At 44.5% G+C, this 239,304-nt stretch overlaps 1 protein-coding gene across 7 annotated transcripts; it reads left to right on the top strand.

Annotated features, from left to right (window-relative positions):
- Positions 1 to 22,094: 22,094 nt before the first annotated feature.
- Positions 22,095 to 231,997, top strand: col14a1a (collagen, type XIV, alpha 1a). 7 transcript variants are annotated; one of them, XM_080193945.1, is made up of 48 exons: positions 22,095 to 22,262; positions 27,074 to 27,202; positions 36,346 to 36,462; positions 47,242 to 47,388; positions 49,409 to 49,507; positions 95,739 to 95,900; positions 98,957 to 99,076; positions 107,116 to 107,280; positions 108,780 to 108,941; positions 113,469 to 113,629; positions 115,738 to 115,867; positions 117,018 to 117,163; positions 119,058 to 119,187; positions 121,514 to 121,653; positions 123,585 to 123,711; positions 123,822 to 123,961; positions 128,715 to 128,847; positions 130,229 to 130,282; positions 133,959 to 134,101; positions 136,300 to 136,429; positions 138,252 to 138,374; positions 139,861 to 140,010; positions 141,822 to 141,938; positions 147,804 to 147,950; positions 149,954 to 150,028; positions 150,728 to 150,867; positions 153,809 to 153,932; positions 158,587 to 158,730; positions 160,312 to 160,476; positions 161,378 to 161,416; positions 164,478 to 164,616; positions 166,818 to 166,960; positions 169,933 to 170,042; positions 172,133 to 172,291; positions 178,156 to 178,233; positions 182,873 to 182,959; positions 189,346 to 189,399; positions 189,799 to 189,894; positions 190,636 to 190,689; positions 193,531 to 193,584; positions 196,236 to 196,289; positions 202,962 to 203,033; positions 206,291 to 206,326; positions 214,361 to 214,427; positions 217,641 to 217,829; positions 227,792 to 227,869; positions 228,048 to 228,203; positions 230,952 to 231,997. In XM_080193945.1, the coding sequence occupies exons 2-48, from the start codon at positions 27,112 to 27,114 to the stop codon at positions 231,257 to 231,259; spliced, it is 5,655 nt and encodes a 1,884-aa protein (XP_080050071.1). In that variant the 5' UTR covers positions 22,095 to 22,262; positions 27,074 to 27,111; the 3' UTR covers positions 231,260 to 231,997. The 7 variants fall into 7 exon arrangements, with proteins under 7 accessions (XP_080050071.1, XP_080050070.1, XP_080050068.1 ...); XM_080193944.1 differs by lacking the exon at positions 196,236 to 196,289 and adding an exon at positions 196,357 to 196,410 and having other exon boundaries at positions 133,959 to 134,110; XM_080193942.1 differs by having other exon boundaries at positions 133,959 to 134,110.
- The last annotated feature ends 7,307 nt before the right edge of the window (positions 231,998 to 239,304 follow it).

The following is a 239,304-nucleotide window of genomic DNA, read 5'->3' as shown; positions in this document are numbered from 1 at the left end:
CTCTGGGTCAGCTTTCTCTTCAAGTCTGAGGGAAGATCTGCAATAGGTGTGCTGCAGCCATGTGCAATGTAATTCCCCAAACTGGTCAGGAAAGGATGTTAGTCCTTCTGTGCTGCAGAGCAGAAAACAGCAGGTCGGAGGCTGGGAATAATGGCCGGAAAATGGGAATCCTTCGATAAGCAACTCACTTCCTGACTTCCCAAAGCCTATCCACCATCTACAAGACACAAGTCAAGAGTGTGATGGGCTACTATTATGGGGAATCAATGGCCTAATGGTATTATTGCTAGACTATTAATCCAGAAACTCAGCTAATGTTCTGGGGACCTGGGTTTGAATCCCACCATCGCAGATAGTAGAGTTTGAATTCAATAAAAAAAATCTGGAATGAAAATCTACAGATGACCATGAAATCATTGTCGATTGTCAGGAAAAACCTATCTGGTTCACTCATGTCCTTTAGAGAAGGAAATTTGCCGTCCTTACCTGATCTGGTCTACATGTGACTCCAGAGTCACAGCAATGTGGTTGACTCTCAACTACCCTCCAAGGGCAATTAGGATGGACAATAAATGCTGACCAGCCAGTGATGCTCATGATCCATTAATGAATGTTTAAAAAATCCCTCCACTTTCCTGGATGGGTGCAACTCTAACAACACTCAAGAAGTTTGACGCCATCTGGGACAAAGAGCCCACTTGATTACTACTCACCCATCAACTTTCACACTCACTCCCTCCATCACCGTGGCAACTGTGTGTACCATTTACAAGATGCACTGCAGGGACTCACCAAGGCCCCTTAGGCAGCGCCTTCCAAACCCACGACCACTAACCATCTAGATGGATAAGTGCAGCAGATACCTGGGAACACCCCCACCTGCAAGTTCATAAGAACATAAGAACATAAGAAATAGGAGCAGGAACAGGCCATCTAGCCCTTCGAGCCTGCCCCGCCATTCAATAAGATCATGGCTGATCTGTTGTGGCTCAGTTCCACTTTGCCGCCCTCTCCCCATAACCCTTAATCCCCTCGCTTATCAAGAACCCATCAACCCGCTTCTTAAAAATATTTAGCGAGGCAGCCTCCACCACTTCAACGGGCAGAGAATTCCAGAGATTCACCACCCTTTGAGTGAAGAAGTTCCTCCTCAACTCCGTTCTAAACCGCCTCCCCTTTATCTTGAGGCTGTGCCCCCTAGTCCTACTGTCTTTTTTGAGTGGGAAGAGTCTCTCCACCTCTATCCTATCCATCCCATTCATCATCTTATATGTCTCAATGAGATCTCCCCTCATTCTTCTAAACTCTAACGAGTACAAGCCTAGTTTATTCAGCCTCTCCTCATAGCTCAATCCCCTCAACTCCAGTATCAGCCTAGTAAACCTCCTCTGCACTCCCTCCAGGGCCAAAATATCCTTGCGCAGGTGCGGCGCCCAAAACTGCACACAGTACTCCAGCTGCGGCCTCACCAATGCCCTATACAGCTGCAGCAAGACCTCCCTACTTTTATATTCAATCCCCCTCGCTATGAAGGCCAGCATCCCATTCGCCTTCCTGACCACCTGCTGCACCTGCAAGCTGGGTTTTTGCGACTCATGCACAAGTTCCCCCCTGAGGCACTCACCATCCTGACTTGGAAAGATATCGCTGTTCCTTCACTGTCCCTGCATCAAAACCCTAGAACTCCCTCTCTAACAGTACCGCTGGTGCACTTACAGCACACGGATTTCAGCAGGTTCAAGAAGGCAACTCAGTACCATCTTCCCAAGAGGCAATTAGGGATGGGCAATAAATGCTGGTCTGCAACTCCCATGCCCGATGAAATAATACACAAAGCCAATGAGCCTGAAGGAGGGGCCCTGAGCCCCCTCTCCTGTTATGGACTTAACCATCCAATTTCTCACCATTGACTCTTTAGTAAAGACAGATTAAAAGCTTTATTAAGAGGATTGAAGTGGGTCACACAAATATGTTCACTAATGGGAAGTTATCATCACTGACAGTAATCTTTAATCTTGTTTACAAAGGTTTCTGACTTTGTAAGCAAATATCAACAATAACCCAGGAGTGTGTTTGGAATGCACAGTGTTTTGTCAAATATTCGCACATTTTCACCATCTAAACATGATGGTTGTAATGTTTGCAAAGCCCAATAGCTACACCCAGTGGCCCATACCCTATACTGCAACTCTCTTGCTGTATCACTTATCCTCTCTTGATTATCCAAGTCAAAATTTAAACTGTGGGGTTAGAATCATGGGGCCATTCAGCCCATCCTGTCTGTAGCCAGCTCTGTTAAAGAGCTCTTCAATTGGTAGCCTCCATAATGAAGCCAAGAGGAGATCCTGGAACGATGGTTGACTTAGCACTGTGCTTCTCAAATTAAGTCTGAGAATTCTCTTCAGCTAAGAGAAAGAAAAAGCAAAAGTTGAAAAATAAAATTAAACACAAAACCTACGAGGATAGGAGCACATTTCCACCTCAACTTTCAAATGGTTGGAAGGCAAATGAAGGATAATGGGATGATGCTACCACAGGTCTCATCATTTCTGGAATAGCAATGAAAGGGTTCTGAAACCAGCCTGGATGACTGTTCCTGATTGCTGATGGAATGTGTGTGAATATCATTGGAAGATGGCATCGGAACCAGCTGTGACGATTCTCAGAGTTAAATAGCCCAATCCTGCTTACCATCAAAACTTGAGGAAGATACAGGAATTGCACCCCTTTGTTGCTATTCACCCACCAGTTCTGAGCTGTATATTCTCTGCAGTTTCAAATAATGAAAGGTGATCTCATTGAGATATATAATGTTCTGAGAGGGTCTGACAGGGTAGACAGTGGGAAGTTGTTTCCCCTGGCTGGAGACCCTGGAACAAGGGTGGCATGGTGGCACAGTGGTTAGCACTGCTGCCTCACAGCACCAGGGATCCGGGTTTGATTCCTGACTTGGGTCACTGTCTGTGTGGAATTGGCATGTTCTCCCCAAGTCTGTGTGGGTTTCCTCTGGGTGTTCCAGTTTCCTCCCACAGTCCAAAAATGTGCGGGTTAGATGTATTGGCCATGCTAAACTGACCCTCAGTGTCAGGGGAACTAGCAGGGAAAATTATATGGGGAAAGGCCCTGGGTGGGATTGTAGTCAGTGCAGCCTTGATGGGCTGAATGACCTCCTTCTGCACTGTAGGATTTTGTAAACAAAGGGCAGGGGGGTAGTGGTGCAGGGGTGCAGATGCTTAGGAACCCACCGCCTGCAGGTTCAACCTCCAAGCCACTCACCATCCCGACCTGGAACTATATCGGCTGTTCCTTCACTAATATCCTTTCCCGCTCCGTTTGGAAGAGTGCATTGTGCAGGGCCACAACACGACATTTGTAGAGGTTCCCTTTAACATGGAGACAAAACTTACCCAGACTCTGACACTGATCATTTAGGACTGAGAGGAGGAGAAATTTCTTTACACAAAGGGTTGTGAATCTTTGTAATTCTCTATCCCAGAATGTTGGGGAAGCTTAATTTGGCTCCCCTGGTTGTCATCAACTTTTACAGATGCACCATAGAAAGCATTCTTTCTGGTTATATCACAGCTGGGTATGGCTCCTGCACTGCCCAAGACCATGAGGAACTATAAAAGGTCATGAATGTAGCCCAATCCATCACTCAAACCAGCCTCCCATCCATTGACCATGTCTACACTTCCCACTGCCTCAGAAAAGCAGCCAGCATAATTACCCCACCATGTACTCGGGCCATTCTCTCTGAGGATTTGTACAAACCGACACAAAAACAGCTTCATCCCTGCTGCCATCAGACTTTTGAATGGACCTACCTCGCATTAAGTTGATCTTTTTCTACACCCTAGCTATGACTGTAACACTACATTCTGCACTCTCTCCTTCCCTTCTCTATGTACAATATGCTTTGCATAGCGCGCAAGAAACAATACTTTTCACTCTATGTTAATACATGAGACAATAACAAATCAAATCAAAATCCTTGAGTATATTTAAAGGTAGAGTTTGATTTTAGATTGTTAAGGGAGCTATTGTAAAAGTTCAGCCATGATATTATTGAATAGTTCGGGGGGGAGGGCGGGGGGGGGTGGGCGTTGGGTGGTGATGCAGATGGTGTTCTCCAACACCTGTCCCTTATTTTTTAATGCATCTCTGATTTGAATTGCCCCACCACTGGTGACTGTGCCTTAAATTGATGGGGTCCTAAGCTCTGGAATTCCCTCGCAAACCTCCCCACCTCTCTTTCTCTCTCTCTTCCTTTAAGAAACTCCGTAAGGCCAAGTCCTTTGATCAAATTTTTCGTCACCGGCCCCTAATATCTCCTCACATGGATCAGCATCAGATACCATTTCCCTGAGATACCTAGAAACATTTCACAATGTTAAAGGTGTTATCTAAAGGAAAGTTGTTGTTGTTGAGAAAAAGAAATAAATTGGGGGCTGAATGGTCTGATTCCAGCCCTAAAGACTCATGAATAAAGTAAGTTGAATAAGATAACTTTAAAGTTTATTTATTCGTCACAAGTAGGCTTATATTAACACTGTAATGAAGTTACTGTGAAAATCCCCTAATCACCACATGCCGGTGCCTATTTGGGTACACTGAGGGAGAATTTAGCATGGCTGATGCACCTAACCAGCACATCTTTCGGACTGTGGGAGGAAACCGGAGCACCGGAGGAATCCCACGCAGACATGGGGAGAATGTGCAGACTCCACACAAAGTCAGTGACCCAAGCCTGGAATCAAACCCAGGTCCCTGGCACTGTGAGGCAGCAGTGCTAACCACTTTGCCACTGTGCCAGCCACCCTTGATTGTAAATGCACATCAGGAATCACCTACCATTTTGCACAAGTTCACTGCAAGTGAATTCACTATTAAAGCTGCTGTATCATGTGGGATTTTGGATATATACCTGTAAATGTGCATGTGTGACCGTGTCTGTATACACGTGTGTGTCTCCATATGTCTCGTATTGTTCACCCATCTCCTCAATGCTTGATGACCCAGATTGGCTCCCTGATCGCCAACAGCTAGATTGGAAATTTACCATTCTTGTTTTCAAATCCCTCCATTCTGCTACCCCCACTACCCCCACCCCCCCAAAACTGCTCCCCCCCTCCCCCCCCACCCCGCCACCTTCCACTCTACGAGATCTCTGCAGTCCTCTGATTCTGACCTTCTGCAAATCCCTGATTTTAATTGGGCCACTGATTATTTAAAATCCAAAAATATCATTCATTTTCAATAATTTTATAAAGTACGTTATGAAACATTCCAAACTGAAAATTACAGAAATTACCATAAAATTCAACTTTGCATTCTGAATGCAAACTGCAATACTCTTGCTATTTACAACACAACACCTGTTGGTCCTAGGCCCCAAGTTCTGGGATTTCCTCTCTAAAACACGCTGCCTCTCTATCTCTCTCCTCCTTTTCCGATGGCCCTTAAGAACTGCCTCTTTAACAAAATTCTGCCCTTCCATTCAGGACAGCACGGTGGCATAGTGGTTAGCACTGCTGCCTCACAGCGCCAGGGACCCAAGTTTCGATTCCTGAATTGGGTCACTGTCTGTGCAGAGTCCGCACATTCTCATCGTGTCTGCATGGGTTTCCTTCAGGTGCTCTGGTTCCCTCCCACAGCCCAAAAGACAATCTGGCCATGCTAAATTCTCTCTCAGTGTACCCAAACAGGCGCCGGAGTGTGACAACTAAGGAATTTTCGCAGTAACTTCATTGCAGTGTTAATGCAAGCTGACTGGCGACACTAATAAATAAACATATTTCCTTACACAGCTTAGTTGCTTTATAATCCCTCTTGTGAAACACTTTCAGTCGTTTTATTGCATTAAAGGTGCTATAATAATGCAAGTTGCACTTTCTGTGCGAGTATACAAATGAATCAGTAAAAAAGAAAATGCTGGCAAACCTCAGCAGGTCTGGGAGCACGTGTAAGGAGAAAGAAGAGCTGATGCTTTGAGTCCAGACGACCCTTTGTCAAAGTTTTGTCATTTGGACTCAAAACTTAAGCCCTTTTCTCTCCTTACAGATGCTGCCAGACCTGCTGAGATTTTCCATAATTTTCTCTTTTGGTTTCAGATTCCAGCATCCACAGTAATTTGCTTTGATATAAATGTATATTTGTGTAGATGATGGGGTTGCTAATGAAGATTGCAGTGAAGTTTGGATTGTTAAGTAGTGTTAACTGACCAGTTGATACCCTGAAATTATAGAAAGTACTTTTTCCCCTGGACACTCTGATGTGTTATCAGTAGATGGAGCTATTTGTCTGCATGTTATATCCTTTGCTCTCATACTCCACTTCGCAAGACTGCAGTCAAGAGTTTGCAGACAGCAAAGCGACACTATGCACAGATTTGAATATGAACTTGTAGAAATTTAGCAATCTACACGGGGCAGGAGTGGTGGATAATGAAGGCTTGTGATAGGAACTGTACATCAGGAAATTTGGCATCTCAGATACAGCTCTTACCAAACTTTACAGATGCACCATAGAAAGCATTCTTTCTGGTTGTATTGCAGCTTGGTATGGCTCCTGCTCTGCCCAGGATCGCAGGAAACTACAAAAGGTTGTGAATGTAATCCAGTCCATCACGAGAAACAGCCTTCCATCCATTGACTCTGTCTACACTTTCCACTGCCTCAGAAAAGCAACCAGCATGATTAAGGACCCCATGCACCCCAGACATTCTCTCTTCCACCTTCTTCTGTTGGGAAAAAGATACAAAAGTCTGAGGTCATGTATCAACCAACTCAAGAACAGCTTCTTCCCTGCTGCAGTTAGATTTTTGAATGGACCTACCTCGCATTAAGATGATCTTTCGCTACACCCTAGCTATGACTGTAACACTACATTCTGCATCCTTCTCTATGAACGGTTTATCTGTGTAGTGCACAAGAAACAGTACTTTTCACTGCATGTTAATACATGTGACAAGAATAAATCAAATCAAATCAAAAGGTTAGATTTCTGCCACTTCTAAGGTTTGGCATGGGGTGGGATGAGGTATGGACCAAGATGACCCAGCCTGTCCATCCAGGCTGCTCCCCTCCTCCAGAGCAGCAAAAAACAATACCACAACATGAATGACACAAATTCCACCATTTAACCACTACTGTGTCCAGTTCATAGGGCACCACTGTTCAGGACATATGTTAAGGATTTAGGGAAGGTACAGATGAGATGACTCGAATGCCGTAAGGGATGAAGGACTACAGTTACATGGAGAGAGGGACTCCTAAATGTAGAGAAGGTTAACGGGAGATTTGATAGAGATGTTCAATATTATGAAGGGATTATGTTCAGAATTATGATAGTGTAATAAGGAAAAGAACGATTTGCTTTTTATTTAAACGCAAAATACTGCAGATGCTGGAATCTGAAACAAGAACAGAAAATGCAGGAAAATCTCAGCAGGTCTGACAGCATCTGTGGGGAGAGAAAAGAGCCAACATTTTGAGTCTGGATGATTCTTTGTCAGAGCTGAGTACAAGGAAAATCAGATGACATTTATACTGTGAGGGTGAGGGTTTGGATTGTAACTGATTGGAATGGCACAGACAAAACTGCTGATGAGTACAGACCTGTTGAAGTATGTAAGAGACAACACTATTTCTAGACAGATGTGGTGGTACTAAATTAAAGTCTGGCGTCTGCTACATCTTGCACTAATTTACTAAGCATGAAACTGGGTTTATTACATTTTCAGGAAATTATTGCTGAGATTTCTTAATGTTAAGCACATTTATGGAAGTGGGCAGCAGAGTGTAGCAATCTAAAGCATTAGAACATGGGAAATAGCAGCAGGAGCAGGCCACCCGGCCCCCCTAGCCTGTTCCACCATTCAATCAGAACATGGCTGATTAGATTTTGGCCTCAATTATACTTTTCCCAAACTCCCCCATCATTCCCAACCTGACAAAAACGGCCTTGGATATATTCAAGCTCTGGGATAAAGAATTCCAAATATTCACAGCTCTCTGAGAGAAGGAATACCTCCAGGACTCCATTGTGAAATGGATGACTCTTTATTCTTGCTCTTAGTAGCAGATTCCCAAGTAAGGGAAAACCATCCCTTGGGGCCTATCCGGTCAAGACCTGTTAGGTTATAAATTAAATTTCCAAAATGTACTGAAACAATGATAGGTCATTAAAGTTTGGGCCTCAGTGCTGTGAGGTTAGTGGGAAGGGGAGGGGAGGGGGCACATATTAAAATACCAGGGGGAATGTTCCTTGATCACTATCTGTGACCTCTGCTTACACATGTGCTAACACGTAGTTAGAGATGGAAGAGACGGACTTTGGGGCGTAACTGTCGACAGCTGAACAATCTAACGACCTGCACTGTGCAGACGTTGCACATAATGATTTTTGACACAAAACCCGCTTTGGAATGAGCCCTCTGCATGTAAAAACATGCTTCACTTCAACTCGTGGCCATCAAGGACATTTGGAGCATTGGCTAGAGTTAATTTGACATTCTTTCCAGGTAATTGCTGTCAGATGCGATGAATTTAAATGGCACCTTTTATTAATTCCTCTGTTTTTAAGTGAACAAAAACATTTGCCTTTCGTATTTCATTAACAATAAAACATAATCTGCCAATTCAATAATACAATCCCCACCTTAAACCTTCACCCAACACAGACCATCTTCAAACATCCGATTTTGGATATCATTTTATCCTCTCCGAGGTGCGATTTTGACACCCAGATTTGTTTCAGATTTAAAGTTTATTTATTAGTGTCACAAGTAGGCTTACATGAAATTACTCTGAAAATCCCCTTAAGTCACCACACTCAGGTGCCTGTTCGGGTACACAGAGAGAGAATTTAGCACAGTCAATGCAGCTAACCGGCACATCTTTCACACTGTGGGAGGAAACCGGAGCACCCGGAAGAAATCCACGTGGGCATGGGAAGAATGTGCAGATTCCACACAGACAGTGACCCAAGGCTGGAATTGAACCTGGGTCTCTGAGGCAGTGAGGCAGTAGTGCTAACCACTGTGCACTGTGCACAATGTTTAATAACCAGTCTAATCTAAAATATTATTCTACTGTTTTGGAAAATGCAACTGTGTAAATATCGGGGAAAAAAGTATCTTTCTAATTACATTATTATTGAAACAGTACAAACTGCTACTTGGATGTAAGCTGTAGCTAGCAATCTCATTTCCATATCTCAGAGTTGTTGGTTCAACTCTCAGTCCAGAGCGTAGCAGGATAACTTTGAGACTGGTACTACACTGCCAGAGTGGCAGTGCACAAATTGATTGCTATGTTTCCTACATTGCAACGGCGACTACACTTCAGAAGTATTCTGTTAACCACGAAATGAGGCCTGTAGTGACGAAAGGCACTATAGAAATGCAAGTTCTTTCTTGGGGGATCTTCACCGATGCAGGGGTTAATACCCGAGTTACACAAAAGGACTTTATCCTAGGCACAGTAAGAAGTCTCACAACACCAGGTTACAGTCCAACAGGTTTATTTGGTAGCATGAGCTTTCGCAGTGCTGCTCCTTCATCAGGTGAGCATTCCACTCATCTGATGAAGGAGTAGTGTTCCGAAAGCTCGTGCTACCAAATAAACCTATTGGATTTTAACCTGGTGTTGTGAGACTTCTTACTGTGCCTACCCCAGTCTAACGCCAACATCTCCACATCATGGCTTTATCCTAAATCTAATGCAAATATTGCACATAGATAACTGGACCCTGCCCCAGGTAATGCTGTGGAGCCTCTCAGTATGGATTTATTTTTGAGAATGAAAGAGGAAACTATCTTCTCACACATGGTGTCTCTTTGATGAATTATGATTGTATCTGGGGTGGGTCTGGTTGACATTGGCACGGATTCAGCTCCTGGAGTTTGGCTGGAATCCACTGTGCAGCGAGAAGTTAGACTGTTTCCAGTTTCACTGGCAAGCTGCCAAGGTTACTGGAAATTGAACTGATTTGAATTTAGAGACTCTGATCCTCCACCCCCCCCCATCCCAACATCCGCCAAATCCCAATGAGTGTTCCAGGTGAGTGTGGTGACAAAGTCTGACACTGGAAAAATAACCAGGCTGGTAAAAAAATCCAGATTTACAGTTGGAGATTTGCTGAAATCAGATGGAAGTTTAGCAGCACTGGAGTAAACACATTTATTGACCTTCCATTTGAGGCAGGAAGAGTGGCAATTGGGTGTTTCCATATTCCCATGGTTTCCAGAGGTGTGCATCCCACAAGTATTATTCCGGAGATGAGCAGGAGAATTCTCCCGGAATCCTGGGGTCCAATATTTATCACTCGAGCAACATCAGGCTCCCGCCTGCTTGTGGGATCTTAGTGAGGACAAAGTAATCTGAAGTTTATGAATCATGTGGCTCAGTCAGTACCATGGGTCGGACAGAGTCCGCTTTACGAGTGCTGAATGCATCCTTTTCGAATGTCAGCGTTTGTCTTAAACTGTATAAACAGCTGGTACATCTGGAGCACACACCCACAGCTTAGAATCATAGAAACATAGAAAGTAGAAGCAGGGGTAGGCCATTCGGCCCTTTGAACCTGCTCCGCCATTCATTTTGATCATGGCTGATCATTACATTCAATATCCTGATTCCTCCCATATCCGTTGATCCCTTTAGCCCCAAGAGGTATATCTAATTCCTTCTTCAAAGCAAACAACGTTTCGGCTTCAAATACTTTCTGTGGTAGTGAATTCCACACATTCACCACCCCCTAGGTGAAGAAATTTCTCCTCCTCTCAGTGCTAAAAGGTTTACTCCTTATCCTCACACTATGAGCCCTAGTTCTGGACTCCCCCTCCATTGGGAACATTCTTTCTGAATCTACCCTGTTTAACCTTGTTAGAATTTTATAAGTTTCTGTGAGATCCCCTCTTATTCTTCTAAACTCCAGGGAATATAATCCTAACTGACTTCATCGCTCCTCATATGACAGACCTGCCCTCCCAGGAATGAGGAACTCACACTTTCAGAGAGATACACAGCTATAAAGAGAGTGCAAAGACATGTTCCCAGGAAAATGGAAAGAATGCGGGGAATTCTTTATGAGGAGTATTTAAGGATTCTTGGATTGCAATCTATAAATCGTACATGGCCTTACAACTTCTAAGCCTGAAAAGTTTTTGGCTCACAGTGACAGTATTTTGCGTGGACAACAGTGTAATCTACAGAAATTTGATTCATGACTTGATATTCACCATTTGTTTTCCCGTAGAATTGTCGATATTTGGAATATTTTGTCTGATTTTGTTAAGAATGCTGAAAAGGTCGTGACTTTGAGAAGACTTGTCAGAGACATGGGGTGATTTCTATGTCTATATTGTCTGATGTTGTTGTTTTTAATACTGTGCCGATGTGCTTCACTCTGAATGGCAATAATGATAAATAAGTAGCTGCCGCATTTAGTCCAGAGTGACTGTAAATATTCTGGAAGGCCAGAAGTGATGAAAAGGGTTTCGTATATGCGATGCTTCCGTTAAAAGGAATGGATGGGAATAATTGGCCTTGTGCCCAAATGGACTGATGTATCTTCACACAAAGATACATCAGTCTATTTAGTCCATCGTGCCAAACATCATCCCACAAACAAGCCAGGAGCCCGATGTTGCTAGAATGTTAGATATTGGGCCTCAGGATTCCAGGAGAACACTCCTGTCCTCCTTTGGAATAATAAAGTGGGATGCACACCCCCTGGAATAGTTTGTACTTTGTTAACTGTCAAAACAGAGAACAACAAACACTTGCATTGAGGGAGGAACCATAGGTTATAGTTTGCACAAAATCAGGGTGGCACAGTGGTTAGCATTGCTGCCTCACAATACCAGGTACCTGGGTTCAATTCCTACCTTGTTATCCCCTTGTCTGCGTGGGTTTTCTCTGAGTGCACTGGTTTCCTCTCACAGTCAGAATGTGTGCAGGTTAGATGGAATGACCACGCTAAATTGCCCCTTCGTGTTCCAAGGCGTATAAATAGGTGGATTGCCCATGCATGGGGTGACGGGGGTAGGGTAGCATGTGGGCCTGGGTAAGATGCTTTTTGGAAAGTCGATGGGCCGAATGATCTTCTTTTGCGCCGCAGTGGTTCAATAATTCTAAATGGTGCCCTGATTCTGAAATAGTTCGATTCCATTCAGCTCTTTCTAAAAATATCCCATCCTTGCTTTCTGTCCATGACCTCACCTATCTCTATAACCTGCTCCAGCCCCTACACCCCCTCCCTACCTTTGTAGTCTCCTCCAGCCCCCACACTCCTCCCTATCTCTGTAACCTCCTCCAGCCCCTACACCCCCTCCTATCTTTGTAGCTTCCTCCAGCCTCTACACTCCACCGTATCTCTATAACCTGCTCCTGCCCCTACATTCCCTCACCTATCTCTGTAGCTTCCTCCAGCCCCTACACTCCTCCCTATCTCTGTAACTTCCTCCAGCTCCTACACCCCTCCCTACCTCTGTAACTTCCTCTAGCTCCTACACCCCCTCTCTATCTCTGTAATTTCCTCTAGCTCCTACGCCCCCTCTCTATCTCTGTAATCCCCTCCAGCCCCTACACCCCCTCCTTATCTTTGTAACCTCCTCCAGCTCCTACAACCTTCCCTATCTCTGTACCCTCCTTCAGCCCCTAGAACCCTCCCTCTCTCTGTAACCACCTCCAGCCTCTAGAACCCTCCCTATGTCTGTAACCTCCTCCAGCCCCTACACTCCTACCTGTCTCTGTAATCTCCTCCACCCCGTACAACTCTCCCTATCTCTGTAACCTCCTCCAGCCTCTACACCCCCTCCCTATCTTTGTAACCTCCTCCAACCCCTACACCCCTCCCTATCTCTGTAACCTCCTCCAGCCCCTACAATCCCCCCTATCTCTATAACCTCCGCCAGCCCCAACAGCCATCCCTATTTCTGTAACCTCCTCCAGCCCTTACAATCTTCTCTATTTCTGTAACCTCCTCCAAAGGATCATGATCAATTGGGTCAGTAGGCTGACAAATGGCAGATGGAGTTTAATTTAGACAAATGCGAGGTGATGCATTTTGGTAGATTGAATAGGGCATGACTTGCTCAGTTAATGGTAGGGCGTTGGGGAGAGTTACAGAACAAAGAGATCTAGGGATACATGTTCATAGCTCCTTGAAATTGGAGTCACAGGTGGGCAGAGTGGTGAAGAAGACATTCGGCATGCTTGATTTCATTAGTCAGAACATTGAATACAGGCGTTGGGACGTTTTGTTGACGTTTTACAAGACATTGGTAAGGCCACACTTGGAATACTTAGTACAGTTCTGGTCACCCTATTAAAGAAAGGATATTATTAAATTAGAAAGAGTGCAGAAGAGATTTACTTGGATGCTACCAGGACTTGATTGTTGGAGTTATAAGGAAAGGCTGGATGGACTGAGACTTTTTTCTCTGGAGCATAGAAGGCTGACAGGTGACCTTACAGAGGTCTATAAAATATTGAGGGACATAGGTCAGCTAGATAATCAATACCTTTTCCCAAAGATAGGGGAGCCTAGAGTAGGTTTAAGGTGAGAGGGGAGAGGGGCATTTTTTCCACCAGAGGGTGGTAAGTGTCTTGTACAAGTTGCCAGAGATAGTATTAGAGGCAGTTACAATTTGGTCTTTCACAAAGCATTTAGGCAGTTACACAGGTAAGATGGGTATAGATGAATATGGGCCAAATGAGGGCAATTGGGACTAGCTTAGGAGTTAAAAAAAAGGGCCACATAGACAAGTTGGGCCAAAGGACCTGTTTCCATGCTGTAAACCTTTATGACTCTATGAGCCCCTAAACCCCTTCCTATCTCTGTAACCTCCTCTAGCCCCTACAGCCTTCCCTATCTTTATAGAACATAGAACATTACAGCGCAGAACAGGCCCTTCGGCCCACGATGTTGCGCCGACCAGTTAAAAAAAACAATGACCCACTAATCTAAACCAATCCCTTTTCGTCCATAAACCTATCCACGGATCTCTTAAACGCCCCCAAACTAGGCGCATTTACAACTGCAGCAGGCAGGGCATTCCAATCCCCCACCACCCTCTGGGTAAAGAACCTACCCCTGACATCCGTCTTATAACTACCCCCCCTTAATTTAAAGCCATGCCCCCTCGTGCTAGCTTTCTCCATCCGAGGAAAAAGGCTATCACTATCCACCTTATCTAAACCTCTAATCATCTTATATGTTTCAATAAGATCCCCTCTTAGCCGCCTTCTTTCCAGCGAAAACAACCCCAAATCCCTCAGTCTCTCCTCATAGGACCTCCCCTCCATACCAGGCAACATAACCTCCTCCAGCCCCGACACCGCTCCCTGTCTTGTAATCTCCTCCAGCCCCTAACCTCCTCCCTATCTCTGTAACCTCCTCGAGCCCCTACAACCCTCCCTATTTCTGTAACCTCTTCCAGCCCCTATACCCCTCCCTATCTCTGTAACCTCCTTCAATGCCCTACAGGAACAGCCCTCCAGCTCCCCTAAACCTGCTTGGTCAAAGAAGTAAATTGCCCTCTTGGTAACGTTCTCCCTTATAGATTCTTAACCATAAAAACCCAATGTTATTAGCCAAGCTAAGGAATTGTTGTCACTCCATTTAAGGTATACCAAACTACATTTGGGCAGCACGGTGGCAACCTAGCTATGACTATAACACTGTATTTTGCACTCTCACCTTTCCTTCTTCTATATGTACTCTATGAACAGTATGTTTTAACTGTATATTGAGCAAGAAACAATACTTTTCACGAATACATGTGACAATAATATATCAAATCAAATCAAAAAGGAGTGCAGATGTTCAAGAAGGCTGCTACACCATCACTTTCTCAGGGGCAATGAGGATTGGGCAGTGACTCCTGGCCTTGCCAACGATGTTCACATCCCAAGAACAAGCAAGAAAAATCTCAAGTCTACTTTGCAGCCTGCCCTGGCTAAGTTCCCTGAGAGAGGGAATATACCAGGGAGCTGATATATGATGCCTCTATTTTGCCAATAACCCACATCTTACCTCCATGCCTTTTGCCCAGGACTGGGAAAATCCCACCTCTACTAACTGGAGCATGTTTATTTCTACAGTCCACATATGTTAAATACTTCACTCCCCAGTGTCACCTCTGATAATAAAATGGGATTACAGCTGGGTGTTCTCCAACAATATCATAGGTATCTTTTATTAATCTTTTCTGTGTGCACGTTGGCACAGACTTTGGACAGGTTCAGTCAATCTCACTGTCAGCCGGAACGTAAATTTCTCAAAACTTGTTACAATAAAGGAATTTCCAAGTGTAACTCAAAGGCTCACATTGTACATTCACCAAGAATGGTGACCAAAGTTTAGCATGATATTTCTGGAAATTCTGAGGCAGTACAAGCTCCAGGAATAAATTGGAACAGCCGAATCCAAGATTTTATCCAGTCTGGAATTCAGCACCTGTTATATATGCTACTGCGCAAAGTATCACCATGTGGTTTTATGCACATTCACTCACAGCTTCAACCTTTCAAGAATTTTATCCGCCAGATTTATGAAGGGCTTGGATTGAATAAATAAGCACAAATTATTTCCACTGGCAGGAGGGTCGGTAATCAGAGGACACAGGCTTAAGGCAATTGGCAAAAAAAAAGGGAGAAGTAGGGAGTTTTTGTGATGAAATGTGTGATGATTTCAAAAGGTAAATTTGATTAATATTTAAATTTAAAGACCTCTGTCAAAATCGTTTTCCATTCACTAAAAACATCCATCAATCATTTTCCTTTGTTTCCTGAGCCAATATTGGATCCAACCTGCCACCTTTCCCTGTATCCCATGAGATTTCACTTTTCTGACCAGTCTCCCATGTGGGGAGTGAAGTATTTAACATATGTGCAATGTAGGAATAAATGCTCTCCAGTTAGTAGGGGTGGGATTTTCCAAGTCCCCTGGCGACAGGCTTGGAGGTAAGATGTGGGCCTTATTGAAATCCATGTAGATACCATCAACTGCACTACCCTCACCAATCCTCCTTGTGACTTCCTCAAAACATTTGATTAAATTAGCAAGAAACAATCTTCCCTGAACAAAACCAGACTGACTATCTCTGATCATTCTGTTCATTTCTAAGTGATGGTTTATCCTATCTCTCAGAATTGATTCCAATCATTTGCCCAGCAACAGTCGGGCTGACTAATTTATAATTAATTTTTAAATAACGGTACAAAGTGCGCTGACCGCCAGTCCTCTATATCTGGTGAGGATTGGAAAATGATCCTCAGAGCATCTACTATTTCCTCCCTGGATTCCTTCAACAGCCTGGGACACAATCCATCTGGCCCTAGTGATTTATCCACCTTCAAGGATACCAGACCCCTGCAACACCGCGCCCCCAGTACTTCCTCTCTCATTATGCTTATTGTATCTAATATTTTACACTCTAGCTCTTTAGCTAGAATCTTTGAATCATCCTTCTCTATCATGAAGACAGAGACAACAAACTCATTGAGAATCCTGCCCAATCTTCTGAGTCAATCCACAAGTTACCCTGTACATCACTGAAAGCTCTTCTCATTTCCTTAGCTATCCTCTTGCTCTTAATGTGTTGGTAAAACATTTTCTTCTGTCTCACCTAACATTAGTTTTTGTATCCTCTCTTTGTTTTCCTCTTTATTTACTTCACCTCCTACGTTCTATACTCCTCTGGGCTTTCTACAGTTTGAGTTCAAACTGATAATGTTGAGGTGTCGATTTGAATGGAATGAGTGGGAATTCATCATCGTGTAGTTTGAAGAAGCACTGGATGAGAAAGAAATGGGGAAATTCTTGTGTTTTAGCCTTTTCCCAATATAGATGGTTCTGGTGTGCTGAATTGGACAAATCTTCAAAAGCTCAGCAATTCTGAAAGGTTCTTATGGCTCACATCTTGGTTGCAAATATCTTTCCAACATTTTACCCACAAAGTTATAATGGCTCCCCATCAATCGATGCCTCAGTTTAAATTGCTATCCTTGCTTTCTACTCACTCCATGGCCTAGTTTCCTTTTTTCATGCGTTCATGGAATGTGGACGTCAGTGGCTAGACCAGCATTTATTGCCCACCCCTAGTTATCTTTGAGAAGGTGGTGGTGAGCTGCCTTCCTGCATTGCTGTGGCCCCTGAGGTGTAGGCACATGCACAGTGCCAATATTAGGGAGTGGGTACCAGGATTTTGACTCAATTACAGTGAAGGAATGGCCAATATATTTCCAAATCAAAATGGTGAGTGACTTAGAGGGGAACTTCCAGGTGATGGTGTTCCCAGGAATCTGCTGTTCTCGTCCTTCTAGATGGAAGTGGTTGTGGGTTTGGAGGGTGCTGCCTAAGGAGCCTTGTTGAATTTCTGTAATGCATCTTGTTGATGGTACACACAGCTGCCACTGTGCATCCTATTTCTGTAATCTTCTCCAACCCCGCACCTCTCAGGGTCTCTGTGCTCCTCCATTTTGGTGTCTTCAGATCTCTGATTTGCATCATTTCATTATTGGGAACTGTACCTTCAGATGTCTGGGCCTTAACCTATGGAGTTTCCTCTGTAAACATGTTAGCCTCTCTATCTCTGTTTCCTCCTTTAAGACGCTCCTTAAAACCTAATCTTTTGACTAAATGTTTGGTCAGCTGCCTAATATCCCCTAATGGGGATGAAATGATGTCCAATTTTGTCTAATAACACACCTGCCAAGTTTCTTGGGATAATGTACTAGTGACGTGGAGATGCCAGCGTTGGACTGGGGTGGGCACGGTAAGAAGTCTCGCAACACGAGGTCTATTTGGTAGCCAGGTCCAGGTCCAACAGGTCTATTTGGTAGCACAAGTTTTCGGAGCACTGCCCCTTTATCAGGTGAGTGGAGAGTTGTGTTCACAAACAGGGCATGTATAGACACAAACTCAATTACAAGATAATGGTTGGGATGCGAGTCTGAACAGGTAATCAAGCCTTTACAAGTGCAGACAATGCGAGTGGAGAGAGGGTTCAGCTCAGGTTAAAGAGATGTGTATTGACTCCAGCCAGAACAGTTAGTGAGATTTTGCAAGCACAGGCAAGTCGTGGGGGTTACAGATAGTGTAACATGAGCCCAAGAACCCGTTTGAAACCATCCTCATGTGTGTGGAACTTGGTTATCAATTTCTGCTCGGCGATTCTGCGTTGTTGTGTGTCTTGAAGGCTGCCTTGGAGAATGCTTACCTGAAGATCAGAGGCTGAATGCCCTTGACTGCTGAAGTGTTCCCCATCAGGATAATGTACTAGGCTGAAGGTTTTATTATCATGAATGTGAGACTTTATTAGACAGTCATGTTTTGATTTGTCTTTTTAAATTTCAAGTAAGCAGAATGTCCCCCTGTGGCAATGATAATCTTGCTGAAATCTGCGCAGAAACAGAGCATTGTGATTGGATTGCTATAGGAACAGAGGCCCAGGTTGAAACTCATCAAAATTCAAATGCTCCTTCTCACACATTAAAATAAAAGAAGGGTAGCTGATCTTGTTGGATGCAGATTCACAATCTCAGTGAGTCAGAGAGCCTTGCAGTGGGAGAGCAAGGATATTTTGTGTTAGTCACCAAGCAGAATGCTGGTGAGAGTGGATTCCCTCTTTGAATCCTGTGGAGATTTAAAGACTCAGGAGCCACCAGGTGGCGCCTTGCTTCTAGAAATCAATCCAGGTGTACTCAGAAGATTGAGTGCCGGGACTTTTTAAAGGAGATTGGCGGACTTTGTGTTGGTGTGAGAGAAGAGATCTTGTTGGATCATTAGGAGGAATTTGGGATTTTGTCAGAAGCCTCTGTGAACAGGGTTACCAGCTCTCATGGAAAAAAGGTAAGGGACACTTACGGGGGAATCGCATGAGTTAAGGTGGGTAGTGGCAGGGTTGGGGGATTGGGTGTAATGCTAGCAAGATTGTGGCAATGGGCTGCTGACCAGACTGTGGGAGCTGGGATTGGTGGGTAGGGGGTTGCATTGTTGTCCAGATTGTATGAACAGAATACTGCTAGCAGGACATGTGAAAACCACCTTAATTATTTGATTTTGATTTATTATTGTCACGTGTATTAACATACAGTGAAAAGCATCGTTTCTTGCATGCTATGCAGACAAAGCATGCCATTCATAAAGAAGGAAAGGAGAGTGTGCAGAATGTAGTGTTGCAGTCATAGCTAGGGTGTAAAGAAAGATCAATTTAATGAAAGGCAGATCCATTCAAAGGTCTGATGGCAGCAGGGAAGAACTGTTCTTGAGTCAGTTGGTACGCATCCTCAGAATTTTGTATCTTTTCCTCAACGGAAGAAGGTGGAAGAGAGAATGTCTGGGATGTGTGGGGTCCTTAATTATGCTGGCTGCTTTGCCGAGGCAGCGCGAAGTGTAGACAGAGTCAATGGATGGGAGGCTGGTTTGCGTGATGGATTGGGCTACATTCGCAACTTTTTGAGTTTCTTGCAGTCTTGGGCAGAGCAGGAGACATACCAAACTATGATACAACCAGATAGAATACTTTCTATGATGCATCTGCAAAAGCTGGTGTAGTAGCTGACATGCTAAATTTCCTTAGTTTTCAGAGAAAGTAGAGGCGTTGGTGGGCTTTCTTAACTATAATGGGGGGACCAGGGCAGGTTGTTATTATGGTATGGCTCCATGAAATTCAGGATGATTGTTCACCTGGTTTAATATATAAATGTAGAGTGGGGTTTTTGTTGTGGTAATTGTGCAGTAAGGGTACCTCTTCTGTAGATAACTGCATTAGTTGCCTGATGTAATGTTTAATTGATATTCACCTAGGTTTGTTTGTTACAGTAAAAGTCTCAAGACACAAAATCTTATAAGAACATAAGAACATAAGAAATAGGAGCAGGAGTAGGCCATCTAGCCCTTCGAGCCTGCCCCGCCATTCAATAAGATCATGGCTGATCTGTCGTGGCTCAGTTCCACTTTCCCGCCCTCTCCCCATAACCCTTAATCCCCTCTCTTATCAAGAACCCATCAACCTGCTTCTTAAAAATATTTAGCGAGGCAGCCTCCACCACTTCAACGGGCAGAGAATTCCAGAGATTCACCACCCTTTGAGTGAAGAAGTTCCTCCTCAACTCCGTTCTAAACCGCCTCCCCTTTATCTTGAGGCTGTGCCCCCTAGTCCTACTGTCTTTTTTGAGCGGGAAGAGTCTCTCCACCTCTATCCTATCCATCCCATTCATCATCTTATACGTCTCAATGAGATCTCCCCTCATTCTTCTAAACTCTAACGAGTACAAGCCTAGTTTATTCAGCCTCTCCTCATAGCTCAGCCCCCTCAACTCCGGTATCAGCCTAGTAAACCTCCTCTGCACTCCCTCCAGGGCCAAAATATCCTTGCGCAGGTGCGGCGCCCAAAACTGCACACAGTACTCCAGCTGCGGCCTCACCAATGCCCTATACAGCTGCAGCAAGACCTCCCTACTTTTATATTCAATCCCCCTCGCTATGAAGGCTAGCATCCCATTCGCCTTCCTGACCACCTGCTGCACCTGCAAGCTGGGTTTTTGCGACTCATGCACAAGGACCCCGAGGTCCCTCTGCACCGTCGCCTGCTGCAGTTTTTCGCCACGTAAGTAATAGTCCTTCCTACCATTCTTCCTACCAAAGTGGACCACCTCACACTTGCCAACATTAAATTCCATTTGCCATTTCCTGGCCCATTCGCCCAGCCTATCTAGATCCTTCTGCAGACTCTCCACACCCTCCGCACAATTTGCCTTTCCCCCAATCTTGGTGTCATCAGCAAATTTCGACACCCTGCACTCGGTTCCCTCCTCCAGATCATCTATATAAATGGTAAATAGCTGAGGCCCCAGCACTGACCCCTGGGGCACCCCACTAGTCACCAACCGCCAATCCGAATAGCACCCATTGACCCCCACTCTCTGCCTCCTATTTGACAACCAATCCTCTATCCACGCTAACACCCTACCCCCAACTCCATGTCCCCTGACCTTCTGCAATAACCTCTTGTGAGGTACCTTGTCAAACGCCTTCTGAAAATCCAGAAAGACCACATCCACCGGCTCTCCTCTATCCACTGCCCTAGACACATCCTCATAGAACTCCAGTAAATTTGTCAGACACGACTTCCCTTTAATGAAACCGTGTTGCGTCTGCCCTATCAAGCAATTCCCTTCAAGATGCCTCGCAATTTCCTCCTTAATGACTTATGCTACACTTTATCTCAATCACAGGGAAGTTCACACCCCTTTTTAAAAGTGATCAGTCTATCCTGGGATCTTAATACTATATTAAAACAAATAGTTGGTCATAGAATCATAGAAACCCTACAGCGCAGAAGGAGGCCAGTCAGCCCATCGAGTCTGCACTGACCACAATCCCACACAGGCCCTATTTGCATAACTGCATACATTTACCCTGCTAATTCCCCTGACAGTAGGGCCAATTTAGCATGGCCAATCAACCTGCACATCTTCGGAGTTTGGGAGGAAACTGGAGAGCCTGGAGGAAACTCACACAGTCATGGGGAGAATGTGCAAACTTTACACAGACTGGAGTTTCAATCTTTATACCCAAGGCTGCAATTGAACCTGGGTTCCTGCACTAAGGCAGCAGTGCTAACCACTGGGCCACCCACATCATATGCCTTACAGCTAAGTTCAAAGAAAGTCGGAATTACTTTCCTAATTGTTAAAGAAATAAAGCACTGATCCAGGTATAATTCTATATTTCAACAATGAGTGGTTCTAACCTCTCCTGTTTTAACATTTAGACACCAGCAGGCACACCTGAATATATTTTAATAGTTGTTGTTGGTGGATAAGCTCATTCATTGCCCCAGCATGTTATCACACCAGGCGTAACTCCTTGAAATCACACAGAAAAAATTTCACCCTCTTCCCACTTTCTCTGGAAAAAAAAGCGTCAGTCAGGCTTTTTGGAGGGTGGTTCTTGAATCTTTCATTGGCCAGGACAGGAGTGGGGAGGGTAGGACCCAGGGGAGGTGATCGAGTCTGGATGGGTGGTGAGTTTTGTGTGTGTGGACTCTTCTCACTCCTGAAGCAGGGAGGGGAGAGAGAGATTCAACAGGTCCTGTAGCCCCATATACAGGGAGAGAGAGAGAGAGGGAGGGAGAAAGGGAGCTGTCACTTCTGACGTTGGAGAAGAAAACTTCTTAAAAATAATTCTTCAACTTTTTGAGAAAGTAAATTGACTCCAGAATCAATGCTTCCCGTCTCACTGAGGTAAGGAATTACCCCAACTATTATTGCTAATGATATAACCATGTCTGTCTTTTTAAACATCCTAAGTAGTCTCACAACGCCAGGTTAACACCATGAACTATAAATCTTATCAGGAATTCTATCGCTTAAGAGATATTTCCCAAAGTTGTTGAAGAAAGTTTTTTACTCGGGATATGCTATGCTAATAATGATGCAGGTTCAACAGTGTATGAGGAATCTCTCTTAGGGACAATCTGTTTAGTCCATCTGTGAATTTGAAGGTGGAATAAGTGCTTAACTCTTAATAGCAGCCTACTCCGATCCATCAAAGCAAGGGACAGGCGCAGCGATTACTGAAGGATTTTTAATAGCACGGTTTGTACAGAAAGGTTTTGGGGCCCGCAGTTGCTTTTTTGGACACACATCTGTTTAGTTCCAGAGACATGTTTTGTGTTTCCCTGGATACCTGCCCTCTGAAAGAGAGTTTACTGTCTATGCCCCTGACTTGCTCGCTGGCTCTCTCCTCGCCCCGAGAAACAAATCTCACCGAGTTAGCACCTCTGCCTTCGGGACTCTGGGGAGTGTGATCACAAAACAGGGGAAAAGAAATCTTCTTCACACACTTCTGGCAGAGTCTAAGATCACACCCGGAGCACATTCAGAGACGGGGGAATCGGAGTGTGTCCTAAACTGACTTTGTATGGAAGGCACGGGAAGACCGACCGAGACGAGAGACTGAATCCCAGGTACACTGGGGGCGGGCGGAGGGCCGGGGGTGGGGTGGCTGCAGGGGGATCCAGCTGCATTGGAACCCCAGTTGCACTGGAGGGGGAGCCCCCACTTGCACTGGATTAAGTATCTGTGTGGATTGGATGAACTGAGGTTGTTTGGTTTAATCTCACTAGTTGCAAACATAAATCTTGTTGCTTTTCAGACAGCAATAATTCATGTCCCCCCTCCCATGCCCAAAACAATAGCTGGATCCTCAGTTTCCTATGGCATTCCCAGTTAATCTCTGCTCCTGTGCTGTCCCACCTGTCAAACCCATTTTGAGAGACTGGAAACAGGTTAATTCCGATACTGAGCGTAGATAGAGGTGACTAAATCCCGAGTAAGAATGGAAGTGAAATCTCCCAGTACCGAAACGTGTCTGTTCGGGATCATTGAAAGGGCTGGATGGATAAATGATGACTGCTGTGGAATCAATGTTACAGACACGATGAGATACTGGAACCATGAAATGGCCACAGCGGGTCTTGGTTAGCGTCGGGTTGGAAATAAAGTTGCTTTAACCTTCTGCAGTTTTTTCTCATTATCCTGGGGGTGGTGAGGGAGAAATTTCACAGACTTACCCTTCTTGGCGATTTACCTGCTCTTAATCTCTAGACTTGGGAGATTTGAATAGGTGTGGGGTACAAATCATGTCGCCCTTCAGTTGGCTTTTCCTTTGACTGCTTTTTGACTTTTTTGGGAGTGGCACAGGGGTTAGCACTGCTGCCTCACAGCGCCAGGGACCCGGGTTCAATTCCTAGCTTGTGTTACTGCCCGTGTGGAGTCTGTACATTTTCCCCATGTCTGCATGGGTTTCTTCCAGATGCTCTGGCTTCCTCTCACAGTCTGAAAGATGTGCTGGTTAGGCACATTGGCCATGCTAAATTCACCCTCAGGTGCCAGAGTGTGGGGATTAGGGGATTTTCACAGTAACTTCATTGCAGTGTTAATGTAAGCCTACTTGTGATTAATAAATAAACTTTAAAAGTTATGTTTTAAACCAACAACTTGCATTGATATAGTGCATTTAACACAGTAAAATGTTCCAAAATGCTTCAATGGAATGAAATCAAACAAACTTTGACACTGAACCACAGAAGGACAAGTGACACAAAACTTTAACCTAAGCGAAGTGTCTTAAAGGAGGATGCAGATCTGAGTGGCTGAGGGAGGGAATCCAAGGCTGAAGCAACAGAAATGAGCTCTTATCGGAAGGGAAGGGTTAGAGGAAAGCAGAGGAGGAGGATGCAGAAATAGGAAAGGGTGAGGGCACAGAGGCATCTGAACAGAACAAAGAGAATTTTAAATTTGGTAGAATGCTGTGTATTACCATAAGTGATATAAAAGCAGTATTGGAGACATTAGATAAGAAGTGAATGAACTTGCTTTGATGTTGTTTTGTTATATACAATCAAATTTGTAGTTTAACTCTTTAATGATACATACCCTGCTTTGGAAAGTATTGGATCTCTTTCTGAATGGAATAAAAATAAATTTTATATGCCTAATAAGATAGTGTAGACTTTGAACAAGAGTTGTGGCTCTCAGGAAGAGTTCACTCAAAAGGCAGGATTCAGAAGTTCAAGTGAAATAATAAGGCGGAGATGCTAGCATTGGACTGGGGTGGGCACAGTAAGAAGCCTCACAACACCAGGTTAAGTCCAACAGGTTTATTTGGAATCATGAGCTTTTGGAGCATTGCTCCTGGTGACTCACCTGATGAAGGAGCAGTGCTCCGCAAGCTCGTGATTCCAAATAAACTTGTTGGATTTTAATCTGGTGTTGTGAGATTTCTTACTAAGTGAAAAAAGATGATCATCTGAAGTGGGATATTATTATGGCACCTTCACCATTTTTAGTTATCTGGTGAAATAAGTTTGGACAAATTCAATGCCATTGTAACTATTTTGTTGCACATTCCCAATACTACGTATCAATCTCATTATAGAATAAAGCACTTCTAATGATTCTAGCCCATCCTCTTCCTATCTAATATTAGCTTAATTCACCAAGTGAATGGATAAAAGAACCCCATGTACAAAAGGCGCAGGTCTGAACTTGGCTTGCTGCTTTGTTCCAGTGAAACTCAATGCAAACTGGAGGACCAGCAGCTCATCTTCCACCTAGGCGCTTTACAGCCTTCCAGTCTCAACATCCAATTCAACAACTTCAGATGATTTGCTCTACCCCACCTCAACCCCTTTGTTTTCATTCTATTTTGTTTTATTTTTAACTGTTCTCTACCTTTTGTTTCTTTATTGTCCACCTTCATTTTTCTTCCGGCCCCCCACTCTTTCCCCTTACTTCATTCCCCTCCCTTAGCTTTTCTCCCCCCTGCTTCCCCTTCTCTACATTCTACCTCTGTCCCACTTTCCATCGCCTCACCCCACCCTCCCTCCCCCACCCTCTGCCCAACATCTTCATCTGTCACATGCTTACAGCTTCTCTGCCATTTGGCCATTCACACCCTATATTCTCTCTATGGATAGCCATTAGCAGCCTTTTTCCCTGGTTTCTGTGGCTATTACTCACCTTTCATTCCCTTGCCCTGCAGTATAAATATCAGCTTGTACCAGCTTGAATCATTGTCCAGGAAAATAAAATGCTCAAAATTATTTAAAAGGGGCGATTAACACTTCTGGAGATCTCAACTGAACTTGTAAACCAGAATAGAACATGCATTTAGCCTAAGGAGGGAAAGATCTTCATAAAACCAAATTACTGCAGATGCTGGAATCTGAAACTACAAGAAAAAATGCTGGAAAATCTCAGCAGGTCTGGCAGCATCTATAAGGAGAGAAAAGAACTGACTTTTCGAGTCCAGATGACAAAGGTTTTGACAAAGGCTTTGGAGGGAAAGGGCTTGATTGGCCAAATGCCCGATTTCATTCCATAATATCTTGACCTTGCTTTGATATTATCTGGCCTCATCCTTATCTCTGTAATTCCCTCCAGTTTTACAATACACAGAGGCCCCTGTGCTCTTCCACATCTGGCCTCTTACATATCCTGACCATTGGTGGCTGTGTCTTCAGCTGCCTGAGCCCTGAGTTCTGGAACTCCATCCCTAAATCTCTCCATCTTCTCCTTTAAACTGCAGCTCATTGTCTACTCTTTGACCAACCTTTTGACCATCTGTCCTAGTATTACCTTATTAAACTCTGACGAAAATTGAGCTCTTGATGAAGGGCCATCCAGACTTGAAACATTGGCTTTATTCTCTCTTCACAGATGCTGCGATCTGTTGGGTTTTCTTATCTCTTTATTAAATTTTTATATTTTTATCTTATCTCTTTATTAAATTTTATTTGATAAAACATTGTGAAACACTGCGATGTTTTACCACATTAAAGGCACAATATAAATACAAATTTATTATTAATCTTTCTGTTTAATACATTCCTGCTCACAACTGAAGTTCCCATAACAACCAGGGGAGGAGCTCAAGTCATAACGAGTTCACCCTCGGGTCAGACCTAACCATGGTTTGGAATAGAAAAAAGACTCATTTATGACATAAAAGTTGAATGGCCAAATTGTTGCATTCGGACAGAACTTATTGTCAGCTCTGTGTCATTAACGTTTGACTTTTTCAACTTGGTGCCAAAGTTTAAGTTCATTTATTAGTGTCACGTGTAGGCTTACATTAACATTGCAGTGAAGTTACAGTGAAAATCCCCTAGTTGCTGCACCTGTTCAGGTACACTGAGGAAGAATTTAGCCTCGCCAATGTACCTAGCCAGCACATCTTTCGGACTGTGGGAGGAAACCAGAGCACCCAGAGGAAACCCATGCAGACATGGGGAGAACGTGCAGACTCCACACAGACATTGACCCAAGCTGGGAATTGAACCGGGTCCCTGGGGCTGTGAGGTAGCAGTGCTAACCACTGTGCCACCGTGCCAAACCCCCTCCACCTCCCCCCCTCCAACCCCCCACCCCCTCACCCCCAGTTCTCCAATGTGATGATGTTCTGGCTTTGTCTTTCAAGTGGAATGTGTTATGACTTTGCTAATTATAATCTGTGCCTAAGAAGTGCTGTTGTTGTGTTGATTTTACAGGATTGCTGAGTAAAGCCAGCCACAGGCAAGACTTAAAAATGCTGGTCCTCGGGCACAGATTAGGGACCCGCATCCTCCTGAGTTTTGTCGCAGTGATGGTTCATTTCAATGGCATGACACAGGGTCAAGGTAATTATTGGCAACATAAAGTAAATGTCCAAGAAATCCCTCTGATGTGCAGATGTGGGCAAATCACTTGCTATGACCTTAATTTCTTTTATAATACATTGTACATGTTAATTTTAATTTGCTGCAATCATACTTTCTAAAGTCAGTCAGTATTTCAATGAAACAGAACATGTCAAATAATTATTGCGACATTCTTTTTGTGATTATTTCCAACATGTGTAAGCATGAAATAGCCCATTGCCTGATTGGAAAATAGGATAATCATTCAATTTTTGCAGCGTTGTTGTAAAGTTGTAGGTAGATTTTTACCTTTCCGTGATATTCTGCCACGTAAACTTCAGCAGCCAATATTATTTTGATGTTTAGCCGCAAAGGAATTTTTAACAATCTCATGTTGCATTTTTTCATATCAGGATAGTGTAAGAGGTATTTTTCAGCACCCAGTGTTTGTACTTGCCTCATACCTGACTATCTGTCAGCACTTAATAAAACTTCAATCTCATTTAGTCCTGCAGTTACACTCGCAGGTATTTCATCTGCGCTGTCACTGGTAATGCAAGGTTAAAGCTGGGTTCTAATGCAACTGGAATGAAAGGGTCAGATTAGGCTGGGCCCTGGTCTTTGAGTTCAATGCAATGATTTTGCTGCTTCTGGGGGGAGGAGTAGAGGCAGAAAACCAGCCATCATCATATTGAATGGTGAAACAGGCTCAAGTGGGCCATGTGGCCTAATCCTGCTCCTATTCCTTACATTTTTACATTGCAAAGTAAATCTGTTTCCTTTTTGCTGCTGGTGTAGTCATATGAACACCACTTCACCCCTTAACTGCATTGGCAAGGGACATCTTAACAAAGAAGCAAAACAAGGGCTGATGAGAAACAAAGTCCTAATTCCCCTGATATGACAGCACAATAGCAAAGTAACATTCCAAATTTGTATCAATAAATATTTTTAAGACGCGGGTTGATGGGTTTTTGATAAGAGAGGGGATTAAAGGTTATGGGGAGAGGGTGGGAAAGTGGAACTGAGCAGCGACAGATCAGCCATGATCTTATTGAATGGCGGGGCAGGCTCGAAGGGCTAGATGGCCTACTCCTGCTCCTATTTCTTATGTTCTTATGTTCTTAATTTGTTTGGCTAAATTGTTCAAAGAATCTCTACTAATATTCATACTTTCAAATTGTGAATTGGCTACAAGTATTGTAAATAGAATAGCAGAGTGGTAGCAATCTCATTTCCATTTTTGATGGTTGGTATGGTTCAGTTACAATATCATAGAATCCTTACAATGTGGAAGGAGGCCATTTGGCCCATCAAGTCTGCACTGACAACAATCCCAGTTAGGCTCTATTCCTGTAATCCTACATATTTGTCCTGCTAATCCCCGCTGACACTAAGGGGCAATTTACCACGGCAGTCCACCTAACCTGCACACATTTGGAGTGTGGGAGGAAATCGGAGGAAACCCATGCAGACACAGGGAGAATGTGCAGACTTTGCACAGACAGTGACCCAAGCCGGGATTTGAACCTGGATCCCTGGGGCTGTGAGGCAGCAGTGCTAACTACTGTACCGCCGTGCTGACCTATGATTGTTAGTTTGGTGAACCAATCTTAAGGGCTTTAAAGTGACCATTTTGGTCCAGAACATTTTGAATTTTGCTTTGTATCTCTCCTTTAAGTGAGTGCTGGATAGTTTAGTGGGCTCTGTATGTTCTTGGCATAAGGCCAAGAGGGCCGTAGATTTAGTAGGGCTCATGCAGTCTCTCATCTCCTTGATCTTCCTAAAATAAGAATGCCCTCTCATCACAATGGTGAGGCGAATGTTTGGTGTTTGCCGTTCTGTAATAAGACCATAAGACCACAAGACGTAGGAGCAGAATTAGGCCACTCGGCCCATCGAATCTGCTCCACCATTCAATCATGGCTGATATTTTTCTCATCCTCATTCTCCTACCTTTTCCCCATTACCCCTGATCCCCTTATTAATTAAGAACCTATCTATTTCTGATGGGTAATGACCATGGGCGGGTGGGGGGCTACTATTTACTAGAAGCAAAGAACAGCAGTGTTTGATGCTGGTAGAAGTTTCTTCTCTTTCATTTCTCTAATGGGCAATTACTCCTGCTCTGGTGTGAAAACAATTCAGAAACATGCAACTCAGGCCACACACAAACTGATATACAGGGAATATCAGAATCCATTCGATATTTCAGACAGTGACCATGTTGGCATAATTTATGGAATCATCATGGAATGAAACAGCACAGAAAGAGACCATTTATCTTATAGTTCCTGTGCCAGATCTTTGAAAGAATTAACCTTACTTCTCTGATCTTTCCCCATGGGCCCAGTGAATTGTTTTTGGCACACAGAGCAAATATTAGGGCATAACATTGAACTGATTATGTTTGTGGCTGTGTTTTTAGCCAAATCAGATTCACAAAAACCATGGGAAGCTCCACCATGGAAACGGTGTCCCATACTTTGAAAGCTTCATTGCATTCTAACCACTTTCACATAATTTGATGGGTCCAAGGGCCTTTTCTGCACTATATGACTGTGCGACTCAATGACGAACTTGTGCCCTACCCATTAGCCTCATTAGGAGGTCCCCTAGACACAGTGTGAAGAAGCTTCATTTTTTAATTTGCCTGTTTGGCCTTTGCAAGAGAAATATTTGTCACCATTTTCTTCAACAAGAACATATTCCCTTAAAATATAAACGCGTCCCCTGAGCCTAAGGCCAACGCAAATGGTGCCCACTTTATGTGAAGATGCTGGGTTGGACTGGGGTAGGCACAGTAAAAAGTCTCACAACACCAAGGAGCAGCGTCCGAAAGCTCGTGCTACCAAATAAACCTGTTGTACTTTATCCTGGTGTTGTGAGATTTCTAACTGTGTACACGTTATGTTACCTCAACACTGAGTAAAAGTTTTAAAGATCAAGTGATTTGAAAATACTGTTTTAAAAGGAAGGAATTATTGTAAAGTCAGCTTTTCCACAAAAATATATACATTTTTGGGTGATATAATTATGATTTCTGTTTATTTTTGCATGAGGAAATTTCAGTACAAATTCTGTCATTTGCTGCATGGTTTTAATTGCATGGTAACAAATACAATTTGTGACAATCTTAAAAATCCAGCCAATTTCCTTCTCAATAATCTAAAAATAGATTTAACACTTCTTTATAAAGCTCTATTTACTCATTTGGTGTTGGACAAATGTAGGGCAATAATCGTTTAGAAACGGCTGCATTTCTATAACAGTAAGGGCCATTGTATTAAGTAAAACACACACTTTGTACGAATTTGGAACACACGGGTGTGGCACAGTGGTTAGCATTGCTGCTCACAACGCCAAGGACCTGGGTTCAATCCTGGCTTCGGTCACTGTCTGTGTGGAATTTGCATGTTCTTCGTGTGTCTTTGTGGGTTCCCTTTGGATGCTCCGGTTTCCTCCCAGAGTCCAAAAGATGTGCTGGCTGGGTGCATTGGCCATGCTAAATTCTCCCTCAGTGTACCCGAATAGGTGCTGGAGTGTGGCGACTATGGGATTTTCACAGTAATTTCATTGCAGTGTGAATGTAAGCCTACTTGTGACACTAATAAAAAAACAAGGTAAAATGTATATAAATACAACAAAGCAGGATTAATAACTTTTCTGCATTCATAACCTCATGAGGTATTTGCTTCAACCTGTGAAAGCAGTAGTAGGGATTGTCACAGTTACAGGAAGCTGTTTGACTTCATTCCTGTCAATGATTGAATGTATTTGCAAATAATTCAAGTGTTAGAGTATGGAAGTGGGGCTGAAAGTGTTACACCTTTTATCATGTTAAGACAAGCAGGTCAAAGTGCTTTGTTCTTTAAAGATGGAGGATTCACATTCCCAGAGAATTCCATGTCTTCCTTCCCAGCGATTTCACCCCTGCTGGTGCCACTTTCTTACCCATTTTACACATTTTCCTCCGTGCTTTTAAGTGTAGGCCGCATGTCTCTCCCTGTGATGAATTAACAGGAAGATGTGATTTTTTTTATTATTTGTTCACGGGATATGGGTGTCAATATCTGGGTCAGCATTTATTGCCCATCTCTAATTACCCTCCATTTCAGAGGGCATTAAGAGTCAATCACATTGCTGTGGGTTTGGAGTCACATTGAGCCAGACCGGGTAAGGACGGCAGATTTCCTTCCCTAAAGGAGCCAGGTGGGTCTTTATGTCTCATGGTCATCCAGATTTCATAGAATTCCCAGACAGTGAGTTCTTCACTGCCAAGTTCTTCGATGTCAAATTCCAGATTTTTAAAAATTGAATTCAAATTTCACTATCTGTTGTGATGGGATTTCATAGAAAGAATCATAGAAACCCTACAGTGCAGAAGAAGGCTGTTCGGTCCATCGAGCTTGCACCGACAGGCCCTATCCCACTTCAGGCCCTATCCTCACAATCCCACACATTTGCCCCACTAACCCCTTTAACCTACACATCCCGGGGAAACTAAGGGGCAATTTAGCATGACCAATCAACCTAATCGGCACATTTTTGGATTGTGGAAGGAAACCGGAGGACCCGGAGGAAACCCACGCAGGCAGGGGGGAATATGCAAACTCCACACTGACACAATAAGTAGTCTCATAACACCAGGTTAAAGTCCAATAGGTTTATTTGGTAGCTCGAGCTTTCGGGATGTTGCCCCTTTGTCAGGTGAGGGGGAGCAATGCTCCAAAAGCTCATGCTATCAAATAAACCTGTTGGACTTTAACCTGGTGTTGTGAGACTACTTACTGTGCCCACCCCAGTCCAACACCGGCAACTCCACCTCATGACTCCACACAGACAGTGATCTGGGGCCAGGAATCGAACTCAGGTCTCTGGTGCTGTGAGGCAGCAATGCTAACCACTTTGCTGTCCGTAACCTTGGGTCCCTGGAATGTTACCTTGGGTCTCTGGATTATTAGTCCAGGGACAATATCACTATACCACTGTCTCCCCCAAATGATATTCAAATGAATATGGAAACTTTCATTCCATGTGAGAACCGTGGTTGGTAACTGACCTAAACCAGCACGGTTCTGGGTGCTGAGCCGATAACCTTCTGGGATGACAGCTAAGAATTCCCTCTCTTGGAATTCGATGAAATCTGTAGTTCAAGCAGTTGTGCTCATTAAGTTGCAAACTCAGTTTCAGTGTCTCGCACTGTGGTGACTTCTAATGAACATCAGCCACGCTGTGCCTTACGGGGACAACAGTCCAAGAGCCTATAGAAAATAAAAAAGCAAAAGGGCTTATCCAGTAAACATAAATATTCCACAACTTTGCAACTACAGTAGTAATAGTTCCCACCATGAAATATTGTTTTGCACAGCCTCGGATAGAAAAGAATCACATTTGTTATGAACATATTAGGTGACACTGTGCGATTAATTAATTCTGTATCACCCAAGGACATCATTCTGTTCTTTGCATCTGCTTGCAACAGGTGCGAGTTTCCAGCCTCTAAACTTTTGTGACTTGGGCTGTGCTCTCCACACACACAATTAAACATAGCTGATGTAGATTCTTTTCTCAAAGTGCTTGCAACAAAATGCAAGCAGTTTAACCTTCAATGGACGGATGTACAAATCTTGGAGAGTTAATTGTAAAAAACTTACTTTTCTGTAAGCTTAATAAAGATGCCTCCCTTTGATGGTGCTGTAGGGTTGCATTCCTACATAATTATTTTTCTTTTAAAAGCCATTTATCTGTCAAAGCTTTGATGGTCTTGGGGCATTTTTCCTGTTCAGCTGAGTATTCTTGCAATAGTGGAACATTTACAGTCGCACGTTTCTTTCTCAATGAGATGAGTTTATTGACCATTTTGACACCAAGTTTCAACCCAAACTTGGGTTGGCCAGTAATTTTTATTTGGGGGAAACAAGATTTTCGCTGCAAGATTTTAAAGTGCAACAGGAAAAAAAAGGTGGCATCTTCAGGTTGGTGAATACATAACTATCATTTTTGTCTTGTTTTGTCTGAGTGATTGTCTACTTGGGGCTTGGCAAGAAACCAGTAACTTTGTGCCAAAATGCATCTCTGAATCAAAATGGAATCACTTCAATGTGGACAACTCCCTTATATCTACTTTTCAAATCATTAGAGGCCAGGAGACTATTGATTGATGCACCGAGACTTCCGCTATTGAAGAAAATAACTTGGAAATCATTTTCTTAATAACTAAGGCACAAACTTTAACCACTTAACCTATTGAACTTTTAAAGCCTGGGCACTCGATCTGCCACATTTCCCCTAGTATTGAGAAAAGGTTTATTACTTAAACCTAAACAAGTGTGTCCAAGGCGTGGGTGAGCGTGTGCCATGAATCATTGGGAGTCATGTACACTCTAAAGAAACCATAGAAACCATAGAAAATTTACAGCTCAGAAACTGGCCTTCTGGCCCTTTTTGTCTATGCCGAACCAATTTTTGCCTAGTCCCACTGACCTGCACTTGGACCATATCCCTCCACACCCCTCTCATCCATGAACCCATCCAAGTTTTTCTTAAATGTTAAAAGTGACCCTGCATTTACCACTTTATCTGGCAGCCCATTCCACACTCCCACCACTCTCTGCGTGAAGATGCCCCCCCTAATATTCTCTTTAAACTTTTCTCCTTTCACCCTTAAACCATGCCCTCTGGTTTTTTTTCCTCCCCTAGCCTCAGTGGAAAAAGCTGCTTGCATTCACTCTATCTATACCCATCATAATTTTATAACCTTTATCAAATCTCCCCTCATTCTTCTACGCTCCAGGGAATAAAGTCCTAACCTATTCAATCTCTGATTCTCTGACATGCAGCCCACAGTAGGGAGCAGTGCTTCATTGGCAGAGAGGACATCTTGAGAAAATGCTGCCCCACTACCTTCTTGGGGAAGGGATAAGACGTGGAGCCTTGGTGCCTTTCTGATGTTGGAGCTAACTATCCAATCATTAACACATTACCAAGGTGTATTGCCACAGGTGCATTCTATTGGAACACACCTGAGCAGTAATAGGATAAAACATGGATGTGCTCCACAAAGGGCATGCAATCCCACTCACTCCATCTGATTAATACCAGATAGTGAATAGCAACTTCAGCAGAAACCTATGTTTATTTGGGCTGTTAACATAATAATAAAACCTCCCAGGTTGCCTCAGCAGTGTGATATAGGCTGGAATTCTCCAACCTTGCCCGCGGCTGGGATTCTCTGGCCCCGTTGCAGTGAATGGAGATTTGGTTGAGCACCGGATTCTCCGTTCTCGCTGGCATCAGTGGCAGGGCGAATAACATCGGAGAATTCCGACCATAAAATAGAGTTAGGCACAGCGCCACGTAAGACAATATGAGAGCGGTTAGCCAAAGGCTTGGTCAAAGATCTACTTTTAAAGGGTTGCCTGAAAGGAGGAGAGAGAAGTAGAGAGTGTGGGGTGGGGGCAGAGGTTCTGGGAGGGAATTTCAAAGCTTAATACGCTGGCAGCACAGCCACCAACGGTGGAACAATTATAATTGGGGATGCATAAGAGGCTATAATTAGAGGAGTGTAGAGATCGAGGAGGGTTGTAGGACTGGAGGCAATTACAAAATAGGGAGAGGGTGAGGCCATGGACGGATTTAGAAACAAGGCTCAGAACTTTCAAAATAAAAGTGTTGCTGGGCCATTGTCACATTTGCTAATCCATTAAGGATCGTCAGTAACTGCAATCCCCAAAAGAATTAGCAATTAATTAGTTAACAGACATTATGTTCTCCTCCCTGAGCCATAAGAAGAAGGGTGCCTCGGTGATATTTCCAAGTTGTGCTCTTGGGTATCTGCTAGTATTTCCAGGGAGGTAACAAATCATTTTGCCCTGATCTTTCATTAGAGATTAGTCTTGGCTTGTCCACACATCAGCGACAGCTGTAGACTTGTGTGGGCTGAACATCTGCATACCATAAAGCCTTTGCAGACAGACTAGAACATGTTACAGTTGAGCAGTGTGAACTACTGAGTGAATTGTACAAAAAAAAGTTCCATTTTCTAAAGCTTAGAGCTTATAGAATTCGTCTGGTTTTAAATGAAAACTCTCATCTGAAATACTATTGATAAGCTGCCTACAACTGCACTGAAGATAATTTGGTTTATGATTGGGAGCAGTGATAACAAGGCTAATTAAGCATGGTTGGATTTTGGCACAAAACCATTCATGGTGGTTTACCAGTTGACTTGCATTATTTGTTGGGTTGCTTGTATTTGTGTCTTTTTTTTCAAGCTCAAACAGGCAACCCCCAAAGTGCCAGGCACTTGGGGGTCATTGCCACATAACCATCCCTGTTCTGAAATGGCCATTCGGATTTGCACAACTCTTGGGTCCCAAAGCTTCTCCCCTGTTATGACACTTAAATTTGACCATGGTGGCCCAATTAATTGAACTGTGGGGGTTTCTGGTGAAGGCTAACCAACTTCTATTTGTGTCCTCATCAAATAGGCAAGTCTTAAAATAAAGACTAAGGGGTTGAAATCTGGTGTTAGAACTCCCTCACCTTTCTCTACAGAAAAGGAAGTACTTTTTGACAATTCCTATGGATTATATGTTTGCTGGCTGAGGAAATACATTCCAGCACTGTACCAGTTCACCTTACTTTGTCTGTTGTCTTTCACTGTATAGATCAATGCAGAAACTACCTGTGGGAATAACCTGCTTGCAAAGTAGTTTCTCATTGCACAAACTAATACAGGTGTTTGTAGTGTGTTTGGAACCAGGGTTCTGTACTATATTGTTATTGCTGAAATAGAGTTAAATTAATTAATTAAACAGATTAAACTTTTGAACTATCGCATTCAATGCACTGATGAAAATCATCACTTGAATTTAGATGTGTGGATTTGAGCATTTCAACTTTCTTTGAAGGATTTCCAAGTAACCAGTCAGCACGTGTAGTTTAGAACCCTGGTCAGTAATGCAGTAGTTCTAGTTTTTAATTGTGCCATAAATTTTCATTCTAAATAACTGACTGACAGCTTGCTTTGTTGGTTTGTATATGAATTGTTTTCTCTCATTATGTCCTGACAGAAGAACAGCATCTATTTCTAATGTTTAATTAATTTTCCTTTCTTTTTGTTTTTGCACATCTTGTAGTGGCCTCTCCAACAAGATTAAAGTTTACTATGGTCTCTCAGGACAGTGTTAAGATTACATGGAAAGCCCCTAGGGGGAGATTTCAGGAATACAGGTTAACTGTGACGCCAGTTGTAGGTAAGAATTTTTATCCTGCATTTTATGACATGTTACTTCTTCAGCCAAAGTATGTTATCTTTGATTTGATTTGGTTCATTTGAATTTCTGCTTGTGAAACGTGCTTAAAATAACGTTACAACTCATATTGTTAAAACCTGTGTTTATATTTGGTACCAGCAGGCCAAAACATATTTCTGCATGGCTATGATTTTTGATGTTTCTTTTAGATGGGTGATCTGTCTTAGAGGGCAGGGGAAGAAAAGTCTGAGAGGTATACTTAATGTTCCAAGGAAAATTATCCAAAAAATATTTAACATGGAAGCAATTTGAACCCAAGCTACCTGTCAGGAGACTGATGGGAATGGAAGAGCTGTTGCCTTCACACCCTACACCAGTTCATTCTGGATTGGTGTTGATATTAGATAGGGTGTCAGACCAGAAATCCCACCGCTCCCTTGGGATTCCCACCTGGGGATATCATTACTTTTTGGCTAGGGATTGGGCTTGTTTTAAAATTTATTTATTACTGTCACAAGTAGGTTTACATTAACACTGCAATGAAGTTACTGTGAAAATCCCCTCGACGCCACACTCAATCTGTACCCCTAGATTGCCTTGCTCCTCTGCACTATTTCGTAGAATGATACAGCACATTGGCTTTTTGGTTCACCGTACTTATACACACACTTTAGTCAAGTTACCCAAGTAATTACACTCATGTATCCTTTCTTTGTCGTCCTGTTTTTTTTAACCTTTAATCAATTCTCCAATTCTCTGCTGAAGTTTCCTATTAATTCTGCTTCCACCATCCACTTGTGCAGATCACAAAACCTTACTGAGTTTTAAACCATAGAAGAGCCATTCATAGAATCCCCAGAGTGCAGAAGGCGGCCCATGACACTAAGGGGCAATTTAGCACAGCCAATCCACCTAACCCACACATCGTTGGACTGTGAGAGGAAACTGGACCACCCGGGGGAAACCCATGCAGACCCAGGGAGAATGTGTAAACTCCACACTGACAATGACCCAAGCTGGGAATCGAACCCGGGTCCCTGGTGCTGTGAGGCAGCAATGCTAACCACTGTGCCGAACCTGAAGAGGTTCTTCACGCTGCCTCTCGGTCTTTTGTCAATCACTTTCAGTCCATGTCCTCTAGTGACTGACCCTCCAAAGTGGTTTCTTAATATTTACCCCCTGTCAAAATCCTTGAGATTTTCAATATTCTATCCAATCTCCTCTTAACCTTCTCTGCTCTGAGGGGGACAATTTATTTTCCAAATTTTCTGTATTGCAGTTATTTAGGTGTATTTATACCGTACAGATAAATAAATTAACATTGCCATAACTTTTTGCATCACCAAGGTTACCAAAAGGCTCAGCACTTTCTTTCCTGGGTTAAGATTTACCCACACAAAAATCAATCATTAACATTGCATCTCATGCATGTGGTGCAGGTACAGACTGTAAAACTGCGAGAGAAGTTTGGCTGCTATTGTAGCAGTATTGTCAGCTTTGCTTCAGGTAACATAGTTCAGTGAAGCGATATATCTTGGAGTTATCTGGTTTACGAGGCAGTTAAGTGCTAGTGTACTGATGGAGCACTGAGTCCTGAGGCCACGATCATCTCTGTGTGTGTGTGGGAGACAGCTTTAATAAGTTGACTCTGGGTATTAAGCCTCATAGTTTGTGGTGACTTTGTGAATCATTATATGCTTTAGGAATTTCTCAGTTAGCTTCTATTTTCCCTCATGCGGCATTTGGAAATAGTACAGGTTTTGACCTCTTAAGATTTAACAAAGAGAAGTAAAAATACATCAAAACGCAATAGGAACCCTCTTTATCTACTTTCTAATAATAATTAAACTCTATCCATGAAACATGGGCTCAGGTTTGAACAGAAACCCAAAATATTGGCACAACTTCAAAGATTAGCAGAAAAGTAATTGCTTACCCAAAGGAGTAATACAGTTAACCACTGCTAACTTCAAGATCAGAGCCCAGTTTGAACTGCAGGTGGTCGGGGAGAAACTGCGCAGTTATTGACTTAGCTTTAGTCCTTGTTTTCAAATCTTCTTATAGTTTCAACCCTCCCTGTGTCACACCCCGCCCCACTCCTCCGAGATCTCTGTGCTCCCCCAATTCCAGCTTTTTGGGCATTCCTCCCCGACACCGCCATTTGTGTCATTCCACCATTGCGGCTGTGCCTTCAGCTGCTCGGATACTAAGCTCTGGAATTCCCTCCTCATACCTCTCTCTGTCTGTCTCTCTGTCAGTCTCCCTATTGCTCTCGGTCTGTCTGTCTCTGTCTGGCTCTCTCTCTCTTTTGGCCTCTCTCTTTCACTCTCTGTCTCTCTCTTTCGCTCTCTTTCTTTCATTCTCTTTTTCGTTCTCTCTCGCTTTCTTTCTCTGTCTCTCTCTGTCGCTGTCTCTCTCTCTCTCTCTCTATCTCTCTCTTTGTGTCTCTCTCTGTCCCTCTGTCTCTTCCTCTCTATCTTCCTCTGTCTTTCTCTCCCTCTCTGTCTCTTCACCTCTGTCTCTCTGTTTCTCTCTTTCTCTCTTTCTCTCTCTTCCTCCCCTTTTGAGACATTCATTAAAAACATCTTTGGCCAAACTGATCGCCTGCTCTATTGTGCTCCTTATGTGGCTCATTGTCAAACTTTATCTGATATGCTTTTGTGAAAAGCCCTGAGGGGAAATTTTGGAGGGACACCTGCGAGTGGAATGATTTGCCCTGGGGTGACACTTTCCTCTCCATCCACCAGGGCCAAAGTTCATTGCTGAGCTGACTGAACTCATGCCAGCTCTCAGGGTCAATCCTTCAGAAGGACCGTTCTTCCCCAGTCAAATTTTCTTGTATAAAAAGCCATTAGTCCATCGTTAAAAACAGCCGGCAGTGTGTGAGTTGCCCAGATAAAGGCAATCCCGTTCTCCAGGTGTTCCTCTGTGTATGGCAAATGCCACAAGCACACCAAGAATCACAGAATGGCTACAGCACAGCAAAAAGGCCATTCAGCCCTTTCAGGCTGTTGTGCCGTTCTGTTAGGTCATGGCTGATCTCGAGCTAGACTCACTTTGTTCCTGTAACCCTTTAGTAGCCTTATCCAAGGAAAATCCCTCATTCTTCTGTATGTTCTCAACTGGCGCCTAGTTGCAGTGAAAATGGTTTCACTTGTGATGGGATCCAAAACTGGGGACCACAAATAAAAGATACTGACTGATAGACATACTGGGGTATTCATGAGAAAATCTTTACCCAGGCAGTGGTGAGAATGTGGAGCTTACTACAACAGTGAGTGGTTGAGGTGAACAGTATAGACGCAATGAAGGAGAGGCTGGATAAACACATAAGGGAGAAAGGATTGGAAGGATACGGGGATACGGCATGATAAGTAAATAGAGTGGGAGGAGATTTGTGTGGAACTTAAAAACTAGAATGGTTCTATTGGGCAGAATGGCCTGTTTTCTGCTGTCCACGCTATATATCCTAGCTGCTGTTCCTAGCTGCATTAGTTTTATTCATTTGTGAGATGTGGGCACAGTGGTTAGCCCTACTGCCTCACAGCAACAGGGACCCAGGTTGAATTCCTGGCTTTTGATTATTGTTTCTGTCCGAATAACACAGCTTCTTGAGAGCTACATCTCACAGTATAGAGCCTGTTTTTGCAGAGAATCTTAGAGGTGAGTGACTTCTGAAGCAGCCAGATGTTCTTCTGCAGTGTCCCAGTTTATTTAAGAAAAGCTCCTGGTATACTTACATTAAACATCTGAGGGAATGTTTCCATTGGGAGCTCTGGGATATTTCCTGTTTAATAGCTCCTGAGTGTTGGGGAAAATTGCTTTTGATTCTGTGGAGAGTACATTCAGTTGCTTCATCATTGTTCAGTGTTATTGGGATTCCTGTCCATTAATTTGCTAATCCCTCAGTTCTGCTATCTACTTGATTGCATAGATGGGGAGTGTTTCTTGAGTTCCTTATCAATGATACAAGGGGAGGGGTTAGATTCATACAATAATAGAATCCCTACAGCGTACAAGGAGGCCATTCGGCCCATCACATTTGCACTGACTCTCTGCCAGAGCATCTTACCCGGACCCTATGCCCGTAGCCCCATGCATTTACCCTGCTTATCCCTCTAATCTACATATCCTGGGACCTAAGAGGCAATTTAGCATGACCAATCCACCTAATCTGCACATCTTGGGACACCAAGGGGCAATTTAGCATGGCCAATCCACCTAAACCATATCTTTGGAATGTGGGAGGAAACTGGAGCACCCAGAGGAAACCCAAGCTGACATGGGGAGAATGTGCAAACTCCAAACAGTCACCCAAGGAGACCATTCAGCGCCTCAGTTCTATTCTTCTATTTAATTCCATCTTGGCTAATCCCTTACACAACAAAAAACTATCAATCTCAATTTTGAAATTTTTAATCATGACGGATTTTTGGGGAGAGAGTTCCAGGTTTCCAATCCCCTTTGTGTGAGGAAATTCTTCCAGACATCGCCCCTGAACGGCCTGACTCAAACTTTGAGGTTCTGGCTCTTTGCAGTTCCCCCAATCAGAGGGAATAGTTTCTTTGTATTGACCAGATCAAACACTCTAAGTATCTTAATTAGATCACCCCTTAATCTTCTCACCAGGTGTCTCCTGGCCCATTATGTCTCTGACACAATGACAGATTATTGCAGTAAGAGTGTTAGTAAACAGAGAGCCAGAATTCTCCCCCAAAAATTTCTAAGTGTTAAATTCATTGGAAAACTGGGGTAATTCACAATGTTTTTCCAGGGGAGTTCAGAGAAGGACCTTCCACACACATGTGCACTGCAGAGGTCACCAGAATGAATATTATTAAATTTCAGGAGACGGGACCTTTGGGCGGCATGGTGGCATAGTGGTTAGCACTGCTGCCTCATAGCACCAGGGACCCGGGTTCGATTCCCGACATGGGTCACTGTCTGTGTGGAATTTGCATGTTCTCCCCATGGGTTCCCTCCGGGTGCTCCAGTTTTCTCCCACATTCTGAAAGACATGCTGGTTAGGGTGCATTAACCTGAACAGGCGCCGTAATGTGGCGACTAGAGGATTTTCACAGTAACATCATTGCAGTGTTAATGGAAGCCTTACTTGTGACTAATAAATAAATAAATAAACTTTAAAACCTATTCATAAGAACATAAGAAATAGGAGCAGGAGTAGGCCATCTGGCCCTTCGAGCCTGCCCCGCCATTCAACAAGATCATGGCTGATCTGTCGTGGCTCAGTTCCACCTTCCCGCCCTCTCCCCATAACCCTTAATCCCCTCTCTTATCAGAAACCCATCAACCCGCGTCTTAAAAATATTTAGCGAGGCAGCCTCCACCACTTCAACGGGCAGAGAATTCCAGAGATTCACCACCCTTTGAGTGAAGAAGTTCTTCCTCAACTCCGTTCTAAACCGCTCCCCCTTTATCCTGAGGCTGTGCCCCCTAGTCCTACTGTCCTTTCTGAGCAGGAAGAGACTCTCCACCTCTATCCTATCCATCCCATTCATCATCTTATATGTCTCAATGAGATCTCCCCTCATTCTTCTAAACTCTAACGAGTACAAGCCTAGTTTATTCAGCCTCTCCTCATAGCTCAACCCCCTCAACTCCGGCATCAGCCTAGTAAACCTCCTCTGCACTCCCTCCAAGGCCAAAATATCCTTGCGTAAGTACGGCGCCCAAAACTGCACACAGTACTCCAGCTGCGGCCTCACCAATGCCCTATACAGCCGCAGCAAGACCTCCCTACTTTTATATTCAATCCCCCTCGCTATGAAGGCCAACATCCCATTCGCCTTCCTGACCACCTGCTGCACCTGCGAGCTGGGTATTTGCGACTCATGCACAAGGACCCCGAGGTCCCTCTGCACCATCGCCTGCTGCAGTTTTTCTCCACGTAAGTAATAGTCCTTCCTACCATTATTCCTACCAAAGTGGACCACAAGTATTCCCATTGGAGATGCTGCACTTCACACTTGCCCTGAACTGTCAGCCTCTCGTTTGGTGGCCAGCTCGATCGCTGGTCAGTAATTGCCCTCATAGACTCAAATTGCAGACCGATGGTGAAAATATGGTGGAGTAACTCTCCATGTTTGTTCAGTTCTGACACCATGGGCCCTATAGATTCTTGTCCTCAATTCCCTCTGTGACCTTGCTGATTGCTATCCCTCTGATCTCTTTCAGCCATACAATCCTCTGTGAATGCCTCCAATTTGGGCCCAGCACCGATTCGTATTAGTCCTCCATTATTTTTCCCAGGGTGGAAGAGTCAGTTACTTGGGGGTGTAGGTTTAAGGTGCGAGGGACAAGGTTTAATGGAGATTTATGAGGCAATTTTTTACACAGAGGGTGGTGGGTGCCTGGAACTTGCTGCCGGAGGAGGTAGTGGAAGCAGATACTCTTCACTCAAAGGGTGGTGAATCTCTGGAATTCTCTGCCCGTTGAAGTGGTGGAGGCTGCCTCGCTAAATATTTTTAAGACGCGGGTTGATGGGTTTTTGATAAGAGAGGGGATTAAGGGTTATGGGGAGAGGGCGGGAATGTGGAACTGAGCCACGACAGATCAGCCATGATCTTATTGAATGGCGGGGCAGGCTCGAAGGGCTAGATGGCCTACTCCTGCTCCTATTTCTTATGTTCTTATGTTCTTATACGATAGTGATTTTTAAGGGACATCTGGACAAATGCATGAATAGGATGGGAATAGAGGAATATGGTCCCCGGAAGGGGAGGGGGTTTTAATTCAGTTGGGCAGCATGGCCTGTTCAGGCTTGGAGGGCCGAAGGGCCTGTTCCTGTGCTGTAATTTTTTTTGTTCTTTATTGGCTGTGTTTTCAGTGGTCTGAATGTTAGGCATTGTAATTCCCTCCCTGAATCCCTCCACATTTCCACCTCACTCTCCTCCATTACCACATTCCTTAAAACCTCTCTCTTTGACCAAGACTTTGATCATGTGTCCTAATATTGCCTAATGCTACTTAGTGCCAGACTTTGAGCGGAGTTCTCCCATCCTGGGACTGAGTCCCTTGACGGAGGCGGATATTTGGAATGTTTCCCACCGTGGAGGCCGGCAGCAGAACATGCCAAACCTTTCAGCCCCGACCTTATTAATGATGCAGCTGGGTGTTTTGCTATAGGACAGGCCTGATGGTGCGTAGCCTGCGTCCTATCCGGGCCCTATATGGACAAAGTGCCCAACATCACTGACCCACTATTGAAGAAAGAAGATGGACTGTCGGAAATTGAAGATGAATCTCTGGAAATATTTTAAAGCTGGAAGTTGGGCCCTTCAGGACACCAAATCTGGAAGAACCGCCTGCAGATACTCGTACCCTCCATCCACTGCTGTGTGAGATCAAAGAAGAGTACAGCATAGGAACAGGCCCTTCGGCCCTCCAAGCCTGCGCTGATCACGTGGTCCTATGTAGACCAACCAATTGTATCCCTCTATTCCCTGTCTGTTCATGAGTCTATCATGATTAGTCATTAAATGTCAGTAAAGTATCTGCCTCAACTACCTCACTTGGCAGTGCATTCCAGGCCCACACCACCCTCTGTGTAAAAAACGTCCCCCACACATCTCTGCTCAACATTTCCCCCCTTAACTTGAACTTGTGCCCCCTTGTAGTTATCATTTCTGCCCTGGGAAAAAGCTTCCATCTGTTTACTCTATAATACCCTTCATAATTTTATAAACTTCTATCAGGCCACCCCTCAGCCTCTGTTTTTCCAGGAAGAACAATCCCAGTTTATTCAATCTCTCCTCATAGCTAACACCTTCCATACCAGGCAACATCCTGGTAAACCTTTTCTATACTCCCTCTAAAGCCTCCACATCCTTCTGGTAATGTGGCGACCAGAATTGGACACAGTATTGCAAATGGTCTAACCAATGTTTTGTACAACTGTAACATAATTTGCCAGTTTTTATACTTAATGCCCCATCTGATGAAGGGAAGCATGCTATATGCTTTCTTCACCATCTTTTCCACCTTTGTTGCCACTTTTAAAGATCTGTGAAATTGCACGCCCAGATCTCTGTGTGTCTAAGCTCCTGATGGTTCTGCCATTTATTTTGTAACTCCCACCTGAATTGATGTACCAAAGTGCATCACTTTGCCTTTGTCCAGATTAAACTCCATCTGCCATTTTTCCGCCCAGTTTTCCAGCCTATCTATATCCTGCTGTATTCTCTGTTTTTCAGTGTCCAGGGTTGTGAGCTGCCACCATCCTGAACTCCAGGGGCAGCCTCAGGCATTGTTTAGGTGATTCCAACATCTGCATTGTTCCAGATATGTTCCACACTGGCAGAGAATCGGGCGTGGCTGGTCACACCTTTACCTGCATCCCATTAGTGGGCTCCAGTGTTGGTCTTCAGCAAGTTTCCTAACCTGCCAGTGGAAGATCTGTGGTTGATTTACACCAATGTAAAACTGGGTCTCCCACCATATTCTTCCCACTCTCCTGCCATTGAACCCAAGGGGAGGGATAATTCCACTCTTGGTTTGATTTTGATTTATCATTGTTGCATGTATTAGTGAAAAGTCTTGTTTCTTGCGTGCTATGTAAACCAAAACATACCATTCATAGAGAAGGAAAGGAGACAGTGCAGAATATAGTGTTACAGTCATAGCTAGGGTGTAGAGAAAGATCATCTTAATGCAAGGTAGGTCCATTCAAAAGCCTGACAGCAGCAGGGAAGAAGTTGTTCTTTAGTCAGTTGGTACATGACCTCAGACTTTTATACCTTTGTCCCGACGTAAGAAGGTGGAAGAGAGAATGTCTGGGTTGCATGGGGTCCTTGATTATGCTGTCTGCTTTTCCGAGGCAGCGGGAAGTGTAGACAGAGTCAATGGATGGGAGTCTGGTTTGAGTGATGGGCTGGGCTTCATTCACGACGCTTTGTAATTCCTTGTGGTCTTGGGCAGAGCAGGAGGCATACAAAGCTGTGATACACCCAGAAAGAATGCTTTCTGTGGTGCATCTGTAAAAGTTAGTGAGAATTGTAGCTGACATGTCAAATTTCCTTAGTCTTCTGAGAAAGTAGAGGCATTTCCTGTGAAACATCTTGGGAACATTTTACAATTTATGCAAATGCAAAAATGAAGCATTTTCCATTTTAATAATGCTCAGAGCTGAGTTAACCTGAACAGTGAGCTGTATATCCCGACCCTCTTGTTTTCAGGTAGTGTGATACCCATTGAGTAATGAATCCTTCTGTCAATCTCAATGCAAAGTAAGTGCAGCAATTGCAGCGGGATGGGAATTGCTTAGGGACAAGTTTCTTCAGGACTTGCCTCTGAAGCTGGGCAGTCAGTTCGATGTGCAATGCTGTGGCTGAAAGATTGAATTAACCTTCCATCCTAACGCGACAGTCCTACGGCTTTTCCACTAAGCTGCCTCACATAGCTCTGACATTGATACTTGATAAATAATGTGCTACTGAGTGATGGACAGGCACCCAGCACTGGGAGGCATTTGTGTAAGAATTGCTATAACTCTGCCTTGGCTGTTTTATTGCACATTGCTTCAGGTTTTGTGATGATTAGCTGCATCCCATTCGACAGGATCAGTTCTGAAGTGAACATAAAAGCCAGCGGTGGGTTAGACATCCTTTGTTGTAGGTCACACTCTGGCAATCAATGTAAAGCTGTCTGTCTGGCCTGGAACCTAACCGCAAACTACCTTCAATAATGTAAGACTATAACTCAGGTGAGGAGGAGAGGAAACATCATTTATTAACACTGATTACACCATGTCGGCTTAAGGAATTCGACAAGTGGAGATTTAATTATAATGCTTTGCTCTGAACTTAACAGTTGCACTACATTCTGGAAATCTAGATACCACCGGCCCCCAAAAGCCTGCTGAGGCTGGGGGCTCAACTGAAAATATTTAAATTTTAGTTTATTTATTAGTGTCACAAGTAGGTTTACATTAACACTGCAATGAAGTTACTGTGAAAACCCCCGAGTTAGAACATAGAACATAGAACATTACAGCGCAGAACAGGCCCTTCAGCCCACGATGTTGCGCCGACCAGTTAAAAAACAATGACCCTCTAACCTAAACCAATCCCTTTCCGTCCATAAACCTATCCACGGATCTCTTAAACGCCCCCAAACTAGGCGCATTTACAACTGCAGCAGGCAGGGCATTCCAATCCCTCACCACCCTCGGGGTAAAGAACCTACCCCTGACATCCGTCCTATAACTACCCGCCCTTAATTTAAAGCCATGCCCCCTCGTGCTAGCTTTCTCCATCCGAGGAAAAAGGCTATCGCTGTCCACCCTATCTAAACCTCTAATCATCTTATATGTTTCAATAAGATCCCCTCTTAGCCGCCTTCTTTCTAACGAAAACAACCCCAAATCCCTCAGTCTCTCCTCATAGGACCTCCCCTCCATACCAGGCAACATCCTGGTAAACCTCCTCTGCACCCTCTCCAAAGCCTCCACATCCTTCCTATAATGTGGGGACCAGAAATGATACAGATAACCACACTGCATTTTTAAAAATTTGATTTGATTTATTATTGTCACATGTATTAGTATACAGTGAAAAGTATTGTTTCTTGTGCACTGTACAGACAAAGCATACCGTTCATAGAGAAGGAAAGGAGAGGGTGCAGAATGCAGTGTTACATTCACATAGAGGCAAGAGTAGACCATTCGGGCCATCTGGTCTGTTCCTGTCACCTGCTGAATAATTTGTAACGTGCTTTGCTGCGTTTTGCTTTGAACAATTTCTGTGTTCTTTTCGAATACAGGGGGAAAAACGCAGAAATTAAGTTTATTGAAAGGTGAAACAGCGGCAGTGGTGGAAGGGCTGCTCCCAAACCAGGAGTACATGGTGCAGCTATTTGCCATCAGCAGCAACAACAAAGAAAGTCCACCAGCTCAGGGCCGATTCACAAGTAAGTGTTTCACAGGGTGTTGCTGAGATGTGCCTGGTATTATTGTCAGACTGGGGTGGGGGTGAGGAGAAGGAAACTATTCAATATAAATGGTGTTATGAATCGGCTGGTGAAACCATATAGTAAAAATCTTCCGGGTTCATGAATCTCTTTTAGCAGCCATGACTATTCCAATGCTCTCCTGGCTAACCTTGCAACCTTGGTAAATCCTAAACTTTGCTGTGTCCTAACTCACACTGAACCCCATCCGCTCCTGTACTCGCTTCCCTACATTGACTCCCAGTCTGCCAATGCTTCGGTTTTTAAAATTCTCATATGTATTTTCAAATCCCCCCACCTGCCCCCATGTTTTCATCCGATCCATATCCCACTAACCCTTCAATCCTCTCTGCCCCTCAAGTTCTGCTCTCTTAAGCATGCCAGATTTCCATCACTCTACCATTGGCGGCCGTACCTTCAGCTGTCTGGGACCTAAACTTGGAATTTCCTCCCCAGACCTCTCCATCTCTCTCAGAGTCCCCTTAAACCTATTTCTGATCAATCCACTGGTAATCTGTCTTAACATTTCACTATGTGGCTTGCCATCAGACTTTGTCTTGTAATGCTTCCTGAGATGTTCTGCCATGTTAAAGATGCTGTATAAATGCAATTTTCTGTTGTTACTCAGTTGCCATGCCATGTCTAGCACAAGGGAGGTGCAATGTAAAGCTGTGTCTCATATGCAACAGCAAAGCTGTGCATCTTAAAGCCAACTTTAGACGGCATCCCAGCTAATAATTGAAATTAGTTGTACAACTCTTAAGAACAGTTGGACTTCAGTCACAGATTCTGGTGTTCTAACAGCCTTGGATCATCTGCTATTGAAGTTTATGTTTCATTCTTCAGCCCTGTATTGCAATGAAAGGTACTGGCATAGTGCTATTGTCACTGGGCTAGTAACTCAGAAGCTCAAGCTAATCAGCTAGATAATCAATATCTTTTCTCAAAGGTAGGGGAGTCTAAAACTAGAGGGCATAGGATAAGGTGAGAGGGCAGAGATACGAAAGTGTCCAGAGGGACAATTTTTTCACACAGTGGGCGATGAGTGTCTGGGACGAGCTGCCAGATGTAGTAGTAGAGGCGGCTACAATTTTGTCTTTTAAAAAAGCATTTAGACAGTTACATGGATAAGATGGATATAAAGGGATATGGACCAAATGCATGCAATTGGGACCAGCTTAGGAGTGTAAAAAAAAGGGCAGTATGGATAAGTTGGGCCGAAGGGCCTGTTTCCATGCTGTTTTCTATAACTCTATGACTCTAATGCTCTGGGGACACGGGTTCTAATCCTACAAGTGTGTGTTCTGAAAGGAGGAAGTAGATTCAATAACAAGTTTCAAAAAGGAATTGAATAAATGTTTGTAAAATTGTGAAACAAAATACAGAACGATGGGCAAGATTCACCCAGTGTTTGGCAGGGGTGGGAGGCAGCTCACCATTGATCAGTAGTGGGATCTTCCTGTGCTGCTGTTGTTCACGGGGTTTCCTGCTGATTGCACAGCTCAGTGTTGGGAAACCCGTAGCGGGGGTGCGCTATCGCTGAGACCGGAAGATCCTGCAGATGCGGATATCCCGAAAGTTCCGGCCATGGTAACTAGGACCAGCGGACAGCTAGAATATCTTAGACGGGTTTGGTGACGTCTGTAAGGGGGACGTGTTTCCACAGACAGAAGGGTCCGTAACCCAAGGGACACAGTTTTAACGGTGAGAGAACCAGACAGAAGATCAGGAGGTTGGTTGTGATTTAAGCTGATCTGGATAGGTTGGCTGAAAGGGTGGTAAATACTGATTCAATAACAATTTTCCAAAGGGAATCGGACAAATATGTAAAAGGAGCAATTGGCCAGGCTTTAGGAATGGGCGTAGGGTGTGGAACTAGCTTTTTCAAAGAGCTAGCATGGCCACAATGGGCCAAATGGCCATCTCCTGTGGCAGACATGTCTATGATAATTTGCTAAAATCATTTATTTCTCCTGCCCAGTGAAGGCATCGCGAAGTAGAGGCAGACCTGGTTCCTCTCACATACCAAAACACAAGAAGGAGTCTGAATCCCGTGGCAAAGATAAAGCGACTGACGAAGGTATGGAGCCCGGAGGCTTGGAATTTGAATGAAACATTTAATGGGGAACTCTTTCTCAATTTAGAACACCAAAGGTTTTCTTTATCCACTGAAAGAACAAACAAGGGAAAATGAGACACATCCTGTTTTTAGATAATACACAGTTACAGCAGGAAAAATAGCGACAGGCAGTGTATACCCTCAAGGTCCTGCTTTTATTCAAAGTTTTGGATACACAGAAAAATATACAAATGAAAAGTAAAATGAAACCTGTAGAGACAGACACTCCCAGCAAAACACACATGCAAAAACAGACACTTATTGAGAAAATTAAGTAATGTGGGTGGTAAATTAGACAAGGGACACTCTGAAACCACAAATACTCACGCGTTATCAATTATGGTCAGTCTTCAATGTATCAAGTACCTTTTTCAGTTACGCAACCTTTTGTGAAGCTGCTGTACTTGGAACTTCCACTGATTTGGGGTCATTGGGCATTTCCACTTTGTTTCCTTCCTGGGAGCCCTGCGTTTCCTTGGGGTCAGCGTGGGCTGGATCAGTGAGAGGCAGCAGTGGGTTTATGCCAAATAAACTGTGTCTGTGAAATGGGAAACTCTTCACTCAATTTACACAGCGGTAGAGAAACGGAGATTGCACACTGACTCCATCCCTGTGATGGAGGCCTTTCCAGCAACATGGACAGGGAGATGGTGCCATTGCAGTAATGTCACTGGATTCATCATCCAGAGGGCTAGGTTAATGCCCTGATGATATGGCTTCAAATTCCACTGCTGCAGCTACTAGGATTTACATTCAATTAATCGCTAAATTTAGTTAATAGATAAAAAATCTGAATTGTAACGGTGCCATGAAACCGTCACTGATTATTGTGAAAATTTATCTGGTTCATTCGAGGGAGGAAGTCTGCCATCCTTACCCAGTCTGGTCTACATGTAGAACCATAGAATCCCTACAGTGCAGAAGGAGGCCATTCGGCCCATCAACTCTGCACTGACCACAGTCGCAACAAGGTCCTATCCCCATAAGCCTGTGCATTTACCCTAGCTAGACCTCTAACACCAAGGAGCAATTTAGCATGGTCAACCAACCTCATCCACACATCTTTGGAGTGTGAGAGAAAACCCGGGCACCCGGAGGAAACCCATACAGACACGGGGAGAACATGCAGACTCCACACAGATAGTGAACTGAGGCTGGAATTGAACCCAGGTCCCTGGCGCTGTGAGGCAGCAGTGCTAACCACTGTACCACCATGCCGTCCTACGTGACTCTAGACCCACAGCAAAGTAGATAACTGACCCTCTGAAATAGCCCAGCGAGACACTCAGTTCAAGGGCAATTAGGGGTGGGCAGCAAATGTTGCCGTTGCCCACATCCCAAAGGAGAATTTTTAAAAAGTGCTGGGATAAAGTTTTTGTTCTATTGAGACTTGATACAGTACGTAGAGTGACCTTTTTGAGTATAACACCTACAAGCAAGGACAGCTGACAGCCTGTCTCTAAGACATCTCTGACTGACAGCATTCCCCGTACTGTCGGACGGGCTATCTGATTCCATTCTGAGATTTCCAAATCAGTCTCCTGTAAGGTGGCAGCACCCTGGAGCTCCGAATCATCATTAATTGCGACTCTGCATTATCCCAACCCCTCATGTGAGTGACCAGCAACACAGGTCACAGCTGGAGACGAGCGAAATATCTTGCACATTGTGTTCCAGATCTTAGCCAAATTACCAAATCTCCAGTTTGTAACAAGCAACCACCATCGTTTCTGCGACAGATACAATGCGTGCAATCTGTCTCCGTGTTTCGGAACATACAGATCGGTTTCTCCAGTGCGCAGAATCTTACAGCCCTAGGGGCGGGGCTGGAAAATGAGCCATTGAAATGTCCATCGACTCTGGCGTGACCGGGAAATTCCTCTGGTGGTGGGGGGCTGTAAAACCCCCACTCTGTGAATGTATCCCGCCAGGGCGATTGTGATTTTCGCTTCTGGCTACAAGGTCCTCTCACTCTGATAGTCACTCACATCACTGCAGTACTAAAACCACCACCACCTTGGAAAGAAAGATTGAAAACTCTCGCTAATTCTACGTGACACCATGCCTTCCTGCTGGAGAGGAGACAGGAGAGGAATTCATTACGCCACATCTAACAGGACAACTGGGGAGGTGCCAAGCTTGTCCTGGCACCTTGAGGAATTAACGATTAATTTCCACTTACACAACAGTTGGTGTAATGAATGAAGAATTTAAGTGAAGGAAACAAATGCCTGATGAAGCTGTTACGATTTCAGTCAGATAATTGAGGTGGCCCTGAATATGATTGAGGGCCTAATTGGTCTAATCAGGGAGCCCCATGCTCTGTACTGAAACAGGACTGTCAGTTCCTCTGGCACTCCGGATGTTGACTGTGTGCTGAGAACACCCTGTATAGTATTGTTGGATCTTGTAAATAAAGGAATTTTGGTGAAGGGACTTCCGCCTTCGAGAACTTATTACAGAAGTGTAGCTTGCCTCTGATTCAGAGAGTGCACTGATGAATCTTCCACCTTGAAACCCTGGAACCATTGCTTACCTGTGGGATGATGTTATGGCTGTGGAATTATAAAACTGGACAGCGCTGGCAGAGATTGTTCACCTCCATCACGCTGTGCTGGTATCTTATCTTTCCCACGTCTCACCTCGAGTCTTGATTGCTTTTAAGTTTACACTGATGAAAAAACACAGAAACCTGTGAACAGGATTTGACCCCTCAAGTCTGCTCTGTCGTTTAACATCAATGCCATTTTCCTGCACGATCCCCATATTCCTTGACATTCTTAATATCCAGAAATGGATCTCTGTCTTGAACATACTTAATGACTGAGTGTCCACATCCTCTGGGTAGAGAATTCCAATGGTTCACCACCTTCCGAGTGAAGAAATTCCTTCTCATCACAGTCCTGAATAGGCACTTCCTTATTCTGAGACTGTTGCACCCCGCCTCCCCACTGAAATCACCTCTTTCTTTGAAACTTTACAAAAAAAGACAAGGATCTCTTTTCAAAGTTGAACCTAAAATTTAAAGTTCATTTATTAGTGTTATGAGTAGATTTACATTATTGTGAAAACCCCCTAGTCGTCACACTCTGGCGCCTGTTCGGGTTACACTGAGGGCAAATTTAGCATGGCCAATGCACCTAACCAGCACATCTTTCGGACTATGGGAGGAAACCGGAGCACCCAGAAGAAACCCACACAGACACGGGGAGAACATGCAGCCTCTGCACAGACAGTGACCCAAGGCTGGAATCAAACCCAGGTCTCCGGTGTTGTGAGGCAACAGTGCTAACCTCTGTGCCATCCAACAGCTCAGACTCAGCAGGGAGAAGTTACAGCAGTGATATGGGTACTAGAGGTCGTCGTCATGGTGAGGAAGTGCCTGAAAACGCCATTCTGCTAAATTTGGTTTAAGTGATGCTTTTGTATTCCATAATTGTGGTGGTGGCGATGGCTCAGCATGGCACGCACATACAGGATGCTACCAGTCATGTGGGATCTCTCACACCCTTCATATTTTGCCTTGCTATCTGTTGTGTACCAGGCAGCTGGTGTTTCATCCTCCCAGAGGGATTCGATCTGCCTCCACCTTGCTGAGCAAGGCCATAGTGAGGAATGGTCAGGCACCTTCCACCAGTGTGCGCCCCCATGAACCAAAGTCAGAACTCACCAGTTGGGGCAGCTCCAGTCAAACACACCCGAAACAACCTCAGGGTAGGGAGTTTTAGTTGAGTTGGGCAGCATGGTCAGTGCAGGTTTGGAGGGCTGAAGGGCCTGTTCTTATGCTGTAATTTTCTTTGTTCTTTGTTTATGGGGGACACAACGGAGGGGAGGGTCTGTGTAGGATGCTGTTTTGGAGTCAGCGCAGGCCCGATGGGCTGAATGGCCTCTTTCTGCACTGTAGGGATTCTATGATTCTAAACCATTCTTCCTTCATCCCATTTCCCTGGAACAGTGTGACTGGAATTTCGACTCACTCAAAACCCATTCACTCACAGAGATAATACGGTATATTTGTCACAGGGGGTTGGTGGGGGAGACTGGGACTGGGACCATGGGGTCACCAGGAGATGTACGTTCACATGAGAGACTCTATCCTCTCAACAAACTCTGCACCTTTAACCTGGAATAGTGGATGGCATGGTTCCCATTCATCATCTCGCCTACCCACCTGTTACCCAGTGAGCGTTTGACCCATTGCGAAACTGAGATTACACTGGCTGTGCTGTTTCAGCAACATAACGTTACTATAAGACAGGAACTGTCATGTAACATGATTTAACTTGGGTTTTAAGCCCTGGTGTCCATGGGAATTAGTGACTGGGCAAAGTAGTTGTCAGCTGTGATATAATCACAATAATTCTGATTAAGCTTCTCATACTGTACTCCCTCTGGCTTGGCGATTGTTGCTATATTCCTGTTATACACTTTCAAAGCATTTGTTATTCAATTCATTTTGATATATTGTAGCACCTTTACTGTGTTTTGTCTCTGTAGGGTTTATTGTAATATTGTCTTTAGCTTTCTTTTTAAAAAAATGTATACAGCTACTTTAAAACTGTTTGGATTGATTGCACTGTGCAGTTTGTTACAGATATAAACACGCAACAGAGGATGGAGGCGAGTGCCAACTGATTGAATGGAAGTGATATGAAACATGCGCATGTGTGGCGTGTGTGGTGCATGTGTGTGCACATATAGGTGTGTGTGGTGCATGCGTGCATGTGTGTGTGTGGTGTGTGAGTGTGTGTGTGTGGTGTGTGTGTGCGGGGGGGAACGTGTGTGTGCGGGGGGGAGCATGTGTGCGTGGTGTGTGTGTGTGTGTGTGTGTGTGTGTGGGGGGCGTGTGTGCGTGTGTCTGTGTGCGTGGTGTGTGTGTGTGTGTGTGGGGTGTGTGTGGTGCATGCGTGTGTGTGTTAAATGCAGTCAGTCAGTCTGGTTTCCAATGGTTAATTTGTCCTGGCCAATCAACTGGAAGTTGAATATAATTTTAAGAATTGGAAGTCTGTTCACGGGAGCCTGTCCGATGTATTGACAATCTCTGCTGCGTTACAAAGCAATGTTTTTTCTTTGAAGTACGGTTCTGTTCCTGGTCTGAAAACAAGCCAAGGAAAGTGATGTTTACCACATGCTTCCTCTGTATTTCTCCTCCACTCACTGGGATGGAAGTCACATGATCTCCAGTTGCCCTCTTTCTCACTGCCCTCACCCTACTGGCCATTCTTTGCATGAACCCAGATGTTTTAGGTCATGGGATTCATCACAGGCTAGCCGAGCCTGTTCTCACCATTTATATATATATATGTAAGTACAGAAAGGACAAGGGCAGCAGACATCTGGCAACACCCACCATCTGCAAGATCCCCTCTGAGCCACTCATTATCCTGACTTGGAAATATATCGGCCGTTCTTTCACTGCCACTGAGTCAAAATCCTGTGTCTCCCTCCCTAACAACACTGTGGGTGTACCTACACCTCACTGACTGCAGCAGTTCTAGAGGGCAGCTCACCATCACTTTCTAGAGAGCAATTAGAGTTTTTTTTACACACAATATTCATGCATAATATTTTTATGAGTGCGTTACATAAACATTGAAATTTGAGAAATATCAGTTTCTTTCAATCCAGTACATGGACTGCCTCACAACACTTGTCATTCCGGGTTGTATTTACAGCATTATGTTTCAAACATGCTATTGTGCGCACAGTCCAAGGGATTCCCACAATAGCAGGAGGGGGGAGGGGGAGGGCTTGGACAATGGCTCTTCCCCTATCATCTTTTGTAGCGGTTGTTCCAAACTTTAGTCTATCTGACGACAGGTTGGCCCAGATCTTGGAATGTACCAATCTGCGACTCTCAGACTCATCAGACTGGAGGAGCAGTAAGTTGCAGGCAGAGTAGAGAGTGTCTTCCATTGCGTTAATAACTCTCCAATAGTAGTTAGTGGGTGTGTCCCCTCCAGGAAGCAGCCTGAAGAGCACAAAGTCATGGAGCTGCCAGCGATAAGCCTCAACAAGCACCTCTGTGTCTCTCTCTCTGCACCTTCTTTGCAAAAGCAGATTGCAGAAGACAATCTCTTATCCATCACAGCCTACTCGCGGGAGATGGAGAGGCTCCCGGTGCGCAGGATCTGATAGGGAGGGTCCTTCTCACCACTGTTAGGGATGGGAAATAAATGCTGGTTTTGCCAGGGATGCCCACACCCCATGAACAAAAGAAGGACAAGCTTCAGTGAAAACCCTGGCTGCATCCCATCTCTTCCCACAACCCAATTGCAGGACCTCTGTAGTCCCTCTGGCTGTGTTCAGCCAATTCAACACTGATTTAAGGTTGCCCGTCCAGGAGCTGCTCGTTTCTCCAACCAGCCACAGGTATAACAAATCCAACCTGGAGATATTCAAGGCCAATTACGTGTCAATTTGCAACTCATGGGTGGCCTAATGAGAAAGAGATTATTAAGCGGCCAATAGTCTTTGAGGAGAAAAAATAAACTAGAGCAAATCAGAACAGAAATACATAACAACAAAGCAGGTTAGATTTATTTTATATTCCAATTTCCAGTTAAAGGAATAAAGTCTAAAGACATGTCCCGCCACCACTGCCAGCCAGGACGGAGAATTTGGCGCTCAGCCAAGTCTTCATTCACTGCAGCGAGACTGGAGAATCCCAGTGGCGTGAACGGCCAGAAAATTCTGCTCACTGACTCAGAATAGAGAGCAGAGAGGAGTTGACCAGATACCAGCTGCACTCTCAGAAGTAAATATTCCAGCTTATCTTGTTCTTGTTGACCTGTTTTGTTAAGTATTGAACACTCTTTTATGGAATGAGAGCTCTTCATGAGAAACCTGTATTGTTGCCAGATAATTTTTGCATAGTTGCGGATTTACAGAACGACGAGGATCTGTTTGGAAGTCTCAGGTCTGGATGCAGAGTTTATGCTTTTGCCTGCATTCTGGGGAGTAGAGTGATACATTTTCCCTGTTGGGGAAGTTGTGGCAGCGGTTCCTTTGCCCATCGCTGTGTTTGTGCGGGTAAGTACGATATCTCTGCTCATTGCTACGGCAATATGCAACCTTCATTTATTCATACGGTTTATCATTTAGTGACCAGCACTAAAAATAACTTTGAAAGCAGCAATGTTGTATTTGTAATGTGACCAAATTCTCTGTCTATAGCCAGTGCAGGCAAATCACCCTTTTCAGCGACAGTAACACCAACAAACTCAACCTCACCATGGCTGATAGAGGCAAAAGTGCTCAATAAAAGAAGGGAAATGGATGATTGAAGAGGAATAAGTCAACACATTGGGGTGTGAAAGCTTTTGGCACAAGAGATCACGTGCAACAAAGACTGCTACTCTGTAGGTAGTGCCCTTTCTTGTTACATCCTTCCATTTTGAAAAAGATAATACTTCCTGTTAAAATAAATTTATCTGTGTGATATTTCTGAATGATGCATGGTGATTGTCATTTGGTAAACTTGTAACAGATATGTCACAGTGATATTCATCCCTGTGCTTTGATTCACACATCAGTAATTCGGGCAAATTACCACAACCTTCTGATAAATCCCACAAATTTGGGCATTGATCACGTGGAGATCTGCTTAAATCGCTCTACTTATAAAACTGCAAAGAGATATTAAATGTTATGTCATACAATCAAAAGGACTTAAGAAATTGGAGCAGTAAGGGGCTATTCACCCCTCGTGTTCAGAGCATTATCAGAGTTCATAGAATCCCTACAGTGCAGAAGGAGATCATTCGGCCCATCGAGTCTGCGTCAACTCTCTGACAAAGTATCTAGGTCCATGCCCTCCCATCCTACCCCCACATGTTTCCCACGGTTAATCCATCTAACCTACACATCTTGGGAAAAGGGACAATTTAACACGGCCAGTCCACCTAATCTGCCCATCTTTAGACTGTGGGAGGAAACCGGAGCACCCGGAGGAAACCCACGCAGATACAGAGAGAACGCGCAGACTCCACACAGACAGTCACCCAAGGCCGGAATTGAACCTGGGTGCCTGGCGCTGTGAGGCGGCAGTGCTAACCACTGTGATGCCGTGCTGCCCATATCTGTATGACTGACCTACCTCAATTCCATTATTCCCATAACCCTTGATTCCCTTATTGCCCGACCGCCTATCGATCTCCGACTTAAATATACTCAATGACTGATCATTCACAGTGCTCGCGGGTGGAAATTTCCCAAGATTCGCCATGATCAGAGTACAAATATTTAATTATTCTATTCACTTCAACCACTCCCTGTCCGAGTGAGTTCCACACACTGCACTCAGAAGTTTTTTTTGAATTCCTGATTGAATTTCTTGCTGACTACCTTATCTTGATGGCCTTTAGTTCTGCTCTTCCCCACAAGACATCATCCATTGACTCTGTCTACACTTCCTGCTGCCTTGGGAAAGCAGCCAGCATAATTAAGGATCCCATGCACCCTGGACATTCTCTTTTCCACCATCTTTACCCCTTTCTATCTCTGTACTCTCCAGTCTGCCAAGATCTCCCCAGATTTTGACCACTTGAGAATCCCCGATTTCTTTGACTTTACTGCTGGTAGCCGTGTCTTTAGCTTGGGAATTCTCTTTGTGTGTCTCTCTTTTAAGCCATTTCTTAGCTTACACTGAGATTGAGTGTTTGATCACCTGTCCTTACATCTCTTTGGTTAGCTCTGTTATATTTTGGTTGATGGCAGCTCCCATGAAGTCCCTTGGGATGCTTTATGAGGTTGAAGATGCTAGGCAAATAAAAGTTGTTATTCTCAATATACTGTGTATATTAGCAGCAGGATTAAGTGGGAGATGAGTTTATAATAGTTTCCCAGTTATCTCTACCTGTATTTTTAAAAATTCGTTTGTAGGACATGGGCATCCCTGGCTGGCCAGCATTTATTGCCCATCCCTAGTTGCCTGAGAGTCAACCACATTGCTGGGGCTCTAGTATAGGTCAGACCAGGTAAAGATGGCAGATTTCCTTTCCTGAAGAATATTAGTGAACATTAGGGTTTTTTTGACAATGGTTATCATTAAATTCTTAATTTCAAGTTTATCTTCTTGAATGCAAGTTCCACCATCTGCCGTGGCAGGATTCAAACCTGGGGCATTAGCTAAGTTTCTGGATTGATAGTCTAGCAATGGTACTGCTAGGCCATGGCCTCCCTGCGAAATAGCCTTATCTGTATCATTGTTTCATGAATCCTTATTAATAATCAATGTGTTTATGTTGAGAAGTATACATAACAGTGACAAGCCATTCTGATATAAGATTCAAGGAGTAATGGAACCACTCATTATTTTGATTTAACATTTGTAAATCATTGTCAGTTTAAGGCCTTCATAGCAATTACATTCACCATTATGGACAATGGTTCATCTGCAACTTTACAGACCTGGTTTGGTCTCCCTCGTATTCCTCGCTAGCTATTCTGGGATATGTTGCTTGACTAAAGGGTAGGTGCAGGTAGGTGATCTTGTTCAGACAGCACTCTGCTTTTGTAGGCTAGCCCTGTGAGTCTAGAATCCTTGAGCAGTGCATCAAAGGCAGTGTCTGTACTAGCCCCCAAAGGCACCAGGTGTAATCCTCCTCACCTGCGCACTATGCCTTACCACCTCAGGCTCCACCAGCATCTCCAGGATACTTCCCCTGAGCACACTCTGTGGTTAAAAGAACAATATTGAGGCAGTAGGTGTAAAAAAAATCCCAAGGATGATAGCAGATTGAGAGGTTACAGCTGTTAGTAAGGAATGAACAGGCCGTGATCCTTTCTCTAGAGAAGAGACTGTAGGGGTGATGTGATGAGAGGTCTTTTAACAAATGATGAAAGGGTTTGATACGGTAGCCAGAGAGGCATTTCCACTTAGAATCATCACATCCCTGCAGTGCAGAAAGAGCCCATTCGGCCCATTGAGTCTGCACCGATCACAATCCCACCCAAGCCCTATTCCTGTAACCCCACTTATTTACCCTGTTAATCCCCCTGACACTAGGGTCAATTTAGCACAGCCAATCAACCTAATCTGCACATCTTTGGAGTGAGGGAGGAAACCAGAGCACCCAGAGGAAACCCACACAAACAACATGCAAACTCCACACAGTGACCCACCCGAGGCCAGAATCAAACCCGGGCCCTGGCGCTGTGAGGCAGCAGTGCTAATCACTGTACCACTGTGCCACCCTTAGCAGAGAGGGTGGGAAACCAGAACTTAGGAGGATATAAATACAAGATAGTGGCTAATAAGTTCCACAGAAAACTCAGGAGTAATCTCTTTACCCAGAAAGTGGTGAGAATGTGAAACTCATTCCCACAGCGAGTGGTTGAGGTGAATAGTATAAATGCAATTAGAGGGAAGCTGGTTGAACACATGAGAGAGATGGAATCAGAAGCCTCTGTTGATTGGGTGACAGTTAGAGCATGAACACTGGTACTCTCCTTTGTAAACACCCTTCCAAACCCTCATCCACTACCACTGACCAGGACACGGGCAGCACATACCTGGGAACACAACCATCTACAAGTTCCCCTCCAAGTCACTCATCATCCTGACTTGGGAGTATATCACCATTCCTGGAACTCCCTTCCTAAAGCACTGTGGGTGTACCCACACCACATGGACTGCAGCGTCTCAAGAAAGCGACTCACCATCACCTTCTGGAGGGCAATTAGAGATGGGCAATAAATGCTGCCATGGCTCCTGACTCCAATGTCCCGTGAAAGAATATTAAATAAAAATGAACCAGTTGGGTTGAGTGGTCTGTGCTGTAAATTTGATGCAGTAATGGTATTTGAAGGTGAGTGTACGACCATGGGAAAGGAGAGAGACTGCAGTCCACTGTTTTATATCTGAACTCGCAGTTGCACCTGCTTCCCTACATCCTTGATGGTCTCTGATACCCTCCACAGATGGAGACAAAGATTTGAGGTGGTGTGGAATTTGTTGCCTTTCTGGTGGGTCACTTGATGGAGACAGAAAAATAGTCTTGAAATGTTGTCACACCCTCATGACAGCTAGTGACTGTACACACACACACACACACACACACACACACACACACACACACACACACACACACACACACACACACACACACACACACACACACACACACACAGACATACCCCACCCCGTCCCCTCCACCACACCCCTGCCAAACCTAAATTCCTCTCGCCTTTCTTCTCATCTCCCATTAACAGACACTCACCAAGCAGTTGGGTTTGCTTAAGAGAATTTCTTGTGTGCAAGCTTTGTGTCAGTTTTTGGGTGCTCGTTGATTGGGTTATGAGTTGGTTTGGAATGTACATCACTCAGTTGTTCTTTTGGCAGTGTAAACTTGAATGAACAATTTTGAGAGTTTGACACAAAATTATTTGCTATCTGAGTATAAATATTTGTGGAAGATATTGGCATTCCAAGCTTAAGTTAGTCAATGTTCTCAGGATCTACTGACCTCTGGACACTTACTCTAACTCATCTGCTCTTTATTAGCCAAGCATTTACAGTTTCTAATTAGCGATCTGCCCTTCAAAGCCATCGAGGTTTTGCGTATTTCTGTCCTTTCCTTGTCTCAGATCTTCCAGAATGCAATTGACAAGATAACTGCTATTCTTAGAGTCAGAATGTTGGGGGTTTGAGTACTCCCAGAGAGGGCAAGCACTTAACACATGCAGCGCAGTACAGAGGAACCTCCCCCTTGAAGGGAGCACTCTCTTTCCGATAAGATATCGCATCAAGCCCCCAGGGGGGAACACATAACGTACAACGCTGCATAACATTCGATTAATGAATCAGCAATCATCGTGACTCCCAAATTCCTTTGAAATAAATGTTCAGAAGCCAGCAATCGACATTAAATATATCCTTGGAATAATATACCCCAAAGCCTGACATAATGATTTGTGATAAGTGGAAAGGTTATACAAACCTAATTACTTCTGAAATTTTCTGAGAACTTGTCCCATGATCAATGAATGTCAGAATCCAGTGAGGTCCCCTTTAGTCATCCTGTCCATCTATCCCAAGATTTTTTAATGTTTGTTTTATCTTAAAGGGAGGCTTCCTCCAAATCACCTGTTTGAATTTCTTTTCCTCTTTCCAGTTGTTATTTGCGCCAGCCATCAGCCTAACCACTATTGCTCAGTGAGTGAGATATCACACAGAGTTTAAGATTGGCAGACAATGTCAGCTGGGGAGTCCTTCTAATCCTGAGAAAGACAAAATACTTACAGAATGGGTGTGAAATTGGCAAAATGAACTTTAACTGAGAGAAGTGTGTGGTGGTCCATTTGTTGGTAAGGGTAGAGTGGCCACACTCTCCTTGCTATCATTGTTGACTGTTCCCCAATTTGAGGATGGTTTTGATTTGATTTGATTTATTACTGTCACGTATTAGTGTCCATTGAAAAGTATTGTTTCTCGTGCGCTATATGAACAAAGCATGCCATTCATAAAGAAAGAAAGAAGAAAGTGCAGAATGTAGTGTTACAGTCATAGCTAGGGTAGAGAGAAATATCAACTTAGTGCAAGGTAGGTCCATTCAAAAGTCTGACACCAGCAGGGAAGAAGCTGTTCTTGAGTCGGTTGGTATGTGACCTCAGACTTTTGTACCTTTTTCCCAAAGAAAGACGGTGGAAGAGAGAATGTCGGAGGTGCGTGGTGTCTTTAATTATGTTGGCTGCTTTGCCGAAGCAAAGGGAAATGTTGATAAAGTCAATGGATGGGAGCATCCCTACAGATGCTGCCAGAACTGCTGGGATTTTCCAGCGTTTTCTCTTTTGGTTTCAGTGGATGGGAGGCTGGTCTGAGTGATGGATTGGGCTTCATTTGCAACTCTTTGTAGTTTCTTGTGGTTTTGGGCAGAGTAGGAATTGAGAGTTTGTGCTGTGGGCGGGGGGGTGGTGGTGGTTGGTGGTGGTGGTGGTGCAGTGGTGGGGGGCGGGGGAGGGGTGTTGCAGTGGTCTTCACTCATGCGGCTGAACTGGCTAATCCTTGAACTGCAGTTCTTTGAGCACACGGAGCAGTGATTCTCATGTTCCAGTGTGGTCCTTGGATTATAGCTGTTGGAATGGAATAGAGTAAAACTAGAATTGTGTGTGAAGGGAGGGTTGGGAAAGCAAGTAGACAAATCACTATAAGTAACAACACGGGCCATGAACGCAGCACTGGGGAGAGGTAGAATTGAAAAGCACAAACCTGAATCGAAACAACACTTGAGTTTAATGCTGATCTCATGGTCTCCACAATATAGAATGACACAAAGGCTGTGAGATGGTGCAATATTTTCCAGAATTGTATCAGAATGCAGAAGTTATTCCTTCCTAGAAACATTGACAGGGTGGGATTATTTAAACTGGAAAGGAAAAGACTGAAGTTAGGTAATAGACCTAATCAAGGTCTTTGAAATTAAGAAAACACTTGGGTAGGCAGACATGGCAGGACCATAAATAACATATCCAATCAGAAATTCAGGGGAAATGTCTTTACACAGAGAGTGGTGAGTGAGACGGTGGAACTGGCTCTCACTGGGAGTGAATAAAACTGATAATGGATGAACATACGTGGGAGAAAGGAATAGAAGGACATGTTGATAGAGTCAGATGAAGGGGAGATGGGAGGGGGCTTCTGTGGAACATAAAGATCAGTAAAGATCAGTTGTGACGAAATGATCTGTGCATGGGCTGGAAACACTTTGTAATACTTTGTAACATAGCACACAGCCATACGGCCCATCGGGCCTGTGTCAAAAGAGCTATCCAGTCAGTCCCATTCTGTTTGATGTCTCGCTATCCCTGAGACATTTTCCCCTTCAACTTATTACTGTAGCATCCCGTGTTTCTTTGGAAGGAACTCTTCAATGCAGCTAATGAAAATGCAACAAAGCTTACTCCATCTTGTAAATCAGAGAAAGGGTTTAATAAAGAAACTTCATTACTTCAAACTTGGGGCCTCACCCTGGGCCACTCCAAGCTCCCAACAATTCCCAACAGGTTTTTATTTATAGCAAGTCAGCTGGTCAGCTGGCCATCCCATCACTCTGGAATTGGTTCCATGGTTTACTGGGTCAGCTAACCCTTACAACTTGTTACCTGTGGTCACATTACATCCAATACAAAGTTGTCACCAATTACATTCTAACATCCCAACAATGCAGAAGGAGGCCATTTGGCCCATTGAATCTGCACTAACTCTCCAAAAGAGTATCCTTCTCAGCCACCACACACCCCCCCCAAGCCTATCTCCATAACCTCGCACATTTACCATGGCTAATATCCCTAACTTGCACATTTTTGGAGTGTGGGAGGAAATCAGAGCACTCGGAGGAAACTTAGCCAGACACGGGGAGAATGTGCAAACTCCACACAGACACCTGAGGCTGGAATCAAACCCGGATCCCTGGCACTGTGAGGCAGCAGTGCCAATCCTCTCTCGGGCACTGTCTATCTCCCATTACACGGCAAACACCACTCTCTGATAGTGTGATAATAAACAGGAATGCAGTCCGTAGTAAAACTAGAGCATTCCTGCTGTCTCCTCCCTTTCCATTCTTGTTTGACTTTCAACTTGTTTAATTTACTCCTCCAATGAATAGATACTGGACACTCCCAGAAACTCACATGGTCATGGCAAAGTTTCTCTGATTAAAGAAAAATCAAAATTTAATTTTTCCCAGAAGTAATAAAAACAGTAACGAGACACAATTAAAACATTATCACATTTTTCTGGAACCAATTGTTTTCCTCAGTATCAAACCTCACATTTTTGCAATTCTTTTACACGATTCTGTCCAATTCAAGTAGTGTTAGACAGATCAGCAATAGCTGCAAAATGGTACAAAAATAGCCAGTGAAGCTTGGTTACAACTCTGCCAGAATGTTCTTCCAGACAGGGAGTGCTAGGGACATAGATAAAAGGATCAAAAAGCAATAGGTCCATCAGCAAAGTTCATAAGCAGATGTAGGAGCACAATTAGGCCATTCGACCCATTGAGTCTGCTCTGCCATTCATCATGGCTGATATGTTCCTGATCCCCATTTTTCTGCCTTTTCCCCATAACCCTTCAACCCATACCCAATTAAAAATCTAATTCCTCCTTAAATTTACTCATTGTCCCACCATCCACCGCACTTTGGGGTAGCGAATTCCATAGATTCACAACCCTTTGTGAGAAGTAGTTTCTTCTCAACTCTCTTTTAAATTTGCTACCCCTTTTCTGAAGCCTATGACCTCTCATCCTAGAATGTCCAACCAGTGGAAGCATCCATACCTACTTTACCCATCCTGTTTATCATCTTGTATACCACAATTTGATCTCCCCTCATTCTTCTGAATTTCAAAGACGATAGGCTGAAATTGTTCAATCTCTCTTCATACAGCAAACGCCTCATCTCTGGAATCAATCTAGTGAACTTCCTCTGAACTGCCTCCAATACCACTACACTGTTCCCCAAATAAGGGGACAAAAATTGTGCACAATACTCCAGGTGCAGCCTCACCAATGCCTTGTATAATTGCAACAATACTTCCTTACCATTATATTCTATTCCTTTAGCTACAAATGCCAACATTCTATTTGCTTTCTTTATTATCTGGTATATCTGCATGCTAGTTTTCTGTGACCCATGAACGAGGACACCCAGACCCCTCTGCACCCGAGCACCCCATTTAAATAATAAGCTGCCTTCACATTTTTCCAACCAAAATGCATGACCTCACACTTATCCACGTCAAACTCCACTGCCATGTTTTGACCCACTCTCCTAACCTATTTGCATTTGTCGGAAAGTAACTCAATTGAAAACAAGGCAAGGAAGGTCATCACCAACTGTAAGAAACAGTGGAATACTACGTTGATCTGTAATCTAGGGAAAGAACTGTCCTGTCACTGGACATATTGAAAACCTGTCTGGCTTGGCAGAGTTGAATATCGAACCCACAGTGGAGAGTTTACCAACGTTGTTGACTTGCTTCCCATGGGCAAAGCTCCAGGTGCTGATGCTATACTGCCTGGACCCATCTAACACAGGGAAACCTGCAGTATCTGTACAAACATCTGTGTCTCTGCTGCAGGGAGGGAGGGAGCAGTGCCCCACGATATACATGATGCAATGATTCTGATCCTGTACCACAGCAAGGGTGACAGCAAAAATTGCGACGACTATTGAAGCATCTCTGCAGAGCATCCTGGGAATTTGCCTGAGTTGATCCTGGCTGAATGTATCTAACCCGAGTCCCAGTGTGGTTTCCAAATAAGAAGGTTCACAATTGACTTGATCTTCTCAATCTGATAGCTGCAAGAGGAATGCCGTGAACCAAGGAGGCCTCTAAGTATTGCTGTCATCGATCTCATCCAGACGTTGGACCATGTGAGCAGAGACAGTTTATTGAAAAAAATGGCAGCCTGGTGCAGCTGTTCAGTGTGGTCTCCTGTTCCATAGCAACATGATGGGTAAGGTTAGCAATGACAATGGCAACACCAGAAACCTTAGAGGTTTGCAGTAGAGTCAGACAGGGATGTGTTCTGGCACTGACGCTCTTTGGCACATGCGTCTCTTTGCTGGTGTCATTTGCCTTCAGGTCATCTACAGAGTGTGTCTAGTTACCTACCTGAACTCAGGAAAAGCTGTCCAACTTTGCTGATCTGAAATCCAAGATGGAGATATGCCAAATCCTCTTCAGAGAGCTGCTCTCTGCTGAGGAAGCCATACTGAGGGACACCTTCACCAGCAAATGGACAGACTCATGCCTGTAAAGAGTTTGATTCAACCGTCAGCACAGAGAGGACAAATGTCATGCTCCAGGATATTGCCAATCACCAGCTATCAGCATTGACAATGTGACACTAGAGGTTGTTGATGGTTTCACATATCTGAGTTCCACAATCACTAACAATCTGTCTCTCACTGCTGAAATCAGCAAACGTATCATAAATTTATGTCCAAGCTGAGTAAGAGACTATGGAACAACAGCAACCGACTGAGAGCAGCATGGTGACACAGTGGTTAGCACTGCTGCCTCAGAACGCCAGGGACACGGGTTTGATTCGTGGCTTGGGTCACTGTCTGTGTGGAGTTTACACATTTTCCCCATATCTGGGCCGGTTTCCTCCAGTTGCACCGGTTTCCTCCCATAGTCCAAAGATGTGCAGGTTAGGTTGATTGTCCATGCTAAAATTGCCTCCAAATGTCAGGGGGACTAGCAGGATAAATATGTGGGACAAGGGGCAAATGGGCTGGGTGGGATTGTGGTTGGTGCAGACTTGATGGGCTATACCCCTTAGTACATTATATTCCTTAAACACCTGTGACTATGTGGCCAAATTCATCTCCAATTTGATTTTCAAGTTTGCTGATGACACCGCCGTAGTGGGTTGGATCTCAAACAATGATAAGACAGAGTACAGCAATGAGATAGATAATCTGGTGAACTGGTGCGGCGACAATAGTCTGTCCCTCAATGTCAACAAAACAAAGGAGATAGTCATCGACTTCAGGAAGCGTAGAGGAGAATATGGCCCTGTCTACATCAACGGGGACAAAGTAGAAAGGGTCAAGACCTTCAAGTTTTTAGGTGGTCCAGATCATCAACAACCTGTTCTGGTCTCCCCATGCTGACTCTATAGTTAAAAATCCCACCAACGCCTCTACTTTCTCAGAAGACTAAGGAAATCTGGCATGTCAGCTATGACTCTCACCAACTTTTACAAATGCACCATAGAAAGCATTTTCTCCGGTTGTATCACAGCTTGGTATGCCTCCTGCTCTGCCCAAGACTGCAAGGAACTACAAAAGGTTGTGAATGTAGCCCAATCCATCACACAAACCAGCCCCCTATCCATTGACTCTGTCTACACTTCCCTTGGCAAAGCAGCCAGCATAATTAAGGACCGCATGCACCACGGGCACCCTCTCTTCCACCTTCTTCCATCTGGAAAAAGATACAGAAGTTTGAGGTCATGTACCAACCGACTCAAGAACAGCTTCTTCCCTGCTGCCATCAGACTTTTGAATGGACTTACCTTGCATTAAGTTGATCTTTCTCTTCACCCTAGCTATGATGGTAATACTACGTTCTTCACTATCTCGTTACTTCTCTATGAACGGTATCCTTTGTATAGCACTCCAGAAGCAATACTTTTCACTGTATGTTAATAACGTGACAATAAATCAAATCAAATCAAAATCAAGAATGGCCTCATTCTGCTATGTAGGAATTTTATGAGAACACCAACTGTGCATTCTCAGCGCACTCCTCTACAAAGGTGAGACTTGGACAACATATTCTAGGGGGAAAGGCTAAACAGATTCAACCCTCACTGTCTCAGGCTCATCCTCGGCATCTCTCGGCAGGACAAGATCACCAACTCAGGGGTTCTGGAGTTTGCACTTCCCATCAACATACAGTCCCTGTTAACGCCACAATACCGTTATTGACTCTGCTACGTTTAATGGATGAATGATGACCGTGTACCCAAGACCCTCTGTACGACGAACTGGCCACTGTCACGATCTTCTGTCCATACTTCTGCTACAAGCACGCCCACAGGCGAGATATGAAGATGGCAGATACTGACAATGACGACGGGGAGACTGTCAGTGACGGCCGTAGTTTTGAGAGGCTGACAGTTTGACGGAGCAGTGGGTGAGATGAGCTGAAACTAAAAGCTCAGGCAGCTGAAAAGAGACTCCAGAGAAAACAGAGGCTGGTGACTTGTGCGCCTTCTGAACCCACTGCCTTCCTCTGAAGAAAGTGTGACAGAGGTGGCCAGGCCAGAGCAGGGCTCCTGAGCCACACCGGGCAATGCTTAACACTGAACCGACAACACAAACTTTCACCTGACAAGACAAGAAAATCAGAGACATGATACAATTTTAATGTAGTCTTTTTGTGCTTTCCTATTCGTAGCTCAACAAATTCACCTTGGTGAATTACAGGAGGAACTGTTTCCATGAATACAGATTGGAAATAATCGACAAATGGTCCAGACGGCAAACAAACAACAAAGAAAATTACAGCACAGGAACAGGCCCTTCGGCCCTCCAAATCTGCACCAACCATGCTGCCCAACTTAACTAAAACCCCCTCTCCTTCCAGGGACCATATCCCTCTATTCCCATCCTATTCATGTATTTGTCCAGATGCCCCTTAAAACTCACTATCCTATCTGCAAATGGGAATTTCTTTTTAATGTAGAGTTATTGTGATCTAGAATGAATGGCCTTAAGGCTGATTGAAGTAGATTTAATAGTAACTTTCAAAGAAGGAATAGGAACCGGAGTTGAGGGGGTTGAGCTATGAGGAGAGGCTGAATAGACTGGGCTTGTACTTGTTAGAGTTTAGAAGGATGAGGGGGGATCTCATTGAGACATATAAGATGATGAAAGGGATGGGTAGGGTAGAGGCGGAGAGGTTCTTCCTGCTCAGAAAGGACAGCAGGACTAGAGGGCACAGCCTCAAGATAAGGGGGGCACAGTTTAGAACAGAGTTGAGGAGGAACTTCTTCACTCAAAGGGTGGTGAATCTCTGGAACTCTCTGCCCGTTGAAGTGGTGGAGGCTACCTCACTAAATATATTTAAGACGTGGGTAGATAGGTTTTTGGTAGGCAAGGGGATTAAGGGTTATGGGGAGAAAGCGGGAAAGTGGAACTGAGCCACTTCAGATCAGCCATGATCTTATTGAATGGCGGGGCAGGCTCGAAGGGCTAGATGGCCCACTCCTGCTCCTATTTCTTATGTTCTTATGTTCTTATAAAAACTTTAGGGAATATCAGTGTGCAGGTGGGCGAGAAGTGGAACTAATTGAACTGTTCATTCAAAGAGCTGACACAGGCACAATGGGCCGAATAGCCTCCTTCTGTGCTATGATGAAATCTGACAATAGATCTTGCCTGGCTGTCTTTTCAAATGGATGGTAATGTTCAGTGATTGGGCAGCACTTGGTACAGTGGTTAGCACTGCTGCCTCACAGCGCCAGGGACCTGGGTTTGATTCCAGCCTTGGGTGACAGTCTGGTTGGAATTTTACTGCCCGCCCACCATGGGAATTGGAGCGGGTGAGCGATGGAACATGGGAAGGTCCATTGATCTCAGACTGGATTTTATGGTTGTGGTACGAGCCCTCTGTGTGGAGTCTGCATGTTCTCCCCATTTCTGTATGGGTTTCCTCCGGGTGCTCCAGTTTCCTCCCACACTCCAAAGATGTGCAGGTTCGATTGATTGGCCATGCTAAATTGCCCTTTAGTGTCAGGGGGATTAGCAGGGTAAATACATGGGGTTATAGGGACAGGGCTTGGGTGGGATTGGGTGCAGGCTCGAGGGGCTGAATAGCCTCCTTCTGCATTGTAGGGATTCTATTATATGATTTTATGATGATTGAAGGGTTTAATTGATGGTGGGAGAGAACTTGTTTTAAAAAGGAAATAACTGGTTAAACATGTTTGGTTTTCTGATTGTCATTGGAGCAGATTGTGTTCCGCTTCCTGTCAAATTGTGACGCTGGCATCTCTTTCATTGCTTAAGTTCTCAATCGGCAAGGCCATTACTAACGGTCACAGTGCTAAATTTCAAACACATCAGCCATGCCTGAGTGTGGGCTCACTTTCTATAAAGATAATGCTTCTGTTGTTCGGAGTTAATGAAATAACAACACTCAAAAGAAAAACAGTCATTTTGGAAATGAATTTTCCACTGCTTTCAAAACTTGATATTTTTTTAAAGACCTGTTTCCTGTGCAGTTGGGGCATTGCTCCCACAAAATGCATTATTTTTGCTTGCAGAAAGGATTAGTTTCTTTGCCAAAACCAACACGTGATTCTTGAAAGGGTTTTGCCAGTTAACAAAAAGCAAAGGATCCAGCCCAGGGATCCAGGAACCAGCAATCCATCTGGATTTTTGGTACTAGCTCAGTGTGATTTTGATTCTGCAGTCGGAGAGATACCGTTTGGGAGTTAGCACGTCTGGATTGTATAGCCACTTGCAGAGATCAGCACACTGGGTTCACACACTGCTCCATCTCTTGGTGACTGTGAGGGCTTAATATCAATACACTGACCCTTCATAGCTGGCCTCCCAATCCGCCTTCCCCCACTATATGAAGCTCTTCTCTGGGTGAGCTGACTCACACACATTGTGCCTCATGTTTGCAGGGTGCAAGTTCATGGCTTACAGTGTCAGTGTGGCGTAAAGTTGATTATATCCATTTCTGTAACTACGTTCCTCGCTGGGAAACTTTAAACATTTTGTTAGCGTAGGCAAGAAAATGTATTTTGCCTCAAAAAAAAAAGAATCATAGAAGATAAGAGCAGGTGAAGGCCATTCAACCCTTTGAGCTGGCTCTGCCATTCATTATGATCATGACTGATCATCCAACTCAATAGCCTAACCCTGCTTTCTCCCCATAACCTTTGATCCCATTCACCCCGAGTGCTATATCCAGCCGCATCTTAAATGCATTCAATGTTTTGGCATCAGCTACTTCCTGTGGCAATGAATTCCACAGGCTCACCACTTTTTGGGTGAAGAAATGTCTTCTCACTTCCATCCTAAATGGTCTACCCCTGAATCCTCAGACTGTGACCCGTGGTACTGGACTCTCCCCACCATCGGGAACATTCTCCCTCCAGCTACCCTGTCTATTCCTGTCAGAATTTTATAAGTCTCTATGAGATCCTCCCTCATTTGTCTGAACTCAGCGAGAACAATCCCAAAGTGCCCATGCCATCTATTGAAAACCTTGATAACCCAATTGACTCCCCATTGGAACCAGATGGTCACACTTAAGCAGCGCCAGCCTTTTATTCTGATTGACCCAAAGGATCGATGTGAGTGAGTGTCACTGACAGGGTGGGACTTACCACTCAATCCACTGCGTGTCTCGTAGCAGTGGGAGGCAGCCCACCAGTGGCGGGATCTTCTGGTCTTGCTGCTGTGAACAGGATTTCCTTTTGAATGCGCCCCTTGCGGCCATGAGACCTGACGCAGGCACGCGCCGTCAGTGGGACAGGAAGATCCCACTGGTATGAATGGCTGGAAAATTCCAGTCAACATTTAATGCCCTTGAGACACCTGAGTATCTTGTTCGGTCATTTCAGACGGCAGTTGAGGGTGGACCACATTACTGTGGATCTGGAGTCACATGTAGACTGGGCCAGGGCAGCAGATTTCCTTCCCTGCAGGAAATTGCATGAACCAGATGGGATTTTAACAACAATTTCATTGCCACTGGCACAAACTTCTTAATTCCAGATGTAGATTATTAATTGAATCTGTATTCCTCAGCAGCTATGGTAGGATTTGAACTCAGTATCTCCAGATCATTACCTCAGGCCTCTGAATTGCTAGTCCAGTTGTGAAACCATTATACCACCATACCCATCTTTCAGCCTATCTTAATCTGTCAACACTCATTGCAATATCTAGTTGGTTCTGGAATGTTCCCTGAGTTTGTGCTACTCTAACCAGGAGTTTATTGCCACCTGCCAATCACTCTGCAGGAAGGAATATCTCCCAATGTGAACCCTGAATTTGCTTTTGAACCTGTGAACCCTAGGAATCATAGAATCCATACAGTGTGTGAGAGGCCATTCGGCCCATCAGGTCGGCACTGACTCTCTGACAAAGTACCTTACCTAGGCCCTCTCACCCACCCTATCCTGGTAACCCCACACATTTTCCCCCTAACCTATGCATCTTAGGACACTAAGGGGGCTATTTAGCACTGTCAAGCCACTAAACTGCACATTTTTGGAGTGCAGGAGGAAACCAGAGCACCCGGATGAAACCCATGCAGACCCAGGGAGAACATGCAAGCTCACACAGGCAGTCACCCAAGGCCAGAATTGAACCCGGGTCCCTGGCACTGTGAAGCAGCAGTGCTAACCACTGTGCCACCCCTTGTCCTAGTCTCACTGTTCAAAGATATTTTGAGGGTATTTTTCATACCATTTTTATGTGATGACAGTATACGCATTTTATTACGCTTTGCTCTTAGCTCTAAGAGTCATCTAGTCTCAAAACATTGGCTCTATTCTCTCCCCACAGATGCTTTTGATTTGATTTGGTTTATTATTGTCACATTTATTAACATACAGTGAAATGTATTGTTTCTTGCATGCTTTACTGACAAAGCATTCAGTTCATAGAGAAGGAAATGAGACAGTGCAAAATATAGTATTACAGTCTTAGCTAGGGTGTAGAGAAAGATCAACTTAATGTGAAGCATGTCCATTCAAAAGTCTGACAGCAGCAGGGAAGAAGTTGTTCTTTAGTTGGTTGGTACATGACCTCAGAATTTTGCATCTTTGTCCCGACGTAAGAAGGTGGAAGAGAGAATGTCCGCAGTGCGTGGGGTCCTTAATTATATTGTCTGCTTTTCCAGGCAACGGGAAGTGTAGACAGAATCAATGGATGGGAGGCTGGTTTGCATGATGGAATGGGCTACTTTCATGACTTTGTGGTTCCTCGTGGTTTTGATGCTGTCAGACCTGCTGAGATTTTTCAGCATTTTCTGTTTTTGGTTCAGATTCCAGTATCCATAGTATTTTGCTTATACGCTATATTATGCTATGTTATATGCTTCCATAAGGTCACCTCTCAGGCACCTCCTTTCAAAGCTGATCAGTCTATGTGTCTGCCACCTTTATTTGTGACTCAGGTCTCCTGTTTTGTGGCTCCACTCTGCCTTCAATACCCATTAAAACTGGGCACAGTTTTCTAAGGCACAAACTAGCTGGAATTCTGTATAGTGCAGTTGTGAGTTTTTCAATCTCATGTTCAACTCAGTGATCTGCCCATACCCTAACTTCTGTTCACTCATCAACTTTCTTCTCTCGCCAATCTGCACTGGCACCCAATGTTTTCAAACCCCTTCTTGGTGTCATACCCACCCTCTTCCCCCGCTTCAACAACACCTCTCCACCGCTACCCCAACACCTCTCTAATCACTAGTAGCCCTGCCACCTTCCAGAATCTCTACATTCTTCCAATTCTGCCCTCTCGCGCCCTAGTTTTGCATTGCTTTGCCATTTGGCGGCCGTACTTTGAGCTGCCTGGCTCTTTCATACTTCCAGCATCTCTTAGCTCCGAAAATCCCTCCAGATGATTCACAAGTGGAAATTTTGCAGCTAAACAACGCGCTTGCTTCTTCCAGCGTGGAAACACTGAGGAAAAATGTGAAGATAGGTGCTGGAGATTGTAAACAGCCCAACAAGGGGAACACTCATTAACATATACAAAGCACAACATAAGACAAAAGGTTGCTTAAGTGTCCTGTACTGGAAATGTGCAATGTGCTCAATGAAAGGTGTGAAGTCTATCAGAAGGTGTTTACCATGGAGTCATATAGCTTAGGAGGAGGCCATTTAGCCCATCATGTTGTATGGAACTTTGGTGAGGCCACAGCTAGAGTACCGTGTGCAGTTCTGGTCGCCGCATTATCAGAAGGATGTGATTGAACTAGAGGGGATGCAAAGGAGATTCACCAAGATGCTGCCTGGGATGGAACATTTGAGTTATGAGGAGAGGTTGAGTAGGCTTGGGTTGTTTTCATTAGAGCAAAAAAGACTGAGGGGAAACTTGATTGAAGTGTACAAGATTATGAGGGACATGGACAGAACGGATAAGGAGCAGCTGTTCCTCTTAGTTGAAGGATGAGGAGACATAGGTTCAGGATCAGGGACAGGAGATTAAGAAAAAGCCTTCTTTACCCAGAGGGTGGTGACGGTCTGGAATGTGCCGCCTGGGAGGGTGGTAGAGGCAGGTTGCCTCACATCCTTTAAAAAGTGTCTGGGTGAGCACTTGGCACACTATAACATTCAGGGCTATGGGCCAAGTGCTGGTAGATGGGATTAGGTGGGAGTTCAGGTGTTCCTAATGTGTTAGTGTGGACTCGATGGGCCGAAGGGCCTCTTCTATGCTGTATGATTCTATATCTGGGTGAGCTCTTTGAAAGAGCTATTCCTTTCGTTCCACCCTTCCAGCTCTTTCTCCATTGGCCAGCCAATGTGTCCAATTGCCTTTTAAAATGTACTTTTCAGTCTGCGCCCTTTCAGGCAGCTCATTCCAAACCATGGTTACTCGCTGTGGTTTCAAAGTTACCTCATTACTCCTCTCCCCCAACTTCTGCTGCCTTTGCCAGTTGCCTGCAACTTTTATTGAATTATTTTGCTCGGGGGAAAGTTCAAGTGGAGTGGGAAATTTAGGAAGAAGGCAACTTAAAGAATGGATCTCCCAGTGGCTTGGGTTTATTCACCGGAACAGCCTGGCTGTTGGGCCTGTCCATTCTCTGGCAATCCTGATCTAGATGGATCCAGGTAGCTGGCCTGTTGAGATGTTAAGATGGATTCTGAGCTGCCTCAGGTGGAAGGGGCAGATGATACAATGTGATTATTGTGACCTTATAGAACAAAGAGATCTAGGAATACAGCTTCATAGCTCCTGAAAAGTAGAGTCACAGGTAGACAGAGTGGTGAAAAAGGCATTCACATGCTTGATTTCATTGGTCAGAACATTGAATACAGGAATTTGGACATTTTGTTAAAGTTGTACAAGACATTGGTAAGGCCACACTTTGAATACTGAGTACAGTTCTGGTCACCCTATTATAGAAAGGATATCATTAAACTAGAAAGAGTGTAGAAAAGATTTACTAGGATGTTACTGGGAGTCGATGGGTTGAGTTATGAGGAGAGGCTGGACAAGCTGGGACTTTTTTCCCTGGAATGTAGAAGGCAGAGGAGTGATCTTATAGAGGTCTATAAAATAATGAGGGGTATAAATCGGCTAGGTAGTCAATATCTTTTCCCAAAGGTAGGGGAGTCTAAAACTAGAGAGCATAGATTTAAGGTGAGATACAAAAGGGTCCAGAGGGGCAATTGTTTCACACAGATGGTTGTGAGTGTCTGAAACAAGCTGCCAGAAATAGTAATACAGGTGGGTACAATTTTGTTTTTTAAAAGGCGTTTAGACAGTTACATGGGTAAGATGGGTATAGAAGGGTATCGGCCAAATGCGGGCAATTGGGACTACCTTAGTTGTTAAAAAGAAAGGGCGGCATGGACAAGTTGGGCCGAAAGGCCTGTTTCCAAGCTGCAGACCTCTATGAATCTACTGCCCTCACCACATGCTCTACAAACCAACCTGCCTCCTCCCCACCCCCACCTGGGATGAAAACACAATTAGTTTTCCATTTTAAAAGCACACCTTACTTTGTGTGTTTAATCACTCTTTTCAAAGACTCTGACAGTGGGGAGGTATGTTGCTTGACACAAAGCTACTATATATTTGAACATAGCTCCCAGATTTATCTATGGCATAGCCCAGACTCTGGCAGATTGAGGGGAGCTGATGAAACAATATAAAAAAAAGTGCTGGAAAAATTCAGCAGGTCTGGCAGCATCTGTGGAGAGAGAAGCAACCTTAATGTTTTGACTCTGCTTCAGAACTCTTGTCCCACTGTCCAAGTGGATGTCCAGCTCAGTTCCCAACCTTTCAGGAGGATCAAGGAACTAAATATTTATTTCGAGCACAATGCTGCATGGAAATGTTGTGCACCACTGACGCATGGTATAGAATCTACAAAATGCACTGCAACGACTCACCAAGTAACTCTTCTGTCAAGGGCAGTTAAGGGTGGGCAATAAATGCTGGCCTAGCCAGCGAAGCCCACTTCCCATGGATGGATACAAAATAAATCTTCCAAACCATTTAGAAGGACAGGGGCATCTGATGGGAACACCACCTCCTGCAAATTCTTCTCCAAGTCTCTCACCATCCTGACTGGGAAATATATCCGTCATTTTGTCACTGTTGCTGGATCAAAATCCCGGAACTCCCTCCCTAACAGCACTGTGGGTGTACCTGTGCCAGCTGGGCTGAGGTGGTTCAAGACAGTGTCTTACTATCAGTTTCTCAAGGGGCAATTAGGGATGGACAATTTACGCTGTTGCTCGCTAAGGACGGATAAAAAGAAAAATAATCATGGGGCCATTTAAAAAATGTTTTTTTCCTTTCCGCTAAACGCTTTTGTTCATTCGTAATTAAAACTCTGGAAATGGGGAAAAGAAACTGTTTGATTGAGAGTCAAGAAACAGCCAATTGCGGAAGCGACGTAATGTGGCATTCTGCTTGGCCATCGGAAGTTGGGGTGTCATTATTATGGGCCAATGGCGGAAATGTGGGGGGGCAGGGCAGTTGGTGACAGGCGGCCATGAAATGAAACCTCCAGGAATATGTCCAATTGGAGTTGGTAACTCCCATTCCCACTGCTGACCACTTCCCACTTTGGAAAATGACTCTGGCTCCTGATGTAGCCTCGCATCAACGCCTCCAGTGGTGGCTGAGCTGATATTTCCAGAACCCATTTTCCTGGGAATACCCTCGTAGCCACTCTCATTTTAACTCCGTAACTTGGCCGGGATCAGGTTGTGAATCACAGTTGCTGAATCCAGTACCCATTGTCCAGAGGTTTGATTATATTTGAGGGTCACTCTATGGGAATGTGCCTGCTAACCTGGTGAGCAATGTGCTGCCCCTGTCCCAATGCTGTTACAAGCAGCAAGAAAACACCATTGTATTGGATTGCATCAAATTCACTGCACTGGAGCAGGCCATTCTGCCCGACTTGCCTGTACTAGCATTTGTGTCCACATGTCACTTTGGCACCAAAACACAGTGAGGCTGCAGCTGAAGTATCTTTGAGTTCATGTCCCAGTGAGGGAGCTTAATCTGCTAGAACTCCATGTAAGGAAAGAATTGCATTCATATACAAGGGTGGCACGGTGGCACAATGGCTAACACTGTTGCCTCACAGCACCAGAAACTCAGGTTCACTTCCCAACTTGGGTCACTGTCTGTATGGAGTCTGTAGTTCTCCCCGTGTCTGCATGGGTTTCCTCCGGATGCTCGGTTTCCTCCTACAGTCCAAAGATATGCAGGTTAGGTGGATTGGCCAGGCTAAATTGCCCCTTAGTGTCAGGGGGGCTAGCTAGGGTAAATACATGGAGTTATGGGGCTAGGGCCTGGATGGGATTGTGATCGGTGCAGACTCAATGGGCCGAATGGCCACCTTCTGTACTGTCGGGATGATTCTATGATATAGCGCCTTCAACTTATTACTACGTGCTTTATAGCAGATGAAATACTTTGGAAGTGTAGACTTGCAATCAATTGCGCTTTTCGTTGGAGTATTTAAAGTAGGTCTTCACCTCTGTTATCCTCCGAAGCTGTTTGCCCTTCATGGCTAGGATTCTCCAATCCTGTCCATAGTCATCCCGCTGCAATTGAAGATGGAGAACTTGGCGTTCTAGCCAGAACTCTGCTCACTGCAGCAGCACTGGAGAATCCCAGCCGTGAACAAGGTCGGAGGTTTTCACTGGATGTCTCAGGTGCTACACTCCTGATATTGCTGTCTGAATAATTACGGCATCCCAGCTAAAACCATCAATGATGTACACTCTATTGTCAAGCGTTTGTGCATTGTTAATGTAGTGTACAAAAATGTGCTACAGTCTACAGGACACTGAAGCAGGAGGTGTGTGTTATCTGGAGGTTTAGGTCAGAGGGTTTAGTTCCTCACTTCAGTGCGCCGCCTACTTGTCACAGCGAAGTTGAAAATAACTCAATCTTCCTGCCGGGGTGACTAACTTTTCCAGATTCCATGAGCACATGTGTCAACATGTATTCCCCTTGTGTCGACGCGTGTTTGATCCAGCTCCTATCTGGGTGATTGCTAGTGCATCAGCCATCTGTGGGTTGGCAATGACCCAAAAGGAATTAATCTTTGTTTTAACAATTCCTCTCTCCTTAAGCTGCTTTCACTGTTAATAAACCGTGCTGTCTGTCTGTAAACACAGGGAATAAATCCTTGTATCAGTTTAGATCATCAGATTGAATTCCATAGGCTGTTATTCATTAATTTTTGAATTTGCTAATTTCAGCTAGGAGAGCAAATCTCTCCACCTTCTGCCCTTAAAACTCCTAGTCCCCGTCTATCAGAATGAGGAGTGTTTGGGTCCATAGGCACATCATTGGGTTAAAGGATAAGGGTTGGAATTTTCCGGCAGTTCGCTCCTTGCCGCCGCTCAGCCAAATCTCTGTTCACAGCAACGGGAACAGAAAATCCCACTGGCAGGAATGGCCGGAAAATTCTGATGTGGAGATGCCGGCATTGGATAAACACAGTAAGAAGTCTCACGACACCAGGTTAAAGTCCAAAAAGTTCAATTGATAGTAAACTTGATAGTAATTTGATAGTGAGTGGAAAATGGAAACTTTTCACTCACCTGACGAAGGAGTAGCATTCCGAAAGCTTGTGGGTTTACTATCAAATAAACTTGTTGGACTTTAACCGGGTGTTGTGAGACTTCTTACACGGAAAATTCTGCCCATAGATTCCAAACCCTTCACACGTTCTGTTTTATAATGCTTTCCAGACCACGTAGAGTCTATGGGGCAGCACGGTGGCACAGTGGTTAGCACTGCAGCCTCACAGCGCCAGGGACCTGGGTTCAATTCTGGCCTTGGGTCGCTGTCTGCATGGAGTCTGCACGTTTTCTCCGTGTCTGTGTGGGTTTCCTCCGGGTGCTCCGGTTTCCTCCCACAGTCCAAAGGTGTGCGGGTTAGGTGCACTGGCCGTACTAAAGTTGCCCCTTAATGTCAGGGGGATTAGCATGTTAAATATGTGGAGTTACAGAGATAGGATCTGGGTGGGATTGGGGTCAGTACAGATTCAGTGGGCTAAATGACCTCCTTCTGCACTGTAGGATTTTATGGGTTTCCTATAGAGATTGTAAAGCCTGCAAAGAAAGAAAGGAATATTAATATCTATAGAACCCTTCATAAACCCCTGACATCTCGCAGCACTTTTCAGCGTGAATTGGCCAGCGTTGTGATGTAGAAAAAGCTGCAGCCAACTTGTGCGCAGCAAAATTCCGAAAACAGCAATGAAATAATGACCAGGTAATTGGTACAGATTGTATTACCTGTTATGTACATCGGGTCCTTGCCCCTTTAAGAGAACAGACCCAGTGACCCAGGACTCAAGCTCCACCCTGGGTGGAATTGCCAAGCCAGCCTTGTGTTGACTGTGCTGGAGAGCAGACTGCATAGATCATAGAATCACCACCGTGCAGGAGGAGGCCATTCGGCCCATTGATTCTGCACTGACAACAAACCCACCCAGGCCCTATTCCCACAACCCATGTATTTATCCTGAATAATCCCCCTGACACAAAGGTTCAATTTAGTGTGGCCAATTCACCTAACCACACATCTGTTAATGAGCAGTTCCAGTTAATTCACTACCACTGACCTCGTGGTCTTTTATTAGACTTTACATCAGACCTCATACATAACATCACCTTATAAAATTGGATAATTTGACAATATTAAGAAGTATTAACACCAACAATATTTTAATATTGGTAACAAGCAGACAGAAAAATAAATATTATTAAACTCATTGACAATATAGAGACCACTCAGTGGTGTAAAGTGGATCTACTAAGATTTGCATAATGTAAATTAAGTTCCGAACAGTGAATTGAAGTTAATCCCACCAGTAGAAATAAAAAGTACACAGATCTCCAGTTTAATATTTGCTTCTGGCATGGTCCAAGCAGGGAGTTTGGTCCCCTCTCCATCTGTGTATTTTGTTAACTATCTCTCCTGCAAATGACTCCCTGGTTATATACAATGCAATGTTTTTGTAATAGAGCCAGGCAGCTGTTATGCGTTGTAAAGCAACCGCTGTGCGATTAGTCCCAACACGTGCTGTGACATTACCAGAAACATTTAGGGAAAGCCATGGCCTACTGGTATTATGGCTAGACTATTAATCCAGCAAATCTGCCAATGCTCTGGGAAGCCACAGCGGATGGTAGAATTTGAATTCAATAAAAAATATCTGGAATTAAGAATCTACTGATGACCGCGAAACCATTGTCGATTATTGCAAAAAACTCATTCGGTTCATAATGTCCTTTAAGGAAGGAAATCTTCCATCCTTGGCCAGACTGGCCTGCAGGGTGGCATGGTGACACAGTGGTTAGCATTGCTGCCTCACAGTGCCAGGGACCTGGATTCAATTCCCAGCTTGGGTCACTGTCTGTGTGAAGTCTGCACGTTCTCCCTGTGTCTGAGTGGGTTTCCTCTGGGTGCTCCGGCTTCCTCCCATAGTCTGAAAGGCATGCTGGTTAGGTGTATTGGCCATGTTAAAATTCTCCCTCAGTGTACACAAACAGGCACTGAAGTGTGGTGACTAGGGGATTTTCACAGTAACTTCATTGCAGTGTTAATGTAAGCCTACTTCTGACACTAGTAAATAAACTTTAAAACTTTACACGTGACTCCAGAGCCCCAGCAATGTGGTTGATTCTCATCTGCCCTCAGGCAACTAGGAATGGGCAATAAATGCTGGCCAGCCAGCGACGCCCATGTCTCATGGATGAATATGAAAAAATTTTAATCCCTCTTCAATCAGGTAACACTTATATACAAAGCAGCATAGGTTTGTTTAAGTAACCCATGGTATGGCAACTTGGAAATCCTTTTCCCCTGGTGTCAAATTGTTCAGAAACAATGACATACACACAATAGCAGCAAGGACATTTATTTGTGTGGAGGTGGTATGCAGGAACAGGCAGAGGCCATTCAGCCAGTTTAGTATATTCCATTACTCAGTTATGTTGTGGCTGATTTCTACCATTCCACCATTCAGTTCCTTTGGTTCTCTAATCCCCTTACAAAGGATAACAAAATCGATCAACCTCAGTTTTGAAATTTTCAATTGTCCCTGCAATTTCTGTTGTGGGAGAGAGTTCCAGATTTCCACTCCACTCTATGTGAGACATCCTCCCTGATGTCATCCCTGAACAGCCTAGACCCTCATTTTAAGGTTCTACCCCTCCCCCATCTGAGAAAATTATTTCTCTCTGTCTACTCCATCAACTCCATTAATTATCTTAATCACCTCAAATCGATCCCCTTAATCTTCTTTGTTGATACAGAGACTAGCCGGAATTTCCTGGCCGTTCACACCAGCGGGATTCTCTGCTCCCTGGAGACTAGGCTGAGCTCCAAGTTCTCTCTCCTCGTTTGCAGTGGTGTTGGGGCGTGAACAGCCAGAGAATTCTGGCCTATATCTTTCTGTAAGGACTCGCATTGCAAGTCAGGAGAAGGACGTTTGTGGAGACTGAGTTAGTTTTGCAGGAGTTACAGCACTGACTACAATTGACAACACTTTATTGAATCAACAGTGCACAAGGAGGTCATTCAGCCCATCGAGCCTGCGCGGACAACAATCCCACCAAGGCCCTATTCCTGTCACCCTAGTTATTTACCCTGCCAATCCCCCTGACAGCAAGGGGAAATTTAACATGGCCAATCCACCTAACCTGCACATCTTTGGACTGTGGGAGGAAACCGGAACACCCAGAGGAAACCCACACAGACACAGGGAGAAAGTGCAGACTCCACACAGACAGTCACCTGAGGCCAGAGTTGAACCCGGGTGCCTAGCGCTGTGAGGCAGCAGTACTAACCACTGTGCTGCCCATGAAAGTGGGAAAGTTAATGCGACTCTAGTATTGTTTAAACTCAGTTTATCTTCTATCGCTTGGTTTTTTTAAAAAAAAATGTTTAGGGTGCTTTTATTTTAAATGGTATTAAAGATATTGATGCTTTTGGTTAATCTTATTTTATATCCTGGGTTTATTGCTGCTGCCTGCAGCTGTCCACAGATCTATTCTATCTTGTCTCTCGTGCTCATTACATGACATCAACCACTGGCTCTTTTCCCCTTGATCTTTATGATAATATTCCTTTCTTCCTTTCATTTCTTTTCCTTTTCATCTTGTCTCTCTCAGCTGTGTCAATGATTTTCACCCCAGTTACAGGAAACTTGCAAGTTTCCGCACGCTAGTTTTTTTCCACAATTCCAACTGTTTCCCTCCTTAATAATTGTGCTCAGGAGAAGTAGAGGCTCAAAACAAAACACCCAGTGAAACCTATTCCGGACTGAACTGGAGTTAATGTCTGCTTTTTGCCATTGGGCTATGGGAAAGGACTAAACAGCCCGGCTGAAGGCTGAGGGGTTGGCTTTGCAAATCGCTGAGAGGGTTTGATTGGGCTGATGTAGGTAAGGCATTTCCACTTTACGGGAAGGTCCAAAACGAGGGGCCATAAATCTCAAATTGTCACGAATAAAACTGCCAGTGGGAGTGGTTGAGATGAATAATATGGTCGCACTTAAGGGGAAAGCATGCAAACTTATGAACTAAAAGCAGAAGTAGGCCATTCAGCCCCTTGAGCCAGCTCCACTATTCAAAACGATCATAGACTCTACAGTGAGGAAGGATACCATTCGGCCCATTGAGTCTACACCAACAGCAATCCCATCCAAGCCTTATCTCCATAATCCCATGTATTTATTCTGCTAATCCCCCTGACACTGAGGGTCAATTTCGCATTGTCAATCCACTTAACCCGCACATCTTTGGAGTGTGGGAGGAAACTGGGAATATAATTAATGTAGACATTGCCGGGGGTGGGGGCATTAGGTGTCCTGAGAAAACTCAACATTAAAACATTGAAGGAAACCCACGCAGACACAGGGAGAATGTGCAGGCTCCACACAGTCAGTGACCCAAGGTGGGAATCGAACCCGGGTCCCTAGTGCTAACCACTGTGTCACCGTGCCGCCCATGAAAATGATGGAAGGATTGAGATGAGTAATAAGGACACACCTATGGGGAAAGCATACAAACGTATAAACTAGGAGCAGGAGTAGGCCATTCAGCTCCTCAAGCTAGCTCCACTATTCGAAAAGATTGTGGGTGATCTGATTGCGGCTTCATTTCTGCTATCCTGTCTGCACCCGAAACCCTCCGAGTCCCTTGTTAGTCAAGAATTTATCTACTTAAATTTAAATTATTAGTCATAAATAAGGCTTACATTAACACAGCAATGAAGTTACTGTGAAATTCCTCCAGTTGCCACAGTCCAGTGCCTGTTTGGATCAGTGTACCTCACCAGCACATCTTTCGGCCTGTGGGAGGAAACCAGAGCATCCGGAGGAAACCCACACTGACACAGGGAGAATGTACAGTCTCCACCCAGAGGAAACACATGCAGACACGGGGAGAATGTGCAGACTCCACACAGACAGTGAACCAAGCTGGGAATCAAACCCAGGCCCCTGGTGCTGTGAGGCAGCAGTGCTGACCACTGTGCCACCGTGCCACCCACTTCTTGCCTTAAAAATACTCAATGTCCTGCCCCCACCTCTGTATCTGGGGAAGAAAGTTCCACAGACTCACAACTCTCTGAGAGGAAAAAAACATCTCCTCAAATCTGTTTTAAACAGGAGCCCCTCATTTTCAATCTGAGTTTCCGAGTTCTGATCTCTCCCACGTGGGGAAGCATTCTTGCTAAGCACTCTCAGGGTCTTCTATGGTTCAGTGAGAGTGCCTTGCATTTTTCCAAACTGCAATGAATACAGAAGCTAGAAGTTGAAAAATGCATGAGGGAGAGAGGAATAGAAGGTCACAGTGAGAGTGGGGAAAGATGCAGAGTGGTGAAAGGAGACTTGTGTGGGCCTCAAACCCCTTCATAATTTTAAAAGCTTCTAACAGGTCACCCCTCAGAGAGAAAAAAGACCATTTTGCCTTTCCTGACACTGCATTGCTGAGTCTGCAAAGATTGGACAGGCAAACTTTCTCCATCAAAGAAAATTACCCCTTTGACCTTAAACCAGTTAATAGAAAAGGTGCCGCCATCTCGTCACCAGCACATATTGACTTTAGTGAGATATTTGAGAAGGAATTTCCTGTTTTTAACCTTTGTGAGGTGCTGACTTCCAAAGAGCAGATGCCATTTATTTATAAAAGGATGTTTTAGTTAAAATTAGGTCCCGTTAAATGATTACGTTAACATTGAAGCAAAATAATTATCTCGGGTGTGGGGGTGGAGTACAAATCGTTTTGTGTTAGTTGTGTTAGAGTTTGCAGAGCTCTGATGCTGACCTTATCTGGTGTGATTGAGTCCACTCCCCAAGAAGGAAGTATTGAACCTGGAGAGGCTGCAGGACAAGTTGGCTAGGAAGATACTGGGGCTGAAAGGGTTAAATCACAAGGATAGGTTTCGCAAACCTGGCTTAGATTCCTTTAAGTGGAGAAGATGAAAGGTTGATCTGATTGAGGTGTTCAAGATGATTAAAGGATAGGGTTGGATGGTGAGAAACCATTTCTGCTGCAGGGTGAGGGGTAAGGGAAGGGGGTGGTGGGAGAGTGGACAGAGAGTTCAGAACAAGAGGGTAGAATCTTACAATTCCAGCCAGGCTGTAGACAGGGGTGACTTCCGGAAGCATTCCCTCACACAAGGGTAGTGGGCATCTGGAACTTTCTAACTCCAAAAGCTGTTGAGGCAGGAAGGTCCATTAAAGATTTTGGCCAGAATTTTACCATCCCACCTGCCGCGCGAGGTGTGGACCATTGATCATGAACAGGATTTTCCAGTTTGGGGTGAGCGAGGCCGGAAAATCTCGCCCTTTAAAGTTGAGATTGATGCCTTTTTGTTGGATAAGGTGGATTAATGGTTATGGAAACAAGGCAGGCGAACAGGGTTAAGATACAGGTCAGCCATGATTCAAATGGATGGGTGGAACAGGTTTAAGGGACTAATGGCCACCCCAATATTTCTTAATTTAGCAGTTGTGAATCGTGCAAGTTGATAGTTATGTGCAGATCAGGGGTGGGATTCTCCGACCTTGCCTATGCCCGAGAACGGACAATTTGGCTCTCAGCCGAGGGACTGGAGAATCCCAGTGTAGGCGATGTTGAAGTATCCCAATGCAGGCGAAGTCGGAAAATCCCAGCTGCGAGTGAGGTCGGAGAATCCCAGCTGCAGGCAAGATCGGAAAATCCCAGCCACGGGAGAGGTTGGAGAATCCCAGCCGTGAGAGAGGTTGGAGAATCACAGCCATGGGCGAGGTCGGAGGACCCCAGCCGCGGACAAGGTCGGAGAATTCCAGTGCGGGTGAGGTCGGAAAATCCCAGTATGGGCAAGGTTGGAGAGTCCCAGCGGCAGACGAGGTTGGAGAATCCCAGTGCAGGCAAGGTCGAAGAATCCCAGCCGCAAGCGAGGTCGGAGAATTCCAGCCTTGAGTGAGGTCGGAGAATCCCAGATGCGGAGCGAGGTCGGAGGATCCCAGATGCGGAGCGAGGTTGGAGAATCCCAATTGGGCGAGGTCGGAGAATCTCAGTGCGGGCGAGGTCGGAGAATCCCAGAACGGGTGAGGTTGGAGAATCCCATCCGTGGGAGTGAGGTTGGCAAATCCCAGGGTGGGTGAGGTTGGAAAATTCCGGCCAATGACTCCAGGGGACGGAGGATGGGAAGAGGTTCACATGGACCGTAAACACCGACATTGAGCAGATGGGCTGAATAACATTATTCTGTATAGGATGTTTTAATGTTGAGTTTTCTCAGGACACCTAATGCCCCCACCCCTGGCAATGTCTACATTAATTATATTCCCAGTTGTGGGGTTGGGCAGGGTACTTAGATGCCCGAATAATATCCTGAGTTAAACTCTCTCTCTGTGATTACCTCCTCTGCAGGGGAATCTTGAGATAGATCAGTTCACTGGCAAGTTAAATAAAAAAATCCTGATCAAAAGGGGCAGCAGCTGGAAGGCAGTGAGACGCCTCACAAACCTGATGGCAAACAGCCTGGGGCAGAATGGTAGTGGGCAGATTGACTGTGACTCCCAGCACTGAGCTATCACATCCACAGAGCTGTCGCCGAGACTGTGTTCTCACACCAACACATGAAATAGAAGCATAAATTGGCCTTTTGGCCCCTCGGGCCTATTGTGTCATTCAATAAGATCATGGCTGATTTGTTTGTGTTTCGAGTTCCACTTTCCCACCTACTCCCAATAACCTTTGATTCCCTTGCCCAGCAAGAATCTATCTACCTACATCTTAAAAATATTCAGTGACCCCGCCCCCCTGCCCCCCACCAACACTCTACCAGCCCGAGGTAGAAAGTCCCACAACTCTTTGAGAAACAAATTCTTCCTCATCTCTGTCGTCAAACAGTTTCAAACAGTTCCCCCTCATTCTGGACTCACCCACAAGAGGAAACATCTTTTCCACACCCACCTTGTCGAGACTGCTCAGGATCTCATACACTGCAATCAAGTCACTCCTCCAAACTCCAGTGGAAACAAGACCGCCTGTCCAGCCTTTCCTCATTAGACAATCTAATGCTTTGCTGACATGGCTCCAGAAGAGCCCAGTGATAGAGGGATGTGACTGTTATGAGATGCGTAGGAAAAGCTATTGGTAAGTTTATATATTGATTGCATGTTCAAGAAGCTGGCTAAGGGAAGGCCCATAGACTGGCTGCATGGGGTACATGAATGAAAGCATGATAAGGGGCTGTGGTGGGGTGGGGTGTGGGGGGGGGAGGGGGCGGTAGGGGGCAGGGGGGAATAGAATATGGAGGGAGGCCTGGAAATCGGTTTCAGGTCAGTGTGAATTTACAACAGGATCTTCCGCTGGTGTCTGCTGTGGCAAATCAGAAATCTCACCAGAGACATACGCGTGCACCCCATTTGTATCCCGCTAATGGGGGTTCTCCGATCTCGTTTGCCCTGCCCCCTGCTTCCAGCAAGAATGGAGAATTTAGCGCTCAGCCAAAACTCCATTCACTGCAGCAGGACTGAAGAATCCCAGCCGCGGGACTGGAGAATCCCAGCCGCGGGTGAGGTCGGAGGATTATGGCCCATTGTCTCTGAATTTGCATTTAGGGTTTCCACTTGTACTTCAGAATAAACGATAGATGGAATTTTACAGCCTCGCTCGTCCCGAAACCGTAAAATCCCAACTGAGGTCAATGGACCTTTCCATCCATGGAGTTGGGGGTAGGGTGTTAGCGTGGATAGAGGATTGGTTGTCAAATAGGAGGCAGAGAGTGGGGGTCAATGGGTGCTATTCGGATTGGCGGTTGGTGACTAGTGGGGTGCCCCAGGGGTCGGTGCTGGGGCCTCAGCTATTTACCATTTATATAGATGATCTGGAGGAGGGAACCGAGTGCAGGGTGTCGAAATTTGCTGATGACACCAAGATTGGGGGAAAGGCAAATTGTGCGGAGGGTGTGGAGAGTCTGCAGAAGGATCTAGATAGGCTGGGCGAATGGGCCAGGAAATGGCAAATGGAATTTAATGTTGGCAAGTGTGAGGTGGTCCACTTTGGTAGGAAGAATGGTAGGGAGGACTATTACTTACGTGGCGAAAAACTGTAGCAGGCGACGGTGCAGAGGGACCTCGGGGTCCTTGTGCATGAGTCGCAAAAACCCAGCTTGCAGGTGCAGCAGGTGGTCAGGAAGGCGAATGGGATGCTGGCCTTCATAGCGAGGGAGATTGAATATAAAAGTAGGGAGGTCTTGCTGCAGCTGTATAGGGCATTGGTGAGGCCGCAGCTGGAGTACTGTGTGCAGTTTTGGGCGCCGCACCTGTGCAAGGATATTTTGGCCTTGGAGGGAGTGCAGAGGAGGTTTACTAGGCTGATGCCGGAGTTGAGGGGGTTGAGCTATGAGGAGAGGCTGAATAAACTAGGCTTGTACTCGTTAGAGTTTAGAAGAATGAGGGGAGATCTCATTGAGACGTATAAGATGATGAATGGGATGGATAGGATAGAGGTGGAGAGACTCTTCCCGCTCAAAAAAGACAGTAGGACTAGGGGGCACAGCCTCAAGATAAAGGGGAGGCGGTTTAGAACGGAGTTGAGGAGGAACTTCTTCACTCAAAGGGTGGTGAATCTCTGGAATTCTCTGCCCGTTGAAGTGGTGGAGGCTGCCTCGCTAAATATTTTTAAGACGCGGGTTGATGGGTTCTTGATAAGCGAGGGGATTAAAGGGTTATGGGGAGAGGGCGGGAAAGTGGAACTGAGCCACAACAGATCAGCCATGATCTTATTGAATGGCGGGGCAGGCTCGAAGGGCTAGATGGCCTACTCCTGCTCCTATTTCTTATGTTCTTATGTTCTTATGATCCGCCCCTTACCTGCTCCGATTCCCATGGCGGGTGGGACAGTAAAAGAATGCCCATAATCTCAGGTCAGCATTGAATCATATTTTATCTTCTAATGATGTAGTGGGGAGCCAGTTACATGGAATCATATAGAGCTTGCAGCGCAAGCTGGCCACTCGGCCCATCTTCTTCATGCTTGGCATGAGTCTTCATTTCGCCCTATCAGCATACCCTCCCATTCCTGTTGGTTCAGCTCTCCAATCTTAATCACTTCACCATTAATGGCCATACCTTCAGCTGTCTGGGTTCTGAACTCCTCCCTTCATCCCGCACCTCTCTTGCTTTTCATTTAGGACACCCCTTTGTTCAATCTTTTTACCATCTGACCTAATATCTCCTTATGCATACTGATGTCATATTTTGTTCACTAATGGACCTTTGAAATTCTTCAGGTGGTGGCACGTTGGCACAGTGATTAGCACTGCTGCTTCACAGCACCAAGGACCCAGGTTTGATTCTGACCTCGAATGACTACCTGTGTGGAGTCTGCACATTCTCCCCGTATCTGTGTGGGTTTCCTCTGGGTGCTCTGGTTTCCTCCAACCGTCCAAAAATGTGTTGGTTAGGTGGATTGGCTGTGCTAAATTGCCCCTTAGTTTCAGGGGGACTAGCTAGGGTAAATATGTGGGTTTACGTGGGTAGGGCCTGGTTGGGATTGTAAAAAAGAGTAAACAATTGGGTGGCACAGTGGCACAGTGGTTAGCACTGCTGCTTCACAGCACCAGAGATCCAGGTTCGATTCCCGGCTTGGGTCACTGTCTCTGTGGAGTCTGCACATTCCCCTCATGTCCGTGTGGATTTTCTCTGAGTGCTCCGGTTTCCTCCCATAGTCCAAAGATGTGCAGGTTAGGTGGATTGGCCATGTTAAATTAACCCTAGTGTCAGGGGGACTAGCTGGGGTAAATGCATGGGGTTACAAGGATAGGGCCTGGGTGGGATTGTGGCCAGTGCAGACCTGATGGGCCAAATGGCCTCCTTCTGCACTGTAGACATTCTATGATGTATAAATATAACCTGTAGGTCTCATTAACTTATTATCCTATCCGCCTCAGCCACTCCTTGTAGCAGTGAGTTTCACATTCCCACATTCTTCGGGTAATGATGTTTTTCCTAAATTCTTCTTTAGATTTATTAATGACTATCTTATATTTATGGCCACTAGTTTCAGCCTCCCCCTCAAGTGGGAACATCTCCTCTGTGTCTGCCACAGTAAACCCTTTCATACTCTTAATGACCCCTGTCAGGTTACCCACCTCTCAGACCCCAATCTGATTCAATCTCAGAGAGTGACTATTTTTGGAAACACAACCGCATAGCTTATCTTTGTACAATGTGGCCAGGAGGGGGGGGGTGAGGGCTTTGTAAGTGTAATTGGCAATAAAGACTTTTTGTGTGAAGTGAGTTTTGAACAATGAGAGGGATACAAGTCGGAAAAGAAACCATTTGTGAATTAACTAGCGAGGAACAACATTGGACAGTGGTTCAGTGACTCTCTTAACAACTGGACAAATTCGACTTGTTAAAAATACTTACAAAAACTTCACAAAGGAACGAGAGAGAATAACCACATGGAACATACTTCAACATAGGTTTCAATTTTGAGTGAATCTGTGTTGAATATATATACATTTTAACTTGATTGAAAGCAGTTCTGAAGTAGTCTTTGAAAACTATACTCACAATAAAGTAATAACCACTGCACTTTGTGCAATCATACCTCAGAATGATCATAAAAAACTGTAATACCATGTAAGTAAGGAATTTGATACATATTGGTTATGTTTTTGCTAAGTGGTGATTATCTCCCCTAATCCTCTGAAGTTCCTTGTCTGTTTCTGTAAAGTATTCATAAATACTAAATAAATCAGAGTGAACTTCTTAACAAAACAGTCACAGCGGAATGTAACATCAGTTAGATCTGAAACATGTGTTTTATGGCAGAGTTTATCGCAGCATTTAACAGTTTATATGCTGCATCTCTGTCCAGTGTAACCACTCTCTGATTTTTGCCTTGGTTGAATTGCACAGTGTCTGCGAGTGAAGTTAGCCAGATGCTCACTCACGTTCAAGGAGAGATGCCACCAAGAAAATATCACTTCCAAATGGCTTAAAGAAGCAGAAAACATTGAACATCATTTCTATCACATTTCCAACCACACTCGTTCCCAAGGCCAGAAAATCCTGACCGAGATCAACGGACCTTTGCATGGTCCTTGACCTGCTCGCTACTGTTCCCTTGGCGGGAGGGATGGAAAATTTCACGACTATTGTCAGGTGTGACAGTGCATTTTTAAAAAAGTAACAAAAGGAAGACTTGCAATTTCACTGCCTAGGGAAACCCCAAAGCTAATTAGAAGAACTTTTGAAGTGTTTTAATGTCAGAAATTTGCGCACAGAAAGATCCCTCAAATATCAACATGATGTGGTAAAGACCACCTCATCTTCATTAATGTTGAGGAAGGATAAATTCTGGTCCAAAATATGGGCCGGAATTCCCCAACCTCATCCACAACAGGGGTTCTCCGGTCTGTTTTCGTTACAGTTATAACCCTGTAATTTATAGTCTCTTAGCCGAATTGGAATAATGAATAGAGTAAATCTTTGGAAGTTTGTTTGCAATGTCACCAGGGAACAAAGAAACGCATATTTCTGAGTGGATTAGTAGACGGAATCTTTCAAAACCTCAGCACAGCCCTAAGTGATTTAAGGCCATTTAAGGAACTTACAAATACTAGTTACTACTGTAATGGAGGGATATATGGCAGCCAATTTACGCACAGCAAGTTCCCACACACACACACAACAATCAAGTATGTGAATAAATAATCTGTTTTTAGCATTGTTGGTTGATGGATAACTAGTGTAAGAAGTCCTTGGAGGCAGATGCCCTTTCACCAAAATCTCTTTATTTACAAGTCTAATAACAGTGTACAGAGTACTTTCAGTGAGCAGTCTACACTAGGAGTCCCAGAGGAACCGACATGCCTGGTTACGTACAAAGCAAGAGGCTCCCTGATTGGCCCTTAATTAAGGAATTCATATTCTAATAGGCCCACCTTACTTGCCTGATTGAGGTCGTTACAGCCAGGACATTGGGGAGGACTCCACTCTTCCTCAAAGCAGTGTCACGTGATCATTTACATCCACACGAGAGAGAATAGGAGGGTCCTGGGTTTGACATCACAATCAAAAAGTGGCACAGTGGTTAGCACTTCTGCCTCACAGTGCCAAGGACTCAGGTTCGATTCCCGGCTTGGGTTACTGTCCGTGCAGAGTCTGCATGTTCTCCCTATGTATGCGTGGGTTTCCTCCAGGTGCTCCGGCTCCTCCCACAGTCCGAAAGATGTTCTGGTGAGGGTGCACTGGCCATGCTAAGTTCACCCTCAGTGTACCCGGACAGGTGCCAGAGTGTGGTGACTGGGGGATTTTCACAGTAACTTCATTGCAGTGTTAATGTAAGCAGACTTGTGACTAATAAATAAACTTTATTTTTATTCTGATGGTGCAGCATTCCTTCAGTACTGCACTGAAATATTAATCTGTATTCTGTGCTCCAGTGTCTGGAGCGGGACTTGAACCCGCAGCCTCTTGTTCAGGGTGCAACCACTCTGAGTCACAATGCTCAGAGCCGGAGCACTGAGTTGTGAAATTTCAATTTAAATATTGAACAAAAGTGGATCTCCGGAAACGTTCTGAGGCTGAAAGATGGAGTCCCTCTGGGATGCCGATCTTGGTGCGGGGGGTGGGGGGGGTGGCGGTGGTGCGTGGTTGTCCATTTGTAGATCCTGGATCATCTGCTGTGGTGGTGTTCCAGGTTTGCTGGCAACTTCCATCCTGAACATCGGAGACAGCCCCAGACTTTGTTCACACACTCACCTGCGGAACATTCCAGTCTAAATCCATCCTGGCGTAAAACTAATTTTTGGGCCTCCTGCTGAATTCTTCCCTTACGCTCACCATTGAACATGCTGGCAAGGGGTCGGGAGCATTCCGGCCTTTGCGTGTTTCCAAAGCAGAGTAAATGGATTCTCGAATAACGAGGGGGCAAAAGATTATCGGGGGTCGATCTGAGGTTACAGAGAGATCAGCCATGATCTTATTGAATGGCAGAGCAGGCGCAAGGGGCAGAGTAGCCTTCTCCTGCTCATGGTTCATATGTTCGGCTCAAAAAATTGATGAGTACGATATTATTTAAATTGTTGTTGCAATTTAGATGCTTTTGTTTCTCCTCTGCTGCAGACTTCAGATTAATTATGATAATGAGGGAACTATTTGACCCGAGTGACGTCATATGAACTCAGATTGAATTCCGTGCGATGGACAAATTTTTCTTGAATCACGTGCTTTTCATATGATAGAATTGCAGAATAGTTACAGCACAGGGTGAGGCCATTCAGCCCGCTTTGTCTGTGCTGGCTTTAGTTTCACTTTCCCATCTTGTCCCTGTGACCCTGCAAGATATTTCCTCTCCAGGTGTTTATCCAATTCCCTTTCGAAAGCTGGGATCGAAACTGTCTCCATCGCACTCTTCCAAACCCCAACCACATACACTGCATCAACACCTTGGGTCACCACTGAGTTGAAATTATGGGATGCACGCAGGGAATTGAATTCCTGACAGTTGGAATCATGCAGCTTCAATGAGGCCGTTTGACCTATTATACCTTTGCTGGCTCTCTGATACCACATAACCACTCTTTCTCCCTAATCCTGCAAATCCTTTATCCAATTCCCTCTGGAACATCCCCGTTGAATCCATTTTAGGCAGTTCATTCTTTACATTTTCCTGCTGTTTATATTGATCTATTTATTTTGGTGTGTGTTCCTTGCTGGAGAAAGTATGTTCTCTTTGTAATGCTTTGGCAGTTTGTGAGATTCTTGTTGAAGTTCCATGTCACGTTGGACCTGCTGTTATGCGTCATGGAATTATTTCTGTATTTAAAAACATACTAATTTTGCAACGTTTAAACTTAGCATGGAAAATTAAAACTAGTGGGAATGTGGAGTGGGCTGGTCTGGGATTGTTCTCAGAGATGGGCACAGTGATTAGCACTGCTGCCTCACAGTGTCGGGGACCTGGGTTCGATTCCTGGCTTAGGTCACTGTCTGTGTGGAGTCTGCAGATTCTCCCTGTGTCTGTGTGGATTTCCTCCAGATGGTTTGGTTTCCTCCCACAGTCTAAAAGGCGTGCTGGTTAGGTGCATTGGCCGTGCTAAAGTCTCCCTCAGTTTGCCTGAACCTGGAGTGTAGCAACTAGGAGATTTTCACAGTAACTTCATTGCAGTGTTAATGCAAACTACTTGTGACACTAATCAATAAATAAATTGCCCAGCCCTAATTACTGTTGAGAAGGTGGTGGTGCCTTCTTGAAGCTGCCTTCTTGAACTGCTGTGGTCCGTGTGGTGTAGGTACACCCACAATGCTGTTTGGAAGGTGCCTTGATATATGTGCCACTGTGTGCCATCCAATGCTGTCAGGACTGGAGGTAACTGTTTACTGCCATTGTCTGGTTTAGTGGATTTATTGATGTGGAGATGCCAGTGTTGAACTGGGGTAAACACAATAAGAAGTCTCACAACACCAGGTTAAAGTCCAACAGATTTATTTGGTAGCAAGTGCCATTAGCTTTCAGAGCAGCGTTCCAAAAGCTAGTGGTGTTTGCTACTAAATAAACCTGTTGGACTTTAACCTGGTGTTGTAAGACTTCTTAATGGATTTATTACCAGTGACAGTTCTATTGTGCAAATGTCTCAATATGTCACCCGCATATTCACTATGACAGTTTCAATCTCCCTTTTAACATAAGAACTACAAAGCTACAACAATTATTTGAGAACAATCCCAGTGTGGGAATCCTGAGCCGAGAATACAGAACTCCCACAGATTCACTAGAATGCTGGAACAGGCTCAAAGGGCTGAATGGCCTCCTTAGTCTATTCCATTGGACCAGAAGTACGATTTATGCTAACCTTGTGAACTCCGCCGTGCTGGGTCATCTTGTTATATTTGGAATATATTTCTCAGCTAATGCAGAACTTGACGTTTATCATATTCATTGCATTCTTTTTTCAGATCTCCTTCCACTGCCTTTAGGATTCTGTAGATAGAGAGAGAGAGAGAGAGAGAGAAAACTAAACCCAATTAGACTGCACTGGTGGACTGAGGATTAGAAACATCAGAAACAGCCCCTCTCTCTGCGACAGATTGGTGATGATGCAGGATGTCTGGTGTTTGAAGTGGCCGCAGGGTGAACGAATGAAGCGGTGTTACACACCACACGATGTGGCTTAGTTTCTGTGCAATGTTCTGCATCAGATCTCAGCTGGGGGTGGGGGAAGGGGGGGATATAATGTTTGAGAAGGAATGATCTCAGTTAAATGGGAATTTGAGAATGTACATCTGCCTCAGCAAGGAAATGAGAAAGCATTCTGGAGATTTATGTGATGCTTGAAAAGAGAATGCAAAGTACCTGGTTGCAAAGACCATGCAATATCTGGTGATTGTCATGCACCAGTCACTTAGAGTTCTTGATTATGTCGGATATGATCTCGCAGCATCATTACTGGTGTCATGGTGGAGTTGACACACCATTGTTTTACTGTTGAAATTGCTTTGTTGTCAGTATTTTAAGGGTTTTTGATGTGAACAGTAAATAACATACCTCCAGGTTTGTTTGTTAGCTGTTATATGTTAGTACTATCTCTATGAATTATTCTGTATTGCAAAACTGCTTCTGTCTTTTGTGATGACGTTGAAATAAAGTTTTATTTATTCTATACCTCCGAGATGAGGTGGTTCTCCTGTTGTCCATTGTTTGAATCCTAGGTCATAATCATTGCTATATTGCTGAAACTAAATGAAGCACAAAATTCTGAAAGTGATTGCCAATTATTTGTGTGGCTTAGCTTCAGAATAAGTTCCTCTCTGCCTTCTACACTGACTGGTTAATAGATGTTTGGATTATTCTGCTCATCTGCACATCATGGGGTTAATATCTCAGGCAAGGGGCACTTTAACGATTAATCCATGCTGTCACCTTGTGTAATGTTGATTGTTGAAATGGCCACAGGTTTAATGTTTCCAATGTTTCAGTTGCAGGCTCCCAGTTCACGTGCAAGTCTCCGGCCATCGCAGACATCGTGGTCCTTGTAGATGGTTCCTGGAGCATAGGCCGACTTAATTTCCGCCTTGTCCGGCTGTTTTTGGAGAACTTGGTTAGTGCTTTCAATGTAGATTCTGACAAAACAAGAATAGGTGAGTCTACCTTCCTGCCTCGGTGTGAACATAGCGGGATAAGATTGCTTTCTCTGTGTCTTAAAGATGCGCGGGATTCACTCTGAATCAGCGGGGTTACAGGATGAATAGAGGCCACTCAACCCATCATTGCCCATACTGCCCCCTCCATTTCCCCAGTCCAGCCCGAACTGAATGCTCCTGACCCCATTTACTGCTCTTGAAGCTTGTTTGTCTCAGCTGTTTCTCAGGGAAAGTTTAGATCATCTTGAACACTACTGAAAGCTGTGAAGTATCTCAATGGCATGGTGGCACAGTGGTTAGCACTGCTGCCTTATGGTGCCTCGGGTGTGGAGTTGGTGTGGAGTTTGCACGTTCTCCCCGAGTCTGCGTGGGTTTCCTCTGGGTGCTCCGGTTTCCAACGCTCCAAAGATTATACGATGTCCCCCCCAGTCGAATTTCTACCCCAAAATATTTGTTGCAGGGCTTTTGTTATTTGTTAAGATTGATGTCATTTTCTCACACTTGACCCTCATTCCTCCCCTTCCCAGTGGTTCGGGTGGGTTTTTGTTTCGGGTTAGTGGGGTGTGAGTGCGAGACAGGAAGGAGAGCTCTCAATCTGTTCTGGTCTTGACTGCAATGAAGTGGGCAAAGTGCCAGGCCGAATGCCCATCTGAATAGGCAGGAATTCGGAGAGAGTGAGGCCTCCAGGACCACCTGAATGAGGGTGGTACACTAGAAAGGGGACTATTGAGAGAGCAGGATTTTATAATGGATCTCACAGAGGCAAACATATTAAAAGGCACTGTTGAACAGGCAGCCTTTACAACCACCTCCCAAAGCAGCATGAGTCCACCCCCTGTCCTATTGGAACCCTGGTCAGACTGAAACTGATTGGAACAGGAAGGTTCCAGCACTCCAGTTAACCAACACATCTGTCTTCTAGCTCACTGGGTCTGTGCACTATATTGGTTTTATCTTCTGATTAAAAAGTTGTAACACTTGAAGTGATACATGATTTCACAGAGTCATACAGCACAGAAGGAAGTGTCTGTGCTAGTTCTTTGAAAGAGGAGCACAGAATCCCTACAGTGCAGGAGAAGGCCATTTGGCCCATCGTGTCTGCACCACCAACAATTCCGCCCACACCCCACATATTTACTCCGCTAATCTCTCTAACCTACGCATCCCAGGACACTAAGGGGCAATTTAGCATAACCAATGCACCTAGTCTGTACATCTTTGGAATGTGGGAGGAAATCCAGGCAAAACAGGGGGAATGTGCAAACTCCACACAGACAGTGATCCAAGCCGGGAATTGAACCCGGATCCCTGGCGCTGCGAGGTAGCAGCACTAACCACTGTGCCATCCATTTAATCCCACTTCCTTTACTGTTTTCCAATAACCTTGCAGATTTCTCCACTTTGAATATTTATCTGGTTCCCTCTTGTGAGTTATTACTGATTCTGCTTCCATTGCTCTTTAAGGCAGCACTTTTCAGATTACAACAACTAGCTGGGCAAAAAATTGTTTTAAAACTGTTTGGCCAAATCTCTGTTCACTGCAGCGTGAACAGAGAATCCCGCTGGCATGAATGGCTGGAAAATTCTGGCCCTTCTCTCCCCCTCTGGCTCATTTGCCAAGTAGTTTAAATGTGTGAACTCTGGTCACTGATCTCCTGCCAGTGGAAACAGCTTCTTCTTATTTACCCTATCAAAAACATTAACAATGTTGAACACCTCCCTTAAATTTCCCCTTTGCCTTCTCTGCCCTAAGAAGAACAATCCCAGCTCCAGCCTTCTCTGCATTAACTGAAGTCCCTCGTCCTGCAGTTAACCAGCCTCTGTTAAGGCAAAAATGAGCTCACTAAACTAGGAACAGTTTGCAGTTATTACTGCCGGTTGTACCCAGTTATATCTGTTAAGAAGGTGTCAGAATACGTCATAAGTTCCTAAGATAGGAGCAGAATTAGGCCATTCGGCCCATCGAGTCCGCTCTGCCATTCGATCATGGCTGATACGCTCCTCATCCCCATTTCCCTGCCTTCTCCCCATAGCCGTTCAACCCATTACCAATTAAAAATCTGTCTAACTCCTCCTTAAATTTACTCATTGCCCCAGCAACCACCACACTTTAGGGTAGCAAATTCCACAGATTCACAACCCTTTGGAAGAAGTAGTTTCTGCTCAACTCTGTTTTAAATGTGCTGCCCCTTATCCTAAGACTATGATCTCTCATCCTAGAATGCCCCACAAGAGGAAGCACTCGCTCCACGTCTACTTTACCCATACCTTTCATCATCTTGTATACCTCAATTTGATCTCTCCTCATTCTTCTAAATTCCAGACAGTATCGGCCTAACCTATTCAATCTCTCTTCATATGACAAACCCCTCACCTCTGGAATCAATCTAGTGAACCTCGTCTGAACTTCCTCCAATGCCACTATATCTTTTCTCAAATACAGGGCCCAAAACTGTGCACAATACTCCAGGTGCGACCCCACCGATGCCTGGTATCGTATAAATATGAGTGTCAGTACGAGTTAAGGATTGGATTGGCTTCTATTGTGTTGATAACTGCAGTCAAGTAACTCACTGATAATAAGTTAGAGTAATAAGAATGGCAACAGCCAGTGAGAGGCAAAGATGTTTTAAAAATTCATAAAAAGACACTGACATTTTTGTTTGTGCTTGAATACATTTCTGGACTTTATTTCAAGAGAAAAGAAATACTAAAAGCAAAATATATTTAACAATAAGGGAATATTTAACCTTTTTGACCATTGCGATATTGGGAAATGATTCATGCTGGCACCCAGATATGTTTTATACAAGGTTATGCTTGTGTAAATGTAATTGGATAATATTACATAACTAATACCTGTTTAATTGAGATAAGTTAAACAGGCAAATTAAAGATTTTTTTAAAAACAGTATTGTTTTATGTTGAAAATGCTGAATGTTTACCATGTTTATCGGATGCCCAATTGCATTTATTCGAGGGTGTCACAGACTAGTTCTGTACCCCATAAATACCTGCCTTTTTTGTTTGAATTTGTGATCCCTTCATTTCAGGATTGGCACAGTACAGCGGAGACCCAAGGATAGAATGGCATCTGAACCAGTACAGCACAAAGGAAGCAGTGCTGGATGCCGCCAGAAATCTCCCATATAAGGGCGGAAACACGCTGACAGGTATTGTTAGTTGTTAAATACCTTGTTAAAAATGTATATATAAACACCAAAAAATACTACAGTTCAAATCAGCCAGCATCAGAGACATGCGCAGAATATCTATGTGGACATTCCCAGTATGGTACCGAGGGAGTGCTGCACTGTCAGAGGTGCCATCTTTCAGGTTCCCTCTGGGTAGGATGTGAAAGATCCCACATCCACTATTTTGATGAAGTGCAGGAGAGTTCACCCCAGTCTCCCGGCCAATATTTTCACATTACAGTAATATTGTGAGCCTACTTGTGACACTAATAAATAAACTTTAACTTAAATATTTCTCCCTCAACCAACATCACCAAAAACAGCTCATCTGTTCACTTATCTCTTTGATCGTCGAGGGAGCTTGCTGTGTACAGATTGGTAGATGTGTTTCCTCCATTACTGTGCTTCAGAAAGTATTTCATAAGTTTTTTTATTTATTAGTATCACAAGTAGGCGTACATTAACACTGCAATGAAGTTACTGTGAAAATCCTCTAGTTGCCACATTCTGGAGCACGCAGGTACACTGGAGGAGAATTTAGCACAGCCAATACATCTAACCAGCACGTCTTTCAGACTGTGGGAGGAAACCCATGCAGACACGGGGAGAGCGTGCAAACTCCACACAGACAGTGATCCAAGACGGGAATCGAACCTGGGTCCCTGGCACTGTGAGGTAGCTATGCTAACCATTGCACCATCGTGCCATGGTGAAGTGCTTTGGGACATCCTGATATCACGGAAGGCGCTATATAAACGCACATCTTCCCTTTCTCTGATAGTGAAAGCAGCAACGAATGAGAGAGCTATTCATTTGGAACAAAGACGGAGCTGAACAAAATGACATAATGGATTCCTGAGAAATTTAACAGCCCACAGATACAAGCTTTCAGTGAGCTGCAGAGATTGTTGTAAAGATCCATAGATAGCAGAAGTAGGTGCCCTGCATTTCAGGGTCAACTTGCTATTGTCCTGGTTAAAATAAAGGGTTGCTGTTCGGTTGAATTTAGCCTTGTTAATTCAAGCATGAGTCACGCAGATGTCTCCAAATTCCTCCAATTCCGAGCCCTTCCATATTCCTGATTTCCATCACTTCACCAGCGGCAGTTGTTGCCTTTAGCTGCTGTGGCACTAGAACCCAGAATCCCTTTCCTAAAGCCCAGGTCACCCCTATCCACCTTTAAGGCATTCCTTAAGACTTACTCCCTGACCAAGCTTTTCGGCATCAGCCCAAATGTATTGTTGTGTGTCTTGGATAAAAATTCCGAAGTATAATGATCTTGTGAAGCCTTGGGATGTTATCACGATGGCACAGGTGCTATATAAATGCAAGATGTCCTTGTTAGCAGTCAATGAAGTTGCAGTGTCTGCAACATTGATACATTAAATGAAACAGTGAAAAAGGATATATTTGCTGCGCTGAAGATTGTCATCTATTCTGGAGACTGGGCAAACGTTGGGTTCAATGAAATTACCTGCCAGTTATGTAACTGGTAACTCACTGTGCAGGCTCAGAGGCAGATTGTTGAATATTCGGTGTCGTTATTGTGATTGAGTTTGCACGTTCTCCCCTGTGTCTGTGTGGGTTTCCTCCGAGTTCTCCGGTTTCCTCCCACAGTCCAAAGATGTGCAGGTTGGGGTGATTGGCCATGATAAATTGACCCTAGTGTCAAGGGGATTAGCAAGGTAAATATGTGGGGTTGCAGGAATAGGGACTGGATGGGATTGTGGTTGGTACAGATTCAATGGGCTGAATGGCCTCCTTCTGTACTGTAGGGATTCTATGAAGGTCATTGCACAACTTGTTAAGCCACAATGTTCTTGGTCAGGCTCTATCTGCATTGAAAAGAGAGAATGCTGGAAAAGCTCAGCAGGTCCAGCGGCATCTGTGGAGAGAGAAAGAGAGAGAGAAACGGGGTTAATTTTTCAAGTTGAATGAATTAGAAGTAACTGTGTTTAGCTGTGAACATTGAACCTCTGGAAGGATACACTGACATTGGAGTGTGTGCAGCAGGTATATTGTCCAGAACAAAGGGTTAATTATAGAAATATAGAAAAATAGAAGATAGGAGTAGGAGGAGGTCATTCAGCCCTTTGAGCCTGCTCCGCCATTCATCATGATCATGACTGATTGTTCAACTCCATAGCCTAATCCTGCTTTCTCCCCATGATGTGGAGTTGCTGGCGTTGGACTGGGGTAGGCACAGTAAGCAGTCTCACAACACCAGGTTAAAGTCCAACAGGTTTATTTGGTAGCGTGAGCTTTCAGAGCACTGCTCCTTCATCAGGTGAGTGCCTGATGGGAACTCACCTGGTGAAGGGGCAACGCTCTGAAAGCTCGTGCTACCAAATAAACACGTTGGATTTTAACCTGGTGTTCTCCCTTTGGTGAGGAATATGAGGATAGGTTCCATGGTTTATATTCCTTGGAGTTTAGAAGATTGTGGCGTGATTTAGTCAAGATGATAAAAAGATTTGCTAAAGTAGAAAGAGGAACCTAAAATGAGAGCAAGGTCATTCAGAGGTGATTCCAGGAAGCACTTCCTCACACAAAGGGGGAGTAGGCTGCGGATCCTGGGACTTAATTGGAATTTTTAAGACTGAGGGATAGATAACTGTTGGGTTAGGGAATGATGAGGGGATAATCAGCCAGGATCTGATTAGAATCATAAGACCCCTACAGTGCAAAAGGATACTATTTGGCCCGTCGAGTCTACACCAACAGCAATCCCATCCATGCCCTCTCCCCATAACCCCATGTATTTACCCTGCTTATCCCCTGACACTATTGGGCAATTTAGCTTGGCCAATCCACCTAACCCGCACATCTTGCTGTGTGCAAATTGGTAGACATGTTTCCCGCATTACAACAGTGACTGCACTTTAGAAAGTACTTCATAAGTTTTTTTTATTTATTAGTGTCACAAGTAGGCTTACATGAACATCAGAACATAAGAAATAGGAGCAGGAGTAGGCCATCTAGCCCTTCGAACCTGCTCCGCCATTCAATAAGATCATGGTTGATCTGAAGTGGATCAGTTCCACTTACCCACCTGCTCCCCATGACCCCTAATTCCCTTATCGATCAGAAATCTATCTACCCGTGACTTAAACATATTCAACGAGGTAGCCTCCACCACTTCAATGGGCAGAGAATTCCAGATATTCACCACCCTCTGAGAGAAGAAGTTCCTCCTCAACTATGTTCTAAACTGCGCCTCCCCCCTTCTTATTTTGAGGCTGTGCCCTCTAGTTCTGGTTTCCTTTCTAAGTGGAAAGAATGAACACTGCAATGAAGTTACTGTAAAAATCCCCTAGTCGCCACACTCCGGCACCTGTTCGGGTACACTGAGGGAGAATTTAGCATGGCCAGTGCACCTAACCAGCACAACTTTTGGACTGTGGGAGGAAACCAGAGCACCTGGAGGAAACCCACACAGACATGGGGAGAATGTGCAAACTCCGCACAGTTTGTGACCCGGAGCAGGAAATGAACCTGGATTCCTGGCTCTGTGAGGCAGCAGTGTTAACCACCGCATAGGAGTGCAGGATGGAGCGACCAAATGGACTCCTCCTGTCACGATGCTCCTGCAAATAGTTAGTCCTCGGCAGAATGGTGAAATGCCATTACACAGCAATTAACCTGCTATACCCATTCATGGAGAACCCTGAAATGCTTTGCACATTCACGCTGCTGTTAGAGAAGGTTGATTAGCCTCTGCACAGAAGTGAGAATGCAAGATCAAATTAAGAGCAATTTAAGGGTTAAAGAGACCACCACCCTACCCCAAGGAAAAGGCATTCCCTCCTTGCAGTAAATGGTCAGTAGAACTGAAAGATGATAAGACTCACAAAAGAACAGCCTTGGAGGGAGCACATTCACCAGGCCAACTGCTTTCTGAATGGCCTCATGCATTGTAGACTTGGGATGCTTTTACACAGTTAGCCTGGTGTCAGTGTAAAGAAAGTGTATTAGACAGTATGAGGTTCTTCACTATCCTGTGCCCTCAGTGACACTCCAAACCAGTGCTACTTAGGTTACAAAATGGCATTTTGTATCATCTGCGCGCCTGGCCTAGCACTTTGACCTTTCTGCAAGTCTGTTCTAACCTTCGAAACAGGACTTAATGAAGAAACAAAACCAGGAATGTCAAAGGAGGAGCAAAGCTTCTTCACATGGGCAATTATTTCCTGAACTGATCTGGGCCATTGCCAAGACATTTTCTGGTACACGTCAAACACACTGATATAAGCAGCCTCTCAATTAAAGTTACACATTTTGAGGGATTATTTTGCTTCCTTTTCTTGAGATACTAAATACTCCCTGAAGAAAGAATATTAATAAAATCTGTTTTCGCTTTGAACGACAGCAATTAATTTCACAGATTTAATATTGAAGCAGTCTAGCTGGAGTCAGGTAATTTATGGATTTTGGCATAAAAGTTATGGCTGAGATTTTTATAGATCAGGAGATGCCACTGCTGTCAATTGGATTTCCCATTGAATCCACCGCATGTGACCCATGTCACCGGGAGGCACGCTGTTGGCAGGACCGGGAGATCCCACCGATGTGAACAACCGGAAGATCTCACCCTGATGTCGGATCTCACCCTAATGCAGAACGGAATTCTCCATTGGCCTTGGGCAGGATTTTATGAGACTTACCTTAGTGAGGTCATAAAATCCCAGTTAATATCTTTGCCTTGCATTGTTGAGATTCTTTGTTGAAGATTGGACTAAAAGAACAAAAGACCTGCATTGCTATAGGGCCTTTTATGACCTTAGGATGTCCCAAATCGCTTTGCAGTGCTTTGAAAGTGTTGTAGTGTGGAAACTGTGCAGCTAATTGGTGCACAGCAAGCTCCCACAGACAGAAATGTGATAATGACCAGGTCATCTGCCTTCCCTGATCTTGTAACACGAGCTTTTGGAGCGCTGCCCCTTCATCAGGTGATGACCTGATGAAGGAGCGACACTCTGAAAGCTCGTGCTACCAAATAAGCCTGTTGGACTTTAACCAGTGATGAGACTTCTTACTGTGCCCACCCCAGTCCAATGCCGGCAACTCCACATCATGGCTTCTTTGATCTTGGTTGAGGGAGAAGTGTTGGATAGGACACCTGAGAATTAGGTCTTGAAAGTAGTGCTGTGGGATATTTGGCATCTGCCTGAGAGAGCAGGTGGAATCTCTGTTTAATGCCTCATCTGAAAGACAGCACTGCTGGAAGTGCAGCACTCCCTCAGTACTGCGCTGAGGGGTCAGCCTAGATTGTGCCTTTCCCCTGAGGTTATCATTTTGTGCGTGGAGCTGTCACAACAGGGCTGCTCAGTAAGTTAGAAAAAAGGTATTCTTGTTCTTTTTCAAAAGAAAAGCAGTTCAACCCAAAGCACTTGAGATGCTCGTCGCTCGAACCTCTGCCTTATGTCAAGTCTGAGATGGTTTATTGAATCCCACTGTGGAAAATTTCCATTCTGGGAGAACAGAGAATGTAGGAACAGGGAAGTTGTTAATTTTTTAAAATTAATTTGTGGGACATGGGTGTCACATTTATTGCTCATCCCTAGTTGTCCAAGGGCAGTTGGGAGTCAATCACATTGCTGTGGCTCTGGAGTCATTTTAAGTGGGACCAGGTAAGTTTATTGACCAGGCCAGGTAAGGACAGCAGATTCCCTTCCCTAAATAACATTAGTGAACCCCAGGTGGGTTTTTCCAACAATTGACAATGGTTTCATGGTCATTAGTAGATTCTTAACTCCAGATTTCTTTTATTGATTTGAATTCCACCATCTGCTATGGTGGGATTTGAACCCAGGTTCCCAGAACATTAGCTGAGTTTCTGGATTAATAGTTTAGCGATAATACCATTAGACCATCACCTCTCCATTGCCCTGACCTGTGCCTTATCCGGTAATCACAATGCTGTAATGTTTTATTTTCTTTATTAGTCGTAAGTAGGCTTACATTAATACTGCACTGAAGTTACTGTAGAAATCCCCTAATCACCACACTTCAGTGCCTGTTCAGGTACAGAAGGCGAATTTAGCATGACCAATTCACCTAACCAGCATGTCTTTCAGACTGTTAGCAGGTTCAGGCAGAAGCCCAAGATTGTTTGAACTCACCATCAAAATTGGTAACCCTTGAAAAACTCCGGACAAAATATCTGACCAGTCAAGGTTGGTTTTGTGGCTATACTCTTATCTTTGGAGCTAAGTCTGAGGAAACAAACCCTTCTCCAGGCACCTGAGCACTTAATGTGGTCCAGTATGTCAGAACAACCCTGAAGGGTGCACTGAACTGTCTGACACTGAAATCACATTCATCTTCTTGGAAAGATGCAAAAGATCGAACAGCACCTTTTAAAGAAGAATAGGGGAGTTCTCCTAATCCCCTGGCCAACATTCTTCCCCAAACCAGATGACCCAGTCATTTATTCATGTGTGTGGGACCTTGCTGTGTGCAAATTAATTGCAGTGTTGGGGCCTCCTGAGGTTGTGACAGGTGCTATAGAAATGAAAGTTCTGACTTTAACTGTGCCTCAGTTCCCATTCTTCCAGTGTGTGATATTTCTCTGGCTTTGGGGTGAAAGTTGGGTACAATTGCGGAAGTAAATCCTCTCTTTTGTACAATATTTTCTGCTTGTTATCGAGTGGAGAATAACAGGTCCTTCAATCCTTAAGTTGTTTAATCATGATCTCTGCTGAATGCATTTCCACCCTGAATACCTTTTAGTGAGGACCAGAGAAGGTCTTATATCTTACCATTTTGCAGCACCCTTTGTTTTCCTTGTTGACAGAAGGGGCAGAATCTGGTGGGACCTTGATCATAAGAACATAAGAAATAGGAGCAGGAGTAGGCCAACTAGCCCTTTGAGCCTGCCCCGCCATTCAATAAGATCATGGCTGATCTGTCTTGGCTCAGTTCCACATTCCCGCCCTCTCCCCATAACCCTTAATCCCCTCTCTTATCAAAAACTCAGATCACCTTACACACACCATTCAGCCTGAGAGTTCCCTCTTAGTGCATATGTTCTACACACATCCCCTCCCAAATCCCATCTATCAAAGTAACCCTCCATTCCTGTCTCTTTCATATACTTACCTAACTTTGCCTTAAATGCTTTACATCTCAAACACTTCCTGTGGTCGCAAGTTGCAGCTTTGAAAAGTCTCTTCTGAATTCCTTCTTGGATATATGTTTTTTTTGGCTAAATTCCCTGCAAGTGGAAACATCTTCTCTAGGTCCACCCTGCTACGCCCATTCCTAATTTTAAAGACCTTTATCAGATCACTTCTCAATTTCCTCCTTTCTAACATGCTCAGTTTTCCCTGAAGGTTGTACCCTCCTTGTAAAGCCTTGTTGTGCTTTTTCCAGTTCCTCCATATCCTGTTGTGACACGGAGGCCAATGCAAAATCATTCGTGGCTGGGATTCTCCAGTGCCGCTGGAAGTGAGTGGAGTTTTGGCTGGAAGGCCAGATTCTTCATTCTCCCTTGCAGCAGGGCAGGCACAGACAAGATCGGAGAATCCCACCCCAGAAATGTTCACAATCCTCCCAATGTTGTCTAACTAAAGTTTGACACAGGTTTAACATAATCTTCACTCCTTTTCAATTCTATCCCTCAATAGTAAGAAACCTCAAAACACCAGGTCAAAGTCCACTGGTTTATTTGGAATCATGAGCTTTCAGAGCGCCGCTCCTTCATCAGATGAGTGGAGAGGCAGGTTTCACAAACACGGCATATATAGGCAAAGATACAATTGCAAGACAATGGTTAGGCTCACCTGATGAAGGAGCAGCGCCCTGGAAGCTCGTGATTCCAAATAAACCTGTTGGACTTTTACCTGAGACTTCTTACTGTGCCCACCCCAGTCCAATGCCGACATCTCCAGATCATCCCTCAATACAGTCTCAGCAATTGGTTTGTGCTACTTTTGACTTGATTCAATGTTTGACATATATCCTTGATTTTGTTGAGTGCCAGTCTAACACACGGTATACTTTGTGCTGTTCTGTAGGTCTTGCTTTAACTTTTATCCTTGAGAATAGCTTTAAGCCTGAGTCTGGGGCCAGAGCTGGTGTGCCGAAGATTGGAATCTTGATCACAGATGGGAAATCTCAGGATGACATCCTTCCTCCGGCTAAAAGTTTACGTGATGCTGGCATCGAGCTCTTTGCTATTGGTGGGTCTCCTGTGTGGGTATAATTACCAACTGGACGCACTGAGAAATGTTTAATCAGATTTGTACAATTGGTTGCTACTTTTAACAGTGGGGTGAGATGATTATATTTGCCAACATGTTAATTTTATGGATTATAATAGGATTTCTCACAGCGAATACTCTTTACGGAGTGAAACCTGTGTGAATTCAATGTTCCAAATAAAACCCAGACGTTTACTGAGAGACACAAAAAAAAATTGCATGGTTAAAAAATCCAAAAAACCATGCACTCTTGCAAGTTACGAACTCCAGGAAGCCTGCAATCTCCAAACTCTTGGGCCGGATTCTCTGACCTTGCCTGTACTGCAGCTGCGTTGACCTGTCCTGTGGCTGTGAACGGAGATTTGACTGAGTGCCAAATTCACTGTTCTCGCTTGCAGCAGTAGTAGAGTGTGTGAAACCAGAGAATTCCAGCCCTTGCACAGAGAAGCTAGAAACAGGAGGAGACCATTCAGGCCTTCGAGCTTTTGCACCATTCACTTTGATCATGGCTGATCATCAAATTCAATATCCTGTTCCCCCCTTCCCCCAATAGCCCTTGATCCCTTTAGCCCCAAGAGCTATATCTAATTTCTTCTTGAAATCAGACAATGTTTTGGCCTCAACCACTTTCTGTGGTGATGAATTCCATCTCAGTGAAATGTGAATTTATCCACTTTAGTAGGAAATTTTTGTTTTGAAAAGCTGCATATTTGAGAATGGTGAGAGACCAGGGGATGTTTGAATTCAGGGGGACCCAGATGTCCTTGTACATTGATCACAGAAAGTGAACATGCAGCAAGTAATTTGGAAGGCAAATAATGTCAGCTTTGGATACAGAGAGATTGGAGTGTAAGAGTATTCAGAATCTTACTACAATGATACAGGGCGATGGTGAATTCACACACAAGTGTTTTGGTCTCCTCAGCCAAGAAAGAGTATTCTTGCTGTAGCGGGAGTTCAGCAAATTAATTATTGGAATGAGCGATTGACCAATGCATTCCAATGTGGGAATTGGGAGAGGTGGCTGGCTACGATTTTGTTGAACGTCTGAATAATCTTAAAGGGCCAAATGATCTAGTCGCCCACTTATGTTTGTAAAGCACAGGCCACGCAGCTCCTTGATTGCCAGTGGCTGATTTTGGGAAGGAGCAGGCAGTTGTGGAATGGGGGAGCTGTTTACCCAGCATGCATCGCGTCAGAGAAAGCTCTCCATCTCTGGGATTAGTATCATGGCCGGATTCCCAGGGCTGGAGGGCTTTCTCTGCCTCAGTGGATGCTGGGTGTAGGATTCCCCATTCTGCTGGGAATTTTTACAGTATGCACAATGACCTTTTAGAAAACGGAAAACACCTGGCAGAAAGAGGAGAGTTGATGCCAGCTCGCTAGGGTATCTGTAACTTGCAACTTCCACTGAGTTTGTTCCATCACTAGAACATTTAAAATGCCACCGATTTGCTGTCGTTTCTGTTGAACAACAGGTGTGAAAAATGCAGATGTGAATGAGCTGAAGGCAATTGCCTCCGAGCCAGACGAGACGCACGTCTACAATGTGGCTGACTTTAATATCATGAACACAATCATCGAAAGTCTGACTAAGACGGTGTGTTCACGTGTGGAAGAGCAAGATAAAGAAATAAAAGGTAGGGAGCGGTACCTCTGCACTTATATAATTCTAGAATTGTATTTCATAAAGCTCAGGCACGGGTGGCTGATGAGATGCCTGTTCAAAAAACTCGGCCCAATCTTCCCTTTTCATAACTAACACCTGATTATGATTGTTAACACGGTGCCCATGTAATGTCCAATTCAATTCCTCTCTCATCCCAGCTTCCTACTTTTTCACCTGCCCCTTTTTACTTACTCTCTATCCCTGAGCTTTAATACATTTCTGAGGATTTATATTACAACTGCCTCAGAGCACAAGGGATCCAGGTTCAATTCCCAGCTTGGGTCACTGTCTGTGTGAGTTTGCACATTCTCCCCACATCTGCATAGGTCTTTCTCCGGGAGCTCCGGTTTCCTCCCACACACCAAAGATGTGCAAGTTAGGTAGATTGGCCATGCTAAATTGACCCAAATGTCAAGGGAATTAGCAAGGTAAATATATGGGATTACGGGAATAAGGCCTGGGTGAAATTGTGATTGGTGCAGACTCAATGGGCCAAATGGCCTCCTTCTGCATTGTAGGAATTCTATTAGTGCATTTAGACAGGCACATGGTTGGACAAGATTGGATCAAAATCAGGCAAAGGGGCTAGTTCAGTTTCACAAACATGGTTGGCATGAACAAGTTGGGCTGAAGGGCCTGTTGCCGTGCTGTACATCTCCGTGACTCTATTGCTGGGATTTTTCAATGTTTACGTCACGTAAAATCCCACTTGAGGCCAACAAAGAATTCCATTCTGTGAGCCTCACCACCACCACCACCACCACTCCCCCTGCCAAGAATCGGGGTGGGCATGCCAAGAAAACTCTGGAATAAGACTCAAAATGAAATTCATATATTTTCAATTTTTCTCATGGACACAGCTTTGTGTAAATATGAGAAGAACACTCCATATAAATTTTATCTTGGGAAGCTGTTGAAAATCTGTCTTATTTTTCAAATTTATTTGAAGAGCAACAGGGCAGAATCTTCTGGAAAAAAATTGCATCGGTGTTGGTGACTGACTGCGGAGGTCTTGTGGTGCAGTGGCAGCATCTCTGCCTCTGAGCCAGGAGCTCTGTGTTCGAGTCTCACAGTAAAAAGTCTGACAACACCAGGTTGTCTCACTCCAGGCCAGGAAAGGTGCTCTCGTAATGCAGTCAAACAGGTTGAGCAGTTCCCTGTAGATCCTTCTCAACACGTAGCAGCCGGGGGTGATTCCTGGCCAAGCTTGTGGAGGAAAGAAACCATAGCTCGATATGGATGTAAATGTACATGTTGCCACAGCAATTTGAAGTTGCTGAATGCTACTGATGTATTTAGAGTAAGGGGCAGGGGATTTTAGGAAAAACATTTTCACCCAGAGGATGGTGGGAGTCTGGAATTTGTTGCCTGAAAGGGTGATAGAGGTGGGAACCCTCGCAGCATTTAAGAGGCATTTAGATGAGCGCTTGATGCACCCTAGCATACAAGGCTATAGACCAAATGCTGGAAAATGGGGTTAGAATAGCTAGGTGCTAGATGGCTCGCATAGACATGATGGGCCAAAGGGCCTCTGTCCGTGCTGTAAAATTTGACAACTCTATGTTGTGACATTAGGTGAGCTGTAAGTCTGACTACACAATTCGAATCGAGTCAATTCTGGACTGATAGTCACTGTTTGAAATAGGGAAGGTTAATGTCTTTAAGTAAAACTTTAATGAAGGCACTAAAAACACAAGGGCCAGAATTTTACTGCCCCTGCCTGCCACGGGAATCAGAGCAGGCAAGGGGCAGACAATAGGAAGATCCGTTGATTTTGGACTGAATTGGATGGTTTTGGGACGAATGAGGCCGTAAAATCCCACCCCAGCTGAGGTATTTTAGTTGATGCATTTAAGAATGATGTTGCAAAGTATGCAGTGATTTATTTTTTTAAAAACTTACATTTTTTAGACATTAAAATGACAGTTGCTTGGATGCAGTTATGGATGCAATTTTTGGAAAACGTTAGGAGCACTTTCTGGGAACTTTGACCAGCACTGTACAACCAGAATGATGGATGAACATTGCCAAAGCGCATATTAAATACAGACATAAACACTAATATTGCAGAATCTTGTCACAATATCTGGCACAGCAGGAAATGAAATGTTGCAGATGGGAAGTGAAATACGCAAATGAAATACTTCAAACACTTTCGGAATTTGTGTTGATTTTTGTTTAAGGTCTAACTTCACATGGTTTAAATGTAAAAAAAAGTTTACTTATTAGTCACAAGTAACGCTGACACTAACACCGCAATGAAGTTACTGTGAAATTCCCTAGTCACCACATTCTGGTGCCTGTTCAGGTCAATGCACCTAACCAGCACATCTTTCAGACTTTGGGAAGAAACCCACACAGACATTGGGAGAACATACAAACTCCACACAGACAGTGACCCAAGCTGGGAATTGAGCCTGGGTCCCTGATGCCGTAAGGCAGCAGTGCTAACCACTGTGCCATCTCTCTTAAGTATCAATCCTGATTAAAAAGATACAATTTACATGTGAATGATGTCCATCACCAGACAAACACTCGCTGTAATTTCCAGAGCTCTAAAACATCAGATGTATGGGGCAGAGAGGGTATGGGGTTCCCCAGAGCTATGCTGGGGAATACCCTTGCAGCTCAGGGTTTGCACAACAATTTCCCAGAAGTACAAACTTCCTCTGAGAGAATTTGCTGCCCTGGGCAACCACCTGAAAATGCGATTTATATCACAAACATTTGCCAGGGTTACACCAGTAATTACTCCAAAAAGATTAGAAGAATTAAAACCTCCTCTACCTCTTCCAACTTCTGAGTAACTACTTTAAACACTCAGACTGATCCCCATGGGACTCTGTCCCCACAGGACTTGTGGCGGCATGGTGACACAGTGGTTAGCATTGCTGCCTCATAGTGCCAGGGACCCAGGTTCAATTCCCTGCTTGGGTCACTGTCTGTGTGGAGTCTACATGTTCTTCCCATGTCTGTGTGCGTTTCTTCTGGGTGCTCCAGTTTCCTGCCACAGTCCAAAAATGTGTGGGTTAGGTGGATTGGTCATGTCACTGGAGTTAGGGGGATTAGCAGGGTAAATATATGGAGTTACAGGGATAGGGCCTGTTGGGATTGTAATTGGTGCAGACTCAATGGGCTGAATCTCCTCCTTCTGTACTGGAGGCATTCTATCATTCTGTGACTCCCTGCACAACCCCAGGCCCCAAGGGACTTCTTCCATATCCCCCCACACCCCGCATACTATCACACCGTAATCCCCACCACCTGATCCCCCAAGGATCTCTTCTGCTCCAACAGGAACAGTCCCCCCACCGCCCCCAAAGACCTCTTATCACCCCTGCGGGCTCGACCTGACCTGACACGACCACCCCCTCCCCCATGAACCTGACACAACAACGCCCCCACTACAGTGCCAGTATCAATGCCCATGTTTGCGGCTTCATTAACATAATGAATGAATAATAAGAAAAAATTCCCCACTCCCCACCCCAGGCCTTACTTGGCCTCCGCACCCTGGAAACCTACTTTGCCATCTGGGCTTGAGATTTAAGGATTGGAGATCCCAACATCCAGAATATTCTTCATCCTGCAACCACGGGCCCAGCTTTACCATTGCGTTGTGCCTGTTTTTGGGCGTGAAAAGTTGGTAAAGTCGGGCATGAGGCAAATAGCGCGATCCGTGCCCATGTCCGTGCAGGTGCCCACTTTACCAAGGCCCGAAAATGGCTGTGATCTAAATCACGCCCAAAATGAGCGAACCGTCAATTTAAATGCATTTGCATGTATTTAAGTTGATTTAATGAGCTGGACACCCAATCTTACCAGCATTTCCCCCTTTACCATCATGTTCATGCGCCCAGATTCAGTGTGAATCTGAATTTGGCAAAGGAGTTGGGGGGAGGGGAGAAGGAAGCCACATAGATAGATGGGGGGGGGGGGGGGGGGGCGGTGTGTGTGTGTGTGTGTGTGTGTGTGTGTGTGGTGGGGAGGCAGGCCAGATGGATCTCTGGTGGGGGAGGGGGGGCCAGGAGCAGAGGCGGACTGCTGCCATTCTGCAGTTGATCGGTGGGAGGGGAAGTGGGGCAGGGAGTCGTCATCAGTCTGGGTAGCAGGGGGATGGGTGGATAAGGGGGACAGTTATGTTGTGGGGATGGGGCGATGTCTGTGGGGGCCATCGCTCCTGGGCCAATTTATCCACTTTTTGCAGCCCGGGGGCGATGTGACGGGGCGCGTTTTTCGACTCTTTTCCATTTCGCTTGCGCAGTTCAGTGCTCCAATCGGACCTGCAGCGTTTTGGGAGCGATAAGCCCTGCCCACAGCGTGATTCAGAACCACAATTCTTTTTCAGGCTAAGTGCTAATGGGGGTGCCTGAGAACAGGTTTCCAAGTCAGAATTGTGCCCCGATTCAGTACTTAGAATCAAAATAGTGAAATTACCCTCTATGTCTTATTCTAACCCTATAATCAATGAGTTTTTATTATTCTTCTGAATCTCTAGAAGCAACAGGAAGTGTGAGCTCGAACCCTGTGGCACCCACCAATCTCGTAACGTCTGACGTGACAGCTCGGAGCCTCCGTGTCAGCTGGTCGCATGCCCCTGGGAAAGTGGAAAAGTATCGTGTGGTTTATTATTCAACCACTGCTGGCCAGCCGGAAGAGGTAGCTCAGTATTCATTCTCAGTGCAGACCAAGGATCATTGTATACACAAAACCAAAATATTGCAGATGCTGGAAATCTGAAATAAATTATAGAGAGTGCCATAAATGTTCAGGAGGTCATGTAGCATCTGCAGAGAGAGAAAATCAGATTTAATGGGCTGAGGCTTCCAGTGGGTGCCAGGAACCTGGCATCAGGCCTACATGAGGGCCTTGAATCTCCTCTCGTAGTCAAGGCAACCATTGATGCAACTCTCCCTGCGGCAGGGCCCTATCTGTCTGCCTCCACATTCCCCATCCAGCTTGGGACAATGGTGGGTTTTGTGAAACTGGAGATCCAGGGAAAGGGCCGCAGTCCCAGTGGCTGAGGTGGGCACGGCTGAAATGGACAGTCAAGCGCAAGGGTGACTCAGAATGGAGGTGCTTTCAGAAACCTGCCCAAACTGTTCTCACTGGAATGATGGAGGTTGAGGGACGACCTGATAGAAGTCTACAAGATTATGAGGGGCATGGACAGAATGGATAGTCAGAAACTTTTTCCCAGGGTGGAAGGGTCAATTACTAGGCGGCATAGAACAAAGAACAAAGAAAATTACAGCACAGGAACAGGCCCATCGGCCCTCCAAGTCTGCGCCGACCATGCTGCCCAACTGAGCTAAAACCCCCTACCCTTCTGGGGACCATGTCCCTCTATTCCCATCCTATTCATGTACTTGTCAAGACACCCCTTAAAAGTCACTACCATATCCGTTTCCACTACCTCCCCCGACAACGAGTTCCAGACATCCACCACTCTGTGTAAAAAATCTGCCTCGTACATCTCCTTTAAAACTTGCCCCTTGCACCTTAAAACTATGCCCCCTAGTAAATGACACTTCCACCGTGGGAAAAAGTTTCTGACTATCCACTCTGTCCATGCCCCTCATAATCTTGTAGATTTCTATCAGATCTCCCCTCATCTTCCATCGCTTCAGTGAGAACAAACCAAGTTTCTCCAACCTCTCCTCATAGCTAATGCCCTCCATACCAGGCAACATCTTGGTAAATCATTTCTATAACCTCTCCAAAGCCTCCACATCTTTCTGGTAGTGTGGCTACCAGAACTGAACACGATTGCAAATGCAGCCTCACCAAGGTTCTATGAAGCGTCAACATGACTTGCTAACTTTTAAACTCAAAACTCTGGCCAATGAAGGCAAGCATGCCATATGCCTTCTTGACTACCTTCTCTACCTGCATTGCCACTTTCAGTGACCTGCGTACCTGTACACCCAGATCCCTTTGCCTATCAATATTCCTAAGGGTTCTGCCATTTACAGTACATTTCCTATCTGTATTAGACCATCCAAAATGCATTACCTCACATCTGTCCAGATTAAACTCCATCTGCCATCTCTCCACCCAAGTCTCCAACTGATCTGTATCCTCTGATGGTCCTCATCGCTATCTGCAAATCCACCAATCTTTGTGTCATCTGCAAACTTACTAATCAATTCAGTTACATTTTCCTCCAAATCATTGATATATATATTTCAAACAGCAAAGGTCCCAGCACTGATCCCTGAGGGACACCACTTGTCATAGCCCTCCATTCAGAAACACATCCTTCCACTGCTACTCTCTCTTCTTTGACTGGGTAAGAAGTCTCACACCAGGTTAAAGTCCAACAGGTTTATTTGGTAGTAAACGCCACTAACTTTCTGAACGCTGTTCCTTCGTCAGGTGAGTGGGGAGTTCTGATCACAAACAGGGCATATAAAGGCACACACAGTTTACAGGATACTGATTAGAATGCGAGTGTTTACGGCTAATCAGCTAATCCAGTCTTAAGGGTGAAGACAATGTGAGTGGAGATAGCATTAAGCATAGGTTAAAGAGATGTGTACTGTCTCCAGACAGGAGAGTAAGTGAGATGTTGAAAGTTCAGGCATGTCATGGGGGTTACAGATAGTGTGACATGAATCCAAGATCCCGGTTGAGGCTGTCCTCATGTGTGGAATTTAGCTATCAGTTTCTGCCCAGCGACTCTGCGCTGTTGTTTGTCGTGAAGGCAGAACATACCTGACTGCTAATTCTGTCAGATAAGGAAATGCACGTTCTTTTCTCTGTAGGTGGTTGTGGATGGAACAGAGTCAACAGCCGTCATTCAGAACCTGATGTCCCTGACTGAATATCAGCTAGCGGTGTTTGCCATCTATGAGAAGGCTGCCAGTGAAGGCTTACGTGGAGCCGTAACCACATGTGAGTAGTGCGTGGCTAAATCCCAGTCCTGTGGTTAAACTGGGATAGCCAATGTCCCCCTCCTCCCCAACCACCTCCCTACAGGAATGACCCACCATTAACACAAGTTAGAGAAAATTCAGAGAGATGTTAAAAATTTAAATTGTTTTTTTTATGTTCTTTGGGCAGTTTCATTTATTGGAGATGGGAAAATGTTGTTTGACTGGGGTGGAGGTTGGAAGGGTGGTTGTGGAGGGGGTGGTGGGAAGGAAGGAGGGGCATGCCTGGGAGTGACTGTAACTGGAACACAATAAATCTCGAATAATGCTTAGCAACATTGCCCTTTGGAGAATATGTCAGAGGTTTATTTATATAGAACGTTACTTCTCCAATTAACCACCACTGCAGTCTGAGGCTTAGTTTAAGGTCATGTCTATAACAATGAATCTGTCATGTCAAATGCTGGGAAGAATTTTAGTTCATAGAATAGAATCTTAGAATCCTGATAGTGCAGAAGGAGGCCATTTGACCCATCAAGCCTGCACCAATATCAATCTCACCCAAATCCTATCTCCATAACCCCACATATTTACCCTACTAATCTCCACGACACTCAGGAGCAATTTAGCATGGCCAATCCGTCTAACCAGTACATCTTTGGAGTGTGGGAGGGGGAAACAGGAGGAAACCCATACAGACATGGGGAGAACATGCAAACTCCACACAGTGACCCAAGTCGGGAATCGCACCCGGGTCCCCAATACTGTGAGGCAGCAGTACTAACCACCGTGCCGCCTGGTTATAAGGGGATAGGTCGCATACAGTCACTTTAGTCAGATAACATGTAGCCTGTTCCGAAGCGACGTTCCACTTCCGGCTCCCTCACACCATTTCTTAATCTCCAATCACCCCCAATGAAACTGACATGATTTATAAATTGGGTTCATCACAGGACACCACTGGATAGAGCAACAGTTAGATACGCCACTTGGAGACATCCGACTTTATCATTTCAAGGTCAATATTCTTGATGATCCAGGATAGGATGTCTTTGTTTAACTTAAGTTAAACTTTGAGTGATTGGAATTAAGGACCTGTTTGAACAGTGGAACTGGCTCAGGGGCTGAATGGCTTTTCCCGAAGGATGAACATTTGTTTGTTTCTCTTGCAGTGGCGCTTCCTGCAGCCGCTGACCTGGATATCTACGATGTGAGTCACAGCAGCATGAGAGTCAAATGGGAATCTGCTGAATCTGCCACTGGTTACATGATACTCTATGCTGCACTCACTGGGGGAGAAACAGCTGATGAGAAAGAGGTAACAAACTCTTTAACATTTTAATTCCAATTCTTGTCTGCCTCCCTCAATGATTAAAGATAGTTAAATTTATGTTTTTGTACGTGGATTTGAGGACAAATGGGCATTTTTCTATAAAACAGAAATTCACTCTTCTAAGCATGCAGGTGGTAAAGAAGGCAAATGTTATGCTGACCTTCATAGCGAGAGGGTTCGAGTACAGGAGCAGGGCTGTCTTGATGTAATTATGCAGGATGTATAGATGCCAGTGTTGGACTGAGATGGGCACAGTATGAAATCTCTCAAGATCAGGTTAAAGCCACTCACCTGATGAAGGAGCAGCAGTCTGAAAGCTCGTAATTCCAAATAAATCTGTTGGACTTTAACCTGGTGTTGTGAGACTTCTTACTGTGCAATTATACAGGGCCTTGATGAAACCATACGTGGAATATGTGCAGTTTTGGTCTCCTTATCTGAGGAAGGGTGTTCTTGCTTTAGAGGGAGTACAGCGAAGGTTTACCAGGCTGCTTCCGGGGATGGTGGGTCTGACCTATCAGGAGGGATTGAGTTGATTGGGATTATATTTGCTGGAATTTAGAAGAATGATGGGGGAAACTCATAGAAACTTATAAAATTCTAACAGGACTAGATAGGGTCAATGCCAGAAGGATGTACCTGATGTTGGGGAAGTTCAGAACCAAAGGTCACAGTCTGAGGATACAGGGTAGACCATTTAGGACGGAGATGAGGAGACATTACTTCACCCAGAGGATGTGGAATTTGTTATCACAGAAAGTAGTTGAGGTCAAAATATTGTATGTTTGGGGCAAAAGGATCAAAGGATATGGAGAAAAGGTGGGATCAGGCATTGAATTGGATAATCAGCCATGATCAAAATGAATAGTGAAGCAGGCTCGAAGGGCCAAATGGACTCCTCCTGCTCCTACTTTCTATGTTTTTATGTTTTACCATTTAATGCAGAGGACACGAGATAGATCATCTGTCATTAGGAAGATCTTACCTTCTATCTTTTCACTAACATTTCCAGTTTAATTAGAGAATGAGTTTGGATTCCTGGTATCTGTTAGTAAGCCTGTGTGTATCAGCCGGGGCTTTAGGAGGTGGCAGTCTCACTGAAGGTGCTAGGTTCACAGCCCCAGAAAACCCAAGCTGATGCTCCCAGTGCGATACTGAGAGTGTGCCACACTGTCTGAGGAATGGGACTTTGAAATGGTTTCTGAGGTGATGCAGAAGATCCCACAGCATCATTTTAACAAAGCCGTGCTGAAAAACCTCTTGGCTCACGAAAATAAAACGTTCAGTTAAATTCTGTGTTTGAGCATTTCAGTCGATGGTGCCACTGGCTGTGACACCACAGCAGATTCAACTAGAACCTTCTAAAGGGAATTAGACAACTGTCTGAAGGTTGGGAGTGTTTGCAGGGCTGTGGGGGAATGGGCAGGGGGAGAGTTACCAATGGGAGTGTTTGCAGGGCTGTGGGGGAATGGGCAGGGGGAGAGCTACCAATGGGAGTGTTTGCAGGGCTGTGGGGGAATGGGCAGGGGGAGAGTTACCGATGGGAGTGTTTGCAGGGCTGTGGGGGAATGGGTGACAAGGATGCTATTGATTGGAGTGTTTGCAGGGCTATGGGAGGATAGGCAGGGATAGATGGGGGGTGGGTGGGTGGGGCAGAGTTACTGATCGGAGAGCTCCTTCAAAGAGTCATGATGGGCCAAGTGGCCTCTTCCTGTGCTCCATCATTCTGTGATGCTAATCCAGACTCAGGCTGGTCAAGATACAGGGGGTAAATTCAGAAGAATGTCCTCGTGTGTTGAACTCAATTTGTGTTTTGCATTGACAGTGAAATGGTCAGAGATATGGTTGAGAAATCAGCTTGCTGTATGTTCCACCCTAGGTGAAAGTGGACAACTCAGTTACAGACATAGAACTGGAGGGATTGACCCCAAACACGGAATATACAGTAACAGTTTACGCCTTGTATGGTGATGAGGCGAGTGACCCATTGACTGGACAAGAAACAACACGTAGGTCTTAATGATTGCTTTAATAAGTTATATTCCTCACGTTATCACAACACGTGGGGTTGGAAGGCCTGTACAAAACGTTGAAGAATACGGGTGAAACCCTTAGATGTACTTTTCCTAGAATCACACAGCACTGGGGGAGGCCATTTGGCCCATTGCCATAAATCTGATCAATCTTGGCCCTTACCTGGGGGTAGGAGCAGCCTGCTCAGGTCAGACGTTGCTACCAATTTGTGACACAGACCAGATTCTAGACAGTAGAGTTTATCCTTTTGAAACTGAAGTTTGGGTGCCGAGCCTCATCCTTTATTTAATAACTCCAGCTCGTGTATAAAAGGTCCCCAAGCTGCCTTTCAGGCGCATAGTAAGAAGTCTCACAACACCAGGTTAAAGTTCAACAAGTTTATTTGATAGTAAACCCACTAGCTTTTGGAGCGCTGCTGCTTCGTCAGGTGAGTGGGAGTTCTGTTCACATATAAAGACACAAACTTAATTTACAAAATAATGATTGGAATGCGAGTCTTTACAGCTAATCAAGTCTTAAAGGTGCAGACATTGCAAGTGGAGAGAGCATTAAGCACAGGTTAAAGAGACGTGTATTGTCTCCAGACAGGGCAGTTAGTGAGATTTTGCAAGTCCAGGCAAGTCGTGGGGGTTACAAATAGTGTGACATGAACCCAAGATCCCGGTTGAGGCTGTCCTCATGTGTGCAGAACTTGGCCAACGCCGACATCTCCACATCACTCTGCTGGTACAGATTTACACTCTGGAAGCAGCCTGCCACACTCCACTGGTTTACACTCTGCTGGTGCAGGTTTCTAGGCCTCTAGCATCAACATATCACCCCCAGGTACACGTTCTGAATCCCAACAAAAGCCCATCCAAACTATTGAAATAACACTGGTTGGTTTCTGAGGGACAATGACAAATGGAAGTGTGAATACTGCCAAGTGACCAAAATGGTAACTATTTGGAACAAACATAGCTGAAGATGGATCTGAGAGGTTTTGGAGTGCTCCTCCTGGCTTGACTATGTAAACGCTTCAACAAAGGATAAATGAACACCACTTGACAATCACCAGGCAAGACTGTTCTCTTCCTGGTGGGGAACACTTCACCGGTCATGAGCACTGGGGGAGGCTTCTGATCTTCGGGTAAGCGTTCTCTAAGGCGGCCTTCACAACACATGACAGTGCAGAGTTACTGAGCAGAGACTGATAGCCAAGTTCCGCACACATGAGGACAACCTCAACCGGGATCTTGGGTTCATGTCACACTATTTGTAACCTCCACAACTTGCCTGGACTTGCAAAATCTCACTAACTGTCCTGTAGGGAGACAATACACATCTCTTTAACCTGTGCTTAATGCTCTCTCCACTCACATTGTCTGTACCTTTAAGACTTGATTACCTGTAAAGACTCTCATTCCAGTCATTATTCTGTAAATTAAGTTTGTGTCTTTATATGCCCTGTTTGTGACCAGAACTCCCTGACGAAGGAGCAGTGCTCCAAAAGCTAGTGAGTTCACTATCAAATAAACTTGTTGGACTTTAACCTGGTGCTGTGAGACTTCTTACTGTGTTTACCCGAGTCCAACACCAGCATCTCCACATCATCTCAGGAGCATTATCAGACAAAATTCTTCATCAAGTAACGTAAGGGTTGGAATTCTCCGGCTGTTCACTTCCCCCTCTCTGCTGCGAGCGAGGATGGAGAATTTGGTGCTCAGCCAAATCTTCCTTCACTGCAGTGGGACTGGAGAATCCCGCCGGCATGAATGGCCAGAAACTTCCAGCCACAAAATTATTAGGATAGGTGACCAAAAACATCAAATAGGTTGGTTTTAAGGAGCTGGGTAGCTGAAGGCACAGCCACCAATGGTGCGATGGACACTGGGGATGCTCAAGAGGCCAGAATTAGAGGAGTATGGATACTGTGGGAGCTGGAGTAGTTTACTGAGATAATGAGGAGCGAGGCCGTGGAAATATACAAACACAAGGTTTAGGATTTGAAAATCGATATGTTTCTGGACTGGGAGCCAGTGTAGGTCAGGAAGTCCAGAGAGTAATGGTCATAAGTAAAGTTTACTGCAGTTCACATGTTATCTTTCAATAAACCAATCGTGTCCATTGTGGAAAACATAAAGTTTATTTCCTAAACCTCTTTCCTACTCCGAGAAATGCCAAGAAGCTTGCCTCTTGCTCCCGTATTTCGATCACCTGTTCCAATTTCTCCTTGTGTGGATTGGTGTCAAATTTTGGCACATTTTTTTTACCTTGGATCAGGATTTATCTGAAAAGAAACATCTTTCTTCTTTTTCTCAGTGCCACTCAGTCCGCCCCGGAACCTCGAGTTCTCCGAAGTTGGGCATAGCACCGCCATGGTCACCTGGGAGGCAGATTCGAAGAAGGTTCGTGGGTATCGGATCATGTACGTGAAAACTGATGGGGCAACAATAAACGAGGCAAGTGCAGGAATCATTTACAAACTCATCGTTCATCTACACACTTTGAAGACTGGTTATAGAATCATAGAACGCTACAGTGCAAAAGGAGGCCTTTCGGCCCATTGAGTCTGCACCAATCACAAATCCCACCCAGGCCCTATTCCTATAATCCCACACATTTACCCAGCCAATCCTCCTGACACTTAGGGGCAATTTAGCATGGCCAATCAACCTAACCAGCACATCTTTGGACTGTGTGAGGAAACCAGAGCACCTGGAGGAAACCCACACAGATACAGGAAGATATGCAAACACTACACAGATAGTGATCCAAACTGGAATTGAACCCGGGTCCCTGGTGCTGTGAGGCAGCAGTGTTAACCACTGTGCCACCGTTCCACCCTAGGAAAAGTAAATTACATTGTGGTTTGCACATTGTGCATTAGTGATTCTGTATCTGCTTACCAGGATGTCATTAAAGCAAGCAAACAGCTGCCTAGAGTTCCTGCAGTGCAGAAGAAGGCCATTCAGCCCATCAAATCTGCATCTGGGTAATACAGAAGTATTGTCTACCTTAACAGTTTCCTGACCAAAAGAAGAAGACAGGTTTTAAAAATTAATTTAAAGGATGTGGGTGTTGTTGTCCATCCCCAATTGTCCCTTCAGAAGGTGGTGGTGAGCTGCCTCCTTGAACTTGCTGCAGTCCCTGTGGTGTAGGTACACCCACAATGCTGTTGGGGAGGGTGTTCCAGGATTTCATCCAGGAATCAAAATAGTAAAGAGAGCTGGGATAAATAAAATAAGTGAATGGAAAAGCCGAGGGGAAAAAAAAGAGAATTATGTAGAACTTACATTCGGGAAACAGGCCATTCATCCCATTGGCCCATCCTGGTGTTTTTAGGCCCCTGTTGAGCCTGATCACATTCCTTTTCATCCCATCCCATCAGCCTAGCTTTTGATTCTCTTTTCCCTCATGTGTTTATCCAGCTTCTCCTTAAATGGGTCTCCACAATTCATCACAATTACTCCCTTCAGTTTTGGTGAGAATTGACAGACGCAATACCCTCCAGCATGACTAAACACACGGCAACCATCCACACAAGCTGCAAAGGTCATTTGTTTCCATAACAGTGAATCAACAATCTTCTTTCCTCAGGGTGGCATGGTGGCATAATGAGGATTAGCACTGCTGCCTTATGGTGGTAGGGACCCGGGTTCAATTCCAGCCTTGGGTCACTGCCTATGTGGAGACTGCACATTCTCCCTGCGTCTGCACGGGTTTCCTCAGGATGCTCCAGATTCCTTCCACATTCCAAAGATGTGCGGGTTAGGTGGTTTGGCCATGCTAAATTGCTCCAAAGATGTGTAGGTTAGATGGATTAGCCGTGTGTGGCGTTACAGGGATAGGGTGGGGATGAGGGCCTGGGTAAGATACTCTGTCAAATAGTCAGTGCTGACTCAATGGGCCAAATGGCCTCTTCTGCATTGTAGGGATTTGATGATTTTATGAATCCCACAATGGAATGTCAAAACAAAGCAAAATAATGTGGATGCTGGATTCTGAAATAAAAACAGGAAATGCTGAAAAATCTCAGCAGATCTGGCAGCATCTATGTAGAGAGAGAAGAGAGCCAACATTTCGAGTCCAAAATGACTTGCTTTCAGACCCTCTTGTTATCTGACAATTGAGCAAGCTGTAATAAGCCCAGCACTGGAAACCTTCAAGACCTATCTTTAGATTATTTGCTTTTATAAATGCTTTTATTAACAGGACAACCATTTCAACATTTCATGCCTGCTTTCATTGGCAGCACCCATGTAAATGTTGGCACAATACGAGCATTAGTCTGGGACTATTAGAACGGGAGTTCCACATTCTCACCACTCTGTGGGTTCTTGATTTCCCACTTGGGTTTATTGGTTTTCATTTTATATTTATGGTCTCCCAGGATGAAGTTGAAGGGTCGACGTCAATGTTCTTGAGTAACCTGACCTCGCTGACAGAGTACACGGTCGCTGTTTTCTCAGTTTACGATGAGGGACAGTCGGACCCTCTCACAGGCAGCTTTACCACAAGTAAGTGGGCGGAATCTGGTCTTTGTATCTGCTGAGCAAATGGTTCCATAAAAAAACCTTATGTTACAGAATGCACATTACAATTTTTTTTCACCCTTTTTCCCATTCAGAGAAAGTCCCAAAGCCCTTGGACTTGACAGTCAGTGACATTTCTGCAGACGAGTTCCGCGTGAGTTGGAAACATTCTGCTGATGACGTTACTTTATACAGACTGGCTTGCATTCCTCTGACTGGTGAAGAGGCAAAAGAGGTAAGGCAAGGAACAGAAGCAGTTTATGAATTAAATCCGAAAATAGATCTGACCATTCCATAGAATCCCTACAGTACAGAAACAAGCCATTCGGCCTATCAAGTCTGCACCAATTTGCCAAAAGAGCATCCCACCCAGGCCCTCCAGGTTCCGTCCTATCCCTGTAACCCTACAAATCAACATGGCCAATCCACCTGATCTTCATTCTATGGAGCAATTAATTCTGTGTCATTGAAATCAGTAAAAAGTCTGACAACACCAGGTTTTAGTCCAACCTATTTATTTGATAATATACTCGCAAGCTTTCGAGGGGTTACCCTCTTCGTCAGGTGAATGGAGAGTTCTGGCCTCAGACAGAGCATATAAAGCACAGACAGTTTAGAGATTACTGATTAAAATGCGAATCCTTACACCTAACCTGCTGTTCAAGACCTGAAGTGGCTGATAATGTGAGTGGTAGGAGCACTGATCACAGTTTAAAGAGATGTGTATTGTCTCCAGACAGTACAGTAAGTGAGGTTTTGCAAACCCAGGCAAGTCACGGGGGTTACAGATAGTGCGACATGAACCCAAGATCCCTGTTGAGACCGTCCTCATGTGTGCGGAACTTGGCTATCAGTCTCTGCTCAGCGACTCTGCGCTGTCGCGTGTTGTGAAGGCCGCCTTGGAGAATGCTTACCCGAAGGTCAGAGGCTGAATGCCCGTGACCACTGAAGTGTTCGCCAACAGGAAGGGAACAGTCTTGCCTGGTGACTGTCGAGCGATGTTCATTCATCCGTTGTCGTAGCGTCTGCATGGTCTCCCCAATGTACCATGCTTCGGGACATCCTTTCTTGCAACGTATCAGGTAGACAATGTTGGCCGAGTTGCAAGAGTATTTACCATGTACCTGGTGGATGGTATTCTCACGTGTGATGATGGTATCCATGTCGATGATCCGGCATGTCTTGCAGAGGTTGCTGTGACACAGCAACCTCTGCAAGACATGCCGGATCATCGACATGGATACCATCATCACACGTGAGAATACCATCCACCAGGTACATGGTAAATACTCTTGCAACTCGGCCAACATTGTCTACCTGATACGTTGCAAGAAAGGATGTCCCGAAGCATGGTACATTGGGGAGACCATGCAGACGCTACGACAACGGATGAATGAACATCGCTCGACAGTCACCAGGCAAGACTGTTCCCTTCCTGTTGGCGAACACTTCAGTGGTCACGGGCATTCAGCCTCTGACCTTCGGGTAAGCATTCTCCAAGGCGGCCTTCACAACACGCGACAGCGCAGAGTCGCTGAGCAGAGACTGATAGCCAAGTTCCGCACACATGAGGACGGTCTCAACAGGGATCTTGGGTTCATGTCGCACTATCTGTAACCCCCGTGACTTGCCTGGGTTTGCAAAACCTCACTTACTGTACTGTCTGGAGACAATACACATCTCTTTAAACTGTGATCAGTGCTCCTACCACTCACATTATCAGCCACTTCAGGTCTTGAACAGCAGGTTAGGTGTAAGGATTCGCATTTTAATCAGTAATCTCTAAACTGTCTGTGCTTTATATGCTCTGTCTGAGGCCAGAACTCTCCATTCACCTGACGAAGAGGGTAACCCCTCGAAAGCTTGCGAGTATATTATCAAATAAATAGGTTGGACTAAAACCTGGTGTTGTCAGACTTTTTACTGTGTTTACGCCAGTCCAACGCCGGCATACCCACATCATTGAAATCACACAGTCCTGTGATTTACGAATGAGAAAATAAAATCACAGGAAAATCTTCCCCATGCGTTTATTGCAGGAAAGTTAGAAATCCTCCTTTTCTCGATAATGACCTTTACAATATGATCTCTCATAGAGAAAATCCCCTCTTTGTGTGTTCGGGAAAGTACCGTTGCAATTATGCCCTGGACAGATCGTTCAGGAAGTTCATTCATCTGAATTGTCACATTGAGTTACATTTTGTAAAGAGATATAAATATCCATTCAATTCCTGCATCTTGTTTTGATTTAAGATATTCTTATTCCCCTCCTTTCAATGCTCAGAGAATACTCCCTGTGTTCTATAGATAGCAGATCAGTTATTTGGAGAACTGGGCACATATTCAAGGAAGCCCAGTAAACTCTGAGCACATTGTGACAATTCTCTTCCAGCAGTTTTATGGTTTTAGAAGTGTCTCCCAAAGTCTAAATTTTAGAATTTCTTGAGGAGCATTCTTCTGAACTCTCTGCTCCCTATTCATTAGGCAAAAGGGTCTTTAAGCTGTAATTTCCTTGTTGCCAGACACGTGTAGTCCTGATTCAGAGAATCACAGAATGCTACAGTGCAGAAGAGTCCCTTTGGCCCATTGAGACTGCACCGACCTGTGAAAGATCCCAAACTGCCCACCTAATCCAACTTGCCAGCACTTGGCCCATAGGCTTGAATGTTATAGCGTGCCAAGTGCTCAGCCAGGCACTTTTTAAAGGATGTGAGGCATTCTGCCTCCGTCACCCTCCCAGGCAGCGCATTCCAGACTATCGCCACCCTTTGGATAAAAAAGGTTTGTCCCCTAAACCTCCCACTCCTCACTTTTAACTTGTGTCCGTTCGTAATCCTTCAACTCAGGGGAACAGCTGCTCCCTATCCACTTTGTCCATGCCCCTCATAATCTTGAACACGCAATCAGGTCATTCCCCCCTCTGCCCCCAGAGAAAACAAGCCTATCCAACCTCTTTTTATAGCTGGAATGTTCCATCCCAGGCAACATTCTGGTGAATCTCCTCTCCCTCCAGTGTGTTCACATCTTTCCTACAATGTGGTGACCAGAACTGCACACAGGACTCTAGAGTGGTCTTGCCAAAGTTCTATACAACTCCATCATGATTTCCCTGCTTTAGTAGTTTTCACTCCTGAGGGATGTCTCAGTGGCTTCAAATCCCATCCCCAGAGACTTGAATGCAAGATCTGAGCTGGCGCCATGGCGCAGTACGTGGGCAGTGCTGCACAGTCGCAGGTGTCACCGCTTAGACAGGAGCTGAACTCTGTCCATCCTATCAGCTAGATGCGAAACATCCCACAGCCACTATTGGAAAAAGAGCAGGGAGCTCCCCTAGCGTTCTGGTCAATGGGTGGGATTTCTGGTCGCTCCTGCTGATGGAATCTTCTGGGGGGGGGGGGGGGGGTGGTAAATCCCTATCTAATACTTACCCCTCAACCAATATCTCCTGCTATTTGCTGCTGCAAGTTCCAAATTGCCTCCTGCAATTCCTACCCTAAGGCAGTATTTGCATTTCAGCAAGTATGTCTTCAGTGGCAAAACACTTTGGATATTCTGATGCTTCAGGAAATCCTTGTATAAAAGCCTGAACAGATCTTCCTGTCCCAGGTGCACCGATTCCCCGGGCATTGTGAATATTGGACATTGAATAATGGGGAGTAATTCCAATTTAGTGTGACAGTGAAAAATGGATGATGATGAATTGGAGACTATTTTGTAACTCTCTCCACTTTTATTTCCATTGAAATCAGTAGAATTAAAGATGTAAAGCAGGCTTTACTCTGTTTGTGACCCACACAATCTTCTTCCATTCAGTTAAATCCAGGAAAATCCCTTTTCAGGGACATGTGTTGCTGTCCTCGGAATCTCCTCATATTTCTTCCTGTGTGGTGTTCATCCGACATGGATGGTAACAGTGACGAGATATTTTGTTACATTTAACACCACAAAATCTGCTCTTGAGGAGTTTGGATGAATGTAAAGATGAGGGTCACTCCTTGGCCGGAATTCTCCGGCCACCCCCCCCCCCCCCCCCCCCCACCACCCCCAACTCCTGCTCGCGACGACAGAGAACTTGGCACTCAGCCAAATCTCTGTTTGTTGCGGTGGGTCTGGAGAATCCCGTTGTCCGTCTCAGTTGACTGAGTTTGGGAGAAAGGCTATAATCCCTCGGATGCAGGGCAATGGCTTTGTGTGTGTGGATGAGGATATGCGTTAACGATGGAACTCACTGACATTATTTTAACTTGGAAAAGTTTTGAATACACATTTTAATGAAAGTTAAACCTCTCTGACAGGGTAATTGTCTCTCTTTTACCATTTGTGTGTAATTTTTAAATGAGCAAACAAAGCACGGTGGCACAGTGGTTAGCACTGCTGCCTCACAGGATCAGGGACCTGGGTTCAATTCCTGACTTGGGTCACTGTCTGTGCGGAGTCTGCATGTTCCCCCTGTGTCTGTATGGATTTCCTCCGGGTGCTCCAGTTTCCTTCCACAGTTCGAAAGACATGCTGGTTAGATGCTAAATTCTCCCTCAATGTACCCGAACAGGTACCAGAGCAGTCAACTAGGGGATTTTCACAGTAACTTTATTTTAATGTAAGCCTAATTGTGACTAATAAATAAACTTTAAACATAAACATTAAAAAGTGTCAGAAATAAATGTCCATTTGGGCAATGGTATGAAATTGATTGATTGACATTTCTTTACCTAGGAAGAGAAACTAAAAGAGAAAATGCTGGAAAATCTCAGCAGGTCTGGCAGTATCTGTAAGGAGAGAAAACAGCTGACATTTTGAGTCCAGATGACAAAGCTTTGACAAAGGGTCACCTGTCCTAGAAACATCAGCTCTTTTCTCTCCTTACAGATGCTGCCAGACCTGCTGAGTTTTCCAGTGTTTTCTCTTTTGGTTTCAGATTCCAGCATCCGCAGTAATTTGCTTTTATTAAGAGAATGCTTTGATTGGTATCGGGAGCTTTTATTTTTCAGTTTGTTTTGAGTGGGGACACGGACACGATAATCCTCGATGATCTATTGCCCGGGACGGAGTATGAAGTTTCTCTCTCCGCCATTTACAGCGATGAAACGGAAAGCGATGCCGTGGCTGTCCTTGAGACCACACGTAAGCTGACACGACTATCTTAGCAGCACGCACAACGCGCATACATTGTAAAATTCGACCTCTGGCTGTGGTGTGACCTCCTAAAGTCTGAACACAAATGACAGTTGCATAACTTCAACAACAGTAATATCCTGCATTTATATAGCACCTTTACTGTCCCAAGGCCCTTCACAGGCACGTATCATAGAATCATAGAATCTTACAGTGCAGAAGGAGGCCATTCAGCTCTTTGGGTCTGTACCTACCACAATCCCACCTAGACCCTATCCACATAACCCCATGTGTTTACCCTAGCTGACACCAAGGGGCAACCTAGCATGGCCAATCCGCCTGACCTGCACCGCGCATGTTGGGACTATGGGAGGAAACCGAGCACACAGAGGAAACTCGTGCAGACATGGGGTGAATGTGCAAACTCCACACAGACAGTCACCCTAGCCAGGAATTGAATCCGGGTCCCTGGCACTTGAGGCAGCAGTGCTAACCACTGTGCCAACATGCTGCCTCTAAGCTGTAAGCGTAATCGAGTAAAATTCCACACTGAACCATCATATAATGAGACATTAGAACAAAAGTCTAAAACATGGTCAAAGAAGTTTTAAGTAATGTCTATAATGAGTGGGGCGAAGTAGACAGTGTTCAGGAGACATCCCAGAGATTAAGGAGCTCAGCATCAGCAGGCATGGCTGCTTAGGGTGGAGCAATGGAAATCTAGGATATACAAAGAAATCAGAGTTGGATTAATGCAGAGATCTCAAAGGACGTTACAGAGGTAGGGTATGGGGGAGAGACCTTTGAAGAGTCTGAAGACAAGGTTGAGAATTTGAAAATTGAAACATCGCTGGAATGAGGTCCATTGTAAGAGCAGAGGAGGTGATGTGTGAGCAGGACCCGGTATGAGTTAGAACAGGAGCAGCAGAGCTTTGGATGGCCTCAAAATTATGGAGGGTGGGAGGTCGGCTAGGAGGGAATTGGGATAGTCAATATGGAGGAAACAAAGAAATAGTGAGGACTTTCCTGTGTGCGTGCTGGCTGAAGCTCTGAGGTTACTTGTCGAGTGCAGGACCGTTACTGCTTTGCTGACTTCAGTGGAGCACACTAGGAAAATGAAATAAAGAAACAACTTAATGGACTGAAAAATGGTTCTGACCCACTTCAGGCTTGTTAACAGAGTAGGCCCAAGGCCTTAATTCTCTGAGTTTATTGAACTAATTTAAAAATGCATCTACATACTCTGGTAAAAAGCCAACGTCAGTGCATCACTGGGGAAAAACTGTTAGAAACACAGCTCTGGTGCTAACCTAAGAAGTGAGATGCATATTCATTGGTTTATCCAGGATGGGACTACATGTTTTAGAATTAATTTTACCTTTAATTACAGTTCGGCGGACAACAACAGCAGCTACAACAACAACTCAGAGGCCAACTACAGCTGGTAGGTGATTATTAGTGATAATTGGTTATGACCCATTTCCTGGCCCATTAGCAGAACAGGCTCAATTTCCAGGCCCATTAGCAGAATAGACAGTCTCTGCGTCTATTGGATTAATGGTAAGTAATTTCAATAAATTGAAACTGTTCATGTTTCTAACCCTGGTTCAATCTACGAACATGCATCACCATGCATTTATCTAAATTAAACTCCATCTGTCATTTATCAGCCCACTGGCCCTATTGATCAAGATCCCATTGCAATCCTAGATAACCTTTTTCACTGTCTACCATGTCACCAATTTTGGTGTCATCTGCAAACTTACTAACCACACCTCCTAAATTCTCATCCAAATCATTAATATAAATGACAAGTAACAGTGGAACCAGCACTGATCCCTGAGGCACACCGCTGGTCACAGGTCTCCAGTTTGAAAAACAGTTCTCTACAACTACCCTCTGGCTTCTGTCATCAAGCCAATTTTGTATCCATTTGGCTATCTCACCCTAGATCCCATGAGATTTAATCTTATGCAACAACCTACCATGTTGGTGCCTTGTTAAATGTCTTGCTAAAGTCCATATAGACAACATCAACTGCACTGGCCTCATTTACCTTCTTGGTTACCCCTTCAAAAAACTCAGTCAAATTTGTGAGACATGATTTTCCGCTCACAAAGCCATGCTGACTGTCCCTAATCAGTTCTTGCCTTTCTAAATGCCTGTAGATCTTGTCTCTCAGAATGCTTTCTAACAACTTACCCACCACAGATGTGAGGCTCACTGGCCTGTAGTTCCCAGAGTTTTTCCTGCAGTCCTTTTTAAACAAAGGCACAACATTTGCCACCCTCCAATCTTCAGGCACCTCACCTTTAGCTGTCGATGATTCAACGATCTCTGCTAGGGGACTCACAATTTCCTCCCTAACCTCCCACAGTGTCCTGGGATATACTTCATCAGGTCCTGAGGATTTACCTTGCTGCACTTTAAGACTTCCAACACCTCCTTCTCTGTTGTATGTAGACTCCTCAAGACATCACTATTTATTTTTCCGAGTTCCCTAACATCCATGCTTTTCTCAATAGTAAATACTGAAGAGAAATATTTATTTAGGATCTCGGCCATCTCTTGTGGATCCGCCCATAGATGCCCTTTTTGATCCTTAAGAGGCCCTATTCTCTCCCTTGTTACTCGTTTGCCCTTTATGTATTTGTAGAATCTCTTTGGATTCTTCTTTGCCTTATCTGCCAAAGCAATCTCGTATCCCCTTTTTGCCCTCCTGATTTCTCTCTTAACTCTACCTCCATACCCTCTATACTCTTCAATGGATCCACTTGATCCCAGCTGCTTATGCATGCCATGTGCCTCCTTCTTCATCTTGACCAGGGCCTCAATATCTCAAATCATCCAAGGTTCCTACTTCTACCAGCCTTGTCCTTCACTGTAAGAGGAATGTGCTTACCTTGAACCCTGGTTAACACGCTTTTGAAAGCCTCCCATTTACCAGGCATCCCTTTGCCTTCCCACAAACTCCCCCAATTAATTTTTGGAAGTTCCTGTCTGATACCATTAAAATTGGCCTTGTCCCAATTTAGAATTTTAACTTTTGGGCCAGACTTATTGTTCTTGATAGCTATCTTAAAACTAATGGAATTATAGTCACTGGTCCAAAATGATGACTCACTAACACTTCTGTCACCTGCCCTTCCTTATTTTGCAAGAGGAGGTCAAGTTTTGCCCCCTGGCCATCCACGTACTGATTGAGAATTTCCTCCTGAATACACTCAACAAATTTTTCTCCATCCAACCCTCCAGTACTATGGCTGTTCCAGTCCATATTGGGAAAGTTAAAATCCCTTGCTATTACCACCCTATTTTTCTTGGAGCTAACTGTAATTTTCTTACATATTTGCTCCTCAATTTCCCACTATTTGTAGGCCTACAGTACAATCCTATCAAAGTGATTGCCCCCTTCTTAGTTCTTACACCCATATGGACTCAGTGGGCAAACTCTCGGATACATTCCGTCTCAGTGCTGCCATGATGTTTTCCCTAATCAAAAGTAAAACTCCCCCTCTCTTATCTCCTGTTCTTTCCTATAGCATCTGTACCCTGGAACGTTGAGATGCCAGTCCTGTCCCGCCCTTAGCCATGTCTCAGTAATTGCTATAACCCCAGTCCCATGTACCCATCCATGCCCTGAATCCATGCCTTGCCCGTCAGGCCTCTTGCATTATAATAAATACAGTTTAATCTGGACTTCCCATGCTCTCTGTCATGCTTTTGCCTGATCTGTCTGGTACTAGGATTACTGTCACTGCCTTTACTATCTAATGTGTTCTCTTTAACTTCTGTGCTGTCCTCAACCTTCTCTCCTCCCTACTGCTTTGGATCCCATCCCCTGCCAAACTAGTTTAAACCTTCCCAATGTTTTCTTCAAGTGTTATTCATAGAATTTTACAATGTGGATACAAACCATCTCACCCTAATAATGCTCCCCCCTCCTAACTCTTTTTATATTGCATCAATTCCTTCCTAGTATCTACCTTCACCTCAACCACCCCTCGTGGTCACCAGTTCCACATTTTCATCACTGTCTGATGGAGAGATTTCTCCTGAATTGCTTATTGGATTATTTTGTGACAAATTTATATTTTTGAGATACTTTTCTTGGATTCAGAATCTTGGAGCATTCCTGTCAGTGGCCCCCTCCCTCCTTACCAACCAGAATACAGTGTGGAAGTGATTTTGGGCATGTGCTGTCCATTCGCGGGAATGGTGAGGGGGAAAAATCCAGCGAACATGGGAATCTCGTATCTTGCTGGCAAGATTAGCGATTTCTGATTTTCCTCTCCCTCTCGCCGGCAACGTGATCAGATTCAGATCCACAAAGGGTGCAAACCATATCTTAATGTATTTTATTCAGTTTAATTATCAATAACAGCCCTCTCCCTCAACATTCATTCTCCCCGAGCCATATTTTCAAACCATGCTGGCATGACATCATGTTTGCAATAGGATCACCCAGACATGAATCTATTCATGTGGGGATCTCCCTGGGGTATAAAAGTGAGTGTAGACCCTGGGGAAGTGGGACATGGGCTCATCTGTGCCAAGGAGCAATGACAAGGGCAGACCCGAATGGGAGCCTCATGGCGGGGGTGGGGTGGGGGGCTAATTTATTTGTGTTGGGAAGTGGATGAGGGAGCTGAGGGGTTGTCGGTGTTGACTGTTTGTGATACAGCACAAAGGGCAGCACGGTGGCTTCACAGTGCCAGGGACCCAGATTCAATTCCTGGCTTGCGTCGCTGTCTGTGCAGGTTTTGCACATTCTTGTCTATGTGGGTTTCCTCCAGGAGCTCCCATTTACTCCCTCAGTCTGAAAGACATGCTGGTTAGGTGCATTGGCCATGCTAAATTCTCCCACAGTGTACCTGAACAAGTGCCAGAGTGTGGTGACTAGGGAATTTTTACAGTAACTTCATTGCATTGTTAATGTAAGCCTACTTGTGACACAAATAAATAAACTTTAGATGAGTATTAGTCTGCTGATTCACAAATTTTTACTTGTGGTTATTATCCTGAAAAAGATAACTTTCAACTAATGATTTAAAAGGGCGTATATAATCATCATATATAATCGCTCTAATTTCCAATTTGCTATGATTTGTTTGATCTAGTTATTCGATCTGGGATAAGAAATCTGGATGTGGGGGATGAAACCACATTTAGCCTCCACGTATCTTGGGATCCTGCTGACTCCCTTGTTACACAGTACAGAGTGTCCTACGTAACTCTTAAGGGGGATCGTGCAGAGGAAGCGGTAAGCATGGTCTGTATAAGTTTCTGTATATTTTATTAGGAGTGAGAGTGTCCTTGCCATTTGCAAAATGTAAGGTAAATTACAATTGAAAATTGGGGAACAGCTGGATACATTTAACTGCTGCCATACACAGGTCAATTGACTGATTACCACCTGTCTTGGAAACTGGTAAAACCCCTCAAAATAGGGGAAACTGGTAAAACCTGTGAGTTATTTAAAAAGGAAGAGAATAGCTAAAGTGAGTGTTGCTCCCTTAGAGGGTGTGACTGGGGAATTAAGAATGGAAAACAAAGAAATGGTGGAAGCGCTGAACAGATATTTTCTGTCAGTCTTCACTGTAGAAAGCATAAAGAACATCGTAAGATTACTTGAAAATCACTGGAATTTATTCAAGACTGAGTGAGAATTTTCATCAACAAGGCAGTCAAGAGATTATGGGGGTCAGGCTGGCATGTGGAGTTGATGTCACAATCAGATCAGCCAAGATCTTACTGAATGATGGAAGGGCCGAATGGCCTTCTCCTATTCCAATTTCTTGTGTCTTTGTGTTTTTAGAATAAAGTAAAAGGTGCAAAACTGACGTCAGGAAAAAAGCTTTTATGCAACGACTGCTTCAGGGCTGGAATGCACTGCCTGAGAGTGTGGTGGAGATAGATTCACATAGCGAGTGGTTAGGGTCTGGAATGCACTGTCTGAGAGTGTGATCGAGACAGATTCACACAGCGAGTGATTAGGATCTGGATTGCATAGTTTAACATATATCATAACCTGTGATTGTCCCTCTCTCCACTCACACTGTCTGTACCTGTAAAGATTTGGTTACCTGTAAAGACTTGCATTTCAGCCATTATCTTGCAATTGTGTCTTCGCTTATATATGTCATGTTTATGAACTCACCTCTTCACTCATCTGGTAAAGGAGCACAAACCTTTTGGACTTTAACCTGGTGTTGTGAGACTTCTTACTATGCCCACCCTAGTCTACATCAACCTTATAAAAAGAAACATTGGACTTCATAGACTCACTTCAAAGCATCAATAACCAATTTAACCTGTCATTCAAATTGTAAAAATGAAGGCAACATACTGTGATAATGGAAGGTTGTGAAATCAGTCTTGCAGCACACATCTGGTAATAATAGGCCTCAGTTAACAGACAGAGGGAAATGGCAAGCAATGATTTAAAAAATATTCCACACAGTTTTTCAAAGATTAATAGGAGAGGACCTAAAATGCATTGGCAGATTGATGATTGCTTTTGATAAGTTTAAATTCCTCTTGAAAGCTCTATAGGTAGTTCCAATGAATTTATGCACTTTTTATGAACACTCATGTCCACTTTTAACAATCCTAAAGGACACCTCACCTCTCAGGGACCATGTCTAAAGGGGGTACCTTACCTTTCCAAAGGATATTGCAATGTAGTTATAGGACGGATGTCAGGGGTAGGTTCTTTACCCAGAGGGTGGTGAGGGATTGGAATGCCCTGCCTGCTGCAGTTGTAAATGCGCCTAGTTTGGGAGCGTTTAAGAGATCCGTGGATAGGTTTATGGATGAAAAGGGATTGGTTTAGGTTAGAGGGTCATTGTTTTTTAACTGGTCGGCGCAACATCGTGGGCCGAAGGGCCTGTTCTGCGCTGTAATGTTCTATGTTCTATGTTCTATGTTTAGTCCTGCTCCTCCCAGATCTAATCCGCACAAGTTGTGTTTCCCACTCCTGGCCAACTAAAATCAAATATTCACGGAGGCGGTTGCTGTTTTATGTGGGCTGCTGCTTCCACGAATGTGCAAATCCCAACCCAGGCCAACTCCTTCATGAAAATAGTAGATACCATGTTCTGGGCGGGACTTGCATATTTTGGTCTGTTCCACCATTTCCACAGCAATGGAAAGGTTCCCCTTCGTTGCAAAGAATCAGGCCAGAGTTACCGTTCCAGATCGATGAACACTTTATTGATTTTATTTGTACATATTCAGATATCCAGCAGTCTGATGCCTAAATAACTTAACACAATGTAAATACATGTGCAATGCTTTGGACAAGCTTTTGACCACCTGTCCTGGTATCTTCTCCTTTGCCTGATTTGTGTGGCTAGGATATTTTGCTTTGTTAAAGGTGCTATATAAATGTAGGCTTCTGTGTGTATGTTGTGATGTGCGGTGCTGCAGCAGAATTTACTGACGGCCCATTTTACCCAGGTGATAGTCCCTGGAAGGCAGAATGAACTTGTTCTCCAGCCTCTCCTGTCAAACACTTGGTATCGAATTTCTGTCACCCCACTCTATGCTGATGGAGAAGGCAGTCCACTCAGTGTTAATGGGAAGACTTGTAAGTGAAAGAATTATTTGTGCTTATTCATGATCTTACTGTTTAGTTAAAGTTTATTCATTAGTAGTCTGACATTAACACTATAATGAAGTTACTGTGAAAATCCCCGAATTGCCACACCGTCTGGGTACACTGAGGGAGAATTTAGCAAGGCCAATGCACCTAACCAGCACGTCTTTCAGACTGTGGGAGGAAACCAGAGCACACAGAGGAAACCCACGCAGACACGGGGAGAATATGCAAACTCCGCACAGACAGTGACCCAAGCCAAGAATGAAAGCCGGGTCCTTGGCACTGTGAGGGTGCTGTGCTAACCACTGTGCGACTGTGCCATCCTGTTGAATGGCTGTAAGAGGTTTGAGAGGCCACTTGGTCTATTCCTAATCCCATCTCCTTTGGAACAGTTACCCTCCTGGTACACAAGAATGCAATACTTTTATCTATTCATTGTATCTAGGGGTCTTGGCAAGGTCAGCATTTATTGACTTTTTAAAGTTTATTCATGGATGTGGGCATCACTGGCTGGCCAGCATTTATTGCCCATCCTGGGTTGCCTGTCTTCTGAGGGTAGTTGAGAGTCAACCACATTGCTGAGGCCCTGGAGCCATATGTAGTAGGCCACACCAGGTAAGGACAGCAGATTTCCTTTCCTAAAGGACGTTAGTGAACCCGAAGGGTTTTTCCTCCAATTGACAATGGTTCCATAGTCACTACTAGACTTTTAATTCCAGAAATATTTATTCAGTTCAGATTTCATTACCTGCCATGATGGGATTTGTACCTGGATTCCCAGATCTTGCCTTGGGTCTTTAGATTATTAGCCCAGTGATAATACTGCTGTGCCACTGCCTCCCTCTAAGCAGGGAACTGCCCCCTAATTGCCCCGAGAGAGATGGTGGTGAACTGCTCTCTTAATAACTGAGTGGTTTGCCAACCCTTTCATTGGCAATTAAGAGTCAACCACATTGCTGTGAGTCTGCAGTCACACGTAGGCTAGACCAGGTAAGGACATTAGTGAACCAGATTGAATTTTACACACAATTTGGTAGTTTCATATTGCTAACTATTTAATTCAGTTTTATCTACTTCACTGAATGTGAATTTCCCAGTTGCTGTGGTGGGATTTGAGCCCATGTCTCTGGAGCATAAGTCCATGCCCCTGGATTTCTCAGACTGGGAAAATAATCACTGTGCAGCCTTGCCTGATAAACCAACTTCATGTCAGGAGAATTGACAACTCTATATGGTGTGGGCTCACTTCCAGCTGGTTTTGTTACCCTGGATACCCGGGGCTCCACATTCCATTTGGAAAAGAAATGAAAGTACAGGGATATATATATAGAGAGAGAGAAAGAGAGAACAACAACAGCGAAGAAAGGAAAGGCAAGAGATAAAGTAAGAAATGACCCATGGAAGGGTGTCCTGGGATTTTTTACTGAGAAGACAGGGTCTCATCTGACAGATGGCATCTCTGACAGTGCAGCACCCCCGCAGTACTGACCCTCTGACAGTGCAGCACCCCCGCAGCCTTCATCTTATGCACAAACGTCTGGGCTAGAACTCGCTGATGTCACCACGGCTGTGATTTTCCAGTCCTGCTGCAGTGGATGGCGATTTGGTTGAACACCAAATTCTCCATTCTTGCTGGCAGCGATGGTGGGGTGTGCGAGACTGGAGAATTCTGGCCAAGGAGCAGGATTTGGACCTATGCCTTTTTGATTCACTGACCCAACGATAATCCAGTAGGTTTGAAAGAGTTTACTAATTTGAAGGCACGATTGGAAGGAAACAAAATGATTAATGACAATGGTTTTTGTTGTAGTGCCCCTTTCTGGACCAAGCAACTTGCGTGTCTCTGAGGAATGGTACAACCGTTTCCGAATTCGATGGGATCCCCCACCGTCAGCGACAATGGGCTATCGAGTGGTCTACACATCTGCCTCCGGTATTGCATTCTCATCATTCTTACGCTTATATCTTTTCCCAAGAACTCCTGTTCCCAGCAGGATTTGTGCTGATAATGTTTAGTCATTTCCGTAAATCTTTTCTCTGTGCACAGTTTTGGGCTGAAACTTTTGGTACTTCCTGCTGGTGGGATCTCGAAGTCCCGCCCATCCTCCCCTCGCCATCTATGGCAGGTTCCCTGGTGGTTTGGCTGGCAAACAACGCAAATGGCCATTGACTTTGGCAAGACCTGGAGACCTTGCTGTGGCCAATAGCGAGTTACCTCCGCCATTGGAAAACTCACCACAGGCGTCCGGAGAATCTCGAGCTTGTTCTCCTTACCCAAGGAGGGATATACTTAACTTAGAAGGAGTGCAATCCCTGGGATTGCAGGTGTCCAACAAGGAAAGATTGAATGGATGGGGTCTTTATTCTCTAGAAGTTCTCCTTTTGGGAGCTAATCTGACCCTGGCCCAACAGCAGCACACAACTAACTTGAGTTCCACCAGCACGGTCTTCTGCACAAGTGCCACACGTCTGCAACACCACCTCAATTCGGTCTGGATGGAGTAGGCACACTGATGTTACATTTCAGTTCCAGGAACAGGTGCAGCAACTTATTCTCAGTTTCTAGATCTAACTCTTGTCCTTGAGTCTTCTTCAGCTCATCGGTTCTGCTGCAGTGGATTCAGGAACTTCTGTGTCCTTTTTATATCTTTCATAAAGGTTTAGTTTCAAGTTCCAGATTTCCAGTTTCATTTCTGTGCTGCCCTTTTCTGTCTTCCTTTCAGTTTGCATTTCAGTTCCATTTCTGTTTTGAGGCAGGATCTGTCCTGAAAACATACAAATTATATTTTAAAATGTCGATTCCCTCATGAAAGACGTGCAGACAAAATGCTGATGTTGGAAATCTGAAATAAAAGCTAAAAATACAGGAAAACCTGGGACAGGACAGGCAGCTTTGGTGGAAGGAGTTAGCAACAGAATTGTTGCTTAACAAGTGATCACTAGTTACTGATACTCAAAAGAAGGTTACATCTCCACAAATGTTTGTTAGGACTGCTGCCAGGGACCCAGGTTCGATACCCGGCTTGGATCACTGTCTGAGTGGAGTCTGTACCTTCTCTCCATGTCTGCATGGGCTTCCTCCCACAGTCTGAAAATGTGCTGGTTAGGAGCTAAATTCTCCCTCAGCGTATCCGAACAGGTGCCAGAGTATAGCTACTAGGGGAATTTTCACAGTAACTTCATTGCATTTGTGTTAATGTAAGCCTACTTGTGATACTAATAAATAAACTTAAATGAAACAATAAGATCGTGTCAAATGAACACAGTAATTATTTCACTTACCTGTTGTGTAAGTCTACTTGTGACACTAATGAATAAACTTTATAGATTGCATTCTGAACTGATATTCAGGAATGTCTTAACAACCATTGGGAACCATTAAACTGTGAATATTTTTGTGTATTTTTGTTTGAATTCAGCACCGGGTCCGACACTGGATACGTTTGTGGGAGATGATGTGAACACAATGGTTATCCTTAATCTGCTCAGTGGCACTGAATATATCATCAAACTCTTTGCCACGTACTCCACTGGTTCCAGTGATGCCCTCGTTGGAAAAGCCAAGACCCGTAAGATCCATTTTCAGTTGACCTCGGTACCATCAACGCTACCACTTTCCGTAAAGTTTAATCTGGATCCAGTGGCTCAATGGTATTGTTGCTGGACTCAGAATTCAGAGACCCAGGGTAATGTTCTGGGGACCCAGTTCAAATCCTGCCACGGCAGATGGTAAAATTTGAATTCAGTAAAAATCTGGAGTTAAGAACCTACTGATGACCATAAAACCATTGTCGATTGTCACAAAAACTATCTGGTCCACTAATGTCCTTTAGGGAGGAAAATCTACTGAATTTACCCAGTCTGACCTACATGTGACTCCAGAGCCACAGCAATGTGGTTGACTCTCAACTGCCCTCTGAAATAGGTAATTAGGGATGGGCAACAGATGCTCATCCAGCCAGCAACACCCACCTCCCATGAAAAAAATCCCATTGTGTTCCAAATTTTGTCAAATGGATAATGAATTCTCTTTTTGTTCCCTGCCTTGTAGTTCCTCCAAAAAGGAATGTTGTGAGAAGAAAGGAGAGATTTCCCCATCTTCTCCTCCCCATTGCTAAAGTTAGAATTCTTAACACTTAGGATAAGGGGCAGCAAATTTAAAACAGAGTTGGAGGAGAAACTACTTCTCCCAAAGGGTTGTGAATCTGTGGAATTCACTACCCCAAAATGCAGTGGCTGCTGGGACAGTGAGTAAATTTAAGGAGGAGTTAGACAGATTTTTAATTGGTAATGGGTTGAAGGGAAATGGGGATGAGGAGCAAATCAGTCATGACCGAATAGTGGAGGCGGACTCGAATGGGCCGAATGGCCTAATTCTGCTCCTATATCTTCTGAACTTGAATTGACCTACAGTGTTATAATTGCTGAATGGCAGTTTCTGAAGTAGAAGGGAAGCTGAGGCCTGGTTTTCCTCAACAGAATGAGTGGCAGTTTGAGAAGCAGACTCAAACCATCAGGCAGCACAGAAAGAGGCTATTCGGCCTGTCCTGTAGATGCTGGCTCCAGTCCCATTTGGAGCCACTCTCCCCTGTCCCTGCCCCAGTGTCCTGCAATTCTTTTCCTTTACACTCATTGATGCAATTCTCTTTTTGAAAGTTACTGTTCCAGCTGCTGTGGGAAATGTGGCCATTTGCAATTCAATATTTCTTAATTCCCATCCAGCTGAGATGTATTTAACATTGCAGCTATTTGGGGGAGGGGGGTACAGGTGAGGCTGCAGCTGGCTATGTTTATGGGAGTGTAGAGGATGGGTGTCCATTCACTGCATCGGCTCATACAGGTTCCATGTTGCAGTCACTGCATCATCTGATCATTCCGAAAGTCACTGAGTGCTGATGCTGGCTTTGTGGGTAACATCACATTCCAGTGAGTGCCGCACTGTCGGAGGGTCAGCGCTGAGGGAGTGCCGCACTGTCAGAGGGTCAGCGCTGAGGGAGTGCCGCACTGTCAGAGGGTCAGTACAGAGGGATGCTGCATGGTTGGAGATGCTGTCAGATGAAACGTTTAAGGAAGGGGGACCCTTTTTGCATTGTTCAAAATCGGGGTGAGGAAGCTCCCCCAGTTTCCAGAATCTCAGAAGAAGTATCACTGAAACAAATGGTTTGGTTGTTGTTGTTTTTTGGGATCTTGCTGTGTACAAAGATTTTGGTATGTTTCCCCTTGTTACAACGATAGTCTCACTTCTAAAGTGATGAATGGTTATAGAGCGCTTTGGGACATAAGAGAGAGGATTGATGGAAATGTCCGTTCTTTCAATGAGTGAAGTCTGCTGTCACATTCCATGTGCTGCCGCTCACACTCTTCTCGTTTTCCTCTACAGTGTACCTTGGTGTGACAAAACTTACCCCATACCAGGTCCGAATGACCAGCATGTGTGCCCATTGGCAGCTGCACAGACACGCCACCACCTACAGAGTAGCCATTGAATCTCTCCGAGGTAAGATCAGGAGGTAAAGTTACATGGGCTGTATTTGAAGGGAACATCATTTATACACCAACGCACACTGCAGATGTAGGAGAAAAGTCGGATATAGTCAGCAGCTTTTTCCCAGGGTGAAAGAGTCAATTACTAGTGGGCACATCTTTAAGATGCAAGGGACAAGGTTTAAAGGAGATGTACGAGGCAAGTTTTTTTTACATAGAGGGTGGTGGGTGCCTGGAACTCGTTGCCGGGGGAAGTAGTGGAAGCGGTTACGGTGAATTACATGAATAGGATGGGAATAAGGGGGATTTGGTCCCCAGAAGGGTAGGGAGTTTGGGTTCAGTTGGGCTGCATGGTCAGTGCAGGCTTGGAGGGCCGAAGGGCCTGTGCTGTAATTTTCTTTGTTCTTTTGACAGAGGACAGTGAAAATAGGAGGTTGTCGATGATAAGGGAGGGGAGTAAGTGGTGGATATAACTTTGTTGGTGACTGAGACAGGGGCGTAGAGCGATTACAAAAACTGACATGGCCAAGTGTGTGGGAAGGTTAATTTTGGGGATTCTTTGGCCAATTTCCTCAAAGGATTTGGAAGAGAATTTCTTCTATCAAAGAATCAGACAGCAATGAGAGAGTGAACTCCCCACCTGTCTGGGTGACTGCAGCTTCAACAATACTCAAGAAACCCGCCACCTTCCAGACCAAAACAGCCTGCTTGATTAGCACCCATTCACCACCTCCAACAACCTGTGGCAGCAACGCATTGTGGCAGCAGTGTGTGCCATCTGCAGGATGCACTGCAAAGACTCATCAAGGCTCCTTCCAAACCTGTAACCTCTATCACCTAGATAGACAAGGGGAGCAGACATATGGGAATGCCACCACGTGTAGATTTCTTTCCAAATCACTGGAACTATAATTGCTGTTCTTTCATTGGCACTGGACGGAAATCCTGGAACTTCCTCCCTAACAGCAATATGAGGGGTATCTGCATCAGATAGACTGAAGGTGGCTCACTATTGTTTCTCCAAGGAGGGATGGGCAATAAATGATGGCCTAATATGCCAGCAATATCCACATCCCAAGAATGAATAAAGGAAAGATTTGGGCCATTGTGTCTGTGGCTCTTTAAAGAAATGATCCACACAGATCCAGTGTTTCCTTTATAAGTTTATATCCACCTGCCTTCTGATTGGATTCCGGGGTGGCATAATGGTTAGCGCTGCTGCCTCTCAGCGCCAGGGACCCAGGTTCAATTCCAGCCTTGGGTGGAGTTTAAGTTTGTGTGGAGTTTGCACATTCTCCCCATGCCTGCGTTGTTTCCTCCGGGTGCTCCGGTTTCCTCCCACAGTCCAAAAATGTGTGCGCCTTAGATGGATTGGCCATGCTAAATTGCCGCTTAGTATCAGGGGGCGGGTGAGATTGTGGTTGGTGCAGACTCGATGGGCCACATGGCCTCCTTCTGCACTGTAGGAAATCTGTGCCTGTAGATGAAAGGTGAAGCTGGCAGAATGTTAGACAGGGATCAAGATCAGCATTCATCCACCCTTATTGTTAATAGTAACTTTGAGCTTAACTATATTTGAACAAGTGTTTAGAATGTATACAAGAATTGAACACATGTCAGAGCCGGTTCCCCGAATGCGACCTCCATCTATTTGCCTTTTATTATGTGGTAGAAGTTGAATCATTGCCTTGGTCTGAACATAAGCCAGAAGCCCAGAGGGCTGACACTGCACTTTGTAACAGGGGGGGATTGAATTTCTGCACAGTGGCTATGAATGGATCCAATTGAATACTTTTCACATCTTTTCATAACACCGGGATGTTTTCACATTGAAGTGTGAACGTTAATTACTCAATACAGGAAAACTCAATTTCTCCAAAGTGATGATCTGTATTCAGCTGACACACAGCCGAGAAGTTACTTGGTGCTTAAGTTTGCCCATGCTGGAGTGTCAGAGGTGAGGTTATAAAATGGCATCATAGTAATAAGCCTGGAATATTATTCCCCATTTTATCCATGGGCAGCACGGCAGCACAGTGGTTAGCACTGCTGCCTCACAGAGCCAGGGACCCGGATTCGATTCCCGGCTTGGGTCACTGTCTGTGTGGAGTTTGCACATTCTCCACGTGTCTGCGTGGGCTTCCTCCGGGTGCTCTGGCTTCTTCCCACTGTCCAAAGATGCGTGGGTTAGGTAGATTGGCCGTGATAAATTGATCCTAGTGTTAGGGGAATAGCAAGGTAGATATGTTGGGTAATGGGGAAAAGAACTGGGTGGATTGTGGTCGGTGCAGACTCGATGGACTGAATGTCCTCATTCTGCACTGTAGGGATTCTATGATCCAGTGTTTGAGCAACATTAGATATTTTTGATGGCTATCTTTGGAGCATTTCAAGTGTATGTACTGAGCCGCTTTTCATGTGGTAAGCTTCCTATAGTGAAGGAATCATTAGAGCAAATAATAGCTCAGTTATATTAGCACAGTGCCCGAGAGTCATTGTGTCTTACGGTTGACTGCAACTTAATCTACCTACCGCAGTCTCGTTAGATCTCAGCATTCTCCCCTTTATGGTTTGCATATGTTCTGTACAATACTTCAACACAAGGGAGTGGGGGGTGGGGGGGTGGGGTGTGGAAACGACTGGATTCTACTTCGTTCTTTTTTTTTGCCAAAGAAAAGTCTCTCAATGGTTTTCTTTTAAGTTTCTTGGATATAGGAGCAGAGAGTTGGCAATGCTCCAGAAAGAATTTTCACCAACAAAGCATTCTATAGTGGCTGTATTTTGAGTTTACAGTGGCTGGAATGGGTTGAAGATCAAGTTTCAAATCATTCATTTCACAGAATCAATAAAACATTCAAGTCAATTTAAAACAGAGATGAGGAGGAATTTCTTCAGCCAGAAGATGATGTATCTGTGGAATACATCAGAAATCTGTGGTGGTCAGGTCATTGAGTGTCTTTAAGAGAGCTAGATAGGTTCTTGATTAATAAGGGTTCAGGGATTATGGGGAAAAAGGCAGGAGAATGGGGATGAAAAAACTATCAGCCATGATTGAATAGTGGAACAGACTTGATGGGCTGAGTGGCCTAATTCTGCTCCAATGTCTTATGGTCTAAGTCTTTTTGCTAAGGGTAAGATACTACTTAGTTTCATTGAACTGACAAGAGGCTGGTATTGGAGGACCCTACTCATCTTATATCATTGAGTGAAGGTTATTATACCATTGTATGAAGTTTGTTTATTAGAATCAAAGTAGGCTTACATTAACACTGCAATGAAGTTACTGTGAAAATTTCCTAGATGCCATACTCTGATGCCTGTTCGGGTACGCTGAGGGAGAATTTAGCATGGCCAATGCACCCAACCAGCATTTCTTTTGGACTGTGGGAGGAAACTGGAGCATCCGGAGGAAACCCATGCAAACACAGGGAAAACATGCAGGCTCTGCACAGTCATCCAAGCTGGGAATTGAACCCGGGTCCCTGGCACTGTGAGGCAGCAGTGCTAACCACTGTGCCGCCCTTATTTGAAATTATGGTTAAAATTATTTTTAATTCTTCCACACAATGTGGGTGTCACTGGCTAGGCCAGCATTTATTGCCCATCCTAAGAACCCCTTGAAAAGGTAGTGGTGAGCTGCTGTCATGAACCTCCCTCAGTCCCTGAATTGTAGGTACACCCACTGTGCTGTTAAGGAGGGAGTTCCAGGATTTTGATTTAGCAACAGTGCAGGAATGGTGATATATTTCTGAATCAGGATGGTGAATGGCTTGGAGGGGAACTTGCAGAGGTGGTGATGTTCACATGCACCTGCTGCCTTTGCCCTTCCAACTGGTAAATGTCGCAGGTTTGGAAAATGCAGTTGAGAGATCCTGTTTAGAGTGTCTGGGTTCAGTTGTGAGCGCCACATTTCAGGAAGGATGTATTAATGGTGGCCGCACTGCAGATTCACCGGAACGATACTGACCTAAAAAGGTTAAATGATGAGGACAGGCTGCATGGACTAGACTTGTATTTTCTCGTGGTTGGAAGATTTTTGAGGTGGTTTCAGCTAGTTAGAGGATTGGATAGATAGAGGCAAACTATTTTCTCTGGGTGGGGGGAGGAGTCCAGAACAAAGGTGAATAACTAAAATTAACACTGACCAAACTTACCTCAAGGTTGGAAAATCCTGTGTGAGGCCAATGGACCTTTGCGTGGTCTGTGTTCCGGCCACTACGATTCCCGTAGCAGGCGAGACAGGGAAATTCCACCCACTGTGTCTCCTGCCTCAGCAGCTTGCCGGGGATATTTAGCTCTCAAAAGTTTTATTGCCATTTGGAGATGCGTTCCAGAGTTTTACGAGGAGTGACGGGGCAATCCGGAATCATGCTAAGGCTTCACTTTTAATGATTTCAGTCCTCTCAGTTTATAAACACTGTGATTGTGTGTTGCCAAGTATTCAACGGCAGGACAGAAAACTTGAACTTTTGCGCTGAGCTCAGTAATTCCAATGGTTTAGCAAAGCAACTGAATCCAGCATTAAAACATCTGCATATTCTGTCATATTCTCCAATCTCTCTGGTTTAAGATGGTTCAATGAATTAATGATTTTTCAGATACGGGTGTGATTTTGTTCAGTGCTGCCAGCCACTTTATGTATCTCCTTCTTGAAAGTAAATGATCTGGGCTCATGTCATGCATTCCCCTCTGTAAAGATGGTGGTGGCTGTGCATCCCCCCTGCGCACCGCCCGTCCCCCCTGCGCAGGTGGCCTTGGCAGTAGACACAGCCGAAACCTCAAGCTTCTGGAATCAGTTCTGCACACAGAGTGAAAATTGGAAAAAGCCTTCCCCTAAAAAGGCTGTTGTGGCTGGAGGTTGATTGAAGGGAGGCAGGGATGTAGTGGTATTGTTACTGTGCTAGTAATCCAGAGACTCAGCATAATGCACTGGGGGCCCGAGTTCAAATCCCACCACGGCAGATGGTGAAATTCGATAGAAATCTGGACTTAAAACTTTACTGATGACCATGAAACAATCGTCGTAAAAGCCCATCTTGTTCACCAATGTCCTTTAGAGAAGGAGATCTGCTGTCCTCGCCTGGTCTGGCCTACACGTCAGTCCAGACCCCCAACAATGTCGCAGATTTTAAATACCCTTGGGGTGGGCAATAAATGCTGGTCCAGCCAGCGACACCCACATCCCATCAACGAAGAAAAAAAAGTTTCAAAACTACGATAATTTTTGATGGGGTGAAGGGATAAAGGTTATGGAACCAAATGCAGATGATCTAACTGAAAGATGGAAAAGCACGAGTACTTGATTTGCCCCCCCAAGCCCCTGGTATTGTTTTAATTTGCGTTTTATAATATAACTGCATCAACATTTGAGCTATGCTTCCAAAATCCACATTATTCTGTGAGTATTTCCATCAAATTATACATGAACTGATACATGTTGAAGGGTCTGAGATTTGACCAGTGCCAAAATAGTTCTGGGAAAATGTAAAAAATACGGATGTAAGAGAGGAACAAATTGGGATTCGGTGAAGTTCAAATTCCATCTGTTTGATTCCTGACATGTACCTCATCCAGTTCACACAGCTGAGAGCCACTGTGCTTTTCAATGGCGATTTCTCACAGGCACACATTAGTGAGATGTGTCATCAAATTTAAACCCCTTCAGTTACTTTTACCTAATCCATACAGATTGCTGTTAGTAAGAAGATTAACCCTTTTAAAACAAGCGTCCAATCCCATGCTGTCAACTCCCTCTAGGAGGGGTTCAACTACAATGCCCCCCACCCCTGCTACCCCCCAATCCCCATTCCCACCTGTGCTCTCCTAGAATCAGCGGTGACATTCCAATCAACCAATTGTATCTTTTGGGAAATTTCAGATGGAAAGAAGGAAGAGGTGATTGTTGATGGAAGCACATCCCACCACTGCTTCTACAACCTCATTCCAAACAGCAAGTACAAAATTAGTGTCCATTCTCAACTGCAGGAATTAGAAGGACCAGCTGTGAGTATACTAGAGACAACAGGTACGTGACTGCTTATCTTCATCATGTTCACTGTCCCTCCTCCAGCTATTTTAACTTTAATTTAAGCTCATTCACACTTTAGGGAGTCTTGTGGCGCAGTGAGGTTAGTTTCCCTGCCTCTGAGCCAGAAGCCCTGGGTTTGAGTCCCACCCCAGGACTTAGTGGCTGAGGGAAGTGTTTCCATAAAGTGGCTGAAACCGGCTGAGTGTCAACCTGCAAAATCCTTCCAAACACTCGTGGCGGTGAAAGTAGGAGAGAATCCTGGTTAGTTGTGTGATGGAAAGAAGCCTCTACCATCACTATCCACATCTGCTGACTACAACATGCATGGAAAAGTGTCTGTTGCTACAGCAACTCAGACTTGCTGAGTAAGATACCTTCACCTCACATTATATTACACCCATGTCTCGCAAGGCAGCAATGCTCAGAAAGATTCAGTAGATGTGGAAGTTTGATTTGATTTTATTTATTATTGTCACATGTATTGACGTACAGTGAAAAGTATTGTTCCTTGCACACTATACAGATGAAGCATGCTGTTCATAGAGCACATAGGAGAGAAGGGAAGGAGGGAGTGCGGAATATAGTGTCACAGTCATAGTTCGGGTAACATGGTGCCCCGTGAAACACATTCATTGTATCTTGATACCATTTGATTTGTAATTTGTACTCTGGTTTACTGTAATACAGGGTTGTGGCTGCCAGGGATTGTATTCAACCAGAACCGTGAAATCTTTTCAATGACCTTGGTGCAATGACTGTGGTAAAAGTATTTTATTTCATCAGCTTGTGGCCAGCATCCCACTTCACGCTCTCCGTTAGCTCCAACTGACCCAGGTTTCTGTTGTCCCTGTCTGAGAGTACTACCCGACCTAGAAACCTGAGGAGAACAGAAAGTGCTGGGAAGTGTGGGGATTTGTGAGAAAATGAGAGTTAATAGGGTTGATGATTGGACCAGAGGCTTTTAACTCGGTTTCTCTTTCACCACAGACCAGCCGAGTATTTCCAACATTTCCTCTTTTTGTGCCCATTAACATGTTTCACACCGAGTCCCGTCGAGCTACACTGGCTCCCAGTCCAACAATGCCTTCCTTTTTACCATTCTCATCATTGCTTCCAAACTCCTCCGCATCGTCACCCCCACCCAGCCACTCCCCATCCCTCCCCTGCAGAACCCCCTCCCCCACCCCAATCTGCACCCCTCCCCCACAAACCCAAACCTCCCCCCCCCCCCCCCCCCCCCCCCAGTGGATGCAGCCAATCGCTACAAGAAGCTCAGCAGTTTCCATCTTCACCACCTGGTATAACGCAGCAGGACAACAGTATGGATGGAGCCATTCTCTCGGAGGCAGAGTGTGCAAGTGTGCTGCCTCTAATCAGAGGCAGCTTTGCTGGCTTGGGGAGGTCTGTCCACTGGATAGGAGGACTTTTTATTTACGCTGAGGTAGCTGGCGCTGGATGGCCTGTAAGCGGCACAAAGTTCTGACTCAAACATACTGAAAAGCATGAGGTGAAGGCCCAAAGTATTAATGATTGGGAGCCACTTGCTGGCGATAGAGGGAGATACTAACAATTTGAGCTGAATTTTACGTGCCGCTGGCGGGCATGTTTCCTGCAGGGGGAGGAGTGGCATATAAAATAGGGTGGGCACCATCCCATCACCTGACCACCCACCCCTCATCATATGGGTGAGCGGGAAGGTGCTGAAATGATCTACCAGTCCATCATATTTAAATAAATAATTAAGGGTCGGATAGGCCTCTTATCAAGCCTGATATTATGCTGCCCGTAAATGGAGGGATTATGGGCATAGGCCCTGGGTAAAATGCTCTGTTGGAGAGTTGATGCAGACTCGATGGTCCAAATGGCCTCCTTCTGCACTGTAGGGATCTTATGGTTCTAAACACAACCTCTGGTGTGTTCCTGATAGTGGATTGTTCTGTAGGGAGACGGTGCATTTATGGAGAAGCTGCTTTATCTGTAATGTGTTTTTCTTTCGAAAGCTCCTGTTCCGACTGAGCCACCAATCCCTCCGGCAACAACAACCGCATTGCCTACAATCCCCCCCGCGCGGGAAGGTAAGGCTGACGTTATAATCCATATCCTCGGGCTGGGGTTAAAATAATATCTGTTGTTCAGAGTTTATGTTCCGTATGACAAGAATCAGGACACAATCGCTTAGTGATAATTTTATCCTATCTCCACTCCGCTGTTTATCTAATGCTGTGTCTCATGTAGAGAGTATCCATTGTGACAGGTTTAGTTAGTTATTAGTCAAGCTAGTAACTAATGCCAGCGTTTATAACAGAGTAAGGACAGATCTAGATGAGGTGATTAAAGGGTTTAAAAGGGTAGATTGAGAGAAACTATTTCCTCTATTTGGGTGGGGTTGAGGTTCCAGAACAAGGGGGCAGAACCTTAAAATTGGAGCCAGGCTGTTCAAGGGGTGATGTCAGGAACAACTTCTTCATGCAAAGGGGATTGGACACCTGGAACTTTCTCCCCCAAAAAGGCCTTTGATGTCAGTTGAAACTTTCAGTGCTGAGATTGATAGATTGTTCTTGTTCAGTAATGGAAGTAAGTGTTATGGAACAAAAATGGGTAGATGAAGTCATGATGCTGGTCAGCCATGACTGATTGAATGAACAAATGGGTTTGAGGGGCTGAATGGCCTCCTCCTGTTCCTATCTTTATACTACTGCTGCAGGAACTTACCTGTGAGTGGCTGCTTTCTGCTTATTTCTGGCAACTTTCCATTCTTCTTCCCCTCTCTGCAGTTTGCAAAACTGCCAGGGCTAACCTGGTGTTCCTCGTGGATGGATCATGGAGCATCGGGGATGAGAACTTTGTCAAGATCATCGGGTTCCTGTACAATACAATTGGAGCGCTGGACAAGATCGGCCCTGACGGAACTCAAGTGAGCGCTGGTTGGGCTGGATATTAGTTAAATGGGAATTGAGGCCTCACTAGATGGTCCTTAGATTCTATCCACTGGGTGGAAACGATCAGGTCTGCCTTGTGCCACAGTAAGGCCTGACCATCGAACGAGTCTGTTTGATCCATCTTACCTCTGCTAGCTCTTTGAAAGGGCTGTCCAATTAGTCGTGCTCCTCCTGCTCTCCTCCCAAAGCCCTGCAGATGTTTCCTTCTGGAATGTTAAGGGTGACACGGTAGCATTGTGGTTAGCACTGCTGCCTCACTGTGCCAGGGACCCGGGTTCAATTCCAGCCTCAGGTCACTGTCTGTGTGGAGTTTGTATGTTCTCCCTGTGCGTTTCCTCCGGTTTCCTCCCACACTCCAAAGATGTGCTGATTAGCTGAATTGGCCGTGCTAAATTCCCCCTTAATGCCAGGGGATTAGTAGGGTTATGGGAATAGGGTATGGGTGGTTGGTGCAGACTTGATGGGCTGAATAGCTTCCTTCTCCATTGTAGGGCTTCTATGATAATTCCTTTTTGAGAGTTCCTGTTGAATCTGCTTCCACTGCCCTTTCAGGCACGGCCTTGCGGATCACACACAACTCATAGGTGAAAAATTCACCTTCTCTCTCTCTCTCTCTCTTTCTCTCTCTCTTCTCTCCCCCCCACCCCCCCCCCCCCCGATTTAATTGCCAATCACCTTAAACCTGTGTCCCCTGGTTATCAGCCCACTTGCCTGTGGAAACAATTTCTCCTTGCTGTATGTATTCTATCAAAAATCTTCATTATTTTGAACACTGCTGTTAAATCTCCTTTTGACATGCTGTGCTCTGAGGGAAACAATCCCAACCTCTCCACTCTCTCCACACAACTGAAGCCCCTCATTCCTCTGAAAGTATGGTGGCCAGATTTGGACACACTACTCCAGCTGGCCATGTTAAATTGCCCCTTAGTGTCCCAGAATGTGTGGGTTAGGTGGATTAACCATGATAGATGAGCAGGGGATGGGACTGGATAAGGTGCTCTTTCGGACAGTCAGGGCAGACTTGATGGGCTGAATGGCCTCATTCTGCAGTTCTATGGTTATGTTAATGAGGGATAGATAAAGAGGGTGGAAGGACATTTGTATGGAGCGCAATCAGCAGCATGGACCTGTTGGACTGAATGGCCTGTTTGTTGTATATAAAATGCATTATTCTACACGAGAAAGTGATTGCCCTTAATCCACAGAACAGAGACAATAATTTCTATCCCTAAACTATGAGAAAGTTCATTTGGGAATTTAATTCAGCATTGACTCTCTCCCAAGTCTATTTGTTAAATATTTGCGAGTTGAACCAATGATACCTTCTGTCAGTTCATACCCAGAATCACTTTTCGAAAAATTGTTTTTCTGCTGTGAAGCCCCCCCCTCCCCACCAACTGGTTCTTCTTCCCCTGCGTATTGCACCACCCCTCGCCCCCGCCTCGGTGGCTATCAGCAAATTGGGTCATTGTTTTTTGCATTGATCTCAAATGAGCTCTGTGTGAACTTTTGCAAAGACGACCAAGCGATTTCTACTTTTTTTTCCAAATTCAATTTTGGTATAATTGCGAGATTTATTTTTGATTAAATCCAGCAAACATTGGAAACACTCAGCAGGGCGGATAACACACTATCTCTCTAGTGATGCTGCCTGACCTGCTGAATATCTCCAGCATTTCCTGCTTTTATTTCAGATTTCCAGCCACTGCAGTATTTTGCTTTTCTGTTTTAGATTTATTTGGGCCACATCCTTCTGTTTCTGTGCGTGCAGTACCCAGTTTCATAGCTGAAGGAGCGATGAGGCAACCTGTTGATGTGTGAGAGTTGGCCAGAGAGACTGACCCTTTTCCCCGCCTTTCCAGTTTCTACTCTGCACCTTGCTCGATGTAACTTGTAGACATTGAGGGACATCAGCACAGGGATAAGCTCATGTTGTACAAGATCTCTTCAAGGGAAATCCATTGGACCCTCGTTAGGGGAGAGTTGACTTGATGAGGGTTTTGGTCACAAATGTTGAAATATAGAAACATAGAAGATAGGAGCATTCGGTCCTTCGAGCTGCTCCGTCATTCATCACCGCTGATCGTCCAACTCAACAGTCTAATTTGCTTCCTCCCCATAACCTTTGATCCCATTCGCCCCAGATGCTATATCTAGCTGTCTTATGAATAAATTCAATGTTTTGGCATCAACTACTCCCTATGGTAATAAATTCCACAGGTTCACCACAGAAATGTCTCTTCGTCTCTGTCCTAAATGGTCTACCCTGAATCCTCAAACTGTGACCCCTGGTTCTGGACTCTCCCACCATTGGGAACATCTCCCTGTCCAGTCCTGATAGAATTTGATAAGTCTCTATGAGATCTCCCTCATTCATCTGAACTCCACTGAAAAAAATCCAAACCTAGTCAATCTTTCCTCATACCTCAATCTCACCATCCCCAGAATTAGCCTGGGAAACCTTTGCTGCACTCTCATGAGAGTAAGAACATCCTTCCTCAGAAAAGGAGACCAAAACTGCACACAGTATTTTAGGTGTGGCCTCACCAAGGCCCTGTAAAATTGCAACAACACATCCCTGCTCCTGTACTCGAAACCTCTCACAATGAAAGCCAACATGCTATTTACTGCCTGCTGCACCTGCATGCTTACCTTCAGTGACTGGTGCACAAGGACACCCAGGTCCCTCTGCAAACTCCCCTTGCCCAATTTACAGCCATTCAGGTAGTAATCTGCCGCCTTGTTTTTGCTTCCAAAGTGAATAACCTCACATTTGAGAGGACTTGTATGTGAATTTGCGCCCTGCTACAAAGTAGTCAGAGCTTTGGGAGGAATGGCTGAAACAGAAGGTTGATGATGATGCGGAGTGTAAGAATCAGTGAGGTGGTTAACTGATGTGATGTTTATTTGAACCAGGTTGCAATCGTGCAATTTAGCGATGATCCCAGAACAGAATTTCAACTCAACACCTACAGTGACAAAGAAGATCTCCTCAATGCCGTTCAACGCATCAGATACAAGGGAGGGAACACCAAAACAGGTACAGAAAAACGGGGCTTAACACAGGAGGGGACCAGTCAGCTTCTTGGGTTTGGTTCTGTGCTGGCTTTACAACCTGGGCTATCTGCTACAACCTGCAGAGTGACCCAAGGCTGGAATTGAATTGTGCCACAATGTCCCACACCCCCTCCCCAAATCCCCCCAATGTACTGTAGCATGAGCTAACGTGCAGTCAGAGGCCTAACAGGAGAACAAAGATAAAAGTTAGAAAGATGGTTACACGCAGAAAACATGAGTTACAAGTGTGACAGAAACTGTAGTGGCAGCATGGTGGCACAGTGGTTAGCACTGCGGCCTCACAGTGCCAGGACCTGGGTTTGATTCCAGCCTTGGGTCACTATCTGTGTGGAGTCTGCACGTTCTCCCCGTATCTGCGTGGGGTTTCCCCTGGGTGATCTGGTTTCCTCCCACGCTCCAAAGATCTGCAGGTCAGGTAGATTGGCCATGCTAAATTGATCTGAATGTTAGGGGGGACTAAAGGGTAAATACATGGGGTTACGGGAATGTGGCCTGGGTGGGATTGTGATCAGTGCAGACTCGATGGGATAAATGGCCTCCTTCTGCACTGTAGGGATTCTATAATTACCAGTCATCTAAATACTATTGACCATTGCTGTGGCAGTCAATGAGTTGAAGGCTGAGCAGACTCATATTTTAATTTATTTTTAACAGCAACAAACAGAGTCTATTTTTACTTAGCAAACAGAGGCAGTTTACAGATCCCAGCCGGGACCTTCTTGTTTCATTTGTTCACTGGATGTGGGCGTTGATGGCAAGGCCAGCATTTATTGCCCATCCCTAATTATCCCTTGAGAAGACGGCAGTGAGCCATCTTCTTGAACCCGCTGCAGTCCATGTGATGTAAATCTGCAAAACCTCAAACAGAAAAATCAACAAAGTAAAAATGCTTTAAAAATCTTAGATTTCAGCAAGGTTAGGTTTCAATTTTATTTTGCCACTTTGTGAATTTAGTTAATTATATGCCTCTTGACTTAAATCAAAGACTCTGCAAGGTTTTCATTTTGCTGAGAGAACTCAGCACTAAATTTTACATCTGCCTGAAAGCAAAACATGCGTCGATGGAATGCGTTCTAACTTGTACCAAGTCCTGCTCATCCCTGTGTTCAACAATCTACAGAGGAAGGTGATGGAGCAGTCGTACAGTTACTTGATTAGCAATCCAGAGCCCCAGAATAATACTATGGGGACTTGGATTCGAATCCCACCAGAGCAAAGTGCTAAATTTGAACAGAAAATATGGAATTAAATGTCTAATTGAAATCATTGCTAGGTGTTAAGAGGTGGCACGGTGGCACAGTGGTTAAGACTGCTTCCTCACAGTGCCAGGGACCTGGGTTCAATTCCGGCTTTGGGTGACTGTGTGGAGTTTGCATGTGCTCTCCATGTCAGCATGGGTTTCCTTCAGGTGCTCCAGTTTTCTCCCACACTCCAAAGATGTGCAAATTAAGTGGATTGGCCATGCTAAATTGCCTGTTAACATTTTGGGGTTCAGGGGGATTAGTGGAGTAAATACATGGGATTACGGGGATAGGGCCTGGATAGGATGCTCTACCAAAGAATTGGTGCAGACTCGATGAGCCAAATGGCCTCCTTCTGCACTGTCGGGATTCTATGATGCATTGGCTTCAACCCCTTGATTTAATTCTCATCCTTGTTTTCAAATCCCTCCATGGCCTTGCTGCTCGCTATGTCCATAATCTCCTCCAATCCGCCGAGATATCAGAGCACCTCGAATTTTGGCCTCTTGCACATTTTAATCACTCCACCATTGGCAGATGTGGGGTTGGATACTATGGTCATGTTCTCAAACCCGGACAATCACACTCAAGTTCAATGGACGTTTGCCTGGTCCATTCTTCCCGCCTGCTACAATTCCCATGGCAGACACAGTGGAAGAGTTCTTATCCCGACTTCAGCTGCTTGGACCCCAGGCTCTGGAATTCTCTCCCTAAACTTCTCCACTTCTCCACCTCGCTTTCCTCCTTTAAGGTGCTCTTTAAAACCTGTCTCTTTGTCCAAGCTACTCCCTTCTTCTGAACCTTGGTGTCATACTTTGTTTTATAATGTTCCTGTTAAGTACCTCAGGATGGTTCTTCATGTTAAAGACGCGATATAAATGTAAGCTGTTGTTGTTAGTATTTAATGCTAAATGCTGGTGATATTGTTCTGTCCAATACGGTCTTCGATTTGATTTGATTTATTATTGTCACATGTATTAGTATACATGTTGTTCTTTTAGTATACATCTTATTTCTCACCCCTATACAGACAAAGCATACCATTCATAGAGAAGGAGAGGAGAGAGTGCAGAATGTAGTATTACAGTCATAGCTAGGGTGTAGTGAAAGATCAGCTTAATGTGAGGTAGATCCATTCAGAAGTCTGACAGCAGCAGGGAAGAAGCTGTCCTTGAGTCAGTTGGTACATGACTTTTGTTTCTTTTTCCCAATGGAAGAAAGTGGAAGAGAGAACGTCCGGGGTACATGGAGTCCTTGATTATGCTGGCTGCTTTGCCGAGGCAGCGGGAAGTGTAGACAGAGTCAATGAATGGCAGGCTGGTTTGCGTGATGGACTGGGCTACATTCACGATGCTTCGTGGTCTGTTGCGGTCTTGGTCGGAGCAGGAACCACACCAATCTGTGATACGTAAGCGTAAAAGTAAGCTGACTTACTGAAGTAGTTGAAGTGTTCGTTGAGTGAAAGGGTTAAAGGATCAGAGCTGGCTGATTAAAGCGAGGGAAGTGAATGATGTGGAGAGGGAAGAGGCACTATCCGCTCCGCGAGAATTGATCATTTGTCATCAGGAGACTTTGCTTCCTGCCGCACATCACAGATTTCCTTTTCTAATTAAACATGATAATAATCATGTAAAGCGTCAGAGGTAATCATATTTACCATCTAACTTCGTTATCTTTACACAGCTGAGTTGGGAAATGTGAGAATTAAACAAATCCGGAGGGAACTATAACTTGTAATAACAGCTTGTGGAGCTGGATGAGAAATAGTTATTTCCAGCCATGTCCTGTGACATTGCTCCCACTTATCACTCCTGTGATAAATTGCAATGGATGGATAGTTAAAAACATGAGAAATAGGTGCTGGAATTGGACATCTGGAACTCTGAGCTGGTCCCATTATGCATGGTTGGTTATACCTCCACATTCACACCCTGTCCCCATAGACCTTGGACCCCTTGGTATCCAAAGCGATCCCTGTCTTGAATGTACTCAATGGCTGAGAATCCACAGCTCCCTAGACTTGGGAATTGCAAGGATTCTCTCCCTCAATGTCAACAAAATGAAGGAGATTGTAATCGACTTCAGGAAGCGTAGTGGAGTACATGCCCTGTCTACATCAATAGAAACGAAGTAGAAATGTTCAAGAGCTTTAAGTTTTTAGATGTCCAGATCACCAATCACCTGTCCTGGACCACCCCCCCACCCCATGCTGACTATTGTTAAGAAAGCCCATCAATGCTTCTACTTTCTTAGAAGACTAAGGAAATTGGCACAGAAGCACTGTAGAAAGCATTCTTTCTGGTTGTATTGCATGTGGTTGTAAAGACCCCATGCACCCCAGGCATTCTCTCTTCCACCTTTGTCTGTCAGGAAAAAGGTACAAAAGTCTGAGATCACATACCAACCGACTCAAGAACAGCTTCTTCCCTTCTGCCATCAGACTTTTGAATGGATCTATCTTGCATGAAGTTGATCTTTCTCTACACTCTATCTATGACTGTTAACTACATGCTGCACTCACTCCTTTCCTTCTGTATGAATGGTATGCAAGAAACAATACTCTTGATTGTATACGTGTGACAATAATAAATCAAATCAAAACCTGGTTGGCAGAAGTTCTATTGTTAGTTTATTTGTCTTTGTTTAAAATATTGTTAAATCAGACAAATTTAATCCAAATTGTTAAAAGTTATAGAACCAAGGTGAGTAATTGGGTTGAGATCCAGATTATCTGTGATCTAACTGAATGGGAGAGCAAGCTCGAGAGGCTGAATGGCCTCTTCCTCCTCCTACATTCCATACTAATTCCAATATGTCATTGTGAGTCAGCTTTTTATGTCCCAGCCTTTCCACTGACAATGGGAATCAGGGAGATAGGCAAATAAAGATTGACTAAAGGAAGTCCAGCTCACTGATTGCCAAAGTTCTGCTCAAAGATCCCCATGTCTTTGTAATGTGTGACCTGTGATCCCACCCCAAAAACAGCCTTCCTGTCTACAGTTAAACCAGAAGCCATGGCCTTTGTTATTTTCATGTACTGGTGAGCGGGACAATGAAAGAATTATATACATTCCTCTTAGTAGTGGAAAGGAAATCCTTTCCTCATACGGCTTGCATTCAGCGCACGGAACATACAGTACTGAAGCTCAGAATTGCACCAAGACTTTTTATTCCTCTGATACCTCAGGTGTTAAGTAGACCTCCCCATGTGGGTCTGAGGGATAAAGGGTCATAGCCAAGGTACACATTCTATTCTCCATATGTGCTGTCCGATTAATTCTGCGTTTTGTCATTGTAATTTTGACTGCTGTTATTAAGGTTTGTGATTTTGGTTTCTGTCACTGATTCACGTGCTTGTTATCTCATTGTTTTCAGGCAGAGCAATCAAACACGCCAAGGATACAGTCTTCACTGTAGAGGCGGGACTGCGGAGAGGCATTCCTAGAGTCCTGGTGGTTATTACAGACGGTCGATCACAAGATGATGTTGACAAGATTTCCAAAGAGTTGCAGCTTGATGGTAATGGAATAGAGTGATCCTGGAAGTGAACGATGGGTGCATGGCTGTGACGTGCTTATTCCCTGCTTGTGACAAGAAGCGTGTTTGTCTCCTCAAGTGTAGGATTGGCTCAATGATGAATTTGTTACATGCTTTGAGGAATGAGAGGCTATCTGACTGAAATGTATAAAATTCTGCGAGGCCTTGGCAGCGTTGATACTGAGAGGACATTTTCCCCCAGCTGGAGTGTCTAGAACCAGGGGCCACAGCCTCAGGATAAAGGGTTGGTTATTTAGGACTGACATGAGGAGAAGTTTCCTCATCTTGGAGCTGGTCAGTCATTGAGTCTGTTCAAGATTGATATCAATAGTTCACTGGACAGTATGGGGAATTAAGGGGATTGGGCAGGAGGGTGGAGGTGATGTATTAGCCCATTCAAAATGTTATTGAATGCTGGAGCAGGTTTGTTTGTTTCGTGCTGAATTAGAAGGGGAAAATGCTGGTGAAGTTGGGTGTGCAGCCCATTAATTCAATTTAAATGCATGCAACTGCATTTAAATTGCAGCTGCGCCTGCTTTGGGCACAATTTGGATTGCGGCCATTTTTGGGCCTCAGTAAACTGCGCATCTGCGTGGACGCTGGCGTGGATCGCGTTAATGGCCTCTCGCCCGACTTTACTCACGTTTTCACGCCTGAAAACCATCACAACGCAATGGTAAAATTGGGCCCTATGAAGCAATTTAGCACAGCCAATGCACCTAACCAGCACATCTTTGGAGTGTGGGAGGAAACCAGGGCACCCAGAGGAAACCCATGCAAACATGGGGAAAATGTGCAGACTTCACACAGACAGTGACCCAAGTCGGAATTGAACCCAGGTCTCTAGGGCAGTGAGGGACCACTGTGCCACCACATTCCATGTAAATGTATGTAAAAACATTTTACTTAATTTATTATTGCCCCATGTATTAGTATGCAATGAAAAGTTTTTGTGCGCCATACAGACAAAGCATACCGTTCATAGAGAAGGAAAGGAGACAGTGCAGAATGTAGTATTACAGTCATAGCTAGGGTGTAGAGAAAGATCAATTTAATGTGAGGTGGGACCATTCCAAAGCAGAGTAGAAGCTGTTCTTGGTAAAGTTGGGTGGGCATTCAAGTTGGTACATGACCTTAGAGTTTTGTACCTTTTTCCCGACGGAAGAAGGTGGAAGAGAGAATGTTTGGGGTACGTGTAGTCCTTGATTATTCTGGCTGCTTTTCTGAAGCAGTGGAAGTGTAGACAGAGTCATTGGATGGGAGGCTGTTTCGCGTGATGGACTGGGCTACGTTCCCAACTGTTTGTAGTTTCTTGCAGTCTTGGACAGAGCCGGAACCATACCAAGCTGTGATACAACTGCTGCAAGCACCAGCAAAACTTAAAAGGGAGTAAAATTCAAATACCCTAAAATTGTGCTGTATACATGATATTGGTGTGTAGATCACTCCTACACACTAACAATTTCAGACATAAATGGGGACGTAGGTGCAAGCAGCCATTTCCACAGTCTAGCAGTGAAGAAAAATATCTAGAGTTGAAGTATCTTTCTGTTTCTGCTCCAGGTTACAGTATCTTTGCCGTGGGTGTTGCTGATGCAGATTACTCTGAGCTCATCAACATTGCAAACAAGCCCAGTAACAGACACGCTTTCTTTGTGGATGATTTTGATGCCTTCAAGAAGATAGAAGATGAACTCGTTACCTTCGTCTGTGAGACAGCGTCTGCAAGTTAGTCACAATGTCTTGATGTTTCAACAACTACCTGTATTTGTATAGCATCTTTAAGACAGTAAACCATCCCAAAGTGCTTCACAGCAGCATAATGAAACAAATTGGCATCAAAGCATGTGAGGAGATGTAGATGAGCCGACCAAAAACATGGTCAAAGACGTAGGATTTCAAGGAACATCTTAAAGGAGGAGCAAGAGATGGCGAGATCTTAGAAAGAGTGCAGAAAAGATTTATTAGGATGCCCTGGGACTTGATGGTTTGAGTTATAAGGAGAGGCTGGATATGTAAAGTAATGAGGGGCATAGATCAGGTAGATAGTTAACATCTTTTCTCAAATGTAGGGGAGTCAAAAAGTAGAGGGCATAGCTTTAAGGTGAGAGAGAAAAAATACAAAAGGGTCCAGAGGGGCAATTGTTTCACACAGAGAGTGGTGAGTATCTGGAACGAGCTGCCAGAGGTAGTAGTAGAGGCGGTACAATTTTGTCTTTTAAAAAGCATTCAGACAGTTACATTGGTATGATGGGTATAGAGGGATATGGGCCAAATGTGGGCAACTGGGACTAGCTTAGTGGTTAAAAAAATGGGCGACATGGACAAGTTGGGCCGAAGATCCTGCTTCCATGTTGTAAACCTCTGTGACCCCATGACTCTGAGAGGTTCAAGGGAGGAATTCCAGAGTTTGGGATCCAGGCAGCTGAAGACATAGCCATTAAGGTGGGAGTAATAGGAAGCAGGAGTTCACAAGAGATCATAATTAAGCATGATGGGGCTGGAGAAGTTTCTGGAGATTGGGAAGGGTATGGAGGGGAAAATACTATACCTTTCAAATCTGTGCTGGAGAGTTGAAAGAATGAAATCACATCTGGATATTAACGTGTTTGAATTGTTATATTTGCAGCTTGCCCCTTGGTCTCACTCGGCAGCAACAGTATTGCAGGTAAAGGAATTACCACGCCATTAACCATTTGATAGACAGCTGCAAGAAAACAGAATCAGAATTGTCACAGCACAGAAAAAGACTCTTCGGCCCATCACATCCCAGCTTTCCAATTGAGCAATACACCTCATGCCTGCTCACAATAATCTGTGCCCTCTTGCTGCGGATCTTTCCACTAGTGGTAATAGTTTCTGTCTATCTACTTGGTCCAGTCCCCTTATCATTTGAATTCCTCTAACAACCTTTTCTTGACCAAGGAAAACAGTCCCAACTTCTCCAATCTACATAACTACCTACATAACTCCTCATCTCTTTAATATTCATAGAGTCTGAGAGTTTTACAGCATTGAAAGAGGCCCCTTGGCCTTTCATGTCTGTGCTGGTCATTAAAACACCAATCTATTCTAATCCCTTTTTCCAGAACTTGTTCCTTTGCCTTGTATCCTCTGATGCTTCAGATGCTCATCTAAATGCTTCTTAAATGTTGTGAGAGTTCCCACCTCTGCCATCCTTTCAGGCAGTGAGTTCCAGACTCCTACCACCCTCTGGGTGGAAACATTTTTCCTCAACTCCCCTCAATCAGAGTTTAAAAATCAACTATGATTTACTCCTTTTCTAACTACTGGTTTCATCCGCTGTAAAATACCTCGAGATTTACACCTTTACATCAGTGATATAATCATAAACTTGAATGACCAATGTTTCTGCTTCAGGAGACTTAGGGGTTAATAATCTATTGATATTCTGTGTGGAATTTTTCTTACTCATCTCAAACTGATCTCAGAAACTATTTCTTCAATTTATTCTCGAAATGTAAAGCTGTTAAAACAAACAGTAGCCTGCAATATATACAAGCAAAGATTCTTTCATTTTTATGTTAACAGGATACACTGTTTTCGAACCATTGCATGAGGTTCACATTCTGCAATTCTCGATAACAATACATTTTTTGATAACTTTTCTCTTTCACTTTTCCTTGGTGACCTAGACTGCTCTTCTAGATTAACCGGGAGGTGAAAGGTTATTGGAAGGTCGGCAGGAATGTGGGGTTGAGTTTACAATCAGATCAACCTGACCTTATTGAATGGTGGAACAGGCTCGCGGGACCGAATGGCCTACCCCTGCTCCTATTTCACAAAGTGCACCTTGTGGATAGATCTGTTTCCACAGTCTCCCCAGGCCAATTTATCTACAGCCTTCCACAAAGTCTGCTCAGCACTTTCCAGTTTGTGGTCAACTTTCCCCTTATCTTAAAAATCCTGCCCCTTACCTTAAATCAGTGCACCTTGGTTATTAACCCCTTTACTAAGAGGAAAAATGTCTTCCTATTTACCCAGTCTTCGTGCCTCATATTTCTATACACCTCAATCAGGCTCATCCTCTTGTGAAGCATTTCTTCTCCCTCTCCACATCTAAAGTATGATGCCCAGAACTCGACACAATGCTCCAGTTGAGGTGTTTTATGCAAGTTTAAAATAATTGGATAAAGTCTAAGTTGCTGTATCCTTTTGTAATTGCTCACTTAACCTGCCCTGCCACCTTCCATGACTTATGTACACATTCACCCTGATGTATCTGCGCCTTTAGCCCTTCACAATCTCTGTGCTGATTATCCAATGGTAACTGAAGCAGGATAGTTAGAATGATTGCAATTTGAGTGAGTGCTCCTTCACTTGCCAGCCGTGTGAAAGTGATAATAGAATCTTCACTGCTTTAAGGATGTTTTTTCCCCTTCTATAACATTGAGGGAATTTCACTCTGTTGTACAACCCAGATGAAACCAGGTTAGTGAAAGGATTTGTGTTCCTCTGTACAGAGGAGAAAACTAATCTGTTCTGACCAACTGAGTAAGGAGTCCTTGGCGATTGTCTTCTCCCAATTATACTCCATTACAGACTGAGGAATTGACCCAATGGAAGACAAGGCCTTTCCCTCATAGCAATAATTGGGTTTCCCAAGTGAAATTTTCCCACCATGAAAAGAAGACTTCCATTTAGATAGCACCTTTCACAACCTCAGGATGCCCCTAACTTTACAATCAAATGAGGTACTTTTATGTAGGAACCACAGTAGCCAATTTACACATGGTAATCTCCCACACACGGAAATGTGATAATATCCAGATAATCTATTATTTAATGATACTGATTGAGGGATAAATATTGGCCTAGGCAACAGGGATCAATCTCATGTTCTTCAAAATTGTGCCCCCCTGCACAAATGGACATACTCCCCACCCTCTCGAAGAGCAGGCAGTGTCTTGGGAGAACACAACAGTGTCTATCTAGATTTTTGTACTCAAATCTTGGTATGGGATTTGAACCCACAACGCACTAAAACCCTTAATTTAGGGGCAAGTGACTATCCACTGAGCCACAGCTGAGGCCTAGTTATTATAAGATAATGGCGTAGTCATCAAAGAGAGATGGTCTCTCACCTTTTTGACACAGATGCAGTGCTAAAGCTGACATGTGCAATACACACTGGGAGGATAAAAATCACTATGGCTAATTGGATAACCCTTTGAAAGAGCTAGCACAGGCATGATGGGCTGAGTGGTCTGTTCCAATGCTGTAAGATTCTATGAAGCCCATTTGATATCCAAAAATCCCTTGTCTTTAGTGGGGCTTAGTGTGATAGGTAATTTTCAAACTTCACATTTTGCCTGTGCCCACCGGTTCCCCCCTCCCACATCCCCAGACTGCCACCCCCTCCACACCTCCATCCCAGCTCGATTCCCTATTCTCTGTCATCAGAGATCTCTTGGAGATCCGCCTGGGATCTAAGAAGATGAAAAACATGTGCACCGAAATTCTACCACCCCACCCGCCACGGAATCGGAGCGGGCAACGGGTGGATAATGGAAATGTTCATTGACCTCGGGAAGAATTTTCTGAGCTTGAGTCGACGAGGCTGTAAAATCCCAATCGTGGAAAAGTTTCAGTGATCGTTCATTAAGCTATCAGAGGGAGATAAAAAAGACTTTTTGCATTAGTTTGTCAAACTGAATTGTTGGGAGGTATTTTAAGAGTGTCCCACCACAATTCATTCGTGCTTGCAGGGTTCAAGATGATGGAGATGTTCGGACTGGTTGAGAAGGAGTATGCGTCTGTTGAAGGTGTCTCGCTGGAGACTGGCTCACTCAATAGCTTTCCTTGCTTTCAACTTCACAAGGACGCTCTGATATCACAACCAACCAGGTGCGTGTTGTAACTGGAGCTGAGATTTCAGAACAAATTTTGCTGTATAGCTCATGTTTATCGATCTAAACATGATCTTGGTATCATTTACAATAATCGCTTTTCTTAGACTGTTACTGCCTTTACTTTAATAGTCAAGAAACCTGGTGGTGAAATTGCAAGGAGGGATTAAACAAATCAGTGTTGTATTTCCTGGAATTTAGAAGGTAACTTGATCAAAGTTTGAAAAATATTAAGGGAATCAGATAGGGCAGATTGAGAGAAACTATTTGGTAAACCGAGGATTAGGGGCAATGGTCTAAACATTAAGGCCCACACCTGTCAGGGGTGGGGGGGGAGGCGAATGAGGAGCCACTGCTGCACAGAGAGAATGGCAGAATATTGGAACTCTCTTTTCCATAACTGTTGCTAAATCAATTGTTCACAGAATCATAGAATCCCTACAGTGCAGAAGGAGGCCATTCGGCCTATCAAACCTGCACCAACTACAATCCCACACAGGACGTGTAAACCAAAGTGCTTACAGTGTTAATCCCTCTGACATAAGGGACAATTTAGTGTGGCCAGTCCACCTAACCCGCATAGCTTTGGACTGTGGGAGGAAATCGGAGCACCAGGAGGAAACCCACACAGACACAGGGAGAACATACACACAGATAGTGGCTTGAGGCTGGGTTTTGGTTACCCAGTAGTATTGGTGATATGGGCAGGTGTGTGCGGTTAGGTTGCAGACCAGCAAGGACCTCACTGAATGGCCAAATAGGCTCAAGGGGCTGAATGTCCTTCCATCATTGCTGCTGTTCCTATGAATGGACAGGAGTGAGAACGGAGGAGACCAGCAAAGAGCTGTGTGAAACCAAGATGCAACAATTTACCGACTGGCTTTCAAAATTGTTTGATTGAAGCAGGAAAGTGGAGAGTTAGAAAGGAAGCGAGCTGGATTATCGACTGAGCACAGAGGGGTTATGGAAGAGACAGATGTGTATTCTGCCTAGTTGGATTTATAATCATGTGGTGTTATATCTAGGAGTTGAAGTTGCAGACAGAGTTTAGTAAACAACCTGGGGCTCTTTCCTTTGGAAGAAAGAAGGTCCAGGGGTGACCTGAAAGAGATCTTTAAAAATCGCAAAAAGGCCTTCAAGAGAGTAGACATGGAGAAGTTGTTGTCACGTGTAGAGGCAGCCAAAACTAAGAGTGATAGTGATTAATACAAGATAGTGACTAATAAATCAGGTAGAGAATTTGGGAGAACTTTGTTTACTCAGAGCAGTGAGAATGAGGACCTTGCTCCCACAGCAAACAGTTGAGGTGAATAATATATTCCATTTAAAGGGAGTTGGATAAGTACATGAAGTAGGAAGGAGATGCTGAGTGGGTTAGATGAATAGTGGGGAGGGGAGGTTGAAGGCTCATGTGGAGCATTGCCACTAGCAGGGACCAGGTGGACTGAATGGCCTGTTTCTACAAGGCACAGTCTGTGTAATTAGTTATACTTGGAATACTGCGGATCATAAAGCTGAGATCTCAAATAATTGAAGACATTTCTTTAGACTTGTATTAAAATATTATTTTTTACCAATAAGGTTTGTGTTGGGGATTGCATTTCTGAGGGATGTGAAGGCTGCTATTGGTTACCCAAGGTGGAACCTATGGTGGGAGCTGGTAATTTACAACTCCAGGGATGACATTAAAATGACACGTCATTGTGTTCTCTTGATTTGATTTGATTTATTATTGTCACATTTATTAACATACAATGAAAAGTATTGTTTCTTGTGTGCTATACAGACATAGCATACTGTTCATAGAGAAGGAAAGGAGAGAGTGCAGAATGTAGTGTTACAGTCATAGTTAGGGTGTAGAGAAAGATCAATTTAATGCAAGGTAAGTCCATTCAAAAGCCTGACAGCAGCAGGGAAGAAGCTGTTCTTGAGCAGTGACCTCAAACTTTTGTATCTTTTGCCTGATGGAAGAAGGTGGAAGATAGAATGTCTGGCATGAGAGGCAGCAGGAAGTGTAGACAGAGTCAATGGATGGGAGGCTGATTTGCGTGATGGACTGGGCTTTGTTTAAGACCCTTTGTAGTTTCTTGCGATCTTGGACAGATCAGGAGCCAATACCAAAGTGTGATGCAGCCAGGTGCATCTGTAGAAGTTGGCGAGAGTAGAGGAGTTCTATTAACTGCACTGTATGTTTGTCAGGAATGTCCACCCTGAGGGACTGCCTTCTGATTACACTATCACCTTCCTGTTCCGCCTGTTGCCTGACACTCCACAGGAACCCTTTGCCCTCTGGGAGATTCTCAACAAGCAGAACGAGCCTCTGGTCGGAGTCATCTTGGATAGTAAGAGATTTTTCATCCATTCACTTCCGTGTTGTGTGGAACAATATCAGATTGAGATTGGTCTCCAACCTTCAAGTTTAGAGTTATTTAGGAGGGTGAACTAGGGATCAAATGTACACTGCTGCTACTAAATTCATCCTGTGTAATGCTAATCTATCGCCCTTTCACAGCCTCTGAATGCCCTATAGTGTTTTGCAAGCAATGAGGTGTAGTCACTGATGTAATGTAGGAAACACAGCAGCCAAACTCCCATAAGCAGCAATTTGATAAATAATGATGTTAGATGAGTGACCAGGGGACACTAGGGAGAAATTCCATGTAAAGGAACAAGTCCCTTTACATCTTTTCGAGAAAGGTGACTTAAAGCTTCGTCTGAAAAAAGGCACCTCCAACAGTGCAGTATCCTGTAATATTCTAATCATGTGAGGCTTTGTGGGTTTTAACAAGAAGAAAGGATGTGGCGTGCATGCATAGATTCATACTAACACACAACAGGTTTTATTGAAGAGCTGCTCTCTGCACTGCATTCAGTGCAAAATTGAAAACAAAACAACATTCAGCCAAATGACTTCACCAACAAATCATGTAATTAGCTCTTAAAGCAACCTTCACCCTTTTTAAATATAGAACATCTCCCCTCAATACTATACTGGAAGGTCAGCCTGGATTCTGAGCTCATCTCCCTGGGTGGGATTATGAATTCATGAGCTTTTGACTCAGGTGAGAGTTCAACCACTGAGTCACACCTGACATCCTAAATACCAAAGCAATATAACGTAGAGGGTAACTGACCTTCTTAATGGCCGCAACACACTGGTTAATCAATTTAAAATGTTTGGTTGCTTGGTAAGTTCTAATCATATTTGTTTTCAACCTCATTTGACTGTCAAGTCTTGCGATCTGAACAAATAGAATCATAGAATCCTACAATGCAAAAGGAGGCCATTTGGCCGTTCGAGTCTGCACCAATCACAACCCCACCCAGGCCCTATCCCTGTAACCACATATACTTAACCTCCTAATCCCCCAACACTAAGGGGCAACTTAGCACCCACCTAACTCACACATCTTTGGGCTGTAGGAGGAAACCAGAACACCCAGAGGAAACCCACATAGACACAGGGAGAATGTGCAAACTCCACACAGACAGTCCCCCAAGCCAAGAGTTGAACCCGGGTCGCTAGCGCTGTGAGGCAGCAGTGCTAACCATTGTGCCACTTTGCCACTCCCAAATGCTTCAGTATTTTAGAGTCGTAAACTTATCATTGCACAGAAGGTGGCCATTCAGCCCCTCGAGGTCACGTTAGCCCTCTGTATAGAAATCTGGTCAGTCCCGTTCCCTCGCCTATCTCCATATTTCTGCAAATCTGCTCCTTTTGGATGTCTTTCCAATTTCCTTTTGAATTCATCTCTGCTTCCATCACCCTCATTAACCCTGAGTTCCAGATCACTTCCAGCTTACTCCTTGTGTAAAAAAACCTTCTTCCTCACATCCCCCTGTGTCACTTATCCAAAACCTTAAGTCTGTGTCCCCTGCTCCTTCTATCATCAGCTAATAGGAACAGCTTGTCTTTGTTTATCCCATCGTAACCTGTCATAAGCTTGTACTCCACTATCAAATCTCCCCTCAGTTTCCATGTAGATCAGATCCAGCCTATCCCTGGGACCGCTCTGATAAAACCCTCTTCAGGACCCCCCCACACTGGCCGGGATTTTCATCCCCAGGATGGTAAGAAATGTTGGGAAAGTTCCCAGCTCGGTCTGCCCACCTTGGGAGGAAGTTTCCACAAGGGCAGGATCTTCACTGTTGTGGAGGATGGGTGAGGGCTAGAGACAGGCCAGCTGACCAAGGAAGAAGTATAGAGGCACTCACAGAGGCTGCGGTGGGGGAGTGGGGAGGTGCGGGGGTGCGAGGCAGAGGGGGGGATTGCTGAGGTGCTGTTTAAATGGCCCTCCTTGGTGCCATGGGACCATTACCCAGCTAAGAGAAAAACATGCAGGCCCTCCATCCATCAGCCCTCACACCCCTTTCTCTCTCCAAATACTCCTCATATCACCTCATACCCCCTACCCACTCCCATGGCCCTTCAAGCCCCCAGTGCCTAATTCTGCCCTTCCAACCACCCCTATGGCTCCCCCATACTCCCCATGCCATGTTCTGACCTATCACATATCCCCATGGTTACAGATGCCCCTTAAACAAAGCCATGGCATTTTCATTGACCCATTGCACATGCTACAGAACCAATGAACCCCATAGTGTAAAGTGGAATGTGTAAATAAACTTGGACAAATGCATCGAGATTTCCTCCTATATTTTAAAAATAGCCTGAAGTACAAGCTAATAAAAGTGTCAATCATCCAGACCCTTTGAAGTTTATAAAAATATAAATCACAAACCCTTGAGACCACTTAACTCATGTAAACAAACATTGTGAAATTTATTACAAAGTTCAGAGAGCCTGAGCTGCCAATCAAACAATGTTTCCTCTGGGGAGTGAGTTATTCTAACACTTGAGTAACTGTCTAGGCTCTCAGCCAAGCATACATTATGAGAGGGTCCTTTTGAACCTTCCTTTGAAAAGGTCCCCTCATGCACATTAAAGTTAATAAATCCTCTAAGGAGCTGTGAACCACAATAGGACATGCCTATCTCTGCAATGGAGCCAGCCAGGTTGAGAGTGCAAGATGTGGTTCCTGCCATGAACCAGCTGGCATCCTTTAAAGATACTGCTGAAGATAGCACATCCCGGGAATAATGTTCAGAATCACGACCTGCCCTCCATTTTTAAAGGGCTCCCGAGTCAACTGGATACACGGTGAGAATCCAGTCCAGTGCAATGACCAGAACTGGATGAAATGTCATACTGCAGCTCAAACTAAGCTTAATAAAGAATTATCTGCTTTTGTACCCAATGCTTATTGATCTCTAATCTTAATCAATTTTAATCTTTTTATTTTGCTGTATTTAGATGGTGGGAAAACCCTCACTTACTTTAATTATGATTACAAGAATGAGTTTCAGACAGTCACCTTCGAGGATCCAGGCGTCAAGAAGATTTTCTTTGGAAGCTTTCACAAGGTCAGCTAATATAAATCAATAAATGAATCCTCCTTTAACAGTCCTGTCTGTATTCTCTGCCTGTTCCCTTATTTGATCTTAGACTACAGATTTTGCATCATCCAGCAAGTAAAGTTAGGCAACTCACGCAGTTTGGACATTCTCTCAGGTTACTTTTTGTTACCATTTGGCGTTCTCCACATCAGAAACTGAATAATTTTATTTAACCTGAGTTTTGGTGACTAAACAAAATACGTATTGTGGAAGCAGTTATGCAATAATTGGAGAACGATGCCATGCTACATCTGCAGCATGCTGTGTATTCTTGGTGTTAAAAATATAAGAACTAGGAGCAGGAGTAGGCAGTCTGGCTTTTCAAGTCTTCTCCGCCATTCAGGAAGATCATGGCTGATCTTTTCATGGACTCAGCTCTACTTATCCACCCCCTCACCTTATTTCCTTTTCTTAATCTCTTAATTCGTTTACTGTTCAAAAACTTATCTATCCTTGCCTTAAAAACATTTAATGAGGTAGCCTCAATTACTTCACTGGACAGGGAATTCCACAGATTCACAACCCTTTGGGTGAAGAAGTTCCTCCTCAACTCAGTCCTAAATCTGCTTCTCCTAATTTTGAGGCCATGCCCCCTAGTTCTAGTTTCACCAGCTGGTGGAAACAGCCTCCCTTCTTCTATCTTATCTATTCCCTTCATAATCTTATGTGTTTCCATAAGATCCCCCTTCATTCTTCTGAATTTCAGTGAGTATAGTGAGTGTGCTTGGGTGGCACAGACGTTAGCACTGCTGCCTCACAAAGCCATGGACCCGGAATCTGATTCCCAGCTTGGGTCACTGTGTGGAGTCTGCATGTTCTCCCCGTGTCTGCTGGATTTCCTCCGGGTGTTCCGGTTTCCTTCCACAGTCAGAAGGTCTGTGCTAAATTCTCCCTCAGTGTACCCAAACGGGCACTGGAGTGTGGCGACTAGGGGATTTTCACAGTAACTTCATTTGCAGTGTTAATGTAAGCCTACTTGTGACACTAATAAATAAACTTTATTTAATATCATTCTGATTGTCACCTTACACTTTCTGGGGATGTTACACAAAGTGGGATCTGAAGAAGAGTCATTCAGACTCGAAACATTGGGCAGGACTTTCTGCACGTTCACCCCAGTGGTGGGATCTGCTGCCCCCTCCCCACATCAATGGGGTTCCCGTTGTTTGCAGCACCCCCTCCCCACTGGGAAACCCATGGTGATGGGTTGCTGTCGGCGAGACTGGAAGACCGGGCTGGTGGAAACGGTTATACAATTCCAGCCGTTAGCTCTGTTTCTCTCTCTGCAGATGTTGCCAGACTTGCTGAGTTTATTCAGCATTTCCTGTTTTCATCACACAAACTGGTTACATTTCCTGGAATTCAGAAGGTTAAGAGGTGATTTGAGAGGTGGTTTTCACGATCTGAAGGGGAAAAGATAGGGTAGGAAAAGAGAAACTATTCCCACTGCTTGGGGCCCGGGCCTCTGGAGTATAGCCTAAAAATTCGGGCCAGACCATTCTGGAGGGAAATTAGGAAACATTTCCACATGCACAGAGTGGTGGAGTTTGGAACCCTCGTCCACAAACAGCCATTGATGTGTGATTAATTGTTAATATTAAATCTGGGATTGATAGATTATTGTCAATCAAAGCATTGCCGCCTCACAGCACCAGGGATCCGAGTTCAATTCCAGCCTTGGAGTCTGCATGATCTCCCCATGTCTGCGTGAGTTTCCTCTGGGTGCCCTGGTTTCTTCCCACAGTCTGAAAGAAGTGCTAGTTGGGTGGATTGGCCATGCTAAATTGCCCCTTAGTGGCAAAAGCTGTGTAGGTTAGGAGGATTAATGGATAAATATGTGGGGATAGGCCCTGGATAAGATGCTCTGTTGGAGAGTCGGTGTGGAATCGATGGGTTGAATGGCCTCCTTCGGCACAGTAGGGATTCTATGATAGATATGTGGCTAAGGAAGATATGCAGATCTTACTGAGCTAGGAATCATGTCTGAAGGGCTGAATGGCCTCCTGTTCCTGATGTTTCTATTCTGTGTAATGTTATTTCATAATCGTTTCCAACAGGTTCATGTGATTATCACCAAGACCCACGCCAAGCTGGTTGTTGACTGCAAACAAATAGGCCAGAAGGTCATCAATGCGGCGGGGAACATCACTACCAATGGGGTAGAAGTGTTGGGCCGAATGGTGCGGTCGAGGGGCCCACGGGATAACTCCGCACCTGTGAGTAACACAACTCTTTCTTCGTCGCTGCCAGCGTAAAATAGGTCATGTTGATCATTGCCTACACAGCATGTATCAGAGAACAACTTACTTTCTACAGAGCAGAATTCCGCAAGTGCGTTATTAAATCTGACACTGAGTCAGGATGGGGGATATTCTGACAGGCGACCGAAAGATTGGTCAGAGAGGTGGATTTTTAAAGGGTGTCATAAAGAAGGGTGAGAGAGCGCAGAGGTTTAGTGAGAGAATTCCAGAGCTAGGCAGCTGAATGTTTGGATGCCAATGATGAGGCAATGAAAATTGGGGGTTGGCAAGGAGTGGGAATTAGATGAGTGCAGATATCTGGGAGGAAGGAAAGTCCACTGATCAGCTGTTATGTTTGGGGTTTGACAACACCAGGTTTTAGTCCAACCTATTTATTTGACAATATACTCGCAAGCTTTCGGGTTAGCCCCTTCGTCAGGTGATTGGAGAGTTCTGGCCACAGACAGAGCATATAAAGCACAGACAGTTTAGAGATTACTGATTAGAATGCGAATCCTTACACCTAACCTGCTGTTCAAGACCTGAAGTGGCTAATAATGTGAGTGGAAGGAGCACTGATCACAGTTTAAAGAGATGTGTATTGTCTCCAGACAGTACAGTAAGTGAGGTTTTGCAAACCCAGGCAAGTTACGGGGGTTACAGATAGTGCGACATGAACCCAAGATCCCTGTTGAGACCGTCCTCATGTGTGCGGAACTTGGCTATCAGTCTCTGTTCAGCGACTCTGCGCTGTCGTGTGTCGTGAAGGCCGCCTTGGAGAATGCTTACCCGAAGGTCAGAGGCTGAATGCCCGTGACCACTGAAGTGTTCGCCAACAGGAAGGGAACAGTCTTGCCTGGTGACTGTCGAGCGATGTTCATTCATCCGTTGTCATAGCGTCTGCATGGTCTCCCCAATGTACCATGCTTCGGGACATCCTTTCTTGCAACGTATCAGGTAGACAATGTTGGCCGAGTTGCAAGAGTATTTACCATGTACCTGGTGGACGGTATTCTCACGTGTGATGATGGTATCCATGTCGATGATCCGGCATGTCTTGCAGAGGTTGCTGTGGCAGGGTTGTGTGGTATTGTGGTCACTGTTCTCCTGAAGGCTGGGTAGTTTGCTGCGAACAATGGTCTGTTTGAGGTTGTGTGGTTGTCTGAAAGCAAGAAGTGGGGGTGTGGGGATAGCCCTGGCGAGATGTTCGTCTTCATCAATGATATGTTGAAGACTCCGGAGAAGATGTCGTAGCTTCTCCACTCCGGGGAAGTACTGGACGACGAAGGGTACTCTGTCCACTGTGTCCTGTGTTTGCCTTCTGAGGAGATCGGTGCGGTTTTTCGCTGTGGCGCATCGGAACTGCCGATCTATGAGTCGAGCACCATATCCTGTTCTTATGAGGGCATCTTTCAGGGTCTGGAGGTGTCTGTCATGATCCTCCTCATCTGAGCAAATCCTGTGTATACGGAGGGCTTGTCCATAGGGAATGGCTTCTTTAACATGTTTAGGGTGGAAACTGGAGAAGTGGAGCATTGTGAGATTGTCTGTGGGCTTGCGGTACAGTGAGGTGCTGAGGTGACCGTCCTTAATGGAGATGCGTGTGTCCAAGAATGCAACTGATTCTGGGGAATAGTCCATGGTGAGTCTGATGGTGGGGTGGAATTTGTTGATATCATCATATAGTTGTTTCAGTGATTGTTCACCATGAGGCCAAAGGAAGAAAATGTCATCGATGTATCTAGTGTACAGCATCGGTTGAAGATTCTGTGCAGTGAAGAAGTCTTGTTCGAACCTGTGCATGAAGATGTTGGCATATTGAGGTGCAAATTTGGTCCCCATGGCTGTTCCATGTGTCTGGATGAAAAACTGGTTGTTGAAGTTGAAGACATTGTGGTCCAGGATAAAGCGGATGAGTTGTAAAATTGCATCTGGAAACTGGCAGTTGTCAGCATTGAGTACTGAGGCAGTCGCAGCAATGCCATCGTTGTGGGGGATGTTGGTGTAGAGCGCTGAGACATCCATTGTGACGAAGAGTGTCCCTGGTTCAACTGCTCCGTGTGTGCTGAGTTTCAGTAGAAAGTCCGTAGTGTCGCGACAAAAGCTGGGGGTTCTTTGTACAATGGGTTTCAGGATGCCCTCGCCATACCCACATCATGTTTGGGGTTTCCCAGGATGCTCCCATGGCAGAGATGTGGAGGCACAGTGGTTAGCACTATTGCCTCTCAACGCCAGGGACCCGGGTTTGATTCCCGGCTTTGGGTCACTGTCTGTGTGGAGTTTGCATGGTCTCCCTGTGTCTGCGTGGGTTTCCTCCCACACTCCAAAGATGTGCACATTAGGAGATGTTAAATTGCCCCTTAGTGTCAGGGGGATTAGCTAGGGTAAATATGTGGGGGTATGGAGATAGGGCCTGGGTGGGGTTGTTGTTGGTGCAGGCTCAATGGGCCGAATGGCCTCTTCTCTGCATTGTAGCGATTCTAAGACTGTAATTGAAGCCCAAGCAGACTTTGAAAGCAAGGATTGCTGAATGAAGTGCCCATTTGATAACAGGTATTAGCAGGAAACTGCCTTTGTCACAATGTGCGAATGTAAAATCATCATTATTGCCAATCCCTCTCATTACTGTGGAATCGCTCTGAGATCTGGCCATGATTTCCTGTTTGAATTTTTTGTGGTTTATGCTGCAACTAAACATTGGAAGAGAGTGATTTTCCCAGCTGGTGTACTTGATGCTGACTAAAGAGTGACTTCCTTAACAGTAGCAAAGAATTTATTTTAATTAAGGTTTGGTGTATTTGATTTGCATAGAAGAGAGTATAAGGCCTATTTATTTTAAGCAGTGATTCGAGAGTCAGTAACTATTTTACTGAAGTGCACACAGGGGCAATAAAGGATTAACAGCATGTCTATCGCTGCCCTCAGGGCTATTAACAGCTCTCTATGAAGCAATAACCCCCATTTATAAAACTCTTCTACAAGAGCACCATCAATATTATTGAGCTCATGAGGACACATTAAAGAACTCCAAAACCTTGGTGGAAGAGTGGGGATGTAAGGAGCATCACAAAGGGGGGGACAGGTCGATGGGTTTCAGGAGAGAATTCCAGAGCTTAGGGCACCCAGGCACGTCTGCCAATGGTGGAGACGTTTAAAATCAGGAATGTGCAAAGAGTCCAGAATTGAAGGAGCGCAGGAATCTCTGAGGTTTGTAGGGCACAGAGAGGGATCATGTCGGGATTTGGGGAATAAAGTGAACAGGGATCTTAAAATCTAAGGTGTTACTGGGCTGAGAGCAAGTGTAGGTCAGTAAGCGATGGGGTGAAGCTTATAGCAGCTGAGTTTAGATGAAACAAAAACGGAAAATGCAGGTCTGACAGCATCTGTGGAGAGAGGATAGAGCTAACATTTTGAATCTAGATGATGTTATGGTTCAGGTCGGAAACTCCAAGGTGTTTTATGGAGCCCACCTGGATCATAAGTTTTGCATTTTGAATTTGGCTAGGATAAGCATGGTCAGTTTCACATCAGGTAAGATTCAAATGACCCACTAGGGCATTTTGCTCAAACAAAATTTGTTCAAGAATATAAGATGTATAAGTAAGAAAATTAGCAAGAACTTTTATCAATTACAAACACAAAACAAATCACTACTGTGTATAACCCTTAACAAATACATCTAATGTGTTCCAATCAAACCAATTCCATAGACAAAAGACTCTTTTCACAGGTTTAACACAGCAAAGACTAAGGCTCATGTGATACTGAACTTGAATCCTTTGGATGACGTCTGCTGTTCTCTAGATAGACTCCAAACAGTTTGAAGTCAGAACAGCTTCCCAGACCAGGGGGACTCGCTGGTTAAGCCACCAACAGCAGATTTTCTACTCTAGAAACGTTTTCACCTAAGCAGCAGAATTTCCCAAATTCAGAGAGAGAGACAGACAGACAGACAGACACTGTTTTCAGTCTGCTGTCCGCTCCCTTCTAAAATATGCACTGCTTGCCAAAAAAATGGTTGAATTCCCTAGGAAGGAAAAAAGACCTGATCAGGACCCTTAACCTTCCTCCTAACAATGCAGGACCATAAAACCAACCCCAGAGTAAACATAAACAACCCCAGTTAAACCACTTCAAGAGTAATAAAGGGACTCATCATAGTCAGCCTGGCAACAATGAGAAAACAAACTGAAAAAGTTTGCTTACAACTACAGAGTGCATGATTTAAAATACACACTTCTTAAAGGTACACTAACGTCACAATGACCCTTTGTCAGAGCTAAGAGCAAAGAAAATCAGGAAAGATTTATACTATGAGGGTGAAGGGGGGCTGTAATTGGATAAAGCGAATGTAAATGAGGATGAAGAAGGATAAGAAAGATGCTAAAAGTGATCATTAAGTGATCAGAATGTGTGCCTGTATATATAAACCCTTTTCAATGCTGAAATATATTCAGATTATTTTCTTATAGTCAATGTACAAATCTAATCTCCTTTACATTACTTCTCATTGAGGAGGCAGTAGTGTAGTGGTATTGTCACTGGACTAGTAATCCAGAGACCCAGGGTAACGCCCTGGGGACCCAAGTTCAAATCCCACCACGACAGATGGTGAAATTTGAATTCAGTAAAAGCCTGGAATTAAAAGTCTATTGATCATGAAACTATTGTCAATTGTTGGAAAAACTCATCTGGTTCACTAATGTCCTTTAGGGAAGGAAATCTGCCGTCCTTACCCGGTCTGGCCTACATGTGACTCCAAAGCCACAGCAATTTGGTTGACTCTCAACTGCCCTCGGGCAACTAGGGGTGGGCAATAAATGCTGGCCAGCCAGCGACACCCATGTCCCATGAATGAATAAAAATAATTGTCTGTTAAAGTTCTCATATAGATATTAGTGTTCTGGTTCAAAAGCTAACTAATAGCAATGGCTTTTCATGTTCCACTTTGACAGACACAATACCTGGTGTCCTCTGGCAATGGCAAGACCTGGTGGCACAGTGGTTGGCAATGCTGTCTCAGAGTACCATGGACCAGGGTTCAATTCCAGCCTTGGGTCACTGTCTATGTGGAGTTTGCACATTCTCCCTGTGTCTGCATGGGTTTCCTCCATGTTTCCTCCCACACTCCAAAGATTTGCAGTTTGGGTGGATTGGCCATGGTAAATTGCCCCTTAGTGCCCCAAGATATGTGGATTGAATGAATTGGCCATGCTAAATTGCCCCTTAGGGCCCTAAGATGTTCAGGTTAGAGGGGTTAGCAGGGTAAATACGTGGGATTACGGATATAGAGTCTGGGTGGGTTTCTCTGGAAAGTTAGTGATCCCCTAGCATCAAAGGGAGACATGGAATTTCCTACTGGAAATCTGACAGAACAGAGTTGGGCTGATTAGCTTCAATGCATCAACACTGTGTTACACTGCTGATTTTGGAGCTCTGGGCTTCAATAGTAAACCCCCTCGACAGATGGGAGTGGGTTGACAGGATTAAATTGTCAAATGCCTGGAATACCAATACCAACCCACCGCACACATTGCTATTTTTGACAGCATGGGGAGACAGAGTGTTTCAGGAACGTGTTTAAAGTGGGACCATGCTTGGGAGCCTGATTTTAAACTCACTGTAACTGCATGGATTTCCCAGAGGTCGGAAAACTCGGTAGTAATGGGGTGAAGCGGGTCGTGCAGGATTAGTTCCAGGAAGCAGCAGACGTTTCCAGCACTGCTGGAGGACCGGGAGGAACAAGAGTGCTCCCCCCACAGGCCATTTGAGGAATCCTGATTAAAATGTGCCTGATCTTTCACCAAGATTTACTTTGTGGTATTCTGTTTGCATTCCAGTTCCAGCTGCAAGGATTTGATATTTCCTGTTCCACGTCACATGCAAACAGAGACAAGTGTTGTGAATTGCCAGCCCTGGTGAGTACAGAGTAAAATCAAATATTTTTAAGGCAGACGTCGATAGATTCTTGAGAAGTTATGGGAGCAGGCGGGAATGTGGATCTTAATGAATAGCAGAGCAGGCTCGAGGGGCCGAGGGTAAGGATAGTATCTGTGCAGGTACTATCTGTACATTTGTGTATATTTATAATTTTGGAGACATGGAGATTAATCCGAGCGTGGGTAGAATTAATGACAGTTAACTCAGGAATTGCCAATTCTGCAGTTGATTCTGAGTAAATTGAGGCAGCACAGTGGTTAGAACTGCTGCCTCACAGCACCAGAGACCCAGGTTCAATTCTGGCTTTGGGTCACTGTCTGTGTGAAGTCTGCATGTTCTCCCCGTGTCTGCGTGGGTTTCTGCCAGATGCTCCAGGTTCCTCCCACAGTCCAAAGATATGCAGATTAGGTGGATTGGCCATGCTAAAGTGACCCTTAGTGTTAGGAGGATTAACAGGGTTGGGTCACAGGGCATGGGTGGGAGTTATGGTCCGTGCAGACTTGATAGGCTGAATGGCCTCCATCTGCACTCCAGATTGGACCGATTTGTCCATTCACTGAAATTAATTGGTGCAAAATTGTCGGAGGAATCTTTCCAAAACTGACTTCCCTCCATTCAGGCCAACCTAGGCCTATAGCTCCATCTTTAGTTCCTTCAACAAGGGCAAGTGATGGCCTGGTGGTATTATCACTAGACTATTAATCCAGAAACTCCGCTAATACTCTGGGGACCCAGGTTCAAATCCCGCCACAGCAGATGGTGAAATTTGAATTCAATAAAAAAATCTCAAATTAAGAATCTATTGATGATCATGAAACCATTGTCAGAAAAACCCATCTGGTTCACTAATGCCTTTTCGGGAAGGAAATCTGCTGTCCTTAGTCTGGCCTCAATGTGCCTCCGAGCCAATGTAGTTGACTCTCAACTGTTCTCTGAAATGGCCTAGCAAGACATTCAGTTCAAGGGTGATCAGGGATGGGCAATAAACGCTGGCCAGCGACACCCATGCCCCACAAATGAATTTTTAAAAAGTCCCAATGTCTTGGCCCTTTTGTCATAATAATCTCTCCCTCTCATGGGCAGCACAGTGGTTAACACTGCTGCCTCAAAGTGCCAGGGACCCGAGTTCAATCCCAGCCTTGGGTCACTGTCTGTGCGGAGTCTGCACACATTCTCCCCGTGTCTGCGTGGGTTTCTTCCGGGTGCTCCGGTTTCCTCCCACAGTCCAAAGATGTGTGGGTTAAGTTGATTGGCCATGCTAAATTGTCAGGGGGGATTCACAGGTGCTTGCCCCCATAAATGTGTGGGATTACAGGAATAGGGCTTGAGTGGAATTGTGGCTGGTACAGACTCGATGAGCCAAATGGCCTCCTTCTGTACAGTAGGGATTGTATGATCACGGACGTTTTGTTTTGTGCTTTGTGCTCCACTTCTCCTGTCTCTGGACTTCCTTAAGACTGGTTACATTGCTAATTGTTTCCAATTTGGGTGAAAGATCAGCCCCCTGATCTCCACAGATGCTGCCTGACTCAGAATCTTTCTTTGGGTTTGATCTGAGATTTCCAGCATCAGCAGTAAATTACATTTGTAATGTTTCTGCTCGATGACCTTTCACCAGAACCTGTGTGGTGTACCCTCCCTAAAGCCCAGGCCACTTCGAATGGCGCAAAGCCCAACACTGCACATGGTGTAAATGTAGTTCCCCATCCCTTTAAACTCACCGCTTCACTTCTATATTCTAGATTTACAACTTGTAGTGGGATTGTAACGATTTTCATTTGCTGAGTTACGAAAACTGACTGTCCGCTATTTTCACTCATTCGGTAGTTGGAGTTACTACCCCCCCACCACCGCATGCCCCACACTCCTTCCCCCCAAGGTTTTTCTTGTGTAAGTGTGTGGTCTAGGCAGGCTGCAGTTGCGAGTTCCTGTTCACCCGTCATACAAGCGTCCCAAGTCAAATGTCCGCTGCGGACAGCTTTATTAAAAAGGTTGTGTTTCCAACAGCTGTCAGAATGGGATGGGACCAAACACCTGCCTTTGGAAATTCAATCCCAAAATATTAAAGCACCCAAAGAGCTCAGGATTGTGGGAAGTGTAACACCGGCCAGGAGAAACCTGGAATTGTTGAATCTGGATGAACATGCTGGGGAGTCAATGTGAATGGTCATCTGTCTCTCAGGGGTGGTCTTCATGGAAACAAGGGAAAGGGCTTGGTGTGCACACAGAAATCCATATCAATTGTTAGTTCCCACCCCACCCGCACCTTGCTGCCAGGGAGGCAGTTGATGCCCCACTTGTGCAGACATCTTTAACCTGTCATTTTGCTCTATGACATGCCATTGGTGCAGCCATCAGCACACTTCCCCTGACCCTGATGGAGCACTGATTTGTGGGGCCGATGCAGGAAAGACCAGGGGAGTGTGACTACTTGGTTATTGCTTTCAAAGAGTGGCACAGGCACAATGGGCCAGATTATTTGTTAAATCTTTCATGGGGTGTGACCCTCATTGGCAAGCTCAGCAGTGGAACCATCGAATCCCTACAATGCAGATGGAGGCCACTCAGCCCGTCGAGTCTGCACCAACCCTCAGAAAGAGCATTCTACCCATGTCCGTTCCCCCATCCCATTCCTGTGACCCCTCGCATTGATCATGGCCAATCCACCTAACCTGCACATCTTTGGTCTGTGGGAAAAAACCGGAGCGCTCAGAGGAAAGTGACCCAAGGTCGCAATTGAACCTGGGTCCCTGTGCTGTGAAGTAGCAGTATTCCTGTCCCTAATTGCCCTTGAAATGACTTTCAGAGGGGCAGTTAAAAGTCAACCACATTGCTGTGAGTCTGGAGTCACATGTAGGCCAGCCCAGGTAAGAATGGCAAATTTCCTTCCCTAAAGGAACCAGGGAATCAGATGGGTTTTTACAACAATCACTGGTGGTTGTCATGGTCACCATTACTGAGACCTGGATTTCAATTCCAGATTTTTATTCGTAAATTGAACTAAACGCCACCAGCTGCTATGATGAGATTTGAACCTGTGACCCCAGGATCTGAGGCTTCGGGCTGACTGGTCCAATGAAATTATCACAATGCCACCATCTCCCCTGTGGTCTTTTTCTGTGTTACAAGGCTCTGTGAATAACTTGAGTACAAGATTGGTACAATTTGATTTGATTTATTACTGTCACAGGTATTAGTATGCAGAGAAAAGTATTATTTCTTGTGCACGAGACAAACAAAGCATACCATTCACAGAGAAGGAAAGGAGTGGGTGCAGAATGTAGTGTTACAGTCATAGGAATTACGGCATTGATAGAATATTTTTGTATTGGAGAGTTTAAAAGAGTTAGAATAAAGTTTTAGAAGCTCAGAACGAGAGTAAAAGATAGAATTAGAAGGAATGCTGGGCACAGCTTGCAAGAAGTCACCACATTCTGCCGTGCACCGGGTTTAATGTTATGTTTATGTTATTTGAATCCTTGTGAATTCCTGGATGCTGGTGGTCAGTGCAGACCCCCATATGTGAATTTCAATGCAAATGGGATGAGTTTGGCATGGCTGACCTTCTCAAATTAATTTACCATGCAAGTGTGGTGCCTTCCACATAATCTATCATTAAACAAAGCTGAGACAGCAATCGATTTAGAGGAAAAACAGTGGCCAAGGAATGGGAACATATTGTGGCCAGATTCATCAACACTGTATAAATGAACGAGATCTGTGGACCCCCTCCCCCGTGGCCTGAACATAGCTTTATTCCCAATAACTCCACCTGACTAGCACTGTGAATACTTACAAAAGCAAATCAGGAGAGAACAAAAAAAACATATCTGTTCATTGAGAAAATAAATCTCATCTTTGCCGGCTTGAGAAAATAATTCAGAAAGAATGTCCCTGATGGTGGGGGAGTCCAGAGTTAGGGGTCATAGTTTGAGGATAAAGGGGTAAACCTTTTAGAACCAAGGTGAGGAGAAATTTCTTCACCCAGAGGGTGGTGAATGTGTGGAATTCACTACTGCAGAATGTAGTTGAGGCCCAAACATTGTCTAATTTCAGGACAAAATTAGATATAGTTCTTGGGACTAAAGAGATCAATGGATATTGAATTTGATGATCAGCTGTGGTCATAATGAATGGCAGAGCAGACTCAAAGGGCTGAATGGCCTCCTCCTGCTTCTAGTTTCTATGTTTCTATAATTTGCAATGCATTCCAGCTCTTAAATGTCTGATGTTAAAAGCATTAATATAAGCGACAAGCACAGAATCCTACCTAGTGCTTCCTATAAAACACTTGTAATAGTTTATCATATATAGGCTGTTTTATTTCCAGATTTTTCCTCATTTCTGTAAGTTAGTACCCTTGTTGGTTTGGTGATCAGCAAAAAAAACAGAGAGACGAGGAGAATTTTTGCTAAAACGGGGCAGGTATTTCCTCCTCAGAGCCTCTGTGGGGCGATTCGACCAATCAGAGTGGGCCTGAGCCTCTGCTCAGTTGAACCGGGTCCCCATCCAGAGCCCAAGGTGTCGCTGTGATGGAGACCTAGTTATATCAAGCAGAGGTTCTCTGCCTCTGTCTGTCATCGTGCATATGATTCATTGCAACGTTTTTCATTTCAGAGAGATGAAGCGAACTGCCCCGCTCTGCCGCACGCCTGTACTTGTTCTCAAGACAGCAAGGGACCACCGGGACCTCTGGGACCTCCCGTAAGACACAGTAACTGATTAGAAAAACTATAACTGGATAAAACACTTTAGTTTTGAAGTAAAGAGTCAATCATATTTGGCAGACCTTGTTCGTAAAATGTGGCTCACAGTAGTCACATTATGTTTGTGTAGATATTGTGGTTGGTATGGTCTGTGGGACCCTGTGCTTTATGAATAGAGGCATTGGTTATCAAGACAAAGACTTCATGTTAAACCTTTGTACATCACTATTTAGACCCCAGCTGGAATATTGTTTCCAATCCTGGGCACCAGACCTTGGCAAGACGGTCAGGACCTTGGAGAGGGCAGAGAGGAGGTTCGGCAGAATTATACAAGAATGAGAGACTTCAGTCATGGAATCATAAAATCTCACAGTATAGAAGGAGGCCATTGAGCTCATCGAGTTTGTGTCGGCCACAGTCCCACCCAGGCTCTATTCCCACAACCCCACATATTTAACCTGCTAATCCCCTGACACTAGGGTCAATTGAACAAAGCCAATTAACCGAAATCTGCACATCTTTGGAGTGTGGGAGGAAACCGGAGCATCCGGAGGAAACCCATGCAGACACAAGGAGAACGTGCGAACTCCACACAGGCAGTGACCCAATCTGGGACTTGAACCAAGTCCCTGGAGCTGTGAAGCAGCAGTGCTAACCACTGTGCCACCATGCTGCCTCAGCCAATGAGGAGAGACTGGAGAAGCTGGGATTGTTCTTCTTAGAGAACAGAATGTTCTCCCAACACTGCTGCTTTTTAATTTTGTAAGAACCCAACGTTCGACTGGGTGGCACATATGTCGAGTGAGATGAGGCGTACAGGTATCCAGGTAGAAACAAGTGACAGGGATCCTAGATTTCCTAATAGAGGGTGTTAAGAAAACAAGTGAGTGAGTGAGGCAGAAGGGGTCTTCAAGGAGTCTGGAGCTGAGGGGTGGAGTAGCTGTGAGTGATCCACAATATGGGAGAGGATCTACAATATGGGAGCAAGGTTAACAGATGGATGGAATAGGCATGTGCCATGCCTGATCTCAACATTTCCACTGGGATCCCATCCCATGTTTATATGATGTCACATGTATTAGTATACAGTGAAAAATATTGTTTCTTGCGCACTATACAGACAAAGCATATCGTACAAAGAGAAGGAAAAAGAGTGCAGAATATAGTGTAATAGCTAGAATATAGAGAAAGATCAACTTAGTGCAAGGTAGGTCCATTAAAAAATCTGATGACAGTAGGGAAGAAACTGTTCTTGAGTTGGTTGGTACGTGACCTCAGACTTTTGTATCTTTTTCCCAATGGAAGAAAGTGGAAAATAATATATCCGGGGTGCGTGGGGTCCTTAATTATGCTGGTTGCTTTTCCGAGGCATTGGGAAGGGTAGACGCAGTCAATGGATAGGAGGCTGATTTATGTGATGGATTGTGCTAAATTCATGACCCTTTGTAGTTTCTTGCAGTCTTGGGCAGAGCAGGAGCCATACCAAGCTGTGATACAACCAGAAAGGTTGCTTTCTATGGTGCATCTGTAAAAGTTGGTGAGAGTCGTAGCTGACATGCCAAATTTCCTTAGAATTGTGAGCAAGTAGAGGCGTTGGTGGCCTTTCTTAACTGTAGTGTTGGCATGGGGGGATCAGGACAGGTTGTTAGTGAGCTGGACACCTAAAAACCTGAAAGTCTCGACCATTTCTATTGTCCCCAATGATGTAGACAGGAGAATTTTATGTCCTGAGAGATGAGAACAGTGAGAGATGACCCCTGATGAGGGTCTTTAAAGATTATGAAAGTGTTTGACAGGGTAAACATGAAGAAGAATGTGGGGAAATTCAAAACAAGGGAGTGTAAGTATAAGATATTCACTAATAAATCCAACTGGGAACTCAGGAGCAACTTGTTTATCCAGGGGGCATTGGGAATGTGGAACTCGCTGTCACAGAGTGGTTAAGGTGAATAGTGTCGATGTATTTAAGGGAAGCTTGTCACGAATAGGATAAGGAAGGGATAGAGATATAAATCAATCAGCTTAGATGAGGTGATCTTGTGAAGAAGTTTAAATTTATTTATTAGTGTCACAAGTAGGCTTACATTAACACTGCAATGAAGTTACTGTGAAAATCCCCTAGTTGCCACATTATGGTGCCTATTTGGGTATACTGAGGGAATATTTAGCATGACAAATGCACTTAACCAGCATGGATTTCGGAATGTGGGAGGAAACCAGAGCACCCGGAGGAAATCCATGTGGACGTGGGGAGAGTGTGCAAACTCCACACAGACAGTGACCCGAACCGCAATTTGAATCTAGGTCCCTGGCGCTGTGAGGCAGCAGTGCTAACCACTGTGCTACCATGCCACCAGGAGGCTTATATGGAACATTAACACTACAATGGACATGTTGGGTCAAATGGCCTGTGTCTGTGGTGTAAGTTCTAAGTATTATCCTTCTCTCTGATCAGATTCAACGTTACATTGCAAGCAAATCTTTTTCAAAGCACGAAAGTAAAGGTTTGTTGGTGAGCGGTGTTGATTTCATGTCTCGACACAGTCCCGAAGAGTAGACGAGAGAAATGACATGACTACACAGGAATGTTGAAGAGACTACTTTGTCACTTATTAGCCCAATTGTCAGACAATAATTCCATCCAAATATTTGACACAACACCAAGGATAGCGTGAGCAAGGCTTTAGCAATTTGTTTGACATCTGGATCTTTCAATTGGACCTTAGTGTCTTCACATCACAGTTAATATCTTTCATATCAAATATATTCACTTTGTCCTGCTGCATCGCACCAAAATTCAAGGAATGTGGCTTCTTGTGCAGTCCAACCAGGAGATTTGGCATATTGAATTTACAGAAGAGTGTCTGGCTGTTGGTCAATTTTCATTCAGTTTTAAATTTATTTACAAAGTGAAATAAATGTTTCACTATCCCAGTGTCAGTAAGTGTCTCTTTTTGAGAATTGATGAACTGATAGTTCTTAGTAATTGTCCAACGCATGGTCTTACCTGTGTACGCTTAAACTAAAGTTATACAGTTACCACTGCCCAGGAGTAGGTTCACACACCAGGGGGCGAATCTTCCTGTTCCACCCGCCACGGGAATCGTAGGAGGCAACCATGGAAAGGGCGCGATTTTCCAGTTTCAGGATAAGCAGGGCCAGAAAATCCCGTCTGAGGTGTTAGAGTCAGCTACACAGACCATTTAGTTTCCTATCTGTTTGGCAGCTGTGCCTTCGTTGGGTGGCTCTCTCTCCTCTGGTTCAGAACATTTGCAGATTCAACTTGAGAGATTTGAACACAAAATCCCAGCTGATGTTCCCAGTGGAATGCTGAGGGAATGCTGCACTGCCAGTGATGCCATCCTTCAGATGAAGTGTTAAACCAAGGCCACGCCTGCCGTCTCTGGAGGGCACGAATCATCCGATGGCACTATTTTGAAAAAGGGGAGAAGTACTCCCCAGTGTCCTGGTCAGTGCCCTTCATTGAAACAGACTTTCTGGTCAGTTGTCACATTACTGTTTGTGGGATCTTCCTGTGCACAAATTGGCTGCGTCAGTCAGTGTCTATAATTCAAAAGTACTTCATTGGCTGTGAAGCACTTTGAGATGTCCAGGGACGGTGAAAGGTGCTATGGAAATGCAAGTTCCTCTTAATCCGTTGAGGAAAGGCCCATTAGAGCCTTTACCCATCACACCCAGTGTGTGTTGTCCCATACCAGGAGTATAAGTGTGGAAAGCAAGCCTTTCTGAGTTACTGCTGTCCATACTACATCCATAAAGGTGGAAAGCACAGATACAAACAATTCAACAAAAACTACACACGTTTACATGTCCATCCATTTGGACAGTGAGTTAGAGCCAGAACCTCATTCAGCTAAAGGCCACGAACTGAGATTGACAATTCACAATAGTAAAGATCCAGATAAACCCTTCTCCTGTCACCCCACAATGCCACAAAGCACACTGTGCCAAGTCACCTCTGGCTTGTTGCTTCTACCCATTATCATGGAAGATGATATTATGGGTGGCACAGTGGTTAGCACTGTTGCCTCACAGCGCCAAGGACCTGGGTTCAATTCCTGGCTTGGGTGACTGTCTATATGGAGTTTCATGTTCTCCCCTTGTCTGCGTGGGTTTCCTCCAGGTGCTCTGGTTTCCTCCCACAGTCTGAAAGATGTGCTGGTTAGGTTGATAGGCCATACTAAATTTCCCCTTAGTGTTAGGGGGATTAACAGGGTAAATACATGGGGTATGCGGATAGGGCCTGGGTGGAATTGCTATTGTTGCAGGTTCGATGGGCCCAATGGCACTATAGGGATTCTATGATCCTATGATGGGCTAATGGCAACCAATCCTTTTCAAATGGGTGTCTTCCTATGGTTTACTTTTGCTGGTGTCTGAAGAGGCCATTCCCTGTGATGCTAGCTCTGCCACAGGTGAAGCCAGCAAGTGTTGCGTTTGGCGCTGGCATCTGTTGCCAAACCACTGTTACCGCTGGAGATGGGGGTGGCGGGTGTCAGTAAAATACTAGATTTGCATGCAAGGCCCATCTATATTGGATTACACGGATTACATCGCAGGTCACAAACACTGGGACTCATTTGAAGAGGGATGGAATTAAAAAGCAGAGAGATGATTGTCCAACTTGTATAGAGCCTTGGTTAAATCACACCTGGAGTTACTGTGAACAATTCTAGTCTCTATCTCATAAAAAGGATGTAGGGGTAGAGAATCATAGAATCCGACAGTGCAGAAGGAGGCCATTCGGCCCATCAAGTCTGCATCGACGACAATTCCACCCGGCCCTATCCCCATAACCCCACATATTTACCCCACTAATCTCTCTAACCTACACATCCCGGGACACTAAGAGGCATTTTAGACCAGAAGACCATAAGACAGGAGCAGAATTAGGCCACTCAGCACATTGAGTCTGCTCCACCATTCAATCATGGCTGATATTTTTCTCATCACCATTCTCCTGCGTTTTCCCCCAACCCTTAATCTCCTTATTAATCAAGAACCTGTCTATCTCTGTCTTAAAGACACTCAATGATCTGGCCTCCACAGCCTTCTGTGGCAAAGAGTTCCACAGATTCGCCACTCTCTGGCTGAAGAAATCCCTCCTCATCTCTGTTTTAAAGAATCATCCCTTTAGCCTGAGGTTGTGCCCACAGGTTCCAGTTTTTCCTACTAGTGGAAACATCCTCTCTATGTCCACTCTGTCTAGGTCTCGCAGTACCCTGTAAGTTTCAATAAGATCCCCCCTCATCCTTCTAAACTCCAACGAGTACAGACTCAGAGTCCTCAACCATTCCTCATATGACAAGCTCTTCATTCCAGGGATCATTCTTGTGAACCTCCTCTGGAGCTTTTCCAAGGCCAGATATCCTTCCTTAAATATGGAACCCAAAACTGCTCACAATACTCCAATGGGGTCTGACCAGAGCCTTATACAGCCTCAGAAGTACATCCCTGCCCTTGTATTCTAGCCCTCTCGACATGAATGCTAACATTGCATTTGCCTTTCCGCACATCTTTGGACTGTGGGAGGAAACCCACACAGATAGGGGACGAACATGCAGATTCTGCACAGTCACCCGAGCCAGGAATTGAACCCAGGTCCCTAGAGCTGTGAGGCAGCAGTGCTAACCACTGTGCCACCGTGCCACCCCTCTTGGGAAGATGCAAAGTAGGTTTATAGTTACAATACCTGAACTGTTAGGCTATGCCCATCAGGAAAGATTGAATAGAACAAAGAAAAGTGCAGCTCAGGAACGTGCCCTTCAGCCCTCCAAGCCCGTGCTTATCATGATGCCCTAACTAAAGTAAAGAACAAATCTTCTGCCCTTACTCGGTCCATATCCCTCTATTCCCTCCCTATTCATGTACCCAGAATAGGCTCCAGGAAAGTGAAGGCTGAGGGGTGGTTGAGACCTTTAACATTAAAATAGACATAAAGAGGGCATTTCCACTTGTGGGGAAGACATGAAGAAAGAGCCATAAGTGTAAGATAATCACTAAATTAAACAGGGATCTCAGGAGAGTGGTGAGAATGTGGAACTCTCTACCACAGGGTAGTGGTTGAGCTGAATAATATGGACATATTTCAGGAGAAACTGAGTATAGACTAGGAAGAAATGGAACAGAAGGATATGCTAATGGAGGGGTGTGAAGAGGGGATGGGAAGAGGTTTGAATGGACTCAAACTAGCTTGGACAGGTTGTGCCAAATGTCATGTTTCTGTGCTGCAACTATTTTGAAATTTGAAAAATATTTTTTAATGTACTTGTGGATTGTGATTTTAATTTTGATTTGCAGTCTCTTGCACAGATACATGTGGAATGGATTTGCTGTAATATCACTTTAATGCGTATTTTACAGGGTGGCCCTGGATTGAGAGGCCCCAGAGGAGTGAAAGGAGAGCCAGGTCAAAGGGTAAGAGATCCTTTTAAAATCTATTGGGTCAAAGGGTAAGAGATCCCTTTACAAATCTACTGGGTCAAAGAGTAGGTGATCTGTTTATAGATCTACTAGAAATTCATGAAATCAGTCATGGATCTGATTTATAATTATCCCATTTTAGATAAATACCCATGTCAGTACATAGCGAATCAGGTAAGTATGGCACTCCTGTCACAGATTCAGAATCACAGTGCTCAAACTTTGCAATGTTCCCAATCTCTTGGTGAAAAATGTTAGCATTGGCTGACCGCTATCCAAATCTCTGTTTGTGCTCTGCACCAAGAGGTTATAATATACGTGATAATGGTGACCTTCGATAATGATTAACAGGGCTGACTTGTATGTGTGAAATCTCCTTTTGTTTTGTGACAGGGTCCAGAAGGTTTGCGAGGTGAGATTGGACCCACCGGCCTACAGGGGCAACCTGGCCCCCAAGGACCAAGTGGACTTTCTATTCAGGGACTGCCGGTGGGTTCATGTTGTCAGGGACTGGGCCACACAACAACACTTGTCTGAGATCAGCTTGAGGTTCACTGTTGAATGTTTCTTTCCTTGTTAGAACAGATTGGATTTGAAATTGGTCTTTGGAGAATAAAATGAATGGGCTCATAGCCAGCTGAATCCAGGGTGAATCTGCTGCATGGTGTGTAAGGCCTCAGAGTAAATGGATTTAATAAGCTTATAGCTAATCAGACTCATAGCCAATCAGGTTCATGGCCAATTAGACACACAACCAATCAGACTCATAGTTAATCAAGTTCCCACCATACGCGAGCCATAACAAATACAAGTTTGCTTTTCTCAATTGTGAAGTGTACGTGCGTGTGCTTATGTATATGTGTGTATGCATGCATGCATACATGTGTGTATAAGCGAGTCTGTGCATGCATATGTGCATGTGTGTATGCAAGCGAGTGTGCAAGCATGTGTGTGCATGTGTGCGAGTATGTATGCATGTGTATATATGTGTGTGAACGAGCATGTGCATACACAATGTGTGTGTTTGCGCGTGTGTGCATATGTGCAAGCATGCATATGTGTCTGTGTGTGTGCATGTCAGCATTGGTTTTCACTGTGTTGTGTAGCGCAGAATGAAATTATAAAGGAATCTATATAAAAAGTATTTCTAGTTTCACTATAAACAGTATAATGTAGAAATGTGCAGCTGTGTTGTTCACGATTGAATCGTGTCTTCCTTCATTCTGTTAGGGCAGCAGCGGTGAGAAAGGTGAGAAAGGAGATATTGGACCCCTGGGTCACCAGGTATGAGTTCCATTTGATGATAGATTTCAGTTGCAATTTAGAAATGTTATTTATTAATATAAGTAATTTGCTTTATATTAGCTAATCGTACAGTTATTCCATTTCAATAGCTAGCTTTATGTTAAAATGTTATTTCTGCGTGTCTAAAGCAGATTGATTGAGAAGGTGTACATTTCTGCAAGAATTTGCTTGATAAGGTGGAACAAATCTGCTTCAATGTTTTCTTAGTTCTGGAGCTATGGGCATGTTCCAATTGGCTGGGAAATATTACTGGAGGCTGCTGGACTTGTTTCAACTATTTGAATTTGATTATTGCAAATACGTAAAGGAGTAACTGATCTACAAGCTGATAAATGTGAATGCAATCTATATTTGTAGCCAAGCTTCCGGACTTTTCTGTTATTACTTAACCTTGAAGGCAGTATCTTGTGCTTTGCAGGGAGTTGGTGTCTATGCTCATGTCAAAATGTTGTATGACCCTGGAAGCCGTCGCAGCTAAACCTTTGTTTTTATGCAATATAAAACTAAACACCAGAAAAGCAATATTTCACAGTGACCTGAGTGTGGGTTCCAGTCCCACTTCACATCTGAACACAAAGTCCAGACTGACCCTCACAGTGCAGCAGTGAGGGAGTGCTGTCTTTCAGATGAGTTATTAAACCGAGGGCCCACCAGCCCCCTCAATCTGATGAAATGGACCCCATGGCATTATTCGGAAGAAGATCAGGGGAGTTTTCCCACACACTGATCAATATGTACCCCTCGATGGAAAGATGACCTGGTTGTTTATTTCGTTGCGGTTTGTGAGGGTTTGCTGTGTTCTTTGTCGCTTTCTCTACATTACAGCAGTGGCTACTCCTCACAAAGGACAATCAATCAGGAAAAAAAATTAAATGTGAAAGATACTATATAAATTCAAGGTTTTCTGTATTTTTTAAAAATTGTACTAAACCTCATTCTGTTACTGATGCCACCCCATTGGCATTGGGACTATTGGTAAAAGAGAAAGGGCTACACATTCACAGGATGGTTTAAAAATTGCAATTTTTTTTTCTCTAGGTGGGGTAAGAGGAAAGGCAGTCATGTGACCCTATACATATTTACAGCCCTGCCTGCCATGGGAATCGGAGCGAGTGAGGGATGGACAGTGGGAAAGTCCATTGACCTCAGGTGGGATTTTCCCTTCTCGGGTGGAGCGAGGCCGTAAAATCCTGCCCTAGTCATGGAGTCATAGAGGTTTATAGCATGGAAACAGGCCCTTCGGCCCAACTTGTCCAAAATGCCCAGTTTTTACCAATTCTACCAAGCCAGTTCCAATTGCCTGTGTTTGGCCCGTGTCCTTTTTATTATCAATCTTGCCCATTTAACTGTCTAAATGCTTTTTAAAAGATGAGATTGCATCCGTTTCCACTGCTACCTCTGGCAGCTTTTACCAGACATTCACCACCTTCTGGGTGAAATAATTGCTCTTCTGGAGCCTTTTATATCTCTCCCCTCTCACCTTAAACCAATCTCCTCTAGTTTTAGATTCCTTTAAGTTTGGGAAAAGATATTGGCTATCTATAGATATGTGGTGGCACGGTAGCACAGTGGTTGGCACTGCTGCTTCACAGCTCCAGGGTCCTGGGTTCGATTCCTGGCTTGGGTCACTGTCTGTGTGGAGTTTGCACATTCTCCTCGTGTCTGTGTGGGTTTTCTCCGGGTACTCCGAAGATGTGTGGGTTAGGTTGATTGGCCATGCTAAGAAATTGCACCTTAGTGTCCAGGAATGCGTAGGTTAGAGGGGATTAGTGGATATAATATGTAGGGATATGGGGATAGGGCCTGGGTGGGATTGTGTTCGGTGCAGACTCAATGGGCCGAAGGGTCTCTTTCTGCACTGTAGGGTTCTATGATCTATCTAGCTGATCTGTGCCCCTCATTATTTTATCAATCTCTATAAGATCAGCCCTCAGCCTCCCACACTCCAGGGGAAGAAGTCCCAGTCTATCCAGCCTCTCCTTATAACTCAAACCATCTCCATTTCAAAAGCCCAGTGCAGCACCGAGCATTCCCAAAGCAGTTGGGATTGCTCCTTGATAACGTGTAACTCGCCTTCCCAGGAGAGATGCAGAAATATTCCCAGTGGAAGCTGGTCTGAGACCTCTCAAACCCATCTCTGATGGAACCTCCGCAGCCAGCGAGAAGTTTTCTGTTCCAGTGTAAAGCGTTGGCTGGCAGCATGGGTGCCAGGAATTCATGGATATCCAGTAGAAAGAAAGAACTTGCATTTATATAGCACCAAAGGACATTCCATAGCTTCATAGTCAACAAAGTATTCTGAAAGTGTGGTCACTGTTGTAATGTAGGAAACACAGTGGCCAATTTGTGCACAGCAAGATCCTGCACATTGCAATGTGATAACAAGGTGGTCACCTTATTTAATGATGTTGGATGAAGATCAATATTGGCCAAGATACAAGTTGGAACTCCCCCTGCTCTTAAACACAGTGCAGTGTGATTTTCTACATCCATCTGAGAGGACAGCTTGGGTCTCAGCCTTGTGTCTCACCTGTGACAGTGCAGCATTCCCTCTGTGGTGAATCATGATGTGTAGAGTCCACTCTCTGTAAGATCGAATCACCATGTCTCACTCTCCCCTTTTTATTTCCTCTTTAACCCTTCAGATGCTTTCTTTTCAGTAAGGCTGGGATTGTCAGTCTAGACTTTGTGCTGGAGTAGGACTCGATCCCAGAATCTTCTGACTCAGAGGCGAGAGTGCTACTCACTGAGCCACAGGCAACATTGAGATCACGCCACTTAGAAACAGTGTCTAATTCTTTCCCTTTTTCACATTCCTAGGGAATTCCAGGAGGGCAAGGGAGACCCGGACGTGATGGTTCGCCAGGTCCGAGGGTAAGACTCAGGAAGCATTTGGACCTCTCTCAGGATAATTTTGACCAGCGTCTACTGCAGAGTCAACACTGAAATCCATGTGGGATTTGAGTAGCACAGTGGATATGTTCCTGGCCTTGACTGCTGGTCAGTCATCGCAGGGATGTACCACAAGAACACTTACTCACAGAATCACACAGTACAGGAGAGGCCCTTTGGCCCATTGAGTCTGCACTAACACGTGAGGAACACCTGACCCCCTACCTAATCCTGTTTACCAGCACTTGACACATTGCCCTGAATGTTATGATGTATCAAATGCTCATTCAGGTACTTTTTAAATGATGTGAGGCATCCCGCCTCCCAGGTGGCGCATTCCAGACTGTCACCACACCCTGGGTATAAGGCTTTTCCTCACATCCCTCCGAACCTCTTACCCCTCTCATCTTGAACTTGTATCCCCTCATGACTGACCCTTCAACTAAGGGGAACAGCTGCTCCTTTCCTACGTTGGAAATGCTGGAAATGAAATCTAACAATCAAAACTGATATAGAAACATAGAACCATAGAAGATAGGAGTAGGAGGAGGCCATTTGGCCATTTGAACCTGCTCCGCCATTCATCACGATCATGGCTGATCATCCAACTCAATAGCCTAATCCTGCTTTCTCCCCATAACCTTTGATCCCGGCATCTATCCCGTCTAGTCCTGTTAGAATTCCAAGCCAGCTATTGAGGAATAGAATGTGGGGTGAAATCAGTGATATTGGGAAGGGAATCTGATCCAAAATCACCTATTTTACAGCATTAGCAAAAGCTTAAAATGTCCCCATTCCTCCTCCCACCACACACTTTCCTCGGCCTGCACTTATATAGCACCTTCAACATCACCGAATGTTACAAAGAGCTTCACAGGTGTGTTCGCAAACAGAAGTTGACATTGTGTGATGTAAGGAGACAAGGTGATTACAAGCTCAGTCAGACATGGAGAGGTCGTCTAAGGATTTAAGGAGAGAGAGAATCAGGGAGGTTTCGGGATGGAATTCCAGAGGGGCCTGGGCAACTGAAGGAACGGCAGCTTTAGAGCAATTAAAATCGGGGATTCTCAAAAGGCCAGAATGGGAGGAGTGCAGATATTTGAGGGTGCTGAGGCTGGGGTAGGGGTTACAGGAATTGGGGGGATGAGGCTGTGGACTGATGTGAAATCAGAATAAATATTTTAAACTGGAGAGTCTGCACGTTCTCCCTGTGTCTGCATGGGTTTCCTCCGGGTACCCCGGTTTCCTTCCACAGTCCAAAGGTGTGCAGGTTAGGTGGATTGACTATGCTAAATTGCCCCTTAGAGTCAGGGGGATTAGTCGGGTAATTTTGGAGTTACTGGGATAGGACCTAGATGGGATTGTGGTCGGTGCAGACTCAATGGGCCGAATTACCTCCTTCTGCATTATAGAGATTCTGTGATCCTTTGAAAGGAAGCGGTATGTGACAGTAGCATAACATCAGTCACAAGTTGTAACGGAGAGAGGAATGATTCTGTGCCCATATGTAACACAGGCTGTAGAATATAATATTTGGGATTCAGCCAATACAAAAGAGTAGATTTTTGGGAATTTTCTACTGTCGACATGGAAATTCGTGCAAAGGGAATGTTGGGAATTATGCAACATTGTTCAGAAGACTGCTCTGTGCTCCACCTGCTAACATTAATGAGTTAATGAACATCACTAACCTGGGAGCTGAATTCCTCAGTGAACTGAGGTCACGACTCACTCCAGAGACCTGAGCACAGTGCAGGCAGATTCTCCTCCCCCAGTGCCGTACAGAGGGAATGCTGCACTGGCAGAGGTGCCAACTTTCAGGCGACAGGTTAAAGCAAAGGACACACCTGTCCTCTCAGGTGGGTGAAACAGCCGGGATTTTCCAGCACCGCCGCGGTGTGTCTCCCTGCACCCTCCCCACCCCCACCACCCCTCCCGGAGGATGTGGTGAACGCTTTAAATCTCCATTCAGTTTGACAAGACTGTAAAACCCACTGGGGCAGGAGGGGTCATTTGGGGTCACCATGCTGCTAGTCAGTAATCCCATTGTGCTATTTTGATGAGGTGCAATGCTGAGTGTGGATTGGCGTTCCAGCCAAAATTTATCCCTCAGTGAACATCACTAATAAACAGGCTATCTGGTTGGTATCCCATTGCTGTTTGTGGGATCCTGCTGTGCACACAACTGGCTGCAGCATTTCCTGCATTTACAGCAGTGATGACATTTCAAATAGCCCTTCATTGGCTGTGAACTGCATTAGGATGTCCCACAGTTGCTATATAAATGTAACTGCTGCTGTTTAATGCTCTTTTTCAGATTGCAAATTCCTAAATTGAAACTGATTCTTTACAAACGTCTTTTTATTTGCGATTTGAGTAAACGGCCTGCGCCCACAAACGAGTGTCTGTGTGTGTGTGTGTGTGTGTATCTCCGTGTGTGTCTGCATGTGTATCTCTTGTGTATGTGTGTGTTTCTGTCTGTGTGTCAGCATGTCTTTGTGTGTGCGTATTGTACATGAGTGTGTTTCTGTTTGACAGTGTGAATGTGTGTACAGAAATATAATTTAGCAGACGGACGATACTCTATTACGCTAGAGTTACTGAATAACCTGTGCAATTAACTCTTGATGCAGGGTCCGGTTGGTAAGGATGGTGCTATAGGTGTGCCTGGGCCAGCTGGGCCTGTGGTAAGTACATTTGCATGTTGTCCTCCCTGCAGCAAGATGTTGGTGTTTAACAATGTCACTTTTTCAGGGCCGAAGAGGTACAGAGGGTCCAGTTGGACCAACTGGCTTTCCAGGTAGGAGGGTAAGTTTCGTTTTGCATAGCTAAATGCCAGTAAATCCCAGGAATCCCAATCACGCTTTCCATTCCACATGTCCAGCGCGGTGTTTTTGTATCAGGCTGACTGCAGGCGTTTGGTAACAAGGGCTGCTACTTTTTGACCTTATAATTCACTCGGAATTGAACTTGCTATTGCGAGTGACTGCATGAACATACATTTCACCCATCAGCTTCCTAACTGAATGTCATTTTACTGGATGCAGCGAATGCTAAATTGAAAAATGGATTTATTTTACAAACATCCTCTCTTTCACCTTCTTCTGTCAGGAAAAAGATACAAAAGTCTGAGGAAATGTACCAACCCACTCAAGAACAGCTTCTTCCCTGCTGTCATTAGACTTTTGAATGGACATACCTCATATTAATTTGATCTTTCTCTACACTCTAGCTATGACTGTAACACTACATTTTGCACCCTCTCCTTTCCTTCCCTATTTACGATATGCTTTGTCTGTACAGTGTGCAAGAAACAATATTTGATTTGATTTATTATTGTCACGTATATTAGTGAAAAGTATTGTTTCTTGCACACTATACAGACAAAGCATATCGTACTCTTGCATGCTATACAGACAAAGCATATCGTACATAGAGAAGGAAAGGAGAGTGTAGAATGTAGTGTTACAGTCATAGCTAGAGTGCAGAGAAAATCAACTTAGTGTGAGGTAGATCCATTCAAAAGTCTAATGGCAACGGGGAAGAAGCTGTTCTTGAGCCAGCTGGTACATGATCTCAGACGTTTGTATCTTTTTCCTGAGGTAGAAGGTGGAAGAGAGAATATGCAGGATGCTTGGGGTTCTTAATTATGCTGGCTGCTTCTCCGAGGCAGTGGGAAGTGCAGACAGAGCCAGTGGATGGGAGGCTGGTTTGCATGATGGATTGGGCGACATTCATGATCTTCTGTAGTTTCTTGCAGTCTTGGGCAGAGCAAGAGCCATACCAAGCTGTGATATAACCAGAAAGAATGCTTTCTATGGTGCATCTGTAAAAGTTGGTGAGAGGTGTAGCTGACATGCCAGATTTCCTTAGTCTTCTACTAATACGTTTGACAATAATAAATCAAAAAAATCAAAATCAATTAATCTCTGTTGCCCTGTGTCAATCTAAAGGTAGCAGCCCTGTGTTTTACAGAGCACAAGAGGCTGGAATAAGATGATTGGCTGAAATTTTGCCCATTTGATACTAATCAGACACTGTTTCACACATTAGAAATTTAGTGAACTGTTGAACAGAATCTTGGTGGAACAAATGAAGAAAATTATCTCAAAATTATATTGAAAGGCTCAATTAAACTATTTTATCCTAACATTTTGTGGATGAAGCGATCAAAGATATGAGATGAATAAATAGCTAGTGTGCTTTAATGTGGCACGTTAGAAAGTAATATGTAACTTTGGTTATGACTACTGGAACTCCATTGCTCATTCTAACACAGAGACATTGGATGTTTAGTGTTATTTTCCAACATGTACCATCACTGAGCCCCCTTGTTGCTGTTGTGAGTGACTGCATGAACGTACATTTCACCCATCAGCTTCCTAACTCAATGTCATTTTACTGGATGCAGTGAATGCTAAATGCTAATAATCTCAGTGCCTTCCACACCTAGCATCCACCTCTCCCTGGCACAAGGCAAATCATGGGGCTGTGATGTCTTGTGTAATGTCTGATCCCATTTTAGACCTGATCACACAAAGTCAAAATTGACCCATCCCGAGGGGGTCTTTAAGTTCTCTCGTGCGGCTTTCCTCTGTCACTTGCTAAATGAAAACAGCATAATGTCACTGCGCCTCGTGCCTCTCAGGTTTGAGAAACTGCTCCCTGGAGAGTGAAATTGGTCTTCTGGATTTAGTGTGGGTTTCAGTGTCGGAGCCCTGACAAAGCTTAAACACCAGATGACAGGTTAAACATGCAGCAGAGCTCAACCTGTTTCCCCAAAGCAAAGATGCCACTGCTGGAAAGGTAAAGTCGCCGTAGTCCCAGATGACCATAAGCTGTTCTCCCCTTTGATGGGGAGGGCTGACTGGTGGTGATTTAACCAGAGGATCACCACACCTCTGGCGAGGAGCAAGGTTGAGAAGGCTTCATGAATGATCTCAGCTAGTATGGGAGTTGAACCTGCCCTGCTGGCAACACTCTGCATCACAAATCAGCCATCCAGACAGCTGATCTAAGCAACCATAATAGGGATGCGTCAGTCAAAATAAGCAATAATGTGAGAAATGGTTTAAAATGCTTGTACGGTCTGGCACCCTGCTCAAGTTGGCTAAATGTAAGTATGTGAGCGAGCTGATTTCATCCTCTTGAACTGTAGTGTGTGCGTAATGACATAATATGGAGGATCTTTAGATAGGACCTGTCTGGATTTGACAGTCGATAATCTCTTAATCATGATGAAAAAAGTCAAAACTGCACACTGGCTGCTTTATATCATTCGTATTTCTTTTTTAATTTTCTTGTTCCTAGCTGTGATCATGGCTGATCATCAAATTCAACATCCTGAACCCCCTTATCCCCCCCATATCCCTTGATCCCTTTAGCCCCAAGAGCTATATCTAATTTCTTCCAGAAATCATGCAATATTTTGGTCTTAACTACATTCTGTGGAAGTGAATTCACACTTTCACCACCCTCTGGGTGAAGAAATTTCTCCTCACCTCAGTCGTAAAAGGTTTACCCCTTATCCTCGAACTATGACCCGCCCCCAGTTCTGGACTCCCTCACCTCTCTGAATGAGTACTTAATTCAAATCTGGAATACTTGTTTCAAGGAGCCCAATTTTCTTCTTTTCTTTTGAACCAAGGCTGCATAACAATAGGAGGCAATGTTGAAATGAAATTTTGCCTGGCTTCTGAGTTAATTGAAGATTAATAAAACACAGATCCAAAATACTGCGCACTATATAAAGACAATTCTTACTTGTATATAATTGAAAACAGATGTTAATGCCTTTATTCAGAGACTTTCAAGGATATGAGAGGGTGCAGAAAAAAGTTTATAAGAACAGTTCCAGTTAACGTGAATAAATTGGAGAAGCTGGTGTGGTTTTCCTTGGAGGAAAGAAGACTGAGAGGAGTTTTGATCGAGGAGAGAGGGAGAAACGTTTCCCATTGGTGGATGGGTAAAGAAGCAGATGACACCAATCTAAAGCAATTGGCAAAAAAAAGGCAAGAATTTTCACTCAGTCAGTGGTTAGGAATCTGCCCAAGAGCGTGGCGGAGGCAGATTCAATCATCGTACTAGCTGAGTTGCTCTACTAGTGAGCCAGCAGGGACAAAATGAGCTGAATGGCCTCTACTTGTGCTGTAACCATTCTATGATTGTTAATGTTTTAGGATATTTAGCAATTTTGACCTGGTGGCAAAAGACCAGGTTCTTCGAGAAGAAATGATTTTATGGTTAGTGCTTTTAGTCTATTTCTTCCGGGCTTTGTAAAAGATTCAGAGTATTGACATTTTGACAAATTAAAATCAAAATATAGGAAATAGGAGCAGGAGAAGGCCATTTGGCCCTTCAATCCTGCTCCACCATTCATTATGATGATCCCACCTTTCCCCTTTATCCTTTGAGCCTCTTTGCCCCAAGAGCTATATCTAATTTGATAGAAGTGTATAAAATTATGGTGGGTATAGATAGAGTGAACACAAGCAGGCTTTTTCCACTGAGGCTAGGGGAGAAAAAGACTAAAGGACTTGGGTTAAGCATGAAGAGGGAAAAGTTTAAAGGGAATATTGGGGGGGGGCTTCTTCACATAGAGAGTGGTAGGAGTGTGGAATGAGCTGCCAGATGAAGTGGTAAATGCAGGCTCACTTTTAACTTTTAAGAAAAACTTGGACAGGTGCATGGATGAGAGGGGTGTGGAGGGATATGATCCAGGTGCAGGTCAGAGGGACTAGGCAGAAAAATGGTTCGGCATAGCCAAGAAGGGCCAAAAGGCCAGTTTCTGTGCTGTAATGTTCTATGGTTCTAATTTCTTCTTGAAAACATCCAATGTTTTGGCCTCAACTGCTTCCTGTGGTAGCGAATTCCACAGGCTAACCAGCCTCTGGGTGAAGAGATTTCTTCTCATCTCTATCCTAAACATTCTACCCGGTATCCTCAGACTGTTACCCCTTGTTCAGGAGACCCCCTTCCTGTCTACCCCTGTTAGAAATTTATAGATTTCTGTAAGGTCCCTCCTCATTCTTCTAAACTCCAGTGGATATAATCCTAACTGTCTCGATGGCTGGGATTTTACAACCTCGCTTTGCGAGGCTCGTAAAATCCCACCTGAAGCCAACGGAGAATTCCGTTCTGTGAGTCTCGCCCACTCTGATCTGAGGTGGGAGAGGTGGTAAAATTTCGGCCAATCTCTCCTCATGTTTCAGCCCCACCATCCCAGGAATCAGTCCGGTAAACCTTCATTAGACAGGTTGCCTGGAAATTATTCCAGAGCATTTAAATGAGATCCTCCATGTTTGGTATCCTGCTTTGCATGTGTTCATCTATTTATTTGATGTGAGCATGTTGTTTCTCATCGTAGCTGTTTAATAGTTCATGTCACTGTCTGGGATGTATCTCATTATTTGCTGATATTTGATTCACTGCAGATCAGTGATTTCTTGTTTTGCAACTGAAAACCATCTCATCTGTTTTCATTCCTAACCACCCTGCCACCCAATCTGCCTCGCTAAAGAATGAGCCAATCAGCAGTGTTGTACATATTTCTATCTGTTCACTCCCTTGGTAGCTTTCTCTTTTAGCCTGCACAGTAAGGGTTATCAGAGCATTAACAGCACCCGGAAGTAGAGTTATATTTGAGGAGGAGATCTGAAATTTCCATTACTACCAAACTTATCAAAAATACTGATCCAGTTGGCCCCTTTTGGAATTGTTAACAATTGTCAGTTAAATTGGATGATTCAAGTATGATGAAAGTAAATTGCTACGGATGCTGGAATCTGAAACCAAAAGAGAAAATGCTGGAAAATCTGAGCAGGTCTGGCAGCATCTGTAAGGAGAGAAAAGAGCTGACGTTTCGATTCCAGAAGATCCTTTGTCAAAGATGCCGGCACCCGCAGTAATTTGCTTTTATTGCGAGATAAAATGATTAGATTATCAAAATCCTACAGTATCCCGAAGTACCATCCTTTCCATGTCTAAATGCCACGATTAGTGCACGGTGGCACAGTGGTTAGCACTGCTGCCTCACTGCGCCAGGGACCCGGGTTCAATTTTCAGTTTGGGTCACTGTCTGTGTGGAGTCTGTACATTTTCCCCGTGTCTGTGTAGGTTTCCTCCAGGTGTTCCGGTTTCCTCCCACACTCCAAAGATGTGCAGGTTAGGTTGATTGGCCATGCTAAATTGCCCTTTAGAGTCATGGGATGTGTAGGTTAAAATGATTAGTGGGGTAAATACATGGGGTTACCTGGATAGAGCCTGGGTGAGATTGTTGTCGGTGCAGAATTGATAGGCCAGATGGTCTACTTCTGTACTATAGGATTTCTATGACTGTGGGAGAAGTCTGCATGTTCTCCCCATGTCTGCGTGGGTTTCCTCTGGGTGCTCCCGAAAGATGAGCTGGTTAGGTGCATTAGCTGTGCTAAATTCTCCCTCAGTGTACCCAAACAAGCGCCAGAGTGTGGCGACTAGGGGATTTTCACAGTAACTTCATTGCAGTGTTAATGTAAGCATACTTGTGACACTAATAAATAAACTTTTAAACTAGTTACATGCTACAAATTATATTCATGGTATGCAATTCCAGCTTAAAAACAAAGTTTAATTTAGACTAACAGCAGAACACTACTGACATTATTGTTTTTTGAACACATTTTGATGTGGTGAAAAGTTTTGTAACAAGCAGCATCAATTCTAAATGAAACATAATAATTAAGTACAAGCCAGATTGTTGACATGTTCAATATTAAAGCCCTCGTTCTCCACATTCCTCCTTTTGTAAATTTAAATACTCATTTCCTTTCCCCTGTCAGTCACCCAATTTTAGAACATAAAGGAGGTAAGATCTAAGAACAGGAGTAGGCCATATGGTCCCTCGAGCCTGCTATGCCATTCAGTAAGATCATGGCTGATCTTTTCGTGGATTCAGCTCCACTTATCCGTCCACTCACTTTAATTTCTTTACTGTTTAAAAATGTATCTATCCTTGCCGTAAAAACATTCAATGAGGTTGCCTGAGCTGCTTCACTGGGCAGGGAATTCTACAGATTCACAATCCTTTGTGTGAAGAAATTCCTCTTCAACTCAGTCCTAAATCTGCTTCTCCTTATTTTGAGGCTATGCCCCCTAGATCTAGTTTCACCCACCAGTGGAAACAACTTCCCTGCTTCTATCTTATCTATTCCCTTCATAATCTTATATGTTTCTATAAGATCTCCCCTCATTCTTCTGAATTCCAATGAATACAGTCCCATATTTATGAGGCAGGCATCTCACTGAAGCTGTCCAAATGGAGTTCTTTATGTGGCTTGTGCATCTGTGCTGGGAGTTTAACTTGTTGTTGAATGGCTTCACAGGGAACTCCAGGTGTCCCCGGTGCTCCTGGAGCAACAGGCAGTACTGGTGCCCAGGGAGAGATCGGAATTCCTGTAAGTCAAACTTTAACTGATTGTCTCTTTGGAAAGTGTAAAGAATTGTTTGATTGCAAAAACCTGACAGCCATTTCATTTCTTATTCCATTGATTACTATTTACAGTGAAAATATGCCCTTAATTTCAGATTAATATTTGAACACTGAGAATGCTGGAACATTTGTAATGATCAGGTGTGAGTCTTGTGATTGTAGCAAAAAAGCCACAAGTATTGCATTTGATTCAGAATTGATTTTTATTTCCAAAATACACTTAATTCATAAAATTTGTCCTGAGTACATTGCGTAACAGTTCAAAGTTGAGATTACCTGAAGTGCACAGACTAGTTTCTTTCAATGCAGCACATGGCGCTCTGAGGTACCTCACTACTTTTGGAGTTACAGTTTACATATACAATAAGAAGTCTCACAACATCAGGTTGAAGTTCAACAGGTTTATTTGGAATCACGAGCTTTCGGAGCACTGCTCCTTCATCTGATGGGTGGAGAGGTGGGTTCACAAACAGGGCATATATAGACACAGACTTACAAAATCTTACTAATTGTCCTGGCCCAATATAGTTCCTTCAACCTGCTCAAGGAGTGTGGATTGTACTGGGTCAGAACAGTTGGTAAGATTTTACAATTCTCTGTCTGTATGTGCCGTGTTTGTGAAGCCCTCTCGCCACTCATCTGATGAAGGTGCAGCTTTCTGAAAGCTCGTGATTCCAAATAAACCTGGTGTTATGAGACTTCTTATTGTGCCCACCCCAGTCCAATGCCGGCATCTCCATATTATATATGTACAACGTTCACTTTGTGTAAAGCATACAGCCTGAGAGGTTTCCCATGGTAACCAACTCTGTGCTGTAGCCCTGAGCATCAGTGGGTAGTACCACAGTTTGGACTGCGTCACTTTGTCACACTAAGTTGCGAACAGCTCTGGACACAGGAAGAGCAGCGACCATTGGAATTCGGCACAAGAAGGTGCTTTTATGTTTCCTTTTGACAATTTATCCACATTCAGAGATATTTAACTTTGTATAGCCATAAAGAAAAAGCAGCTCTTTGTCGAGTGGAGACCATAACTGGGGCCAGACCTGGCCTGGCAGATAGTGGTGCAGGGTAGGGTTACCAACTCTGGATGTGTTCTGAATAGTTAACATTATGAGTCCATACGACTTTTTTCAGAGCTCCTTAACTCTGTTTCTCTCTCCATAGATGCTGCCAGGCCTGCTGAGGTTTTCCACTATTTTCTGTTTTTAACTCACTGTTGTTGCAATCAATTCCCTTCATAATAAATGCTAACATTCTATTAGCTTTCATAATTACGTGCTGCACCTGATTACTAGCCTTTTATGATTCTTGCACTAGGACACCCAGGTCCCTCTGCAAGTCCGAACCCTGTAATTTCTCACCATTTAGATAATATGTTTCTTTTTTATTCTACCTGCCAGAATGGACAATTTTACCTTTGCCCACATTATACTCCATTTGCCAGATCTCATTCACTCACGTAACCTATCGATGTCCCTTTGTAGCCTCCTTACGTCCCCTTACTTTCCTACCTATCTTTGTGTCATCAGCAAATTTAGCAACCATCCCTCCACCCGAGTCATTGATATAAATTGTAAAAAGTTGAGGCCCCAGCACTGAGCCCTGTGGCGCACTCCTCCTCACATCCTGCCAACTAGAAACTGACCCATTTATGCCAACTCTCTGTTTTCTGTTGGTTCTCTGGCTCTGAATTATGCGCAGCAAAGCTGCCACAAAAGTCAAACGACTAAACAGTCCCCCAGTTAATTATGCTTAACTGAATGCTTGACATTTCTGGCATTTCCAGGGTTCTCAGTAGCCCCTGACAACTCTGAGAATTTATTGCTACACTGTTAATTGGACTCTTGTACACGGCGAACCTTTCAGACCATTCAGCGATGTCACCTATTCAATTCAAACACTGAAAAGCCTTTTCCTCTTCACAAAGGCACTGACTTTACAAATTGTAATGTTTCTTGCAAGGCAAATCAGTTGAAGGTTTCCCAGCAAGCAGAAACATGCACAGAGAGGTTACCTTTCTTTTAGTTGTCAGTTCTTACTGGAGCAGGTCAGGAAAATCCCCAGACTCGAACCTTGTTAGGAATTTTAAACAGCTGAGACTATTGTTTGAAGAGTGCGGAGATTTACTGATCGAAAGCCACTGGAACTGTCTTTTAGCAAACGAATCAATTTAGTGAGTCACTCATCCAAAGTCCCTGCTCTCTCTTCTCATGATGAATAGCAACGAGTTTCCATTTCATTACATTGATAAGCATAAAAGAAGACAGCTAACAAGCTATCAGAAATTCTGTGTTCACTCAGCTTTATGGTGGAAGGGGCAGTTGTGTAATTATGTGCTCCTGATGTTCCTAAGGGTGGGGGTCTTGTGGCGCAGTGGGGTTAGTATCCTCTCCCTCTGAGCCAGAAGCTCCAGGTTCAAGTCCCACCCCAGGACTTGATGATCAAGGAAAGTGTGTCCATAATGTGGCCAAACACATTAAATGTCAACTGCAAAATCCTTCCAATGGGCGATAGGAGTGGGAGAGATTATTGGTCAGCCGTGAGCTGGAAAGTAAGTTGGAGCCTCTACCATCTCTGTCCATGGCTCCTGACTAGAACATGCATGGGAAATGCGTGTTGCCCCCAAATGGACTGCGACACAATTTTCCTAGAAGAGCTATTTTTCAAACTGGTTAATTCTTGTACAGTATTTCATTGCCACTTTATTTCTGCCGTGCTAAGGGATGTTTATAAACTTGGACCAAGACGCTGACGGATGTTTAGATTTTCTAGAGTTTTTGATTCAATATATCCCGGATAACCCGGTGGACACAAGCCACAGAGACATTGCTACTCTGTAATTATACACATGGAGATTTTCAAACCACATGGAAGGCCCCGACTGTGAAATAGGCGACAATACAGAAGTTCAAACAGAAAGCAACTTCAACAGTTACAAAGTCTGCTAAAGGAAGTGTGATTGACTGGGTGGAATTATCTGCAGATATTTTATTGCCAAATATATTCCCCAGTTAAGGGAAAGTGAGATAAGTACAAGAGGGAGAGCTGAACAGAAGGTCACGTTGATGGGGTAAGATAAAGAGGGTTAGGAAGAAGCATTTGTGAAGCAAATCAACCAGCTCGGAGCAGTTGGGTCGAATGGCCTCTTTTTTGTGCACAGCATTCTCTGACCTATGGGTATTTCAACATCATCCAATATTTCTGTTCATTTTGTTACAGGGTCCAGCTGGTCAGAAAGGAGAGAGAGGACCGAGGGTAAGTTCTGGATGACTGACTTTCAACAATAAATTATTCTAATTGTGTGAATTTTAGCAGAATTACCCAGTTTAAAAGCTTTATTTCCATATTGTTTGGTAGAATGCAGTATTTGACCAGCAGTGTGTAAACACTGACTAACACCAAAGGCAGCAAGGTAGTAGTTTGAAAATTGCTGTGGCAGAATGTTATACAATGCTGGAAATGCTTTATTGCTTTTGTTTGTTGAAGCTTTTAATCTTGTACTCATCAGGACAATCATGAGAATACCAAAATACCAATGTCAGGGAAAAGAACAACATTATCTATATGAGAAGAGAGTGCTAATTGGTTTGGCAAGTGGACTCTGATTGGTAGACAGGTTGCAAAGGCGAATGCACTGGTTAATGGTGCGTGACACATAGTTGCCAAGAATTGTTCGAAAATTTAAATCGGCATCTTGTCTCTGATTGGCCAAGGCATTGCCCTGAGGAATGAACCAGTGAATGACTGTCACTTGTTCTGTTTAGCTGAGACAGGTGCAATGTGTGTACCTGTCCTTTCTGGCTGCAAAGGACAGATCATCAACTTGCAAATCCTTTCGACACCCGTCAATGGGGAGATTCCGGGTCAGCCATGTGATGGAGAGGATGGTGGAACCTCCACCATCACTATCTATTGCTCCAGATTACAACATGCATGGAAAAGCATGCCACAGCAATCTGGACTCCCTGTGTGAATTCTAATGCACCCATCCCTTTAAACGTCACAAGGAAATGCGAATTGCATCTTAACAATTGCCAATTATTCTTCTGATAAGACAGTGGCTGCTCACAGCATTCTTTTGTGACCGTCCAGTATCGTCTCCTGGCCATATGCAGGTTGGTAATGGAGACTCCCCCCAGCATTTACTTCAAAAAAAACCTCTTCTTTTGCGATTGCTTTTTAACACAATTCTTGTTTTTTAACAATAGGGGATGTAAAAAAAAAATGAAGCAAAAACATCTAATGTTTAAAAATAGCACAGAGAAAGAATGTTGAGAAAAAGAAACTGCTTCTTTTATTCCTTTCCTGGTTGCCAGGTGTTGCAACAATGTTATCATCATCAAATCCCTACAATACAGAAGTAGGCCATTTGGCCCATCAAGTCTGTACCGACCACAATCCCACCCAGGCCCTTTCCCCATAACCCCATTTACCCCAGCTGGTCCCCCAGTACTGAGGGTCAATTTAGCATGGCCAATCCACCTAGCCCACGCATCTTTGGACTGTGGGAGGAAACTGGAGCACCTGGAGAAAACCCACACAGACACGGGGAGAATGTGCAAACTCCACACAGACAGTGAACCAAGTCGGGAATCAAATCTGGGTCTCTGGAGCTGTGAGGCAGAAGTGCTAACCCACTGTGCCACCATGCTGCCCTCACATTTCCTGGTTGCCAGGCATTACAACATTGTTAATACACTTGCAAATATTTCCTTTTTGTAATTTTAAGTGTGGAGATTGATGGATTTTTGTTCAATGAGATTATTAAGGGTGGCAGCAGGAAATCCTGCCCACCGCCAACAACGCCCCCCCCCCCCCCCCCCAACCCCCCAGCATGGGGACAGCTCTGATATCTTCCACACATCCCCCTGTGTCAGGTTGAAATATTGAGCTGGATTGAAAGTAAAAAGGGAAAGAGAAAGTGTAAAACTTCCTGTAAGTGTAAAACTTAGTGTTTTGTAGTTTTTCTATGTTGTGCTGTAGTTTTTCTAAGTTCTATACCCTAGTAGGTAGGGATATGATTGGCACAACTTGTGGGCCGAAGGGCCTGTTTGTGCTGTAGTTTTCCTACGTTCTAAAACAGACTGTTAAAGTTGCCATTCCAAGGTGGGCTATGGGAGGTGCAGTGGGGGAGGTAGGGTGAATGGGAGCATCAGCTATCGATCTTTCCCGGGGGATGGGGGCTTGGGGGAACAGGAAGAGCAGGGGGAACATTACCCTTTCACCTGGCTAGCTCTGCCAGATGTTGTGGCGTGCAGTACACCCTGGGGATGCAGAAATTCATTCCAGAAGTATAAAAGCTGACTCTGTTATTAGTGGAAGCTCCTTGAGCAGTTAAATCTTGGCCACTGATAGTAAGATAATCTCGATTGCCAGGAGTATAACAGGAGATTGAAAGTGACCCAACTACATATGTTTCCTAGTTTATTAAATTCTGTGTGTGTGTGTGTGTGTGTGTGTGTGTGTGTGTGTGTGTGTGTGTGTGTGTGTGTGTGTGAACGCATGTGACTGTGAACCAGCAGTGACCATCGCCACAAAGTGGCACAGACAGTTGGGACTGCCTTGACCTATTTATAGCCAGCTTGGCCACGTCATGAGGAGGTTCTCCACCACCCCCTGCTTCTCACACGGTGCTCGAAGTTCAGGAGTGTGGGGCTGAATGCCAACCAAAAAGAGAGATTTATCAGAAAACTGAGAAGGGGCATGCAGCCCAATTAGAGTTTCATTTGTGTTCCACTGGCTTCACAAGGCCCCAAAAGCTGCAGCTTAGGAATCCGTCCACCAATGCTGTGTACGGGATTGCTGTGTACAACAGCTTCCTCCCCAGGTCTCCGATGGTCTGGGGGAAGACTGTCTCATAGAGACACCTCCACCGCCAGATGACAATAAAGCACGCCAGAGAGCGTTCAGTAGAAGCCCATCCAGGAAACCCCTCTGCCCTGTGCTAAAGGGGGGCATTTCCATGAGGTGGCTCAGATTGTGGGAGGGGACTTAACGTAAATGTATCACTGTAGGGTCTGACAGCAGAGGGTCTGTGAGTCTGTGTGTGCACATGTGTACATGTGTGTGAGTGTGCGTGTTCTTGACATGTGCATTTCCAATGTGACTGATAGGAGAAGGCTATGAATAAAGCCACAAAGAGATACATCATTAGGCCAGGTGAACTGCTCTGAGCACTTCCTCCTCATTGTGGATACTCAGTAGAAAATCCTCTGAACCTGAGAACAAACTCAATAGCTCCAACTGAAACTGCCCGATTGCAGTAAACGTTTCAAAGTTATGGCATCCATATTAAGCCAACAACAGTTTGCATTTATATAGCATCTTTCATGTAGCAAACCATTCAAAAGTGTGTCACAGGAGCGATTAGCGAATAAAATTTGTCACAGAGCCACATATTGGGATACAGCTGACCAGAAGCTGGGTCAAAGAGGTCAGTTTGAAGGAGCTTCTTAAAGGAAGACAGGGAGCTGGAGAAGGGAATGGAATTCGCCTACTAGTCTCAGCAGCTCAGGCAGAGGCATGGTGGTATTGTCACTGGACTAGTAATCTAGACACCCAGAGCGTGATCTGGGGAACTGCGTTTGAATCCCACCACGGCAGATGGTGAAATTTGAATTCAATAAAAATTTGGAATTAAAAGTCTAATCATGACCGTGAAACCATTGTCAATTGTTGTAAAAACCCATCTGGTTCATTAATGATCTTTAGGGAAGGAAATCTGCCGTCCTGACCTGGTCTGGCCTACATGTGACTGCACAGCCACTCTCAAATGCCCTCAGAAAGGGAGGACAGATGGGGATGGGCAATAAATGCTGGCCCAGCCAGCGACGCCCACATCTCATGAAATGGATTTAAAAAAAGCTACAGCCACTGATAGTGAGCCAAAGACAGGGGAAATGTGAAAGACACCAAAATTAGGACAGCACAAGACCTTGGAGAGTTATCGGGCTGGAGGAGGTTAGAGGAAACAATGTGGCCTTGCAAGTTGTGCAGCAATCTGAAATTTCCCGCAAAGAGCTCACACAAGTCGCCATGCTGCTTGCAAAGTTGAGCATGGAAATGTAAAAAGTCCAGGCACTTAAACAAATCACCCATGGATTACAGAAGAGCTGATACATCACTCTTGAACTGTTGATGGTCTGAAAGTACAACACTTCAACAAGATTTATTTAAAATCCATATCAAATATATGCTCTTTATATGTCCTTTGTGAGGCTGTTTTGAAAACAGGTTGATAAAGAGGGTCAGTTGCACTTGGCTACGAATGGTTTTGGGATTTGGAAAAGATACGTTTTTCATGGATAAACTTGTAATACAAATGTATTGTATTCCAAAGATTTAACATCATTGCATTTTTTTCCCATTCCTCTGTGGCTTCATTACATTATATTGCACAAAAAGGCTTTTACATAAAAAAAGGAACCGATGCTGAACATGTGAAGGCAATTAAACAGCGTCACATCAGACTGCAGATCAGCACGCGGAGATGACCCCACAGGGAAAAGTTTCCCTCTCAAGCAGAGAGTTTATTAAAACTTCACATTTAACAAGGTCCCCCAAAGCTCCATGGTGAACTTTCGGGAATTGAGTTTCCACTTTGGGCGCAGCCAGTGATTCCGACGCTCATTGCACCCTTTTTGAAAACTCATTTACAAATCTGCCCTTGATCAGGCCAATCCGGCCAAGTTTTAAAGTGTAGTTTTAAAAAAAAGGTTTTGCTTTAAGAAATACTCTGTGGTACATTTAAGAGCATTAACTTGGTAAAGGCAGCTGAAAATGGGTTTGCCACGTGAAATAAAAGTCTTGATCCATCATCTGTGACCTGATTTTAAATAACTTGAAATAAAAGCAAATTACTGCAGACGCTGGAAATCTGAAATAAAAACAGAAAGTGTTGGAAATTCTCAGCAGGTCTGGCAGTATCTGTGGAGAGAGGAACGGCGTTAACTTTTCTGTATGGCCGCGTCTGCAAGCTCTGAAGAAGTCATATAGATTCAAAAAATTAACTCCATTCCTCTCTCTCCACAGATGCTGCCAGACCTCCTTCTGTTTTCATTTTAAATTTCTGAAAATGACTTTCTTCAGTAAGAGTCATCATAGAATCCCACAGTGCAGAAGGCCATTCAGCCCATCGAGTCTGCACTAACAATAATCCCACCCAGGCCCTGTCCCCGAAACCTCACATATTTAACCTGCTAATCCCTCTAACATACACACCCCAGGCCATTAAGGGGCAATTTAGCATGGCCAATCAACCTAACCTGCCCATTTTCAGACTGTGGTTCAGAAACAGGAGCAGACACGGGGAGAATGTGCAAACTCCGTACAGACAGTGACGCAAGCCGGGAATCAAACTCAGGTCCCTGGAGCTGTGAAGCAGCAGTGCTAACCAGTGTGCCACCATGCCACCCATAAATAAGTTGAGATACGGTAGGCAGTTCCTCAGTAAATTAAAAAAGCATTCAAAATTTATTTATCCTCGCGCCCAGAAGATCCAATGTTATTTTTGAAGCCCCATGAATAGATGTAACTAGTAGAAATTCCCAAGGTTATTAATGTGGTGGCACAGTGGTTAGCACCGCTGCCTTACAGCATCAGGAACCCGGGTTCAATTCTGGCCTTGGGTCACTGTCTGTGTGGAGTTTGCGCATTCTCCTCGTGTCTGCATGGGTTTCCTCTGGGTGTGCCAGAATTGAACCCGGGTCGCTGGTGCTGTGAGGCAGTAATGCTAACCACTGTGCCATCATGCCACTGGTTAATTCCTTAACTAACTCAGTACTATCACCCTGGTACCTAAGAAAAACCAAGCAGCGTGTCTTAATGACTATTGGCCGGTGGCTCTGATATTCATCATTATGAAGTGCTTCGAAAGGCTAGTCATGGCACCGATTAATTCCAGCCTCCCAGACTACCTGGATCTACTACAGTTTGCCTACCACCGTAACGGGTCCACAGCAAATGCCATCTCACTGGCCCTGCACTCAACCCTGGAACACCTAAATAACAAGGACACCTATGTCAGACTCCTATTTATTGACTACAGCTCAGCCTTCAACACCATTATTCCCACAAACTCTTCTCCAAATTTGACACATCCCTCTGCGACTGGACCCTGAACTTCCTAACCCACAGATCACAATCAGTAAGGCCACAACACCTCCTCCATGATCATCCTCAACACCGGTACCTCACAAAGCTGTGTTCTCAGCCCCTACTATACTCTTGATACACCTATGAGTATGTGGCCAAATTCCCCTCTAATTTGATTTTTAAGTTTGCTGATGATACCACCGTCACAGGTTGGATCTCAAACAGTGATGAGACAGAGTACAGCAATGAGATAGAGAATCTGGTGAACTGGTGTGGCAACAATAATCTCTCCCTCAATGTCAACAAAATGAAGGAGATTGTCATCAACTTCAGGAAGCGTAAAGGAGAACATGTCCCTGTCTACATCGATGGTGATGAAGTGGAAATGGTTGCGAGCTTCAAGTTTTTGGATGTCCAGATCACCAACAACCTGTCCTGGTCCCCCCATGCTGACACTATAGATAAGAAAGTCCACCAACACCTCTACTTTCTCAGAAGACTAAGGAAATTTGGCATGTCAGCTACGACTCTCACCAACTTTTACAGATGCACCATAGAAAGCATTCTTTCTGGTTGTATCACAACTTGATATGGCTCCTGCTCTGCCCAAGACCACAAGGAACTACAAAAAGTTGTGAATATAGCCCAATCCATCATGGAAACCAGCCTCCCATCCATTGATTCTGTCTAAACTTTCTGCTGCCTTGGCAAAGCAGCCAAAATACTCTGGTTATTCTCTCTTCCACTTGCTTCTGTCATGAGAAAGATACAGAAGTCTGAGGTCACGTACCAACCGACTCGAGAACAACTTCTTCCCTGCTGCTTTTGAATGGACCTACCTCACATTAAGTTGACCTTTCTCTACATCTTAGCTTTGACTGTAACACCACATTCTGCACTCTCTCCTTTCCTTCTCTATGAATGATATACTTTGTCCAGCACACAAGAAACAATACTTTTCACTGTATACTAACTACTACATGTGACAATAGTAAATCAAATCAAAGATTAACCATCGTAAGTGAACTGAGCACCGGAACTGACTTAACTCACTATCCCCCCCCAGTCTGACATGACTATACCCCCTGATCTAAATAGTCACCCCCAGCTCCAACCTAGCCATACTGAATTGCTGCACAACTTGCAAGGTTTCCTATAATCTCCTCCAGCCCAATAACTCTCCAAGATCTCTGTACTGCCCTTGGTGTCTTGTGCATCTCCCCTTCCTTCAGACCTTACTAGCCTGGACCCAACCCAACTAGCCCTTCTCCCACCCGACTGCTCAACTGTCTTGATTCCATTACTCCTGCCCCCACCACCACCCCCCCATCACCTGATAATCTCCATCCCTTGATAGTCACTCACCCACACTCTCTCACTCACGTACAGACTCGAAAACTTTAACAAACTTACCTGAAAACAGCAGCTAATGTCATGAGAAGGATGGAGATGTGGTTGTCTGTCTATTCCTGCGCTTGATGGTCTTTCTTGTGGACGTCTGCGTTGACGATCCATACGTCAGCTTGGAACGCAAGACCCGGCCATAACATTGGACAAGGATTGGGTCAGAAAAACAATGGCAGGCAGCATCACCTCTGGACCACCTGGGATAGTGTGTTTAAAAACAGGCGTAAACCAAATCACAAAATCTTGCATTGTGCTCAGTGCACCTCACACCTGAAATTCACTGAATTCGTTTTTAAAAATCCATTTGTGGGACATGGGCATTGCTGGCTGGGCAGTATTTATTGCCCACCCCTAGTTGCCCTTGTTCAGAGAGCAGTTGGGAGTCAATCACATTGCTGTGGCTCTGGAGTCATGTGTAGCCAGACCAAGTAAGACAGCAGATTTCCTTCCCTAAAGGAACCAAATGGGTTTTTCCGACAATTGGCAATGGTTTCACGATCATCGGTTGATTCTTAATTCCAGATTTTTTTATTGTATTCAAATTCCACCATCTGACATGGCAGGATTTGAACCCGGGTCCCCAGAACATTAGCTGAGTTTCTGGATTACTAGCCCAGCAATAATACCAGTAGGCCATGGCCTTCTCTTACACTGGTAATAATATCAGCATCAGGATCAAAAAAACCCAATGTAACTAATGGTTTGAATTTTAATGTCTGGATTGTGTTTAATATTATTGCTGATCATTGAAAGCACATTCTAATCAATGGTATTGTTTGCTTTCTCCAGGGCGACACCCAGCCACAAAGTGCCGTTCGAATGATTGCTCACCAAGTGTGTGAACAGCTAATCCAGAGTGAGTGATTCTCCAAAGACTTTCTGTCAAGCTAATTCCAAAACCTCCGTCTAATAGGTGTAATTCTGATTTTTAATGGATGATTGCACTACCAGAAGGAGTGCAGAGAAGGTTCAGCAGGATGTTGCCTGGTCTCGAGGGTGTTGGCTATGAGGATAGGTTGAATAAACTAGAATTGTTTTTACTGGAAAGATGGAGGCTGAAGGGAGACCTGATAGACGTCTACAAGATTATGAGAGGCACAGACAGGGTAGATAGCCTGGGTAGACAGACTTTTGAATGGACCTACCTCGCATTAAGTTGATCTTTCTCTACATCTTAGCTTTGGGTGTTCTGGTTTCTGATTATTTAGATCAGGGGGTATAGTCATGTCAGATTGGGGGGACAGTGAGTTAAGTCAGTTCCGGTGCTCAGTTCACTTACGATGTTTAATCTTTGATTTGATTCGATTTACTATTGTCACATGTAGTAGTTAGTGTACGTGAAAAGTATTATTTCTTGTGTGCTGTACAAAGTATATCATTCATAGAGAAGGAAGGGAAAGAGTGCAGAATGTAGTGTTACAGTCAAAGCCTCGGGTGTTCTGGTTTCCTCCCACAGTCCAAAGATGTGTAGGTCAGGCTGATGGGCCATGCCAAATTGTCCCTTAGTGTCAGGGGGATTAACAGAGTTAATATGTGGGGTTATGGGGTAAAGACACGGGTGAGATTGTGGTTGGTACAGACTCGATGGGCCAATTGACCTCCTTCGCCACTTTAGGGATTCTGGGATTCTTCAAACTCTCCTGTTAATTATTTATTAAAATATTAGAATGGATGAAAAATGGCTATTTAACAGAGAGTCAAACATCATCCAATCAGGTAAGGAAGTATCAGTCTGCTTTTCCATTGGCTGTGGGAAAGTGGGTGCCCCGTGATAGGTCTAATGGTCGTCAATGGCAGGAGCACAGGGGCGGAGCTGTGGGAGATCATGTGATGAAATCTCCAGGAATACATCCAAGTAGAGTTGGCAACACCAGCTGATGAAGATATAGGAGCCATTTGGCCTATCGTGTCTGCTCCACCATTCGATCATGGGTGACATGTCTCTCAACCCCATTCTCCCGCCTTTTTCCAGTAATCTTTGATCCCCTTATCAATCATATTCTAACTATCTATCTCACGTTCAAGTCCAAGAGAAAGATAATATCTATGTTAATGTGGGGCCTCGGCATATCATTAAATATTCAGAAGTGATTCACACACAATGAAGTCCAGTGGATACAGCGAAGTCCTGGGCAGTGAGGCCTGGCTCTTCATGGAACCTTCACTTGGATTTCCCTGGCCAGGAACGCAGCTGGTGACAGAGCCTGATCCCTGGAGCCTCTCCCCACCACGTCCTCCCCTTTTTAATGCTGTTTCTGGTGGGTTACCATGTGGAAACCTAAGATTCTGGTCAGTGAGAAGGGTAGAATTGTTGGTGGGAGAATGATGGAGTTTGCGATGATGGGAGTGGGAGGTCCAGATGGGCAGAGAGGCGGTGGTGGGTTATTTGAGGACTGAAGATGACAGCTCTAGACTTCCCAGCATTGAGTGGAGGTATGGACTGGAGGCAGGTCAAGCAGCCTGACAGATCCCGAGGCCATTGGAGGATTGGGAGATAGAATTGGGTGTTGTCAGCATGCGTAATGCCTTGGAGACATTGCGGTCCAGAAGGAGGCCTCTTCACTCATTGAGTCCATTTCATCAATGTGGAAGCTGAACCCATGACAGTGTCACTGAGGAACAACATGTAATTGAGGAAGAGAAGCTGCAGATGGTAGTATAGTGGTTCTCTCACTGTGCTAATAATCCAAAGGCCCAGCTAATGGCTCAGGCACGGGTTCAAATCCCACCACAGTAGTTGGTGGAATGTAAATTCAATTAATTAATAAAAAACTGGAATTGAAAGCTAGTCTCAGTAATAGTGACCATGAAACTATCATCAATTGTAAAAACCCATCTGATTCATTATGACCCTTAGGGAAGAACATCTGCTGTCCTTACCTGCTCTGGCCTATATAGAATCGTAGAATTCCTACAGTGCGGAAGGAGGCCATTCAGCCCACCGAGTCTGCACCGACCACAATCCCAGCTAGGCCCTATCCCCATAATGCCACATATTTACCCTGCTAATCCCCCCTGACACTAGGATCAATTTAGCACGGCCAATCAATCTAACCTGACATCTTTGGAGTGTGGGAAGAAACCAGAGCACCTGGAGGAAACCCACACAGACATGGGAAGAATGTACAAACTCCACACAGTGATCCAAGGCTGGAATTGAACCCGGGTCTCTGGTGCTGTGAGGCAGCAGTGCTAACCACTCTGAGACTCCAGAGCCACAGTGATGTGGCTGACTCTTAAATGCCCCTCTGAAATGGCTGGGAAGCCACTCAGTACAAGGGCAACAAATGAAGAATGGAACCTACCGGGGGAGGGGCATTGCACTGAGTGGAGAGGGAGGAGGATAATAGTATGGTTAACAAAGTTAAAGATGATGCAGTGAGGGATGTCACTCTGTAATTGAGACTGAGGTGAGAATGAGGAAAATTAATGTCTGAATGGGGTAGGTGACTCAGGAGATGGGGGGGGGGGTTATTGGTTCACAAATCACTACAAATTATCAATGATGTGGAGATGCCAGCCTGAATCATCAGAGCAGCACTCCGAAAGCTTGTGATTCCAAATAAACCTGTTAGACTTGAACATGGTGTTGTGAGACTTCTTACTGTACAAATGATCAAGTTCAGGGTAAAGCAAGCAAATAGAAAAACAGAGCGATTGCATTAAACCAATGTAGCTGTAAGCACATGATAAACATGGGAGGAAAAGTAATAGGAGAATACGCTGATGGGGTGAGAAGAAATTGGATGGGAGGGGGTTTGTATGGAGCAGAAATACCAGTAAGGACCAGTTGGACTGAATGGCCTGTTTCCATGCTGTAAATACCATATGACAGTCATGTCTCAATCATGTATATTTTTACATTAACTGTATATGTGGTTCTAGTGACTGAAGGTTGGGGATTGTGAAATATTGATGTCAATATTATTTTTGAACTTCTGGACCAGACTGGGGAGAGTATGTCTTTGGAATAAAATGTTCCATTCTGAAGACATTGTAATCTGTGTGTGTGTGTGTGTGTGGCTACAGTGGCACCAATACTAATATTTGTCTATTTCTGTTTCCTTAGGCCACCTGTCCAGGTACAACTCCATCCTCAACCACATTCCCAGCAACTCAGTTCAAGTGCGGCCGGCTCCAGGACCTCCTGGAGAACCTGGCCGTGATGGTCCTGCAGGTCCACCGGGAGAACAAGGACCTCAGGGCCGACCAGGATTTCCCGGAAACCCGGGCAGCCCCGGCAGGCCAGGAGAGAGAGGTAATAATATGAATGCTATCTCATAGATACATTCAATACCGAAGGAGGCCGTTGGGCCCACTCGTGGCTTTGCCATCACTTTGAACGAGTTATGTAATTAGCCTGTTGCTCATGTCCCTGAAAACCTTACCTCTATTCAATTCCCTTTTGGAAATTACTATTGTATCTTTCTCCACTAACCCTTTAGGCAGCACATTCCAGATCACAACTTGCTGCATCATTTGTTTTATTCGTGTGTGCAATGTGGGTGGTGGGGGCAAGGACAGCAGTTGTTGCCCGTTTCTAATTGCCCCTTGAGAAGCTGGCTGTGAATCTCTGCAGTCCATGCAGTGTAGGTACACCCACATTGCTGTTAAATTGTGTTTGATGTATTATTGTTATATATATTAGTAGATAGTGAAAAGTATTGTATCTTGTGCGCTCTACAGACAAAGCACAGGAAAGGAATTCCAGGATTTTGACCCAGCAATAGTGAAGGGGCGCGGTATATCACAGTGCCAGGGACCCAGGTTCGATTCCTGGCTTGAGTCACTGTCTGTGCGGCGTCTGCTCCGGTTTCCTCCTACACTCCAAAGATGTGCTGGTTAAGTGTGTTGGCCGTGCTAAATTTTCCCTTCGTGTACCCGAACAGGTGCTGGAGTGTGGTGACTAAGAGATGTTCACAGTAACTTCATTGCAGTGTTAATGAAAGCCTACTCGTGACACTAATAAATAAACTTTATTCCCAATGTCAGGATGGTGAGTGGCTCGGAGGGGAACTTGCAGGTGATGATGTTCCAATGTACCTGCTGCCCTTGTCCTCCGAGAGGGCAGAGGTTGCGAGTTTGGAAGGTGTTGCACATTGCTGAGTTGCTGCTTTGTATTTTCTCTTGGTGCTTTTCTCCTTGTCCGCTCCCCGGTGCTTTTGTTAATGACCTTCAACCTGTGTCCTCTGGAATCGAACCTTCTGCCAATGGGAACAGCTTTTCATTTACTCTATCAAAATCCTTCATGATTAAATCGCCATTCAATTCCCTCTGCTCTAAGAAGGTTCTTCATTGTTTATGTAAAATTGGAACAGGATGTTACAAACAACTGTCCAGCCTGATGTAATGTGTGATTGAAAATGCATGACTGTTATAAATCAAGTTTGTTTATTCCACTGAGATCAAAGCGGTATTAATCTTCAAGTGCAGCAAAACTCCAAGAAGTAAATTATTTACAGAGAATATTCACAGCCAATCACCCAGATCTCTCTCCCATTCAGGCTCCAGCTCTTCAATGCAGCACTCACCAGGCTTGTTCTGTTGCACAGCTCCTGGCTACAGCCGTCTTTCCTCATTCTCTCCCATTGGGCTTCCCAGACTCCAGTGTGCTACCAGTTTGACTAGATATCCAAATCCCTCCCTAGCAGCAGCACAATGGCACAATAGTTAGCAGTGCTGCCTCACAGTGCCAGGGACCCAGGTTTGATTCCCGGCTTGTGTCACTGTCTGTGCGGAGTCTGCATGTTCTCCCCGTGTCTGTGTGGGTTTCCTCCAGTGCTCTGGTTTCCTCCCACAGACTGAAAGACGTGCTGGTTAGCACGAGCGTGGCGACTAGGGGATTCTCACAGTAACTTCATTGCAGTGTTAATGTAAATAAAAGAACAAAAACTGCCCGGGAAACAGGCCCTTCAGCCCAACGAGCCCACGCCACCATCTTAACACCACCAGTCCCCCCCTCCACCCATGACCCTTGTCTAATATTTTATGGCCATCCACATTGAGGGAAACTGATTTAGGGACAATTTATTACTGCCAATCAGCCTAACAGCACATCTTTGGGGTGTGGGAGGAAACCGGAGCACCTGGAGAAAACCCACGCAAGCACGGGGAGAATGCGCAAACTCCCACAGACACCGGCCCAAATCCATGTGTCTGCACAGCAATCAGCGATAGTCACTGAGCTGTCGTCTTGCCCAGTATCTGGTCCAGTTCAGGCACACACTAACGACATGAAGCACTAGGCCAATCTCGAACAACCAAGAGCAGCCCCAGTACGACCCATCGCGTGTATGCCCCTCGTTGGACACAAGGCGGACCGACTTAAAACCTGTGAATGAAAAGAGAAAAAAAAAACATTATTGTTGTACCATATCCATTTGCCTTACCAGGGACGCCCCAATGCTAATGACCCTTATTTAAAAGGATCTCCTATATCCACCCATCTCCAACCCAGTCATGTGCCTGTCTAAGTTACTCTTAAATGACTCTAGCATGCTTGTCTCCACCACCTTACTTGGCAGAGCGTTCTATACCTCCACTACCCTCTGTGTGAGAAACCTCCCTCTAATATCTGTGTTATACCTCTCCCCCCTCACCTTAAGCCCATGGCCCCTCGTACTATGTGTCTCTATCATAGCCTTCCATTGTTTGCTGGAGCAGATGAGTGAAGGAGCAGAGAGACAGCTAAGATTTTACCTGTTAAAAACCAGTTTAAAATAAGTTTAAAGCACTTTGTTCTTTGTAGAACTGTTTAAAGCATTTATTTATTGTATTTACTGCTTTAAGAATTCTGAGGGAGTGGTTAGCAGGCAGTTGTGGTTCATCAGATTTAAATCAGCGCCAGGTTTAAAAGGAGGCCTGGTGTAGACAGCGGGCAGCGTCTGAGCGGGCAGCGAAGTGAGAGGGAAGCAGAGTGAGCTACTAGGGCTTAATATCAAAAAGGGCTTGAGGGAAAAAAGGCCAGGTGAGTTCGTTTGAAAAACAAAAAAAACAAAAAAAAACAAACAAAAAAAAAATTTTTTCAAAACTACTACAGTAAATAATGGAAGGGCATGTGATGTGTGGTTTCTGTATGATGTGGGAACTGGTGGACCCTAGGGTTCATCCCAGTGACCATGTCTGCAGTAAGTGCAGGTTGCTGGAGGAGCTCCAGCTCAGGGTAAATGAGCTGGCCTCTGAGCTACAGACACTGAGGCTCATCAAGGGGAGAGAGGGTGCCATTGTCAATGGGGTGCAAGTGACATCCACCCCCCCTAGACTGGCTAACTCTAAGGGTCAGGGACAAGAGGGGGCTACTGGGAAGAGGAAGGGGGGTGAGGAGCGGAGGCCTCAGCCTCTTAATCTGCATAACAGGTTTGAGGTTCTTGCTTCCAAGTTGGACGAGAACGAGGCAGGTGAGGTTGGTGAGCAAGCTGCACACGGTACAATGCTGCAGCAGGACATAGGCAAAGAGAAAAGGAAAAGGAACGTAGTAGTTATTGGGGATAGTGGGGTGAAGGGTATTGACACTGTCCTTTGTCACAATGACAAAGTGCACAGAAGGGTGTGTTGTCTGCCTGGTGCTCGGGTACGGGATGTCGCAGCTGGGCTGCAGAGGAACCTGGAGTGGGAGGGTGAGAATCCGGTCGTTGTGGTACATGTGGGTGCCGGCGACGTAAGCAAAATGCAGACTGAGGATCTGGGGAGGGAGTATGAAAAGCTTGGAATGGAATTAAGAAGTAGAACCGACAAGGTGGTTATCTCTGGGCTACTGCCTGAACCGTGTGCAGACGGGCGTAGGGTTGACAGGATTAAGGAAGTGAATGGGTGGCTCAGGGATTGGTGTGGGAGGAATGGGTTTGAATTTATGGGGCATTGGCACCAGTATTGGGGTAGGTGGGACCTGTTCGGGAGGGATGGGGTTGGTCTGAACCGTGCTGGGACCAGAGTGTTGGCGAATCGAGTAAAGAGGACTGTAGACAGGGCTTTAAACTAATTAGTGGGGGGGAGGGTGTGAGGGTAGGTGACCTTACGAGGTCTAAAGTTAAGGAGAGTGTACATGTAAGGGAAGAGGCCGAGGATGTCCCAATAATAGAGGGAGTAGGGGGCGTGAGTATAGTTGGTGGCGTTGCGGCAAATAGGGTCCAGGTGAAGGCTGGGATGAAAGCACTTTATCTGAATGCACGAAGCATTCGGAATAAAGTGGATGAGCTGATGGCGCAGATCGACACAAATGGATACGATCTGGTGGCCATTACAGAGACGTGGCTGCAGGGTGACAGGGACTGGGAGCTGAATGTACAGGGCTATCAAGTGTTTAGGAAGGATAGACAGGAGGGAAAAGGGGGGGGCGTAGCTATGCTGATTAAGGATAGCATCACGGTGATAGCAAGGGATGATATTGGAGCCAAGGAGCAGAGGGTGGAATCGTTGTGGGTGGAGATTAGGAACAGCAAAGGGAGGAAGACGCTGGTGGGTGTCGTCTATAGGCCCCCGAATAATGATCTGGAGATGGGGAGGGCTGTTAACGCGCAAATAAGTGCGGCGTGCAAGAATGGGACGGCGGTAGTTATGGGGGATTTCAATCTGCATATTGATTGGTCGACCCATGTTGGACGTGGGGGGCTCGAGGAAGAGTTCTTGGAATGCTGCCGGGATAGTTTCCTCAAACAGTGTGTGTTAGAGCCGACGAGGGAGCGAGCCATCTTGGATCTGGTGCTATGTAATGAGGCGGGTAGAATTAGGGACCTTATGGTGAAGGATCCTCTTGGGGAGAGTGATCATTGTATGGTGGAGTTTCTGGTGCAGATGGAGGAGGAGAAAGTGGGTTCCCGGACACGCGTCCTTTGTTTGAATAGAGGGAAATACGGTAGGATGAGAGAAGAATTGGCGAATGTGGACTGGGAGAGCGCGTTGGAGGGAGGGTCTGTTAAGGAGCAGTGGAGGATCTTTAAGGAGATCTTTCTTGGTGCTCAACGGAAATTTATTCCGATGGTCAAAAAGGATAGTAGGAAGAGAGGTAATAAGCCGTGGATAACAAAGGAGGTGAAGGAAAGTGTTAAACTAAAAGCGGAGGAATTTAGAGTAGCTAAGAGTAGTGGGCGAGAAGAGGATTGGGAGAGGTTTAAATGTCAACAAAGATTGACAAAGAAGTTGATAAGGAAGGGTAGGAGAAACTATGAAGCTGGGCTAGCGCTTAATATAAAAAAGGATAGCAAGAGTTTTTATAAATATATAAAAAGGAAGAGGCTGGCTAGGGTGAATGTTGGTCCTTTAGAGGATGAGAAAGGGGACCTAGTGGTAGGGGATGGGGATATGGCTAAGATATTGAATAATTTTTTTGTTTCTGTCTTCACGGAGGAGGACGTGAATAATTTGCCGGGTGTTAGCGATAGAAAGGTGGTAGGACTGGAGGGTCTTAATGACATTACTGTTACTAGAAAGGCGGTGCTCGACAGACTGGAGGGGCTGATTGTGGACAAGTCCCCAGGACCGGATGGAATGCATCCGAGGGTTCTGAAAGAAATGGCGGAGGTGATAGTGGATGCCTTGGTGGTTATTTTCCAAACGTCGCTGGATTCCGGGGAAGTGCCGGATGATTGGAAAACGGCTAATGTTACGCCGTTGTTTAAGAAGGGTGCCAGGCAAAAGGCGGGGAATTATAGGCCGGTTAGTTTAACATCTGTGGTAGGTAAAATGTTAGAATCTGTCATCAAGGAGGAAATTGCGAGGCATCTTGAAGGGAATTGCTTGATAGAGCAGACGCAGCACGGTTTCATTAAAGGGAAGTCGTGTCTGACAAATTTACTGGAGTTCTATGAGGATGTGTCTAGGGCAGTGGATAGAGGAGAGCCGGTGGATGTGGTCTTTCTAGATTTTCAGAAAGCGTTTGACAAAGTGCCTCACAAGAGGTTATTGCAGAAGGTCGAGGGACATGGAGTTGGGGGTAAGGTGTTAGCGTGGATAGAAGATTGGTTGTCAAATAGGGGACAGAGAGTGGGGGTCAACGGGTGCTATTCGGATTGGCGGATGGTGACTAGTGGAGTGCCCCAGGGGTCGGTGCTGGGGCCTCAGCTTTTTACCATTTATATAGATGATCTGGAGGAGGGAACCGAGTGTAGAGTGTCGAAATTTGCTGATGACACCAAGATTGGGGGAACGGCAAATTGTGCGGAGGGTGTGGAGAGTCTGCAGAAGGATCTAGATAGGCTGGGCGAATGGGCCAGGAAATGGCAAATGGAATTTAATGTTGGCAAGTGTGAGGTGGTCCACTTTGGTAGGAAAAATGGTAGGAAGGACTATTACTTACGAGGCAAAAAACTGCAGCAGGCGATGGTGCAGAGGGACCTCGGGGTCCTTGTGCATGAGTCGCAAAAACCCAGCTTGCAGGTGGTCAGGAAGGCGAATGGGATGCTGGCCTTCATAGCGAAGGGGATTGAATATAAAAGTAGGGAGGTCTTGCTGCAGCTGTATAGGGCATTGGTGAGGCCGCAACTGGAGTACTGTGTGCATTTTTGGGCGCCGCACCTGCGCAAAGATATTTTGGCCTTGGAGGGAGTGCAGAGGAGGTTTACTAGGCTGATACCGGAGTTGAGGGGGTTGAGCTATGAGGAGAGGCTGAATAAACTGGGCTTGTACTCGTTAGAGTTTAGAAGAATGAGAGGAGATCTCATTGAGACGTATAAGATGATGAATGGGATGGATAGGATAGAGGTGGAAAGACTCTTCCCGCTCAAAAAAGACAATAGGACTAGGGGGCACAGCCTCAAGATAAAAGGGGGGCGGTTTAGAACAGAGTTGAGGAGGAACTTCTTCACTCAAAGGGTGGTGAATCTCTGGAATTCTCTGCCCGTTGAAGTGGTGGAGGCTGCCTCGCTAAATATTTTTAAGACACGGGTTGATGGGTTTTTGATAGGAGAGGGGATTAAGGGTTATGAGGAGAGGGCGGGAAAGTGGAACTGAGCAGCGACAGATCAGCCATGATCTTATTGAATGGCGGGGCAGGCTCGAAGGGCTGGATGGCCTACTCCTGCTCCTATTTCTTATGTTCTTATGAAATAGCTTACCTCTATTTAGTCTATCTATACCCTTCATAATCTTATATATCTCTATTAGATCCCCCCTCAGTCGCCGTTTTTCAAGGGAAAAGAGCCCCAATTTATTCAATCTTTCCTCATACCCCAGTCCTTCCATACCAGGCAACATCCTGGTAAACCTCCTCTGCACTCTCTCCAGAGTCTCCACATCCTTCCGGTAGTAAGGCGACCAGAACTGGACGCAGTACTCTAAAACAGGCCTAACCAACATTATGTACAATTGCAACATTAGACTCCAGCTCTTATATTCTATTCCCCTTCCTATAAAGGCTAACATACCATAGGCTTTCTTTACCACACTCTCCACTTGCACTGCCACCTTCAAAGACTTCTGCACTTGCACCCCCGGGTCTTGCTGCGATTCTATACTCCTTACGGGCTTACCCTTTATCATATAACTCCCCCCTACATTATTCCGGCCAAAATGCATCACCTCACATTTATCCAGATTAAACTCCATTTGCCATGTATCTGCCCAATCTACCAGCCTATCAATATCCCGTTGTATTGCCAGACACTGCTCCTCACTTCCCGCCAATCCAGCCATCTTGGTGTCATCAGCAAATTTGCTGATCACACCACCTACTCCCTCTTCCTAATCATTTATATACACTACACAGAGAAGAGGTCCCAGTACTGAGCCCTGCGGCACACCACTAGTGACAGACCTCCAGCTGGAAAAGGACCCCTCCACTACTACTCTCTGACTCCTCTTTGCAAGCCAGTTCTCTACCCATCTAGATACCTGGCCACGTATCCCATGAGCTTTAATCTTCTCTACCAAACTACCATGAGGGACTTTGTCAAATGCCTTACTGAAATCTGTATAGATGACATCAACGGCTTGTCCTTCGTCGACCGTTTTTGTCACCTCCTCAAAGAATTCTACCAGATTCGTAAGGCAAGACTTCCCCTTTACAAAGCCATGCTGCGTATCCTTAATCAGATTGCAACACTCTAAGTGCTCATACATCCTATCCCTAAGAATCCTCTCCATCAACTTGCCTACCACTGACATTAAACTCACCGGCCTATAGTTACCCGGGCTATCCCTCCTACCCTTTTTAAACAACAGTACCATATTCGCTATCCTCCAGTCCTCTGGGATCTCACCTGTGTCCAAAGAAGAGACAAAGATTTGCGTCAGAGGCCCAGTAATCTCATCTTTCGCCTCCCTAAGCAGCCTAGGATAAATGCCATTGGGTCCCGGAGAGTTATTGGTTTTAATGCTACCTAAAAGCCCTAACATTTCTTCCCTTGTAATTGATAGATCGTTCAATTGGTCTACCGCTCCCTCGATGACCATACCAGGCATCAAGCCCCTCTCCTTTGTGAATACCGACGCAAAGTATTCATTCAGGATCTCCCCCATTCCCTCTGCCTCTAAGCACAATTCCCCTCGTCTGTCCCTGAGAGGACCGATTTTACCCCTAGCCACCCTTTTGCTCTTAAGAAGGGGTAAAACGCCTTTGGATTCTCCTTAATCCTACCTGCCAAAGCCATCTCATGCCCCCTCTTTGCTCTCCTAACTCCCCTTTTGAGATCCCTCCTACTATCTCTGTAATCCTCCAACGCTGTCTCCGTTCCCAGCTGCTTAGACCTGACATACGCCTCTCGTTTCTTCCTAAGCAGGTCTTGTATATCTCTAGTAATCCGCAGCTCTCTAATCCTACCTTTCCCATCCTTCCTCCTAACCGGCACATGCCTTTCCTGCACCCATTGCAGTTTTCCCTTGAAAAACTCTCACATGCCTAACGTGGTCTTGCCTTCCAACAGCCTATCCCAGTCTGTATCCCTAAGCTCCTGCTTAATCTGGCTGTATCTAGCCTTCCCCCAATTTAGCATCCTCCCCTTAGGACAGCTCTCATCTTTTTCCATTCGTATCCTAAAGTAGACAGAGTGACTAATTTGTCTTGTGACTAATAAATTAACTAACTCCTTAGAAACCCTAACGGGCTTCAAGCTGCCCTAGGCTCCTGCCACATGATCATTGACAAGCCCCATTGCTATTTTCTCCTTCCCCACACAGAATCTGCCTCTGTCCAATACTACACTGTGCAGGGAGGAGCCCAGAGGGGTGACCAGTTCCCTTCATTGGTGCTGTCCCTCAATATGGCATCCTGCAGCCAAAGGCCCTGCCACATGTAGAACAAAATGGCCAGATGGAAATGGCTTAAATAAATATATTGTTGTCTCACTTCTCACACCTAGCGTTGCACAAGGCAGATTTTTATTTATTCCCATAGCGGGTTTTTCCCTGGAACAGGTCACTAGTCTGTCCTCAGATGCTTATAGCTTAAGGGGCTATAAACAACTCCACATCAAGCATGGTCGACCAGGCACCTCTCCCATGCTTGCTGCCTGCCACTGGTGTGTGTTGGAAAGCTGTTTTTGTGGGTTGACATCTTCCTTGACCATCATGTCCTGGGGTAGGACTCGAACCCAGAGCTTCTGGCTCAGAGCAGGGACACAACTCACTGAGCCACAAGACCTCCTTAGTGCATATATTAGAAATGTAGTTATGTATCAGGAGTTCCTAACTTAGAAGCTTGACTTGCATGTGAACGGGAAGGCCATTCAGCCCCTCAAGCTTGATCCATCATTCAGTTGGATCAAGACTGATCTGTTTCCTGACTCCATCTACTTGCATTGACTCCCATGTCCCATAAAACCTTCAGGTAACTAAAATCTATCCATTTCAGATTGAAATTGATCAGTTGAGCTAGTCTTTACTGCTTTTTGTAGGAGAGAGGCCAATATTTCTACTATCCTGTGTTTGAAATGTTTCCTAACTTCTCTTCTGAATGGACCAGCTCTGTCCTCTTGCCCTGGAGTCTCCCTGCCAGCAGAAAACATTTCTCTATCTAGCCGATCGATTCCTAAAAAAAATCTTGCAATAAATCATTGCTTTTTAACCTTCTATAAAAATCAGGAATACAGTCACACTTAAATTGATTGTTGCTGACAAACCAACCCAATGAACCTTGATAACGTTTGGGTTAGTGTTAAAGAGATTGCAGTCCAAGTGTTAACAAAACTGCTGAAACTTAGTTGAAAGAGTTCTGAATTTGGGATCTCTCTTGAAAGGAGAGCATCTTGTGTACAATGCCCAGAAGTTGTTCAAGCTGTTGAACTTTTGTAGGTTTACCAGGTGACAAAGGAGAACGTGGAGTGCCAGGTCTCGGCAAACAGGGACTGAGAGGACCACCAGGAATAGCAGGTAAAGTGCTGCTTTCGTGCTGCCCGATTAATTACATTCGGAGTTTTATGCTTTGCTACTATATCACGTGTTTCATGAGCAATTCTTACCTCTTGCTTCTCAGTCAGAAGGTTCTGGAATCGTAGAATCCCTACATTCATTCATTTTGTTCACTCACCCAGTCATTTACCTGTTTCAGGTCCCCCAGGTGAGGGTCGAACAGGTAGCCAAGGACCACCGGGACTCCCAGGACGACAAGGTAGTGTAGGACGTACAGGGGCTATTGGTCCGAGAGGGCCACCTGGCTCCCCCGGATACTGTGACCCATCTTCCTGCGCTGGCTACAATATTGGAGGTATGATATTTGACTAAATGAACCTGGTCAACCTATTGCCCACGTGGTTTCTGTGACACTTTGTTTTGTTAAAGTCACAAACGATTAGGGTTGCTGTTCTGTATTCCCGTGCCTGCACTCTTTGTTGATGTCAGTGTGTTTTTGGCCTCACCTTCAGATATAATCTGTTGTCTTCTGACCTGAGGAGCCACAGATTTGTCTGAAGTATTGCAACACAGTTGCAGCAGTTTGTTCCTGTGTGTCTATTACTGTTGTAGATGGGTCATAGTTTACTCCCTTTAAGTAGAACATGGGTAGAATTACTCGTAAAGCTTCAGAGCTTTGCAACATCCTTAGATTTTACATAGAAACATAGAAGGTAGGAGCGGGAGGAGGCCATTTGGCCCTTCAAGCCTGCTCCCCCATTCATTATGATCATGGCTGATTGTCCAACTCAAGAACTTAATCCTGCTTTTTCCCCATAGCCTTTGATCCCATTCACCCCAAGTTCTATATCCAGCTGCCTCTTGAATACACTCAAAGTTTTGGCACCAAATACTTCCTGTGGTAATGAATTCCACAGGCTTACCACTCTTTGGGTGAAGAACTGTCTCCTCACCTCCATCCTAAATGGTCTACCCTGAATCCTCACACTGCCCTTATCCTGATTTGGTACAATGCCCACAAACAAAATTGGGGTATTTATTTAAATCTTACCAGCAAGGAGAAAGAGCAAAGAACTTTTATGGTTCTACTGGTTTCTGTGACACTGTTTTGTTAAATTCACAAACGGTCAGGGTTGCTGTTTTGTATTCCCGTGCCTGCACTCTTTGTTGGTGTCAGTGTGTTTTTGGCCTCCCCTTCAGATACAATCTGTTGTCTTCTGACCTGAGGAGCCACAGATTTGTCTGAAGTATTGCAACACAGTCTTTGGGTGAAGAAATGAATCCTCACCTCCATCCTAAATGGTCTACCCTGAATCCTCAGACTGCCCTTATCCTAATTTGGTGCAACATGCTAGGAGTAGCTGCAAAAAATATCTTAAATACATTCATGAGGGAGCTGAGAGTACAGGAGGGAGAAAGGAAGTGGACTTGTTAATAAAGTGAGATGAAGATAGAAGAATCCAAAGAATCCCTCCATTACAGAAGGGGGCCACTCGGCCCACTGAGCCTGCACTGACAACAATCTCGCCAAGGCCTTATCCCGTAACCCCACATATTTACCTTGATAATCCCCCTGACACTAAGGGGCAATTTAGCATTGCCAATTCACCTAACCTGCACATCTTTGGAGTGTGGGAGGAAACAGGAGCATCTGGAGGAAAGTTACATAAACATGGGGAGAACATGCAGGCAGTGACCCAAGCCGTGAATCAAACCTGGGTCCCTGGCGCTGTGAGACAGCAGTGCTAGCCACTGTGCCGCCATGCTGCCCCTCTACTCATCTGCAGCATAAACACTGATTAGACCAGTAAGGCTGAATGACCTGCCTTTGTGTACACTTGTATGAACTTTATGTAATTCTGTGTAACAATATTACTGTAATATATCAAATTGAGAAAAAAGATAGGAGTTTATCACAATATTGAGGCAATAGGAGCTGGAAAGATGTGTTGGCATCTCTTAGTCCACTTTTTAAATGTATATATTAATGTTAAAGATCACAATTTTGGCTTCTGCTTGTTTGTAATTCTATTTTTATTGACTGTTGTGTGTGTTTCTCTTTGTCCTCGTCATTCCTTCCACCTCAACCCCACCGGTTCTGGCAACCCTTTGAAGGTCCTGTTGTTTACAATGATTATCCGTTCTGAACTAGGCCCTGGCTTATTTCTCTAAGGCTTTGCATCACCTCGGACAGGTGCAGGGCTCTGGTCAGCTGCTGTGTTCCACCTTGCCTCATCCAGGCTAAACACCACAAAGCATCAACCACCATCAAACCACTACTACCAGCTTTTCCCCTTCGCAAGCTGCAGCGCATCCAGATGCAAATGTTTTTGTAACAAAGCAAACCATTCATCCCTGTAGACCTGTTTAACAATTATGTATGAACTAATCGACTTAACAATGATCTATTTAGGAAACCAGATTTCTTTCAATCATTGTATATTTCCTTTTATTCATTCATCTGTTCTAATGATGAAAAAAAAATTAAAATGCAGCTTTGTTTATTTAAGAAGCACCAAAGTTTTCTGCCATTAATTGCTCACTAATCAATTTCCCTGGGAAGAAGTATCCTGAGAGTTTCTGGACTACATTGAATTGTCATACCGTTTGTAAATTCTTTGGAGGCGGTTAGAGATGAAATTTGTATTCTAAGGAAAAGTTGCACTTCCTTCCCAAACATGTTTCGTGGAAAATTCTGTGACCAACCAAAAGTCCAGTGACGGGAAATTTGTGACAATCCTGTTACGTGTAAACCTAGCAATTTCCACCTCTAACAATAAAGAGCCATTTGTGTTTTTAGAAACAAAAATAGAAAAAAAAACAGAAAAATTGATCCACATCTTATCATTTTGTTCCCAATGGATTCTGTGTGTGTGTGTGTGTGTGTGTGTGTGTGTGTGTGTCCATCTCTGCTGGTCTTGTCACATTGTGCTGATGTTCATTACTGGTGTGTGTCTTTCATTTACTTGTTAAATTGTACATCAAGTACCAAAAACAGCTTTTTGAATTTACAAATAATGTTCTAATATCCTAATCATATGCAATCTTCTGCTTCTCCTCCTGTGCTAACTATGGACACTGTTGGTGGTGGTGGTGGGTTAAGGTGGATACAGTGATCCAACTGATCAAGACATTCCTGTAGTACAATTGCCTTCAAACTCCTACCAAACCTATGGCCCTTACGATGAGCAAGATCCGTACATATATCATGGATCCTACCCCTACCCAGACCCGTACTCCCAGCCCTCCTATCCCGAGCATCATCCTGCCCAACCGGACGATCATTATGAAGAGCAGGAGTCGGAAGAGTTGGAGGCTGTCGAGGTCCGGTCGCCTGGGATCAGACGGTTCGCGAGGAACATGCCCAAAGGGAGCAGTGCCTCTCCAAAGACAAGGGAGGAGAACCATTAAAAATGACTTGTAAATGTAGTGTGAAAACTCATGTACATTACCCCTATCAAATGGCCAATGGAAATGGTGGGTCCAGTTTTGTAGATTATAAACTGGGACCTCTGCAGAGATGATTTTTTTAATAATGGAACAATGACTCTGATAGCAAAGTCAAGCATGAATGTTGAGTATGAAATTTATGATGTAGACTCACTGCAGCAATTAATTGACAATTATTCCTTTTTAATTCCCAAAAATATGTCAAAATTTTTCAGTAGTTAAAAATGTTGACAGATCCTTTCAAGTGACTAATCTTATTGAAGATTAATAGGATGCTACTACACCAGTTCTGTGTCTATACTGAGCATAAACTGCTGTGTTTTCCTTTCTGTAACAATTCTGGTTGTATTAAATTAATACAAGTCAGGAAGATGCTGGCATTGATGTCCCACAGAAGCAATCAAATTGGCCAAAGAAAATGTCACAAAGTCATTGAATTGTTATGCACTTAAAGTCATGGCAATGGGTTTCCGTCTCTGTAAGGCCACTTAGCAAACAAAAACTTCCAAAGCTATGCAGGAGGTGTACATTTATGAATGGGACTTTTCACTTGTTCCCACGTGAAGCCGTTTAAAATGAAGACGTGTTTTTCATGTCGTTCCATCCAATTAGCTGTTACTGGAATCTAGCCGGTAATTTACGTGGATGAGATGATTGTTGTTTAAATGAGTAAGTCAATAAAAGCAAAGAAGTACCAATTTTAAAGTGTGCCTGTCCACATTACTGCAGTTCATTTGTACAAAGTACTCAAATATCCCTTTTAACTTCCAGCTTTTTGGCTATTAGTTGACAATATCATAAGACCTGGGAGCAGAATTAGGCCACTTGACCCATCGAATCTTTTCCACCATTTAATCATGTCTAATATTTTTCTCATCACCTTTCTCCTGGTTTTCTCCATAACCCATGATCCCCTTATTAATCAAGAACCTACCTATCTCTGTCTTGAAGACACGTAATGAGCTGGCCTCCACAGCCTACTGCAAAGAGTTCCATAGATTCACCGCTCTCTAGCTGAAGAAATTCTTCCTTATCTTTGTTTTAAAGGATCATCCCTTTCGTCTGAGGTTGTGTTCTCTGATTCTAGTTTTTCCTACTAGTGGAAATATCCTCTCCACGTCTACTCTATCCAGGTCTCGCAGTATTCTGTAAGTTTCAATAAGATTCCCCCCTCATCTTTCTAAACTTTGAGTGTAAACCCAGAGTCCTATATAGATACACTTATTTATATATAGATATATATCAATCTGAGGTACGTAACACAGTGAGACTAGAGCAGGCACTATGGTCTTTGAGTTGCTAACTCTTGTTGGATCTACCCCAGGAGCCTACATCACATTATGTCCTGCCTCCTACCATTTTCCCTCCTCCAATATTTTTAATAACTTTATAATAAATAAAATTGTTCATTGGAAAAAAGAATGCCTTCTTTTTGAGGACCCTATGAGATTTCTCCTGGATTTCAGCAATGTTCAGGTTAAATCTGCCCCAGAGCAATCCTGGGGTTTTGGTAACTTTGATGTTCTAACATTCAGAATTCTTAACCAAAGTAATTTGTGCGATCTCACCTTTTGATTTCTTCTATAAAACTGTATTTCGGTCTCCATCTCTGATACTCTTTATCTCCCCTGCGCAGTGTCTACCCTGTGAAGCACCCTGAGAAATAAAAGAGGTACTGCAGGGATGTAATCGGAATAGGTGGGGGCAGCACATATACGTACCTTGCATTCCAGAATTAAGGATCATGATTAATGCATCTTTAAAAGCGTGAGCAATCCTGATTGAGAAACTAGGTCATACAATCGAATAACTCTCTCCTTCCACAGTCACATACCGAAACATAGAAAATAGGAGGTGGAGTGGGGCATTCAGCCCTTTGCATCTGCTCTGTCATTGAATATGATAATGGCTGATCATCCAACTCAATAGCCCAATCCTGCATGACAACCTCAATTATTGGCTCTTCCTACATTTCACACAGTCAGACACTTCCTCCTGAACAAGGACTTGAAACATATCCGCTATTGTTATTAAACCAAAACTTTACTCTTCGAATTCCTTAGCTCCTGGTATTGTCTGAGGAGTCAGTGAGACAGAGGTTGGGGAGGTGATAGCATTGAGCAATATCACAGAATCCCTACAGTGCAGAAGGAGGCCATTTGGCCAATCGCGTCTGCATCATCCACAATCCCACCCAGGCCGTAGTCCTGTAACCCCGCCCTGCTAATCCCCCTGACACTAGGGTTAATTTAATATAACCAATCAACCTAGCCCACACATTTTTGGAGTGTGGGAGGAAAACCGGAGCACATGGAAGAAACCCACACAGGCACAGGGAGAACCTACAGATTCCATAAACACAGTGATCCAAGCTGGGAATCGAACCCAGATCCCTGTGCTGTGAGGCAACAGTGCTAACCACAGTGCCACCGTGCCCTCCCTCCCAACTGAACTAGCTGGTAACTGAAAACATGAGACATACAAAAGGTTCTGAAGACATTCAACAGGATGGACGCTGGGAAGCTATTGCCCTTAAAACTTAGAGGATATAGTTTAAAAACAAGAAGTCTCCGCTTTAAAATGAAAATGAGAAGAAATCTTTTCTCTGAGGAGTTTACACTTTGGAATTCCCTACCTTGAGAGCAATGGAGAATGGCTCATTAAATATATTCAAAATTGAATGAGCGGGATTTTTGATTGACAAGGACATCAAGTGTCATGGAGGAGCGAGTAAGATTGAGGCTACAAGCTAATTAACCTTACTGAATAGCAGAGCAGGTTTGATGGGCTGAATGGCCTATTCCTGCTCCTATTTCTTATTATCAACATCTACCTGAGATTGCAGGTACCATGTTGGTTTAATACCTCATCCAAATGATTTTGTCTCCAATGCTGCTTTTTAGTAACAGTGAGCTAGGAATAAATGTTGGCCCAAGATAAGCATTAACCCACAAACCATCAATTGGCCTGGGAAACCCTGCATAAACATTTTAAATGCATAAGTCACAAGTTTTTCTGTGTTTTTTAACCGATTATGGTTCCTATCCCTTGGTGGAGTGTGGATGGATAGGTTTCAGTGGCGACATGTCTTGGTGAAATTTATTCACTGAAATTAAAAACCACTAGAGTTAGATTTCAAACAAAGTAACTTGCTGTGAACTTCAGCTCCAGAATGGACATGTCCTGGCCAGCAAAAACATTCTGAGTGGCATTCTTAAATGATCCACACATCTGGTAGCGTTCACTCCCAACAGCCATCATAAAGGTATTAGATAAATCTACATTCTGCAAAGTGTTTTCAGGAATCTTGCAGTTAGAGTATTGATTGAAGGCTTGTCTATAACTGACAGCCTTATAACGCCCAAATCTTTCAAATAAAATTGGAAAGACTGCTTATGCTTTTCGTTCGTGCATCTGTCTTCATAAGCACCTTGATGACAGATTAGAGAGCATTCAAACAATGCACTGCCAGTCTGGTATTTGGTGAGGCAAACTGGCTTCCAACCATCTCTCTGTCACTTGCTCATCAATCCCTACAGTCAGGAATCTTAGCGAGAGCAGGGCAAAATTACACAACTTTTAACCCAAGATGTCGGGACCTGGGTTCGATTCCTGGCATTGGGTCACTGTCTGTGTGGAGGTTGTATGTTCTCCCCCATGTCTGCATGGGTTTCCTCCCACAGTCCGAAAGATGTGCTGGTTAGGTGCACTGGCTATGCTGAATTCTCCCTCACTGTACCCGAACTGGTGGCAGGGTGTGGCGACTAGATTTTCCCAGTAAATTCGTTGCAGTTTAAATGTAAGTCTACTTGGGACATTAATAAACTAAGCTTAAAAAAAATCTTGAAAGCAGGCAATGGTATATGGGAGTGGAACCCTGATGCCTAGTTCTGAATAGATGACTTTATATAAATCGCAACTTGTAACCTCAGTAAGGAAATGAACTTGAAATGTCTCGCGCTTTGACAATTATTTTTATGACAATGGGTTTAATTTATTATTTTGCTCCAATCAGGAGACTGTGTCAGCAAATGCAACCATTGTCCGTGTGTGAACAAAGCGAGTATTGAATATGTTGGACATTTTTCAGGACGAATGCCATGTTGTTGTGCTTTAAAGCCTAGTCATTCTCAGTGTGTGATACTGAAAGTCAATTGTCGATAATCTGCCTGAACAAAAAGTGTTAAAAGTAGAAAAAGCTGACATCATGAGTTTTCAAGCTAGACTTGGCAATGTTAGTACCCCTTTCATACCATTCATCACTGAGTGAGGTGGATTGCAAAAGTCAAACATTAAGTCCTGCTGATAAAAGTTCTCAAACAAAAAATATTCAGTAACATTTAAATTTGTGAATGAAACTTGGCCAAATACCAACAGTGTCAGTTAGTGCCAAACCTACACATTGATGAAGGTAATTGAGCTGATGTTAAAAGCTGCAACGCATCTCATCACAGTTATTGGGGAGTTTTGTTTGGACATTAAACAGTGGAATTTGGTGAAAAAAACATGCTGGCATTAAAGCAGGACTTTGTATAGCCCATTTAATTTGATTCAGATCATTTTTCCATTCAGCTATTTCCTTCTGCAATGGGAGGGCACAAGGTTATTTCCTGCTTAATGGCAGGATCTGGAACACAATTTGTAATTGTGCTAATAACATGATGTTTTAAAATTGAAGCTCCACTTTCTCAATTCCCTATCTATTGACTCCATCCAAATCTGACACCAAGGCTGTGAACAGAATGGCTTAATCTTGGGCTCTATTCCTTTTCATCTCTACAGTCTGACATTAAGCCATTCTGTTCACACCTTTGGTGTCAGGTTTGATCTGGAGATCCATCACTTAGTTCCACCTCAGTAACATCATCTGACTGCCTCTATCTCAGCTCATTTGTTGATACCCTTTCATGCTTTCACTAGACTGTTCCAATACTGCTCTTCCACATTCTACCCTCTGACATCCAAAATTCTGCTGCCCATGACTTCACTTGCAGTAAGCCCTGGATTCTACCAACCGCTTGCTGACCTACATTGCTACTCGGCCAAGCAACAACTTGATTTTAAAATTCTCATCCTTGTTTTCAAATCTCTCATGGGCACTCTGCCCCTTATCTGTGTAATCTCCTCCAGATCTACAACCACTCCAAGACATCTGTGCTCCTCTAATTCTGGCAGCCACCATTTTAATCATTCTACCATTATTGGCTGTGCTTCAGCTGCCTGAGTCCCAGGCTTGGGGATTCTCTCCCTCACTTTTCTTTTTAAGACACTCTTTAAAAATCTTCCTTTCTGATTTCTTGAAAGTGGAGTCACAGGCAGACAGCATGGTGGAGAAGGCATTCTACATACTTGGTTTCATCAGTCAGAACACTGATTACAAGAGTTGCGATGTCTTGTTGAAGTTGTACAAAACATCAGTAAGGCCACACTTGGAATACTGTGTGCAATTCTGGTCACTATTATAGTAAGAATATTATTAAACTAGAAAGAGTGCAGAAGAGGTTTACTAGGATGCTAGCGGGACTTCTTGGATTGAGTTATAAGGAGAGGCTGGATAGACTTGTGATTTTTTTCCTTTGGAGCATAGGAGGCTGAGGGGTGATCTCATAGAGGTCTATAAAATAATGAAGGGCACAAATCAGTTAGATAGTCAATATCTTTTCCTAAAGGTAGGGGAGTCTAAAACTAGAGGGCATAGGTTTAAGGTGAGAAGGAAGAGATACAAAAGTTTCCAGAGGGGAAATTCTTTTACACAGAGGGTGGTGTCTGGAACAACACAGAGGCAGGTACAATTTTGATTTTTACAAAGCATTTAGATGGTTACATTGATACGATGGTTACACTGATACGATGGTATAGAGGGATATGGGCCAAATGCAGGCAATTGGGATTAGCTTAGGATTTTTTTTTAAAAAGGTAGCATGGACAAGATGGGCTAAAGGGCCTGTTTCTGTGCTGTAAACTTCTATGACTCAAGCTTTTGGTCATCTGACTGAATATCTTATGTGGCTGTATGTCCCCCTTTGTTTTTTTAACAAGTAGTAGCATGGTAGCACAGCGGTTAGCACTACTGCTTCACAATGCCAGAGACCCGGGTTCAATACCGGCCTCGGGTCACTGTCTGTGTGGAGTTTGCACGTTCTCCCCGTGTCTGTGTGGGTTCCCTCTGGGTGCATCTTTTTCTCCCACAGTCCAAAGATGTGCGGGTTAAGTGGATTGGCCATGCTAAATTGACCCCTACTGTCAGGGGATTAGCAGGGTAAATTAATGGGGTTACAGAGATAGGGCCTGGGTGGGATTGTGGTCAGTGCAGACTTGATGGGCTGAATGGCCTCCTATTGCACTGTTGGGATTTTATGATTTTAAAATGTTTCTGTGAAGCACTTTGAGGTGTTTCATTATGTTAAAGCTGCTATTTTACAAACTACCAGAAAAACAAACCTTTGAGGCAGATTGTCCCAAACAGTCTCAAATTAAACAGACTGACATGTACTAATCCATGCATTGAATTTAGATGTTCCTAAATGCAAAACATCATCTGCATCAGGAATATGTTCTTGGTCATTGACTTTTCTACCCTCACAACCAATGATGCTTTGATTCATGCAGAAGCAAGCACAGTGGTGCAATTTTGCCTTCTTCTGTTCCCCAAGATGCCAGTATTCTATGCGGAATTATTTATCTGGCTACCAGATTCAGACAGGATGAAACTTTTCCACATAGCAGAGCTGGCCTGAAGGGTAATTCTTCCACCTTCTTCCGTCGGGAAAAAGATGTAAAAATCTGAGGACACGTACCAACCGACTCAAGAATAGCTTCTTCCCTGCTGCTGAGACTTTGGAATGGACTTAACTTGCATTAAGTTGATCTTTCTCTACACCCTAGCCATGACAGTAACACTACATTCTGCACCCTCTCCTTTCCTTCTCTATGAATGGTATGCTTTGTCTGTATAGTGTACAAGAAACAACATTTTTCACTAAATACTAATACATATGACAATAATAAATCAAATCAAATCAAACCAAAGACTAGAAACTTGAAACTTTCAATTGGCCAGTCAACTCTGAACTGGAGCTATCAAATTCACAATGTAAAAGCATCTTCTGGAATAACGGTATTCCATTCATCAAATCAATCTGAGCTTGATCAGAAAAAACAATTTGTGGTGATTACCATATTGCTGTTTGTGGGATCTTGCTGTGTGCATATTGGCTGTTGCGTTTCCTAAATTACAACAGTGATCACACTTCAAAAGTACTTCGCTGCTATAAAACACCTCGAGGCAGCCACTGATTGTAAAAGGCGCTATATAAATGCAAGTGTTTCTTCTTTCTTTCACTTTCCCATAATGGAATGTTGTAAATAAAACACGGTAGGTTTATTTATTTTCAGTTCAGTTTCTTTAGAACAGTGAGGCAAATGGAGTTTAGCTATTTATGCATAAATGCATCTTCAAGGGAGGGGCAGATTTGCGGGGAAACTGAAATATCTAAACATTGCTGTCCCAGTTGTTTCACTCTGTCATTAGTTTCATGAAAAATGCATCTCACTGCCTTCCTCATAATTGATATGCATTAAATGGCACGAAATTGCACAACAGATCTGGCCTAAACTCACAACAGCAAGTAAAGTTTCAGCACCCTTTTAATGATGTGCGAACTGCAATCAACCTCTGTGGCACTGAAAACTGAATTTCATTCCTTTAGGTTTTAATTATAGTTGGAGATTTGTTTCACATGTAAATTAAAAAAATCCTTTCCTTTGTCTCTCTTTTTTGCATTCTCTGTCAATCCAATCTTTCTTTCCCTATTTCTATTCTTGTACCTCATTGGACACTGAAATATCCCACTAGTTTTACACTTCAGTCTGGTGCTGTTAATTTCATAATTCTTCAATATAATTGGTTAAGGAGGTACACAAGTTGTTAACTCAGGCCCTTGTTGCCTGGTTTCTTGCACTGTGATGTTATCAGCTCATACTTTCAGTAACTTGAATCTGGAACA

The sequence above is a fragment of the Carcharhinus amblyrhynchos genome, chromosome 8 (genome assembly GCF_965287045.1).
Source record: "Carcharhinus amblyrhynchos chromosome 8, sCarAmb.v2.hapA, whole genome shotgun sequence".
In the NCBI taxonomy this organism is placed as follows: Eukaryota; Metazoa; Chordata; class Chondrichthyes; order Carcharhiniformes; family Carcharhinidae; genus Carcharhinus; species Carcharhinus amblyrhynchos.
This window is presented reverse-complemented; position numbering and strand designations above follow the sequence as displayed.

Coding starts and splice junctions, on each gene's coding strand:
- col14a1a (XM_080193944.1), top strand. CDS start 27,112: ATGCTGGTCCTCGGGCACAGATTAGGGACCCGCATCCTCCTGAGTTTT. Junction 95,901..98,956: donor TTCTGACAAAACAAGAATAG/GTGAGTCTACCT, acceptor CCTTCATTTCAG/GATTGGCACAGTACAGCGGA. Junction 123,962..128,714: donor CTGGTGAAGAGGCAAAAGAG/GTAAGGCAAGGA, acceptor TTTATTTTTCAG/TTTGTTTTGAGTGGGGACAC.